Source organism: Athene noctua, chromosome Z, assembly GCF_965140245.1.
Source record: "Athene noctua chromosome Z, bAthNoc1.hap1.1, whole genome shotgun sequence".
Taxonomy (NCBI): Eukaryota; Metazoa; Chordata; class Aves; order Strigiformes; family Strigidae; genus Athene; species Athene noctua.
Genome location: NC_134077.1, coordinates 43,307,693 through 43,516,933, shown reverse-complemented (window position 1 = coordinate 43,516,933; position 209,241 = coordinate 43,307,693). Strand labels below are relative to the sequence as shown.

Here is a 209,241-nt window from a genome sequence, read left to right as displayed (position 1 = left end):
TTTTAGTTGAATCATGCCACCTACATGCCTATACTGTTAACCGGTTTGGAAGAAAAAGAGAGTATGGTGTTCTTGTGTATAGATGTTTATAGTAGCCCCAAAACAAGGACAGAAGGGATATGGTTTTGGTTTTCTTTCCTTTTTTTTTTTTTTTGTGGGTTTTTTGAATGTAAAGTTAGATTATAAAAACAAAAGTGCGCACAGCTTCTGACAAAAATTTAAACTAGGCTGATATCATAATGGTGTCTTTCCAGATCTTTCTCACCTCACCCCCTCTCTCTTTCTCTGTATCCTTCCATCTCTGCAGCATTGCTAGCACTATAGAGTAAATTTACAGACTTGAACACCAGATGGTGTTCTCAGCAGAACTGTGATGTGTATGCTAATCCAAAATAACAGCAGCAAAAGAAACAACCCTGTAGACTTTTTTTAATTCTCAAATCCTGATTGTTTCCACATAGAGCAGTATTAGCCTTGTTTTCTTTTAGTCTCTGCAACAAAAAACGTTTCAAGGGAAACTAAATGAGACCTCTGCTTATCCTGAGAGTTACCCCCAGTAGGGACTTTTTTTATTGATTGTTCAGGATTTTCAAAATTTTTTCAAGCTGTAGTCTTTCAAACACATCTTCTGCACATTACGATAAGACACACGGTTCAATAAAGCATTTTCAAGACTGTTGTTCAGTTGATTTTCTTTGGTTTTGTTGTATTACCCAGGCAGTTTTGTTCCTGAATTTTTTGCAGCTGTCTTTAATTCCAACTCTTTAGAAAATCAGTTCATGTAGAAATCCTGTGTGATTTACTCAAACATGTTTTAAAACCACATGCTTTGGCAGGCGATGAAGTATGTAATTCTGAACTCTTCACAGGTAGGTGAATTCAAGTTTCCATACAACAAGATGCATTTAAAATAGGTTCTTCTCAGTGTGTTATTACCTAGAATTGGTGTATGGCTGGTCTCCAGAGGACACTTGCATTGCATGGCTTCCAGACTACACTCCACTTGCTTTGAAGAGGTTTGCAGAACAGTATTACCCATGCTTATTTAGAGACTGAATATATGGTGACTTGGATTTAAATATATTCGTGGACATCACATTAACTTTTACAAATGTTCAATTGTTTGGTGTTTTTTAGGTTTAGAAATAATATGAAATGGCTACTAAGAAGCTGTTTGTTCTAGTAGTTTGCCAGTTCCTCTTTGCAGGGTAGTGTTTTTCCTTCACAGAGTAAGCTTTGTCAGAATAGTATTTTTGGGGGTATTTCCAAAGCATTTGTGTTTATTTTTAAGGTGCTCTGGCTACAATGAAAATAGACCTTGGGAGCTCTGCAGGAGAGTTACTGCCTTTTCCCTGTGAAGAGGACAAACCCAAACAAAAAAAACCAAACCAAACTCCCAAACCCAAAAGTACTGTAATCTCAGAAAAGGAAGCCTTAATACTTCGCACTCAAAATTAATGGAGTGCAGTGAAGCCTGTATCAGACACCAGTGTTCTTAAATTTCTGGTTCAGCTCGTGGGGACCCTCACAGAGGTTTTGATACTGAATATACATATTCATAGCTGAGCTGGGACAGGTCCCAGGCTGCCTGTGATATGTGCGTGATGGACTGGGCGTTGTGCCTGTGCACTGCTCAGGCACCCGGCATCCCCCAGATTGCTGATAGTGCATCGGGGGCTGCCTTGTCTTTTGCTGCGCTGTCAGTGGAGAGTGTGCCAGGTCTCATGCTGGTGTCTGTCTTCAGCTAGTAAGGAAGCCTTTATGGGGAAGGGGGCAGACAGCATGGTATGTATTCTTTGCCAATATTTTACAGCAGTTGAAAGGACGTGCAGACTTGTTTTAGGGTGCTGTGGAACAAGACTGTTCATGGAAAAGGTAGTGCAATTCCAGTTATGTTCTGTTAGTGGTCAGCTATCTAGGGTATGTTATTTTTTTTTCTGTTTGGCATTGACCTAAAGACAGACCTTTTATGATGTGATAAACATTGAAAATTCACTTGAACTTCTGTCCACCTTGAGTTGTACCTGTGGTGGTTATGACTGCCTTCAATTCCCTGCGATGTTCAGAGGGTGGGAGTTGATTGCATTTGTTTGTGGGTTTTTTTCCTTTCTCTACCCTTGTCTCTGGAAGGGTTTGTAAGACCTTCCTTCTTGGTGTGGAGTTGTGCTCCCAGGTAGCTTGTGGACATTGTGTCTTGGCCCAGAAACCAAATGTCTAGATGTGCGCACATTTTGCAGTTTTGAGATGCTTGCCTGTTGGGAAGGCATAAAGGCAGTCCTCTGTTACCAGCTGGAAGTCCTGGGAGGCAGAGATGCTCTGATGCCTTCTGGGGCTCTCAGAAGACCTGAAATGGAAGCAGTGGATATATTTGGTATGTAAAGGCTTTTTCAATTACATCACTTGAAGTTCCTCTTCCCTGCAATACCTAACACACTTCTGAATCCTCCTGATTTGTCAGAGAAATGGGACACCTTGCTGGTTTGAGACCATTTTATTCTTTCAGATGCTAAGGAAAAGGGACTAAGCACACAGGCCTAGCGCTGGTAGAATCTCCTCTGCTGTGCTGTGTCCTGTGGTGGAAGGGTGGAGTGGCACTCCCCTCTTTGGTGGTCCTGCAGTCCTTGCAGCTGGTCTTGTGCATCCTGCTGGCAACTGCACTGCTGACTCCTGCTTCCAGACCAGAGTGGATACAAATGTGCTGGGCTCTGCTGTGTTGCACAGGCCTGTGTGCACAAAGGGGAACTGTGCACCTTCTAGCTGGTGCTTCTGCAAGTCCTTTTAACACAGCTGTGGCTGTTGCCTCCAGCCAGAGTATCTAATGTAAGGATAAATGTACTTAGGATGCAGAGGTAAAAGCTCCAGCTGTGGTGGGGTTAGGGTGAGGGGCTGGGTGGGCCACAGTGCCCTGTCCCCCCACCCCAGGCCTAAGGAAGGTGACTTGCTTTGCAGGAGTTAATGTAGAGGAAGGAGGCTGGGGGACAGGAAAGGGAGAGGGGAGGCAAAACAAGGGATGCTGATGTGGGTCTCAGCGCACCAGGAGGGGGGTGGAAATGACAGGGTAGCTGAGAGGATGATGGTTGGAGGCAAGAGATGAAGTAATGACCAAGGTGAAGAGGAGTGACAGGTTGGGACTGAGGCAGGCAGAGGATTGGAGTGAATCACTATCCACTTTACACTACCTGTGGCTTAGGAGAGTTGGCCATCACTTCTGGTGTTCTCCTGCCCTCCCCAGCTAGCAAACACAGCTGCCCAGGGCTCTCCCATTGCTGCCACAGGGATGCTACAGCCCATGGTAGTGCCCAGATACAGCATGGAGGCAGGCAGGGGATCCTTCCATTTTTGCTTTCTTTGTACAGGGCAGCTCCTGAAAGGCTGTGACAGGGGTCTTCAGGCATCCCTCTCAGCACCAGCACCACAGATGACACTCCTGGGCTCAATATCTTGTGCTGGCTGTTGCCATCTCTTTCACAACCAATGTTTACAGTTATGTCTGACAGTGCCTCCCCCACCCACCCCAGGTGGAAAATCTGCTTACCAATGCAGAAAGGAAGGACAACTGTTTCCCTCTGTATTACCAGTAGGTTCCCCCCCCTTTAGCTCTGTAGCTAAACTTCCACCAGCAAGAGAAAATTGTTACTTCAGCTGTTTAGCCTTGGCCCTTTGAGAGGCAAACCATGTCTGGTAATTCTTGTAGTGATGAGGCAGCCAGATCGGATACTTTCCAGCAAAAGTCAAGAGGTCTGTGGTGTACTCCTGCTGCTGCCTACCTGCCATTCACTCTCCTTTGCACAGCCCCAAGAAAAGCATTTCCAAGATGCCCTTTGTATATCCAGTTAACACTAAAGCAGCCCAGGTGTAGCTTTGCTTTATAAAAAGTCCCATTTTTTTCCCTGGCTGTTCTGTAGTGACTGATTCTAAGTGCACTTAAAGGCAAGGTCCGTATTACCTGTGTTACTCCCACTCCACTGAGCTCCCTGTTGATCACCGGCTGGCTGCTACCCTCACCTCAGAGCAGAACAGCACTCCAGGCTCAAACAAGTAACTGTAACATGAACTGTGCACTGGCCTCACTTTATATCCCACTACCAAATAAAGGAAAAACAAGCATTTACATTTTATATAAGCATTTATTTACAATTTGTTTAACAACTGTACACTCTTCTGTCACCCTGGAAGCATTAGTGTATTTGACTGGGAAAAAATATTAAACCTTTTGATTCCAATAATCATTACTGAGTATGTTTTTTGTCTATATACAGATATGTATATTAATACTGCTACCATGACAATCTGGTAGTCACACAATTCATAGATGAACTGAAATGGGAAATTCATGTTTTGACACTCTAGGAATCCATTCTTTTATAGAAAATATATCACTGGCAACTTCACAAACAGTTACTTTCATACTGGTTAACACATAATTCAGGACAGTCAAACAAGCTGCTATTAAGAAAGTAAAAGTTTCCTATGCAGCACAAATGAAGTTAGTATATCAGACACATGCTGGAGATCACCAAGTTGTGAGCTCTCAATCACTTCATGACAGAGATGCTAGGCTAATCTAAGCAGCCAGCTCACTTGCTGAGTTACTGGCTCCACCTGACATCTCTCTGTTGCATTAGCGAATTCAAACTAAACACACTGACAACACAAATGTCTTCAGGCTCAAGAACAACTGATACTTAGGCTCTAGTCTGCACAGACCACTTGGAGAAATGAGGTACTGCTCAGCCTCACTTCGAGACACCTGTGCAGGCAGGTGCATGCAAACACAGCCATCCCTTCCTGCCCTGCACAGAGCCTGGCTTGGGGCAGGGTGTGGTCCCAGCCAGAGCAGCACTTGCAAATGAGAAACAAACCATGCCTTTAACACCCAACAAAAAGACGTTCTTCTAGTAATGCTTGCCCTGGCACATAACGAGGTATCAATGGCTAGGACCTGGAAAGACACAAATCATTTTAGTACTCTGGTGGACTCAGCCTGATGAAAGTGCTGCTGCCTCTGCTGCAGGGATACCTGACTTGTCACCACCAATCCCCAGATCCTGCCTGCAAGTCACATCAGACTTCACCACACCAGGTCCTGGTGGACCACTAAAGACATATTCCCCCCTCGGGGGTCTTTCCAGACTGCTGTCAGCTGGCACACCTGACAGCCACAGGCTCCCCTGTCTAGTACAGTATCCAGAAGGTAACATGCCACACACTCCTTACCAGGATCTTAATGCTTATCCTTTCCCCTCCTGCACTGCTTGGAGCCCATTCCTACCCACCCTTCCCTTTGTAGGGTGGCACACAGACCCCTCTGGAAAGAGAGGCACGGACGTGATCCATCTTTTCTCCAAGTCACTGCTGATGCACTGGGTATCCAGATCCCTGAAGACTGAACACACACAGGTGTCTCAGCACATGAGGTGCAGCTCTGCCCAGAGCCCCACTTGACCGGCCAGGGACAAAGCTCGTACTGTGTCTTGTGACCAGAAGTGACGGCAGAGGCTACTGGACACAGCATTTCTCCAGCATGGGGGTGCTCATATGGAAACCAGGGCTGATGGTCATGCTACTGCCTGAATAAGCAAAACCATTTTTGGAGTGAGCAGAGTACATATTTTTGCAGGATTAAGATCCAAGTGAGCAAGAATGGGGTTGCTCTAGAACTAGACTTAAACCAAACCACTTGCAGTACTCACCACTGAGACTCTTCAGGTTTTCCTGCAAATGCTATGGCTTAAAAGCGCCCTTCCCCATTTGTTACATACTAACTCCTATACAATAAACCTCTTAACTTACAACACTACAGCACTCCCACCTTCTTCTGAATCTTGCCAGTACTGGGTGCCCAATACAAAACAAAGATACAGTAGTACAAATGTGCAGATACTTGAGAATATTAAATAAGCAGCTTTTTAAATTAATATAGGCAGTACAAAGCATTTTGAGTTACACTGTCTACATATGGCAACTCTTATAGCTAAACTTTGTAATACAAAGAAACAGCCAAGCTAGTGCAATTGGAAATTAAAATAGCTAAGACTGCAATAAGGAGAGGGAAAAAAAATAGTACAGATAAAAGATAAACGACCCAAATTATAAACTGGCGAGGACAATCTGCATAATACTGAAAGTGTAGACAGCTTTCAAACTTATCTCCATTCATGTTATTTTCTGAGATTGTTTTAACAATTGCACACAGATTGAAAAAAAAGTTTCTGAAAGAAAATGACAACACAGCTAAAATGTAGAGAGAAAAATACAACAGCCACAAACTACAGTGTATATACATAGCAAGGAACCAGGCAGTGCCTGTGAACAAAATGCCACCTGGTAGTTTGCCTGGCTCGGAGATTATCAGATGAACCTTGACTGGTTTTCTAAGGAAGATGGAATGGCCAAGCAGCAATTCATTAGTCATTTCTCCTGGTAAAACACCTCCTTCTCTTTAATTTTAAAGATGCAAAGTGGATCCTTTAAGGGTACACATTCTTTGAAATTTTAGTCGTCAAAAGGCATTTTTAGGAACTCATTAGGACTAGATTTTTATAGTTCAGTATATGAAAATGTTGCAGAAAGTCTGTGTGTTAATACTGTTAATCAGAATTAAATTAAGTGGACAGGTGGAAGTAAAATGGAGAGCTGACAGTGCTCTGTCAGTTTGCAGAACGCCTCCTGTTGAGTTCTGAATACTGGTTTTTCTCTCTTCTAGCCTCATAGGAGACTTTTTGTGAAGAGAAAGAGTAAATGGAAGTGGGAAATGAGAAAGCCACTCCCCAAGATGGTAAGCTTCTCTGCAAGTAGATCTCCCTTTGAAATCAGATGGTCATGAGTCTTAAGTGTAGAACTGGTTAAGTTTTGGTTATGCAGTCTGGACAGAAAAGCAAGTCATGCACTGAACAGTCCCTGTTATAATAATGCTGCAGGTCATGCAACCACATCACTGCAAATAAAAGAATAAAGAAGAAAGTTAAAAAGCAGATAACATACTATTATTGAAAACCCCAGAGAACAGAACAGTTATTTTTCAGAGCAGTTTAGTAAGGCTGTCTCTACTTAGAGTTGTGCAAATTCACAGGGAAAGCATCTTTGCCAGAGCAGCTCTTCAAATTAACAAGCAGGTTACACACCAGTAATTGGGAAAAGCAATAAAACAGTCTTGAACATATCTAAATTTAGACATAATTAAGACAAATTTAAACACTTCGGAATAAAGTGCTTCAGGGCACTGTTCTCAAATAACACAGCTATGAAACAAAGTTTACACAGTGATGAAAAAGTCTCAGGCATTCCTGCTGTCTGTGAGTACAACAGTTAAAAAACTAAAGTGAAAGGTGCCTGTCCAATACTGCTGTGGTCATGTATTAAAGACAATCAGGGTCACAATGACTCTGTCTGAGTCTTCAAGCTCTGAGCACCACCGAAGACTTTAAATGTTCATGTTTCACCAAAGCTCATCCTGTACATGAGGCTACAACAGCATCACTGCCACACTATACTGGCAAATTCTATTAGTTGCTTGCAAATACAGGATTTAATTGCAAGAAAATGACATGTATTCTTGATAAAATAAGCAGAGTATGAGCCACTGAGCAGCCCAAAGTGCTCATCACAATGCTGTGGGAGTGAATCTAAGTTTGGAAGAGAACTGGAGAGCTTGCATATTTCTCCATCCTTGCTGATGCACCCTCTTTTTTGGCCAGTCTAACTGGACAGGTAGAATGCTTTACTAACACAGCTATGGTGCTTTCAGCATCCCCAAGTAGCACAAATATCCTTACATAGCATGGCACAGCACTAACTGCTCATTCTCATTTTCACATGGCACTCCCTGTGATGTTACAAAGAGCACAATAGCTTCACCAGAATGAAATCAAAGCATGCAAGCAGTTTCTCTCCCCACTTCCTTCTTCCTAGTATTTCACTGGTCAAAAATGATTCTAAGAACAGCTTTTGTGACAGGAAAATCCAGGTTAAATAGATAAGAATATTTATAAGTAAAATCAAGGATTTATTGCAAAAAATCTGCCTTTCTGATACAAGTCCTGCCGCTTGTGCACCCCCTTTTTCTTCTCATTCACCAACCCAGAATACTAACCATAGTCGAACAACAAATAGAAACATAAGTAAAATAAAATAAAAATAATTAAAATTAATATATTCAGCAAAGCAGACCTTGAGAGTGTATTTTGAGTACTTTGCTGTTAAGCTTGCTTGGCACTGCTTGGGTGCATAGTTACAGAGTTCAGGATTAATAATATGAAGATTGCTGTAGTTAGTCTATAAAAAAAAAATTAAAAGTTCAAGCTACATAAGCATGTATCTATTCTATTGTGCATAAATGAACAGTCTAGTCCTTTATTCTCATGGAGCTATTACTTAGTTCAGACTTAATATTTAGTAGCACTTCAAGTGTCCTGCTGCACATAAACAGAAATGACATTGCAGGTTTCTCTTTGAGTCAGTAGTACTTTTGAGAAGTCTTGTAAACTCCGGACAGCATATTCTTTTTCAACAAATTCATTTGACAGTGCCCTTTCTTGATTAGAAATTCTAATCTTGTTCTAAAAAAAAGTCTGTCAATTTCTTTCTCTTGGAGAACTCCTCAAAATTAATCAGTATATTTTAAAGCTACCTGTTGAGGTAGTAACTCTTCAGAAGACAACAGACATGAGATGTGAGGGTAAATTCACTCAGCATAACCTGACATTGCTTCTGCAGCATCTGCAGAAAGAGACAGTTTATGTAGCAGATGATGTGTCTACAGGGGAGTGACTTTCTCTTATTTCCTTCGTCAGTGCAAAATACTCCAGCTATAAGTGAATGCTTCTTGCCAGCCTGGAGGATTATTTCTTAGTAAGGCATTTCCCTTCAATATTCAGTGCCTAATCTCATTAGCTCTACTTCAGTACAAGTGGCTATCCATCCCTTAAAATCTTCCTTAACTTCTCATTGACCTCTTCTGTTTTTTCAACACACAGAATTGACTGAGACAACTCCAGCATATTGAAGACAGAGAAATGATGGCAGTCTTTTTCATTAACCTAGCCAGCTCTGGAGACACCTACCAACAAAAGAACTTTCATTTCAGAGCACTGCTCACACAAGTCAACCTGAAGCAAAAAAATCCCCCACCCAAACCCAGCCGTATGTCCTCTCTGAGAAACTACTTTTTTCCTGTCCGGTCTATGTTTGATCCTTTCTTTAGCCAACAAACCTGCTGCCTGTAAAGCAGGACTTCGTGACACAATCACCAAAGCTATCAGAGCAATGCAGTCTACTCACTTTCAAGTCTAACACTAGACACTCTATTCAAATATTTCTGCCAAGCTTCTGCTTTGAAGTAACTGCCTCTAGATTTCTCTTCCTGTAGATTTCATAACTTTATTACTCACTGGCTTCTACTGCCAAAGTTTGCTTTTCTTTCTCAATCTATTCTTTCTATGTCTTTCTCCATGGTACTAGATATTTTAAAGATAGCAATTTTCAATATAGCATCTTCCAGAGCTGTATTAACACCATCTTGCACTATTCTAACTCTTTACAACCAGAGAATACAAACAGGACAATAATTCTAAGAATTGTGGCCTTACAATGTCATGCCTCTAACTATTCCAAGATTTCACTGGCACTGCTAAATAAAAAGCTTTAAAATCTCTCTCAAAACCACTGATAACTTCGGAAATACGCTTACTCTCCTGCTTACTGATCTTTGGTAACTGAGAACTATAATCTCTGCTTTACAAAATTTTAAATTACATAATGAATTTTCAAACCCAAATCAAAAGCCTGGTGGTCTCACTAAAACTATTTTATAACTCCATAAATACTATACCATTTGGGATTTTCTCTTAAAATTCTGCTCATTTTCATGATCACGGTAACAATGGGAGCATACTAACAAGCTAACAATTGGCCTTTATGTTGATTTTATCTTCTCTTAAAGCTAAGGGTAACTATTAGGGGTTCAAGTTCCATTTGCAGAATTTCAAATCTGTACCATGCTTGTAGTTATCAGCTCTTCAACATGCTGACAAATAACTGCTTCTGTAGCAATAACTAATGCAAAAATCTACTTTAGGAGTTATGCATTACCTTGGCAAGGCCTAAAAGTGAAGGTTAGAACCTGGGCCACAGTAAAGTTAACAGCAAAACCATCCCCAAGCAACTAATGGATGAAGACTTCAATTACAGCCGTTATCGTGAGCTACTTCTGATCCACTGACTACAAATCTGACACCAGAACAATTTATCTGGAAAGCTGCCCTGCTTAAACTGCTAGGTGTGGCTCCAGTGCCTCATGGGACTGTATGATTTGTCAGGTTTCCTAGAGCTCCTCAACCGAAATTCATTCTTAAGTAACTCAATGAGTTGATAAATTTAAAAATGAACTTTTTGTCCCAATATTTCAATGAATCAACAAAAGTAAAACAGAAAACAAAGCTAGATAAGTCTGCAACATCTCCAAACAGTGCAGTGAACCTGGCAGTAGAGTCAAAATCTCTGGGGGTTCACTGTACATGATACAAGAAGTCTGAGGTTGTTGTGGCTGACGACAGCTTCTGCCTTATTCACATTAAGTAAAGTCTCTAATATTTAATCAACTGCCATTCAAAAATAATAATAATACATTTTAAAAAACAGCTCCAAAAGCTCAGGTTCTGTTTCACTGTTTTTAAATTAACACCAAAAAGCAAAAATGGTGAAAGACATATACTGCTCTTCAGATTTCTGTACATAATAGTTGCTTGCATCTGTTTCCTTCACACTAAAGAAATCGCTCCTTCTTTTTACTTACAGCCTTCAGAGTCACTGACAAGCTCCTTTTCTGGACTTCCAGGGGGAAGAAAGATCATAGGAACATGACAATGCAATCAGTCAGGCCAGGACATTTTTGTGATTCCTGAAAGGGACAAACTGGCAGCACAGCTAGGATCCTACCTGGAATCGGACATCTGCCACAAGCCAATAATATGATTTGGCTCATGGAGATGATGTGAGTGCAAGTGAGATTCATTACCTGCTTTTACATCAACCTATGATAAAACACAAGATTTCATTTTTTTCCAATGCAAGGCACAACGTCAAAATGCAGTACTGCTCAGATTTGGAAGGGGACATGTGTCTGGGCTGTGTACAGTTGGTAAGGCTCAAAACATCATTCACTGAATTGTTATAATGATTCATCTCTTCATTTTAACAGAATGCTACATGTATCATACTGCCAGCATTAGCTAGTACAGTTGTTCTATAGAAGGACTTCTGAAAAGGTTTCTTTGTAAGTGCTTGATTTCCTGAGATCACATTTTAGTCGTAACCCAGCTATCAAACGGTAGGTGACACCCCTGAAGAATGACTACTTGATTTAGAGAAAAAAACACCCCTTGAAAGTTATTTCCTGACAGATTACCTCTTTTAGCTATTTATTTGCATAATATTGGTGAATAAAATGCCTGAAAACTTTGCTAAACTTGGTTTGGCAATACTAGTTTACCAATACAATATTACTGCAAAACACAGAGTTCACATTCTACCTAAAATACACATGCAAAAACCCGTAAGACATCAGTATGGCACAGGTGACTGAATGCAAAAATACCTCCCTCATCAATCCTTGCAAAAAGTCAAAATGTCAGGCAAGAATAAAAATCACTATGAAATTAGTAGAATTCAGGTCCGATTTTGCTTTATAAGAAAAAGAAAAGTTATCCACATTCAGGGCAGTCTTCCTCCAAATCACTGACTAGAAGAAAATCAAGTGGTGAAACTAAATTTAACCCACTAAAAATCATCCAGGAAGTTGCTGAGTGGATAGTCTCATATACTAGAGAATGAAGGAACAGCAAAAGCTGCTCAGTCATCAGTCTGCAGATGGTGAGCGATTGCACTGTGCATCACTTTTCTTGAGTTTTATTTATTTTTAAAAATAATCATATTCATTGTCAATATAACTATTATTTTAAAAATTTTATTATTTTATTTTAGCTATTTAACTATTCTTATCTCAAACTACCATGAGTTTTAGGTTTTTGTTCCAATTCTCCTCCCCATCCCACTGGGATGAAGGAGTGAAAGAGTGGCTTGTGGTGCTTAGTGTCTGGTTAGGGTTAAATCACAACATTTGCACATGTCAAAATACCAAGGACTTTAGAACTGACAAATCATCTTACATTTTCTTGACAGCTGGCATATACTACTTACTATTTAAGATCATCATAAAACAGTAGTATTAATTCTTTCTAAACAATGAATATAAAACTACCAGTGTGCCTTACATGAACAGGTAATGTTCACTGGTAGCTCGTCTATACATGTGTTTATTCCCTACAGTTACACTCTGAGCCCCTTCTTGTTCTTAATACCATGCTACTTCTAAAGCTATGTAGCAAGAAAGGAAATAACAATGTGGAACCCTTTTCAATAAAGAAGCTGTTCTTGTGAGAAAGAAGGTTCACCACCTGCATTCATCCATACCCAAAGATTAGGAAATTAATGTATGCAGCAAGTAATAGAAGTAAAATGCTGAAGAACAAGGAATTCAATTCTTGATGATTACCATTAGAAGACAGAACAAATTGCTTACTGGAACTGGACAGCAACAGAGTATATAGATTGCAGTATATTTTTAGTTTTTTATATTCAACACAAATTCTGGGAGATAGCAGAAATTCTACAAGCTTGTGAATTCTCAAAAGACTAAATGCTCGTTCAGTCTTGCCTAACAATTACTATGAACAGTAAAACACAGATTCAATCTCTTGTTTTGCTCTTTGATGCTATATATTCTTGAAGGGAATTACAGAAAACCCTTCAGTGTCTTATCTTAAGGGAAAAAGAAAGACCAACCAGAACCACAAAGCAGAAGATAAAAGCCAACAACGACCAAGAAGCAAAAGAAGCCATAAGAGATATGAAAGTAAAAGCTAAAAATGAGGCTTCTGATCAGCATATGTTCCTCTCCTAACTATCAGGCTCATTTGCCTGTCTTCAAAACTTTGGAGACAAAATGGCAAAACGAATATTAAATCAGTAAAAGCAAGTAGTTTTATTCTAGTGTGCAGATTGTGTTCAAGTTATTTTAGACCTGCACCTAATTAATAACAACAGGAAATTATTAGACAAAATTAAGGGATAAAACTTCCAGTTAAGGTCCTGGTATTCCTTGTTTTCACAAATAGGCTTTAGCAGTCTGTTAACAGACAGCGCCAGTCAGATTAAAATAAAAATGGAGCTTTAGCCATTCTTAGTTTTTTTCCTCTGGGTGATCTAAAATGCTGTAATCTCAAACAAGAACATCAAATTCCCCCAGAGAAGTGATTTTATTTGCTTGTGCTCACAGATGACAGGAGGTAAAGAGTTCTTCAAATGACCAGAATAAGATCAGTATAAAACATCCCACATACACTGTGGTCATCTTACTAGATAACACATACTACTTCTTGTCCCTTTAGTATTCTGTACCTCAGTAAAACAGCAAAATGAGTATAACCTCACTGAGCTACAGAAATTGTCCTAAACTTCCTTTACGTTGTTACATTTCTGCATACAAGAAGATACTTTCACTGCTTTATCTAATCTTGCAAGCATAGCCTAGACACATCATATGTTGAATAAGTAAAGAGAATTTTTAGAAAATCAGTTTTTTCCAAATGTGAGGAATAAAAGACAAACATATATACAGCTAACAGACTTCAGCATCTGTTTGCAGGAGGTGGTGAGTTGGGGTGTGGGGGGGAAGAATCAGAATTGCTAATTTTTTTCAGACACATATTGAATGCATTTCTTAGTATAGATTAAAACCTGTAATTATCCTTTGCTTATTCCACCCAAGTTGTGAATTAACATAGACTTTCAGATGATTAATGAATGCTACTATGTCTTCTTTCTTAAGTGATTTATGAAAAAATATCTTCACTTGGGAAGGCACTAAAATAAGGTTAAAAAATAATGTTTTGTGTGCAGTTAGGGAAGGTCCAAACAGTCTCTAAATGAAAAATGTGTAAAACTTGATCATTGCAAGATGTATGTATATGAAACTTTCATCTAATACTCAGGTCTTCTGTATTCATCAATTCTTTTGACAAAAATGATAGGTATAATATAATTAGGCAGGGAAAAAGCAGAACTTTGTAGGAACAGAACCTAAATTAAAAAGTAGGGGCCACTATCCACCCCACTGATCAACATGAAGGTGATAGGATGACATGCAATTAACCAGCTACACACTAAAGATGCAGTACAACAAATCACAGCCAGTTTCCAACAGTCAGCAACAAACTCACCTGAAGGCACTGGTACCATTAGTAAGGCAACTAATACAATTATACCCTGAATCAATATATTAAAAGCAAGTCTTTTAGTAGGGGATGACATGGAATACATTAACATCAACAATACTAATCGGGCCTTGATCCATTATGTACTGTTCATCCATAATTATAAAATATTAAAACAAACGTCCATTTAAATGGATGATGCAGCAGCATATTAAAGCATTCTAAATATTTCTCAACCTTTTTCTAATATATATTAGAGCATATACTTGACCAAGAAGAGTGGAACAAACCATTTGAAAATATTCAGCTCTGCCAGCAAAAGAGGTAACACCAGTAGATAAAGAAAAACCTGAAAAATCCATCCTAATTCCCCAATAAATACCAAGAATAAAAGCAAACTTTGATGTAGGAGATTTTTAAAAAGTCATTCTTTCTGCCATTGGTAAGTAGCAAATATAGTTCACAACATTATAATATACTAATTTTGCATTTCTGTAATGAGTTTTCAGCATTTCTTTTAAGCAACAGGTTAGCACTTGAAACTAAATGCCTAATTCCCTTTGAACAAGACAGTCTTATAAAGTGTAACAACCCTTATAGACACAAAAGTATCAACTGTGACAAGAAATGTACATTGTTACACAGCCCGTATGAGGCTTTTAACAGACAAGGGTTCATACCACCAAGACTCTGTTATTATACAGCACTCCTCTAGATGTTTTCAAAACTTTGGCACATTCAAAAAAATGCAGAGAGAGGGAAAGGGGGAGAGAGAGAGATGGACTCCAAAAAATACAGGCAAAGGGCATTACAGAACAATGAGAAACCATAATAAACTCCTTTCTTGAACTGTAAAATAACAGCAGTAACAAGGGAGAAAGAGAAAGGATGCTGGTTGATTTTCCTTGAATGTTGTCATTTGCAAGAGAAGTGGCCTGGATCACAGGTTTTTTTTCTAAGGCCAAGGCTTCTCTACCTTGCTGTTGCTGGCTGGACATGACCAGGGTAAGATCTCCTTGTGCTCGTGGCTTGCCTTTGTCTAGCAAGGAAGGACTGTCCTGAGCCTGTACTAGCCAGTCTATCTTCTGCTGCTTTTTTATGCAGAGTCATTCCCTATGGACAAAGAGATACTTCTCAGTGAATACCAACACATAACATGAAACAATTTTACTCATTTACTTTTTTTTTTTTCTTATCTCCTTCTTCACCAACATTAAGCTATTTTCAATTTCAAACATGAAGCATTATATTTTCAAGGATAAAGCAAGATATTTTTCCTAATTCTCTGGTGTTCTTCATCCCCACTCCTACCATTGTCGGGTTTGGAGTCACTGTCAAGAAGAAGGTCCCCGTGTCCCATATTTGAGCATACACTTCTCCACATAAACACATGGTAACTGGACAAGTCTTTTTAAAAGTGCTTCCCCTACCCATCCCGGCCGCCCTTCAGCATGTTGACCTAGAAAAGTATTTATTCTGAAAATAAAGTGTTGTCATCCTCTGTGAAAATACCAGCTCATATGGCAGGAGCAGATCTTGAGAGAAAGTATGTTTTCAGAAGGAGTAAACGCAAGGAGGAAATGAGGGAAGCTGTGATGGACTGTAGTTGTGTATAAAAACAGAGGCAAATTAGAGAGACACAGACAAAGCTATCAGTGCTCATCTTGGCGTTCATGACAGGCTATTGAACCACAGCTCTTAGCTCAGGCTTGTCTCCTGCTTGTCAGTGGGACTTATACTACTAATGCTACACTAACTGCTTGAAAATACCTTCAATATTTAAAGGATTCAAGCACTCTGCTTAAGTACCATTTTTGGCTTACTATTCATGGACATATAAGAACATAGAACAGCAAGAAGGAAACTCTTCCAAGGGAAACCGAAAAAGATTAATTTTGAACTCTATGATGAAGCAGAATGAAACATGAATGTTACACAGGTCAGGGATTCTTTCTATTTGAAGAGCAGTTTCAATGCAGCCACCCTCTGCCAAACAGAAGTCTTGAACACATTTGACAAACATGAAAAATCTCCTGGCATATAGGCCCAACAAAAGCTGTAAGGCTGCACAGAGTATGTCCTTATGTTTTGAATCATTTATGTGACAGTCTTACCCCTGTGCTCACCCGTTGCATGGGGCTAAACTTGCACAAATGCTTTTCAAACAAACAAACAAAATGTACATGAATAAATACTGTTATAAACCACTGAAAACCAACTAACATTAATATCTTTTCTTAAAAAAAAATCAAAAGTTTGTGAGATTCTTACCATATTATACCAGGCACTAACAATAAATTTCTCCTCCATTTCTCTTTGACTTTTTGTTTTTTCATATTCTTTCTATAAAACAAACATCAAAAAAGCATACATTTAAAACCAAAGTACAATAGAAGTATTAGCCTATACTTAAAAAACAATGAGGAAATAAGCATCTACCAGCAAACATGATTACTACCTCCAATGAATGAAACATTCTATCCCGCTCCTGCAACTGATTTTTCAGAGCCTGAATCTCAGGAGCTGCACCCTGGTTCTGCTTAGGATCTAAGGTGCGGATGACCTGCAAGAGAAAACCAGTTTGTTTTTAATTAAATCATGCTAAAGCAATCTAACTGAAGGGAAAGATATCGAGGTATTAAAACCTTTTAAGTCAGGTTAAGAAATAAGTTAATTAAAACACCTCAGTGATAAGAAAGGACACTCCAAAATGTGAAACAGAGTGATATGCAGTTTTAAGAGGCTGATTCCTGTAAAACAATCTTGACAGCCAGCATAACAGAGGATCTGCCTCTGAACATCAGCCATGACACATTAGAACATCTGAAAGGAAAAAGTGATGCCTAAGACGTTCAGTAACCCAGACTCACATATGCAGTTCCTACCCCTAGCTGCACTACCCTGGGGCCACAGTGGTAAAAACATTTTCTCGAGGGTTTCTCTATAGCTAGGGTTTACATACCTGTCAATTCCTCATGCTTGAGGAAGGTCTGCTTTGGTCCTTATGGAAAGATGTCATGATTTTACCTTATCTAGGGTAATTATGAGGTGCTGTCATTTCTAGATAGCTCTGTTAAGCCAAGAAGCATTCTGTGGCACATGCATTATGTTACTAATAAGCCAAAGGGACACTTAGTTATGTTTGTGGCATCCACCACGGGTAGCATGACTGCTAGCAAACACAGAGCTAAACCAAGAACGCATACAGCAAAATGCCTAGATTCCTAAGCCTTCAGTAGAAAATACCTTAAAAACCCCTGGGTATATAGAAAGAGAATGGCACTAATGAAGGAGGATTCATAAAAGTGTACTATGTTTCTGAGAAAATACACATTAGACCTGGATATAGTTTCTATAGTGAATGGCTGTAATGATTGTACTTGAAAACCCAACCTGAAAATTGATTAAGAAGATCGGAAAAAGCTAATTAAACTAAGTAATTAATGCTACTGTTGCATAAAACACCCTAGAGTAACACACTACACACCGTACATACAAATAAATCTTACTGTGACTTTGTCATTTACTGGAATACTCTGAGACAAAGTCAGCAACACAAGATGTAAAAAAACCAAACCAAAACAACAACAAAACAAAACCAAAAGAAGAGATTTGTTTAGATTTCCTGAAGACTCTTGAAACATCTCACAAGAAGTGAAGAAGGAAGCATAAAGTTTTGTCAAATTAGAAACCTACTTGCACATTGCAATGTAATGATACATAGCAGTAGCAAAGATCTTGATACTAGCATGACCAGATGAACAAAACCACAGGTATGCTTTTAAGAAACCCAAATAAAATATCCATGTATAGTAAAAGAAGAAATGGGACAATGACTGAGATCACAGAATTGCCATTTCAAAGCTGGCAGTATATCCATATCCTCAATAGCATACTTAAATATTAGCCACCTTCTCAACAGAAGCATATATTAAACAGTAGAGGCAAAGAGAATCTGAACATCAGAGAAATGTAACAGCTCTCAAAGTTTGTTCAGTTAAAAAGAGCACTTTACTTGGAAAAAGTATCAACAGTTCACATAAAAACAGTTTCTAAACCAGTTAGCTAAACCAGAACATTAATAGAAATCAGGGGCAAAAGATGAACAAAGAAAGCAAAACCAAATTTAAATTGGTAAAGGTGGCTCTGGCACATTTGTAACTAATTACCTCTGCCTGTGAATTCTGAGTCCCTCAAAAAGAGTAAGCAATTTATGTGAGCAATTAGGACCTGATGAAATCTGAAAAAGCTGTATTTATAAAAAAGCATATCAAATAATCTGTTCCATGTAAGACAGGACATTACTGACTGAGTACCAGAAGAAGCCTATACCACTCAGAAACATACACAAACAGATCCAGCCGCCTGGGAAGGAAAGAACTCCAAACTTCCTTTTTCCTCTCTGGCAAAATGATAAAGGCAGAGTTTGTTGGTCCAACTGTGCCTGCACTTGGTGTTACTAAGCAATATTTGTGTGTTCAAAGAGGTAAAACTCTTCACGATAACTATGCCAGAAGTCCCCAAAAGTCCCAGCACAGATGTCAATTAAAGAGTACTTTTGCTTGCAGACCTTCCTTCCCTTGAGTTGATTTAGATGGGTGATACTCCAATTCTGAAATACACAGCTACTTCAATTTATTTCATACCACTGGTCCTAGAGCGGACACTGCTTCAGCTGATCTATACATTTGTCACCCAGAGACACAAGTCTGGAAGAACTTCTGTGAAGAAATAGGTTATCACAGCATTACAAAGGGTTTAACACCCTCTCCTTGTCATCAGCTGATGTGAAAGTGTGCTTAACTAAGTTTGTCTGGGTGACTCAAATATCTGTAGCAGTGAGTATAGGTTACAGAGGCATCAGAAGGGCTAATGGATAGGTAGCAAAAGGGGACAGCCATGGACACAAAACCAGGGCAAAATCTGCAGAATTAATTAGTTACCGTAATGCTACAAAGACAAAAAGATCTGGCTGGGCCTTCCTTCTCTTTTACTTGCTAGTATGTATAGCTACCTCCTTTATTCTTATCACTGCAGAGTGTGGTGCGGTGTGGTACATGTGGTGCTGTCTGTCATTCAAGTGGAACATACATACTTACACTTTTGGCCTTTTCCAAATACTTTTTGTATCGTTCTTCCATTTGCTTCATCTCCTCCTCCTTTTTCCGTAAAGCTTCTTGTAATTCTTCAATTTTGAGTGCTTTATGTCAGGAGACGCATGCATCGGAAAATAACATAATTATATTATGTTTATTTTCATGTTTTTCAACAGATATTTAAGGCACAGCTAGAATTTGTTTCGGTTAAGATAAGCTCACGTAAGGAACATGATGTAGCAGGTACCATAGCTTTAATTACTAAACATCTCAAAAACACAATAAAAATATGTACTCTTATACAGTCTCGTGACATGGTTGGTTGTACACAGATTTTGCCTTTTTTTAAATTAAGAAAAAATAAAGAGAAATGGAATCATAAATCAATGCCATTATTGAACACACATTTTGAGTTTAGTAATGAATTACAGATTCCATAATATCTTGCTATTGTAACTCAGATAAATATGAGTTTTCCTATTTTATGTAAGAGGAATAATTCTTCATAGGCACAACTCTTGCTTAAATCTCGTAAACTGCAACACTGAACACCATTTATTAGAGTCAAGGCATCAATATACTCAATTTTCCCCCACATTTTTTAAGCATCACCACAAACCAGTGGGACAATTTCATTACACAGCCTTTTCCTGTGTTGATACAAGAATATGTCAAGACACTACTGCTTGTACATCTTTGATACATCATCTCAGTTCTCAGAAAACAAAAAAACAAAAACAAAACCCCAAACAATTGCATCGTCCTGGATCAAACACCATATAACACAGCGTCTGGTTCTTGAGCAACATTAGATACTTGGCAACCCTCAGTCCATCTGTTTTGGGGCCTCATTTTGAAACCTTCTTTTGTATTTTTCCTACAGTTTCTCTCCCAGCACTCAGAAAATACTAAACTGGTAACAGGATCAACTAAGGTTTTCACTGATCAGTAACAGGACCAAGAGCAGATGGTTTCCAAGACTGCCATAATTCATTTTTCAAAATGTGCCACGATTCTTGTATAATGCCCAAGCATTTTGCTATATCCAGCATAGTTAAAAGAATCTGAAAAAATAATTTATGTACCTTTTCTGAGTGTGGAAAGAAAGAAGGTACAACTATTTTTATTTTACCAAGGCAAAAGATCAGACCTAGGTTTTTAAAACACAACTTGTAATTTTAGTAAACTACAGAAGCCTCAATATGCCCTAATGTTTAGAAGCTAGTGAGTTAGAAGACCACTATTACATTCTCACTGAAGCTTATCAAGTATGACAGAATTATGTGTTTATTAGCTACTCATTATGTCCATCAACCTCATTTTCAAGTGTTCTAGCATTTTCTAAGAAGTGGAATTTATAACATATTCTGCTAGCTCAACACAAATGAAAATTCTTTTTGGATACTGAATGTATGTAATGAATACTGAACTGATATTTTCATCTTCTCCATCTCTATGAATAAAATTGCTTTGGCACAAACCAGAAAAGCTACCATTGGTTGCAATCTATTGCCTTGTTCTCTAACAATAGGCTTGGGAAAAGACAATCTACCTCCTTCAATACTTTAATGTGCTAAAAAGCAGCTGGATGCTGGGTTCTGGATAACACCTGAGCAATATGACATATCCTATATTCTCTTTGACCAATGTCTGAAAATTTTCTCAAATTATAACACAGTTCTGAAAGCACAGTGAAGGAATACATATTGGGAGTTAAGACGGTGGATGGCAGCAAGGATCTCCTAAATTAGGGTTTTAGGAGACAGAACAGTTCTGAACAACTGAGGTTAAATGACAGGTACGACTTGGTATTTCTATGATCATTGTAAATTCTTACTATGGTGGTCTTTAAAATGTGATCCTCTGCATTTCAAGTGTTAAAAGATTTTTTCTTGGTCATCATAGCTTCCACAGAGATAAACAACTTACGTACCACTGCCACTTAAAATGTACATTTTGTTTGTCTTGCACCTGCTATAGATATTATAATTAAAGCCCTTGCACATGAAATACTTTACAAAAGAAATGGACTGCACAGGTAACTCACAACTGTTATTGCATCTTGGTTCCAAATCTTCAATAATAGCTCTTTTCTTCTGTAGCTCATTGTTAGCTTCATGGAGCTTCTCACTGTTACAAACCATAAAAGCATATAATGTTTTCCCAATATTTTTACTGTGCTTGAATGAACATAAAGTGATACAAAAAATCCTCAGACAGTGATATATCTCTAAAAGCATGAATGATTTTTGCTGTGGGGCACAAGCACAAATGACAGTGTCACTGTGGAAATATTTGTTAAATAAGCTGAAAAACATTACGGTGTATGGAGAACAGTCATCTTCATTTTCAGTAATTGTAAACTCAATTTAGAATTTACAGTTAATTGTATAATGCATGCTCAAAATGAATACTCATAATTGATATTACACTAAGAAAGAATGACTAAACCCACAGACAACAGAAACGACTTTGTTTTTGCAAGCCAGTCAAAAAAGCAAACAGCTCTTTGCATTTTAGGGAAATAAAAGAGGTGCAGAAATAGCAGAACAAAATGGTAACACTTCCTAAAACGTTACCTTTTTGCCACAATGTATACTAACAAGTAATCAAATTAATTTTGTTTACATTAATATGCTTTCCTCAGAACAAAGTTACCTACTCCTCTTGGGTAAAGATTTGCACAACCCTTAAGCCAAGTTTTGTAACAACCACAAAATGATGGTTCCTTCATTGCTCTTACTGCTTTCACAAAGGTTTTCTATGAGATGAAAAGAGTATCTGAACAGCAGATTCCCAAACATTCTGTATTATCCGATTTTTCTTAGTTGTGTATTTTCCAGATGCATGATTAATGACTGCCTTCCTTACCATATGGGAAACACATCATTTCAAATCACAAACAAAATAGGCAAGCAAAATACTTACAGGTGTTCTTCAAGTTTCTTTTTCAGAAGAATTGACTAAAATAGAAAGTTAAATGTTTTATTTTAATATATTGTGAAGCTTTAACATAATTTCAAAATTATTTAAACCATATAATTGTGACATTCTAACCAAAATCAAACTTTTTACTTCACTCAGTTTTAGATCACAACTTAAAAGCCATACTCTGTGGTATTAATCCTTCTCTCCATAGCTGTGTGTCACCTTCCTGAAATTAGAGCGCTTTATAATTTTATAAATATTTTCCCAGGAACTAGATCAATAAAACAAGATCTAGTTGTTTTATTTTCTTCAGTACTTTCATAATTAAGACTTAAGAGTAACCTGAAATTGGAAAGTGCAGCAAAATTTGCTAGAAGAACTGTCCTACCAATACTCCAATGTAATCTGCATGAAAACATGTAGCAAATCAGTTGAAGTAAATTCCTGTCCCCATAGAAACTAGAGGAAATAGACTGTTTCTGACTGAAGTATATCAGAAATGTTACGCTTTTTCTGTTTCTCATCTTTATTGATTACAGACACATAAAATTATCATACAACTTACAGTGTTCCACTTTCTGGTTAAATAACATTTAGATAGGCTCTCTGAATAAAATCTTCCAGGTAAATTTTATTTTAATTTTAAACTCACTTCATACACAGTGAGTATCTTCAAAAAAACCCAAAAAAAACACCCCAGAATCAAAAAAACCCAAAAAAACCCACCCCAGTAAATGTCTATAAACTGAAAGTAGTGTTAAGTAAATAGAAAGCCATACTCACAATAGCCTTGAGCAGAAGCCCATGCCAAGAAACAGAGATGACATTAGTATAAAGCAAAAACAGCAGCCAACAGAAGAAACTTTAGAAAGTCATGAACAGAAAAAGTTAAAGCTATGCACTTTTTCACGCATGTGCATTTTTCTCCTCTGTTCTCATCGGCAGTTTCATCCTGCAACATTTTCTAAAGCATATCACTAAAACCAAAAATATAAAAATAGTAAAGAAGCACATTTGTAAATCACTGTGTTTAAACCAGAATTTCAAAGGTGAGCAACTGCTATTTTGGAAAGTGACTTTAAAACAAAAATCATACAAGTAACAAAACAGGAGAAAATACACAGTCTACTGGAATAGAAGAAAAATCAAGAGATGCATGTGTTTTTGTGGAGTGATTCTGAATTGTGTTATTGCCACACTGATTAAATACAAGACCAATGCAGAATATATAAATCCAAAACTGCCTTTTTGATTTGTATTTATCCACTACCATTCACACTGGAGATCTAGTATGTGACTGGTGGTCCAGAACACCATCAAAATGTAAGATAAAATAATCAAGAAAGTTACTTCATTGCTTTTGCTCCAGTGGTCTTCCAACAAAGGTTTAAGACACCTGGCCAACAGAGCCAGTTACTGTGTGCACTCAAAAAAGCTTTTAGCTTTGTTGTAGTGTTAATACTTCAAAATGTTGTCTTTGATCACATTCCTGTGTCATGCTTTTTAGTTATTTCAAAGTTGGATTTCCTTATTGCACTGTAAGAAAGAGGAGGATGATGTAAAAACAAGCCAGCATGACTTTATTGACTTCAGTGTCAGAAATTACCAGGAGCTAAGGATCTGAAGATTTTGACCATCTGGCTTTTTACTCTTCCAGTCCTCTAAACAACTGCAGCAACACCATCTTTTCTTTAAGAATAAATGTTTATATGCATCTTTCCTGGTGACAAAGCATTTGAACTGGCACCATCACTTACGTCTGATCATTTAGGGGACTACTGCTTGGTTTGGACAAGAAAGGGAAAAGTTGGCAGCAATGTTCATTTGCCTAAGGTAAGAAAATAAAAACTGAACTCATCTTTTCTTTTGTAATCCTTGTATTGCACTTGGGCTTAGCTTGGAACAGACACAACTACTTGTCAGCACTGATTCCATGGGTCTATTTTCCTACGTATTATTTGCATAGTACCAGCACTGTTCTGGGAGTAACCTCTCTCCCATCTAGACAGATTGAATGTTCTCACAAGGAAGAAACTAACAATGATAAACAGCACACACAATTAATAGAAGCGGGACTGAGTTTATGCAGAGTAGTTTACCCAAGACACAAGAATAGGAAAAAGAATAAGAGGTAAAATATGTGATTTTAGCCACCCTAAGATCCTGTATATACTTGTAGCAAGGCAAATAAATTACTCTAAAAATGGGCAAACATTACTTTTATTTTGAAGGCTCAGTTAGTCTCAAAGCCACATATCCAAATCCCCTGCTCCTAATAAGTAATTATTGTAATTGTTGTTCTCTCATATATGAAGACCACTCTCTTAAAAGATCCCAATTTTTAAAAATCCACTTTATCTAATTTTGAGCCAGTTTTACATTTAACTTCATTTAAATGTTTTATCTGTTCATAATAGAAGAACATTTCTATAACAAAACTGTAAATATTAGCAAATGCACATTTGTTGTTTTAGTTTTTCCTCCCACTGCTAACAAGATTCACTTACAAAACACCAGAAAAAAACACTTACTCTGGTGCTGTTTTAGAAAATAGGTATCCTCCCCAATATTTAATTGCTCATTTCTTTTACATCAAAAAACCCTACAGAAATAAAGTCTTTTTGCTGGAAAATTCTTTAATGATTAAACAAACAAAAGGAACAGGTCTGTCCCCTTTGTGAGAACAAAGTTTGGATTTGTTCTGCATGTTAAGGCCACAGGCAGACGGCTAGGGTCTAGCTTGAGGTTAAGCTAACAACAGGATGAGGGAAACCGGCACATGACTTGAAGATTGCTTGATGAGACTGGTAATACTGTGAGATGATGACAAAAGTTATAAACAGCACCATGACGGATGGTCAGATTTCACAGACACTACAAGTAATCATAGAATAGTTTGGGTTGGAAGGAACCTTTAAAGGTCATCTAGTCCAATCCCCCTGCAATGAGCAGAAGCATCTTCAACTAGATCAGGTTGCTCAGAGGCCCCATCCAACCTGACCCTGAATGTTTCCAGTCACGGGGCACCTACTACCTCTCTGGACAACCTGTTCCAGTGTTTCAACAAATCAGCAAAGTGGCTGAACTTCACAGGTAACCCAACAGCTAACAGTTTCAGGGACCTTTTTGGGACGAATCAAGTCAGGAGGATTTAGTAACTGTATCAGTAACAGCATATATGGCCAAGATTGCATATATAACAGTAGGAGAAACGACTAGGTCCAGTGGCATAGAACTAACTAAGGGCAGGCTGTTGATATACAAAGGGATTAAGGCAGAGAAAGGGAGAACAACGATGACAAGAAAGAGTGATAAGGCGGCATGCAAATGATGTAGCCAAAGCTGTTACAGGTACCTACTGAGCAGCCCTACACATGACCACTCCATTCTGGAGGACAATAAATCATATCTGCTATTCTGACCACACCAGGCATGTCTGAGTTGAATCACTAGTCAGGAAGACTGTAATAAGGATGCCTTTCCCCAGCTAGCAAGGGGAACAGCCAGGATGGACTAATCATGCATCCCAACAGAATGTGTCAGTGCCCATTACAGGCCTAATGGCACCGATATCTTTCTAACATCTGCCTCCACTGCACTTCAATACAAAATCAAAACCGCTTCCCCATGTGGACCTCAGCAAGCAGCATGTATCAGTGCAATGATGCTTGCCTGGGTTAGGATAGTGCTTTTATTACTTTTTGGGCAAGCCTAAAAAATACTTCAGCTCTGAAAACAAACAAAACTGAAGAAAAAAACCCAATCTAGCCCTATCATATATTTCTGGACTGAATACCAACAGGAACTTCAGTTTTCTGGGTCAAGTGTATTTACAGTGTAAATATACAAAAATACACACTGTAGTGCACTGTTGCAGACAAGTAGTGAAAAACAGAAGAAACATGATGAAAAGGATGCATCAATGAACTGTATGCCATGTCTCTCCTTATCCTTTTTCTTATGCTTCTGAAGAATCACTCTTTCTTAAGGATATCTTAACCGAGGTGGGCCCAGCACAACTTCAATCTACTTTTGCAGCTTGGTTTAACTCTGAGGTTTGCTCTCTGTGTGCAAGATTGGATGAGGTGTACATACTTTCAGCGGTTATTGCAGTCTCAATACTTCTAAAAGTCTATATTCTCTCTTTTGCTTCTTGAAGAGTAAATTAAATCCTACACACTGAACTCAGCAAAACAGGCCATGGGATTAGTGCTTATAAATCACCACTGGCATGAGCAGACCTACACAGAAGGCAGGAATGCAGCAACTGCATCATGAATTTGTCAGGTCTAATTTGACAAGGGCTGCCTTGTACAGCTGTACCGTGGTGTTGTGCTGTTAGAAGAGACATCTCAGGTGATGCCTACATAGGCTGCCACCTGACCTGTAAGTGAGCTGCAGACACATCCTAAATTACTGTCCAAATCAGAACCTCAAAAACAGATACAATTAAAACGGCAGTAAATAAAGCTGAATTCAATTAGATGGGGATCATTTATGATACTTAATGTCCAAGAATAATTTTTTTCATATTCTTGTTCACCCTGAAAAATCTGATTTTGGCCAATAACCAAGACAACAAAGAATATCTCAGAATCACATAATGGTATAGACCTATTTTAAAATGTATTCAAAAATGCATTCTAAGTTGTTTAGGAAAATAATCTTATTTGAACTCGACTAGGTGTTTTACTTTCACACAGTTTATTCTGAAAATCAAAAGAATAAGATAAATTAAACACACTTGTAAGTGAAAATAAGCAGCTACTAAAAACTTCCACTGTTTTATATAAATCTGTTAAAATAAAACCACAAAAATAGAAAGCAACAGATTACAACTTGTTGCCAATTAGCAACACAATACACTGAGATTGGGAGTATACACTGTGCAGGTACAGTCCAGCAAATCATTGCTTTCAAGAAAGTTCTAGAGCTTCTTCTCTCGCAAACACAATTTTTGAGTGGAAGACTGAAAGTTGTTTTTCACACTAACTCTGCCACAATGTGTATTCTTACATTAAAAATAAAGTTAAGTCCATATACATAAACAGAAAATGCTGCATTATGTGGGAGGGCCTAATTATTTGATCCCCTCCCCCCCCCCGTTCTGGCCTGCATGGCTTCTTGCATTAAAAGATACATTTACATCCACAATTAGAGTTTCCACTGTAAGGAAAGGCCTTAACTTTCATTAAAGAAACTAAGCCAAAAATAACTTCAGATACTTTATTAAAACATGGAGAATTAACATTTACTTAATTCTCTGCAAAACTCTATTCTAATTAAATAATTTTAATGCTAAGTTTACTATTGGAACAGACACAATTAATGAAATAAAACATATTTAATACCTTCTCTACATAAGATGGTTTTCTTTCCTAGACAAATGTCTTACTGTATCTTACAACCTATTTAGAGAAGCACAACTGAGTGATAAGACAATACAAGTAAATGTGAAAACTACCAGAAATCTCCACTTGCATATTTTATTTTTTTGTCAAAAATGTGAAAGTTTCGAAAATGGTAACTACTTGAATGTAAGTTTGATGTACATTTCTACTTACATCTTCAGCTTTTGAACCTTGATCCTGCAAAGATTTTTGTAGTTCTTCAACCTGGGACTGCACTTCTAGAAGTCTCTGATTTACCAATCTAGGAAAGAGATAGTATTTTGTTTTTCATAAAAAACTAAACAAATTCAAGAGGAAGCCTGAGATTCTTAGTGTCCAATGTTTTCAGGTCATCTGCACAAGAGATGCAATACTGTAGTTAGAGCATACAGCCATTTCAGAGATTATAGCCTGTAGTCATCCAGAACGTTCGGATACTCTTCCAGGACAACATAAATGCGTGTAATAAGAAATCGTTTCTATATACATGAAACAAGAGTTTCTAACAGTCAGTTTTACTATGTGAGAGCTACTGCTTTTACATAGTCACAGAATCCTATAAATCTATAGGTTGGAAAGGATCTCCAGAGGTTATATAAATCCAACTTCTTCCTTAAAGCAGGTGCACTTACAGCAGATTACTGGGAACCACATCCAGTCCAGCTTTGAACACCTTTAAGGATGGAGGTCTGACAATCTCTTTGGGCCTCTCTTACAGAGCTCAGACTCATATTCCATACTGCATCTGTTGCCTCTTGTCCTTCTACTGTCAATCCCTGAGAAGAGTCCAGCTCTGCCTTCTTGACACCTTTCCATCAAGTAGATGCAGATAACAGTATTATCTCCTCTATGCCACCATATCTTTCGCCTGAACAAACTCAGTTCTCAGTCTTATCCCACATATCACATGATTCAGCATCCCTCACCTTATCAGTATTCTGCTGCTCTCCCATACAATCATGTCTTTTTGGTACTGGGGAATCCAAAAGTATATGCTATCCAGATGGGATAAGTACTGACGAGAGGTGAAGGATCATTTTCCACTCACTTCACTGTTCACTAATTCAGTCTAACCATTACACTCGTATTCAGTCCAGAATAAAGTCAGGCTGGCCTTTTCCAATTACTTTCTTGTCCCTCATGCGGCTGGAAACAGATTCCAGATGCACTTGCTTTGTGAAATTCCCAGAAAATGAGCTGTGGTTGACTAATCTCTGTAGTTCTCCAGAAAACGTCTAACTTTTCCCAGGCTTCAGGAACGTCCCCCAATCAAAGGGGAAGATTAGAGAGCAAATTCAAGGCTTAAATAAAGAGCAGCCTCACAACAATATCAGCCAGCTATCTTACCATGCTCATACGCACACTGTCTGGTCCCATGGATGCCTGTATGTTCATTGGCTTAATCAAGCAGGGTCAGCTAGAGCAGGTTGTCCACAAATATGTCCTGTTGGGTTTTAAATATCTCCAAGGTCGAAGACAACCTCTCTGGGTAACCTACTGCAGTGTTCAGCAACCCTCCCAGTAAAAGGAAGCATGTTCTTACATTTAGATGTAATTTAATGTGTTTTAATTTCTGCCCACTGCCTCTTGCTTTGTTAATAGGCTTCACTGAGAAAAATCTAGGTCCCTTTCCTTTAGACCCCCCAACAAATATTTATAAACATTGATAAGATCCACCCTAAGCCTTCTCTTTTCCAGTCTCTATCCCTCAGACTCTCCTTATATGAAAGATGCTGCAGTCCTGTAGTCACATCCTTGTGGCCTTTCACTGGACTGACTCCAGTAAGTCCATGCTGTTCTTGTACTGGGGAGGCCAGTATTGCACACAGTACAGTCAAAAGTATATGGCATTGTTAGAAAACCAATCGAAACAGAGAACAAAGCTTCTTACCTGTTTTCTGTCTCCAATTCATTCTTCCGTAAGTTTGCATCATCAAGAAGGCTCTGCAACAAGGCAATCTTTTCATTGTCAGAACCTTCTTGGTTCAGCTTTAACATCTTGTTCTCATGCTGAAGGCGAATGAGTTTCTCCCTAAACACATAGAAAACAATTTTGTAGAAAAACGTATGCCAATCTCTATAAACAGTTTACGACTGGAGGTGTAAATATAATGTAAATATCATCTTTACATATTTAAGGAAGACAGCTGAGACAATCATGTCTTCAAACTCCCAAATACAAACCTGATTAAAGGAGTTGTAATTGTAGAAAGCACAACACAAGGAAGTTGCCCAAACGCCTCTATTAGATCTCAGAGTACAGCTGGACAGATTTATAGGCAGAATGTAGAGAACGTACAGCTTGATGCCAAGTGTTAAGGGAGGCTGTAATCACTGAGCTACTGCATGAACCTGGGCTAGTCACTTCTACCCTCTTGGTCTGTTTTCATAGAATCATTTAGGTTGGAAAAAACCCTTAAGATCATAAAGTCCAACTGTAAACCTAACACTACCACATGTACCACTAAACCATGTCCCTACACACCACATCTACATGTCTTTTATATACCTCCAGGGATGGTGATTCAACCACTTTCCTGGGCAGCCTGCTCCAATGCTTGATAATCCTTTTTGTGAATAAACTTGTCTTAATTTCCAATCTAAACCTCCCCTGAGGCCATTTCCTCTCATCTTATCACTCATTACTTGGGAAAAGAGACCGACATCCTTTCAGGTAGTTATAGGGAGTGATACGGTCTTTCCTCATCCTCCTTTTCTCCAGACTGAATAACCCCAGTTCCATCAGATGTTCCTCACAGGACTTGTTCTCTAGACCAGGGATTCTCAACCTTTCCTTCATCACAGACTCCCTTGAAATACCTTTTGTGGCTGCAGACCAGCAAGACTTAATTCAAGATTTAAAGCACTAGACTGCATCAAATATTTATTTTCATTTGCTCATGAAGGGTCCTCAAATTTGGAGAGAAGAGGAAATCAGTTAATCTGTTAATGCACACACTCATAATATCTTCATTGCAATGATTCCGTATGAATTTAAAATAATAGGATAAATGCTCTTCTTGCTCAAATGGCCTGTTTTACGGTATTTTAATGTATTAATTCTGAATTTGAATGCAAATTTTTATGTTAAAATTAGATGAAAACTAACTGATCATCTATGCATACATTGTAAAGATTAGTAAAACAAAGAACACATTAGCTTACTTTATTTCAGGAGTAACGATTTCTGCTGCTAAACTGTCTGAAGGCTCTTGTCTTCCCAGAGGCATCAATCCTGGGTTTGGAAAAGTAAAAAAAAAAAAATAGCAATCAGACTAATAACTTTCTTTAAAAGACCAGAAGTAAACACAGTTCTGGAAGATTACAGTTTTAGAGTAGTGCTAGACAGTAGAAAATGACACAAATTCAGGCTACAGCATGACAGACAGACAAGCACAATTTCATCTGGAGAATAATTATCCATTCTGATGAAGTAATTTTGTCGTGTATTTTCTGTTCATTAGTTGTGCAACACTACACATAGGAATAAATTGCAACACATGAAACATCACACACGATAAAAACTAAACATCTCTAAAGAAAATTATGTAACTACACAAAAATCAGAAATACATTATAAAAATATCACACTGGGGAGGAGTCTAAAATTTCTGATTGACTGAAATAACGTTTGATGCTTACAAAGTTATGAATAGCTGAAGCGGCTTTTCTCTGTTGACCTTAGAGGATCTTAAATTTATTCTGTGCTAAACAAAAGCACATCCAATCATCTCCAGAGAACTCCTGTAAACTTCAGAAAAGATGCATTTAATCTCCTTATTTGTTCTTTACCTGTAGTGGTGAGTTGACCCTCCTGAGCTTGTACACATCTAAGCTCTTCAATAGTTTCTTTCAAAGAATCCCTTTCTGTTCTTAATCTCTGAAAAATCAGAAAGAGAATGAGTATCAGTCTTGGTACTACAAATCTATCTTTAACAGTACACAAGCTGGCAAAAGGCAGAGCCTTCAACACTTTAAAAAGAATTTAATGCAACTTTAGAGATTATTTTCACATTAAGGCATCTCAGACTATTTGATAATAGAATAAACATAAATACTACATATTCCACATGAACAGTGGGTTTTTTGAGAAGGGTTACTGCTCTGTATTACACTTGTGGGAATAAAAATATCAGGGTATAAGCTTACAAAATCAAGATATTAGTGACACAAAGTTCTAGTACCAGGCAAAGAGCATCCACTGGGGCCACTCAGCCAATGCTCCTTTCTCCCTCATCAGGGCTGATTCCAAGGGAAAGGGAAGTGAATTAAGAGACCATAGACTTTTCTCTCACCAAGAAACCAAGATTTAGCCAGGAGTGAAATAAAAAGCAGGTGAGTAGATAGTCAGCGTAACAAACAAACAGCATTAACTTAGGGTTTTTTTGTCTTTCAACAGTGAAAGTGTGTGCAGCATTTCCATATCCCCTTCCTCTCATTTATCAGCTGGCTTTGCCATTCACCAGTATCTTAGCTGTTGTAGAAAACTCGTTGCTTGAGGCTCAGTCCAAAGAGAACTGAAGAACAGAACTGAACCATGTTGGGATCTAGACAGATGGGCTCTTCAGCAGTATCAGGCAAATAATGTGCCAATTTGGCATAAGTCCCCTTTTGACAAAAAATGAGAATCTGCAGATGGCATCAAGCTTTTGTCCAGAAGGTTGCCAAGATTCAAAAACGAAAGGAGCAAATGGCAACTATGCAAAGATCCAAGTTGCAGTTTGCTCCAAAATCAAGTATGTCCAGTATTACTAAGACGCCTCAGTTCTGTGTAGGTATGGAGTTGTGACAGCTGACAGCTCCTTACATTTCATCCTGTTAACAGTCTGATTCAGATATATTTTACTTTCAGCCCAAATGGATCCAGAACTTTGAATCACTTTGGCAAAGAACATTTTAGTGAGGTGTGACAGGCTTCTGCTGCATTTCTGAATCCTGCAAGGCAGACTCTGGTGCAACTGTCAGAACAACCTGAATATGTCCATTCTGTTAGCGCTGGAAGTCATTTCACAAGCGCCACAGGTGAAAACACTGGTTTTATCATAAATACTACAGAAGAAGAGCCACACAGAGGACTACTCAAATTCAGCTGCTGAAAGCAAGGATTCTGCAGTCTGCTATCATCAGTCAGAAAACACCAAGCTGATTAATCAAATGCAAGAATATTTTAATGAATTGAAAGGGTTCACTCTAGGGCTTCATTTGTACACTGCAGACAAAGTAAACTCATCAAGGTACTTATCACACAACATACCACAGAGGTAATATTCCAAGCCACATAGCTGAATATATCAAACACACTACCACAATGTGCCAGAACATAGAGACAAAGTCAACTTCAGTAACCATTTCCAAAATATAACTGATCAGATACCACTACATAGCTTGTGACCTGTGGTGGGCAACCATACTGATACACATGTGACAACAAGGAACAGGAAGACTAACAGAGGTAGTGAATCACTAATTCAAATGTTAAGAGACTTCAGCTGTAACCTACTTCTCACAGGTGCATATTCATTCAAAAGAATTTGTTGAAAAACAACATCTGCCCCTAAAAATTATACTTGCCAGGGGACAAAACAGAAACTATATGACAATGGCCTGCAATTCAGATCCTTTGTGCAAGATGAAACGGTCCACCAAGCAATGAGTAAGCCACAGACACAACCTTATCATTGTCAAACATAACAAAACTGGAAAACCAAACTTTAAATAAAGAGCAGGAAAGAAAGCCAAAGCACTGTACAAACACAGGTACTATGAGCATTCCAATCTGAACTGAAGGGTACATGGAAGTGATATCAAGGACAAGTGTCCACAATAGTTTGAAAATTTAATAAAATACAAAAATCAAAGACCTATGAACTGAAAATAACTGAAAACTTTCAGTTCAATTGCTACTCAAGTTCAAGGGCTGGAAAGCTTAGAAGGAATTGGACAGGAAATATTGAGGGAAAAGCCTACAGAGATTCTGACTGATGGATAGATGGATTTAAAATAAGCCTAAGAAATTGCTAACTCAAAGTGCTGGTCTTAGTTTGAGGTAGATTGAGGCACCTGCTTAACTTCCTAAGAAACAAGCCAAAATAAGCTGGTGATAAACAAGAGTACACAAGAGAAGTCTGAAGGATCATACTTGGCAAGAGAGGGCAGAGCAATTAATCGCAGAATCACTTGCAGCAAATGACAGAGAGGAAGGGAAAAGACTGGTATCCATCCTGTATGTTCCGTGTTGGCAGTGCAAGACAGATCAACAAGGAGCTGTCATAAAAGGCAAGATCGCCACAAAGGACACATATCTCTACACGACTCCTAAGCCTCTAGCTGCAGCAGTCATGACTCCACAAAGAGAAGTGTGCTGATGGTACCTCAAAGAATACTTTAGAAAAAACACAACAGGAGTTTAGTTCTAGGATGATACTGCAGAAACTCTACTTTAAATAGTTTTTCAGAATACATTACAATTACTCTGAGTCTTTATCAGTCTTCTTATGGTAAAGTCAAGAAACAACTTCAGATCCCAAACATGAAGGCTTTTCCTCTTAAAAATGGGTTACATATTTTTTTTGTACAGTCACTTTATTCCATGCTGTACAGTTCTTAGGTTTAAAAAGGAACTTTTACACAAACATTAGAAAATTTTATGTGAAAAAAACCTTCCTAATTTTAAAAGTTTGCTATAAATGGCTAACTACAATTACCATATCTCTGTGTTATAAATGACACAAAGTTGCTATTGCTACTACCAAAATAATACCACCTTGGCACTTACATCTTTTTCTTTTTGGAGGCTGTCTACTTTTTCTTTCAGTCGTTTGCATTCATAATCTAATTTATCAGCTTTCTTGGATTCTTCAGATAACCTGTTTTGTAGTTCAACTGCCTGTGAGAACAAGAATCAATAATTTGTCTGCAAATATCAGTATTAAAACAAAATACAAAAGACAAAGTAGCCAATTACCATGCATCATGACTCATGTTGTAAACAAGTGAAATAGTTATCTATAGGACATACTACTTCAACCACCAGTTTATGCAGTCAAGTAATGTTTCTTAACCTGAGACTTTCCTAATAATTTTTATTAGATTAATAAGAAGATTCAGCCAAAGGGTCATAAACAGTTCTCTTTACTTCAGAAGGAAACACTGCTAACAAAGTCGCATGTATACTTTCAACTACAGATCCGTAAAGAGTTTTTTAAATTAAATGAACAGAAATCTGAAAGTTGAGCAGAAATGATCAGTGGACAGGCGGCAAATCAGTGAAATCTTGCCTTTTCAAAACTCTCGGGCTTTACTAGCAAAGGCTTATTCCCAGAACATCAATAAAGCTCATAATGCAGAGAGCATGGAAGCAAGTAAGCTGAATGGAGATTGACCTGCAAACACAAAACTTGAATGAAGACCCAGCTAAAGAAATACAGCTTCTTCTGAAACAATTAATAAGAAAGCTTTTTTATGGCTTTTAGATTACAGATAAAGTGATTAACGTAAATTGTGAAACAAAGCAGTAGCCATACCTACATTAACACTGCCTAGTGGTTCTAATTACCTTTTCTTTTCAATGTGTCTAGCTATAGCAAAATAACTAACAGGCCTAAAAATCTGCATGGTCTTAAGTCTTAGAGAAGGACTTTGCTGTTGTTCTTAAATGAAAAGCTGCAAAAAAAGCAGAAGCCTGCCATTTCTGAGATTATCAGATTTTTAAAAATGTTAGATATGAAAATATTTCATTTCTCAGATGTGACATCCGTCACAGACTATCAGAATAACTGCAGGTATAAAAAACACAAGCAAGCCTTATCCTGTGATTGTGTCCCCACTTGCAAAATAAGTGTACTTTCGCTTCAAATGGAAACAAAGGCATTAATGTTTGTAATCACTCATGCTATGGTAATGGTATGTAGAAAAACACAGCAGGAAATAAACTGTCTTGAATCAGGATTTGGGAGTGTATAGAAAGATATACAGCTACATGACAATGCAGAAGGATTAAAAAAATGAACTGCCATCACATTTACTGAGCATTATCTGACATGTGGAATGAGTAAAGAAGGAATCTTGCAGCAAAGAAAAGCAAGACATACTATTAAAAATATATCATAATGCACATGCACAAAGGGGCTGAATTAAAATTACAAAAACTAATCCTGGAATTTTCATGTTTTAATTCTTCATGCTGCAATAAAAAGTTTCTTAGGAAATGCTTGTGCTTGCTTTCAGAAAAGTGAACAAAAACTCTTAAATAAATAAATGCTACTACATCTCTCAGCACAAGACACCACCACTAACCTCATCTCACAGAAACTGGTGGGTGGGGTAAAGATGCGATTTCCTTACAAATCACTACAGGACTTTCAACCAAGGACTTTCATCTGCACAGCACATAGCTAAGCCAAAGAAATAATTCCTCTGATGGCATCATCATGAGGGGAGTTGAATTCTTCATACACCAGACAAGACACAACACACCAGTGCTCAGCAGTGACATAACATCAGAATCCTTGTACCTGGCTCAATTCTTACAGCAAAATTTAGGATTCCCAGAAACTAATTTTGTGACAGCTCATGATTCACAGGCAGGTCTCAAAAGAAGCTCAGCCTTACAGACACTGAAAGCAAACACACAGTGTTCATTTTGAGGTACTGTGGTTAGGTGAAGAAAACTCACATCTGTCACAAGATACCTAAGGTTTATTCCAGTCTCAGCCAGCAGAACTTTGTACTTTTGTACAAATCAATAGCTCCTCAAACATTAAATCCTACCCATAAAACACAGGGAATGATGAAGAAAAGGAGGAGTACTTTTGCAGCACACATGATGAGACTTCTTCCAAAATCCTTGTAGTTGGTGAAATAAGAACGATCAGATGCAGCCATCGAGGTTACACAACTACATCACATGCTCATCTGTTCAATGGACTGACATATTTGTTGTCAGTAAACATGATAGAACTCATTTGTGAAAGGCCATTTCTTTCCACGTTTACTTTTTGCTTTGATTGTCTGTTATTTCAGTATTTATCTTGTCCAAGGTTGTTTTTTTTTTCCTGGTGGCATCATTTGGACTGTATCTACAATTAGCCCACAGAGGCTGAAGCTAGTTGTTATAATAACTAAGATGGCCAGGTGCAGGGAAAAGCTCTCAAGTCTAAGGGACACACATTGCTCCTGGGCTTGCAATGTTAGTGGGTTTTTCTGTATTTTTATTCTGCTGTAAGCTGACATAAAGGGACTCTTGTGCATGACTACTCAAGCTTATGAGCAGACAGCACTACAGAGTAGGCACTACTACTTTAACTAACCATGCTCTGTCTAGCCCTGTAACAGGAATCCCAGAATAATGTCACGTCAATGTAGCATAGAAGCAGAGAGAAGACTAAACACATCTTCCATCTTTACAGAAACAGGATCACATGACACTTAGATAAGGAGGAGGACAAACAGATGTCTCTTGCTCCACAGAATGTACTGGTGACACATTTAGTACTCTGCTGGGTGCATATAAACAACAGAAATGATACGCATCCTTCTCTCTTCATAACTGGACAAATTCAGACATATCAGACAAACTAGAACCTTAAGAGAATGGGCTTTCTTAATCACAAGAAGACTTTACCACAGCTGTGGTGTGTTCCTCACTGCTGGAATTTTTTAAGTGAAAAGTGGATACTTTTTTTGAAAAAAAAAAAGGCTCTAATTCAGCCCCCACTACTGAAAATGAATTAGGCATACTTGGAGAAAAAAACATCTCTTGTTTTTTTAGAAGTAAAAAATACTGTTTACTGGCAAACTAACGTAAAATTGAAATAATGGCAAGAATTGCAGGAAAGGAGGACAAAGGTAGTACCTACAAAACATGGAAGTCTCCTAAACACAAGGAGCTGTTTGTTCATAATTTCTTTTTTACTTAGAGATATTAGTCATGTTACAAAGTGTTGAATAATACAGAGAACTGTTGAATTGATGATATCTGTTCTCACCTGTCTCTTATATGTCTCCAGCTGACTGCGTGCTGCGTTGGCCTTCCTCAGTTCTTCTTCCAGACTCACTGTATTTTGCATATACATTGTATTCTTTTCTTCTAAGAGTTTTACTTGTCGTCGCAAATCACCCAGGTCTTCCAGTTTCTTTTTGTATGACTCTACCTGGCTTTCTAACTTGGCTACTTTATCAGAAGAATGCCTGGAGGGACAGATTTGTATCAAATTTGTACTCTGAAAACTACAAAATGAAATGTCCTGAAGCTTCCTCAGTATTTTGCCTTAATGCAGAAGACATTCTGAGACAGCGTGGGGGGAACAAGAAAGCAATCATATCCTCCTATTACTAATGTTTTTATTTTTGTTTGCTTCCCTCCCATAACTATTTGTCAACACAAAGGGCTGCTGATGGAGGTACTTTTAGACACTATCACTCTTCCTAATACCGCCTTCTTATCTGCTTCCAGTCTTAAAATAATAGTTAAAGGACCTTCACTCCTACCCATTTCCTCTCAATTCTAAATTGATCCTCAGTCCTGCATTTTACAAGGATAAAGAATAAAATTTTCTGCCCTTCAATTTGTTTTAATGATAGCCAGGAATAAACCCACAAAGATCTCTCCTGAGCAGCATACACTTGATGACAGAGAAGTACCATAACAGCTTTGAGCCCGATCCCTTCTGAAAAAAACCAAAACACCAAGCTTCATTCATAACATTTCAAGAAGTTTTTCAATCCACCTGGTATACTGCCATGACAGCAATAGCCCTCACACCCACCTCCACCCCCTGCTATCATTACTATCCCCAGTTTCATTTTAGAACCAACAGACTTACAGACTCAATATCCTGTCAAATCTGGAGAATCCCCCATTGAATTGATGGTTAATTTATGGGACACTGGTCAAATGTCTTTAATCCCCAGTGAAATGCAGAGCATCTCTCTGGGGCACAGAATTGCTCTTTGAATCCATGCTGTCTACACACATAGTTTATGGAATTATGTAGCCTGATGGGCTCATTCCTTATATTAATGACAGTGGAGGTAAAGATAGATAGCTCTGGTAGAAAGCTGCTGGTGAACTGGAAAAGGCAGTATTAAAATAAGCCTTGCTAGACTTGCTGGAAGAGTGATATAGGTGGGTAGTGGATAACTGGTTCTGAATAACCCACAGCAGTAAGACACCACTACTAAACGATTATGTTCCATAGTAAGATGGGCTGCCCCACCCTGTAAATGCCTTGCACCATCAAATCACGACAACTTTGGGTGCTAAAATTCAGTGGCAAATATTAGCATTATATGATGAATCAAAAGTGCTGCCCAAAGTCCAAATAACACAAGCCCAGGGAAGAGTCTAGTTCCCGGATAAGAACAGATGCTCAAGTCATGATGAAGGTGAGTAGAGAATACTCAAGAGACCAGTGACTTGTTATGACCATAAGATGGTGTAGGGTTGCTGAGTTTATTAATAGTTATTGATTAGGTACATAATAAATAACTAATTTACTTAAGCAGAATTGTGTGGTGGTTTGTGTACTTAACTGGAGGATCCAAAAAAACCTTGGCATTGAGAAAGTGTTTGCATTTAATTAAAATTATTAAAACAAAAGCTATTGGAGACTAAGTACATGAATTATATGGATTAAAAGTTAATAGTTTAAAAGTTCTCTCCATTAGAACAGAGTTTACCTGAGTACATCTATCTCATCCTTCAAAGACTGAGCCTCCTCCGCCAATGTAGTAAGCTCCTCTGTTTGTTGTCTTAATTCAGCAATTTCCTTTTCTAGTTCTTCACAGCGTATTCGATAGTCATCTTTGGCAGCTTCTAATCTGTAGAAATGAAGTAAAACAGAAAATAATTTCTCAGCTTGAGCCACCTTTCCTCATCATCATCCTCTCTGAAAACATATGAAATGGCCTTCTGGTGCAGTGAAGGAAAACAGCAGCTCAATGTGCTTATTTAAAAAATGTAGAAGCAGACTTTTCTAATACTCCCAATCTGACATCAGTCTACCCATTTGGAAGATCACAAGGTAATGTATGTTCTCAGAAAGACAAATCCTGAGATTTTTCTGTCATATTAATTTTTCGCAGTGGAAACTCAAGCAGAAATTTCCACCTTCTTTCATCTTGGGGTGTATGGAGATTGCACATGACATCTTTATCCTAAGATTTTGTTCAGCTGTTCAACTCCTACACATCTTCAACAATATTGACCCGACTGTCAGATGTTCAATGTGCTGTAGAGCTCCTACCAAAGTGGCTTTATTTATTATTTATTTACTTACTTATAAAGAACCCGTGCCTGCCCAGTACCTCTGAAGAACCAAGTCAACCATTTAGTTATCCAGTTAGCATGTAAAAACTCAGACCAAAGCTTCTGGAGTGATCTACTTACATAAAACATACACAGACAAAGCTGTGTTAACCTGGCTGTGAAAAATGGGAATAACTAAGAGAAACTTTGCCAAAGCATTTTGAATGAATGAAAGAAGACACAACCTGGAACATGAGGTCCTATTGTGATTTTGATCTGAAACGAAAATAAAAACAATCCAGAAAAGGAGGTGTGGCCATCAAAAAAAACCCCAAAAAACCCAACTATTCCATTCATTAATTCAAGGAGTCCAGAAAGAATCTACAAGAATGGAGACAAGATACTCAGTAGGTAATCTAAAGCATATATAACAAAGATTTGGATCATGATAGACCAGAACTGTCAAAGGACATAAAGAGTCAAGACAGGGAGAAAAACTGTTGTACCACACTTGGCATCAGTTAAGCTATATATATGTGCTGGTTGGCCAGGTAGAGCTGAAGAAGGAACACACACAAATTGTCATTAGAAACCACATCCTAAGAAGGCAGGGGAAGGAGGTAAAGGAGGTTGAGTCTCATGAATCTCACATGTGAAAATGGTTTAGAAAGACCTTCAGAACCTAAAATCACAGTAACAGGCAGTGCAGATATTGCATATGGGGAGAAAACCTGTTCAAACTGCAGCTGATAACAGACTCAGATAGAAATTATTCCAGAGCACGGAGATGAATAAGAAGAGATAAAAGGGAACATTAGAGAGACATAACTATATTATTCCTTTACATGGTAGGTGTATAGAAAGAAGACAACCAGGCACTGGTTGCTGTGAAAGAGAAACTGAGTATTTTTCAAGAAACTGAAGGGAGAGGGTGCATCTGAACATGCCATAAAGAGGCTTAGAAAGAGGAAGTGTAAAACGCAGAGGAGGACATACTTTTGCTGTATGATACTACAGTCCATAGCAAACCTACAGCTAGGAATTTCTACACCTTAAAAAGACAATCTGAATAATTTACATAGAGGAAAGCATGCTACTTCTCATTCACACTGATTTTGAAAAATGTGGGTGCAATAACTGCATACAAACAAGTCAAAATAACTTCACAGAGCATTTCAGCATTAAGAAATTACCTACTGTAAAAACCTTCACTACTGTGGTTATACCATCCATTACACTAATTCATAATTGCCAGCAGAACCAGAAGTATGTAAGTCATGTCTGTTGCCAGCTACAAACAATCTAACGAAGCGCAGCCTTTCTACCTGAATGTTTCCTCTTGGAGTTGTTCTAGTTGTGTCTGCAGCTGCAAGTGCCTACGACCTGCAGGGCTGTTCGGATCTTCAATAGAATCAGATTGATTTAAACGTTCCATCAAAATCTGATTCTCTGCAAGCAAGCTGCTCTTCTCCTCCTGGAGAGCTGCAACCTGTTGTAATAAAAGCATAAACTAGAATAACTGAGCTATCCAGCTATTCACAGCAACATTGTTCTTGTGTATATAAAGTATCGGTACAACTTCATTATAAAAGAGTTTGCATACTTTCCTGTGTTGGTTTAAGCCCTGGCGGGACCGGAGACCACATTGCCGTTGTCCCTCCCCCACCCTCGGACACAAGTAGGGCACAAACCCCGGGTTGAGATAAGAAGAAATTTAATACAACAGTGTAACAAACAATCTGAACAACAACAGTAACAATAATAACAACAATAAACAGCAATAACAGTAAACAAGACAAAAGATATACAGAGAGATACCACAATGGACACAGCCAGCCCTGTGCTCCCTGCAACCAAAGCCACAAAGAAAGCAGTTCCCGCGCTCCTGTGTGCCCGGACCTGACATCAGCATGGCATGAATAACCCAGCTGGAGATCCCTTCCACCTCTCTGCTGGGGAAAATTAACCCTATCCTAGCTGAACCAGGGCATAATCCACCCCTTTATTCTATACCATCTGCGCCATGTCCAGCTGCCATTTAGCAGTTAACAATAACACAGCTGTACTTAACAAAGGCACAGCATAATTCACGGCATGTTCTCACCCAGAATCAAGTCCCCCTGTGGTACGCATCGGACCTCTCCATTGTCCTGCATCACCCACCAGGTACACCCAGGTCCCTGGGCAAAAGCAATCCCGTGGATGGGTTTGTCTTTACCTTTGCCTGGCGCAGGACTAAACCAGACCATTTTTCCCAATATATTCCTCATGCGCACCACAGGGACTTTATCCCCATCTACAGCACGTGGAGGTTTCGACTGAGCCGGGCCAGCTCGACTGGCAGACCCTCTTGTGTTGACTAGCCAGGTGGCCTTTGCTAGATGCCTGTCCCAGTCTTTGAAGGTCCCACCTCCCAGTGCTTTCAATGTGGTTTTTAACAGTCCCTTGTAGTGCTCGATCTTCCCAGAGGCTGGTGCGTGGTAGGGGATATGGTAGACCCACTCGATGCAGTGTTCTTCTGCCCAGGCATTTATGAGGTTGTTTCGGCAGTGGGTTCTGTTGTCTGACTCAATTCTCTCTGGGGTGCCGTGTCACCACAGGACTTGGGTTTCAAGGCCCAGGATGGTGTTCTGGGTGGTGGCGTGGGGCACTGGGTAAGTTTCCAGCCATCCAGTGGTTACTTCCACCATTGCGAGTACGTGGCGCTTCCTGTGGCGGGTCTGTGGCAGTGTGATGTAGTCGATCTGCCAGGCCTCTCCATATCTATATTTCAGCCATTGCTCTCCATTTCTCTGGGGCTTCACCCGCTTGGCATGTTTGATTGCAGAACACGTCTCCCATCCGTGGATGATCTCTGCAATGGTGTCAATGGTGAGGTCACTCCTCGATCTCGAGCCCACCTGTATGTTGCATCTCTACCTTGGTGGCCCAAGGTCTCATGGGCCCACCGGGCTATGAACAGTTCACCTTTGCGCTGCCAGTCCAAGTCCACCTGAGCCACTCTAATCTTAGCAGCTTGGTCTGCCTGCTGGTTGTGTCGATGCTCGTCAGTGGCCCGACTCTTGGGTACATGGGCATCCACATGGCGCACCTTCACAATGAGGTTTTCCACATGGGCTCCAATGTCCTGTCATACTTCAGCAGCCCAGACCGTTTTACCCTTATGTTGCCAGTTGCTCTGTTTCCACTGCTGCAGCCATTTCCACGGGGTATTTGCCATCTGCCCACGAGTCAAGTGTACAGATAGAGCCTCGGCCACTTTTCCTGCTCAGCAATATTCAAAGCAAGCTGGACGGCTTTCACCTCTGCCAACTGGCTCGATTGACCCTGTCCTTCAGCAGCTTCAGTGACCTGTCGTGTGGGAGTCCACACAGCAGCCTTCCATCCTCGATGTTTTCCCACAATGCAACAAGACCCATCAGTGAACAGGGCATATCACTTCTCCTTATCCGGCAGCTCGTTATATGGTGGGGCCTCCTTAGCACGTGTCACCTCCTGGTCTCCTCTAGTATCCCTGGGCAGCTGGGGTTCCCTATTCGAGCCCGTTGTGTTATCAATGCAAACCATTTACTCCACGTGGCATCTGTTGCACGATGTTGGAGGAGGCCTTTCCTCTGAACATCCACCCCAGCACCAGCAGTCAGGGTGCCAGGAGGAGCTGTGTTTCAGTGCCATCCACTTCTGAGGCAGCCCGAACTCCTTCATACACTGCCAGTATCTCCTTCTCAGTCGGTGTATAATTAGCTTCAGAGCCTTTGTATCCCCGGCTCCAAAAGCCTAGAGGTTGGCCTCGGGTCTCCCCAGGTGCTCTCTGCCAGAGGCTCCAGGTAGGGCCATTCTCCCCGGCTGTGGTGTAGAGCATGTTCTTAACCTCCTGCCCTTCCCGGACTGGCCCGAGGGCTACTGCTTGGGCAATCTCCGATTAATTTGTTCAAAGGATTGTTGTTGCTCAGGGCCCCATTCAAAATCGTTCTTCTTACGGGTTATGTGGTAGAGAAGGCTCACAATCAGGCTGTAGTTTGGGATGCGCATCCTCCAGAACCCCACAGCGCCCAGGAAAGACTGAGTCTCCTTTTTAGAGGTTGGTGGGGCCATGGCTGTTATCTTGTTTATCACCTCCATTGGGATGTGGCGGGGCCCATCTTGCCATTTTATTCCTAGGAATTGAATTTCCCTTGCAGGCCCCTTAACTTTCTTTTGCTTAATGGCAAAGCTGGCCTTCAGGAGGATTTCAATTATCTTCTTCCCTTTCTCAAAGACTTCCTCGGCTGTGTCCCCCCATATAATGATGTCACCAATGTACTGCAGGTGTTCTGGAGCCCCACCTTTCTCCAGTGCAGTATGGACCAGTCCATGGCAAATGGTGGAGCTGTGGTTCCACCCCTGGGGCAATCGATTCCAGGTGTACTGGATGCCTCTCCAAGTGAACGCAAACTGTGGCCTGCACTCTGGCGCTATCGGAATGGAGAAGAACGCGTTAGCAATGTCAATCGTGGCGTACCACTTGGCTGCCTTCGACTCCAGTACATACTGGAGCTCGAGCATGTCCGGCACTGCAGCCCTCATTGCTGGCGTAACTTCATTCAGGCCACGGTAGTCCAAAGTTAGCCTCCATTCTCCATTAGGCTTTCTCACTGGCCATATAGGGCTGTTGAAGGGTGAGTGAGTTTTGCTGATCACCTTCTGGCTTTCTAGTTGGCGGATCAGCTGATGGATGGGGACCAGAGAATCTCGGTTGGTGCGGTACTGCCGCCGGTGCACCGTCCTGGTAGCAATCGGCACTCGCTGCTCCTCAACCTTAAGCCGCCCCACCACTGAGGGATCCTCTGAGAGGCCGGGTAAGGTGGTCAACTGTTCAACCTCCTCCAGGGCAGCTACACCAAAAGCCCACCGGCACCCTTTTGGGTCTCTGAAGTACCCTCTCCTGAGACAGTCTATGCCCAGGATGCACGGGGCATCTGGGCCAGTCACAATGGGGTGCTTATGCCAGTCCTTCCCAGTCAGGCTCACTTCAGCTTCCAATAGGGTCAGCTGTTGGGATCCCCCTGTCACTCCGGAGATGCAGATGGATTCAACCCCACTGTAGCTCGATGTCATCAGGGTGCACTGAACGCCAGTGTCCACCAAAGCCTTATACTCTTGTGGGTCTGACGTGCCAGGCCATCGGATCCACACTGTCCAGTAAATCTGATTATCCCTTTCCTCCACCTGGCTGGAGGCAGGGCCCCTCTAATCCTGCTCATCATCACTCACTTCTTGCAAGAATGATTTACTGGTCCCCTCAAGAGGGTCAGACATAACGTTGGCCATTTTATTCTGTCTGGTGGATTTCCAACTGGACACGAGCTGCACTTTTCTTGGAGGACTCCCCTTTCATGATGGCCTTCCCTTTCAGCTGCTCTACTTGTGCAGCTAGGGCAGCAGTGGGCTGTCCATCCCACCTTCTCATGTTTTCTCCATGGTCGCAGAGGAAAAACCACAGGGTGCCTCGTGGTGTGTATCTTCTGCTGACTTTCTCTTGGGTGGGGAAACATTTACTTCTAATGGCTGAGACATCAGCCTGTGCAGGTGGAGTGTAGGACATGTCCTCTTCCACTTTCTGGACCCTCTGAGACAGTTCCTCCACAGCTGAGACCCCGGACTGTTGAGATGAAGGGAGATTTCCCTCATATTGCCGGAGCTTGCCAACCACTCCATCCACTGTTAGAGTGTGGGTGTCTGTCCACCAGGACACTATTGCCAATGCTTTTGAGTGTCCTTCTGGTGCTCTCTTCAGGAACTTTCACCACATCAGGTGTGTGCAAGGGGCCTGATCTGGGTCCATGGGTGACTGCTCATCATTCAGATCACCAGAGATCATATCAAACACAGCCAGTTCCCTGAGATTCTAAATTACCTTCTCAACTTTGGTCCGTTTGCCTAGCTGACATAGGATATCATCCTTGCAGGGATACCTCTCCCTTACACTGAGCAGGAGTAGCCTCCAAAGGCTGAGGGTTTGAGTCTGTTTCCCTATTTCCCTATCAGTGCCAGCATCCTTGGCCAAAGATCCCAGCTGCTTGGCCTCTCTCCCCTCCATCTCAAAAGCACTGGCTCCATTGTCCCAGCATCAGAGCAGCCAGGTGCAAATCTGCTCGCCTGCCAGGCGGCCGAAATTTCTCCGCATATCTCGCAGCTCAGTTGGGGATAGAGATCGGACGATCACCTCTGGCCCTTCCTCCTGTTCCCGTGCTGGGCCTGGCTCATCCCCATCCCCAACTTTGCGAACTGACTTTCTGGTATATTTTATTTTCTATATTGGGGTGACTGATACTGGCACTGGCTGGCTCTGGCTCAGCTGCTGTGCTGGTGGAGGTGACTGATACTGGCTCTGCCTGTCCCCCTGGCCCAGATACTGTACCAGTAAGTCCACTCTCTGGTTCTGTAGCCTTTTCTTCCCCTTAAGGGCAGTGGGTGGTATTAAAGAGGACACGGCAGGCATGGGCAAGTCCCCAACACATTGCAGCGATTTGTGTCTCCTTGGTTTTGGCAGTTTGGTAACACACCCTTTCTAGGCACTCCATCAGCTTCTCAGGGCTCTGCATTTGTTCGGGAGTGAAATTCCAAAGCATTGGAGGTGACCACTGACTCAGGCCTTTGCCCATCTTTTCCCACACCCCTTGCCACTCACTATTATCTGACCTCGGGGCAGGTTTCCGGGCACTGCTATTGTTAGAGAAATGCCGCATGGCCAAAACCAAAATCAGGCAGGCATTCAGAAAGCATTGTGCCGCAATCACACTGGCCTGCAGGCTCCAAGGATAACCGAAACTCTCCAAAACCGAGAGGATGTCTTCCCCTGGCTCGCCCATAGAGGGGGTGAGACCCCTAACAAAAGCCCAGGCAGCAAACAGGTACCGGCCCGCCCCCACAAACAGCGATACAAAGGCATTATAAGCAGTCAATAGCCAGTACAGCAAAAAGAGACCCTTTATACATTTTCCACTGATAACAAACACCACCACTGCGATCATACACTGGATGTAAGGATTAATCCAGCCCAAGACGCAAGCAAGTGGGCCAGCATTGCAAACATTTTCTTATCAAACAAATACAAACAGAAAAAATTACATCTAACAGATTGCTCTAACACACTCTGGTCAGGGTCTGTCCCTTTTTGATTCTTATTTCAGCCCTCTTGTGCCCCACATTGGTGCACCAAAAAGGCTGTGTTGGTTTAAGCCCTGCCGGGACCAGAGACCACGTTGCCGTCCCTCCCCCACCCTCAGCTGGTCAGGCTGGAAGTGAGGCATAAACCCCTGGTTAAAATAAGAAGAAATTTAATACAACAGTGTAATAAGCAATCTGAACAACAACAGTACCAATGATAACAACAATAAACAGTAATAACAGTAAACAAGACAAAAAATATACAGAGAAATACTGCAATGGTTACAGAGAGCCCCGTGCTCCCTGCAACCAAAGCCACAAAGGAAAAAGTTCCTACACTCCCGTGCCCGGACCTGACCTCAGCATGGTATGAACAACCCACTTGGAGATCTCTTCCCCCTCTCTGCTGGGGAAATGTAACCCTATCCTAGCTGAAACAGGGCATTTCCCAACAAACAAGTATAACTAGCCCTCCACAATAAAGCTTTTAAAATTGATTTCCAATAGAAATAATGCCTATCAATCATAGAGAATATCCAAGTCTGGGTATGCAAGGGACAACTGTGCCCTTCCTAGATTTGTTTTTTAATCCAGTGGCCAACTGCAAGAAGACCTGAAACAGGAACACAGTCCCAATGATTTCTGCCAATGCTGTGAAAACAGGCAGCAGCGCAAAGAACCCAAAGTGTTGCAACTCAAAAACAGCTGAAGCATTGCTTCATATATCATTAAATAGTATAGAATTAGCATGCAGGAGGAGGAGGGGAAGAGAGAGAATGTGAACATCTCAACAGAAGTGTTTCATTATGAGCTTGAATCATCAAATACAGCAAATCAACCATGACACACAAATCAGCTTCATTAATTCTAACAGTTACTGAACTGCTTGGCAAAAGCCTGAATTATACTCCAAAGCAGGACTGCAATGTCAATGCCTTTCAGGACTCCCACTTTACACTCCTCCTGTCTTCCAGATGAGTTATGCATGATTTACATTAAGACTTAGTCTAAATCCATACACAGCTGATAGACTACAGTAACTTCTAACTGCGATTTAACTCTTAACTGAAACTGTCAGAACAGCACAACCTCTATTAGTTTTCTAATGCAGGAGTTGAACCACACAGCTGAACCCTTTCCTGTCTGAATCAAAAAAAGTTATGAATCATCTTAATACTAGCAACATTGCATCAAGATAAGAAAACAATTACATTCTCTCTGTGAGCAGAAGTTATTACTGCGCAATTTTCATCTCCCTTCTAAAAATTTATGTTTCCACACTATACTTACTGTTTTCATCTGCCTAAAAATTAACATATCTCTTTCCCACTGCAAAGTTAATATGTACAATATAGCACACCTACCTGCATATCTAACTCGTGACATCTCTGGGCAATTTCTTCCTTTGTTGCTAGTGCTTCATTTAATTCTTCTGTAGTCTTCTTCAGCTACCATAAACAACAAACATTTATAGTTTCATCATTCTATGTAAAGTGTCTAAATATTCTGAACTACATGACTGCAAAATTATTTTTACACTTCGGTAATATATTAAATTTTTGGAAAACTGAGGCAATTCTGCTCTTACAAAGAAGGAGATATTATTACTGTTCAGTTTGTGCGACAGTAAAAAGTAAACATACCTTTATGTAATATTTGGTCTTACAAAAATTATCTGATTACATAGATAACTCTTACAGAATTATCACATCTATTCTATGAATTGAGTCAAAAACACCTGGAGAATTTGGGTCTCAAGAACTCATCAACTCTGTACACTAAAAAGTTGCGAATACCACTTTTCTTTACAGATCCAAGAGTGCATAATTTCAGTTTTCAACCTACTTTTAAAATACAGAAAGGACTGCAAGGTGGAATGCAGGGAATGGACAATTAGGGTAAAGTTTCTCTAGTCACTGGAAGCTACTCTTACTGCACAACAGAAATACAACATGGTGAGGGAGAAGTCTACCCCTCTGAAAATGGGCACTTAATCTTGTAAGCAGTGGGAAATATCCAGATACTTCCCTTCAAAGGCTTTATGTTCAAAGATATGTGTCTTGCAAGCTTGCATATGAATGCAGTTAAGATAACATAAATACACAGCTACAAGAAAACTGGTCCGTTAAAACTGGTGCATGCATATTATGTATATAGAGATTATTATATATGATTAATTTTATATAGACTTTCTCAAACAGCATCATCATATCTTTTTTTTCAAGCTTAATTCTCAAGGGCCCGCTGACATACAAAAATTAATTCTATCTGCCAGAATTTACATACTTCTGCAGAGAAAGAATGATGAACACAGGGAACGCCACTATACTACACATCTTCTCAATTAGAAAAAAAAATAGGAACTAGGACAGTGTTAGCATGAGGTTAAGCTAGTAAAAAACAAACTGGTTTTGCATATTCTTTAAATAGACAGGGAAGGATTAGTTTTGGAACATTCTCTTACATACTGTAACAGGTCTGCTTTAAGGATTTCTGAGCCACACCTACCTTTTTTTTTTAAGAAAACTGACTTTGGAAGTAGGAACTGGCAAAAAAGTTTTATTCAAATACTACACAGGTTTTTATCTTTCTTTCTCAATACCCAAAGATTTGCACCTGTCTGCAGTTTTGCTATACTATGTCATACAGCTAAACCTGTTTTCCAAACTGACTTTTTACTCTCCTTTAAATACACAAAATGGATAAAACCAATTTATAAAGCAAAAGGTCTTGAAATACTGAAATTTAGTTTTGCATTCATTATCTGATTATCCCATAAAATCCCTTTGTGACTGAAGAAAAAAAGACAGACTTAATAAAGCAAAATGATTGGCCACCCATGTGCTATGATTGACAGAAAAGAAACATCTAGGCTTAGGTACCTGACGATCAAGGTCAACGTAAGCATCATTTCCAACAGAGACCGGAGACTCTTTACTCATCAACTGCAATTAGATTACACTGGATTAGAAATAGCAAGGATTTACTTTCATATTAAAAAGTAAGCTTCAGTGAAATATCCAGCTGATTTTAACTTTTGGTAGCTTTAATCTGACTTCATTCAGAAATTTTAAACTTCATTTTTATATATGACATTCACAAACAATTACAGAAAGAAATCTTCAGAATGTATAGTATTTAAAGCACTATAAAAGAAACCTTACATCATGTTTTTTTCTTCTAAAAATGCACATTCTTTATCTATGATGAAACCTACAGTACACTCTGCTAAACATTTTACTGAAGTGACAGTGGATGGTAGCTATCAACACACCATGCAAGACCTGTCTTTAATTCTTCTCCACCAGTGGTTTTTATTTTTTGGTCACCTGGAATTTCATATCAATTTATTTATTTAACTAAAGTTGGGAACATCTCTATCGCAGCTAATTGTGCAAAAGAAAGATGACCAAAATTTCCACTCGAGTTGTCTGTAATTTACAAATTTAAAAAGCAAGTTTTTAGAGATATTCCTGCAATGAGTATTACAATTCCTTGTATACTAACCTATTTCATTGAAGGAATGGCTGGTAGTGGTTTAGTCATGGAAACATTACCTTTAGCCGTGATTTTTAAAAACAAACAAACAAACAACAAGCCCCTCAAATTGATTGATGTGCTTGCTAAAAGACAAAGTGTTAATGAGAAAGTAAGTTTTCTTTCAGTAACCCACTGATCAGCTATACAGGTAGTTAAAAGTTAAATCAAAGGTAACAGAAGTTGTAGCCCAAAGACCTCCTCCCAACTACCTCCAGCACCATACTAAGGTGTGTTTACTGAAGGCTGTCAGACACAAAAAGGAACAGTCTTCCAAATACAAAACATGCTGTAACTAATTCAAAAGGCAGCATTACAGAACCACACTGATGGTTTCTGTAAGTCTGTCCAACACAAAACGTTTTATAAGTTCTCCAATAACACGATTCATCGAAGTTACAATCAAAAAGGCCATATCCCAACCAAAATCAGGACAAGATTTCTTTCCTAAGGCATCCTGTCCAGCCTGGTTACTGTCTCCAGAAACAGGGCTTCCTTTATTTCTTCCAGAAATCAGGTCTTTTGCATTACTTTTCATTGGCAAAGGTCCTAAAAATACACAGCACAGAGCTTTCATTTCTTCTCCACTCTTTCTGTTTACACCACTGTTCACAAGACAAAAATCCGTTTGACGTTTACATCTTTCAAACATTTATACACTTATGTTTCTCTTCCTTTCCCCATCTCCTTAATTGTGATTTAGCTGCATACAATGCTTAAACTCATCTATCTGTCCTCAAAAGTCCTCCTCAGACCTTGATGGTGTTTGTTGCTAACTGCTGAATTCCTTCCATTTTGTCTACATCTTTAGTGACAAACTACTCTGAAATGAAGCATTCCACGAAGTCCAGGTTCTCTGTAACAGTAATTAGAAAGTCCATGGACTCAGAGCTGTCACCTGAAAAATGAAGCCATGTGTCATTTTTATTACCATATAGAGTAGCACTACAAACTGATATTTAATTTAGGGCCATGTTTTCTAATCTGATTATTGTTTTGTCATCCAAAACAATTTCTAATCCCTCTCTGCCCTGTGATGTTTATACAAGTTTCAATTACTCCATTTCCCTAGCTTCTGCATAAATACTTTTCCAGATGACTAACAGGAACATCCATATTAACCAAATACTGAAGTCTTCTCCCTATTCTGTATCACACAATACTGTTCAAACACACTTCAGACACTAAGTAAGTTCCATCCACTAAGCCAGTACTTTCCAACTGGCAGGTCCCAGCCTGCATGCAATCTACAAGGGTGTAAAACTGTATGTCCTTGGCAGCCACCACTCCTTTGTGGTCCTAGCACAACTTCCTCTTCAGAAACCCAGCTTAAGAGGCCTGCCCAAGACTTACCGTAGGAGGAATACAAGAGGCTGCACAGCTCACTAGAGGTCACTGTGGTGTTTCTGCTTTCTGGGGATTACCATAAAGGACACAGGACGAGGCCATTAACATAATACCTTTATTCTTCAAGGGGTTTTGCCATATCTCCCAAAAATTTCCTCACCTTGAGAACCCTTTGCAGAAATTTCCAGAAAAGAGGCCATTAACTGGAGAAGGATTAGGTGGTGGAGATACATGATGTGGGTGTTGCGTGAACACCACACAGAATTTGTGAATTTAACTCCACAGGACACATCAGGAATGTCATGGGAAATGTATATAAGGCACTACCAGCAAAAGCCACTGACATAAGAGCAGATGACTGACATAACACAACAAGAAGCGTCTTGCAATCTTAGGGCCTGTGGTATGGTAGGGATGCTAAAGAAGAAATCTAAGGGATTGTGCTGCATAGCACGGCCAGACAAGGAACAAGATAAGATTGTTGATTACTCACAAGTAATACAGGAATCTAACTTCTGATCATCAGTTACAAATAAACTGAAGTTAAGAAGTGGGGTTAAAAGGCAGAGCTATCAGGGTGAAGGAGTGCCTCCATCTTTACCTTACACACCTCCTCACATACTAGAGAGAAAAATGGTATACATCACTCTGCTTCTGGCTTGCCTCTACCCAGTTGCTCTGCGCTTAATAGCAAACACTTCACTATAAACAGCACAGCTAATAGGGTACAACTCCACCCATATATTCAAACTTCTCTCTCTTTAGTAAGACCTCCTGAAAAGTTCAAGAAATGGTTTAACAAATGATGTGTTTTAGGATTTCATACAGATATGTACGTCAACTTAAAACACACTACACCTTCCAACCACCTCAAAAATATAAGGTAACAGACTTGCCTAGTTTACCCTACTCTTCACTTTCTTGTCAACTGGCATTCTTTGATTCTACTGAAGTTTAGCGCTTCAAAATGCTCACTTCATCAGTTACCTGCACATTAAATACTAATCTGATGATACTAGTAGGTTATTATTAATTTTTAAGGCAAAGTGCCTTACTGTGTTCTGCTATATCTCCTTTACTTACAAGCTCACGTTCAGACAAATTCCTGAAATACTGGTGTAGTTTCAGTGCTTCACATGCAATCCAGACGTGTGATATTAGAAGACATGGTCTTGAGAGGTATGGGTCAATTACAATACTTTTGAGTTTAAAGTGCCAAATTATTTCATTTACATTTCAACTGGCTGACTCAAGACAACAAAAAGCAGAAGTGGCCCTCTCATTCTCCCTCCACAGCTGCTATCTTTCATTTCTTCAGAAGCAAACTGCAGGTGGATATAAAGGTCTGCCTTCACAATTTTGCATCACTGGAACTGTCTTTCAGCTCTAAGCTGACAATTTAGCTTAAGTATAGTATTATCATCTATTTTCACATGTAACTTTAATAGATTATGATGTGCGGAGATGTTACAAGTAAATTAATTATAAAAAGGAAAATTTAAAAAGCAGCCTGCAAGATCAAGCAATTGCATCAGGGCTGTACAGTAGACAGAAAAGTCTGCTTAAGAGCTTCCCACAGTGAAAAAGAAAGCAATTAGCATTTACTTCCTTGCTCTTTTTCTTGTTTATTTTGCACATTTAGAATGAAGACCTGAAGTAGCACAAGTATTTGTTCAAATAATCAAAATGCCATGCTTATTCTGTGGTGAAGAGGCTAGTCTGGATTTTAAATGGTACAATAACCTCAACAACATGACAATTTTTATAATTCTTTGTGTAGTTTTATTAGCAGCAGTTGTCAGTTCCTGTTAATCCTTTACATGTATATATTTGCATGCTCATAGCTGTGGTACAATGTCTTTAAAAAATACTTGTAGATCTGCTAATTTTATATTAGCAAAACATCACTTTTTAACCGCTTTGATTGTAAAATGTGAACAAGCTGTGTTGTCATGGATACATAAAGATTAGGTAAGGGGTAAAACTGTCATAATTCAGGTTATTCATGCATGCAGATTTTATGAATGTTTTTTTTTCCCTACACATGATTTGCATGATTTTGCAAATGCAGCTGCACCACTTAGTTGATGATGTTAAAAGTTCAAAGCATTTGCTTTATCTGAAATGCTGCTTCTAGAAGTTGCTAATGTTGTACAAGCTCATCTAAAATGCCCATGAATCAATGTCAAAATCCAGCTTCTGTATTCAAAAGGTTGTTTTCCTTTTTTAAAACATCTTTTTCTTTGTTTGCTTTTTAAGAGTCAAGGCTATGAATGACACTGTGTACCCTTTAATGGTGTGTACCCTTCTTCCTTCAGTACTGCTGACAGACCCAAAGAAGTATTTTTCTATCATTTCCTAGCTATTCAAAACCCACTTTTACTTCAGATAATATGAACCTTTAAACAGTCAGGACAAAGTACAGGGGAAAAAACAAACAAACAAACAAACAAACAAAATCAAACAGTTTCTACCTTGTGAAGGTAACACAGTTGGTATTAATACAGTTAGAAAGTACCTTTTGCTATGTTCCTCAAGCAAGTTTTGACATTACCTAAAGTATTTTGTGGTTAAGACTTTTCTGTGAGGCTCTCAACCTGATCTGAACAGACACTTGCTAATTGATCAAGTTTACAGATGTTCTAAAGAGCAAAGGCAAACAATTTCCCCAGCTACCACTTTCATCAATAATGAACTTGGCTGCTCAAAATAAAGACTTAGGAAAATGACAGCCAATTTTCCAAAGGATGTCAAGGAAAGGAAAGGAAAGAGAAATACGTAATGGCCAAAAATATTTCTGTAAGGAAAGATTTTGGCCTTTAAAAAAATCTGCAAATTATGAAATTAAAAACATGTTCCATTATACATAGCAATATATTAATTGCAAGTAACAACAAATTATAACCAGAATATAGGTGTATATATGACAGAATATATAATACAATACATAATTTATATGTAATATTTTTTGCAATATTTTTGATAACTATATCATTCTTGCTCTTCCTCTATCTTGTGCACAGCTTGCATTTAGAAATGCATATCTGCAGATTAGAATCTGAGAGTCTACATGGTGACAACACACCAGGTCAATTTGACTGCACTGAAAAAAAAATAACAGAAAAGCACTGCTCAATTTATAAAATCTTTATGGAGCATGAGGCATATCTTGTTATTAATATTTTATTTTAAACTAATAAATGAAGAAAGGAAATGCTGAAAATTCATAAGTGATCAAAAAATTTGAAATAACCAAATAAAATTTGACACATAAAATGTTCCTTCTTCCATTTAAAAATCAGCTTCTTCATGCAAAAAACAGAGCAGAAACTTGTTATACTGTGCCTCATGAAATATTTTCATGAGTAAGATGATTTATGAAAACAAAAGTATCACCAGAAAAGAGTTATATGTGCTTTGCTGAAACAAAGATGAATACATAATACATCAGTAAAGCTTAGAGATATCTTTTTACATACCTAATTTTGAAGAAAGAGCACGTGCATGTCAAATGCTTTGAAATGTTTGGATTAGGTGACATACCAACTTTTCAAATATGCATATATAGCTACTTTCCTAGGCACTTTATTTTGGTGTCTCCTACACATTGCTTAGTCCAAGTCACTTGGATTGTGAGAGCTAGTCCAAGCCCAAGAAATAGAAAAACCTCCTTAAACCAGTGAAGTTTCACCCCTCCAAAGACACAGAGTGCAAGTTCAACTCTGAAAAGGCTTTCTGGATCTAAACTTGTTAGAATCATAGAATATCTCAAGTTGGAAAGTGCCCATGAGGATCACCGAGTACAACTCCCTGCTCCTTAGAGGACTACCTAAAACTAAACCATATGACTAAAAGCATTGTCCAGACACAACTTTTAACTCTGACGAGCTTAGTGCCATGAAGCCTGTTCCAGTGACCAACCACCCCCACAGTAAAGAACCTTTTCCAATGTCCAATCTGAACTTCCCCTGATGCAGCTTCATTCCATTTCCCCGTGTACTGTCACGGATCATGAAAGAGAGGAGATCAGCACCTCTGCCTCCACTGCTCCCCCTTCAGGAAGTTGTAGACTTTCTCAAAGCTGAACAAACGAAGTGACCTCAGCCCCTCCACCTAAATCTTGCCCTCAAGGCCTTTCACCATCTTGGCCACTCTCCTCCAGACACCCTCTAATAGTTTAATGTCCTTATGTTGAAGTGGCCAACTGCACACAGTACTCGAGGTGGGATCTCATCAGTGCAGTGTAGAGTGGGACAATCACCTCCCTTAACCAGCTAGCTATGCTGTGTTAAATGCATCCCAGGACATGGTTGGCCTGTTTGGCTGCCAGGGCACAATGTTGACTCATACTGAATTTGCCATCAACCCAAACCCCCAAGATCTCTCCACAGGGCTGCTCTCCAGCCTCTTGTCCCCCAGGATTACCCCATTCCAGGTGGAGAATCCGACACTTGCTTTTGTTAGATTTCATGTGGTTGGTGATTGCCCAGGTCTTTAGTCTCTCCAGATCTCCCTGTAAGGCCACTCTACCCTTGAGAGAGTCCACAGCTCCTCCTAGTTTAGTATCATCAACAAACTTCCTTAATGTACATAATTCCTGTATCCAGATCATTTGTAAAAACATTAAATAGCACTAGTCCTAAAACTGACCTCTGAGGAATCCCACTGGTGACTGGCTGTCAGCCTGTTGTAAGTCCATTTACTGTGACTCTTTGAGCCCGACACGACAGTAAATTGCTCACCCAGTGTATTATGGACTTGTCTAAATGTATGCAGAACATATTGTCCAGAAGGATACTGACAGAGACGGTATCAAATGCTTTGCTAAAATCCAAAAAACACACATCTATGGCCTTCTCTTGGTCAAGTAGATGGGTGACCTTGTTATAAAGGGAAATTAAGTTGGTTAAGCAGGACTTTCCCCTCATGAACCTGTGATGACTATGACCAATGACTGCATTGTCTCCTAGGTGTTTTTCAATAACTCCCAGAATAATTTGCTCCATGATTTTGCCAGTGACTGAAGGGAGGCTATCAGGCCTGTAATTACCAGAGTCTTCCTTCTTTTCCTTCCTGAAAACTGGGAAATCTTTGCCAGCTTCTAGTTGACTGGGACCTCTCCAGACTCCTAAGAGCATTGAGAAATAATGGAGGGTGGTCCCCCTCTCAAACCTCTTCGCTAACCTCTTCAGTGACCTCTTCACTGAACACCTGACATCCTCTTCATTTGGTTCTGAATGCCTTGCATTTCTAAGTAGCCTGGAAGGTAGCACTAAAATCACTCAGAACTGCACCAGTACCTGAATAGTAAGCTTTTTGATTCACTGCATTTCAAAAATCTGTTCCAGAAGAACAGACCCTCATTCTGTGATTTCTCCCCATTTCTACTCCCCACCTCTGGAAAAGGACACAAACACTAAACAAGTGAAATGCCTACTCACTGAATGCTGAAAATTGTGGGATGCTTCAGATCTGGCTATTTTATCAAATGAAGAAGGAGATTTTTATGAAAATCAAACAGGATATTTTCAACAGAAGGGGAGAGGATAAGAGGTTTTCTATTTTAAGACAGTGCAGAATAAAGTGAAGCTGAAAGTTGGGTTTAGAAAAACAGAAAAATAATAGACATTAGAAAAATCCACCAAAACACTGGATTACAGTTAAAAAGAACGCAAAAGTAAAACTTCCCAAAACTCAGACAAACTGGTATTTGGTAGCACTGACTGGAAGATGATTTAGCATAAGGATTCTTTCAGTGCTAATTTCAGAAGTCCTCTCTGCAATGTTATAGATAGCTATCCACACACAGACAACAGGATGTACAACTGTGTGTATACAGCATTGGTCAAAGGGATAACAGGGGATGGGGTCCCTGTAGGCTCACTGACATCTCTTTATTCAGATGTTACAGAAAACTGATATTGCTCTACAGTGCAATGTGGAATTCAGTTCCACTTGTTCGGGTTCAGAAGAAATGGGATTACAAGCAATTTCCTGCTTTCCTTAGTGGCCTGTTCTGCAGTAAACCTCCATCTATGAAGACTGAAAGGCACTTCACTTAAAGGCACTTTGTGTTCCTAAGAAGTCACATAGGGGCTTTATGGTTATAGCAGTCACTAACACTGTAGTTTAATGTCCACTGTGGTTTTAATTTACTACTGAACAGCACTTCTACAAAATACACTGCAGTATACTTACTAACTTGTAAAAACATTATTAGCACAAATACCTTCATTAGCCTATTCATATATCTAAGGTTGCAAAAGAATACTCTGATATCTATTTCTTTCTTTTCATTTGTCAAGTAAAATAAATAATTTACAGTTCATGGAGTTTTGCAGTTTCAAGTTACAAATTCTGAAGACATTCTACAACATTTGGTTACTCATATAAAACCAGTCTTGTGCACTTCAAGAGCTAGAGGTGGGAAAGGTAGAAGAAAGGGAACCCAGTATCAAAAATATCCAGAAGTTTCAATCTTCTAGATTTAAAGAAAAGTGGGACATTCAACAAGAGTTCCTTGACATGAAGCAAACTGTAGTGGTTTGTTTTTCTAAGGAAATATAAGGTATTTTTCAATGTAAAATGGCAAAAATCCATGCCCTTCATTTTCTTTACTTCCAAATAAGTTTTTGCAAAGTGGGAAATAGCATACTTTTGTAAAATACTAAAAGGCTGAACTTTAACACAGTGTGGGCATCCCAGCATACCTCCTGAATGGCTGTCATGACAACATGTTGAACCGATTCTTCCATCATCATTATGGTCTGGATGTACTCTGAAAATAAGAGCATTCTGAAATGTTACTGTTGAAATTCAAGTCACAATGAACACGAAATCAGAAGCTGCATCCTTCCTACAAAATGACTAGAGGTGCCACAGATGACACTGAAGTGCATAATCACCAGTCAAGTCCCACCCCAACATACTCAACAAGACTTTATCAAAAGTCTGTTCAGATACAAATCCATTTTTTACCTTCTGGCATCTCACAATCCCTTCCTCACTTCGGTCCCAAACCGTTCAGGCTATACATGTACGTGATCCATGCATAGGTTGTCATTTTCCCTCAGTTTAACAATAATGTCCAGCCTTCCTAAAGCATCCTCATCTCAAGGCATTTTCACATCTGTTATTGGTTTCTGCCTCTTCTGTGATATATCACAAATATATGATATATCATAAATAAGTTCCCTCCTCTCCTTTATTCTTCACCAATGTGTTGATGTGAGCTACACAATAGGTACCTTGTAGGATGATACAGTGGTTAGGAGGACACAGTCTGGTATTTAGATCATGTCAAGGATTTTATGACTTGCCCAGTATCATATGGTTTCCCATCACATATGACCACCTTTACAGGCAACCTGTACTCTTTTAATGACTTGTCCAAGAGGAAGATGCTGGGAATCAGTCACCTTGAAGTACATAAAACTAGGCTGTTCACACATGCACATTTTTAATGTCCAGACTGAAAGGGTAAAGAGAAACATAGGAATAAGATATACTTCCCACTTGAGGATGCCAAATAGTAATGAAAAGGAAGGCAGATAATTTTACATAAAACAGAGGACAGGAAGCATAATAAAACAGAGTTATTTATGTACTCATGGAAGAAAATTACCTCTATTTTTATTAATAGAATAGCCAGACTGCCTCCTGATTAAGGAAAGAATAAAAATACTTTCAGAGGGAGAAATTAAAGTGGAAATTAAAGTGAGAAAACTGGAAAGGGGGAACTAGCTATAAAAGCTAAGATGCACTATGCAAAAGGAAGACAAGAGGTCTGAAACCCTGGCTGCCATTTTGTCAAAAAGGAAATCAAACTGAGTAAACCAGGAAAAGACAGATATTTGATGCGTTTAATGTAAATAAGTAAACATAGTTTTATTTACCCACACGTGTGTTTCATAAAACAGGAAGCATAGGGACATGTTTAAGTGTTAAGAATAAACGTTTGTAGTTGCTTTGTTACCTTAACCTGGCTTGAATTAAGTGTAATTTAAGGTAACTGGGTAACAATAAGACACACTTGGACCCAAAGCAAGTCTAGAGCATGAGATCTGGGACACTTCAACAAGCATCTACATTGTTCATCACACCCTCTGTGGCATCTGCAGGAAAAATGAATGGGTCCCTACTTGTTCAGGTCAGATAGACAGTTGGTACCAGGAGTCAAGAGAAGCAGAAGTCTCTTTCAGTGACTGCTGAAGTGGGATGCAATTGTCTAACAGATGTTTCAAGTGGTATTTTAGATACTGTTAAGGTATCATGCTTGGTCGTCAGCTGCTGATCAGAAGGACATGATTGCCAACATTACTTTTCCCTATTTGCCAACCTCAGGCAAAAGTCTCAGAAACTACAATATCCCAAATCACATCAGACTTATCTTCAGACCAGCCCCCAGTCATACTGATGGTTCTTGGCCATACCGTAGTAAGATGCTGACTGGAATGCATTCCTAAAACCAAGAGTCATACAGAATAGTTCAACAATCACAGGTTTTGATTCTTAACTATCCCGATCTACGTCATAAATCGTTAAAGGGTGGGCCCAAGGATTTTCCTTTGTAGACTGCCTTTTCATCTCAGCAAACAAAAATAGAAAAATATGTATGTTGGAAGCAAAACCAGTTCCACAGTTTGAAACTCCAAAACTAGAGAAGCTTATAACAAAACAACAGTTATTATCTGTAGGACAAAATAATGTTATCACTGAAAAAAAAAAAAAAACGTCTCTTGAAAGCAGCCTAAGAAATACAGTTCTTCCCCTAAGTAGTTTCACAGCTAGCCACATTTTCACTCACTGCCTGGGAGTAAACGCGCTTTCAAAATTTAATACCTTGTTTCTGTTCACAATTCACAGCACATCCCAAAATAAGCTGAAGCATTCTCCCAAGCTCCGCAGCATCAGCATGCTCTCCAATCAGGTTAACATCAGGAAGGGTGAAGTCATTAATCTGTTGCCCTAGAATCTGCATAAAGACCCAGTACATACATGTTTGTATCACTACATATATAAAAACACACATTTTAAAATACAAAGGTGATTCAGAATCAACAAGAGCAATTCACTAAGACTTTAACATAGTTTTCAATCCATCTTTAAAATAAAAACTAAACTGCCTAACACCTAACATCCAAGTATTAAATCATACTGCTTGACACAACTAATATTTTGGAGAAGACAAACCTGATTCTTTCAACTAATAATAAAGTATTAGCTTCAAACTTAGCAAGAATTTTTTTCTTCAAATAAGAAAGGTAACAAAGGCAGGCTTCCATGGTGATCAACAGCACAGTGGTAATTTTTTTTAAAAAAACATTCCATTAAACAAAATCTCATGCCTCAAAATATCTTATGTAGCATAAAATATTATACACAAATATCATATTTCTTAACACTAGAAAGCCAGAAACTGAAATATTCACTTATACAATAAATGTGTCTAGCACTGATGGATAACAAATATGACAGTAAAAAACTCAAATCACTTAGCCTCACACTTTTAGAAAATTTAGAGATATTTAGCAAGTCTCAGAGGTAAGAAAGCTGGTTCCACAGAAGAGAATTTGAGGCAGTAGTATATTACATAATTAAACACCCACATACAGAAAGAAAAAAAAATAACAACACAAAAAAACCCCCATGTGACTTACCATTACTGTAATCCGATTTATAATTAAGAAGGATTTACATTAATGATTGTCAGTAGAAGGAATTAAACAATTCTGCAAAATTGTTCATAAAGAGCTTTCATGTTGAAAACATGAATATGAAACATGGAATTAAACACCTCTCTGACATATTAATTGCAGATAAAAAGAAACTGTCACTTCTTAAGCAGGGTGCAATAAAGAAATAATGACTACAGAGGGAGTCAGCCACTTGTTTGCTGGATGTCTTTTTTGTGTTAATACTCAAGAAAAACAGAAAATCAGGTAAGGGTATTTGGAAAAAACTTTTAAGAGATGTGTATGAAGAATACACGGTAATTAAGCCATTCAAAAGTTTTCCAGGGTTAGGCTTTGTGGAAACATTGTGGTTGTGTTTGTTCTTGTTTTGCATGGTGGTTTTTGTATTGTGGCATTATTATTTTTTAAACAGTTTTCTCAAAGAATGAACACACTACTAAAATTCTCTGTATATATTAAAGGACCCAGCTTTATTCTTGTTGGAAAAGGCTTCCTTAAGTCATAGTAGTGAGAAAACTGTAATTCTATGAATACATTAAGCACAATGGAAAACATTAACACTGTATATAGACTGTGATAATACAGTAAAACACAATATTATTTGAATTATATAAATCTGATATGTGTTTATATATTGATTGGTAGTACCTGAATTTCTTTCAAATTCAAAGCTGGATTTAATACTACTACAAGAGCTTCATAGTTAACTGATAATATAATTGCTGTTGAAAAAAGCTGAAGGGAAAAGGCATATAAGCAGGCACTATGAAGTAGCCAAGGATGTGAAGGTGTAAAAAGAGGATTTTGAAATAAAATGAGATACAATTTTAATTAAAAAAAAAAAAAAAAAAGAAAGAAATATGGAAATGAAGTATAGACTCTAGAATAAATATCCTGAAATAAAAAAGAACATTTTCATGTTTTTTAAAAAAATATATACAAAATACTTTTACAAAAAATGAAGGTTTCAATTCCAGAGCAGCAGAGTTCAGCAGTAAGTTTACTGGGGCATAACAAAGCATACAAGCTATAAATAGGTAAACTTTGGCTTCTTGTTCTTCCATACTATAATTGACAGACAGCAGTGTAAAACAGCTATTGAAAGACTGTCCTCCTGAATGCAACACAAATTTTTGAATTTTTGGAGATCAACAAAACTAGCATATACACTTTTCAAAGGCTTTTATCTACATCAGGCAAAGTCCACATACATTCCTATCTATGTTTTTGTAGAATGTGACTGCTAGGAGAGGGAGGTTGAGGAAAACATAACCAGAACTCGTACCAGAATCAACATTATCAACACAAGCACTGCCTCAGCAGAAAAAAAAGAAACCAAACCAAAATCCAGCCAAACTTAAAAATGTGCATTACCTTTGCAGAACTTAATCAGATTGAAACAGCTCAAAACTTGCTTAGTAGTAAAGTTTTCACACCAGAAACTTAATCATCATATATACCAATGAACAAAAACGTTGACATTACTTTTCCATAGTAATATTAATGTAAAAAACTTATTTCTTTCTAGAATTGTCAGTTATGACCAGCTTGCTTAACCATCAATTTTCAAAATTTATTTCAACATGGATACCTGACCATTTATTGAAGTATGAGCTTATGAGTCTAACTTTTCCTTTCTGAAAATCTGATCATTTTTAAAGACTTAAGTATGACAGGCTAGTATTTTTAGACAAGCAATGTCCAGAACGTACATATTTTGGTACATATTATGGATTTTGTGCTGTAGCCTGTACAGATCAATTTACCTCAAAACATCACTGAGAGTAAAAGCATATTTCAGCTGAAGATTCACCACTGAAAAAAATACCGTATTATATCTCCTCTGGAGTTGTTTATTTCTGAGTTTGCTCAACAGTCTAAGAGAGTACACCAAGGGCGGACCCCAATATCCCAGGATTAAAGCATTTCCTTGAAAATTTTAATGTGGAGCGAGGCTGAAAATTATCTGTACTCTCTCTCCTCAAGAGGAAAATAAAGGAGAAAAGCAGTCTTTAGCTGGAGCAGAGGACAAAAGAAAAAAAAGAAAATCAAATGGGTACTGTTAAAGTCCATCAGCAGAACATACTCAGCAAAGACATCTACTGTTTGTATATGACAGATTTTGCATATCTGACCCCTCTGGAAGGTCTGAGTATTCAAGAAATCATGTGAGAAGTTTTAGAGAAGGCTAACACGTGAGAATAGACCATGAAACAGTCTGTATGCCAAATACTTTGCAGGAAAAATTCAGAACTTAATCAGTAGAATATAATTTACATTAAATAGGTTAACTAAAGTATGTAACAAAAAAGGAATGTAGATTACCTAAAATGGTTCTTACCTCATGGTTGTAATCCAATATTCCTTTCAAAATTTTCTTCAGGTTGCTTACCTATTTGACAAGAAGATGAAGGAAATACAACAAATGCAGGGAATAAATTACAGAGATATAATCGTGAAATAGGCAATCACAGAAGAATCACATAAAAGAATCATACAATTACATCTATTTGCACAGTAGGACTTTCTGTTTGAGCAGTTTAATTTAGAATCATGAGAGTTATGCAATAGTCCTTTATGATGAGACTCCCAGACCTGATCACAAATCCTTATTAATTGAGAGAACCTATTTAAATTTAGGAAAAACATCACATTGTCTTGGATAGCCTTAGATGAGATTCTAAAGGATGAATCTTTTTTGGAAACCTTGTTTGTAATGCATTTATATTATATATATATAATTATAATTATACATTTAATATTAAAATTATATATATAATTTTTAATATTAAATTTTATATCTACAAGTAAAAACGTTTTTTCTTCTCTTAAAGTATCCTAGTGATCTACTTTCTGCAGAGATAAACCTCTCCTTCCAAATGAAAACCAGCTCAATATCATCCTGTATTCCCATCCTGTGCAACCTTAATTTAACTTTCTCTTTAATTACTCCTCTTACTTCTTAAATTTTTGTTTGGCCCCCTACCCCAGTTCTTTACAACTGCATGTCAGTCTTATGACAGAAAGGCAGAATTCACATTTCTCAGTGATGTTTTCACTGCCATACAAAGATAGCTTCTGTTCACTTGCATAACCAATGGCATCAATAAAGTGTCTCCTGCTGTACAGAATCTATGCCACACTTCTCTAGCACTGAGTACTGCTCCCATTGCATCAAAAATCCATTTAAATCAAGTCTCCGAGATAAAGAGTGCATTTAAAAAAAAAAAAAAAAACAACAATGGATCTCATAGGTGATATTTAGAAAAAAAAAATCTTTGCTGAAAGTAACTGCTACAGATTGCCACAAATTACTGTCCAAGTAATTAAGCAAGGAATTTAGATAATAGTGCCCTGTCTTCTGTGACAGAAGAGCAGCTGAAGGAATTGAGGTTGTTTAGTCTGAAGAAAAGGAGAATAAGGGAAGACTTTATCACTCTCTACAACTACCTGAAAGGCAGTTGTAGCAAGGTGGGTGTCAGTCTGTTCTCCCAGGTAGCAAGTGATAGTGTAAGAGGAAACAGCCTCAAGTTGCACCAGGCGAGGTTTAGGTTGGATATTAGGAAAAATATTGTCACTGAAAGGGTTATCAAGCACTGGAACAGGCTGCCCAGGGATGTGGTTGAGTTGCCATCCCTGAAGGTATTTAAACAATGTGTAGATGTGGCGCTAAAAGTCATGGTTTAGTGGTGGACTTGGCAGTGTTCAGTTAATGGACTCAATGACCTTAAGGATCTTTTCCAACCTAAATGATTCTATGATGTCTACATACACGTTCTGCAAAGACTTAACCTGACTGCAGTAGGATTCACAAAGTGCTGACCTTGACAACAGTAGCCACCAGTGGCAAACTGTGGAACTATAATGGAGAGCAAAACCTCTCAAATCTGAACAGTCTTTAAAGCCCACAATAACTTCTATTGATTACATTCCAAAAATATCCAGCTAGGACACTATGTCCACTGACAGAAGTCATCTATCTTCCAAAAGATCTGAGGAAACACTACAGAAAACAGTTAGGAAACACGATACAGAAATCCAGGGACAAACTCAGCACTTAACATAGTCAACATCCGAAATGAGGTGATGAAAGAAAAATCCAGTCTCTTCTAAGAAAAACTCAAGAAAGGAAGAGGCTACACACACACAAAAAGATTGAGCCATGAAATCCAAAGTGATAATGATCTGATTATCTTATTCCTCTTAATCCACTCCCTATGGAAACAAATGGCAAAAGCTGACCACTTATTAGATATAAGAACATCCTCTTTGTCTTCATAATCACTGAACTTTTAAGTCACACAAACAAAAATTCACTTGGACTTGAAAAGTGATACACTGAATATTCTGACAACCTAGAATGAGAACTGGAGATGCTATGTGATAGCAAGTATATAACAATATTTACTGTCCCTCCTGTAACAGCATAAAAAATAGTTTACTTTCAGATTTACACCTTCTACTCCCAAACACTACTATTTCTGTAATATTACACATAACACATTATGTTTCTGTAAGAACTACAAATATTTTCTAGCTGTCTGCCCAAAAGCAATCACCACTACCTCTCAATGGCTTTGCAGAAGCATAACCAAAGTCTGCAGCAGATTTAAGGAGTTAAAGAAATGTAAATTTTATTTTGATGTCAGATCACCACAAAGAATACTGCAGTAATTGGAATATAATTTTCAAACTTGATTCATTAAATCTTCCAGTTTGCAATTTACCTGAGTCTGTTGTAGGAAGTGCCACAGAAATGCAAGGGCCATGTTGCAGAATTTAAGTCCAGTTTACCGATGAGAACATTGTGAGGAACGCTGAACTTGAATACAGTCCCAAAAAATAAGAAACAAAATGGAAAGTACCCATGTACAAAATACTTCTTTTCCCCTTTCTTTGTAAGCATTGTTTGAATTAAAATCCCTTAAACACAAAGAGTCATCCTCCTTCATATAACTTTCACAGAGCTTAGAGTTGAGATGCAGCAATAAAATCGATCAAAATTTGTGATCAAACTAACATATAGGGCAGCATCCTCAGAAAAAAGAAAAAAGCAAGCAAACTAAAAAAAAAGAGTCTTGTTTTGAGATCCTATTTTATTTCACTGTCAATCAGGAATACTAGGATAACTTGCTTTCAAGAGTTAACTGTACCATCTTTGTCTCTGGCACACAATCAGACAATTATAAGGCTGAAGCAGCTTCTTTATAGACTAGCTTAAATTTAACAATGATCTTCAGTACTACTCAGAGGGGTCTCGATTTTTTTTTTTTTAACTTGTCTGCAGTGAATACACTTAGATGGTTCTACTGCCACTGGCAGAGAATCACCATGGGGAAACTACTGCCATTGTTTTCTATTCTGAGATACAACTCAGTAGCTCCAGTAACATTTGTCAGCTCATAGCATAAGTTCTTAAAAGGAAGACTTCAGAGATGAATGAAAATGAACAACAGCACAAGAAAGTGCTAAAGACAACCAATTACATTAGAATTTAAATCACAGCAGATGGTGGTTGTTCAAAAATTTTTTTCTCTTTTTCTTAAGCACATGGGGAAAACCTAATTACAAATTAACAAAGACAATTAAATCATGCAATGATAGAACACAACAGCTAGAACTTCCAGTATCGAATTATATGAATATAAAGCGTTGCATCATCTTTTGGAGATCAGCCCATGGGACGCTTATTTGCTTTTACCAGCAATCTGACTTCCTCCTTTTCTATACAAAGCACATACAATACACTACCCTGACAACTCATTTCACATCCATTCCCTGCACCCATACCTCTTGTTGGGAAAGACATGAAGCTTACTGGGAAAAAAAATAAATAGTGACAATTATGCTTTAATTCCACTTCAAAAGTTGTTGCAGCTCACAACAGATGGATTATTAATTATTTCTAGATGAATCTCTATCCATTTCCAATCTCCCATCTGTCATTTCCTGTTTTGCTTCCCCTATCTCATATTACCAAGGACAGGACACCCGCTTTGAACTAATGCATCCACAAATGCAAAACCTGCATGTCATCATTCATTCTTTTAACACCTACATTTCACTAATATCCATAGCACAGTTGTGTGAATATTTCTTATGTTAAATGATCATTACCCTGCCAGTCTACTGCCATCTTGGCTGTAGTATAGTACTTCATAGTTAGCATACACTGCTCAGTATGAGACTGACCCTTATTACACAGCATTAACCTAATAAACTGTCTGGAATGAAAGCAGAGATGATGGGTCCTGAGTTACTGAAGACAACATATGACCTGGCAACACTGTACAACTTAATGTTTGTGGGTTTTTTCTCCTATTTCTTTTCTCACCTGTTACACGAAATCTCTGCTTTTATTTAATTACAGTTTACTTAATGCTTCCAAAGTAAGATCCAAAGTCTGTAAGTCTGTCTAGATTTCTCTCTTCACTAATACACTTGAGCAACAAAAGGAAAGCCTGATGAAGTGGACAGTAGAAATGCCCTTAAGCTTGTGATTACTGACAAAAAGGGAGCATGGTTTATCTAACCTCTTGCTTTCTCCCTAACATTATGACAGTGAGTCCCCAGTTTTGCATTTATCCATACATCCCACGTATGACTGAAATCCTGTTTGTGTGCTGAAGACTCTGTGCAAACTGACTTATCCTTGTACTCTTCAGGTCCTTAAGTGTCTGAACGGGAAACCCCATGTTCTGAAATGCTGTTCAAAAGCATCTTTCCTGGATCATTACTTGCAAGTGGTGAGAGAATTCTTAATCACCTTCATATCTCATTAAGGTACATATTCTTTCTGGCTGCATTTAAAAGGGGCAGGGGGAAGGGAAGGAGAGGAGAGAGAGTGTGCATACATCTTTCCCGCCACATACATTAGGTTTCTGCTCTAAAATGTATTCTGCAGGAGCCTGTCTCTTCACTGATTGTATAAATGAAGCCGGGAGAGAGACTATACCACTAGCTCTGGGGGTTATCTCTCTCCAATCTGTCTTCTGCAAAAAGAAAACCCCAAAAGAACAGATATAGATGCTTTCTTGAGTTAAATGACAAGGAAAAAAAAAAAAAATGTGGCTCTCGTCATAGAGAGCATTCCCACATTAAACTTATATTTGGAGAGACTGTTGATTTAGGAATTAAGGGTATCAAAACAGAATTAAATATATCAGTTACCAATTATCTTTTCAACAGAAAGGAATGCTTGCTTATAATACCCCTACAAAATCTGCTTTTTGCTTGCAGAAGAACATTCACATGACAGCTTCCACCTGTATCAGAAAAAAAAAAAACTCTAAAAGACTGCTTTTGAATAAGCAGTCCCTTCCGTCACAAAGGAAAAAGAAAGTAGCAGAAAAATGATACTGTACACTGAAAACTAGTTTCCATTAGTCCACCAGTCAACCCAGCTTGTTCTGAAGAAGAATTCAGAGCAAACATAACTGTACTACTGCAGGGAGTCAAAATTAATTCTCAAAAATCAGGTTTATTTACTTAGATAACAGCACTATGTAGTCTGTGATCTAACTTCATTGGTTATCCGTTTTGCAATATTGTATCAAACACAAGGCATTCAAACTAGTTGCAGAAGTTTAGTGGCTGCTATTGTTTGAATGTGCCATCCAGTAAAGGAACAAACACAGCTTGCTACTATAAACATCAGTAAAGTTGTACTTTAAACTGACCCTGTAGACTGAATGCCAAATAATCCAGAATATCCAGAAGAAGTAGTCAGAAATCAAGCTAGACAACGTATTACCTTCCTCTTCCAAGCTAGGTATGACCACACTGAATGGAAGGGGACAGCAAAGGGGGGTGCCAGTTTTAGTCTACGCCTCAAGGTCAACAACTTATTTTGTAATTATTGCTAAAATTAACATGTGTGCATCAAATCACCGACTGTTTACATTTCTGTTCTATCACTGGTATTCCTGTATGACTTGACATTAAACTATTCCTGTTTCTTGATTAAGGAACTTCACTCCCACAAAACTTTGGCAACAGGATTATTTTCTATGCCATTTTCTATTTTCAATAAAGGCCATTTTATCTTCAAGATGTCATCATCTTCAGTATGAAATACTAGTGTGTGCACAGTTAAACTCTGACCGTAAATTAAAGTGTTCAGTTGTTCATCAGGAAAGAGATATGTCTTTGCCTATTATTTTTTTTTACCATGACATAAAATTGCAGTTAAGACAGCAGTAAGAAGTAAGTTTTTTTGTTGCCCAAGGGAAAACAAACTGCTACGTACACTGATGTATGCTCTGCCCCAGAGATTCTGAGGCAGTGAAATAACCCAATTAACATTTCCCATGGTGCTTCTTAAAATATGGAAAGCTGTATCACCAAGTCATGCAGAAGTATGTTGCCTACATCGTAAGTCTAATGAAAGATTAAGAGAAGTGCACAGATTGGAAGTGTTCCTACAAACCAGACTATAAATGGCGGACTGACTGATGGACATTTGAACAACTAGTTTACTAATAGTATTTACTCACATATAAAGAAGAGTTGGCAAAGTGTAGGATTACCTTCCTGGTTACAAAATAAGAGTTAAAACATCACATTTGTGCTTTTTAGTGTTCTTCATGAAAAGGGAAATATTATATTAAAAGTTTATACAAAAAATGGAGTATATATCTCTTTAAAACAAAAAAAAAAAAATCAGCCTTTAGTTTTTATTTACATTAATATATTAAAAACAAGAAAGAATGACATCAACAAGAAACTGAAATTTGACCCGGTATTTTTCCAAGCTCAATCACATAAGGAAGTTACTAGATTGCCCAGCTCTTTTTTTTTTATTCACACCTACTAAGCCTTAGTATCTGCCAAATTTTGGGAGACATTAAAAAAATTTATTCCTCAAGCTCCATGAGTGCTACAGAAGCTGCTGCTCTGCTTTCAATCAGCTGAAATGATACTATAACAGTTCCCAATTTGTTGCTGTGCAAATTTAACAACCAAGACTTTAATATTCCTTAAGAAAAAGCCACAGAAATATTTCAGAGAAAAATAAAACCTTGTATCCAGCTGCTCACTTGCAATTCCATATGCTTCCTTGAAAAGTTCATTTAAATTAACTGCTTTACAAGCAGCAGAACTAACAAAGCTTTTTTAGAGATCACATCTTTTATTCACCAGCCAGTCAATATATCCTCATAAATGTACCTACATTTTTGCTGGCAGCCCTGGTCAACAAAACATTCTAAAGCAGTCCAGACTTGCACACAGCTGGCCAGGCAGCAGAGACCATGCTGACAGGTTTGCTGGCTAAACCAACAACACATACAGCAGCACTATGTTCCATCCTTGTCTCAGATGTGTGTCCCGTCTATTCAGCCAGTGATGTTGACAAGCCTGTTAAGTACTAGAGCATTTCAGTTGTACCCCTACCTCAGTTGCTCAGAAGGGTTTTTGGTGGCTGAAACAAAACCGTTTTATAGGAAACATGAACTAACGGAGAAACCATCACTACCTTGTTTCCCCAAGTAGTCAGCCTGAAAATGGCAATTTAGAAAGATATATGTATCATTCTCTGAACAAAATTGGTCAGAAACTACACTAACTTCTGCATGTGTTTTTCAGGTTTTATAAACCGAAATGCTTCTCAGCTGTAACACTGAATTCTATTGCCTTAAGGTTTACAGAGAAAGTACTAGAATACCAAGTGATACAGATGACCCAGCAAATAGACTGCAGTTAAAAAACATGCTGAGTACAAACAATACAGAAAAAACACGACTTCCTTTCCTAAAGTTCCTTTCCTAAAGTTGAGCAGACCTGACAAAGTGAAAGGAAAAAAAATCTTTGCCATTTTTATGTAAATAAATGGCTTACTACTCTGCTATTTTTATGCAGCTGCTTCTCAGAGCTTTTTTATTTAATGCTACTTGCGCACTTGCATTTAAAAAATCTTTCATTCATCATCTGAGAAACAAAAAGAGGTAATTGATACATAAAATTCATTTTATTATTTTCCTTTTAAATTATTGAAATCTATTTACAAACTCAGAATGTTTTTTCTTCACTAAATTGTACAGGACTATAACAACATAAAAAAACAAGTAAGTGTAATTAAAATTATCTAAAATTCAAAATGCTGTACTATAAAGCAAGGCCTTAATCTAGAAATGTTACTATTTAGATACAATGCTGTATTAAGAACTGAAATACAGATTCACAGACAAGCAAAGTAAGTCAAATACCTTTAGCCTCCAATTATCTCCTACTTCTGTTTTGATCCTGTTCAGCCAGTTTTCATCAAAGTAAGCTGGATCTCTGAAACACAAAAAATATATTGATTAAAAACACGTTACAATAACTGTGAGAATACCTTAGTGATTAAGCCCCTGTCTCAGACTGAGGTTATTTAAATGACTACCTCTGTATCTGACATAGCCTGTATACAGTAGTTCAGAATTCTGTTACTACTCTCTTCTAGGGCCTTGCACCCTGTTGACGGCACAGCCTCATTTGTGTGCCAAGAGTAGATCATACTTTTGAACAAGCTGCTTTACTTGGATTGCACTTTGCCAGTTTTTCTCCCTGTAAATTCTTCTTCCTCTAATTTATCAGCTGGTGCTGCAGCAATATTTGCTTGTATTACTTGCAAGTGTTACAAAACTACTTTTCCACATATTATGGATACCTACTGCTATACACCACTTACAACTATTCAACTTCTACATGAGAAGCTCAAGACTGAACTACACGTCATCCTTACACAGTGAGAAGACTTTAAAAGTATCACTGAAGTTAAGTATTTACTACTGAGTATACGCTTTACTATTATTTTATCTACCAAACACTATCAGTTTTTGCAAATTTTTTCACGATAACCCTAGACAAATCTTTTTATGAACACCTTTCCTTAAGTTTTTCTGTCTTCTGCACTTCTGATGAGGCAATGAAGATAAAGAACAGAACACCTATTGGTTGCAGAGTATACTTCTATTTCCAAAAAATTCTTCCCTCTCTTCCTTTTTCTCACAAGCACCTTCTGTAAGTCGCATCTTCAAGACAACTCCCAAGACTCTCTTGCCCCCAAGTTCCAAGGTCACCTAAAAGGCTAACACTTTCTACTGCTCACTTAAGACAAATTTTCCTTATATCAAAGAATTTTGAGAATGCTATGGTCAGAACTAAGGAGAGAGAACTACACTCCAAATAACTGGTTTTAAAGAGATGTAGGTCAACATTAATATAAGGAAAGGCTCATATTTCATTCAACATATAAAGTTAATATAATCGGGGGGAAAAAACCCCACAACTTCCTTTTTTTGTAAGCATAAAGCTCTTAAGGGTCAGTGTGGTAGACCAGGTTAGAGTTTCACATGAAGTATTCTAATATGGCTGCATCTGCAACCTAGTACTTATTAGATATACTGCTGTATCCTCTACGGATGAAACGGTTCTGGATTCTTTTTTTAAGGGCAAGATGCCTTGAGATCTTTCAACAAAAGCTCAAGAAAACTGTGAATGTGTCTGGAGATTCAAATGACAACTATATCATGTATTCTGTAAACCAGCAATTACATCAGTACTTGTATTATGGCACAGACATTGTAGTCACACGTTTTATCTGATGCACAGCAGCTCCTGTACTCCATCTTCCTCACAATGTCTTCTTCACAATGCATCAAGGTCTGCAAGAAGCCCATGATAGAATACACAGCAATGGAGTCACAAACAGAAATGTTTCTCTACTGGCACATTCCAATTGTTACTTTTATGCATTCTGTTACAGACTCTAGTGAAGATTATGGCCTAACTCCTTTCCTCTGACATGGCATCCGCAAACATACAGCTGGAAGAACATTACTAGTTAAATTGATTACTAGTTAAATTAATTACTCCAAATTACTCCCATTCAAAACCAGTGCAGTTCTAGCACAGATGACAGAATCTTAAACTACAAAACAGAAAAAAAACAGTATCTTACCCAGAGCTTCATCTGGTTTTGAAATAGATGTTTGCAAATAGCTTTCAAATGCCCTCTCTGACCTCAGAAGACATGTAAACCTAAGAATGAAATTGGTTCGAATACATACAAGATCTACTGGAGATGAAGGCAGCTCACATTCAGCTTTTACACAAAACAAATGGCTCTCCTTGCAAAAGTCTTAATTTGCCCGTTTTCCATTCAATCACTTCAATCACAACAAACTCAGATGGACAGTAGTAAAAAAAAAAAAAAAAAAAAAAAAAAAAAAGAAGAGAGTTCAAGCCACATGCAGCACCACTTGATTCAATTTGGAGTGTGGGGTACAAAAAAGCACCCTAGTACCTTTCAGATGGGTCTTCTGGGAATTGTGAAGAGCCAAGTGAACCTTGCTTACAACAGACTCACAACTACAAAGTGTATGTGCACCTGAGTGAGACAGTAGTTATGCCTAATTATCTGTGATTCACCAGCAAAAAAGACCATTAAAAAGACCATTGGGGCTTTCTTAAGGAGAGTATCCTATCACTGTAAGGCTTTCACTTGGTCACTAGCATCTTCAGCTCCTTCAGGGCTGCGGTGCCATGAATATACCAACTCCTGACTTACCATTCTAATTGTAAATTACTAAGAAGCAACATAGGTAAGCATAAATAACTGCCCACAAGCAGAATTATGTTTGGACTGACTGGATGGCTAATATTGCATACCTGATTTTCAACAATAAAGATGACAGATGAGAAAAAGTAACAAGATTTCAGGGTCAGCTCCAACTCATTTTACTCTGGAAGCCTGTACTTCAATAACATCTAAGCAGCTTGCTACTGCAAAGAAGTAACACATGGACCAGCAGCTGGCCTTTACTGTCTTGATGGAAGTCTTGGGGTACCTACACTTTTATATATGTCATCAGACATATATATGGAAGGTCCCTGAGAATTAAATCTAAACTCAGTGTGGTAGTCCTTTCCCACAGATCCCATTTGTTTTTTTCAAGTATATAAACCTCATGGAAGTATCCAAGCATACAGCAGCTGATAAGCAATCCACTCTAAATTATCAACACATAACAGTGGTCAGAATAGTACCAACAATTCAGTTTAAAGCACCTCCATGAGGATTACCCAATAATTAGTAGCATATCACAAAAACACTTTGCCAGGAATACAAGCAACAGGTTGGGTACCAACACCAAACAATTCTAGAATGATTATCCTTTCCTCATCCACAAATCACATCAGAATCATCCCTATTGTGCCAGTATAACTTAATTTCTGTCCTCAAAAGGCCAATTAAGGTTCAGAATTAATAAAAATGGCCACTTTCATCAAACTAATGACAATCAAATCTGAAAAAGAATTTTCTATCAGAATTTCTATGAATACTTTTTTAAAAGGGCTTCCAGACATTAGGTCATTCACAGCCATTGCTGCAAACAAGCCTCCTTCTGCTGAGTCTTTGGGAAATATGATTCAATCATATTCAGAGTTCTTGAACTCCCTTAGTCCATTTCATTAAGAAAGATGCTGTCATTTTTTTTATAGCCTTTGAATAAGTGTCACCTAGGCAAATATGAAAATGTGTGGTTGAGAACTGAGCAACTGATTACAAAACCTACCAGCTCATTTTGAAGAGATACTGCACTAAACAAGGGTAGCAGAAAACTGACTAGAGCATCATCATGATGTTGAGATGACTTGTTTGAACCAATTATTTTGAATTCAGTAAGTTCCTGAACCTAGATCCAAACTTGACAATCTCTTTCACTCAGTAACTTTCCAGGTTTATAACATCATTTGTATATCAATTTATTGCTGCTTAATATCTGAATAGTACTGCAGATAACCGGGACTTTTCTCCAGAGCACAAGATACTTATGCTGTTGTTAATGCTGTATCACTTCATGTCATGTTGTTTTCAGCAGTGCTCATTTATACTATCTCTATCTTATTTTGTATGCAAATTTTCCTTTATTTAAGCGATCATCTCTCCACATTATAGATGCCAAGAGACAGAATATTCTTCTGAAGAAAACCAACCCACAGAGCATGTAGTATAACTCATGATTATTACTCATTTTAACAGTGGTACAGTAAGACACCAAGAAATGTCTGTTTACAAAAATTTGCCTTCCCCAGAGATACACAAAAGCATGGCGTTTGCGTTCTGCATGTGTCAAAACATACACAACATGCTGCAATGTATAATATAACAAAGGAATAATTCATTAAGTGGGGCACAATACACAAATGACAAATGAAAATATATACCATCACTTACATTTACCAAAGCCAGTATAACAGATGAAGGAAGAATTAAGAGAGGGACACCTGCTACTAAACAGTCTCCAGAGTGGGATGAAAGGAAATTTAAAACTAGTATAAAACTGTTCTAGGGATATCAATGGATAGTGAAAACATGAGTACCATCAGTGAAAGCTACCAAAAAAAAAATCAAGAAAAGAGAGGATGTAATTCAGAAGCAAGCTATGGCAGCACTTCTATCTGCTCTAAACAGCATAAGCTACAAGATTTTAGGCAGACAGTCTACTCACAGACAGTTCAAACATTTTCTTCTGCTTCCAATCTTTTCTCCTGAAGTACAGCCCTCTAAAATAATAATCAATACTGATTGTGTACAGGCATTTCATCATACCATTCTAGTCAGAGGGACCAGTAATTTTCACATCTGAACGCAAAGGAACAGTGAATCTTACCGAATAACACAAAAAAGATAAACTAAAACATAGGCTAATTTCTTCTGCAAGATAATAGTCAGCACTGGAGAATTTCATTCAATGCTACTTTAACCCAAAAATCAAAGATAAAGGTTTTATGATAAAAGAAAGAAAGTGTCCTTCAGGGATTTACCAACATCTATTTATTAACAACTGCTATTTAATTTCCTCTGTATCCTTTTCATCTCACAGCCTCTTCCAGCAGTTTTATTATAGAAAATTCTGCTACATTAGTTGTTACGTCTGACGAATGGCCCTTACAAATGGGCTACTACTTTGACTACAAAAAATTATTGAGAACAATGTACAAAAATGAGAACAATGGAGGGAGCTGCTGGCCCCTTCTTAACACTTAAAACAAGGCACAGCTGGTTATTATCAGCAGATGAATAAGCAATATTCTTTTATTGACAACAAATCCTACAGTTCTGCAGTGTGCAAATTTTCTGTATATCTAAAGCACCTAATTCCCTGAATTAGGGATCTCTTTCAAACTGTTCCTCATCATAAACTACTGTCCTAATTTCATCTTGTTTCTCCTATCTTCTGCCCTCTTAAGTACCAAAGGGCTCCTTCTATGAAGGTGGAGTTTAAAAAATAGAAAGAATAGAGAGTTCACACATGTAAACTTTAAAGTTTCCAAGAAGAAATGCTATTCTTTCTCTCCTATGGAACTATATCCAGATCACTGGATCATTCCAACATCTTTCAATTTTCATCAATGCTTTACCTCACACTACTCAGAGTTCTTCACTGACTGAGTTTTCTTCATTCATAGCAAACTCTTTTTTTTCTTAAATTCTCACTGGATATATCAATCTGCTCTTTCAGCTATTTTTAAACATTAATTTACTAATACTAAAAGTCCTGATGCACACAAAAATTGACAGAATCCTCCCCTCCCACCTTTATATAATTAATCTATTAGTACTACTAGCCTCAAAGAACACACATGGATGAAGAACCCTAAGTGGGAGCAAGCTATACTGAAATATACCCAAATTTCAAGGAATATGCATTACAGAAATAGTAGTTCACTCAATGTAATAAGAGTAACAGCATTGAGGCTTTGTGTCTCCAGATGAGACAATAGATTTGTCCTTTGAATTTTAGCTTGTTGAACAATTTTCACGAAACCACAACTGTTCAAGTTTTCACTGCATAGGACATCTGTTTGCAGTGACCTGGTGCTTTCAGGCTGTGCTTACTCTTTACTATTTAACGTCGCTGCGTGACTTTTCCAAGTAATCTTGAGCACCCAGGTGTCTTGCTCTTACACATTTCTATACATGCAAAAATTTTCTTCCACATGGTGATCTTTCTCAGGATAGAGAGGAAGCTGAATTAGTGCTGCTAATACAAAAAGAAGGGTAGACTGGAAAAGCCTGCTCTAGACTTGCTTCATATCGGTGAACATTCCCTGATTCCTGACTAAGAACTCTTCCGGTGGTGTCTGTTTGAAAGAGAAGGAGGACTTCACTGCTAGTGTCAAATTTGCTTTTGTTTTCAAGAAAAGAATACTTAAAATGGCTTTGTCAGCATGCTCCTGACCAGTTTTCTAGTCAACTATCCAAATTCTGATCCCTGTATTAGGCCTATGTTCCCATCTCTCTCTCATGTTCAGGGAAACAGACAATGTTTGGCTATTCTGCAACCATTGGTATCTACTGCAAAAATCTGGAGTCATCTTCAGTTACTACAAAAAAAAGACAAAGACAAACCAAACAACCACAATAACATTTTCCTTCAAAAATTGTTCATATGTTAACATTCCTGTTTTACAATTCAAGATCAGCTTGTTGCTACTCTTCAAAAGTTTATCTCAACAGGAATGCAGTGAGAATCAAGGCATTCACAGCAATGCATGAGAATCAATGTATTCGTAGCGTAAGAATGCAAAATGTTAAATCTGGAGCACAATTATCAGAAAGTAAGACAGCCAAATACTGATTTTGTCAGGTTCAAATTATTACTGAGGACACAGAGAAAGAACTTTAAACTGCTTAGTTGGTATTTACATATAAACTGGGTAAACTAAACAATTCCTGCATTCAGTATCAGCACGGCAATTGCTAAAGGAAATACTTTTAAAACATGCTACAGAAATGCAGCATATCTATTGTATGTCTCTTTTTAAAGCTTCAGATCATCAACTGAAATCAGTATCTCAGCAGTATTCCTTTCTTAATACCGAGGCAGTATTTCAAGTCATGGTAGTACCAGGCTAAAACAGTAAGGTTATTGAGGAGCCTTTGACACTGAAGTTTCATTTTGGTTTGTATCAAGGTATATTATGTTTTAAATCCAAATTCTGTCTTTGAACTAGTCAGTCAAGAATAGATATAGTTATTAACTGTCGGCCCATCATTAAGTTAAGTGAAACCTGTACCCTATGAAAAACAACAAAAGTTCAAGACAGATGAATACTCATATTAAATATGTCACTACTATATTTTTTCTAAATGCTCTGAAAACAAATTTATAGATGATTATGCTGAAATCCTGACTTACTGTAAAGTTTACTGAACACACAATTTATATGGTCACCACGTTTTTATACTCCAGCAGGTAAAAAAAAATTATATCTTTCCAACCCTAAAAAAGAGGAACAGTATCAAATTTATGTTGTATTTACCTCCAGACTTGTAAACCTGATATTCAGACCAGAAAACTTACATATGAGCCAATTTAAATGCTGGGTTGGAATACCATTTCTGCTGGAGGGTGTGGTGTTGTGTCATCTTTTGTGTACCAGCAAAATAGATTAAAACAGTAGAAAGGCTGGTTCAATTACTCTGAAGCAAGAGAACTGATGACATTACTCAAAATTAGTTTTGACTAATGCAAAAATACATAAGGATTGGATAATTCTTGTAACTGACACCTCATCTTCCTCACAGAAAGAGAAATTAAGTGCATAAAGAAACTTTGCAGCATTTACTTCTTCTTCAAAGTTTCAGGTAGGAAATTAAGACTGTTCTCTAAGCTTCCAGGATTCTATGCTCCAGATCTTACCTTTCCACATGCTAAAAAGTGTTCCCTTGAGATATTTGACTACATAGGAATTCCTCTTTCCCTATTTCTTCCTATTGAACTGGCAGCTTTTTTCTTTCACTAGGAGGAAGGCTCCTGCTCCACTGGAGGATTTGCAACCTCAAAACCGCTTCAGTGCCCTCATAGCTGTTAAGGTGCTAGGAGCTCTGTCAAATGAATCATCTGTGTTCAGTAAACCTGAGCCATGCAGCAGCACAAGAGGGAAGTGGCAAGCGTTAACAAGTGATGGAGGACCCTCATCTTCTGACTGACTCATCATCTGAGAAAGGTTGCTGCTTGCAAGGGGTTTGAATTAATAGCACTGTTGAAAGACTGCCAAAGCTTGTCCAGCCCTCAGACTGTTATTCCTTCTGCTCTTCCACCTGGGCACCAGCTGTACAGCTAGGGAAAACCAGAAAGTACCAAGTGGGATTACATGGCTGTGGAAGCTGTGGGCAAGGCCCAAGTGGTATTCTCTGCAAACGGGCCCAGCCTTATATACCAGAGATCGACAAGCCAGAAGAGCTGGCACCTTTGTTTTGAGCAGAAAATTTTCAGTTTCATTCTCCTGTTGGATTCCACCCAAAGCCTGGCCAGGGCTCAGGAGGGGAAATCACAGGAGTTTCTAACAAGGCCAGATACTTGGGTTCTAAAACTAAACAAGGGAAGTTGGATACATTCTCTCCTTACTACTGATTATATTTTGTCTAAGCCGCATCTTTCACTAGCGAGTTTACATACTTTGTTAATGATTACAGACTAAGTTGGCAGCTTCAGCTTGGGGCCTGTTGTTCAGGCTTCAGTATTTCAATGCTTTAGCACTTTTTACATCAGCATAAGTGGTTTGTTATAACTTAGTACAATACCTACTAGCACAATGGTTTTCAGTTATAAAATATACAGAATTCATCTACAGGTCAGCTCTAGCTTGGGCTGGTTGTCCAAGCCTTAGCACTTCAAGCAGTTAGTGGGAAGGGATTGAGGAGCAGACCGATCCTGCAGGACAACAGCCAGCTGTGAACTGGTATTGGCAGCAGGGTTTTCGTTTCTATGACCATAGAACCCTCTTTTGAGAATCAAGGACAGCTTGGAAGAGATGGGATCCACCTGACTATGGTGGGCAGGAGCATCTTCGCCAACAGGCTGGCTGACCTGGTAAGAACAGTTTTAAACAAGAAACAACAGAGGAGGGAAAATACATTCAACCATCAAGTGACAAAGTCATGGACTCTGCTGGCAAGCAAAGGGTGTGGGACGACATGAACAAGAGGTACCTCGTGGTCGACAAAACAAGGCTGAAGTGGGGTCATCCCAAGCATATGCACATAAATAAGGAAACGCCTGAAGAAAAACACTACAGGGAAGGCTCTCATTCTTGGGAATCAGCAATACTAGATGTACATGTGAAGTGCCTGTGCACTAATGCATGCAGCACAGCAAACAAACAAAAAGAAAGAGCTCTGTGTGTGTAGTTACAAATTGAAAATGACTCAAGTGTCAGGCTTAAAGGGTTATATGAGCAGCAGCATGAAGTCTAGCTGGGAGGCCATTCCACTAGCAGCACAACCAAGGGGTCAGTATTATTAAATGTAGTGACCTAGATGATGGGACAGAGTGCAAGTTTTCAGATAATACAAAACTAGAAGGAGTGTGTGATACACCTGATAATTGTGCTGCCATTTGAAGGACCTTGACAGGCTTGAGCAACAGACTGACAGGAGCATTACACATTTCAGCAAAGGTATGTGCAAACCCCATACACCAGTATATGCTGGGGGCCGACCAGTTGGAAAGCGGTTTTGCAGAGAAGCTTGGTAGAAACCAAGCTGAACACATTCTAGCAATGTGTCCTTGTAGCAAAGGTAGACAACCACATCCTGGGCTGCACTGGGAAGAGCACTGCCAGCAAGCCAAGGGAGGTACTACTCAGCTTTGGTGAGACCACATCTGAAGTGCTATGTTCTGGGCTCCCCAGTATAAGACAGACGTAGATATACAAGGAAGCTCAGCAAAGGGCAATTAAGGTGATTAACGGATTGGAGCATCTGTCATACCAGGTGAGACTGAGTGAACTGTGTCTGTTGAGCCTTGAGAAGGGTCAAGTGGGCTCTTACCAGTCCTGTGTATAAACACCTGATGGCTCCTTCTTTATACCCTCACATAATATTCTCAGTGGTGTTCAGCAAACAGACAAGAAGCAGTGGGTACAGACTGAAAAACAAGTACTTTCATCTGAACATGAAGAAAATAATGCCATCAGATTTTTTTGTTTGGTTGGTTGGTTTTGATTTTTTTTTTTTTTAAACTGTAAGGGCAATTGAATTTTGGAATAAGTAGCCCCAAGGGGCTGTGGACTCTCCATCCTTCCATATACTCAAAATCTGACTGGACACAATCCTGGGGCAACTTGCTTTGAGCCGGTGAGTTGGATTAAAGAGTCCAAAGATGCCTTTCAAACTCCACTAGTCTATGATTCTTTGACGCAAACCAGAAGAACTCTAACAGAAAGCTGTTCATATCTATTGTGCACCTGTCCAGTCTTCATTTTCAACAAATTACATAGAAAACATTTTATTCTGCATTTAGACCCAGGACAGTATCCTCTTCACGTTAAAAGGAATCTTTGTTTAGAAAACCAGCTCTGTAGTAACTGGCATGCTCAGTTTCCTGACTTTGGTAAATGATCCTTAAGTTTCTAATGAACAATAAAAAATTGTTTCTGTGAAAACAGGTAAGTCTGCGTATAGCCACATTTCAGATGCAAATGTGTAGTCCCCAGAAACATCCTAGATTACACTGAGATGCTGAACTAATGTAATGCATTTTATCCTATTTGATCTTAAAGTTCAAACAAACAAAAACATTATCTAGTAACAGCTATTATTCTTTCACCTGCTTTCAAGAACATAGCATCTTTGTAAACAACTAAACTGACAGTTCCCTTTAGTGTATCACAGAAGTTTTATTGCATTAAACTAATTCTAACATTACTGATATACTGACTGTATTTTCAAGCAATGATCAAAGCCAATACCTTACCTTGCACCAGTTCCAACTTTTTTAAAGTTCGAATTTGTAAACTTGGTTTTAATCCAACTTACTTCCCAGTAAACTCAAACTTGAATAAATACATCCCTAAGACAAAACCTTTCTTTTTGCATTTAAGACAGTTATCTGAAAACTATAGAGAAAAAACTTACTGGTCATGTTGCAGGTTAAAGTACTATCTAAACACAGAAAAAGCCATGTCCTTATGCAATACCAGTGTAATTTGAACTAAATTACACTTAAATACAGAAAAATGCAGAGATAATAAAATTGTATTTCATTCATCAAATAAAAAATTTCTTACATTTTTTGAAGAACCTGGGCCATCACAACCCCATTCGTTAAATCTTCCACAGTCTGGCATGGTGCCTCAACATTAAACGTCTGGATCTGGGGGAAAAAAGAAAAGGTTATCTTCTTTCACTTCAATGTCAAGGGATTTTCGAAAGTTTAAAAAAAATATGCTAACAAAAAGCAGATAGACAGAATAAACCTCACATGTTTAGTGTACATGTTAGGAATTAAGAAGCTTTAGGTTAACTAGAAATCAAGGAAAATAACTGCTCTCAGGGCTTTGCATCTTTGTTTTCACAGACTTGTAAACTTCGCTACACATTAACATCAGTACATTCTCCAAAAGGGAAATTTTCCACAGCATCTTCTCATTTAGAAAGTCACTGGGCCTGCTGTTCTCCCACTCGAGTACTTCTAGAGCATATATTCAAGTATGGTCTCCACAAGCATGCTAAGAAACTCAGCTTTTAGAAATAACACTGATCACACAAAACTCTCGCAGGGTCGCGACAGCCAGAAGATCAAAAATAGAGGGACATACATACTCCAGACTTCACTACTTTGTACTATCAGATGAAAAAGGAGAGCACAATGCTATTAAACCAAGATGCACAGTCTTGGCTGTTTTGTAACTAATTTTGTCATCATATTTCCCCAATACTTTATGCACAAGAAAAGGTCAAAACTGTCATTAAGGCTCAGGTAATCAGTCTGAACTCTTTTCCCCACAGTCACCCATGCAAGATTGCCATTGAGGGCATAATGCTTTTCCTAGTAAAATGAAGATTTTTTCATACTAAAGAATGACTAATTATATGACTTGTTTCTTGACATACATTTAAATTTTATAATAAATGTCTTTGCATAGGAAAGGAATACATAGGATAATATTTCAAATTTATGCTACAAAACATTTATTCAGCTCTTAAAACAAAGGAACTATATCCTTTTCGTACCCTTCAGATATACAAGAGTTACGAATTTTCTTTAAAAAAAAAATCTTACATTAAACAACTTTACAAATTTATGTCACACTCCTATACCATTCTCATACTTCTACAAAATGCTAAACCACTCTAAGAAACAGCAGAGTTCATTTTTCAGAAGGGAGAAGAATGATAAGAATGTGGCAGTGTAGCAGCAGAGTCCAGCTGTGAAGACAAAGAACCAAGTATTTTTGTGTGTGTGCCTCTAAACAGCTATTCAATAGCAGCTGTTAAAACACTGCCCTTCCTGTGTACTGTGATGTGCTTCCTCCTGGAAGACTTCTCTCTCATATAGCTGCAAGTGCTCCTGCTTCTGGAGAGTCTGCAATACTGTCCCCAAACCCGTAAATTAATTCCCATTCCCTGTTATGATTTTTTTTTTCTCTATTTCTTGTACCACTACATGAAGCCTTGACATTAAGCCTGAGGGAACAGATGCCAATCAGAGGGACATGGACAAACTCGAGAAGTGGGTCCATATGAAACTCATGAGGTTCAACAAGGCCAAGTACAAGGTCCTGCACATGGATTAGGGCAATGCCTGGTATCAATATAGGCTGAAGAATGAAGAGATTGAGAGCAGCCATGTGGAGAAGAACTTCAAGGGTACTGGTGAGAAAAAAAATCGGATGTGAGTTGGCAATGTGGTCTTGCAGCCCAGCAACCCATCCTGGGCTGCATGAAAAGAAGGGTGGCAAACAGGTCATGGGAGGTGATTCTCCTCATCTACTCTGCTCTGGGGAGACCCCACATGGAGCACTGCATCCAGCTCTGAAGTCCTCAGCACAAGAAAAATGAACCTGCTGGATCAGGTTCAGAGGAGGCCCAACAAGAATGATCAGGGGAATGAAATACCTCTCCAGCAAGGACAAGCTAAAGGAACTGGGGTTGCTTAGCCTGGAGAAGAGAAGGCTCCAGGGAGACCTTATTGTGGTCTTTCAACACTTAAAAAGAGCTTACAAGACAGATGGTAACCAACTTTTTAACCAGGCCTGTAGCAATAAGACAAAGGGCAATAGTTTTGAATTAAAGGAGGATAGATTCAGACTGAATATAAGGAAGACATTTTTTATAAAGAAGGTGGTGAAACACTGGAACAGGTTGCCCAGAGAGGTGGTAGATGCCCCATACCTGGAAACATTCAAGTTCAGCTTGGATGGGGCTCAGAGCAACCTGATTTAGTTGAAGATCTCCCTGCTCATTGCAGGGATGACCATTAACAGTCCCTTCCAATCTAAACTATTCTGATTCTATCATACAAGAGTATGGGGAAAAAAAAACACCAACCACTTGGCTCTATCACTAGCCCTTGTAGGCCTTCACACCTTCCATCAACTATCATATAATGAGAAAAAAAAGGTTTTATTTCATCTTATTAAATATTAATCCAGACCTCTGATTCACATGGCCATGAATATGAGCTGTCCATTTTTATACAAACTTTAAAGTAAGGAGTAGCAGGTGACTGTTCCAATGCAAGGCTATCGCTGGCAACTAAATAATTGCTGCAGGAAGTCAGAACCTTAGAAAATCTGAGTCACAGTTCTGGATTATATATATAACTAGAGAAGATTTGTTAGCTACTAGGGGTAGGAGGCAGAAATGTACTTCATGAAAAGTACTCTTGGTATGAAGGTGTAGAAGAATTTTAAATATAACCTCTGATATATTTGAAATAGATTTTAAGACCAAGTAAAATGTGTTCAGGACTTAGCTATCTTGTAATATTATCAAAGCAACCAGACTGTTGCTCAACAGGCCTGACAAGTGTTCTTAGCCTGTTCCTTGCATAGTCCCAACACAAGGCTGGTTTAAAACCCAGTCAAGATAATCATATAAAGACAATTTTAACAAAGGATAATTAATTGACTAAGCACAGGTGTTTTGCTAGATTAAGAAAATTTAGTATATAGAAACTGCTTGCTCCACCTAAGCTTTTAATAGAACATCTGGAAGTCTTTCTCAGAATTGTGCAAGATGAAGATTGGTGGAAGGAAGATGAAGAAGATGATGACCCAAAAGATGACACTGAAACTGAAACAAGGATTGGAACCAGAAGAGAAGAATTCAGGGGACTGTAGCGAACTTTAATAAATTATGAGAATCAAGAACTAAAAGGTTGAGTGGAAACTTAGAGAGACTTTGGATTTAGGTAATAGATTTAAAAACAGTAAATAAACTGCACAAGTCCTTCAGACATTTGCCATTCACTGTGGTGTTGGCCCAACTCTGAGTTGTTAATAAAGCAAACCTAGAGATACCCACGTCTGGTCATTCTATTTCTTCCTTGAACAGAATGTCAAAGAACTGGACAAACAGTTCTCAAAGACAGTAGCTAAAGACCAGGATAAAAGTTATGACAGGGAATCTAGCATCCCATGAAGCTGGAGGAAAATAAAAAAAAGTAATCTAAAAACCAACAAAGCCTCAGCTCTTTTTCCACCAAAGATAAAAAAGCTCTCCAGCAGCTTTCCCTTCTCAACACTAAGAGTTAATGAAAGACCTATTCTTTGCACAGTGATTATATACACAGCTTGCTTTTGATTGTTGGTGCAGTTGCCTAACAGACCTTTTATGTATTCTCTCATAATAGGGTAGCAAATGTAACACCCATCTACAAGAGAGGCAGAAAGGAGGATCCAGGAAACCAGGGAAGGTCATGGAGCAGGTCACCTCGAGTGCCATTACAAGTCATATAATGGACAACCAGGGGATCAGGCCCAGTCAGCATGGGTTTATGAAAGGCAGGTCCTGCCTGACAAACCTGATCTCCTTATATGACAAGATAACCCAACTATTGGACGAGGGAAAAGCTGTGGATATTGTCTACCTGGATTTTCGAAAAGCATTTGACACAGTTCCCCGCAGAATTCTCATAGAAAAAATGGCTGCCCATGGCCTGGATGAGCGTACGGTCTGCTGGGTCAAGCACTGGCTGGATGGATGGTCCCAGAGAGTGGTGGTCAGTGGAGCTAAATCCAGCTGGTGGCCTGTCACAGGTGGTGTTCCTCAGGGCTCGGTGTTGGGACCATTTCTGTTCAACATCTTCATTGATGATCTTGGTAAGGACATAAGAGTGTATCATCAGTAAGTTCACAGATGACACCAAGTTAAGCGAGAGTGTCGCATGAGGACTGGGAGGCTCTGCAGAGAGACTTGGATACATTGGATCGGTGGCCAATGTCAACGGGATGACATTGCCTTCAACAAGGCCAAGTGCCAGGTCCTGCACTTGGGCCACAACAGCCCCCTGCACGGCTACAGGCTTGGGGAGGTGTGGCTGGAGCTGTCTGGGAGAGAAGGATCTGGGGGTTCTCATTGACAAGCAGCTGAACACAAGCCAGCAGTGTGCCCAGGTGGCCAAGAAAGCCAACGGCATCCTGGCTTGTGTCAGAAACAGTGTGACCAGCAGAAGTAGGGAGGTGACAGTCCCCCTGTGCTCTGCACTGGTGAGGCCACACCTGGAGTGTTGTGTCCAGTTTTGGACACCTCAATACGAGAGAGATATCGAGGTGCTGGAGCGAGTGCAGAGGAGGGCAATGAAGCTGGTGAAGGGCCTGGAGAACAAATCCTATGAGGAGCGATTGAAGGAGCTGGGACTGTTTAGTCTGAGGAAGAGAAGGCTGAGGGGAGACCTCATCACTCTCTACAGCTACCTGAAAGGACAGTGTAAAGAGGTTGGTGCTGGTCTCTTCTCACAGGTGATTAGCGATAGAACAGGAGGGAATGGCTTTAAACTGCAACAGGGGAGGTTCAGACTGGGCATTAGGAAAAAATGTTTCAGAGAAAGAGTGGTCAGACAGTGGAACAGGCTGCCCAGGGAGGGGGTGGAGTCACCATGTCTGGATGTGTTTAAGGGTGGTTTAGATGAGATGCTGGGGCATATGGTGTAGGGGAGAACTTTGTAGAGTAAGGCTGATGGCTGGACTCAATCTCAAGGGTCTTTTCCAACCTGAATGATTTTGTGATTCTGATTCTGTGATTCTGTAATCTTCATCAGAGGTTCTTAGCAGATAAAACAGTGTGACTAGTTACGTTATGCGCAAACACAACAAAAGTTAGCACCCAGTTTCCAGTTAGTTCTTTATCAGAGCAAAGTACTCCCCAATTTATAAATGATCCTTCAGAAGTATTTACCCACTGCTTCCCTACATTTTTGGAATTGACTATGCTACCTTACAACCAGCTGGCACGTAGAGCCTAGAACAATTCTGTAGCTCTGTGATCTGTTTCTTCTGTAGTGATAAGACAGGGAGAAGCAGCTAAAAGGACTAAGAACAAGAAGATAACCACCCTCACTGGGTTGGATGTGAATCACTACTCAAGCCATTAGCAAGAACACTTGAAAGAAGAAAGTGGCAGCAAAGATTAAGGAGTGTTAGATGTGGTAGATGGAGGAAGCAAGCAGTCGATTCAATGTGAATGATAGAGCAAGCTTCAACTTTACTGAAAGAAATCACACCTTATATAAGCACTAACTATAATTATGCACACTACTCACAAATCTATTAGATACATCTAAAAGGCTACATTATAATATCCCAGCCCCTTGTGGCATTTCAGGTATGTCACAACATCCTCCTTCCTCTGGCCTGCCTTTTTTCCCAAGGTTGTTTTTCATTATACTCAAGGCCGTTGTGTACCTCAGTTTCTCTCTTTGTTAACATAACAGTCCTTTGTTAGCATAACTGAGCCCTGAATCTCTTTCCTTGTTAGTATAACTGTACCCTGGTTTTTTTCCTTTGTTTACCTCAGATGGCTGTAATCAGCTCCTGCACAGACCCATGACCTTGTTCTGCAAGCCATTCTCCAACAGTTAGATAACTCTGTCCTCATACATTCATCCAATATTACCTATGAGATCTTCAAGAATATAAGTAAAACAAATTTCACTCAGCTTAAGTGTCAGCAGGAAACCAGACCATTACTTTTTTTTCAGGGTGGTGAGCTAATTATGTGATACAGAAAGCTGTTCTTCCTCAGATACCAAATTCCTCTGTTGAGCCACACCTGTCATAATGAGAATTGGATTCCTATCTTACAACCAGATCCTGTGCTTCCGGACAATTTTGAGGTTTCTTCACCCATTTTTCTACTCACAGTTGCAAGCACTGCTAACTTCTGCTTGGACAGTCATGCCATAAGCTATTTTTTCATGCCTTCCAAGACAGCAGCAGACTGCCTGAAACAAAGGGGATCCAGGCTCTCCAACAAGCAACAGTTTTATCCAGGATTTGAATTTCCAGAGTTTTTACTGATTTTTAGGTTGTCAGACTTTCCTTATTAAAATCTCAAGAGTTACTTTTCAATCCAGCCATAACATTAGGCACTCAATTAGCCAAACAATGAAATGGCAAGGTCTTTACATTACTGTCCAGGGTGGGGATTCTTTCAGGGATAAGGAGTTGAGTGTTACTTTCATTAATTTCCTTCTTGTTTTACACATACCATGTTTGACCCCAAATACCTGAACAGGTCATGAAAGATCTCAGTCAAAATATTTCATTCATAGTTTAAATTAAAGATTAAACATTTCCTTTGCAGAAACACAATGCAGAAAGTAGAGACATCTTGACTAAAGCTGACTTACTAAAGGACTTGTGAGATGAGAGAGTCATGACAGCATAAACCAGTTATTACTGCACTATTTTGGCATTGCCAGTAAATTGCTGCTAACTACAGTGTTCAAGTACGACACATTATTAAGATACAATGAACCAAGTCTCAAGTCTGAATGGTGTTTACTTTAACCATTTCAGAAACATCCATGGGAAGACAAACTAATCCACCAATGCCTAGGGAGAAAATGATTGTATTCCTGTTTTCAGCTGAAAGCCAGATAAGCCAGCTGATGAAAAAGAATACTACACAGCATTTGTGATTAAGATAAAATGAAAATATGATATGTAATAGGAAGGCCTAACACAGCACTGTAAACAACAGTTCTTTCCAAGCTTTCATCTAGTTAATCGTATTTTATATAAAAGTAATATTTACCATTGATACTTTCTCTTTTCTCAAAATACAAGCTATTAGGAAGTGCAAAACTGCCAAACATTACCTCAGTACACCCACATTTATAGGATACATAAATTCATACTCCACCAAGCACCAATGAATGTTAGAAACCACAAAGAGTGCCTTTTAAGACCAGAAACATTTTCTGATGGAAGAAAACAAATGGCAGGGTTTATAGGATGTGAGCCACCGGCTTCCTCTGCTGATCAGAGTGCAAAAATTTCCATCTCTACTATCCAGAGTTGGCAAAAGAACATAATTAAAGTGATGTCTGTAGGATATCTTCCGTTTTCAGCACTCTGGCTCACAGAAACCTAGCTGATAATGCAACCTGTAGAACTGGGATGGAACACATTAAGTTTCACCAAAGGTGTTCTCTAAAAGTAGATGTTAAATACAAACAGCAGAACAGTGCTCAATAAACCAAAAAGCAAAACTCTCCTTATCCTGAACGAAGACTGTTAGGCTACTAGAAAACTAAACAGGACCAGGCAAATGTGCCCAAATTTATCCATACTAAGGTACAGGACATGCAGCAAGGCAAGCTTCTATTTGCATAAGGCAAAGCAAAGTCCATTAACTTCTTGGCTAGTGGTTAGCTAGAAAAAATTTGCATACTAGTAGCCCAAATTTATACATATTTAGAATCATAGTATGGTTTGGGTTAGAAGGACCTTAAAGATCATCTAGGTAAAGACTATCTGCCATGGGCAGGGACACCTTCTACTACAGATTGTTCAAAGCCCCGTCCAACCTGGCCTTGAACGCTTCCAGAGAGGGGGCAGCCATGACTTCTCTGGGCAACATGTTCCAGTGTCTCACCACCCTCACAGTAGAGAATTTCTTCCTTACATCTAATCTAAATGCCACCCCTTTCAGTTTAAATCCATTATCCCTCATCCTATCACTACACTGCCTAATAAAGACCCCTCCCCATCTTTCCTTTAGGCCTCCTTTAAGTACTGGAAGGCCACTATAAGTTCTCCCCTGACCTTTCTCTTCTCTAAACTGAACAACTCTCCCAGCCTTTCCTCATAAGGGGGTGCTCCAGCCCCCCCAGTTCATTTTCATGGTCCCTTGCAAAACACAGAAAAAGAGTAACAACTATTTAAAGCCCAGAACTTCACTTCCCTGCATGTATACCTAGATGAAAAGTACCATCTCTATTGACAGGTGGATTAAAGAACTCCAAACCAAGTTCTTGTGAAGGTGAATCCAAGAGCACTAAATTCTACTGAAATATCATCTGCAAAAAATTCCACAGTGTGAAAATAATCTTTAACAGGATAACAAGAGTAAGAAAAACTTAGCAGCTAAAAGACAGTATTCAGAGAGAGTTGGCAGTAAGTTTTCATCAGGCTAAGAGATTTCAGAATTAACAGATTCTAGAACTGGTAACACAGATGTATAGCACACCACTAAATTTAGCATTATCTTGCAGTTCTCCATTTCTATGATTTATATTTCAGCAAACATTTTCCTGAACTTCGTGGAGACTGTGTAAGTATGCAGAACAAAATTTTTCAGAGGCTGACCAAAATGATTCCTTAAGAAAGACAGGAGCCACCATAGAGCAGGCTACCATCTTTTAGCATTGTCCATAAACCAAAATCAACTAAACCATGCCAGCGTGATCAAGTCCTGCTGGTCTTTCTTTTCCTAACCACCAAGGAGGCAGTAGAATTGATAACAACAGTATAATCCCTGTTGCAGTTAAACACAAGCTTACTTCTGTTTATCCCTATCCTGATGTAAAACTATGGATACCTTGCTGCCATGGCAAATTCACTTGAAGGTTTATCTTATGTAATCCAGAAATGTAGGAAAGGCTATAACCCATTTAATACTTTGCAACTCTGGAATGAATAAAATACGAATGCTCACTTCCCAGATATAATGCCCCCAAAACATACATCACATGGGGTACAAACACCCAACTGTTGTTTAGCTTACGTACCTAAACTTGGCTGCTGTGAGAGACTGATCTCTGAAGTCAAGGGGACTTCTGCAGGATACAAAGAACTACACTGACAGTGTAGGGTGCACTTGAAGAGAACCTAGCAGCTAAATGGCATGAAAGAGACAAATTCTGAAGCACATTGTCATCAGATTTACAATGCATCTTTTTATGCAATATTTGCTCCACTACGTGCACCACTCCAAAAACACCTCCTGTGTGTCCCCTCTGAAAAGATGCCATCCCTTTGTGGACCCAACCAGTCCATTCAAACACTTGCATTCATACGGAAGCTTTTGCCTGCCACATGCAGGAGTGGAGTGCTGGCTGGACTCCTCCTACCTTTAACATTAGAGAGCTCTTCCCTCCACCAAAACCTTCCTCCTCCATTCCACACTGCCTCTTGTTCATTGCCCTGAATGAGAAGTACCAAGTAACTCAAAAGAATAACTGAGTCATACATGGCAAAGTAAAGCAGCCAGGAAAACAGCACATGCATACTCTGCAGGGCAGGAAACCACTACCACTAGTTCAGGGACAGAGTTAATCCTTTCACCTTCCTGTGTGGCAGGAGCTGCCAGGCTGTTGGCAACAAATGCCACAAGAAGGTCACTACTACCTCCCTTCCCTTCAATTCTAGCCACACAGTCCTGCCTTAACCTTGTGGTAGTATTAGCTGCTGTGTGGCCAATAACTTGACTGGGGTTTTTTTAAATCAATGACTAGGACTTGCAAATTAAATTGATTAAGCAACCCTGGACTTAGGCTCTGAAGCTGGAGGCAAACTGAAGTTATTAAGTCTTTCTGATCTATCACAGTACTCAGCTCAGCCAAAAAAGCAGACAGCAGCAAGTGCAATTGAGTCTGGGGCCCCTCTTCTTCTCCCTCCTGTGCTCCACAACTTGGAAGTCTGCAATTGCTCTACCGAAGCCAAACAAATTGCAGCAAAGACTTTCAATGGTCCAGGAAAAGAATGTCAGAATATTATCTTCCAGCTCAAGGGCTCAAAATGGTCTCACAGTAAGACAAAGATAATTGTGCAAAATTCACAATTTGACTTCATCTCTTTGAAATAACTAAGTATTTCAAAAAGAAGACAGAAACAGGTTTCTCTCCTCACCTCCCACCTTGAGATTAACACAAAAGTTGTTTCCTTTATAGTGCTTAAGGTTCCCAGTTCTCAGCAGCAAAATCTGTTTCTTTTCCAAACATCTCACAATTCCCCCCAAAAAATGGAGGGGCAGAACTGGAAGCTGAAATTGAGCACAAACTGAATCACATGTAAGTGGTTTTCTTCTTCAGAGAACTAGCAATTGTTATAAATGTACCGCTCCTATAGAGCAGCTCTTCAGAAAGGAGTAAATTGAAAAAGGCAGGATTTGGGACGAGGTCCCAAAGAATACTGTGTCAAAACACACACATGAAGAATAATGCCTGCACCTCCAAATTCTGTGTTCAGCCTTCCTTCCGGTTATTGACTTAAAAGAAGGGTGGAGAGTGAATACATACAAACTGTATCTTATTATCTATATTTATCATATTCATATATTATCTACCTTACATTACTTGCTCTACAATCTTTAAGAGAAGCCTCTGCTTGACCTCTCAGCAATAGGTCAGAAAAATCCCTCTAACCTAATAGTGGTGCTAGACACCTCAGCTCCTTCATACATAGTGAATGATATGCTCAAAATATCACTCTTAGAAAACTATCCCTAAAAAGGTGAAGCAACAAATTCTTTACCATCTTGGTGAGAGGTCATAAAAAAATCAAAAAGGTTGCTCAACCTACTGGTCTGTCACAGCAGATACAGGGACTGTGATCTGCCAGATACCTTGATCCGTGCTTCACAACTGCCAGTAAGCGGTTTTTCTTCCCCTCTGTCTTAACAGCAACATATTCAAACAGAACTCTCTTCTTGACCTGCTGTCATCACCAGCACAATCAGCTACTGAAATCTGATGTTTACTTCAAGAGCTAAGAGATGCTGATGTGATGATATCATCAGAAGAAAATGAAACCCTGCAACTTTGTGGTCAATGACCAAGGATTGAAAGAAAAGTTTAAACAGGCTTAGCAAGTCTCCTACAATCTTGGCATCTACAAGAAAGCAGATTGCACAAGGATCAAGAACAACATAGTCTAAAAAGAAGGTAACTAGACAGTAGGTGAAAAAACAGTTTTCCTCATAAAGTCCAGCAGGTTTGATCCCCTCTGAAAAGGGTGCCTACAAAGCATTTATAAGCAGTCTTCTTGGGGAATCAAAATCTGTTTCAGCACTTGCTGACATGGTGTCTGTATTTCATACTGATACAGACAAATCCTTTCAGTTGAGGATAGGCCACCACACAGAAGACAGATATACACTCTACTGAGATTTTTCAGCCAAAAAGGAGAAATGTCAAAAGATTATACCACATAAATGGCCAGAGTGCTTATAAAATGGAGGGTGCTGAAACAGGAGCCTTGTACAGTGTTTACAAAATTCTCATTTATCATAAAAGTTTTAACATGTCTACCACAGAAACTATATTTGGCCTTGAGTGTTGGAAGAGAAAGAAGGCAAGATGCAGCTTGGTGGAGGCAGCACATGTCAAAATAAAGAGATATTTATCATAATGAAGGAAAGAAAGTTCATGACATCTCCACAGCAATCTGCAACTTACAACCAGACAGCTGTGACCTCTGAGGAATCCTGCTGTTTACATACCAATGCTAAGCAATCTTTTCAGTATCGCATCTTAGTCTATATTAAAAAATAAAATTTCTCAGATTACATAGCAAAAGCCTGTAGCCATCACACTGATTTCATCAATAGACATATTAAAGTGTAACTGCCACACGCATGTTTGACAGCTTTCTATGTTTTAAGAAATGACTCAGTGATATACCTAAGTTAAAAGCACTCCTGACACTACATACAAAGCAAAAGAAAATAAAAATCCATGTGTTCCTATGTGGACCACTCATAAGTTTTAAACAGAAAAGTGAATCTGTATTAGATATGGTGAAACAATTTCAGGATCACTGCAGGTTTACCTCACAGTCACATTCTTCCAAACTGCTTTGGCTGCAATGCAGCTTGGATAACCATACCACAATGTCTAGAATAGTCTCAGAAGAGGCTACTGGGAGATTTTTGGTAGAGTAATAGTTCTGCAATTACAGTAGGCTCCAAACACTGAACCAAAGTAGGTATAAATACCAACTTCGAGATGTCAGCAGCTGGGCTCCAGTTCAGTTTTGCTCAAGTTGCCACTACCCCGACTGCCTCAAAATACCATGATGGTCACCTGCTGAAGTGGTAGGAAGCAAGAGCTCTCTAAAATCTTGAACAAAAATGATTCAGGAACCCATTTGATGATGCTGTCGAAGAGGTAAAAAACCTGAAAATTACAACGCAGGCTAGAGTGTAACACCAAAAATGGGGTGTTAGTGAAGTATTAAAGAATAAACGAAAACACATTCACAGGTAAGCAGCCTAAAGATACCAGAACAGGAATCGCAGGCACGCAAGGTAAAAGGCTTGAGAGATTCATTAAAATCATGAGTTAGCAGAGGGAGGAGCAGTTTCATCTATCCTACAACCATCTGAGCAAACATTCAGTTTAGGCTGAACAGGTTCTCAGACTTGTGGAAGGCCTTTATCTACCCTACTTAAAACACAGACAAACCAGTTCAAGTACTTCTATATGAAGGTGAAAAAAGCAATCTGGGAGGTTAAACCAGTTCTTAAGAACAGGCAGCCTCTGTGTCATAATGGAGAAGATTGGCCATCCCAGGTATGCATAAATTACAATTGACAGCTCTGTTGTCCCATCTAAATGAACGGTTTCCCAAGAATCATTATGTGACTTGAGAGAAAGCCAGGCAAAATGTTCATACAGCTGGTTTCACTGAGGACTAAAAAACTTCACTGTCTCTTCTGCAAGTTTCATGTATCCTGGAATAAACTGAAACCACCTTTCTTCATTTTTTTTACTGAGTCTGTTTCAAAGTCACTTTCACACAAAAATACTGAAATGTAAAAATAATCTGTAACTCCACACATTCATCTAAGCAATGTGTTGACTAATTCTAATGCTATTTATGAAGGATTTACTAATATTTCTGCTAACCAAAAAAAGATGCAGTTAGTTCCTTGATTAGCTCTGATCTGATCTGAGGGGGTGAGAAGGTTAGAAATGTAAAGGGATTTGCATGGACAATTACTACAGACAGGACAAGACTCCACTGGATAGGTAAAACTTCAGGACCAAAGATTATAAATACTAAGTACTGTTCAAACATGACCATATGACTGAGTAATAATTCCTACAGGTGGTCAGGGCCATAGGACTTTTTCTGTTGCTGAGATTTCTCTCTCTAAGCTTTCCATTTTCTAGGACAGCTTTTTGGGCCAAGGTAATTTTTCTCAATGGTTTAGCTTATCTGAGAAAGCACAAATTATTTTCAAGGTTAACAGTAGTTTGGTGCTCAACAAATCAATTATCTCAACTGCCAACCTCATATGTGGCAAGGAAAAACTAACAAACAAATCACTTTTTTTTTTTTTATAATGCAAGAAAATCTGGGGAGATTTTCACTAACACTGAACAGACTTCATATAGATACACTTGTCCTCTTCAAGAGCTGGTGACTTATTTTCTATCAAGACTAAACCAACTTCCACCACATCTGAACATGTACAGAAGCTGATAAAACAATTATTTTTACCACATAAACCACTGGTTTGTACTATATTTAGCTGTACATAGAATTCTTTTGGGGAACAGGGAAGTAGCCACTGCCTTCTGACTCTGCATGTCATGATTTCCCTCACTAGCTAGCAAACACCTTAACCTTATGAAATTTTAATAACAACTTCATTGAAATATTAACACCTCAAAATCAAATGTGAACAGCATAGTTATGTAACAGAATACTGGAATATTTTTTGTTTTGAAATCTTTTCAGATTTGACCCAGACTTCTGCACAGATGCTATACTTCAACAAAATATTCTCAAGCCATCAACAATTTTGTTCAACTTTCCATTGGGTAATGGGTATGATCAACAGTTCAAATCACTCTCAACAGGCCAGTATCATACAAGAGAAAATGCAACCTCTTTCATGCTGTAGCAGCTTACACGTTTCAAGTACAGTAGTCTCACAGCCCTAAGAAAGAGGCAGTCTGTTGGCTACTTGGAAATCTGGGGGCTCAGGCACCTGCTGGGGCTGCAACCACTTGCTAGATAAGCTTTGAAGCTTATGCTTCTCCCATTGGCTCAACGGCTTTACTGCCAGAGAATACAAGAAAAGCGTATCTAAAGCAGCTAGAACAAAACTACATGGAAACTAGCAGCATATAGCAACAGATCTTCCTCCATCACTCCCCTGTAAACCTTCTTCTTTCTCCTACTTCTTCTTTTCTCCTCTCACAGCTTTAGCCAGCTCTGGCCTCGCAGACTAAATGTCTAGAAGCGGAAATCTGTTTCTCTTCAACAGTCAGTTGTACTCCAGAGTTTCATATAATGGGTATTTCCTTGGCAAATTTGCTTAAAGAGGGGGGAAAAACCCCCGAACCACCAGCCCCCGAACCAAATTCAGTGGTTCCAAACAGCTAACTAATAAATCAGCTGCTACAGAAATACAAGTTTCATGGCTATGTAACAGTCACTGCTCAGATTACGGAGTAGCTGCAAAGCCAGGTTCAATATCCACTACATTTTGGCTGTGCTGTGAATGACAGCACAATCTGAAGACGTCTATGGACGAAACTCCAAACATTAAAACGGCAAAACCCAATTCTTAGATTGATGCTGTATTATCTGCGACTTGACAAGTGAATTTTGTCTCCCAAGGCTCAAGCGCTAATTAAAAATACAGAGAGAAATACAGACAAAAAGTAAGTTTCTGAACGGAAAGCCTGCCGAGAGTAGCAGGCAGGTTAGAAAAACGCGGCACTGGCACAACGGAGCCAGGCCAGGAACGGCGCGGGTGGCGGAGGCAGGTTCAAAGCTACCAGCAGCACCTTGCCCACCGAGCCCGGGCGCACCGGCGGGGCACGGGGGCGCATCGGGGCGCGCTTCCTCCGGCCATGCCGGCGAAGGCCCCGGCCCCCACGCCGTGCAGGTCGCGGCGACGCAGGGCGCCGGTTCCTTTGTTCCCCCGACGCGGGGCAGAGCTAAGACGCGGAGGACACCCCCTCCCGCCCCGGGCAGCCACCAGACCGCCTGCCCCGCCGCGGCTGGAGGAGGCGGAGCAGGTTCTCCAGGGCTCCGGCGACGCGGGCCGGGCTGAAGCAGGCCCGAGCGCCAGGGCGCGGCCGGGCGGGGGCTGGGGAGGCAGAGCCAAGCCCCCATCTCCCGCCGGAGCAGGGCCGGCGGCGGGGGGGCGCGGGGCGGGGCGCGCACGAAGCCGCGTCCCTGCCGGGCGGCTCAGGTCCCGGTGAGGGCCTGGCGGCCGCGGCACTCACCCAGGTGAGGAGGCTCTCTCCGAGCTCGGCCCGCTCCAGGCTCTCTACGTTGAACATGGCGGGGCACGGCCGACGGGGCTAACGGCCACGGCCGGGTCGGTACGGCCGGCGCCCCGTCCCGTCCCGGGCCGGGCCGTGGCGTCGACACGTCAGAGCGACCTGGCAGGAACCGCCCGCCCGCGCGCGCCTGCGCTGTGCGGGTGCTGCGCGGGGGCGGAGGAGACGCGACGAGGCGCGGCGGCGCCGGCAGGGGGCGGGGCCGCGGCCGGGGCCGAGCGTCGCGCGCGCCGGGAGCTGAGGTACCGCCGCGTCGCGCCGGGCCGCGCCCCCCCCGCGGCGCTGAGGGGAAGGGGCGGGGGCTCCGCCCGGCCCGGCCCGGCCCGGCCCGGCAGGGCGGAGGGTGCGCTGGCCGCGGGGGGCGGGCGGTGCCCGCGTCTGTCGGTTGCTGTGGTCTCTTCCGGCCCGGCCTGCTCCGGCGCGGCGCGGCTGTGCTGAGCCCGCCACCGGAGCTGTCAGCCAGGGGGGGCCGGTGGCCAGGCGAACCGCTGTAGGCCGTGGGGAGACTTGCACGCCGCCGGGCCCCCGAGGCGTGCCAGCGGAGCCGCAGCCCTCCGCGCGGTCCGTCCCCTTTCCCTGGCTGTGTGTGCCCTCGGCGCTCGGGAGGGTCTCGGGCAGGGCCGGCAGGGACTTGCCGCCGCACCCTGAGCCCCTGGCCTAGGGAGAGGGGGCTTGTGAGGACGCTGCACCCACAGACATTCTCTTGCTAGTAAGTAATACGGCTTGGCTTGTGGAAGGAGCGGCCTCTACAAGGATTTCCTCCCCCTGGAGTAGAGCGTGACTAACTTCCTCTCAGCAAAACTCTGCTGTTGTAAAAATTAACATAAAATAAAAAATACTTATTTAGCGTTAGCCGCAGGTAATCAGATTAATTTTTGACCTCAAAGACCAGGAGTGTGTTTCATGGCCAAGAGTGGCTCTGCATCCTTACTGCCCCAGCCCTAGTATCTCTCCATCATGCTATGAAGGGATATGCTGAAGAAACTCCTTCTTGGTGGTCAGTTGAATTTTGGCCCATCTGAAGTTTGCAGTGAGAATGTCAGGTGTCATGATAAGCTGTGCAGTTCCCTGTTAGTTAGCAACTGGCCTGACACGCAACATGGAGCAGCGAGCATAGTGCACTGATAACAGCTGAACGTTGGGTAAACAACCAAGAAGGGAAGGATTGCAGACCTAGTAACCGTCACTTTTTTCCTGTTTTCTCGTAGTTCTTCCATTAAATAAATTAGTAGCATGAACAAAATCTGAGTGTAAAGTATATTGTAAAAGCTATGAAAACTCTGAAGTTTTCCCAGTAAAGTATCTTCTCACTGATCTCATTGTATAACTGCTGTTTTAATTTTTAAGTTATGAATTCCATCTCTCTTTGTTTAAAGGTAGCTTTTGCATTTGGGAATGAATTAAAAGGTCTTTGAAAGCTATGTAAGCTGTGCAACTGTAACTTTCCATTTCAAGTTTTAATATGTACTTTAAGCTGTATGCTTGGTACTTGTGACAAGCTGCTCCCACAGGTATATTTCAGTGTTTTAAGGTTTTCTGCCACAACTTCCTGTACCTATTTCCAGCTCTGCTCTGCCTGTTGTCATGATGTGTAGCTTACATTTGGTTGATGCTTTTTGTCTTGCTATCTAGGTTGTGTACAGAAGAGTTGCTCTCTACAATAAACAATTCTTGGGCACTTTTCTTAAAAGATATTTAAAGCCTTTTCTTTCTTACTTGAAGCATTACCATGTTTCAGTAAACATTATTATAATTAAGTGATATTATTTCCTTTCTCTTCCTGTCTGATCAGAAAAGTCAGATATCTAAACTGAAGGCATTGGCAGGCTCTTTCTCATGTTCCTATCTGCATATGAATTCAGTTCCACCCTCCTTTTTTTTAGAACTCTATACCTTTCAGTATGTTTAAACCTTTTAAAGCAGCAGAAGACTTTGGGGATTTTTTTTATACAGGTCATGTGTCACCCAGACAGATATTCCAAACAGTAATGTTATACAGACCACTGAATTTGTGTTTTTGTTTCAAGCCATCAACATAGTTTCAGACATGAGAAAAATCATTGGACATTTCTTGTTTTCACAGTAGAATGGTGTATTAACTCGGAATTATTTTTTATTACAGAGATACATCTGGATTTTGCATCTATAGTATTTTTAACTTTCAAAGCATGATTCCTCCAGCAAACACAGAATATCTACTTTCTTTTTTCTTTTCTTTTTTTCTCTTTAGGAAAAATGTGCCTCAGACACTGCTGACCTCAAACCTTGCAGAGACCTGCTTTACCAGGCAAGTCCCTCAGTTGGTCAGTTTTTAAGATATATTGAAAAAAATTCTTATTTGCTTCCTGAAAATGCCCTCTTCCCTGTTTTGACAACACTCTTTAAGCTTTTTCCTTTATTTTGCAAGAGCATGCATGCACATAAATGTAGTAAGCGGAGTACTGAAAGCAAAGGTGGTTTATGGTGAAGAGATAACTGAATATGATGCAGCTGAGTTTGGCTATAATTTTGCTGTACCAGCTGAATAGATTTGTGACTCGTAATAATGCTGTATTAACAGACTGCATGTAATCCTAGTAAAATATTCACAAGTCAGTTTTAACAACCTTCTCACAGAATATATCTTGTCAACTTGTATGTTGCTATATTTGATTTTTTTTTAACTTCCCTTAGTAAGTGCACCCTTTGGGTTGTCTCCTCCTGATTTTTAGAACGTACAGAGATACTTAATACTAGAGATTATTTGTCTATATTCAGATAAGACTATGCTCACAAAAATGAAAAGCTAATAAATCCTGTTTCCTCAAAACCCCTTTTTCTGAGTACAACATCCATCATTTTCCTTAGTTCTGTTTTGTAATGCTATATATGTCTACACTGCTATTTTAAAGTCCAATTTCAGTACACTAGAGCATCTGGATAAAATGTATCAACTCACAGTTTAGGTGATTTAGGCTAGTAAACTCATGCTAGTATTCAGTGTTTATACATTTACTGTTCCCCATGCAGGTTTAATGCCTGCTGTTGTTAACACTTTCTGAATGCGGTCTAGGCATGCCTTTTTGCTCTTCAAGAAGGAGAGTAAAAATGGCTGTACGATCCAGTTTGCTGGGTCAAATCCATTCACAGACTCCCATTCTCAACCACAGACAGTGGCCAGGACCTGGTCCTACCCTGAAGTAGGAAGCAATTAGATAAATTCTGATAAGAGAGGTCTCAATTATTGCCCCACATTTAAAAATTTGTCTTTATTTTGGGAATGTATGTCTATTTTTCTCTTAAATGAAAGAAGACCACTGAATTTATGCCTTTGATATTTCCATGTAAGCTAATATGCATGCAGAGGGTAGGCTATAGAATTCATATGCTCCATTTTAGTATGCTTAAATTCTTAGAAGTTGATTTCTGTTATCTAAAATGGGTCAATCTTACTAAAAACCTGTTGATACAAATGAAACCATTTTTTTGTTTGTTCGTTCCTTTTGCCATGGAAGCAAATTTTGAGGAATTAAAGCCTTTTTGGTCTTAAAAAAAAAGGTGACTCATAGTATTTTACTAGTTGGAAAGGAACTAGCTTATCCTGGAAAACACGTGATCTCTACAAATTAAGCAGCATTTTTTAAGGAGGGTGGTAATGCTTCTGCTAATAAAAGACAACAGGCAAAAGTTATTACAGGTTCTGACTTGTGCCTGGGTCCACCACCATCTTGATTTTATCATTTTTGTAGAAGCATTGAGTGTGGTTGCCAGTGCTGCATCAAGAAGAAAATACAAATTAAGTGAAAAAGAAACCACTTTCTGATCCAGTTCACTGGCAGGCCATCCCTGAAAGGACACATTGTTATCCATTGTATCTTTCAGATGTTGAACAAATTGTATGTGCTCTCACAGTTAATAAAATGTTGATTTTGCTTACTAATTTGTATCTCACAGCAGTACTGCTTGTGTGTTTGCTTCACACTGGTGAAGAGAGCCTCTTTCACTATGCTTGTGTATTCCTTTGGTAGTGGGTCCTAAAATCTCTGTGGTTGTAAGAGTATATTAGCATATGGTACTTTTCTGATAAACTTGAAAAAGTTCAAATCCTTAAAAAAACAATGCGGATATTCTGACTTTGGATAGCTGGCAACAAGTGTTTAATATATCATAGCAAACACCAGATTGTTTTTCATTTCATTACGAGTCATGGCATAGGGTATTGTTCTGTGTGTGCTATATGTTGAACATGGAGAGTCTTCATAATACTTTTCAAATCTGAAAAATCAAGAAATAATACATCCACATTAGTGTATGTCCTCATGCCCTCACATTTCAATGTGATCTGTATGAGTTTCCAAGAATAAAAGACATTGTAATTGCAGTATTGCTCATATGGTTCTCTTTTTTTAAGGCCTGCAGATTCTTATTTGCAATGTAACTAAATTATTGTTGCTTTCTGACAGTGATTACTCTCAGAAAAACTGATAATAAACAAGGTGATTTTAAAAGTATGTAATGTCTGAAAAGCCTGTGGTGTAGAACACTGATCTGAAAAGGATTATATAATGAAAAAGTTGATGAAATACTATTATTTTTTCATAAATGGACAAATGTGATGGATCAACGTAAAAAGGTTGAATTTAATACAAACCACATCAAGTTGCTATTAAATGACATCAAATTATTACCAGTTATTATTTTAGGAGAGATTAGATGTTTGTCATAAAGTCTGGTTCTTGAAGTATACCCTTAGTCCTTGTCAGTTCTGGTTGTCTCTGAAGTCTGAAGGGTCTTCCTTACATCATTTAAGAATTAAGTCTCCTATAGCCTGTTTATTAGTCATACCAGTTAAAAGAGCACCACTGTTAAAGACATGCACAGGGAGGCAAGATTCCTTAGCAGCTATTTTAGGACTGTTAGCTAGTCTATTACAGATTCAAACCACTGGAGATGTGTTCATTGGCTGTTGTGGTTGCACCTGATGAAACATGACCTGCAAGCTTGCAGTTCTAGATATTTTGTTTGAAAAATGTCCAAAACTTGAGAAACAAGGCTTGAGATCACATAATTCCTTCCTCCTTCAGACAGGCAGTTTTTCAAATAGTGTATTTTAGCAGTGTTCTCCTTGTAACCATTGCTTTTTTCACATCCTAACCCAGAGATAAGAGTAGAAGGAGATTGTTACTGTCCCTACTGAGGCTTGAATGACTATTCTAAAAATGTATGTATTGACCTTTTGAAGTGAAACCCTTCTGTTTGTAGTTCCTAGTCTACACAATTCATCTCAGCCCTCCTGTGCAATGGTCTGGTTCAGAAAAAGTGCTAGAGGTAGTGAGGAGAATATTCTCAGCATTTGTTGGCTGTCCAGAAGCCGCATATAAGTTAAAACATGAACAACATGAGCCTTAAGCATTGGCAGCCCATCTTCTCTAGAATTTAGTAATAGAAGCTGCTGGGAGAGACAGGCAGTGATTCCATTCCATGCTCTACATCTTGGCAGTATCGATACGTAAGTGAAGACAAAGTGTTTGAGAGAGTGGCATTTTATGTAACTAGAAAGACCGTGCAGGGATTTCTTCTGGACACTAAGTTTGTCTGAAAATGGTTATTTGGGAAGTCCTATGTGGTAAGTGAAGGGGTGAAGGAGATACAAGTAACTGGCATTATGTGCGGAAAGGAAGAGAACGTGGGGATCCATGTATTCATATATTGCTGCTAACTTTGGCACTATAGTTTGGTATTTCAAGAAGAGTGCATGAACAGAAATGAAGACAAGCAGATATAGTGAGTGCTATTAATTGTAGGCAGATAAGGATTAAGGCTGTTGTCGTAAGGAACATGCAGAGAAGGAGAGTGTGCTGTAGAGTGGATGTCTTGCAGGCTGTTCAGGGAAGCTGAGTTAACTTTGTGTGATACTGGCATTTCATATGTTGGTTTCACAGTGCACCAAGCAAGCAGTGACATAGAAAGCCTTCCAGATGTCAGTGTGAGAAACACTTGCTTTCCAAAGGTGTGGTTAAATCATCTGTACGTCATTGCCACGGTGTGTATTTCTGAAAAAAAAGTACATGATGGGATGTAGTTGTTATTAGCATGTTGGTCTATTCCAACAGAGCTAATGCAGGACAATGGAATAATCATCACATACCAGTTTCTTGCCATTTACTTCTGGTTTTGTACCAACTGGTCAACCCAGAAGTGATGGTGTGATACAGTGAAAATTAGTGGGCTGATGATGATACTTTAGGAGAGAAAACGTTGGAGTTGAAGATACAAGCACACTGCCTGAGACACAGCTGTGGAAAATGAGTGTCCGAGAATGATGTATTATTAGAAGAGAGAGAAGCTTCTTCAGGATTGGCTATGCAAAGAAATAAAGGTTGGTAATGTTGAGCTGGGGAGGCATCACAGCACACCTACCAGGTCAGATCCTCAGCACCAAGGAACTGCTGCTCAGAAAAGTTCCACAACACCTTATCCTCATGGCTTTAGCTATAGCAATATAATTGTGTAACTAGCTACACAAAAAAAATGCTGTAACTCTTTGTGTAGGCTCTTGATCCTATGTAAGACCTTTCCACAAATATCTGATCTTTTATTCATTAGTATATATGAAACCTGTGTCAATACTGACCTACTTTTAAAATGGCTCTTGATGAGTCACTGGTATTCTACCTTGGGGAAAAGTTGCTCTTTCAAATATGGATTGACACTTAAGTACTTAGGCTATGACACAGTTGCTATTGGAAAGCTGTAATTAGCAAAAATTATGACCATAATTGCAGAAATAATAGTTCACTTCAGGTTGGGACACTTAGGATAACTTAGTTTGTTATTTCATTTCATATACACTTCATTATTTCATTTTGTTTTTCACAATGGAAGCCCAAAACGCCACAAGAATTCAAGGAATCTACCCTTTGTTCTCCATGAGTTTTCTCTGCTCTTATGGTACTTAATTATACCACTGACCCTTTTCTGCAATAATGTTAGAATATACCAGCTTCTCTTGTATTGCTGCTACAGAAGGCAGCCTCCATGAATGTAAGAAAGCTTGGGAAAAGCTCCACAACTTGTACAAGAACAGATCTGGAGGGTGACAGTAGCTATCTTATTGAAAAGATGACACTCTTGTATTAGCAGTAGACTGGCATGTTGAAATCTTGTCAGGGTACTCATTACAGGTATCCACTAAAATCCCAATGACTTGTATTCCATTTCAGCTTTGCAATTACTTTAGGGCCAGACACTGTCTGGGGGTGTTTGCTAGACAGCAAAGTTCAAATTAAAAAATGACACATGAGCTGTAAAGTAGACAGAAACACTGATGAAAGCTTGCAAGCTTTAAGGCACACACTGGACTGACTGGCAAGTAAAATAAATTATACCAGTCTTACTTGACCTCATAAACTGATGCTGAGATTTTATGTCATCTCTGTATGAAGACTACTTTAATTGAGTATGGAGACATCTTCAATAGGACTTTCTTGGTCATTTGCTAGTCTTAGCTTCACTCTGCCGATTTCATAATATTCACAGCTGTAGTTCATTTCACTTTCCTGAATGCAACAGGAATGATTTAGCGGTGTGCTGGAAACTATTTTATTTTGCTTGTCTCTAGCTGTAGGTTAATCAATGTTAGTGTTGGCAAGTCATTCTGATCGTTGCATATGTGAAATTAATATAAAACAAGCAAGTCAAACTAGAGAAGCCTGATAATACTTTTGCCATCAAGTTTTTCCCATGTTTCCAGCTGAAGATGGTAGTGCTTAGAAAAGACAGATAAAATATAAAGTGCATCATGTGATTCCTGTGTGTCCAAATGGACATTTAACACTCTAAAAATACCTAAACCCCAAATATCCTTGTTTGTTTCTTCACATAAATGGTGAAAATTAAGTTTCTAAAAATTACATTTTCTCAGCCTAGCAGCAATGATGTGTTGTATAATAGCTAAAATTCTTGATAATGCAGAGTCATTATACTTCTTTGAAAATTATTGCTTGTTAAAATATGTCCAATTTAGCAATGACCTATTCCTAGGTAGTTTATATTCACAGGCAAAGTATCTGACTGCTGTTTAAAAAAAAAATCTTTAGATCACAGCACAGTCATTTAAGACTTTTTTGCTACCATGCAAGACAAAAGTTTTGCAGTCCTCTGCAGTAAGCACAGTGTTTGGTAAAAATGCATCTGTTCCCTTCTTCTTCCCATTTTTTCCCCCAGCAATGACTGATCTATTACTTCAGGAATTTATTGTGTGTATGAATAGATGTGTATCCATATTATTTGTAACAATTTTTAAAATTTATTTGTGCACGTGTATGTTTTAATATGTATATGTATGTATATGCATAAATTTCTTTTTACATTTTAGAGCTGTGATGGCCAGTCACCAAGCAGAAGTTCAGAGTCTGAAGCTAGATAATGATTCAGTTATAGAAGGAATAAGTGACCAGGTACTGGTGGCAGTTGTGCTCAGTTTCACTTTCATTGCTGCTCTGGTATACACACTTTTAAGGTGAGAATAAGTTGACAAGAATTAATCAACATACCTGCATTTGTAAAATTCTAACTTTCTCAACAAATTTTTGCATTGATATATAAATTAACTGTGATTTTGTGATGTTAAGGAAATGATTGATCTGTTTAGTTAATTGCTTTGCAGAGTTCCATAATTTAATTCACAGTTAGGATAAAATGATGCATTTCTCAAAAGTGAAGTTTAACTCTTCCTTATTTTCAGATGATCAAACTGAATGATGTTTATTATTCCTTAAGACTGAAAATAGTTGAATTTGCAGTCTATATGGCTGGTCAAAGTACAGATTTGTCAATAATGACTCCACAATAAATGCTGGATACAGTCCTCCAGTGTACATATACTGTTGCAGTCTCTGTCCGAAGAAAGAGCAAAAAACCACCCCAAACCTGAAAAGATTGACTATTTGTTAGTTAACAAATTTAAAGTTAGATTTGTTAATAAATTAATATGCTGGAAAACAGTGGACTTTAATATGCTTTCCATAAAGCAAAATGTTAAGTTCAGAATTTGATAACTTTGATTATCAGGTAATCAAAGCCTATTTTTAATTTCAGAGTTTTTCCTTGCAAACTAACAAGTATCTTGGCCTATGTGTTTTGGGAAGATAAGTCTGAGTGTCAGATTGGCTCTTTTCTTTTTATGGATGTCTGTAGACCTCTGAACACAGAAGAGTTTTAACAACTAAGAGAACTTAGGGATGCATTTGCCTTATGGAATTTATTGAGGAGGATCTGCCCATATGAGACATATAAGTGGGGTAGGAGGTATCTGAAGAGCAAGCTATGAAAGAAACCAGAAGTGAGAAAGGTTGGTTAGACTGCAAGGCAGTGCTGCTGTTGAGGACTGGGAGATAGCAAAGAAATATAAGAGAAACGTATGCACTTCGGCTTGCTTTTCTTTCCAAGGTTGTTCCAGTTATTCAGGTGGCTTCAAGAGTGCCTTTTTTCCTTCTGCTCTCTTATACTTTCTCTAACACTTATATTGACATGTTTAGCATTTGTGACTAGAATTTTGAGTGTCTGATATAAAAGTAAACTTTTTTTTTTTAATTTATAATGGAAAGTAAGTGAGGAACATGAAAAAAAAAGTGAGCGGAATGAGGATGATCAGTGGAGAAGAATAGCAGGAGTTCATTCAGGATTGGAATTCAGGGATATGACACATTAGTGATGAAGGGTTACTTGGGGAGGAAGAAAAGGACTAGTTAGTAACTACTTCTGCACTGTAATGAGCTAAGTAATAATTTTGTCTGTGGATTCTGTTACATTCCCTGATGATTTATTTTCTGGAGGGGCAAACAAACTTGGACACAAAGCTGCCATACTTTGGAAGTCTTGAAGTTTGATTACTTCTGCATTGTATGACATTGTATGACTGTAGGACTATTGAAAGTCCTATCAGCATCCTCCTAGCTCTCTGCTGTGCCTTCTGATACCTTCTGAAATTGTCTCTATTCAGCAGCGATTTTCCTCTAGCTCCTTTGTATTGTCTCCATCAAAATCAGCACAGTACGGCAGAAAATTCTGTACAGTAGGAAAATCTGTACAGTAGGAAAATCTGTACAGTACAAAAGGTATAGTAATTTTTATGTATTTAGCACTGAAGGAGGAATGCAGGAGAAAAGGAGTATTGGTTTTTTCTTCTCTAGTTATCTTAGGCAACACAGTGGTCTGTGTGTTCCTTATACTGTGTCCATAACCCCAGTCTCTTTACCACCCATACTTCTGTGTGCAACATCTGAAGTACTGAAGTTGGGTAGGAACAGGTCCTCATTAAGAATACTTGAAAGAAAGCTTAGGGTAATGGATAAGGTTGCAGAATAAAAAGGCAAAGTAGGCAGCAAGGAGTGTATGTTAACCTAGATTTTAGGGGACAGAAGTGGAATATGGAAACAACTGTTAAGGGATATGGTTTGCCGTACTTGTTTCCAGCAGGGAGAATTCAATGAAGTATCACATCAGAGCATGAGCTGAAGGTCTCTGTGCTACTGATGGAGAAACGTGTAAGCGGTAATTAACATATATACCAAGTTGCCGTCACTTCAGTCACTATAAGATACTTTTTCAAAGCCTGTATCTCTTGGAGTTATAAATTTTGCTAAAATACAGCCAGATTGTTTCCATTATCTTTTAAACTTGCAAGTAGGTTGTTACATTACAAATGAGACTGTGAAAATTTAGTTTATCCAAGAAATTAAAGGGAGCCTGGCCCTCCAGTGTTTTGTGTCAGAGATTTCCTACTTGTCCCAGGTGACTAACATAACCCATGTTTATGAATCTCCAGGTTTAGATCTTTTTCTCTCATTTTTCTATCCCAGTATATGATTTGATTATAAGATCAAGTCAGTATTTTCAGCAGAATTGAGATCTTAATCCTTGGAAATTAACAATGGCCATCACTGCCCAGTGATATACCAGTCCCTGTATATTTTCCCTCACTTGCCCTGTGTGAGACTGCACACCGAATGAGTAGGCAGCCTTTCTTCTGGTAATGATAGTTTTCTGGGGCCCTCTGTGTTGCATAGTACAATCTTTCCACATTATGAGACTTCTTTCCTCAAGTTATGGAGTCCTAACACTCAGAAATGGGGAAATTAAAAGACTTTGTGTCTAACTTTGTTTCTGGCTCGTGTTTGATAATGCCTTTAATTACATAGCACTATATTGGTTTTCATTAATTTAATTTATTTTCTCACACTATTTGCATGACAGAAGTTATGAATTGGATATGTCTTGAGCTCTGCCTGGCCCCTTCTGGACATTGCACAGTGTTCTGCTACCTCAGCATCTTAGGCATAAATGGCGAATGTTGTATATACAGCTCTACAAATACTCTCATGTGTTCAACGTGAATTGAATTTCAGAGTACATCAAAGTTCTGGCAAACTGAAGGCACAAGATATTCTCATTTGTAGCATCTGAACAGGAAAATACTTTTAGACATATAACATGTATGACAGACAACATCCACAAAATCTGTCTCATGGACACCCAGGGTGGGCAAGAAGTGTTTTAACGTGAGCTTCCCATATTTCATGTGTCATCCAAATTACTGTTAAATACATTTGCTTTTTACAGATAACCATGTAATTATTAGTGTGAAAAATATGGTGTTTGTCCATTCCTCTTTGAAGAAAGAATGAAGGAAACAAATTGTTAAAGATAGCAGTAATGCAGTATTATGATTGCCAACATCAAATGAAGGAAAATATTGCAGAAGCTCCTAGAGGCATTGAGGAAATGATGTAAACAGAACTGCAACAAGAAAATGTCCTAAAAATTCAGCCAGTCCAGCCCTCAGCTCTGGCTGAGGATCATCTTGCCTAGATCATCCCTGGAAGGAGTGCAACCTGTTTCTTGATCTAACTTTTAGTCAAAGATAGATCACAATACCCTGAGGTAACCTTTTCTGATTTTGTACACTTAGCAGTTAGAAATGTTTTTTCACCAGCCTTAGATAACTGTGAGAAATAATTGCTCATATTTATAGAATGAAAGCCTTATCCTGTCCCCTTTTCTCTCCATGAGTAGTCTTCTATATGAACTGACATTTCTTCACTCTTTCTCTAATGTTTAAAACATGTGGGAAGTAGTCTTATTCTCTTCTGAACTTCCTCCAACTTCTCTACGGGTTTTTATGCATTTAGCCCAAAATGGAAAACAGAATCCAGCTGAGACCTCAACAGTGCTGAGCAGAATGTACCACCAGTGAAATCCATATCAATAAATAAAGCATAAAAATTCAGAGTTTTTAATGTGATGCTGTTGACTCATATTTACTATAAATCAACACCTCTTAATGTTTTTGGCATCATTTTTACTTCCAGTTTAGTTCCCATTGTGCTTTTGAATTTCAAACTTGCAGTATATCCAGCTTCCTTTCTTCAGTGAGTCCCTTCCCTATGATTCCCCTTGGCATCTCTAACCTGTGGTTTTCTTGCCTGTAGAGTCTTTCCTTTTAAAGAGTGATTTAAAAAGAGTGATTTCTTTTTATATCTAGTCTGCTGATAGTTACATAAATTCAAAATTCTAAATCTAAGACTTTGCCTGCCCCTTCTTATGTAAATGTTATGTCTTAATCTCTTAGTCTTAAAATAAAATTGAAATAATTAGGATTTTTCAACTCTAACTTAACCAGTGAGTGGGAAAAAAAAAAAAATAAAATAAAATTTATGAGTAGACCAACAACACAAAAAACCAGCAGTGGAGACAAAAATTAAAAATATTTCTGCATGATGAATGGCTTAATTTTGTTTCAGATGAAAATCTAGTTTTAGCATGATTTAATGATCTGTCTCTCTGAAAAATCTTGCTGCTGTACAGCTTTAAATGTCCAGAGTAACTCTAGGATCTAGAATAAATGTCCTTTTTCCTTAATTGTTTATATACTTCCTTAAAATCCTTTATAGGAGGAAAGAATGACTTTTTTTGCCCTTTGTTCAGGTTTCTTTTTTTTTCAATCAGTTATTCTTCAGTGTAGTATCACAGTGTTCAGTTTTTCTTATTGCTTATATTTCCTTTCACAGGAATGAACACCAGAACATACACCCAGAAAATCAAGAGCTAGTGCGAGCTCTTCGTCAACAGCTTCAAACTGAGCAGGTGCTGTGATAAGTGTTAGCATCACTCAATTATTTTGTTTAGCTCACTGTAGACTTCTGAAGTTCTGGAATAAGCTGATCTTAAAAGTTATGGAAGCTATACAGAGGCATCCTTGAAATTTATCAAGTAATGAAATAATGTAGGCTTTTTTTTAATGGATAAGTAATTAAAATTAAATATTTGTCTGGTTCTTTTTTCAAAAAAGTTTTTGCCACAAGGTGGAGTATGTTAGATTACGTTGTGTGCTTCCTGCAACGTTCCAGGGAATTTAGTGCTAAGGGAAAGGAAATCTGGAGTACAGTTTGCTGCCACAGGACGTGGCTTAGATGTTTAGACGGATAAACTGCATAGCAGAACAATGGCACAGCAACAAGAGCCAGACAACAAAGACTGACAGAGAGAAAATTTTTACCAAAGCCTTTAGTAACAGGACAAGGGGCAGTGGCTTTAAACTGAAAGAGATTAGGTTGAGATGGAACATAAGGAAGAAATTTTTTACAATGAGGTTGGAGAAACACTGGAACAGGTTGTCCAAAGAGGTTGTGGGTGCCCCTTTCCTGGAAGTGTTCCAGGTCATGTTAGATGGGGCTTTGAACAACTTGATATAGTGACAAATGTCCCTGCCCATGGCAGGGGAGTTGGACCACATGATCTTTAAAGGTCCTTCCAACCCAAACCATTTTATGATTCTGTGATTGCATCCAGTTCTGACATGTAGAGGAGAGGATGGGAGAGTCTAGGCCGGGTTACTGGAAATTGCTGGGTCCCAGCCCTGAAGTGGAAAGTTGTACTTTTGGAGTGTATGGAGGAGAGTCTTTCATCAAAATACTTCTTGAAATAATGACAGGTTTTTAACTACAGTGCATATTTATGTGGACGACAAATATTGCAAAATGGGGAAAAACCCTTTTCTGACAGTGACTTACGTAAGCTGATGTCTATGCTTGGGCTTGGGCACACTAAATACTGCAACTGGTAAGCAATGCAGTTCAGTTACCTGGCTCTGGACAGAACTACTTGGGATAATGAAGTAACAGTTTCGATCTGAGTTGTTATCCATGCTTCAGCTTGTCAAACCTAACTTAATGTGAAGGACCAAGGAGGTTCTTCTTTGCAGTATTTAACTGGATTGAAGCACACACTTATATAACAAATGAAGAAAAAATAATGGAGTTGTCACAAGAACTTGCTTAGTGAATCAGTTTTTGCATTTAAGTGTGTTTGATTTTTGAATTTAAATACGTTTATCTTTCATTTCACATAGTTTTGCATTTGGCTGTTTGACTTCTAGTAAATGAACAGTGGATTTATTATTTTTCTTTTAAACTCAGTAGACATATAAAAATAGTACCTCTAATACTTTGCATTTCTCTCTGTTCCAGCAGGATGCTTCTACTGGTGATAGACACCACTTCTATACAGATATGTCCTGTCCAGTCTGTTTGCAACAGGCCACATTTCCTATAGAAACAAACTGTGGACATCTCTTCTGTGGTAAGCAAGACAAACCCCAAGCAGCAGAGAAAAAAATGGAATAGAAATACAAACTTTTGGCACTACTACAATCACCCTAATGCAAAGCTTTGTTTGATTTTAACTGCTTCTAGTCTGCATTAGAAATAATTTTTATATAAATTGTTGAGAAAGCACGTTTGTGAATAAACAGTCTCTTTGACAGTGTGCTGCATTTTTTTCTGTGCTATCAGAATTGAAACTGCAGTTAATTTAAAAGTGTAAGGGATGAGAGAATAGTTTATTTCCAGTTAGTAAAAAACTGAAGAGGCTGAAAAACACTTGGAAATGTACCATCTTAAAAAACTGGTTTAGAAAGAGTAAGAAATTCTGCTTGGTGTTATCTTTATCTCAGAGTGTTTGGGGTTTTTTCCTTGGAAGTCCTGAAGAATTAAGACTAAATTCACAGTGCATTAAGTTTTTGCATTTTTTTCTTGAGGCCCAGCTATTCAAATTTATATATAAATGCCATCTGTATCATTTTGCTCCTTCTCCTTCAGGTTCCCCATTGGATTCTTTCACTGCATTCGTCTAGTGTTATGGAGTACATAGTGCATACCATGCCTAGTTGTTTAAACAAAACGAATTACAAATTTGGAAAACAGTTACAGTACTCAGATTTTTATATATTCCTTATCTGTTGGAACTCTTATAATAAAGCCAGCTTTTTAGGATAAATTTCACTTCTCTTGACATTTTTGTGACTTCAGAACTTTAAACTGGTAAAATTTTTAATGATATGCTTCTTCAGTTAACGATTAAGACATTATGTATCTTTTCAGGAAGTAATGCCTTAAATTTATTGATGCAGTTGAACTTAATCAAGATTTTTCTCATTAATGGCATTGAATTTGAACACATTGGTTCTTGGTATCTTCAGTGAATGCTGTGTACAAAATTATACCAGAAAAGATAGATTTAACATAACTGTTTATACACTTCTGTTGTTTTCCTTGATGTGTAACATATTATTTCATACAATGGGTGTTCAGCTCAGAAGTTTAAGTGTCTGTAACTTACCTTCATCAGGTTCCTGCATTATTGCCTACTGGAGGTATGGCTCATGGCTTGGTGCCATCCGTTGTCCAATCTGCCGACAAACGGTAATATTTTAAGTAATCATGAACCTGATAGTTTGGCTCTATAGTATAGCTTGCAATAGTGAGATTGACAGAAGTCTGAGAATATGGATATGCAAGACATAGATGGTGGACATTAAGGTTTTTTGAACTTTTTGTTTTGCCAAGTGACTCAAAAAATACAGATTGTTTCTGCAACTGAGATTTAAGTGAACAGCACTGATAACTCAGCTGTTTTTTCTGTAAAGGAGTATATGAAAACAGAAAATCGTTAACATGTTAACTGAGATTCTTCCATGCTTTCTGTTTGGGATGTTATATAACTTATTTACCAGAACTTGCATCTGAAAGACCTGGTTGTTGTGGAAGACTGCCAGTAGGCAGTATACTGATGTTTTTGAGAAGCACTCTCTCCCTTCCTTCCCTCCCTGCCAAAAAAAATCTACCCATGTCAATTCCTTATATTGTCCCTATTTTTAGTTTGTATGTATTATTAATTTGAGCTTTGTAGAGCAAGCATTGACTTACTTCCTACGCAACTACATTGTCACTTTGAAACGTGTCCCTGCAACTCATTAACACTGAGGATCTCTGAGTCTTACAGTGTATGTTTTAACAAAAGTACATGTTTATTTTAACAGTGCACAAACTACAGAGCTAGTAACTTCTATAACATTCTTCACATCCTGCTTTGATTCTGTGTATCAGCAGGACAAATGACTGTAAGAACACAGAGAAAGGAAAGAAAAATAGGTATGACTAGAGGAATAATGAGTAGGTTATTGAGGATATGAGGTATATATGAGTAGCCATTGAGGACAGACAAAAAATCAAGGTGAAGAAGATTGAAAAGGTGAAAATAAGTTGTTTTTTGGGTTTTTTTTTGATGTCTCTCCTTATATGGATATTCTTTTACCTTCCTCTGAGTAACAGGTAAACCACGTGGTACTGCTTGCATGGTTATGCATTCATTCTCACCCTGTGAAGTAAGAAAAGTAAGGTCAATTTATAAATGGGGAATAGAAGTACATAAACATGAACAACATGTGTGAAACAGAAGGTTTGTGGCAAGGCTAGGAGTTGAATGTAGATCTGCTCGTGCTGTCATTTGCTTAAGGTGACTGCTGCACAGATACAAGGCATGTATTTAGTGGCCAGGTACAGAGGGAGCTTTTGAAGACTGTAATAAATTAAAGTGCTACGCATTCTCTGCTTCCTATGATAATCTGCATTTTGTATCTGAGTATCACTTCCAAATACAAGTCTTAAGTTTTCAGAAACTCCTGTACTGGAAGATAACATAAGATACATGTGAATATTACCTTACATATTTTCCTATGTTTGCATGAAAGTTAACCCAAGAATGTAGGAGAACTCTCTGTGCTTTCAAAAGAGCTGAGGTTAATATCTTTTTCTGTTAACTTACTAATCGCCTTGGTCTTGGTATGAATGTTCATATGGAAAAGTATCAGTTTTGCTGCTCATTTGCTGAAATGCCATTGTAAAGATGGAAGAAGAATGGCATCATTTCATTTATTTGATTTTCAGTTTAAGAAACAGAACTAGACTAATTTCGTAAATTAACTTTATTCTCTAAATCATCTCTCCCACTTGTGAAACATAAACCATTTAGGTGTTCAGAAAAATTTCCTGTAAGCCTCTCTTAGAAGGAGGGTTCTCACACTTGTTTTTAACAATCTTCTTAAAAATTAATATTCTGCAAAGCATTGTAAGCAAGGAATTTGTTAAAACTTAAAAGCAGTGTCCATGTTAGTGGTTTTCATTTTATTTTGTTGCTAAATATTCAACTGACACAAAGTTTGTTCTGTGTAGTTAACTGATGATTACTGTTTTCATTTATAGTTCACAATGCCTGCCTTTAAAAGACAGTTGCTCATGTAACAAAATCTCCTTGCTGTTCCTAGGTAACATTGTTTTTACCGCTCTTTGGTGAAGATCAGCAGGATGCAACCCAGGTATTTCAAGATGTTAATGATTACAATCGGAGATTCTCTGGACAGCCCAGATCTGTAAGTTTTGAGTAAATTTGTGTGGAAATCAGATATTTTAGGGGAGATTAGCAGCATTTTTTGTGATTTTTTTTTTTTCCCCCCTGGGATATGAATTTTCTCCTCGTGACAGTTAAGGATTATGCAAGTTTTCCTTAGGAAATTCATGTTTATATAGTTAGGGCAAACGCATGACCTTGAAAATATTTTTTTACAGTTTGTGGAAATGTATGGAAACCTGTATTTTTGTTGTGAGTGAGAACTGCTAATAAGCCTTGAGTTCCCTATTCTTGTGTTACTCTTTTTTAACTGTGACTCGTTCATTTGAAAGGATTAATAATTAGTCAGTAAAAATACTTAATAAAATACATGACCTGCAAGGAAGAATATTCACTCAATTGATCTATTTACATTGATTAAAAGAACCTGAAGTTCTATTTTGTGACTTTCTTACTCAAATTTCAAGCCATATACTGTTTTGATTTTTTTATATTCTTCCTAGATTATATTAGTCTTTATTCTGCTCTCTGAATGAAGAAGACAGGTGGTTTTTTTTATCTAAATAGCTAAGAGAGGTGGTTGAAGTTCTACGAACTTTAGAAATAGTCAGCCTCGTGAGCCTGTCTTCTATGTGCATGTTTTGATCTGCAAGGTGAAATGCAAGCACATGCATACTAGTAACTTTTTTGCTTGTCTTCATCCGTTCATTGCACTTTGATATAGTAACAAAACATTAGCAAGAAAAATTAATGGACAAAAGAGGTTTAAGATGGGAAATATTTTTTTTTGGTCATGTTCTAAACCACGAAACAGGTTTTTTTGATCCAGAGTAGATTAAAACTACCTTTCAGACTCTATTAGACCTCTCTGTGGCTCTGCGTCTAGTCCCAATAACCTGTCCGACGTCATGCCATAAGTCTGCATTAAAGCACTAGTTGGACTAGATAAACTATCTTTGATTTATACACAGTGCGTTTCCTTAACCACATACAAAATTCCTTTCTAGAGAACTTTCAGTCTTGGCAAGAACTCATTTTAATGTCATGACTCTGTAGAAACTATGTACAGTAGAAAAGGAACCAGCATCAAAAACATTTCAAAGTTCACCCTTCCCTGTGCCTCACAACAAAAACCTGAATATTTTCTCTTGAACAGTCCCTCACTAAGATGACAGAATCATAGTAGGAAAGTGGAAAGGAGCCAGAGATGGATTCATTTAAAGGTTCTCCAGTTTACTTTGAAGCTTGATCCATCTTTTGGAAACTTATGTGAATTACTGGTTATATGCCAGGGGAATGGGTGTTGTATTTCTGAAGAACTGCAACCTATTCTACTTTATCTATTGTTTTTTTCTCACAAACCCTAGATGTCCTCCATTCTGAGCAATATTTCACTCCAGTTAACCTGTTTGCTGTTTCTCACTTTCTCAGTCATTTGTTTTACCCTAGTAGTCACTGCTTTTCCTTCTTAATAGATGCCAATGTATTTTGTAGTGAGTTACATGTATGTTTTACGCTACAGAATAACACAGTTTGACTGTTTTTTGGAAACATATATATATTCTAAATCTGACTTTTTACCCAGCAAAGCTAAACCTGGGAAGTCTTATCTTACTGGTTTTTGGTTTAATTCTTATAAACTAATAGATTCCAAAGCTGTAACATAGTAGTAGAAATGTCAGACTATAAACCAAAATACTCATTTAGCAAAATATTAATTATTGGTTTCTTTCTTCATAGATTATGGAAAGAATTATGGATCTGCCCACTTTACTGCGACATGCGTTCAGGGAGATGTTTTCTGTTGGGGGCCTCTTCTGGATGTTTCGAATCAGAATATTCCTCTGCTTGCTCGGAGCCTTGCTCTACCTGGCTTCACCTCTGGATTTTCTTCCTGAAGCCCTCTTTGGAATTCTGGGGTTCTTGGATGATTTCTTTGTCATTTTTCTTCTGCTGATATATATCTCTATCATGTATCGAGAAGTGGTAACACAGCGACTGAATAGATGAAATGGATGAAAATGACCCAAATGCAGAGGTGTTTGTGGAATGTTTTAGAAAGAGAACTGTAACATCAGTATGATATAGCAAGGCTCCTGTGTGCAGTTTCAGTAGTTACAATGGCACAGCAGATCATCTTATACAAATATGAAGGGTCAGTATGTGGTGATGCTTAACTGGAATCTTTAATTTGTATATTACATATGCTTCATAAGGATGAGGTTAGTTTTATAATGTAATAAACTACCTTCATCTACTTCCACCTGATGAACAACTGTATGTAATCAAAGCAGAAAACACCTTTTTGCAGTGTGATTTATGAAGAAGGAGTTCTAGTAAAAGCCTTCTAACCAAAAGTCCCCTTGGGTAATCTAGACATATATTAGGAAATTCAGAAATTCTCCTCAGTACTGTTATCACAGCTAAATTATTTAAAATCTCTGTTGTGGGCTAGAGTTTTTAAAAATAAAAGTAGCTTTGTGTGTCTCTGTAGAAGAAACCCAAGGATCACATTACAATTATCACCCTGCAGTTCACTGTTGTGCACGTGTTTCACAAAACCAGGGAGAACACCTCGGTATTGCTTGAACTGCACTATGTACATTTGCATGCAATTCATACAATTTTATTTTTATACTTAGGAATAGACACACTGTATCTCATCTAGATAGAGAAATCAATATTATGCACATCAGACTGGTTAGTGGTCTATTTTTAAACAGGAGAATGGTTTTTCTTTTCAGGCTTGTTTATTTGGTATGTATGTTTGTTGGAAGTGGGGGTTTTATGCTGCTTTGGGTCAGCACAATGTAACTGAAGTGAGAGTCTGCATTCTTTTAGTTGCATTCAAGCTTTTAACCAATGGAGAGAATCCTTACAATTTTAGATAGTATTTGAAGAAAAGAAGTCAGAATTGGATGTTTACACTACAAAACTTTATCTGAATGTACATTCTGCAATACAAGTATTAAACAACTTAGATATCAGGGTGTTTGATCTTCAGCTGGGGTTTTCTTGTTTGGTTGGTTGATTTGGATGTGGGTAGTGTGAATTACTGGGAAAAAGGTCTGTAACAAGGGACCAATAAAAAATCCTGGAAATGTTTTCAAAAATACTAGGGTATTAATTATCCTTAAAGTTTTTTGAGATTTTTTCATGTTGAATTTGAATATAGGCTATCGTAGCTACATAAGTAATTTGAAAATATTTTCATTTTAAGAAATGAATGCCACTAGAAGGGTCAAGGATATGATAGATCTATGTACTTTTTGGCTGGAGGAATGATGTCATTTTATTTTAGCTTCCTGAGTACTTGAAAGATGGGGATAAGTCAGGTGATTCTCTGTGTGTTTACATATCATATAAGAGATGAGACTTACAATGAAAGGGACCTTTTCACATCTTCTGTTTTGCCCATGCAGGTGTCTTTCCACAGCTTCTAGCACCTAGGCATGTGCAGGAAGATGGTAAGAGCTGGCAGTTGACATGTCAGTGGATTGGAGATTGTCCTTCAGTGTCTGTTTTTTAAATTACATTCATTTAAAAGTAAATTCCCTGATTCTTCATTTGAAAATCCAAATGACAATGTCCAAAGACATTTTACAAATGAACTGGAAAGCTAAATTTTACCTTGTCACTCTGTTAGAGATAGGCAAGAGGAAAAACAGGAAGTGAAGCAAGGGTGGGAGGAGGAGAACAAGATAGAAAATGACATTTTTGGCAGCAAATTCTATTTGTTTTGGCCAATTAACTGTTCTTGATCATCTTAGTTGAGCTTTTCCCTTTGTGTTGGCATCACTAATATATGGTGATGGTTTAGTGGCTACCTCAGTTAAAAGTCATTAAGGTATTATTGAGTAAGCGTGGGATATTCATAAACTGTTAGGTACATTTACAAAGCAAGACAGTAGTTTAGGATGTTAGGTAAGACAGGATTTTGCAGTTTTGCTGTAAGCATTGTTTTTGTTTTGGTTTTTTTTTCCCCAAGAGATCCAGCAGAGAGCAAACTCCAAAAAGGTATTTGTAAATGAGTAAATTTAACACCCCCTTTTCTCCTGGAGTTTAACTTGTGGGTCTGTTTAGAGAACAGTGTGAACTGCTGTTGGTGAACAACTGGAGTCTGTGCATAGAATCTGTTGATCTAGTTGTTTCTCCATATGTTTATCCTATGATAATGTTTATACTTTTTCCCACGACTTTCTAAATCCAGTGTGGGTATAGATATATGTAAGGCTGTTTACTGGTTTGTTTTCATTGAGCTTCTCAATGCCACAAGCTACTGTGAAGTTCAGGCAGAAATACCCAAGGGGTCTGCTCCTCAAGAACAGACCTTCTTGTGTTTCTGAAATCGTATACAAGCACATCTGAGTAGCTATATAAAGTTTTCCTGTATTCTGTTTTTATCTTCACTACATTTCTGCTAGCCAGAAAGCTTTCACTCAGAGGCTTCTGATTACTTTTGAATATGGAGTAACATTGTAAGCTTAAATTCAACACATGAAATGCTTGATGGAAATAGGACCATCCTTCCATTTCACCAATATGTGTGCTTGCTTGTGGAGACTTTTTTTTGGACCTGCAAGCCACTGATGAACAGCATTATGACTTGCTCAGGTTCTTTCTTCAACAGCTGTAATGTGAAGATGCATCTGTCCACAGCATCTGGCTCCTGCTCCTTTACACAAATGTGAGCTAGCAGTAAATTGGATACTTGACTTGAGTTTAACTTAATCCCTGGAACTTCAAAGAAGCTGGAGATTAATACACGAGCATGTAGTATTCCTGAATGATGTGCTGCCAAGCTGTTCTGGCAGCAGTGTTAAAGGTTAAGTGCTATTGCTGAGTATTGACTTCAGAATGCAAAGGAAATATATGGTGCTGTGTGGAGAATGACTGCAAACTTCACTATGGTTTTGTATCCTGGAATGCGGCAGCCATGTCACTGAGGGGTGAAAAGAAACAGAGGAAAACTTTAGCATCTAAGAGGAGATACAGGGGAAAAATACAGTTCTTAAAAGATTCTTATGGCTTCGCCAAAAACTGTGAAATATCTAATTGTTCCAGCAATATTAACAAAGGGGAAAACTAAAGTTATACTTAACAGCTCTTACAGAATAACTTGTAGCATCTTGAGGCCTAATGATCATCCTTATGACAACTGCTGTGTCGACCAATCTGTTTCTGTGTTGTTTGTGTCCCACACCGTTGATGTCTGTGAGAATGAGGCAGAATAATGTGATTTGGGGATACAATTTTGCCACACGTTTAATAGAACAGTAGCGGTGACTTGTGTGTTACACTAGTTTTTTAAGACAAAAGGATTTAAACCCACTTGTTGTTACTTTTAATGATAATAAATTGCAATTAAAGTGAGAAATTATCTTGATTTCTTTTACTGACTTTATGAGTAGGAAATTGTTTTATTTCCCTTTTTTCTTTTTCCCTGGGCTAAATTTGGCAGTAACCCTTCTGCAGTCTTGATCAATTCTTATCTTAGTGTCTGTGGACGGGATGTTCAGAGATAACTCAGTGGTTTTAATCTTCATTATTGCCATTATAAGGATTGCAATATTTCTAAGATCTTCGTCCCAAAAGCATGTTGTATATTAGATGTCTTTTCTCTGAGTAGTCTAACCAGCACCTTCAGATCCATGGGCACTAAGCTTTCAGCATGGTAAACCAGTACAGATGATTAATCGGCACCTTCACATATCAGTCCTTCAAGCAAACAAAAGCATAAAGCAGGTTGTTGAGAATCCATTTCGTGAAGTAAATTGAAGGAAACAGCAAATAGTCTCTGTAGGTTTTCAGGAAGGATGAAGTTAGGGTAGGACAGAGAAGAACTGGATGTGATTGGTCTGTGCTGCAATCCTGTGCTTTTCCTGATTCATGCCATGAAAGGCTCCTGGGCATCAGGAGAACATTATCCATACTGCTAAGAAATGTCCAATAAGTCTTACCTGGGAAGTCCAGGGCCAAGGTGGGCCAAGTCTTCTGAACTCAGAGGTGAACTTTGTAGCCTGCTTTGGTACATGGTTCCAGTGTTTATGAAAAAAACCCATGTAATTATGTATTTGGTAAGAAGCTATTAAGTCGGGTTGAAAATTTGATGGGTACACATTTCTTCCATCTGATGCCTCTGTGCTTGCTGTGGGAATCACAGCTAAACACTTGGGAATGCTCAGCCAAAGCTGCCAGAGTAGATGGCTGTTTTAGAAGGTCTGTTGTACAGTTGCAGCTGTAGATAGGTTTTCTGCTTCCAAATCCCAGTCAAACAAGCAACTGCCCATTAGTCACCAATAGTGGAGGCCACGCAGGCATTTATTCCAGTGAAGACACAGCAGTAAGTCTCATTATCCCTGTTTCTTTCAGATGTAGTGTCCTAGTGGTTTGCCTTCTTCCCTGTTGGGGGCACTGGAGTTTTAACCTGGGTTCTGAATTTTAAACCTGTCTGCTAAATTTAATTCCATCTATGATTCCTTCAGCCCAGGGACCAGCAGATATTAGGGTAGAGGTAGGGTTGCACGTGTTGTTCCCATGTAGACAGCACATCATTAGACACTGTGGTAAGTAGAGGTGCTTTCTGTGAACTGTGGATTTTGTTCATTCAGGGAGTGAGAGGTCAACACAAGTAATTAAATAATTAATACTGCAAAATGAGGCAAGCAGGAAGTTAGAGTTCAATTTCCTATCTTGATTTCGATTCAGTCTCTTTGTATGACCTGCTCTGTATCACATTGCCTTATGCAAGATGTTTGTAATTTCAGTATCCTCACAAAGATCTATTATAGACACATTTAATTTGTGCCTAGGTAGTCTCAGATCTTGCCATGGGTACTTCTGTTGCAAATTTCATGGCAAGTGTTAGGGCTGCTCTGTTGAGTGGATTAAATCAAAGGACGGGGTGGGCAGGGGGAACAAAAAGGGTCCTTTTAAGATCCTTAATTGTGTTATCTACTCTTACTGGTACTGTATGGCTCCTTATAAGAACATCTAAATATCTTGTGTCTCTTTGTTCATACTAATGATAGGTAAAAGGTACAAGAATGATGAAAACTCTAGAAAATAAATCCAAGGGGAAACGTTGGAGAGACTGGTATTTTGCCTATAGAGTAGACTGAGAAAAACATGAGTCTTTAAATATGTTAGAAGGGATTGCTATTCTCTGCATTACCTGTGACTAGAGGAAGTAGCAGTGAGCCTGAATTGCAGCAAATGAGACTTAGATTAGAAGAAATTTGCTTGAATTGGGAGAGGGTATCAACTGGGGCATTGATGGAACTTCTGCTGTGAGGCTTCTGAAGGCAGGCTATCATCTGTGAGGACTGGTTTCTGCACACCTAGTCCTGCCTGGGGAAGGGGCAACTGAATGAAAAGGTGGTTGCTTTCAAGGCAGCTGGTCTGGGCCTTAATATACATGGGACCAGAGAAGTCTTGGATCTGACCAAATCTGTCTTGTTGCTGATGTTTCTGACACGTTACCTGTATGTGTCAGCCATCAGACCTGCCCAGCTTACCTTTCCCCAGGAGTTTTGCTAAATAGCAGTTGTGCTGGGTTTGTGTGGTGGGGTTTTTGGTATCAGGGGAGAGGACTACAGCAGTGGCCCCCTGTAAGAAGCTTCTTGAAAGCTCCCCTGGCTCCAGGTCAGACCCGCCTCTGGCCAAGGCCCAGCCAATTAGTGATGGTGGTGGCACCTCTGTGATAACATATTTAAGAAGGGCAACCTGAGAGGGGATTAGGACTTTGAGGTGTTATGAGAAGGAAACCTGTGTGAACACTGAGGGCAGTGGAAGAAAGTATCCCATGGTAAGATGGCAGGGCCTCCCTCCCTCCCACCCATGGAGGCCGCTGGAGGAGCAGACATTCACCTGTGGCCTGTGGAGGACCCCCAAGACTCTGTGGGAATAAGAAGCCCCCACTGTTGTAGTTCAGTGCTGGGAGGACTGCAACATGTGGAGGTGATGCACGCTGGAGCGTATTGAGAAGAATGCATGCCATGAGGAGGACTTGCAGTTGAGAGAGTTCATGGAGGACTGTCTCCTGTGAGAGGGGTGCCACATGGAGCAGGGGGGAGAATGCAGAAGAGTACTTCCCCCTCACCTTGGAAGAAGAAGCGTCGGACTGACTGCACCCCTTACCCCCTGTCCCCGTGCCACTGGTGGAGGAGGTAGAAATGTCAGGGAAAAAAAGTGAGCCAGGGAAGAAGGGAGGGGTGGGGAGAGGTGTTTTAAGATATGGCAATGCTTCTCACTACTCCATTCTGTCTAAGTGTTGGTTTTGTTTGAATTAAAGTGATGTTCTTGTTTTCTTCCTCTAATGAGCATGGATTTTGTCTGTGACCCTTAATGGGTGAGGGATCCGTCTCTGCCCTTATCTTGATTCCTGAGCCTTTTGATTCATTTTTCTCCTTCCCATTACTGGGAGGGAAGGAGTGACTTTAAAAAGTCACAGTGCTTACAATCCCTGGGGTAACAATATGGCTCCACCTTATTTCAGGACACCTTAATGATTATTTACAACAATATTTCATTTTATTACAAAGCTCATTATTTGTCCCATCTTTTCCAAGAGGAGTATTATTCCTCATGATTAACAGATGCTTAATTGGTGGGAGGGAAGGAGAGGGGAAAGGAACATAATTGGTAATACTGAGTCAATTGCTCATTGCTGGCAGGTAACGGATGGGGAACCATGGGTGTGTCAGGTGTTAGTAATAGCTTGGCTAGAATATGTTGCATGGAAAGCTGTTCAGCTTCATGCTAGCATATGTTGTGCTTCACGGTCAAGAATTATTTTCTCCCCTTTCCTGCTTTCTGCCTTCATTCTGGAAATTTATTTTTTCTTTTACCAAGATGGGGAGGCAACAGAACCTGAAAATGATTCATGCCACAATTTATACAGAGCAGTCCAAGCACTCCTAAGTAAATGACCTTTTTCAGGAAGAGGCCTCTCCTCATCCCATGGGATGCAGCCTTACTCTCCAAAGTGGAAGGTCATGCTTTTGTCTGTCTTCCTGCCTTCACCATCTGGGTGCTAGGGGTTGGTGTTGCCTGATGCTCAAAGGATGTGCCTGGGCTCTAAGAAGGATCACAATATTGTATTTAATAACTCATAATAACTGTTATCATATGCCTCATTGGTGAGTTGGTTCATGACAGTTTATGGTTTATGTTTTTATCCTATATAGGGTCTTCAGCCTTCAACCAACCAGCCTGAAGTTGCTTTAGTCTCATTTCTCTTTTCCTTGCTGGTTTTTGTAGTTTTGTTCATTCCCCTCCCATGCATAAAGACTACAGTAAAGATCACAAAGCAAATTTTGATTAATCACTTCTTCATATACCACAAGCTTACCCCTGAATATCTCTTTCAGCCAATCCCTTAACTCTCTTGCATCTCACAGGCCATGCATCAGGAAGGAAGGCAGAAATCTGTCTAATTAAATGGTTAAATTCCTCATGTAGCAATCTCAAGAAGACAGTTCAATACAGCTCTGTGGTTCTGCCTCCCCATCTGAGGAGTTGCCTTTCCTCAAGAAGGATGAAGGACTTGATGTACAGCAACTTCTTGGCTTAAGCCTGTAACTTCCCTCAGCAATGCCGCCTGGTTTAATAACTGCAAGTGAAGAACAAAGACTATAAGAAGCTCCAGTTAGGCAGGACTATATTTGTGCCTGGGAGGCTGGAGAAGAGCCCGTGTACTAAGGAGCTGTTCAATACAGTTTCAGTCATGTCCAGAGAGACTGGTTTTCTCTGTCACTGAGGTTGTCATGTGCAAGTCTTTTCTAGATGAAAACCAAGACATTGCTTTGAAAATAATCCCTGTGGTGTTACCATTTATTTACATACAGGTATTTCGAGCCCCTGGGGTTCTTGTTCTCACAGTTTTGTTCACAGCTCCAAAAAGCAAGGATTGTCTCAATATGAAAAGAAGAAGAGATAACTCAGTAATCATATTGCAACTGCAAGAGCCCCTAGTATAAAGACAAACAAACAAACAAACCCCAAAAAAACCCAACAACAAAAACACAAAAACCCCTCAGACACATTTAAAACCACAAGGACTGGCAACATTGTTCTGACAAAGCTGCTTCTCTGGAAATCCCATGAACTTCCCATTCTGGGCTGCTGGGCAGAACCTTTCTCGGATTCAGATCTTCACTGTTGATTCAGTTCACCTTGCTCAGAAGAAATGGGCAATTGATAGCAGTAATTTTAGATGTTAGATCATCAGCAGAAGGGGCCATGCTAGCCCAGCCCCAGCAGAACTTTTCCTGTCCTACCTCCTGTTCATCAGTGGGCTGCTGCCCCCACTGAGTGCCTCACTGACTTGCAGGGGCACTGCAGACACCACAGTAGATCTGGGGCAAAGGGGTGTAGGGAATAGTTGAAATAATCTTCTCATAAGCCAGGAGACAACTGGTATTTCATTGCCAGGAACAGAAGAAGGAAGTAGGCAGATCTTTACCCTCTGGAGAAAAGAGATGGACAGAGGGAGCCAGGGGACCACCCACCTGTCCGGAAATGCTTAAAAGAACAGCCCCCAGTAAGGCATGCTGCCTTGCAAGGGGCATTGAGATCAGATCCTAACACGGGCCCATTCTGATCCTGTGAGGAGTGTGAGACAGCCAAAAAGTAAGGCCATGGTGCAGCTGCAGCCTGGGCAATGCGTTCCCAGTGTCAGTGAGCTGATGAAGGGGAGCCACTGCAAGACCTGCCCTCACCACACACTGGAGAGGCAAGATGACGCCTGGGGCCAGGACTGAGCCGGAGATGGCTACTGGCCCAGGACCCTTGCAAGTTGGAGGGGTTGTTAGGAGGGTGGGTTTTCTCACAGTGTGCTGCTTGATGTGACTGATGGTCTCTCCAGCTTTTTTGAGGGTCACCTGGCTTCTGAGAGCATCTGTTGCTGTCTTTCTTTAAGCTGCTGCAGAGTGACCTGAGTCCAGTAGGAACAAATTAGTTGGACATCTCTTCACAAAGCAGTTTGCTTGTGTCCTCCTTGTTTCAGCCAAGGGGACTGATTCCTAGTTACTGTTTTACCTGGTAAAGATGATGGCAGGTTAAGCAGAGGCTGCATGGCCCAAGCTGTTCCTGCCATTATGGGAAGTTTCACAAATAGACCCAGCATGGGTGGGATCCTTGGAGTAGTGCAGCTAGTCTTGGTGTCTTGCCTGACTCCTTGTAGGCATTTGCCATAGTTTCTTTTGCAATCTGCTCTTTCTGTGCATTTTCCTGAAGTATTTATACTTTCTTGGAGGGGCTGAGTCCTATAAGCTCAATTGCCTTTGCTTTTACTATTAACTTGGGATTTGCTGCTACATATAAGCAGTATTGGGGTACTGCTAAAGAACTAGCCACTTGTACTTATAGCCTGTAAAAAATCACAACAGGGAGACCCTAAATGGTTAAACTTTATTAAGTACCAAAATCTAGTGAAAATAAAATAATCCGAATGGGAAAGGGGAATCAACTTGGGGATTAGTCATTACTGAGTAGGATTTACAGAGGAGTAAAACTAGTGTAAAAATGTAAACTAGCTTTGCATCCACCCACCATAACATGTTTGCTTGCTAAGAAACACCAAGCAAGAACCAGTAGGCACATCATCTGATTTACTGCAGCAAAGGTCCATGGGTCAAAATAATCTAACGAAAGAATGACTTCTCAAACAGCAGGTGTAAGCTGGGAAAGACCTACTTACAAGCACAGCACCTACTGGTCCATTGGCCACCAAGGGGTCCTGCAGCTTTTGCCCAGAGGTCTTTCTGCAGATCTTGGTATTGCCCATTCTCCAAGAGATTTTCCACAGGGACTGTTGCAATCAAAAGTATTTGCCACCCAAAGCTGTACTCTACTCCTTCCTGCTGGCACAAGGCAGATCAGATGCTTGCCTATGGACAGTACTATAGCTTTGATGAGGTGGTGGACATATGTACTACCCCATGGTGGGCTCCTTTCTCTGATATGGCCTTTTGCAGTAAGGATGCCGATTAAACCACTGGTGTCCCAACAGCCTTCTCATGTCCTCTGACAGCCCTCTCTCACCAAGCCCCAGCTACCTCCCAACAGATGGCTGCAGCGTAGCACATTGCCAGTGCACAAGGCTTGACACTACACAAGGATGATGGTTGTGTCTGACAATTTTGGGGATGTTTTCCATTTCTAGTCATTCAAAGACCTTCTGTTTTCCAGGCAAATGTGGTCTGATAAAAAGATTTCAGGACCTTGACTGCTCTTGGTCTATCATGTATCTCTTCCCATGGCCTTAATAAGTGTCTCCTCTTTTCTTCTGATGGCATCAGCACTGCTAAGTCAAATCAAGCTGACAGCCTGCTTACAGCCCCAGCTTTGGGAGTCACACGAGCATGGGAAAGTCTTGGTTTACATTAACCCTCCTCCCCACCAAGCCTCATATTCCCTGAGAAAAATTTGATAGCAGGGACCCAGAGCCTACATTCTTGTATGCCAAAAGAGGAACAAGAATGAACATGTTGAACTCGTGTTTTGCTAAGTTTTATATTTGTGAAGCATGCTTATGCTTTTGTAGGACTCAAGTCCACTCAGTTTTTGAAGGTAGGATTTGTCAGCACTAATGCTTCTCTTCTTTCTCTCCCCTCCTTCTACTGTCCCTAAGTCCATTTCTTCTCCCTTTTGTCTTTCTTGTTTCGTAGCTGCCTTTTGCTCTTTCCCTTGTGTGACTGGGAGAGTTTCTGCTTGCTTACTGCTATCCTCTCTACCTGCATCTTTAGTGTGACACCCCTTCACAGAAGGCAATGTAAGGCTGAGGGAGGTCCTTTCACTAAAGACCTCAGCATTGGTGCTGTAGAATTAAAAACCATAGGCTCCAGAAAATGTGTGAAGTTTTAGATATATTTTCCCCCAATTTAAAAAAAAAAAAAAAAAAATTATGCCAAGCCATCTGTTGCTAATGTAAAAAAAGATGTAAATAGATGATACATAGTGTACAGAGTGTCACATGAGTGCTCCATCTGCTGTGGGGAAAGTCACCATTCCCCAGCAACAGCACTTGGGTGATGAAGCACAATCCAGGGTTTGAAGCAGCCTTAGGCTTTCCAAAGGCATAACCAGCTCCAACGGCAGCCCCAAAAGTAAAGCAACTCAAACAAGAGTGGATGGGGTAGATCTCTGCATATTAATCATTCCTCTCTGTTTTCCCGACAAACAGCAACTGGGGACAGGGTAGGTTATACCTTTATGCTCTTGTATCAGACTCTGTGCAAACTCAGGGATCTTGCTCACTTACTTACATTTTCAAAGTTTACCTGGCAGTCAGGAATCTAGCAAGCTGTATGTCTTTACTTAATGACAGCCGAAGAGTCCCACAACGTCAAAGTAATTGGGTAATAAATTGGCAGATGAAACTTTGATGAACATGAAGCATTGTGCATGAGGCAACAGCAACCCTCACCATGACTGCAGACTGATGCACTCCTTGTCAGCTGTTACCACTCAGGAAGAGACCCAGGAGGTGCTGTGAATAGTTTGGTGTGCTCAGTAGTGGTCAGAAAAGGAAATAAAAGGTTGAAAATTATGAGGAAGGGAATAAATGTTATTAATGAATTCTCTGATGTGTCTGCATCATGAGCCCTCCACCTAGTTCTGGTCTCCACATCTTAAGGCAGGTGCAGTAACAGGACAGGACAGACTCTGAGGAGCTGAAAGCATTGGAATAGCTCTGTGCCAGGACACAGCAAAGATACTAGAACTCTTAACCTGCAAAACAAAGAAGGTACAGTAGAGGTCTAAGAAATCAGGACACGGGAAATGTGAACAGGAAAACCAGTATTCACTGCTTCTCATGTCACCAGGTCTGGGTGACACCCCACAGAGTTAGCAGAGAATAGGTCCTAAACTCAGACAAGCTGCTTCACAAGATGCACAGTTAACTTCTGCTGCTGGAGCTGGAGATGTCAGGAGTTTGTGTGGTTTCCAAAAGCTTCTAAAAAAATCTGTGGCACAATTTCCACAAGAACTGTTAAATGTGGAGGCTCCAGAGCAATCTCTCCCTCCAGAAGTTCCCTAATGCTCATTGGTAGTCGATGGAAGAAGATCTTTTATCCCACCTGACTCTTTCCTGAAGTGCCTGCTGCTATCAGCCAGGTTGCTGTCTCAGAAGGCCCCATGGTCTCACCAACTTTGGACCAGCAGTTTCACAGAACGTGTATCATGTTTTCAGCTTGCAAGATTTGGGACAAGGGAGTGCAAAGTAACACAAATTAAAATCCTTTGCATTACCCTGTAGGAAGCACTGCTTGGTTGAGAAAACAGTCTCCTTCCCCACAGTACTAATAGCTCTTCTTCCTCCAGGTACTCCCTGGGGGGTGTGGGGCAGACGGATGCAAAGGGCAGGCTTTTTCCCCAGGAGAAGAGCCAGTGCTGCCATGGCCTTCAGGCAGCCCAGAGGTGAGGAGAAAGGCAACAGCACAGGGAGCAGGGCAGATCATGGTGGCTGGGCCTCACATGAGGTTCCTTACCCTATGGTCTCCTCCTACCCCCAGCAGTTACTGAAGGGATGAAACATTATCCAGTCCAGGGCTGGAGCATGAACCATCCCTCAGGGACACAAGTGAGTGTTTATCTTTCTTTTCAGGTGTTGGAGTGTATCATGCAGCCCCTCTTCATTTCCAGAGGGACTAGAAGTCTTCCCTCCAGGGCTACAGCTGTACATTTTCACCCCTGAACATGAAGGTGGTGTCTAACTCGATGTGGATTTGCACAGTGAAAGGATGACTAGGAGAAAACTGAGGAGGAACCATTGAAATCTTTTGGGAGAGAAGTTTGAAACACAAATCTGTCCTTGTGTTCCTTGGGCTCGTCAGGTCAGGAGCTGGTGCCAGCTGTGTTCCCCCCACTCCCAGTCTCCCAGCCAGAGCTCGGCAATGGGCGGCTCCTGCTGCAGGTGTGGAGAAAGACATAGCACAGAAAGGTCTTTTCCCTCCCTCTCCCTGCCTGGAAAGCTGTTTCTCAGAAGTACAAGCCAGCAATCAGAGGCAGGTGAGCCATCTCTGAGATGATGTTAACACTTGTGCTTGGAGGGCATTTAGGCACGTGTAGACGGGCTGTGACTGGCCTACTCCTGGTTTTCACCTTTTACGGCTGCTTGAGAGACCTGAATGGTCCTGGCCATTTATGTCCTCTGCATGGCTGAGCAAACAAGCAGTGCCTTGTCTTCACTGGACTTCTCCACCCTGGCTGCCTTTCAGTTATTTGCCAAAGTGCATTGCAAGCAAATATTTGTTCTGTGGTCTGAGACACTACGTCACTCATGTTTGCCCAGGTTCTCACTTCAGTGCCTTGAACATCATGCTTACTCCACCCACACTCTGTGGTGTTCGAACAGATACCAAGTCACAAGGGCATGGTCTTTGTGGGCACTGCTCTCCTGCATGCCTTCCTTCCCTAGCACTGGCTAATGTGGAGGAAGAAGACACAACACAAGGACAGAGATATTTAGGCTGTCAAACCCACCTGGAGTCTTTGTAGCAAGCATGTCCTTGCTGGGGAGGATGCCAGCCATACCCAGCACAGCAGTAAGCACCTGGAGACAAAGAGAAAGGGCAGACACCAGGCCTGCTTGCTGTGGACCTTTGTGCCCCTGAGTCTCAGTTTGCTGGGACTCTGGTCTGCTGCATGCTCAGATAAGTGGAGGGTTGGGGTTACACCTTTTTCACTCACCTGTAGGTGCCTTGCATGCAGAGCTGTCACTTGGGATGACTGCATTTAATTATGTGTGTAGTTTTATTCTGTTGTCTGTACTCCCATGAGGAGATGTAAGCTGGATAAAACCATTAGTTGTGGACCATGAGGAGTGCTGTGCTTGAAATGGCCTGGAAGGCCGCCTGGGTCTCCTCGTCTCTGCAAAGTTGCCGGTTAAGGCAGCTGCAAGTCCATCCTTTCCAGGACTCTCTCAACGGGGTACTCAGTTTGGCTGAGTAGCCTGTAAGCCCCTTGGAAGAGTCCTGATGTAGCTCAAGGAACAAGAGGAAAACGAAGTTCCCTTTTCTTTTCTTTCTTGTCTTTTTTTTTAAAAAAACCCTCAACTTCCCTGAGCTCACATCCTCAAAAGCTCAGTAGTGCAGCCAGACCCCTTCTGTTAACATTGCAGTGGGGCAAAGACTTCTGAAGTGTTTCGTATGTGTCCTGATAGCAAAGGCGGCCTTGATGCATATGGGAAATTTTAGGCAGGACTAACACCAGTGCTAATGCAGACCTCGAGGACTGTCGGAATGGAGCAGCAGCTTTTCAGATGGCCCCACATGGTTTTAATTTGGCAAGTACTGGGGAAGAACGGCACACTGAAAGGTCAGGCTCCAGCTGTTGTAACAGTTCCCAGCCAAGCAGACACATTCTGCTGAAGGATGCCTGCTCTGGGGAGGCAGTGTAGCTGCTGCAGTGGCACAAAGCAGTAAGAAGCAGTACGAAGAGGTAAATATGATGCACCAGCCCAGCTGCCAGCACCATGGTGCCCCAGATGTAACAGCCCCAGATCTGTCTGAGAAGGAGGGGCTCACCTTCCTGCAGCTTCTTGCAAAGCTAGCATGTGTAGCAGGGAATCAAAGCATGTGGTTTTAATCAAGCAATGCCAACACACAGTTTGACATACAGCAAATTCTTCCCTTCAAGTAATTTCTCCTTCTAGCCCAGCATATTCATTTCACATAAAGGCAACATAGGACACTAGAAAGTCTCTCCTGGTTTTGGCTGTCAAAATGAAAGTAGTGATGCTAATTTTGAAAATAGAAGGGAAAGGGAGTGAGGACAAGAGGCGGCTGTGCATCAATCCCAGCTGCGGGCACAAGGCACACACTCCCCTGGGCCATGCTTTGCAAATCTGCCATTTCCCAAAAATGACAATGAGTCACATTTGCCCCATGTCTCATTTAAAGAAACTGAAAGGATTAATTGGTAAGGCACTGGAAAAGGCTGCCAGAGCCATAGCTATGCAGGCACTGGAAAGTCCATGTGGATGTTCTCAAACAGTTGCTCATGGGCAAGAGTGTCCCTTAAAATCTCCAGTGATCAGTGCGACCCCAGCATCTTCAGAAAGGCATGGGGTGATCCAAGGGAAATACTGAGGACTGAAGATGTTTGATGATCTAGTGAGATGGACAGTCATTTGCAGATCTGTTTTGGCTCAGGTCTGTCTTATCCACCACAGTACATGCCTTCAGACAGTCTAGAAGCAGACTTCAGAATAGTCAGTAAGAAAGCACTTTGTCCACCACCCACTAAAAATAGCCACACTGTGAGAGAAATTACGGGTGAGGAGGAAGAGTTATTAATCTCTTGAGATCAACCCAGTTGGGCTAGCACTTGGAGTTAAATCTCCATCTCTCCTCAAAGGACTACCTGAGGAGAGAAAGAGGTTGGAATACATTCTTCCCCAGTCAACTCTTACTTAATCTCCAGCTGCAAATGCAGAGAGCCGTGCCCTGTTGGCAGAAGAGCAGAAGTAATCTGGCACCTCTGTTGTGCTTTCTTAATTACCTTCAAATTGCCAATTTTCTAAAGTGTGTTTTGGGTAACAGTTACAAATCTCCTCACGCTGACATTTATCCCTAACGATTTACATCAGTCTCAATTTTGTGTAACTTTCTCTCTGAGATTTTCTTGAATTCTCTCCCCCATTTAAGCACGCTAAACACAAACCCCAGAGAGAAGTGAGATCCAAGAGCTCCTTGGAGCCAAGGGGCAAATCTGCAGAGCCCACCCGTTTTTTAGGGCCACGTTCTCGCTGTGGCTTTACACTGGTCCTGCTCAGCACAGCACAGCAAGGTCACACTGACCCTGTGGGCTCATGGCGCTCACACTTTAGTCTCCTCTACAGCTGCAGTGGTTGGTCAGTTTCCGAGTTCATTGAACTGAGATTTTCCTCTTTTGTACCTCAACAGATGAAACAGTGGAGGGGAACACTCCTGCCAGTATGCACTCTCTCTGTCCTTCTCTCCCCAGGAGGGTGTATTCAGTGAGCTGCAGAGCAGAGAAGTACCCACACACACCTGCATGAGAAAGGCAAGGAGATAGGGAGGGAAGCCTGGGTGCTGGGGAGACTGCCAGCTGCAGCCGAGGGAGCAGATGGAGACACAGCATTAGGGTTAGAGAAAAGCGGTGAGTGGGAGGTACCGAAGGAGAGCTCAGGCATAGAGAAAGGATGGGAATGGAGTGAAGAAGAAGGCAAAGAAGTTGTCTTTGCAACTGTGTATAAGCATCAGGACTTGCAGAGCATCAGGAGCTCCAGCTGTTTGTGGAGGAATGGGGTAATGCAGGGGCATGGCTATTCCACTATAGAGCACAGGTAGCCAGAGACCTCCTTCAGGGGTCAGATTTGTCAAAGGTTTGTCATTGAGGCTGCTAAGCAGGCTCAATGGCTGCAACTAACAACCCATTTCATATTCCTTTCAGTTGGGCCCACAGCTCAGGGCTATGGATCACTGAGTTGTTTGCTGTCCTGCATGCAAGTCACTAGGGGCAGCAAGCTCCCTATGGAAACTGCAGAGAGACTGCTCCACCAGGCCCAAAGGGAAAAACTTGCTCGATTAAAGAAAAAAAAAAAAAGGGCCAATAAACTGAGCAAAGGATGGACATTTAATCCAAGGCTTATTTAGCTTAGGTAGTGCAGTGTCCAGAGCTGCTGTGTTGTGGGTTGTGTGACTCTGTGGCTACAGGTACATAGGAGCTGTCAGGTCTGAGCAGAGCAGGAGTCCATTTAAACACAGCAGTATGGCTTGGAGAGTGGCTGAGTCCAGATGCATCCACAGATTAGTAAAAGCTGCAAGGAGATGGTCAGAAATTATGTGATCTGACTGCCTTACTTGTCTCCTCCTGCACCGGATTACTTTATTCCTGAAGAATGAGCTTTGAGATACCCTCCAAAACTCAATCATTAGAACGCATTTCCCATAGCACTCAAATCATGGGACATGACATGTATCCAGGGAGCTATCACTGTTCTTTGCAACTTGGACTCTCGGGAATCAGGCCTCCAGCTCTGCCCAACTTGCAGACCACAGGCTGATAGTAGGGAACAGCCTCCATCCATTCAACCACTCTCTGAACCAACGCACCCATCGGTTACAGTCATCGGCTCCCCACCTCCTCTGTGGCCAGGTCTCTCTGGGACTGACATTTGAGAGCTGCACCAAGAATGACGAAGGCATGAATTTTGGATTCAGCAGGACGGCTCAGATGATGAGACATCTGCCCAAATGTGCTGAAATCTTGTCATTTACACTTCCTGATCTCATTTACAGTTGGGAGGGGGGAAACCCAATGCAGTTTGTGTGTCATATCTAGCACACTGCTGCATCATACCAGAGAAAGGAAAAACTTTACTTTAATGCAGCCAGCTGCAGGTGAAACAGAAAGTAACCAGCCATATTAGGACAAGCGAGAGAGATTTGCAGCTTTTGTGTGTCACCTACTATTTGACTTCTGGCAACTGATGCAATTGCCGGATTGCCAGATCCACCTGAAGGGCATATGTCAGAACCTGAGTGACTCAGGCTGAAGAACTAGTAGGCTGCAAGAGCACCATTGGGCCTTTGCCTCACTTAGTCTAGAAGACAGGCAGTGCTCAGGAATAAGTGATGACCTGTTGAATTACCACCTTAGGACAATGTTTTCGAAAGCTGTGCAAGGGCCATGTCTGTTCCACTCTTGCAATGACCCTGGAGATAGAGGGGAAGGAGAAAGGGACGATCTTAGAAGAAAAAAAAAAAAATTAATACAGTCCTGCAGGTTATCAAACCAAAACAAAACAGCCAGCTTTTATTCCACACACTATGTATAACAGAGCACAGTCAGTCTAAACTATCTCCTCCCTGAGCACTCCTGAAGGGGCCACTCCGAGACACTCAAGGCCTTAAGAACTTAAAGCTTAAAGAGAACAAGTAGATTGGTTCCTATAACACATATTCAAAACACTTTTCTATGGAACTAGGCTCCTGAAGCTCAAACTGACATCCAAAATTAGCAACAATACCCTCAAACATCTATCAAAGTGTTAAAGGCTCTCACCATCTTGTTTTTCTGCCTCCCCTCTGTGATTGATTTGGAAAGCATCAAGATTATACCAAGAGTGCTACAGACTCTCCCAGGAAGAAACCTGCTACGAGTGGAGTAAAAATCTGCAAGGAGTGGTCTGGCTATCACGTGTGAAACACAGCCTGCAGCCATGCACAACGTGGAGACTAAAAAGCATTAAATAACTCCCAGAGCACTGAAGAAGGCATGGTTCACATTTAAACGTCACAGTAATCCCACACCAAACTGATTATGTGGTCATAAACCATAAGTGCCAACACACAACAGCTTGAACTACAGTGTGCTTGTAGCTTCATTTTTTATTCTCCCTCTAACTTTTGCTTGCTTCTGAAATCTTAGTATTCATATCTGAAATCAGAAGAAATCAGTCAGAAAGACTGATAAAAACTTCTTAAACCAGAAAAAATCGGTACCATTTCTTCAGTGTCAGACCTGGAACCCATCCACCTCTGGATAACAAGCCAGGGTCCAGCCATGTGCTGGGTGTGAGCTGACATAGCCAGCACCACTGGCACTGCCATGCTTCATGGATCTTGCTTGAACTTGGTGTCCTCAGAGCATTCTTGGTGTGGCTTGGCGCTCAGTCCTTCCCCTCATCACTCAGTTTGGAAGGATGTATCCATAAGGCAGGGCTGCCTTCCCAGAGCAGGGGAGCTTTCAATTGGTACCTCAGCAGTGTTTTTAGCATGTGGCGCTGTTTGCTGAGGGGTTCTCCTTTGGGAATACGTCAAGATGTAGTAACGGGCATAAAGAACAATCATGGGAAAGAAAAAGTCTCATTCAACTGATTTGTTCCAGATATGACTTCAGAACAGTTTAAATGGTGAAAAGTTTTTACCATCACTCATCTGCTGACACAGGAAAGTCAAGACATGGCAACTGGAGTCCCAAGCCACAGTGCTGACAACTCCAGTTAGCTTCTCTTAGTAATGGCCTAAAATCTGATGTTACTAGGGCTGGACTTTCTCTTCTTCTCTTTTGCTCTTTTTGGTTTAAAGTTTAGTTTTTGAGTTCCATCTGCTCTAGCATATAGGCAAGTTATCCTGAAGAGCACCATTTTTCTAAGAAGAAATTCTTCCTTCCTTGCACTACAAAATGTTGATACAATCAAAAGAAGCAGCATATTAAGTGTGATTAAAAAAATTTTTTTTTTAAAAGCCCAAATCAACAAATTCTTCTTGGATTTTCCAACAAAATTCCAACTATGCCGTAAGCTGACTTTTAAATTTGTTGCTGAAATAATGAAGAACACAGCCAAAAATATGAATATAAAGCAATTTTATTTTCCTCTAGATATTTATATCAAAGAAAGTATACTCATGTCCAAGTACTGTACATACAGTATATTCCCTATAAACTCTTTAATTTAAAACACATGTACAAAATTGCACATTGCAGTTTGCAAAAAATCATAAATACCTTTTTGCATGTAAACAATTCCAGCACAAGGATCAATGGTGTACATTCCGAAATGTCTAAGTGTCTGTTCAGAAACAAACAAAAACAAACAAAAACCCCACTGTGATCTCCATAAAGGTCCTAGTGTTACAAATCAATAATTAACAGATTTCTAACTGATGTACTACACACAAGGATACATAAATGAGCACAAGGCAAGCCGCCTTTTAGTCATAAGTACTTAAGACAGAGGCTTGGAATACAATTCTGCTGCCATTTAAACCCATGGTATCCATCCCACGGTATTTAGTGGTAGCAGCATTGAGCTAATTTTTCCAACACTGCCAATCACAGTATGCCTTATTTCTAATTCTTAAACAAGTTGGCTACCACTGAACAGTAGGAATCGGAAAATTATTGTAAACACAGTTATCACTGTTGTATATTCAGTAAGTTACAGTATTCTCCTAAACACACCACTAAATTAAGAAAATGTTTTACAATCAAGTGCAACTAGTATCATCCACTTTGCCTCAGAAATAAGTATTTTGAATATAGTACTACATAGTTTGTAAAAGCAATGTAAAAAAATAAAAATCACAATGGACATAATCCTCAGTTGTGTATTATTAAGCCCTGTAGCTTCTGTTTACATTAAAAAAATATCACGTCAGAAGAAAAGCTGTCAGAAGTGTCCTTGATAAACCTCTCCTGACCAAATCCAGCAAATGAGTAGCTACTGAATTTAGTTTCAATATTACCTCCATGTGTGCACTGTCCTTGCCAGCACACCTGTTTGAAGAGTTCCCAGAAATAATCAGGTTTTTAAAAAGGGGTATTTGTGTATCCACACAAAGTAATTTGTTTTGTTGTTTTTTGGTTGGTTGGTTGGTTTTTTTAAATCTATTTAAATACTGTAATTTTTTTTTTTTTTTAATTCTACCTAAGCAGAGATTTTGAAAGGGTTTCTCAGAGGCTTCCTCTGTGCCAGCTAATTTAATAAGGCAGAATAAGAAGGTACACATAAACCCAGCTTACAGGAACCCAGGAAACGATGTAGGCAGACAACCACCCACCGACTAATTGCATGTAAGCTGCTGAAAAAGCAAAGCCAAAACTGAACTACTTTGTCTCCACCTTTCGTTTTGAACAGCTATCCTGAACAAGAAGGTTTCAGCGCCATGCCTGAAGAACCAATTTGGATTCAAAAGCTGTAAGAATTGGCAGTTTGTTACACTTCTCCTTTTGGACAAAAAGAACTTGGGGATGCTGGTGGCTACACAGCAGGGAGGGGCTGCTTCTCCTTTTCAGGAGGTCCCTTTGGTCTGTCGATGAGCATGTGGCACAACTGTAATCCCAATGAGGACCACAGGACTTGCATGATGCAAGCCCACGATATTACAAGGCTTATGGTACTGCAAGGGCATTAAGTGTTTTCAGCCTTATGGAAGTTCACCAAGAACCAGGTACCAGAAAGCACCAAGCGCATCCAAGGTTGGGTCCTATTGCCTAAGAGGTCTTTCCTTTTTAGCTGATGGGAGTTGGTTGCTCTGTTCAACCGATGCAAAGACATAATACTCAAAGAATGACGGATTGAACCTTTTCCAGCCTGCACCTATCCAGAGCTGATCCTTTCTTAGGGGGTCTATTTTGAGTGGTACAACATAAGCCATGACAAACACCACACGGCAATGGCACATATGCGGTCCCCTGAACCTCAGGAAGACTTTCTGTCTAGGCAGAAACTGCAGAAAGAATAAACTAGCCTTAGATGAGCTACTCCAGGAAAAAGAAACTGTCCTGGAAGAATGTTCTCCAACTCCACAGACTGAAAAGGATGGAAAGCTGAGGAGCTACTTCACCAATGAGACTTATTCAGCAATACAGACCCAGCTGCCTTTCCTGGTAAGACCCTGTATTGGCAGCCTAAGGATTACTTTCAGACATTATAAACTAGAGCTAATGTAACAGATAAACTTGAGTTTTAAGGCCCAGGAGGCTCAGGGCCTTTCATGGCAGAATAGCCCTGATACCACAGTCTCTCAAGATTTTTACCCTTCTCTGCTTTTGACCTTAAGGAGTCAAAGTCAGTCGATCCATTCCTAATTAAGATGAATGGGAGTGGTAAGAATCAGTGGCCAAATTTTAGTGGGTGAGAGGCCCATAAAGGCTTGCTCATCATTTTCTACTTGAAAGTCAGGAATTGCACAATAATATATTGCAACACTTATTCCCTTCACTTTGCCCCCTACAAAGTAGCTAAGTGCAAAACCAAAGCCAAATCACTGCTAGAATAAGTGTTTACATTGATGGCTCACACTCACAACTGCACTAAGCGTTTCTGCAATTAACAAATAGTGCTTTGCAACAAAGGGAAACAATTCTCCAAGATTTTTGTTCCTGGTTTGGGGGTTTTTGGGGACAGGAGGGGAAGGGAGGAGGGAAAAACTAACAAAGCCTGAATATCTAATCTGTTACATATGGAGGAATGCTCAAGGGGCTCGCAAGAACTTGTTTTGCTACATGTTGAGCAACACCACATGGGAAAGCCTTGAAATTAGAGCAAATGCTTGAAGATAGGGCGTAGCTGCCTTTTGGAGCTCATCCTCCACAGGCTGCATTTTATTAGAGAGCAGTCCTTTGCATCATCAGTCGGACCTAGACTTTACTTGATGACATTTCAGTATGGTGGTTGCCATGGCTTTAAATAAATAAGGGTAAGTGTGAAATTGCCAGTCATTAGGTCGAACAGGGAGGGACTCAGTTTCCAAAGAAGAGAAATTCAGAAGATACTTAAGCAGAAATAACAAAACAAAAATAAGCTAAAAAGCATTCTGAAGAGCAATCTTAATTCTCTGCCACTTAAACATACAATAAATATTACCGTTAAGTGATAAATTTTATTTCTTCTGTGGATTCCTTGTTTATTCTTATGTTGCTGATTCCTCCAGCTATCCTATTAGCATGGGGAAAGCAACAGAAAAGTAGAAATTATTACACACTTTTGGCCTGCTGGGAAAGTGGTATCATACCACAAAGATTCCCTAGACGTAACCAAGTTGTGCTGTGATTTCGGCTACAGTTTGTCCAGAAAGCTTTTCAAACATCACAAGGATTTACAACACCATTTTAGTAACTGGCACAAAATGGTTTGGACTGGTAATGACACTTGGGCAGCATTTTAGGAATCCCTGTTCTGAAGGTGTCATGTTACAGACTGTAAATAGAATAGGTTTCCTAGCTACTTATGGCTATAGCTTATGTGACATATATATAACAAGACAATTTAAGTCTCCAGTAGTCAGTAATTTCCTACTATTTCTGTCACTCTTCCATGAAGCATATTAAAAGACAGAATGGTAAAAGATGGAAAAAACATGAGTTCAACCTCTGGCTCTATTCATCAAGAAGGGCAAGTTTTATACCAGTATCTTCTACTGCTATCTTTTCTTAGCAGTTACTAGGGGAAAAGAAGGAGGGTATCCTAAATACACTCTCTGGAACAGTCCATTAACTTTTGATTGTGTCCTGCATTACAAGAAAACCTGGAGATTTATTAAAGAGGGGTGTGGGAAAGGTTCTCCTCAACATGTTATCCTTCAAAAGGCTCAGCATGAACCCCAAGACTATCTTTATAAGCCTTTGTTTTTAACACTGTTCATTCTTAAAGGTCAATTTTCCATGTCAGGCAAGAGAGCCAGGCATCCCTCAGGACACTGGAAAGCCTTCTGGAGAGGACAAGAAAATGGCATCAAACAGTTCTGCAGAGTTCAAGCTACTGGTTATGTTTTTTCAGATGTTCAGTCTGCAGTCTAAGCACAGGGATGCAGTGAGAAGCCTGACTTTTAACAGCTTCAGCTTTCTCCATCTAGGACAGAAGTAATACCACAATCTCACTGACAGTAACTGAACAGTTGCAAGAGATACTTCGAGGTACTCAGAAGAAAGGTTTTCAAATTTATTTAAATAAATTTCAATAGAAGAGTAAAATAGGACTTAAATCTATAAAAGCGACCAAACTTGCAAAACCAAAACCAACAAAGACTGCAACCAAGTATTTTTTTTCCTGGGATGGGATTGTGGGTCTGTTACTGATCTCCAGTGACATATCTCTCTGGACTGTGTGGACCTTATTTAGGTAGCTTACAATTCCACCCTGAACTAGTTCTTCACCAGTAACAGTAGTAGTAAATCTTATCAACAGTGTAGTAAATATCAGAATCTAGCAGTGTATTAGGGCACAGTGAACTGGTCATAGCTATTATCTTCATGGGTTAGCAAGGCTTCACAGTCAACCATCACTCCAAAGCATTCCTACAGAAATCATAATTCCTCCAGAAAAACCATTTAGCCAGCACACATACTCCTTCAACTATTGCAAACCATGTTTGTCACTAGTACCAGAAATTCAGAGCAAAGCTCAATTTACAGCTAGCTATGCTATGGATTCAGATCTTTTGATAATAGATGAAAAAGCAAACAGCAGGTAGGTAATTATTTAGTGTGACTCCCTTGCAAATATTATTTATAATAACCTTCCCTTCCCTTTGCAGTAAATTACTACATATGAACTGCAGCATTTCAGGTTACATTAAGGCTAAATGTGACTTTAAAATAAATGATCTTTTTGTGTTAGTTTTGGAGGATTTGACAGTCTACCAATTTGACTGGAAATCTAAAAAATAACTTCGCAATCTCACACAGAACTGCAGCTTAGTTTTCTTCTCGAAGAATTCAACCACGACAAAGAATATGAAGATGCCCCATTGTGCACCACTGCAGTTAAGAAAATTACAGTCCCTCCATTTGGCCATGCCCTTCTCTATGCACGTTGTCTGTGCACAACACTTTGACATGTATTTGCAGGTATCTGTGTGCTTCAGAAGAATTTGTTCATAGAGGCTGGATTTGCTGGCTTGTCCCGCATAGTGGTTGGTACTGAGTTGAGAGGACACCACCCAGAGCAGAACTCCAGCACAAGAACTCATGTCCCCTGCAGGCACAAGACCAAGATTCAGGGCTTTTACATAGTGACACACTTTTGTCAAGATTACTCAACAGAAAGTTGTATTTCAAAACACAACATTGGTGTGAGGATACAGATCCTAGACTGGTTTCCTTCCTCTCCCTGCCACTGTTTCCTCAGCAAGACCCTGAGAAGACAGCTAAAGCATGGCATTCTGGTTGGCCTACATGCAGTGGACTGTTTCAACATCCAAGCAGAGATCTGGTTTGTGACTATGCTCTCACAGAAAGTAAACCTTCTGGTATGCAACAGTTTAGGAAAACTGCTTCCAGACTAAAGTGAGCAGCAAGGATCAATGCCTGTAGCAAGTCAACAGGACGGTGTCTCAGAAAGCCACCCTTGTTATGATTTAGGTGTACATGTTTCTATACTCTCTTAGCAACACACTAACAACAGCAGGTTCTCCTCTGTGCACTCACTGCTGTAGTGTTTTTCAGAAAACTACATTTAGTTTGTCACACATGACCACTTCATGCAGAAGTTGCTTCTGTCTTGCCTTTAAGTAACTACCAGCCATTATGAAGAGAGAAGTTTCACAGCACAAACAGCTGAAAGACACTTCATAGGCAGGATAAAAAGAGAAAGATCTTTAAAACACAGGACAGAAGTGACTTGAGAATTAGTAAGATCTCTCCCATAATGTACTCTAATGGCCTAAGTCTCCATAAACTAGTATTTAATTCATCAACACCTTTACAGTAAAGTTTCACCATGTACAGCAAGATTAACATGTTTATAAGAAACCTGAGATTCTGCAGTTTGTCACAGGACCATTTATCATACAATATCAGGTACAGTAAACCCTAATGCAGCCCCACAGCAAGTCACTGTAGCATTGGAAGGATCAGTCAACATTTGCAGAACTATTATGCACTGTGAAAGATTTCTATTTAAGGCTCTTTCTGCTGATACAGGTCTCACTAAATGTTAAAAAACGTGAATCCCTGACAGATTCTACTGTGTACCTCTGCTGGAAGATGCACAGTCACTGCTCAAATACCAATTAAATGAAGCAACCAGAGTATCAAAACAGCCTTGGAACTCTTCAACACCCATTCTTGGTTACAGCAAAACTGAAAACAAAATACTTGGAAAATGGAAATGGTTTTGTACAAATCAAATATGTACACAGATATGTCATAATTCCTCTACTTGCTAAACACAGAAACTTAGAGAATCAAGTAAGGAAAGAACAAAGTCATCCAGCAGCACTTACAGCTGCACATAACGAAAATGTAACTCATCACTTTTTCAATTTACGTTCCAGAATCAGGAGGACACACAAAATGCATTGAAGAATTACTTCTGTTACAAGCAGATAGGCTTTTTCTTTGCACATTAATTTCAGAAAAAGAGAAATTTTCCCTAAGAAGCTACTGGATTCAAATAGCCAAGACTCAGATTATAGCAGCCAAGTCACTATTTTCAGCACAACCAGTAATTCAGCCATAGCATATATCTATACCTCATATACCATATGGAAAACACTATACAATAATTTGGAAAGTATCATTGAGCGATGTAACTGATTAGAAATTGGTTTAACCCTTTAACAGCTGCAAACCGGAGAATGACTCAGGGCTTAACTTTGGGAGATCACTCCATCAAAGGTGAGACGGACACAGTCAATCAGACATTTAAATGAAAAAAAAAGGATGCCTCATGACTCTTCCTTCAGTAATGACATAAACATGGACCAAGGTAAACAGCAAACTGTGGTAGGGCCACCCTTTGATCTTGAACAGTGCACAATAGTCAATAGTGATTTATGACATGCAGTGAAGAGTCCAAATCCTTTGAGGTATTTACCTCTCGCAAGACCATCAGAGGCTCATGACAAAAACATCATCACCACCATCACCAGAATCACCCCTCTCAGTAATCAGGACTTACCATCCCCAAACACCTTCATTTCTCAAAGTATGTCCAGCACTCATGTTTTGGGAATTGCTCTCTAAGCATCCCAAATGAGCTTGACCTGGAGTCAGACTGAAAGTTGTAATAACCAACTGGGCCCATCTGGACACCTTGTGATACTGACACATTTCACTACCCATTCTACGCTGGGGAGAAAACCAATCAACTTTTCCAGTAATGGCATAATTTGAACCAGTCATAGCAGAGTACTTCCCCTGCACTCACCGCAAGCAGAGGCAGATCTGATGGGAGCTCCGCCCTCTGCCCAAGCAAGAAGTGAACAAGACTTCCCTCACTGAAAACACCCCTCCTCCGATCTAATAACAGCTCAAAGAAATTAAAGTAATTTATGAATCATATTATTTTGCTGTAGCACCTAAATAGGAAGGCACTTCACATCTAGATCAAGACACTGGTTCAAGCGCATTCAAAATCCGCTGATGAGTAGCAAGCGAGACGTGCACAGGGGCAAGCATCCACCAATCAAACAGACATGGAAGGGACTGCATAATTCCCAGAGCAGAGATTACACCTAGGGCAAAGAAACAGAGGGATGTTTATTTGTCATAGGTTCACACCTGGAATGCAAAACCAGATCAGAAGGGCATGAGGATAGCCCGCAAATCAAGTCACGCAGTGAGAATTGTAAGGACTAGCAAATAATGTGCACAGGTATAACAGAACATGGTACAGTTTTGAAGGGTGAAGAAAAATGCTAAGAAGCGCTGAGGTTCCACTGAACATAAACTCATTTCGGGGGGGGGGGGGGTGGGGGGTGTTTGTTGTTTTTATGGTGATGCTTATACAGCCAACTTGCCTGCAGTTACTGAAAAGGAGCGACACTAATGCAAATCATATTAACAGTCTGGAAAACTTTTACCCAGTATCTGTCTTTCAGCATGTCACAGTGACCAAAGCTTTAGGCAGAAAATCAAAACCTAAAAGAAACAGACATGAAAAATGCTGCAACAAACAGACTGAAAAAGGCAGGAGAAAATAAGCCATATTTAATGATTTAGGACCACTGCAGGGGTAAAAGTCAGAGTATTGATACATTTTAGAAGACAGTAACAATCCAGCCTGACTGCTGCAGCAGGCAAGAACTCCTGAGTCTTGTTATATTGGTTTAAACTGTAGGTGCTTAGGCTGTCCACGCACATCTCTGCTATAGGTGCAGCAACATCTAGCAGAATCAACAGCGTGGATAAAAGCAACCACCCCATAGTATTCTCAGATTTTGGTCACGCCAGAGTTAGATCCTGTGTCTTAGCCTAAATACTAGGTAAAAGAAGGCATTTATGAAGGTAACTTACCACTCTACAGAAAACACATTTCTTTCAAACAACTCTACTACCAGAATATAGCCTCTGGCAGACAGCTGAACCTGCCTGTGTCACTAGTAACCTCTCATCAGTCATCAGGGTAACAGGCTGGCCCGTCAGTGCTTCTACCACCTAACAGATGTCAGCTGGACATAAAGCAGGTTATCAGAGAAGTTACCACATGAGATCTCCGAGAGGCTTGGATGCAGGGTTGCTGTTGCAAATGGGAGAGGGGTAGCGTGTGGTGGTTTCCAGCTTTACTGTTACCATGGTGAAAAAGGTGAGCTCATTATAACCCTGACAGGTTATAGCCCATTATAGACCTGCTTGTGGCTGGGAAGGGGAATTGCAGTGATTTCCTGTGTCTTATGAATCCCCCACTTCTCACTGACATCACAATTTACACTGACCAGAAATGGTAAAATAAGAACAAGTACTGCACAGCTGCATTTATCACTGCCCTGTGTCCTACCACAAGATCTTTACCCAGCCCTACACTCATTTACAAATACAAGAACTGAAACAGCAGTGTACACCCATGTAATTTTTATGAATTTTTCCAGGATTCTTTACAAAAAGCCCACCTCACCACACATACAGTAAAGCTAAGCATCTCACATCAATGTATCTACCAAGCAGCATTAGTTCTCTCACTAGGGCAAGTGTGTTAAGTGTGTGTGTGTGGGAAAAAGTATTTATCAGTTTCTCCAGTCTTGCAGCATTTTTGCAGATAGGTGATGCCTGCCCTACAGTTAAAACCAGTTATTTTTCACCCAGTTATTACATAACAGGCATTGCTACAGATTGTATGCCGTAGGGTTCACAATGCCTTTAAGAAGTCTTTAAAATGGTGTTAAGATCAAAATAATTTTTTATCTGTTCATTAGTATTTCTAACAGCAGAAGGTAATCATTTCAACCACTGAAAACGGCTCTAGTGACATGATTAAACAGTTATACAATGATTAATATGGCTTCTACCTAATTTGCATATGCAAGAAGAAAAGAAATATCCTCAGAACATCTCAGCTACAATAACAGAATTACTACACATTGTCATATCATTTCACGTGTGCCAGGAATGACTATGCACTAAAAGAAAAAGCTCACACACTTGACTGCCGCAGTGCAAGTTTCTGAACAGATAGCACTCACGTATCCCCAATAAAAGCAAGAAAAACTGTGAGTCTATCCCATTCTTCTTGAATTTCAAAGCATCAAGTGTAGCCTTCAGAAGAAAGAAGAGATGTTTAACAGCTCCTGAGTGGGTTTAACAGATCTAAGCAATGGCTTGTACACATAAAGATGTCTATGCCCCCTCGGCTCCTCATATAATCCCCCATTGTCACCAGCTGGCACAGACACATATCCCCATGTAAGTTTTGCCTCTGAGTTCAAGCAGAGTTTTTAGCACAGTTTCAAAGAGGGGAGCGGCCCTGCTCCACCGCTGGATCTGCTCAGGAGAAGCCCTGCCCTCTCCCAGCAGCAGGCCCGGCCTAGAGCCCCCGCAACGAGGGGCGCCCGGAGGGGTGACAGTCACACTCCGACAGACCCTTCCCACTGCACCAGCCACAGGGCTCGACAGTGCTGCGCTAGCGGTTATGCTCAAAATACACAGGTGCAGCAGAAGCAAGGCAGGCAGTAGTACCGAGCGAGGGATCTAAAGCTTTCAAAAAGTTATTGAGGATTATGTCTGATCAGAGGGAAACAGTTCCTTTGCTCTTCTCTTCTGCTCATAAAATCTTGACAAAGAAATAAATCACACCAATTCTTCCCAACCAGAAAACCATTCCACGTTCTAGTGCTGTCTTTTTCTCTCTAGAGTATTGCAGAAAGCTTCCTTAGAACAAAGTAGGCCAAGAAGCAAGATACACATATTTCTACTGAAAAAGAAATCTACTTCTCCATAATATTTCTGCAATTTATTCGAACAGAATACAATGGAATTACCACCTTTATAGCTAACCCACCCCATATCTGAGCCCTTTTCTGTATAGCACTGAATTGTTACTATACTATGTAAAGAGCAAGCACTACTGGAATATACACAGTGAAGGAAAAAAAAGTAAAGCTCTTCTTGCCAAAGTAACCATTTTCTCTACTAATGTGTCATCTAGAAAAATAAGGTCTAGGCAACGTCCAAAAGTGTTCAAGTTTCAATAAATAACTATCAATGCCCCAAGTTTGCACTGGCACAAGAAATATGGAGCGTACAGTTTAGAAAAGTATTTTCACATGACTTAGTCAGCAATGCATTTCATCCTGCTTAAGATTCACAACAAAAATAATTTCCCTCCAGGGTTCAATTTTAAAATCAAAGCCGTCTAAGTGCAAGAGCACCCACATAGCTGTCTTAACTCTCAATGGCAAATTAAAGCTCTAGAGAAAGACGGTATTTTAAAAAAAGTTCTTTATCAATACCAAGAAAATATACATAGCCATGTGTATGTTTTAAATATATACACGCACATCTTTTCAAAAGGGTATGATTCTGGCTTTTTTTTTTTTTTAAGTTTGAAAAGCTTATCCATTGCTATACAGTTCAGTAAGGTGTATTAGGAAACACACTTTTTATATCCCCCATGAAAATAAAGTTGAATCTTTCTGTAAACAGGACTTCCCTTAATTTCCAAAATCTCTACAGACCTCAAGTATTTCACTGAATAAAAAACAATCACCTGCCCCAAAACCACCCACGGAGACCCTTGCTGCCGAGAACACGGAAACGCCTAGCGACACCCGGCTCCTGCAGCCGCCTTCTCCGGGCGCAAATAAATAATAATAATTAATAATAACAACAGAAGATCGGCGGCGGGCAGCACCTCGGCCCCGCGGCGGCGGCGACGGGCGGGCACGGGGCCGGCTGGCGGCGGGGCGTCGCTCCTCAGCAGGCGCTGGTCTCCGGCGCGGCGGCCGCCTCGGGGGGTGCCTCCCGGGGCTGGACGGCGGCGGCGGACGGCGGATGCCCGGTGGTGTTGATGTGGCAGCCGGAGGACAGGTGGCTGCGGACGCGGCCCTGCAGCTGGGTGACCTGGGCGCGGAGGAGGTTGGCGGTGGCGGCCAGCTCTGCGTTCTGCCCCTTGAGCGCCTTCACCTTCTCCTCCAGCCGAGCGATGCGCTCCAGCTTCCGCCGGCGGCACTTGGAGGCGGCGATGCGGTTCCGCAGCCGCTTGCGCTCCGCCTTCAGCCGCTCCTGGCTCTCCGCGTCCAGCGGCGACAGCGACGGCGGCGTCGGCGCGCTGCTGCCGCCCTCCCCGCCCGCCGACGGCGGCACCTCGGGCACCGTCTGCGGTTCCTCCAGGGGCCGCGCCGGCGGCAGCCGACCGCCCCCCAGGCCCGCCGCCCCGAAGGCCAGGCCCGGCGGCGGGGGGGCGGAGGCGGCAGGGTAGGCGCTGCCTGAAGGGCTCAGCGGCCCCGCGGGGTTGAAGCCGCTCAAGTTGGTGTAGACGGCCGGCGGGTCGGCGGCGGCGGGGGCTCCCGGCGGCCCCGCGCGAGCGGTGCAGCAAGGTCCCGGCGTGGAGAGCGGCGGCGGCGGCGCCGCCAGGAGCTGGTTTTGCTTGTGCAGGTCGGCCAGGGCCTTAACGAAACCGTCGGCGAAACCCTCCTGCTCCTGCGTCACCGGCTGCCGGTAGAGAAACGGCCCCGCCGCCGCTGCCCCGCCATTCCCCGCCCCGGGTGCCGCCGGCCCCGGGCTGCCGGACCCCAGCCCCGCGCCCCCCTGGATCAGCAACTGCTCCAGGTCGGCGGCTGGCGGCAGTTTCAGCAGCGGCAGCTCCGCGGCCGAGCCCAGCGCGGCCTCCGGGCCGCCGCGGGCCGCCACCGCCGCCCCGCTGCCGCCGCCCGCCGGCTCCACGGAGCCGGGCGGCGGCGGCGGGGCGGCGGCGGCGGCCGGCGGCGGCGGCAGCAAGCGCAGAGCCGCCGCGCTGCCGCGGGCGCCGGCGGGCGGGCGAAGGGCGAAGGGCCCCGGCAGCGGCGCGGGGGCGGCGGCCGCCTGGTCCCGCTTCTTCCCGGCGGCCAGCAGCAGCTTCTGCCCCGTCGCTGCTGCCGCCGCATCGGCTGCGGGTCCGCCTGCGGTACCGAAACCCGGCAGCGGCACGAAGTCGGGCAGCAGCTCCAGTCCTTCCTCGGGGTAAAACGGCGCCTCCATCTTCACGGCGGATCGCCCGCTACGCCCGCCGCTCATGCTGCCGCCCTCGCCGGCCGGCGGCAGAGGCTCCGGTGCCGCGCGGAGCGGGCCGGGCCAGGCGCCTGCTCCGCGGGGCCGGCCGCCCTCAGCTGGCAGCGGGGACTGAGCCGCTTCCTGGCGCCGCCGGCCCCACGCCACGCCCCAGGCCCGCCGACTGCCCGCCCCATCGCCGCCACCTCCCCCCCCCGCCGCCACCGGTCCCGCCGCTGCTTTCCCCCGCCCGCAGGGCTTGCGCGAAAGGGCTTCCCGTCGCAGCCACGGCGTTGCCCCCGTGGGGCGTCCGTGGGCAACTCGCCCTGCTTGCCCCCGAAAACTCGCCCCGGGGCTGCAGAGAGGGAGAGGAGGCGCTGCCGGGGGTTCGCCGGGGACGAGGGGCTTCCCGCGGGCATCACCCGGGGGTGCTCCAGCCGCGACACGCGTCCTGCAGGAGGAAAGAGAGCAAAGCCCACGCGCGGCGGCTGCTGTGGGGTCTGTGATGGACGGGCACGGGATAGTGCAGGTGTCGAGACGCGTCGCGACACAGGCGGGCTGGGAAGCCTGCCGCGGAAACGCTCGGCGGTTCGGAAGCATGCCGACTTGTCAAAGCCAAAGCCGCTAGCAGGAAGGAGATGGATTTGACGAAGCTTTTCTTCTGAAAAATTATGGAAAGGGTTCGAAACAACTTAAGACGTCTTTTCAATGTTACTGAAACGTGAAGTATGTTTTTTTCAGTTCAGGGGTGGCATTTACTTGTTATCTTCACTTGAGACAATCCCCCCTTCCAAGTCCCTGAAATTCTTTACAGGATGAGAAAAATCGCTTTCCACCCAGTCTTTTAAAAATCCACTCTGCTGGGGATAATAAAGAGATCCCGACAGAGCTTCTGAAAGCTCTCTTTTAAGTCAGCTTGCTGACTAAGGGCCTCAGTGGCTCATCTACACATTCACCAGTTCTCCCCATCCATGGTAGGATCCACCAGCATCCTCTCAGCTGTCGCCCTTCTTCAATCCACTCATACTTTCTCCCCAAACACTTCCTCCCTGCACATCAAAACCAAGTGACTCTTCTCCTAGGGTCTAGTGATGCTGCTGAGCTCTGCTGTAGCTCCACAGTCTGCATGGCCACACTGTTCCCTCCACTGTGCCTCAGTTTGCTGCAAAACTGGGAGGTGGTGGGGGGGAGACAGGGACACTGGTGTCAAGTTAGGAAGGACTTCACCCCACACTTTAGATCCATAGGAGAACCAGACTCTAAGCACACTAACCGAGGCCTTGATGTTCTTGACTCACCTACCTCGAGACCCCCAACTACACACACTGCTCATGGGGCAGGAGCTCCATTTCAACTCGGGGCCTTAATCCCTGTCCAGCTGTCGCAAAGTGTTTCTCTCTCCAGCTCCAGCGTGGACCTTGGACTTGTGTTTTCAATTCTGTTCCTGGCATCACCTCCTGTTGCTCCTGCCTGGACTCCCTGAGTGGACCTTGCACGTGGTTCATCACCTCGCCACATCTGGGTGTGTCAGTGGGTCCAGCCACAAGTGCCTGCTCTGCCTGCCCTGCTCAGGTGATACAGGACTCTGCGTGGGCTAGTGAGGGCCACTGCATTGGTTCCAGTCACCTCATCTTCCCGTGAGGCAGCCCCACTCACTCTGCCACTCCCCGAGACTGTGGCAGAATTGCTGCCCAGAGAACTGACGGCAGCAGGACTCCAGCGAGAAGAAAGCCAGAAACAGAGGCATTTGCGGGGATAGGGGAGGAGCAAGAATGTCTGTTGATATGGAAGGTGGTGCTGGAAAGAGCTTGTTTCCTTATTTCTTGGCTAACCTAGCAGCAGAGGGGCAGAGCTAGCAGTGTTCAGGCAACACAAGTAGTGAAATCAGCAAATGCAAGCGGCTTTGGAAGTATTCCTGTGGCTGCTTGCTGTACAAGATTTTCCTGTCGTATTCTTGAGTGAGCAAGTGGCAGTGAGTAGTACCTTCTCTGTAGCTGGGCAAAGAGGGTTGTCTAGGCAGAGAAGCTGCAGTCTCCAAGCCAAAGTCAGTACAGCTTCTCTACTTTCCCTTACGAAGCAAGCGCAGAGAGGGAAAGCAGACTGAAAATAAAACGTGGTCCTGGGTGGGGCAGAGAAAAAGCTGGGGAGGTTGACTTGGCTCTGGAGTCATTGACAAGAAATTCTGAGTATGATGTGATACACAGCAGAGATGTCAGTCCTCTGACAAGACCTGTTGGTCAGCTATACAGGATGGTTTTACTTGCTGATCTAATGCAGAGTTGAAGGTGAGCCCACAGGATGGAAAAACGCGGAAGTTGCTTGAAATAAACTTATTTGTAACAACAGATCAATTTATTTCAATATACCTGCAAGCCAGGTTTTGGTGAGAGTAAGGTAGTTGTTTTACATATCCTTATGCAGCTGTGTTATCGCGATGTGCTCTTTCTGTTGCTTTCTTTTCCTTCTCCCCGACCCGTCCCCCTCTTACTGCTGAGGAGATCCTGGCAAGCCTCCGGCTCCCACGGGGCCAACTTCCTGAGCCTGTGGCAACCGCGCCGCGCACGCCAGCCCTCCCGAAGCCCTGCCCGCCGGGTGGGGCGAGCATCCCCGGCCAGGGGCGCGGACGTCGCCCGGAAGGGAAGCGCACCCTGGCGGCTCTCGCTGCCCGCAGGCACGGCCGCAGCGCGAGCACCGCTTCCGCCGGCTTCTGCAGGCCCGGGCGCGGGGTGGGCGCCGGCCGTCGCGGCCCTCGGGGGCACGGGCCCCGGCAAACCAGGCCGGCCGCCCCTCGCCTCAGCCCCGCAGCGGCCCTGCGCGGAAGCGGGCGGCCGGGCGGGAGCCGCAGCCGCCGCGGGCCAGATGTGCAGGCGCGGGCGGGCGGGGCGCGGCCGCAGGGAAGGGGGCGGAGCGCGGAGAACTTCGGCTCGCGCTCGCAGGCTGCGGCCCGATTGGAGGGACAGCCGCGCAGGCCCCGCCCCCGCGCGCAGGCCCGCCAATGGGCCAGCGTGGCGCGCGCTATCACCGCGAGAGTTGCGCTGAAGCTGGTGCCGCCATCTTGGAGTTGGGAGACGCCGCGTCCCGCTCCTGTCCCTCTCGGAGGGTGGCGGGCGGGGGGCGGAAGGGGCAGTATGGGTGCCCGGCCGTGATTTAAGGGCGCCCGCGAGGCGGTGTCCCCGCCGCGGGGCCGCGGCAGGATGGTGCAGTCCTGCTCTGCCTACCGCTGCCGGAACCGATACGACAAAGAGAAGCCCATCTCCTTCCACAAGTGAGCGCGGGCGGCGCGGCGGGGCGGGGCCGCCGCGGGGCGGGGCCGCGGCTGCGGCGGGCGCGCGCGGACGCCGGCCCGGAGGGGAGGGGCCGGGCCGCGGCGCGCGCGCGGGTCCTGCGGGCAGGGGGCGCGCGGCCTGCCGGTGGGGGCGGGGCGCGGCGGGCGGCGGCGCGGGGGGGACCCGCCGGGCCCGAGCCGCCCCCGGCTCCGCGCGGCCCTGCGGAGAGCCGGGGGGCAGCGCGCTCTTCGCTGCCTTTCTCCGGGCCAGGGGCACCCCCACACACCTCGGGGCCGTCGGAGGGCCGAGACCCTCGGCCCGGCCCGCGCGCGGGGTCTGGATGGCCAGGAGGGGTTTGGCTCCGAAGATGAGCCCGACGGAGGAAAACCCGAGCGATCGTGCAGTCCGTCGGTCACAGCAGCACTTAGTTGTAACCCGATCCCGTGTTGCAAAGCTTTCCAAAAAAGCTGAAAGTGCTTCTTATTTACAGGTTTCCTCTTACACGACCCGATCTTTGCAAGAAATGGGAAGCTGCTGTTAAAAGGAAAAACTTCAAGCCGACCAAGTATAGCAGCATTTGCTCAGAACACTTTACTCCCGATTGCTTTAAAAGGGAATGCAACAACAAGCTTTTGAAAGAAAATGCCGTGCCCACAATATTTTGTTATACTGAACCCAGTGAAAAGGTAAATCCAGAGCTCTTGTAGCCTGAGATACTGGAATGCGTGTGTGTTGCTCGTGTTAGCCCAGCAGGGCTTGATGTAGCAGAGCGGTGGCGAGAAGATGCAGATTGCGAAGGGTACTGGCTGAGCACGTGTACCTGCAGGCACCTGATACACATCCAACATCTGTTCTCATTTGCTTTGACCAGAGCAGAGGCATTCCGAGGCCCTGGAGCATGTAGTATATATAGCAGTATCTCAGATCAGCTCTAGAGTGCATATGCAGAAGCCTGAGCAGTGTAACTTCAAAAACCTTGTGCTGAGTTAAATGGAATGGCAGCAAAGTAGAAGAGTATTCCCTGTAGTTAAGTTGTTCAACTGTATTTGTGGCATATATTGGGAGTTTTAGAGAGCCTTCAATAATTCTTGCAAATTGCACTGTACTCTCCTGTGCTGAGTGATGGCTACTGCTAGCACTGTAAAGATGACGGACCTTGATTCTGAAACTTAACTGTCCTCTTTAAAGGGCTCTGTCCTGGCTTCACAGAGTTAAAGTGAGTTGCAAACGAAGGGGCAGAACAGTAGCTGTATCTGCTATCTGTCTGTGTTAAGACCATCTCTGTATTGCCTTAACAGTTATCTTGTACTGTAAGCCAGACTGGTGCCTAACTTCTGTACCTGAACTTCTGATGGTAGTCTCTTGTGAGATGTATTGTTCCCTTAACTGTGCTGCTAAAGCAGATTACCAGGAGATGCAAGTCATTTATGAGTTCTTCCTTCTTCATGTAATAACTAAAGGATAACAGTGGAAGAGTTTGATTCTTAACTCCTGTATTGGCTATGAAATACTAGATAGATTACCACTCTGCTGTAGAGAAAGTGGCAAAGGAGAGGATGAATATGATAGGTCTAGGGGGTGAAATACCCTAATGGGATGAAGTGCACAGAGGAAGACTTGGACTTTTGCTTGCTTGATTTTTCTCTTTCTATATAATATTGGATTTGATGCAGGAGTAAAAATGGAATGTATTTGAAAAATGAAAAGTGGTTAATAACAGAGAATATAAGCAGAAGGTATATAAGGACAGTCAGACAATTTCTAGGTAAATACAGTTGTGTCAAGTTTTTTTGTTTCCTTGCTATCTGCACAACACACATTTTCTTAGTCATGTGTAAAATAGTTACAAAGTTTTTTACAGTTGAAAAGTTGAATGCATGTATAGGGGAATCTGCAAAAGTGCAGTTGGTGCAGCAGAGTTAGTGATGAGCCACATTCCCCATTTCATTATCATGCCTGGATCTAAAACACACAAAAGAGTGCCGTTTAATTGTGGAGAAGGATTTAGTGCTATTCCTATTTGTCTCACGGCACTTTTAAGTGAACTGCCACATATCTAAAAGAAATAACAAAGAATAGTGGTGGTTGTTTCGGAATTGAATCCACACAGATTTTGAAATACAGCTTTTTATCTTTTGCATTATGTATTTGAAACTCTTTTTCTTATGTCTTAGGAGAACCATTTATTGGCCGTAAGAAGTAATTAGAAGTCACTTATGATGTGTCAGTGATAGCAATGATCAGTTCTCTGTGGTACATTGTGACAATAGTAATGTATTTTTAGAGGTAGCATGTGCTGGATAAGCTGCATGTAGAAGTCTCTGTGTGAATTCAGCTGTCCAGCAATGATCTGATCTTTGCTTGTATTTCCAACAGGGGTGAATTTCTCTTTGCCAATTGCATCTTTACCTTGAAGGGTTTTTTAGTTGAAAAGTTTGAAAGCGATAGCTGATTAGAATATTTATGTGTGGATTTAGCTGATTAGAATATTCAAGTGTGAATTAAACTGACTGATTAGAATATTCAAGTGTGAATTAAACTGACTGATTAGAATATTCATGTGTGAATTAGATAGACCCACTGTTAGCAGCACTTTCTTATGATTGAGAAATAAGAGTGCTGATTGGCTGGTCTTGTACTTTAAAGCTATCAGTCATATTTGAGTGCATGTGAAACTTCCCTTCAACACCGATCACCAAACTGCCTTCTCAGTGACTGTCTGCCAAGTGTTGTACTTTGTTCAAGAGGGATATCTAGACCTCCCCAAGATCAAGTATTAGCTTGTTTGGATGTCAACTCAAGGAAGTTAATGGCTGACCTTCAGATCTGATGAGCTTGATATTTAGATGTTGAGGATTGTCAGCTGTTCTGATAAATATTTTCCCTGTCTTCATGCTTTTGTGTCTGGTAAGAATGCTGGCAACAGGTGGGTAGTTAGAAAATTGGTCCAGTGCCTCTTTCACTGATAATATCTTAGGCTTTCTTTTTGACAGGCACTATGCAAGCTCTTCTGTTTAAAAGTGCTTTTTTGTAAATCATTGTGTGCACGGAAGCATTTCTGAATTCCTTTGGGGCAGAAGGAGTCTGATTCTCTGCTCTGGTCTGTACTCAGGTGATGAGGGATCCGTGCTGTCCTGAACTGTGCAAGTGAATCTGTTGAGAGCAGTTTGATAAAGACTGCACTTTCATGTGGAGTTGAGCCAGATGATATTCTGCTGCTGCCAAAAGGGAGAATCGTGCTTCTCCCTTCTCCATCCCGTCTGCCAGCCGTGCAGTCCTGTTTCTCACTCCTTCCACATGCCAATTCAGGTGTAGGTCATACCCTGTGTTGCATTGCTTTGACTTTTAGTGAAGGACAGAATTCTGCAGTGGTGATGGGAGAGCCAACAGCTTTCTGTCATCTTAGCAACTTACTATATTAGAGCAAAGAGTAAATACCAGGGCTGGGAGGGTTGCTTTGCCTTTGAAGAGCTGTTTATTTTGGTTCATCATGTCTCTTGAAACTAAGCCCTTATGCTGCAGCCCCAAACCAGTGACACAGACCCTTCCAGTTGTTGAGAGGCAGACCTTGCTGTGCCTATGTCTCTGCTTTGCCACTTTGTCAGCCCCCTCAGTAGGTGACCCTTATTCTGCCTCAGCAGAAGACTGTCCACTTCTGCTGTGTTTTTGATTAAGTGAGCTGATAGGTTCAAAGTATATAATGGTAAGATACAGTAGAAAGGAGGAGGAACAAAGGAGAATGGGATGGCAGTGATGAGTTACTAGGTCAGCTGAACTCTGTTTTATGGAACGGCAGCCAGTATTCTTGCTTCTTAGGTAATCATGGATGTTTTTGACCTAAGTCTTCAAGTGAGAGTGATTGCTACATTCTTCAGTTTTTGATTTATTTGAGACATCAAGGACTTGAGTTTCAAAGAGACGTGAAAATGGAGCTGCTTAAAACTATTTCCTGTTGAGAAGCCAAACAAAACAGGCTCAGAACTCTTTGTCAATTTTAAAAATGTAGGCTTTGAAATTTTTTTTATTAATTTCAGTCCTGGTTGTTATTCTGGGGATGTGGAAAGGGAGTTGCATTGTAAACAATGTCAAGAATGAAAATTTACTTTTTTTCTTGTTTCTAGCCTGAAGAATTTGCAGAACAGCCAGAAGATCCACTACCACCTCCTCCATTGCCACCACCACCACCACCACCACCACCAGCTCCAGTACTACCACCATCTCCATCAACTCCTTCTTTTCATTTGTCTCAAATAGATGCCAGATTTGTAGATCCAAGTATTGGATTATTGATGCCTCCTCTCCAGACCCCTAGCAATCTTGCTGTTTTTTGTGATCACAACTATACCGTAGAGGATACAGTTCATCAGCGAAAAAGAATTCAGCAGCTGGAGGAACAAGTTGAAAAACTACGGAAGAAGCTCAAGACAGCGCAACAGCGATGTCGGCGTCAGGAAAGACAAATTGAAAAACTGAGAGAGATTGTTCAGTTTCAGAAAGAAAAAGACATATTGGCAGGAAAAGGCTATGTAATTCTGCCCAATGACTATATTGAAGTTGTAGAAGTACCTGCCTAGAAGTCATGAACATCAGTTTTCACTTTGCTAGGCCAAGAAATTTAGTTTAAAAACTAAATGCTCTCTAATTCTGTGTGTAAGACTTTCCAGAATTCTAAACCAGTAGATAACCAGTCATGCAAATGAGATCACATTTTTCTTTGTTGTCATTTTGGTTTGATACACTTTTAATATATTGAAAATGCAAGCATCTCAGAATTAGAAGATGCATTTAGTTTACAAAATCTGAATTGCTTTACAGAAGGAAAGGATGCAAGGTTGAATACATTTAAAATCTGTTAGGGTTTTTTTGTTTTGTTTTGTTTTTTACAATGGCTGTCTTATGCTTACAGGGTATGGGGAGCTGAATCTGGCTGAGAGTGAAATTGAGGTTGTTTTACACTTAGTGCAAAGCTTTGTCAAGGCATTTAATGTTGGCTTTGGTGATCCCTAGGAAGTAGTTTTCATTGATTTCAGAAGGAGCAGAATTAGGCCAGCTAAGAACACCTGCAAGTGCTGCAGAAACATAGAGAAATATAACATACACATTTCAGCACAACAAAACTTCCAACCTGTTTGCTCTGCCTTCAAAGCACTGCAAAAAGTCTAATTCCTTTGGTAAAGTATGTAAATTAACCTGTTCTTTTGGAGTAACCTTTCACCACATTTGTGTTGTGAGGGAGATGGGGAGAATTATTCAGCATAGCTGGCAAGAGCTGTAGAAGAGGCTTTTGGTTTGAGGGCACTTAGAAATACTCCTGAAGTGCAGTGCTGCAGTGAACATACATATTATTGGACTGTTGGCAGTATCAAGAAGGCACTATACTGTTCAGGGTACTGCTTCTCACAAGTACTCTGATAATATACAGTCCATAGCATGTTGGAGTGCAGCGTTCTCATAAACACTGTAATGGGTAGAATGTTGTCCTCATCTTAGAAACTCTTGGTCTTAACTCACATCTCAACTGTGTAGTTTTTTACTTATCCAGGGTGTCAGGCGTTTGTGACTTTCATTGCAGTATGCTGTGATTTTCTTTCTTTTTTTTTTTTTTTTTATCTGCTCCTTAAGAGACATCTGCCAAAGGGCAATTGCAGAATTAGACTTTGGGAGCTGCTTGGTGCTAGACTGGTTTTTAATATCTCAAATGCTGCTGCCTCTATTTCAGCCTTATTAAGACTCTTTCTAAAAATAATTTAGCATGACAAAGTAGTGCAGCAGTTTGCACTTACAGTCTAATAATTTGCTCAATCAATGAACTCATTCAAAATGAGAGAAAATGGCATCATGCTAACTAACCCTATTGTAGCCTTCACAGCTGAAATTTCTGAATATATTAGACATGAGGAAAATTACTTTTCTCAGTCCATGGCAAACTTGTTTGTAGTGTGGATTCTAGCTCTTGATATTAATCAAGCCCTGTTCATGATGTCTTTAAAAGCTTCCCTTTAGCATGACATTCTGAAATGTTTTGGACCAGTCTTGATACTTCTGACCTCACTCATGCCATGTATCGACTTTCCCTACCGTTTCATATACTTAAGATGAACAAAAATGCTGATGCATCCTTTTGTGTACATTTATTATACCTGATTAAAAATGAAAAGCAGACGGTGTGTTAAATTTTTAACTGTTCTGTCTCTCAGAATTCTTCCCAGGACTTTGGCAAGACTAGCTTGACATTTTTTATCTTTTTTTCTGAAGTAGTTTTCTGGTTTAGATGCTGGGTTTTTCCCACAGTGTTCTCAAGTCTTGTTGCTGTTATGCTTTATAATTAAACTTGAAAATGCTCTAATTCAAAAAGTGACAAGGAAAAGATGTATAAACAACTGTTGCTATGCTGTTGGCATGTGTGGCTAGATAGCAGATTGTTTGTTTTCTTTGCAGAATACCTTCTTTTCTTGCTCTCTGGGAATTTAAAGTGTTATTTCCTGAGGCATGGTGAGTTGCTGCAATACCACACCCCTGTGGTTGGAGTGCTTCTGCCATCCCTTCCCCCTGCCTGTGTACTCTCATTATCACCCTTCTTATTTGCACCAGTTCTGGTGCTGGTTGTGCCTTTCTGTGGGACAGTTCAGCTTGCTAAAGCAGCAGCTTTGTTTCATAGTGGAGAGTCAGAGGCAGATCAACACTATCAGATCTGATACAAAGAAAAAGGCAGGGCCGGGAGCTGGGGAGAAACATGTCCTCTTCTCTGACTGCAATGAGCTTGTTCATTATGTCAGCTGCTTCTGAAAATATAAGGGTAACTTCATACTCTTGACGTTCAGCACTGTTTCCTTCCACCCCGATCAAAGATCCCCGTCTCCCCTCATCTTACGCTCTGGCTGTTGTGCTTGTTGGCCCTGCCCTTCAGTTATATTTTAGCTTCATAACCCTCCAGAAAAGCAGCCCATCGAAAGTAAGTCAGCAAGGTAAATTTAAGGCACACTGATGGATGGGTGGTGTGTAGAGGTCTTGTGTGTTTAACCTTTTTATGGTGAAGTCGGTTTAATGGCTGACTCAAGTAAATGTTCCTTCCATTGCGTTGAGAGGGGTGATTATTGCTTATCTTGCAGGTTTCAGTAGCACCAGGTTGAGGGGACTGCTGCCCAATTGCTGACATTTCCTTTTCTGTTATAAAAAAATTTTTCTAAGAAGAGATGTAGTCTAACCTGACAATGGGCTTGAATTTCTCCTGCAGCAAATTTTTTCTTTTTTTTTTTTTTTTTTCCTTTAAAAAAACACCTCACTAACTCCTGGTGCAGTGATGTTAGGGCTAGATGTGGACTCTTGCTAGGCACATGAGAGCTGTCAGGATCACAGATCTCTGAGGTGGGGAAAAAATCCTGACACGGAAGCAACCAATTGTCTTTCAGCAGTTGATTACTGCATTGTGACCCACCCCAGCACTATACTGCAATCTTTCTGGTTGACAGCCTTCATCTTCTCTTTCTGTATTGCTATCTGCTTACTGGCCAGGCTAGGAAAGGAATTCTAACTCTTCATGGAAAATAAGCACAGTATGTTTCCCAAGCCTTTACTAAAATTTCCTTTTTTTTGAAAGCAGGATGTGTTACATACACACAATCAACCGTAAAAAAGGGCTGCATCACTTCCTGTTTGTATTGGTAACAACTGGTACCTGCACATAGCAGTGATTTCATAAACATCTCTAAAAAATGATTGGGAGTTAAAAAGCAGAGATAGGAATGTAGAATGGTGTGTGGTTGTCCAATTGCACACGAAGTAGGTGACATTTGTTTAAATGCATGTAACTGACTTCACTGAAGCCTATTTATAAAGCAAACAATTCAAGGAAGTTAGAAAGTAGGAAAATTGACAAAAATGCTCAATCCTTACAGTCTGGACAGTGAGATTTGTTTTGAAATGGACTGATGTTTCAACAGGCAGAAATTAGAGCCACTTCTCAATAGAGAATTTTTGGCTTACTTCCCCTTATTGCCCCAATTTCCCTTTTGCTGTGGTAGTGTATCTGACCTATGTGTAGTGTTTACTTTTTTCCTCTTTACACCTCTACAAAGCATTAGAGTTCACTAATTGGGATGTTTCAAACCCAGAGATATGTTTTGTGGGAAAAATATGAATAGTTAAGTACTTGCATTACTGCTTGTCATGCTGAGGGAGTCCTTCGTCACTGACCTTTTTTCTTCTCTGCTTCTAGTTGCTATCTTGTCTATGTTGTTACAAGCGTGGTCTTAACAACTGTTGACAACAAGTTAATGAAACTGAGATTTCCAAGAAATCTTGTCTTGCTGAGATTTTTATATTCCTTCAGCTCTACATAGGGTTTAGGGTACAGGTGTCCTCTGTGAGTTTTGAAGGAGTTCACTTGCAGCTGAAGAAAGTGCAAAGCAAATCCCAGTTTGAATGTAGGAAGAAGGAAAGCAAAGTAGCTGCTTGGGTAAAACTAAAGCCAAAACAGTTTCTATGTCCATTTCAGAAGATGTCTCCTATTACATGCTTCTCTGGAATCAGGCAGTTATTCCTACTTGCTCTTTTGCTTTGTTTCTTTCCTGAGATCTGTTTTAGGTTTTAGCCTATAGGCTTATCTGTTTCCTGTCAATTTACACCTTCATCAGGTGGTTTTGGCAGGGTAGAAAGGGGTGTTTTGAGCTGTTGTCTAATTTAATAACCAAAACACAATCTGCCAAAGCATGGTGATGCTTACAGTCTGTGATGACTGCAAATTCAGGTCTGTAACTTCTGCTGTTTCAAGCACAGCAGGTTATTTGCCATATTTTAGCCATGATAATGATTTATTAATAAATGAGAAAGAGCAAAACAGGATACATGATTCAAAAATAAGATGATGACAGTAATTGCTGTTACAGATTTCTCTCTGTGCCTGTTAATGATTTCAATGGAAATTTTACCTTTTTATAGAGATCCTTTGATGGAACTGCAGCATTTTATTGTACAAACTGGGTAGAAGGTCTTACAGTGACATACAGACTGAAGTAGTTTAACAGTGTGCTGAAAAAATGTATTGCAGAGTTTAATCCACTATGTATACCAGAAACAGTTCCCAAAGGAAAATCTTCTTAAATATTAAGTCAAACATTTAAATCAGTTACTCAGAAGGACATTTTCAAGAAATTGTCTTAGAATAGATACATTAAATTGTCATAATTAAATTATTGCAGTAATTAAATGTCTCCAACAGTCCTGCCACTATTAGTTCATTTAGCATTGAATATCAAGCCTTTTATTGCCTGTCAAGCAAAATGATCTAGTGTTCCTCCTGTAGCTGCCTCCTCCCATTGTACAGGAAAATTAGATTGTAAGGTCCGGGCTCATGCATTCCTGGAACCTCTGAAAAAGTGATTGTCTTCTGCATTTTAATTGATTCTAGTGGTCTATTAAAAGGTCTTTTAGTTCGGAGAGAATATTATGCGACCAGTCATTTGGGGTTTTGTGGCTTTTTTCTAAACTCAGGAAGAACTTGAGCAAATTAGGCAGGTTTCTCATTTCCTTTCGGGTTTATTTGGATGTGACTATTAAAGATTTAGCGTCTGTGGCTATACTAGTCAACTTTAAATGCACCAACTCTTCAGTATTTGCATCTGTGAAAGATGTGTGTTCCTACTGGAAGATCTTAAATTCAGTGACCTGGGACAGGTAATCCAAAAAAAGGAAGAGGTCTTGCCTTCTGGAATGGTTTCTTCTTTTGTCTTGGGCTCATTTAGCAGCTCCCAGCCAGAGTCCAATACTAGCTAACCAGGTTCTTACAGATGTACCCAGGACTTCGATTTATCAGAATGATACAGCACTATACTGAAATTGCAGCACACACAGAGTACAGCAATTACAATATACAGCAGACTCACAATACAAACGTACTGTACAAATTCCCATTACTAGTCTCTAAATGCTTGCCACCATGACACTGTGTGTTCCCATTTGCTGGGAAGGAATATGTGGGTTAAACCCAGCTCAAGCCAGTCATTCCCTTCCAAGCTGATTTTGTGAGTTGTTCAGTTTTTATACTTTATATTGGGCTGAGTGGCATAGAGACTTCCCTCCCACACTGATCTGGCTAGCTCAGGAAAACATTACTCTCAACTAATTATCTCAGGGAAGACTGTTTATGTAGTCTGATGACTGATACAGCTGTATACCTAAAACAAAAGTTACCATCCAGTCCCCCCTGTTTTGAGGTATCTTCAGCTTTCATGATGAAAATTCATCATTATTCCTTACACTCTTCCCTGAGCTCATCATTCTTGCTCACCTCCTCTGGGCCCTCTTACATTGCAGGGATCAGTCACACATACTCACATAGTCTCTTTTCAGGAGTGTCCTCACATCTTTTGCAGGACGAAAGTGAACTTTTTTTGGCTTCAGGTGCTTTATATTCTGGGCCTGTGGCTCAGAAAAGAAGGGCTTTTCAAGGATGGTACTTTTTTAATGTTAAGAGCAAAGGATCTTGCTCTGGTTTTAAGGAATTCTGAGACTTCCAGCTGCACTTTCAGTTTTAGAGTAATAACAACAGCAGCTGGATCTACAGAGAAGGGAGATTCAGGATACCCACTTCCACTGCTCAGTCCAGAGTTCTCACTCTTTTTTTTTGCTTTGTTTGTTTTTGGTTGGTTGGTTGGGGTTTTTTTCTTTTCTTCTTCTTTTCTTGTATGGATAAGATCAGACTCTTCATTCATCAGTTCACTGGTGTTGATGCTATTGGGTCCAGAGGAATGGCACCTGCATGCAAAGAAAATCTAACTGGAGAGAGAACTGTTCCAAAGCTGACTGTGAGACACCAAAGTCTTCTCACTAGAGCACATGCCACGTGAGCTCAGGCCACAGAGCCTCCCCTTACTGATAAATGTTTCCATTTCAAATATTTTAAGCTTGATCCACATTTGCAGGCTTGTCTCATAGGTTTCCTGAGCTGATACGATGTTTTATCAAGTGATTTTGTGTGACAGTTTATCTGAGGGACTCCAGGAGTCACTACCAGATGAATGGTCTCTTCTCACAGGTGATTAGCAATAGAACAGGAGGGAATGGCTTTAAACTGCAACAGGGGAGGTTCAGACTGGGCATTAGGAAAAAAAAATTCAAAGAAAGAGTGGTCAGACAGTGGAACAGGCTGCCCAGGGAGGGGGTGGAGTCACCATGTCTGGATGTGTTTAAGGGTGGTTTAGATGAGATGCTGGGGGATATAGTGTAGGGGAGAACTTGTCGAGTAGGACTGGTGGTTGGACTCCATGATCCCAAGGGTCTTTTCCAGCCTGAATGATTCTGTGATTCTGTGAATGAATATTCGTGGTGTAATGTCCAAGAACTGTGAAAGAATTTATTTATCAGTATCCTCAAATTCTGTAGTCTGTATGCACATGCACTTATCTTAATTTTGCTCTTTCTGAGTTTGAACAAGAAAAAATTTTTGTTAGCTTGCTTTTCTTTGACTGACAAGAGACTGAAATTGCTCAGAGTTTACATGGTGACAAACTGGGCAGGTTCTGCACTACAGGTACTACTAAAGCATGGAAATCTCTTGGCCAGGGATAATAGAAAACATGTTTATCCTCCCCAAGTGAATGTGCGTGTGGCTATTTCAGCCTGAGGAACAGTAGTTATTTGAAAGTAATTACTTAAAATATAGTCACACACAAACCACAGTTACAGTATGTGTGGAATTATCTTTCTTTGATACTACCGTCAGCTGACAAAATCAGTCTTCCTGGTGGTAATTTTTCATCTTGTTAAAAATCCATCTATATATAAAAATATCTTTTACAGTCTAACATTCAAGCAGGCTTATGATGACATTATAATTAATCTAACAGTATCACTCTGTTGATCACTACTCTTTCATCAGTATTGACATTTACCTCTTGGTCTGTCTACTAAGGTTGTTATGATTTATGTTTTATGCTTCATGATATACCAGCTTAATAGCTGTCAGGTAATTGACATGTAAATAGCTTCAGTGATAAGATGTAACTAAATTAAACTAATACCTGCAAAGGGTGCTTTCTTGTGTTGTTCTCAGTCTTGCTTGACAGACTGGATTTCTGCATTTGTCCTGGTTTTGGATGGGATAGAGCTAATTGTGGTTGATTTTTTTTTTCCCCCCTTTGTTCTTAGTAGCTAGAATAGTGCTGTGTTTTGGATTCAGTATGGTTTTAGCTGTTGCTAAGAAATCAAGGACTTTTCAACTTCTCGCATCCTGCTAGTGTGCAGGTACACAGGAAGCTGAGGGGGGGAGCATAGCCAAAACAACAGACCCGAATTGACCAATGGAATATTCCATATCATCTAATGTCATGCTCAGTATATAGATAGGAGATGATTGGGAAGGTCCATTTTTAGGAGCACACAAAGCATCCTCCCTCAACACCTTTTACTCCTCCAGTTACAGAAGAAATCATAAGCTTACACATGTAGTAGATGACGTTGGCCTTGCTTATTCACACAAAGTCTTGTGAGCATGCTGCCTACTGAAAACATCCCCTCTTTGATAAAATACAACTGTAGAAGTAAGACTTTTCTCCCCACTTGAAATCATTCCTAATCTTGAATGCTATGTTATGTTCTCTGTCATTTTCTTGTGTGCCTTGCCTTGCTCCTCCACAGCATTGCTCTTCTCTCTCACAGAAGATTCATTTGATCTATTCTGTTATTACTTTCAGAATTTAAACACCTGTGTTTCTAATTCATTTGCCTTTTCTGATCTTTTATACATGGTAATGAGACACTGACCTGCTCAGTTACAGAGGCTGTCAACAATTGAGCATTGGAGTATTTGGAAGGTGGGCCAGTAACCTTTATTATGGACTGGTAACTTTTTAACTGTTTCATACCATAAAATGTTCCACGGAGATGAAAATGCAAAACACTGTTGGAAACAGCATTGGAATGAAAAGCATTTCTCAGCTGAAGACTGCTTCAGGTTAATGGATGAGTTTGGTCTGAAGAAAAAGGAGGCTTTTTTCGATGGGTTTTACTCTATGCCTTAAGCTGAGTTTCTACTTTTATTCTATTTGTCTCTTGATTCCTATATATAAGACAATGTATGGAGAGGTATAAAAGTGAGCTCAGTGATTCTTAGGGGAGCTGAGAGCCTTCTGAGTAATGTCTTCACCACCAGCATAACTCTCCTCCCACAGAAATCAAGACAGTAGAAGTCCTGCCTGTGCTGAAATGCTGAATGTTTAACTGAACATTTTGGGCAAGGCCTTGCTGAGGTCTATGAGGCTGGGATTTCTTCTTTATATTGCTGAAAATGGTATCATTTTATCCTTGGAAAATCCACCATGGGTTTTTATCATCAGCCTTGTGCAGAAGAGGGGGCACTGGGGCAGCGTTTTTGTCTCAGACAAGATTAAGCATCATTGCTTTTTTGCAACAAGGTCATGAAGCCATGCATGGCTTCAGCTGCTATGTGTTTACTCATGACGTTACAATGGGAGATGGGCTCCACAGAAGTGTGACAGTCTACTGTGCTTCTGTGAGATCACAGTAAGGTAAAATATAGCTGCAATGATAAACAGTTATTTACCTGAGTGAATAAGATGTGTGATAGCATTCCTAGCCAAGCGGTCATCTTCATTACCTGTAGAGGAATTAAAGTCTGAAGCATTCCTTCAGTCTTTGTTTTTGCTCCTTTTGATTTTGCTGATGATCTGATGCATCTGGAGTTAATGCATCATGCTCTCTGGGACTGCTCAGAGCCTCAGAACATTGCAAACCTTATAGTCTGTTGGCTGACTGAAATGCTGTTTGAGGCAGGCATTGCTTTGCAAGTGAATGTGAGGAGCTGCCTGAGTAAGGACACATAAGGGTGATAACATGGAGAAGGGCCACAGCAGCCCATTTTGTTTCATTAGGGTCTGAGACAGTTAAAAGGCCTTTTTGGGCCTTTGTGGCTTTGTTGGGAGTGACATTTGTTCTGCAAGCCCTACAAGAGCCATGGCAATTGGTCTCCTGGCAGCCTTTCCCATCATCCACTGACATGCCAGGCTCTGGCCCTGTGCTTATCAGCCTTCCTTCAGAGAGCTGGACCTCTTCCCAGCCCCAGTGCCCCTGAGCCATGGGAGTAGTATACAGAGCATTTTGGCTGTGGTCCCATATGTACGTCCTCCTCCTAATACACAAAAACTCTTGGACTGTGCTCTCAGTTCGGGGAGTCATTCCAGCCCAGCCTTTGCTTGCTATGAGATGAAGTTACCTGAATACCGTTAATTAGGTTAATTTTTCAGGCTAGGCACAGACACACCATTGAAACAGTTACAGGAAATAGGATATTCTGGCATGGTACAAAAGACAAATGTAGTTTTTACATATTTTTATAAGTAATATCAATTGCCCTTTCTAGTGAGGTGAAGCCATAAACATTTGGGGATTGTATTTAGTTTCTCTGGCTTGTCAAAAGCAAGATAAATGACAGATATCGAAGACGTCATACGGTAGAGATAGCTTTTTGAGTCTTAAAACCTCTCAGTTTGCTGTGTTAAAACTTTAAACTATTTGATGAACTTAGGCAGTTTTAAGATATATTAATTGGTTACATATGCTATCAAATAATTACAGGACATTCAAGTAGCTAATATTACCTTCACATCCCTTCTGTTATGATTATATGTGTGAAATCTAAAATTATATTGTGTAAAAGTTAATTTTTGCAAATAACATAAAAACATATTCCAACTTACTTGGAAACTGTGAAGGTGTCTGATACACTGTGCTTTCTTTACACTCGTGTTTAACATCAAGTGTTTCCATAGTCACATGCTAACTGGTTACTCAGAACTCTTCTGTTGTACGTATAGGCTGTTATGTATGCACGTCCAAGACCTTTATGTCTGCTATAGTCAATACTCAGACATGTGGTATGAAAACTGAAAAAACACATAACCATTGTTTTGTTTGTGCCACTCAAAAATCAAACTGGGTTTTGTTTGTATGTATTCATGAGCACAACTGTGAAAAATTTTAATGTAACAAGCAAATACTTGGAGTTAGACAGCATTGAATTTTAAGCACATAGATGGACATTCCAGGGATCTATATCTCCTTTTGAACCGGAAATATTAACCATATAATGTTATTATATATAGGAAACTCCAGAAGTTGTACATCAAAGCTGATTTCTGGGTCTACATTTAAGAGTACTATTTGTTTATAAGCCAGTGAAAATGGAAGCCCAAGATATGCCACAGATGTTCAAAGTGATGATTCTACATATTCTATCTCTTTGGTTCCTACCTCTGAACATTATACCTGATCTTAAGAAACATCCAGAAGGAATAAATATTATTCTTTACAAATCATTTGACATTAATCGAAAAAAATACAGACTCAGCAAGGCACACAGGCATCTCTGGCTAGAAGGCTTACATCCCAGCTAAAACCATCAGAAGGTAGTCTTCAGAACAGCAATGGGCTGATTTGAGCCCTTCTGCGACACGACTAGAGAAGGACAGAAGCAAGATAGCAAGAGGTATTAAATGAAGAACCTTTTGCAACTCCCACCCCCCACCTTGTTTTCCCACAAAGAAGTTGGTCTTACGCTGCTGGTTAGGGTGGTCACTGTGACAGAGGTGAGGTCTGGTCTGCTGACTGGCTGCTGCCAGAGCAGTTTCTGGTTTTTAACCAGGGATGATCTGAAGTAAAATGCATGCACTTCATAGCAGCTACCCTATTCAACTGAGTATCCTGAACACTATGTTAAAATTCCCATTTTGTAAAATTCTTGGCTATAATGAAGGTGAGGGGGGGACTTTTTCTCTCAGCCTCACAGCCTCCAAAATATGACTTCAGGCTGAGTCCACCCCAGGGTTCAGACCTCCTTCCTGAGCAAGTGTTGTAACCATTCGATATCATGCAAAAGATGGCTGCATCTCAAACACCAGGGATCTTGCTCACAGGAGGACTAAACAGCTTGGATCCTGGGTGGCTGAAGATGCTTAGGATTGCCAGTAGTTACTAACTTAAGCAAACCCAGCCACCATTTGGACATGGAGCATTTCTAAGCAGAGGAGGCTCTGTTTTCCCTTGCGTCTTCTCATTTGGTGGGCACCTAGAAAGTCAGGCATGTAAACTCTCAGCAAAGCAGTGCCTGAATGAGATGGCCACACTGCACTCGCACCATCTGTCAGGGAGCCTTTTAATATTTCTGGCTCCAGTTTTGAGACAGAAGGCATGTAAGAGGTGATGAGACATGCTGCTGAATGGTTGGCAGGGGAAAGTTTCTGAAGAGCCCTCAAAGTGAAGAGAAATGGTCAGAACAAAGTCTGAATCAACCAGTACCCAAACAAGGATTTAACACTTGTTTGGGCTTGGTTTGGTCGTTATTGTTTGGGTCGTGTTCCCCCCCCCCCCCAATCCTTTTCCAATTTATCTCGAAAACTAAATATGAAGACACAGGCATCTGTGCTGTAGCTCAGCAGCTCACACTGAGGAGCTATGTTTCTCAGGCCCTGAGTTTTGTGAGGCTGAATGTGGCTGAGACAATTGGTGCTGCTTCTGTAAAAAGAATAGTTTTCCAGAAAAATAAATGGTGGAACACTCACAATGTACAAAAAATTGAGTATGAGTGTTGTGTTCATGAAACACAATCTGATAATGCTGTTGTGTACTTGCAGATTGAAGTATACAATATATAACATTTTCCCACAGAAATGCAACTCCTAATAGACATACTGAAAATGCACATGATGGACAACTGGTTAACTGCAGAAATAACTGTTCTTCTGTAATCCAAGCAGGTAACAAAAGGCATTGGACAGCAGAGGAAAATGCACAACAACTGCTTTTCTTTTTATTAATGAAAAAAGCCTCAGCACCAGAACATTAGCCAATAATGTAATGAAAGAGACAAAGATTATGGACCTCCAAGCATTCCTAGAAAATATGTTATGTTTTCACCTTTTGGATAATAGAGAATTATTATCTGTGTCAGGATATATTTCTAAAAGAGAAGAGAAACCTCCTTGTGAATTGTGCGTGGACAATGTGGACCCACAAAGCAACCATCTCTGCTAACTCAGGAAGAGTTTATAAATAACAAATGTCCTCAAATACAGGCAGGAACAGGGCTTGTAGACCTCATCCAATTTCTGAGAAAGCATTTAATCTTGCTATGGTATCTCCAAGGGATTCCCCCACCCACCCATGTCGGATACAGTGGCTCCAAAAAGAAAGTCTGTCAGCTGCCATCATTAAGGCTGGGTGGTTGGGCTATGGTGTCTGAAGAGAAGTGAATGAAAGGAACAAAGTTACTGCCAGGATTCAGGCAGCTTACTGAGATCATAGGATGTAGCAGGAATTGCCCTTTGGGTTTTATGGTTGCCCTGGGGGCAAAAGGCCTATATTAATTTGGAAGGAGAAAGCAGAAGAGAGGACAATGGCTCTCCCTCTTGTCATGGGACACTGTGTGTGTTGGGATAAGGGCTCCCAGGCACCAGGTGTTACCACTGAAAATGAGAGGCTGAGAGGTCAATGAAGAGAAAGACAGACCAGGCACTTCTGTAATTCCTGGAGCAGCTGTCTTCAAAACAGAGTTTTCTCTCACAGCCTGCCAAGTTTTGACCCTTTCTAATAGTTTGCTTACCCCTGAAGCCTTGACATCTGAACAGCAAGTCCATGGTGATCCAGATAAAATTTTGTTCTTGATGATGATGAGCTTGATAAAAATGGAAGGACAAACTGAGAAAATAGCAGAGCTGAGCCAGATCTTTGCTTACAGTTATCAACTCAGACTAAACATTTGTGAAAATTACCATATTTCAGAGCTAGCTAGTGTCACCAAAATGCAGGAAGTGACCACAGAGCCCCAAGACACGGTGCCACATCCTGACAAGACCTCACTATGAAGTTAGAACTGAAAAAGGAAAAAAAAGAGTCTAATGCAGTGGGCAATGCACCATCTGTTAGAAATACTAATGTGCACACAGTGGTGAAAAACGACACCTCCTGAAGGTCCATCTCCCTCTGTGTCTCCAGTTCCAGTGGAGCAGTGGAAGGTTTTTACAGAGAAATGGGCAACAGAACGTTGCATGGACTGCATGCTGTCAGAAGGCACAGGGACTCAAAGCTGCCCAAAGTCTGCATTTTACGTAAATGTGATGGAAATGGAAGGAGGGCAGGCAGGAGTTCATCATGATAGGAAGGTGCTAAGGAAACCCAGGACTGGAACAGCTCTTTTTCTGAAAAACCTTGACCCTGTACTTGCAGAGCCTGGTCACCACTGAAACAACTGTCTGAGAGTAGCCTGAAAGTGAGTTCAGTTCTGGCAGCCTCTGTCAAGGGTTCCGGTCAGCCCTTTCCAGGCTTGCTGTGCCAAGTGGCTGCTTGTTCCCTAGGTGACACAAAGACCTTTTTTTCCCGTTGCCCACTATGTGAAAGAAGTTAAATCTCTTGAGGCAAGCTGTAATTGCTGCCACAAACAGGTCGGTGAGTAAGTACAGAGCTGTTACACATTTTTAGAACTCATTATCTAGTCCCAATTACCATTATGCAGAGTTCAAGCTACAAATGTATCATTCAAAGCGTGAGTTTTCAAAACTACACACGTTACACTGGAATCCCAAATAAAGCTCACACAGCATGTGATCTGCATTGTAGCCCAAACAAGTCCTACGGGCCAATTATTGCCACAGACCGTAACACAGTACGGCCCTGGGCACCAGCGAAAGCCCCGCCTGCACCTCGACGCGGCGCTGCCTGCACTGCCCGGGTTGTACCAGGGAGGGGTGCTGAAACAGCACGGGAGAGCAGGGAGGGGAACGTCGGCAAAGGAGACTGGAAAAGAAAAAGGTAAGGAGGAGGAGGTGAAAGGACCTTCCCTCGGCGTGAGAGAAGGAATAAAAGAGGAGGAAAGTGGCGGCTGTGCTAGAGCACCATGAGAGAGGTGGGTTGCGGTGCAGCAACCCGTGGGAAAAGGGTGCGTGGAGCAGGAGGAAGGGATGGAGAGCAAACAGCAGGGAGGAAGAGACTGAATGGGTTGTGCTTGATGGGGCCTTAAGCAAGCCAGGAGGAGTGACAGCAGGACGGTGCCTGGGAGGGACGGGGAGCTGGAGGAGAACGGAGAGGTTTCAGGGTGTATGGGCAGGTGGAGGGCTGCCTTCAAGCTCTGTGCCCTCTGGAATGTGGAAGGGCCTGGTGCTGTGCAAGTTGCTTGCAATCTGGGTTAAAAATGTCCTTTGCCCAGAGAAGATACATGTTTTAGGAAGCTGCTGATGGAGAGATGTGTCTTGTGATGGAGAGAACCAAGAGCAGAGAGGACTGGAGAGGAAGCACCAGGGCAAAGATGAAGCTCCAGAAGTGCTGCTGTTTGCCACCCTCTTTGGCTCTAGAAACTGTCCCTCACCCCATGGGGGTCTGGTGTTTGCCTGCTGGCTCCCTATGTGGTGCATGATGGCACAAAGGCAACTCAGTCCCCCCTTGGGAGCTCTGGGAAGCCTGGCTCCGTTCCAAATACTGGCACCCCAGGTGAGCCTCCCTGGCTCCTGGCATACCAGCCTGAGGGACCAGGGAGGCCGAGGCAGGTTGGGGAGGAAGAAGGCACATCCACCTGGAAGGGGCCTCTGCTGTAACAGCCTTGCCTCTGCAGCTTCTCTTTCCTTCTCCTTGCAGCTAACAATGCTGGTGGTGCTGCAAACCCCTCTCCAGCTCATGGTCCTGGAAATAGGGCCCCTCAGTTCTGGTTCACAGCATCTCCCATCCATGTCTTTCCTCCCCACCATCCTTCTCCCCTTAGTTCAGGTTCCTTACTCTCTGGTAGCCAGCCAGCACTGCCACCTCTCCCTGGGAAATGCATTTTGCACACTCAGCTGTGTGACAGCTTCGGATAACATGTCTTGGCACTCTCCTTCATAACCTCAAGTTCTCAGTTGCTCCTAATATTAACCATGTGGGCTCAGATTGACAGATTTATGACTCTAGGTGGATTTTTTTTTTTTTTCCTCAGGAGTTTGAGCTGCCCAGAGCATGAGGCCCTGTTCCAGTGTTGCTTGTGCTCAGGCAGCTCTTGGTAATTTGCAGCCTGGTATTGCAGTCTCATGTCTCATGTCAGTTACAAATTCCATGAAACCTGTGGAAAAGCAAAGGCAGGTTCTCAACAAAGAAGATTCCAGTTTTACCATTTGCTATGTCAGGGTGGTTGCTTCCCATGCTTCATGGCCCAGCTGCTAAAATGGAACATTCATGCCTACCTCCCTTCCCAAAATGTTGGAGAGCATGGCTGAATAAAGACTTGTAAACAGAAAGCATAAGCAGCAGTCAAACAGAATTTATTTATCCAGTACCTGTCTCTGGTTGCCAGATAATCTGGAAGCCAAAGACCAGACAAGCTAGGTCCTTACGTCTTGTCACAATGTAGGCAGTTGGTGGAAGCAATGGTAAAGCAAGCATACATCACATTTCCCTCCAAGCAACTACCATGTAGTAACAGAAAACCTACTCCTGTAGCCAGCTAACAGATTAACTTTATTATCTGAAGGCAGCAGGCTAAAGCCTTATGAAAACAAGTTTCTCTTCAGTCTGTGATACAGCACTTTCTATCAGAGCAGTGCTTGGACGTGATCTCAGGCAGTAATTACCATCAGAGGTGTCAGTGGGAAAAGGCTGGGGCTTGCAGTCATGAGGCTGTGGTTCAGCAAAGATGATAGATGCTGCCTGTGGGTGCTGAGCCCTGTACAGGATCAGAAACATGCTGGAAAGATGGGTTAGTCTGCACAGAAATTTTCAAGGGGTAGCTTTGTTGTAGAAAACTTTGCATCAGGCAGGATAATTGTGTCAAGTCCACGTTCAACTTTACGGCAGGTTGTGGTGCTGTCTGACCGCACCACGGTGGCCAAACATACACTGTTCTCTCAATGCCAGCATGAAAAAAGGACCTTCACTGCGCACCTTGCTGAGCTGTCTGCTTATGCCTGGTCTGGATCTAATGGATGCTCTGAGCAGTCTGGTAGTGACAGCAGCTCGTGATAACAAGACACTTTATTCAAGTCAGTCTCTTGATAGCATTGTTGGGTTTGAGTTGCTTTCTGCAGCTAGGATGAGGAAAGGTGCAGAGAAAACCAGCAGCTCCTCCAGCCCTGCCAGATGAACACTGGCAGACACAAGGAGCTAATGAGGACCCTTGCAGATTTCCCCTGTATAGCATGGTAGTGGAAAAGGCAGATCCTGCTGCAAGCTGCCTGCACAAGAGCTATGGATAAGGCAGGCTGAAAGTCCACAGCAGCATGAATAAGGTGGTAGGACACTACAAGGTTACTTGTAGCAGCAACATGACATGGAACCACACTGAAATGCCATCTTTTTCATTACAGAAAGATGAATAATCTGATAAGGTTACATCTGCCAGTTATCTATCCTCTGTGAGAACCTTAGATAAGGCAAATCTGAATCACATAGCTTATGACTGTACCAAAATATGGGCCACTGCAAGAAATGGGCCCAGCTGTTTCTGAAAAAAACAGGCTTCCTGTATAAAAGTCAGCAAGCAACTGAATTCCTCTAGGTTGTGTATCAGTGGATGAAGACAAACTCTGAAGATGTGTGAGTAGCCACGAATTGTGTTGTTTGCAACACATGTGTGGGATTACTGCAATAGCACAAAGACAGGAAGAATATCCAGAAAGAATAAATCAAAGCAGGAAGGGTTTCACATCTGGGTGCAAACTAAAAGAATTTTGCATCACTCTTCCTTGTACTTGAAAAGTTCAGGGAAAGGGCTCCTCTGTGAAGAGAGATGTCAAAGTGACTTTCATTTGGGAAGAAACCCAAGAAGATCTTGAGATTCCTTGATAAAGGAGTGGCAGGAGAACAGGAAAAGAGGAACCCACGTCCCTTTTGATATCAGCAATTTCTGGCGGCTTCTGAAAGTAGCCCTATCCAAGGTGTTGGGGAGGAGTGACACCTACAGAGGAAATGGCTAAATAATCAAAAGCCCCATGACTCTCATTGCTAAAGATAAGGCCCTGGGGCAACATACTCTGTTAGGCTGTGCCAATAGATAGTGCTGTGCAGGCATTTCCATGCTGTTGTCTGTGATGTTTCATGTATGAGTGATGAGATATAAATTTAGAAATCAGCCCTGTTTTCCCACCTATATCTTAATGGCTTTTTTCCTCCCAAAATCCATTTTATAGCTGTAAAACAGCAAGTGTAGTATGAAAAATAAATGTTAAGCCTCTAGGGAGGCTGCTTCTTTTATTAGACCAACTGATACAGCTGAAGCAAACAGACAACCTTTCAGGCATGTGATTTGTCTTCATGTCTGATCTGCAGCCTGTTTTTTTCCCCAGCTGTAACTGGCAGCATATTACAAGACATTTCCCCTCCTTAAAAACCTTGCCTCACTTCAAATCCTAGACGGAAGCAGCTATAGCAACCCAAATACCACCACAAACCAATCAGTCAGAGTTTAGGACCCGGAGCTCTGTTTCAGGCTTGCGGGGATGTGACAGCTGACTGAAAATCAATGAAGTGTGATTTACAGAGCATCATGATGAGGCAAGATAAGGCTCAGAAGGTGCCGTCTTGCCTTGCAGACTCAATTGTCTGCCTTGATTTTTTAGCGAGACTGTTTTAGTCCCCTGCTAGGATGAGACCAATTTGCTTATGAAAACAAAAGATCATACTTAAAGGAAAAGCCACGGTGGTGCCCATGCTTTGCCTAGTGCTCTTTGTGCTGTGTTTGAGCCGCTCAGGTAAGTGCTATTTCTTCTTCTTCCAAGCCAAGCTTCAGATGTTCAAGATTTTTTTTTTTTTTTTTTTTTTTTTTCTACTGACCAGTTAGCTGCTGCTTGATGAGATAAGATAGATGCTGGCTTCCCTTGATTCTCAACATCGTCTGACTAGCAAAAGAGGGTTGTGTGAACTGCTGCCTTTGTATTGCAACCACAGATAGTTTGGTGACAAAGGTTTTAATAGCTGGGTTGGTGGGGTGGGGGGTGGTCAGTGGGTAGAAGTTAACAAAAAAATCCTAAACCCGACTCGTTCTGCTAAACGGAATTACGGGAGAATCTCCATCACCAGGAGGAATATTGAAATGCCTCAAGCAAGGTGATGAAAGGCTAAGTGTCCCTGTATTTCTCAGGGTGTTTTGCACATTTGTTTATCAGACTTCCTGTCCCACCTCTCTTGCTCCTGTGCCTGTGAGGAGCTGCTCCTGGCATGGACCGCAGAGAGAAACAGGAACCTGGAGAAGAGGAAAGATGGTAAACAGTGCTTGGTTACTTGTACTTGTGGTAACCTGACAGGAAGATACCCAACTTTTGCCTTCTCTGTGCACCATACGGTAAATTCAGGGATGCATCTGTTCTATGGCTACTTCTCTGTTTTTTCAAAGGCAGTGCTAATTTGTTCCATGTTTTCTCCATGCCTTTATCTAATTTAATCATCATATGGGGCTTGATCAAAGGAGCTGTTAGGCTATTTTTTCTGCTTTATATGTCTTCCTCCTCATTAAAAGCTTATGCTTTTAAACTGCCCTTCTGCAAGTACTGAGGCTGTCTTATAAGGGAACCAACCTTGTTCCTTCTGACTTCTTTGTGAGACTTCTCAAGTCTTTTTCATTCTTTTCTGTGGCTTCCCCAGCAGCTGAGTATCAACACATCCAGCTCCAAAACCAGCTTTACCACCTCTGTGCTATACTCCCTTGGCACATCAGAGCCCTTGGACTTCATGTGAGGTGCAGGCTGTGAAACAGCACCATTTTCCTATGAGGGAGTTCATACACAGCCGTGCCATGGGATGTGTGGTTGTGTATGTGTATGCAGAGAGTTAAATAAACGCAGAGCAATGTATTCCAGCACTAAGACAATTCTGGTTTTGATCCTGCATGTTTTGGGGTTGTGGATTTTTTTCTAGTCAATGGCTTTCCCATTAATTTTCCTGTGTTTAACAACCATGCACCCCTGTAAGCTTCCTAAATGGAAAGCAGAAGGGCTGGGAACTAGAGTCTCTGCAGTGACTCTTATGTGTCAGGGGATTGGACCACTGAGGTTGTGGGTAGTGAGGGAGGAGAAATACATTCTTTCTCTTCTTTTGGTTGAAGATGCAATGCCTGTCTGGCATATTTGTCTAGGTAACCCAGTTTCTTAAGACAGACCTCAGGCTCTGCCCCCAATTTGCTGCGGTGGAGCTAGGGTTAGCCCTGGAATGAGAATAAACCCTGGAGCAGGGAGAAGGCATTTGTGGTTTACCAGCTGGTAATAGAAGACCTTGAAGGCTTGTGACAAAGCAGCAAGACACAGGGTGGCCGCAGAGGCTGCTATAAAATGTGCTGACAACTGCATAACCCTATCCCTGGCTGAGGTGCAGAGCAGGTGGAAAGGAGTGTGAAAACTCCCTCTGACCAGCTGGCCTCCACCTCTCCAAGGTTTGGTAACCCCACCACAACTGCACGTCCAACAAGAGAAGACAAGCATGGCATGTGCTAGAACATCCAACAGTAAAGTAATTGTTACCCTGCAAGCAGCAATCACTAGGCTTCAGAGTTCACAGCTTCTCAAAGAGATATGGGCATTTGCTGTGGCTGGAAGTGGGGGATGACAATGCTGCTTGGACCTTGTACTACCTTGAGAGAATCCAGACTGCATTAGGAAATTATTTTGTCCAATGGGAAGCTCTGTCATGGGAGCAGGTTTTTTCCTTAGGCAGCAGTGCCACTTTCTGCCAGGCTGACAGGTCTCCCCCTGCCCACGGCCTCACAGAGACCCCACTGAGAGAGAAGAGGCTGCACGGCCTGTCTCACCCAGAATGTGGGTAGCAGCTGCTGGGGGAAGAGAACACAGACAGGGATAGTGGTCTGTGATCACACTGTTTCCTCCGTGCACGTGGCAGAACATTACCCGCTGCCTCCAGTTTTCTCTCTGGAGGGGCTGCTGGGCTCAGATGCCCTTTCCTCTTTTCCCATGGCACAGGGACACTGCTGAGGGCTGCCTTACCTCTGATGTTTGCTGCACAGCATGTGTGAGCCCCTCAGCTGTGCCCCCCTGCCAGGGCTCTTCCATTGCCCAGTCCTCACACTGTCCCTCAGCTGCAGCCCTCTGCCTGCAGACCCCTTCTGCACCTACTGGTGGCAATCTAGGCATGGGTGTCCCGTTCACATTGGAGCTGGCAGGGAATGGGTGGTGAGGGGACAAGGTGGGCCCAGGGCAGTGCCCTGTGGAGTCCCATTTGTACAGCAATATTGGCTGTGACCCCTGTGGAACAGGGCCGGTCAGCGTGAGCTCCTTTTTCCTCCATGGTGCCTTTCAGGTGAAATCCTTTTCATCCTTGGGTGCTGTGTGTGCACAAGAGAAGCGGTGGAGGTCATGTCAGGACCTCAGCATCACAGAGAGTGGGACTGGCGTTGGGGAAAGGATTGAGGGTCTGATCTGCCCTTCCCCTTTGGTGAGCAAAGAAGTAACATGGTGGCAGGGACCAGGGGAATCCCAAGTCTTGGAGGTACAGACCATGATGGCTCCATGCTTGTCTGCGGGCAGACCCTAGCTACATCATCCAGCAACTCCTGCTGCCAGATGAGTCCTTTTGCTTTTTGCTCCACTGATGCTGTTGTTCACCCAATCCACTCCCCCAGCCGGGAGAATTCAACTGTCTCAACTATTTGCTGCTGTCCCCTGTTAACCCCAGAAGGACGATTCATTTCTGAGTGCTGCATGAGGCTCCCTCAGATCTAGCTTACAGGTCAGAAAGACAGAAAGGAAATCCCACCAGCCCAATCCTTGCAGAGAGCAGCCTATCTCTCAGATAGGTCATAGAAATACGCAAGTGCAAATGAAATTCCTGGACCCTAGATTGTTCACGGTGTATTGCTGCTGTTTCTAGCTGCAAACCAGCCAGCCAGGGATTGCCCCACAGTGACCAAATTTCCCCTGTGGCCCCAGTTTTCTGTGGCACACCACAGGTATCTGAAAAAACAGAACTCTTTCTCAGGGTTGCATTTATCAGGCTGGATCTTTACTACTCAAGAGTGAAAGAGAGTACCTGATGCTCTGAGCCTGCGGATTTTCTAATGAGAAATAAACAAGAAAGACTGGGCAAGTACGTTGACTCAAGAAAAAAGAACACAGAAAACAGAAACCCAGTACAAAGTCATCACTGCTCTTGTGTGATGATTTTTCTGTGTGAGTTGGGCTTGGACTGTGTTGCCTTCCCCTCGCCTCCCCCTGGGCAACATGAAAGTCTGTGCATCTGAATTCCTACAGATTCTACTGACAAGAGCTGCCTAGAGGCAAATTTGTCTCACATCATCACTCTGCCTCACTTCTTCAGGTCATACCATTCTTCACATCTGCTTTCTGGCATGGCCCCCCTCTCTGTTGCTCTCTTCCAGATGTGGCTGCCTTCAGTTCAGTTGCTGAAAATGAGGACGCGCTCCTCAAGCACTTATTTCAAGGCTATCAGAAATGGGTCCGCCCCGTGGAAAACTCCAGTGACACCATCAAAGTTCTTTTTGGATTAAAGATATCACAGCTTGTGGATGTGGTAAGTTTTGTTTTGGGCTTGGTAAAACATTCTTTCTTTTATAGACAGTCATGCATCCACCTGGGAGGGCTGGTGATGCTGTCGGCTTTTGACTTCTGACACACAAAATGCAAAGTGATGGTCAGGCAACAAAACACTGAGTGTGGTGTGGTGCTTCTGCCACCCATACAGCATGGGCCATAAGACTCGTTTGTTTTGCAGCAAACCTGAAGGTCCCTGCTGTTCTCAGGGAATAAGGCCTCATTGCATCAGGTGTTAATCACACAGTCCATGCCAGTCAGTTCCTGACATCTACATTTGTAATTTAATGAAAAGGCAGCTACAAGACAGAGGTGAGGAAGGGTAGAGCTGGTTGGATTTAGCTTACTACAATTAAACATATATTCAGGCCAAAGGCAGCTTGTATCTTGACCCTGCTGGCCGCTAGAGGCAAAATATTCAACCCTATATTTTTGCCCATAGGGAAAATCTCCCTTCCCCTTCCCCTCCATCACTGCAATGCACAGTGCAATTTGCACAGGACTCAAGGGTACTCACACAACAGCATGCTCCTTGCATCTCCTGGCTCTTGGCAGGATCCCCTTTTGCTGTGGAAGGCAGACTCTGATATTGTGCTCTGTTCACATGTTCAGGACAATGTTTCAGCTTGTATCTTCCCAAACTCACTCCAGGCTGAGCACTGTGGGGAGATGAGCTATCTGTGAGCCCACAACCATGGACTGACCTGACCCCACTTGCTGGCTGAACCCTGCTGCCTCCCTGCTGTTTGGCATCTGATTCTTTTGGACTGCTGTGAAATGCCACATCTTCATTTTTCAGCCTCAGGAACTCCCAGCAAGAGCAGTGGCAGCACCTAGAAAGTCAGTTCTCTTCCCCCAACAGTGACTTAAAAGCCCTGGCCCATGGGGAAACAGGACCATAGGGGTCTCCTCTGCTCATCACAGGGTGGACTCAGCAGGCATAGGGTCTGTTTCTTCTGGCTGTTTTGGTACTGCAATGCTTTCTACCTTGTGTCACCCTAGGATGAGAAGAATCAGCTGATGACAACCAACGTGTGGCTGAAGCAGGTAAATTAGACCAAATCGGACCTCCCCTTTCAGTGTGGGGCTGCTGAGCTAAGCGGCTATCACAGCCTGCTGCACTATCCGTCCCCTCTCATGACACTGAGTGATCAGACAAAAGCAGCACCATGTTACCTTGCCTGAAGTTTTCACATAAAGGGGCAGAAAGGCAGGCAGGTGGACCTTTAGGAAATAGGGTACCCTCTTCTCCTGGCCTGCACCCCAGCTGTGCACTCAAGTCAGCTGTATTTCGGGGAAGCAACATCTCTTTGATACTGCAGTAGCTGTTCCTGGGATGCTGTGTGTGCCCTGAGGAACCATCCTGTCTCAGACTTAGAGGTCACACAAGTACTGTCTATCTCACCCGAGCTAAGACTGGTGCCTCAGATTTCTTCTTCAGCTTAAGTAAAGAGAAAGAAAATGCCAGCATGTTATCCCCCCTTGCCCCTTCCCCCTCCACCCCCAATTAAACTCTGTGGCAAATTAATCAGATCTCTCTAACATAATTACTTCTGGAAGTGATAATAAATTATACAAATGGGGGAAAGGTGCAAGTTGAACTGTTAGGTCTCCTTTCTTTTTCATTCCTGAAGAATGCTGCATTTGGTTTAGATTACATTGCACCAGTTTATTGACCTTGTGACAATTATTTTAAGTCTCTCAGTCATATGAGCATCTATAAACATGTCAGCTGATCCTAGGCAGAGGACGTAAACCCCAAGCCCTACTTGAGATAGTGCCATGGGAAGTGGCTCCCAGGGGTCGCCGGGCTGGTGAAGGAGAAATGTGGCTCAGTTTTTGTTCTCAGTCTGATAGGCATAGTGCTGCAGGGAGTGTGAGCTTCTGGATGGAGCAGGACTCCTAAAGGCTGTATGGACATTATATGCAAAGATGGTCTCTCCTTGAAGGAGATCAGACTTCCCCTTACTGCAGGGAGTACAGGAATTTCACATTTTTCTGGGCAAATTTGCCACGGATCTGAATCCAACTCTAAGAGCTTGCCTGAAAAGAGCTCACGTGTTACATTTTCCCCACCTTCAGCTGCAATTGCAGAGCCCCCCACGTTCACAGGGCCAGATCTTGACTTCCTTACTCTGTTTGAGTAGCCACTTGGGGGGAGAGCGGAGCCCTTCTACAAAAGTAACTCCCCTGTCTGTCCTCTCCCTATCCCCACCAGCACCCAGCTCCACCTGCAGGTCCAAGCCCTGCAGTCTTCAGGTGGAATCAACCCACTCCACCCTACTCATTCTCTCTATTCCTGAAAGTGTCCCCAGAAAGATTTTACAGCCTTTTGCAGCCTTTGACAGAATATTCCTTCTTTTTAGGCAAGACTTGGCTGCTTGCTCCACCCAGGACAGCAAAGTCTCCTAAGCCCTGGGGCAGACTTCATCCCTCTGGCTGGGTGACATCTTGCCAAATGCAAGGTTACAGTGACTGCAGAAGAGAGGGACCTGAAGTACTGAATGACATTATCAGGCCAAATACAAAGCCAGGCTGCCCTAGGGCATTAGGCCTGAGATGTTAAGGCAGACAGACACCTAACGGTTTTCTCCATGGCTGCATGAACCTGTGTGGGGACATTTCAGGTCATCCATGCTGAACACCCTGTTTGTACTGCAGCATTGACCTCCCCAGAGTCATAGCCTGAAGTCTGTGTCACCATTCTTGCTGTGGGAAATCAGGTTCTGCTGCAGGTTACTCCATGCCACCATCCACTCATTGCCTCTTGGGTATTGGGGAGGATGAGAATGAAGGGGAAGTCACTTTATCTGATCCTTCTGCCTCATGCTGTAGCTTAAAGAAGGGTGTACCCAGGAGTCTGCACTGTAGGCATGCTGATTTCTCTGGAGACCTTTAGAGACTGCTCAGATTTTAACCAGGGCAGCTCCCTAGGGTAATTCAGCACTGTGATTTTCAGAATCATTGAGCTGGGCTCTCACTAGTTGTTACTGTTTTGAATATTCTTCCTCCATCTGAGTGGCTGAGAACATCAAGGCCCAAATGAAATGCAATGGGAGCCAAAAATAAGTGAGACACACGTTTTGATTTTCACACATGCAGATACCCCTACGAGGTCAGGAGGAGCTCTAAATACCTGTAGCCTAAGCCAGGTGTCCTGCTTTGGGAGTGATGTATTCCTGTAGGAACTGGTCCCAAGACCAATCCAGTGCTTGGGGGATTATTAGAGTGCATAAGAACAACAGCTATGAAAAGATCCATAAAACTAAGCAGAATAAAAACATATTTTTCTTTTGGGTAGGGAAAAGTGAAAAACACTAAACCAGATCAGAACTCCTTGATGACACAGAACCTGTCCTTCTGCAGGAAGTCAGGGAAGTCTGGCCCTCCCCCTAGTTTGTGAGGTTTAGGAGGAATCACAATTTTTCTTCAAGAGTCTGGCTTTTCTCAGGTGAGCAAAGCATAAACCCAAGGGCTTGCTTTTTTTTTTTTTTTAACCTCAAATGTCCAGGTGCTCAAGATGGTGGGACTTGATGATGTATATGCAGGCAAGCACACAAGGGGCTTTTAGTGGTTGCTGAGAAAGTATGCAGGTTCAGGCAAGCTCAAGAATCTGTATCCAGCATGTCTTAGTCCACTTGCTGTGGACTGAGCACTTAAGTGACAGCTCAGAGACAGGAATTTGGCAGAACTGGAGGGAGAGCAGCTTGGAAGAAAGGGAGAAGAGAGGAAAGGGTCCTGCACATCTGCTGCTACAGTTTGTGTGAGTATAGCCCGTAGTGAGATTCCCATTTTAAACTGCTCATCTTCAAAGTCTGCACAGTCTGTTTTCTGCTCTAAAAAGAAGACATGCAACCATTTGCTTTGCAGATACAGAAGAGCACTTTAACTGGGAGATAAATCAATGCAGGGCAGAGGGGAGGGAGGAATATTGCAGATGTAGCAAATAACTCAGGTCAAGGCGCTGTTCCAGTTCTACTGCAGAGGGATGATTATATCTCCAGGTGGTTCACAGGGTATTTGCTTCTGTTGTGTTAGTGCAGGCTATGAGCTGACTGTGTTGGCTGCTGCGTCAGCCCTGACTATCCCCTTGCATAATAGGTATGTTTCCAGTCTAAGGCCCCTGGCACTAATTACAGGGCATGTCCAGGACATGTGTGAGTCTGTGCCCACCTAGCAACTCAGGCTGCTGGAAGCATCTGGTACATACCCATCCACAGAACAAGTGGCGTGCTGTGTCCCTTCTGCTGAGGCTAAGAGCATCGATGACCGCTCTTCTCTTTCTACATCTGAACAGCTCCCATCCCTCTTGCAGGGAGGAGAAAGAGCAGCAGGAGGAGCCAGGGATAGAGGGCTGTGCCTGATAGCTGATGACAGTCATTTGTGCAGTTCAGAGAGTGGGTCCGTATGTCTGCTGGTGCAGGTAGTGGGGCATTAATCCTGCTATGATAACATCCTGGGCAACTGCCTCCTTTGCTTGTGCCTTGGTCTAGATTTTAGGAGGGGTCTATCAGTCACCTGCCCATGACCTAGGGCTCCATCCCATCCCTGCACCGAGAGGAGGAAGATGCTTGTTCTTACTGTCTCTAATGAGGCCCAGTGTTGCTGTCACACTGTAAAGGACTGCAATAACAAGTGTCTGTCGGTATAGCTGTGAAAAGCATGTGGAATTGAAGAAGTAAGAGAGGAACAACATGGTGGGAGAAGAAGCAGAGAGTATCACATTTTGGCTTGTCCTTAAGTCATAGAGGAAATTACTCACAGAAGGATGAGCCCTCCCCGTCCTTGGGGAGCTCTTAGTGCTGGAGCTTAATGGAAAGTGGTTCATCTTTCCGCTTCTTGGTACTGACCACAGTCTACAGTTCTATCTTCCTCTTGCTGCTATTCCCATGGGTAAGTGAAAACCCCCATCATTAGTGAATGGGGATAGAGAGTTGTTTTTCCACTGCATCTCTGTGGAAATCTCCAGGTTGCTAGAGCCACTTTGCTAGGATGTCGCCATCTGGAAAACAAAAAGAGGAGAGAAAAATTTTTCTGGAGTTCAGCATGATGAAAATGGACAGGACTCCCCTTGCTTTTGCTTTTTTAGTGTTATCTCTTCAGGACTGTAACCAAATGCTTTCCAATAGTGTTGTATTATTTTTCCTACAATAGTGTGCAGGTCTTTCTGATGAAAAAATGATGATTTGGTTTGCAAGGACAGTGTACAGATATTGGATGTTGTATTCTGTTCACTGAAAAAAGACAGGTCTCCACTGAAAAGTAATTAAAGGCCACCTATCTGTCACTAGGGCAGTACTAGCCATGCCAGCTGGTTTTCTACAGGTTCAGTGCCAGCCAAAAACATCGCAGGTTGGTTCTCAGAGGGACAAAGTGCCGTACCCAAGAGGAGTGGCTCCTTCATTCCGGACTACCACTCAGGTGGGCTGGGCAGATGGATGAATGAAGTGAGGGTCAAGTGCTCTCCGGGAGTGCCTGCTTCGGGGTTGCCTGCAAAGGGATGGGTTGTTAGGGCCCACCTGTGGCTGGAGGGGTAGTGCTTGTGGGGACTGACATCTCTCAGCCATGCCTGCCTGGCATCCTCTCTGCAACTGTGCAGTCTTACATTAAGCTCTGCCCATTGTGCTGTGCAATACAGTCCCTCTGAGGCAGGTGGTGGGAGGAGGAATTAAGCTGTTGTGTATGAGTGTGCAGAGGACTCTGCTGGCTTGTTACAGGAATGGATTGACTACAAGCTCTCCTGGAATCCAGAGGAATATGGTGGGATCACTGCCATCCGTGTCCCCTCTGAGTCCCTGTGGCTTCCTGACATTGTTTTGTTTGAAAAGTGAGTAGCACGGCTCCTTGCTCCAGGCTTAGTCCTAAGCTTGGGCAAGGCATGCCAGCCGCCATTATCTTGCATGTGCTTTCACACAGTGTGAACGTTGGCTTCCCTTGTGCTCCAGGTGATAGGCAGAAGGCAGAGCTTTGGGGGGGTAGGACCCGGGCGAACATAGTACTGAACTTGTTACTGTTTCTTCCTGTTCAACTTGCAGTGCTGATGGACGTTTTGAAGGATCCCTGATGACCAAAGTCATAGTTAAGTACAATGGAGTGGTGACCTGGATGCCACCAGCCAGTTATAAGAGCTCTTGCATGATGGACGTGACCTTCTTCCCCTTCGACAGACAAAACTGCTCCATGAAGTTTGGGTCATGGACATATGATGGCAGTATGGTGGACTTGATTTTAGTGGATGAAAATGTAGACAGGAAAGACTTCTTTGATAATGGGGAGTGGGAGATCTTAAATGCCAAAGGTATGAAAGGCAACAGGAAGGATGGGTTGTACTCTTACCCATTTGTTACTTACTCCTTTGTGCTGAGACGACTTCCGCTGTTTTATACTCTTTTCTTAATAATCCCTTGCCTGGGATTGTCTTTTCTAACTGTCCTGGTGTTTTACCTGCCTTCAGATGAAGGAGAAAAGCTTTCATTGTCTACATCAGTTTTAGTCTCCCTCACTGTTTTCCTTTTAGTCATTGAGGAAATAATCCCTTCTTCTTCCAAAGTCATCCCTCTGATCGGTGAGTACCTGCTGTTCATCATGATTTTTGTGACCCTCTCTATTGTCGTGACTGTGTTTGTTATCAACGTCCACCACCGCTCCTCAGCAACTTATCATCCCATGGCTCCCTGGGTTAAAAGACTCTTCCTCCAGAAGTTGCCTCAGCTGCTCTGCATGAAGGGCCATGTAGATCGTTACTCCTTCTCAGAGACTGAAGAAAGGGAAACCACTTTCAAATCAAAGCTCCTGGGGAGACAGAAACACAAGCAAGGAAAAGACGGAGAGAAAATTGTTACTGCCTTTCTGGAAAAGGCAGCTGACTCCATTCGATACATTTCCAAGCATGTTAAAAAGGAGCATTTCATCAGACAGGTAGGTGAAGAGAGGGCAAGGAGGGATCACAGTTTTTTTGAGAGCAGTGGCTTCCAAGCTCTTATCTTTTCTGCATGCTGTTCTCTTTGCCTCTTTCTCCTGCTCTCATCTGAGACATGGCCCAAGCTTCCCTTGCTTGATCAATAATACAGGTTTTGGGAAAATGCACTGCTTCAGGAAGTGTATTGTGCTGTGAGTCCCTGCTCTTCACAGAAGCAAGAAGCCACAGCAGCCTCCCCTGAAGGAATTCCTGTTTGGGGATTATTTGAATAAACTTGTCCTGCTTAAATTTGGGATAGACGTGAATCTGGAAAACCTCTGAGCTATCACATGCTCTGAAAGTGTATCTTTCACAACTCTAACAGGCAGGCTCTAGGACAGTTGCTAGGTCTCAGTCCTGGCCTCTCAATGACTATAGACAGTGCAGCTGCCCTGCTTTGAGACTTCTCAAAAGGTCTTCTAGATTTTCGCTAACATCAGTTCAGATCAATCCCCAACTACCATGTTTTTCCTCCTCGCAACAATCCACGTGACTATCAAAATGGCAAATTTGTGTGTGCATAAACAATGCATCTCACGCAAGGGTAAGAGAGCACAGCAATGTATCTAGCAGCATATGGGAAGAGAAAAACTTCTGTTAGCACTCTTTTAGCAGAAGACAAGGGCTTTGTTCAAACTGTGCTGAGATGACTTCAGCAGAAAGATGAACAGTAAATCAGACATGCAGTTTGTGAGCATGTGAGCACAGTGTCCATGAGTGAAGCCTTCTGTTTGAAGCTGAAATAAGTTTTAATAAAAAAAAGTCACTTGAATTGCTTTTCTAAATAGCCCTTTTGTGTACACAGGGTTGTGCCAGTACTCACAATGCAAAATCTGCCTCCTCAATGCACAAACAGAGCACTTAGGCAAACACAAACCAAAGGGACCACTTGAACTAGAAGCAATGTCTGTGTCAAAGTGCTGTGCTAGAGCCACATCCTGGCACTTCAGGGGAGATGCAGTTCTATGGAAAGAAACACAGTTCATTATAAAGTCATCTTAAGCTTGAATCAGTAAACTTTCACATATGCACTTAACTGAAAGCTTTTGCACAGTCTAAAATGAGCCTTATTACCATGTGTGTAAAACTATGGATTTGTTTTGGGGTTTTGAGTGACTCACAGCTATGGATGTTGAAAAGGTCATTTATGTCAGTTTTAGGATACAGCACACTACAAATTTATAATTTTAAAAACAGATTTTTTGGGGCTAAAATAAATGTGGAGCATCAACAAAGTGCTGGACTCACTACTGTTTCTGTCTGTTCTCCCTCTCTCCTTCCCAGGTTGTCCAAGACTGGAAATTTGTAGCTCAAGTCCTGGATCGGATCTTCCTGTGGCTATTTCTGGTAGTGTCAGTGACGGGTTCAGTTCTCATCTTTACCCCTGCATTACAGATGTGGCTGAACAGCACTTTGTAGAAAATGCTCTCACAGTAGTATACAACAGGTACAATGCCTAGGGATGGTGCTGCCTTTGACTTTGGTCTGTATTGTACAAGATGGGAAGCAACAGCAAGACTGAGGAGAGGTGATGGTGACAGCGGGCACTGACTAGTGCTTTCTATCTGCATACAACTCTACCAGTTACAGATTTGACAGATCAGAGAAGGGCTTGGTGCACAGCTGAGTCCTAAAGTGGGGTTGCACAATCGAGTTATAAGTATTTTACTAGTAGCTTGATTATATTACAATAAAAGCCAAGATTATTAAAATTGAGAACAGTATATCTGGCACAATGATTATACTTAAAAGGCAGATCTGTCAGTTAAAATGCTACTTTATAAAAGAAGTTATAGTAGGCACACAAATTGGTACTCAGTTTATCTACATTTCCAAGTAAACCCCACGACGTCTCTACAGATTGTTCTTTGCATGTGTCAGAACAGGCAAGTGCACAGCATGTGCATCAGAAAAAGTACAAATACCTTTTAGGTGGGCTGTTTGAAACCTTGACTCTGTGGTTTCACCTTGTGGCAGGATCAGCTCAACAGTGACAGAATTTATCACTCTGCCCACCTGCTACCAGCCTTTATGGCATGCATGCTTCGTCTCTCCTCTTGGACATCAGGAAGCTACAAGGTGTTACCCACTTTTCCGTATTATTTGCAGTTTTGCCTCTGCTCTGTAATATACCAAAAGGCTGAACAAGTAAGGATTTTCCCCATGGTCCCCATTTAGAAACAATGATTCCTGCACCTGTACCTGCTTTTTCACAAGACGAGTGGAAATGGAAGATCAACCAAAGAATACTGCATGGAGAAATGTGGCTATGTTACTCGATAAGGCAACAGTGATCTTCCTAAACAGCCCAGCTGGAGGGAAGCTGCAGACATTGTTTTTGGCAAATGAAACCTGTGGTTGGTGCAGAAGTGGAGTTTCTCCTGAGAGCTGTGGGATGACCTGCCTGCTGGGAAGACACATCTTTGGGTGTTGGTTTGTTCATGTCACCCAGGCAATTCATAATTTCATTTCTTTGATTCATTCAAATGGGATTCTCCTGCATGATTAACAACAGCTCTTACAAGTGTAAATGAAACCTGACAGAAAATGCACAAGTGAAGCTCTCACCGCTTTTGCTGGGGCAGTGTTTTGCTGACATGGAGTGCTTTAGAAAATCCCATTCAGAACTTGCAGATGTTTTCAAGGCTAGCAAGGGATTTGGAGATCCAGTTTTTGACAGTCTAAACGTGCACCTAGTGTTAAAGCTTTAGCTAGCCTTGAAAATTTCTTCAGATGGATGGAGGTTAGAATGTGTTAAAAATCCACAGAGGTATTCTTGTGCTTGAATTATGTATACACACCAGATATCTGTGAATTAGTTTCATCCCCTCTTGTTGGGTCAGTTCTGTTCAATTGTGCAATCATTATTAATAAAGATGTATTTAGTAAATGATTCCTTGGATGAGAGTGCTTATATGCTCAGCTTTCTGTTGTTTTGTTATCAGAAAAGTCTAGATTGTAGGCCATTTTAAAAGCCTTCTCTCAAATCTATTTAAACAGGGGAGATACCACTTTCTTGGAAAGTCCTCATAACTTTTTAATTCTCTGTGTGATTTTGAGGATGGAGCATTCAGATCTGGTTATTATATTGCAAGAATGTAGAACAGAGCCATTTCGTTTAGCATATACAGATAGATGTCTTAACATAAGATACTAGTATAAAACTTTTAGACATTGACTTTACTACTAGCTGCTCCTCTCTTTTTCAATTGTTTAAGTCTATTTCCCTAGGCAGTATTGTGAAAAATCCACAGCAAAACTGCCAGGAAGCCCTTCTTTCCAGCATTTAGACTCCTGAAATCAATTAGCAATAGGTTTTCCTCTGAGCACTGCTGCCAGGGGGCTGCCTCTTAGCCATGACAGATGACAAAATCCTCTCCTGAGCAAGTGCTTCAGCTGTTTAGCTGGCAGATAGTCCTGTCCTCACCTTGAGACATGACATTTCAGTTCCCTGCCTGCAGGCAACACATGGCTGAGTCTCACGCCAAGCTGTTTCTTCTGGCTTATGCTGCAGAGGTCAGCAGGGCTCAGATCTTTGGAGTGGGAGATGTATGAACACCGCACAGGTATGGCTTTTGGCCTCTCATCTTCCTAGCATGGCAACTAGAACTGCTACATCTGTAGTCTCATTACTTATTATTTACTTGCACTGCTTCTGAGCTTCCCTGAATCTCTTTGCCACTTATCTGAAAATGCATTCAGCATGTCCCACATGTCCCACCTGCCACTAAAAAACAACTAGGAAGGACATCTGGGCAGACAGTCCTCCAGTGGGCCCCTTCCCTCTGCTCCATGTGCTCTGTCTATGAATCTGTAAATTGCAAATCTTAAAAAAAACCCAGCAATCCTCTACCTTACTACTGCCTCAACATATGCTATATTGACTCTGGGCACTGGTTTGCCAGGGCCTTGGTGCTGCTTGGCAGGACCATGTATTTGTATCATTCACAGAATCACAGAATTGTCTAGGTTGGAAAAGACCTTGAAGATCATCCAGTACAACGATTTACCTAACATTGACAGTTCCTAAATACACCATATCCCCCAGCACTATGTCAATCCGACTCTTAAACACCTCCAGGGATGGGGACTCCACCACCTCCCTGGGCAGCCCATTCCAACGCCTAATAACCCCGTCTGGAAAAAAATGCTTCCTGATATCCAGTCTAAACCTTCCCTGGCACAACTTGAGGCCATTCCCTCTTGTCCTATTGGTTGTTACTTGGGTAAAGAGGCTCATCCCCAGCTCTCTACAAACTCCTTTCAGGTAGCTGTAGAGGGCGATGAGGTCTCCCCTCAGCCTCCTCTTCTCCAGACTAAACACCCCCAGTTCCCTCAGCCGCTCCCCGTACGACCTGTGCTCTAGACCCTGCACCAGCTCCGTTGCCCTTCTCTGGACACGCTCGAGTCATTCAATGTCCTTTTTGTAGTGAGGGGCCCAAAACTGAACACAGGAATCGAGGGGCGGCCTCACCAGTGCCGAGTACAGGGGTAAGATCCCTTCCCTGTCCCTGCTGGCCACACTATTGCTGACACAAGCCAGGATGCCATTGGCCTTCTTGGCCACCTGGGCACACTGCTGGCTCCTGTTCAGCCAGCTGTCAATCAACACCCCCAGGTCCCTCTCTGACTGGCAGCTCTCCAGCCACTCCTCCCCAAGCCTGTAGCGCTGCTGGGGGTTGTTGTGGCCCAAGGGCAGCCCCCGGCATTTGGCCTTATTGAAACTCCTCCAGTTGGCCTCAGCCCATGGCTCCAGCCTGTCCAGGTCTCTCTGCAGAGCCTCCCTACCCTCGAGCACATCAACACTCCCACCCAACTGGGTGTCATCTGCAAACTGACTGAGGGTGCACTCGATCCCCTCGTCTAGATCATCAATAAAGATGTTAAACAGGAGTGGCCCCAAAACCGAGCCCTGGGGGACACCACTCATGACCGGCTGCCAACTGGATTTAACTCCGTTCACCACAATTCTCTGGGCCCGGTCATCCAGACAGTTTTTTACCCAGTGAAGTGTGCGATTGTCCAAACCTCGAGCAGTCATTTTTGCCAGGAGAATGCTGTGGGAAACGGTGTCAAAAGCCTTGCTAAAGTCAAGGTAGACAACATCCACAGCCTTTCCCTCATCCAATAAGCAGGTCGCTCTGTCACAGAAGGAGATCATGTTTGTCAAGCAGGACCTGCCTTTCATAAACCCATGCTGACTGGGCCTGATCCCCTGGTTGTCCACTACATGACTTGTAATGGCACTCTAGATGACCTGCTCCATGACCTTCCCTGGCACCGAGGTCAGACTGACAGGTCTATAGTTTCCTGGATCCTCCTTTCTGCCTCTCTTGTAGATGGGTGTCACATTTGCCACCCTCCAGTCCAATGGGACCTCCCCAGTTAGCCATGACTTCAGGTAAATCATGGACAGCAGCTTGGCAAGCACATCTGCCAACTCTTTCAGCACCCTCGGGTGTAACCCATCTGGTCCCACAGACCTGTGTGCATCCAGGTGGTGTAGCAGGTCTCTGACCAACTCCTCTTCAACTGTGCTGACCTCAGTCTGCTTCCCCTCCCCATCTCCCAGCTCATGAGGCTGGGTGTCCAGGGAACAGCCAGTTCCACTGCTAAAGACTGAGGCAATGTAGGCGTTGAGCACCTCAGCCTTTTCCTCATCCTTAGTTACCATGTTTCCCTCTGCATCCAGTAAAGGAGGGAGATTTTCACTAATACTCCTTTTGCCGTTGATGAATTTATAGAAACACTTTTTGTTGTCTGTAACAGCTGTAGCCAGGTTGAGCTCTAGCTGTGCTTTGGTCTCCTAAAGTTCTCCCTGCATAGCTTCACTACATCTTTATAGTCTTCATGAGAGACCTGCCCCCTCTTCCAAAGGCAATAGATTCTCCTTTTGTTCTTGAGATCCAGCCAAAGGTCCCTGTTTAGCCAGGCCGGTCTCCTTCCCCGCCTGCTTGTTTCCCCGCACACGGGAACAGCCTGCTCCAGTGCCTGTAAACTTCTCTCCTGAAGTATGTCCAGCCTTCCTGGACTCCCATATCCTTCAGGGCAGCCTCCCAAGGGATTTTGTCAATCAGTCTTTTGAACAGGTTAAAGTTTGTCCTCCAGAAGTCTAAGTGGCAGTTGGCATTCACCAACAGATGAATGTGACAAACTCCTCTGGGCCTTTTAGTAGTGGGGAAAGTGGAAAAATGGTCTCCCTTGGGAAAAGAATGTAATGAGCTGGTTGAGCTGTCAAATTGCTTCTGTACTTATAAAATTAATTCAGCAATGTCATCATTCTCAAGGAGAGGAGATTTCTTGCTGCCAGTGCTACACTTATCACTAGAACATACAATAGGGATGTTGCTGATGTGGCTTTGGAGCTGATGAGGCAAGAACAGACACACCACTTTGTGTGCCTTGCGATGAACATGAGTACTTTTTCCATGGCTGTGCATGGTGTGCAACCCAACCCAGCGTCTGGGATGGCACCAGCTCCGGTTGAAACTTTTCTTGGTATTTCAGTTAGAAGGTTCCACAGCAAGACTTGGGGCAAGTAAAAAATGTCACTTTTGTGTGCGTTCTTCTATGTCAGCTCAGAGGTGAGCCCCTACTGCAGCTTTCTCCAAGGTGAGATGCTTATCACGTGTCTCCCCTCCTCTCTTTAATCAGCCAGCTACTTTCACAAAGCTGACAGGAGTATGCAGGGCTCCTGTCTTGAATGTGCCAAGCACAGCTGAAAATGGCAAAAGAAGGATCCAAAAGTTACTGGGTGGGGGGGAAGGAAGGGGAAATGGTACACTCAGAAAGAGACAGAACATTACTTTGTAAATCTTATTCTTAGGATACCAGGCTGATGAGTTAAACAGACCAAACCCAGTGTTTGAGGTCCAGGTGCAAGAGAGAGAGATGTGCAGTGTAAATGGCAAAGACAGGGAGCTGGTGCTGGGGCACTGAGCTCTCATAACTGGAGATGAAGAGTTGTAAAATTGTGAATGCTTTGACAAAAAGTCAGGGATTTTGCTAAAATCAGCTTACGGGCTGTGAGGTAGCAGCTGTCATGCCTAAGACTCCAATGCAGTACACTTCAGCCACAGTATTTTCATTGTTTGTATGGTAATAGACTACAACAGTGAATGCTGGCAGTCAGATGTCTTTCCTACAGAAATGAAGCTTTCGGGCTCAGAATGCAGCTCTCCTCTTACAAACTCCCTTCCTTTCCCCTCCTCTCCTTTCTAATTAAAGAACCAGCATAGCAAATGTCATTTAGTAGCATCTCTAAACACACTGTCATCAAGGAGTTTTCAAAAAAATACAAATTCTTCCAGAAAGTATATTCCAGGAGTGATATTTAATTGTCAGGCTGACAAAACAACCCATGCTTGTTCATACACTTGTCTGTCAGTTGGTACATAATTATGCAACACTCAGGAGGATTTTAGAAAACACGGTTTTATGACTTTATGTATTTCAACTACTGGATTAAGACAGTTATATTCTTGTCATTCCACCTTTATCTCTGACATAAACATTTATTCAGTCCTATTATCTTTATTATGGAGCATCAAAAAGTAGTAAAAGGCCAGACAGTGACCTCTGAAACTGGGAGTCATATTTTCCAAGGACTGGCGATGTCCAAAGTAGAGTTGGAAAACACTGCACTGACACTGTACAGTTAAATTTAGAGCCTCCTACAAGAGAGTACAGCTTTTTACTCTTGAAGCCATTGGCTTTAAATGGAATGGTGCCTTTTAGAGAAGAATCCTTCAGCACAAAACCAACAGGAATCTAAACAGACAAGAGACCTGAGGGTCAATTGTCCACATAGTATAGAAACCACATCAGGTGCATATCTACAAAGTGTTTAAGGATTAAGTGCACTAGGATTGGGAACTTGGTTACATAGCAGCAACTTCAGCTCCAAAGGAAGTGTCCTTTAGACAGTTACAGGTTTGCACACACAGCACTGACTCATGAGGAGCCAGCAAACAGAAAACTGTCACAGAGCTGTTTGGACCAAGATGCCCAGCTTTGCACAGGATTCATGATAGCCAGTCTTCTCCTGATGGAATGTGTGTAAACCAAGTTGGTCTTGGGTTTTAAAAAAACGGGAGAACTCAGATCAACCCAACGCTGTCAACTCAATTCTGTCTGTGATGAGTAGCTGTTCAGGGACAAACTGTTCCCTGTTGGGCTTATTTCTGAGCCTGAGAAAGCATGAGGTTTCAAAGCAGAAACTGTGGGCTGGGACCACTGTTAACCTGACAAGATAAACATGTCTTGGAAATCCTACCGGAGTTCATCAAGGTCTTGGTATTCAGTATTAGGAAGTAGAGGGAACTTTGGTCACATGCAAAGTCAAGTGGCAAACGAACTAGTTTTTAAACGTCAGAAGCATGTAGATTTCAAATGTGGATGTCTTACATGGTAACCACAGACAGTTCAGGTCTTCTCTGGTTTTCCATAGTGCATCTAGGTTATTCCTCTTTGGTGACTTCAAATGATGCTTCAAATTATGTCAGCAAGGCTGCATGCAGTGCAAAATACTAAGTTGGTTTGTCTTCAGCTATGATTAAGTATTTAAGACCTCTCTGACTTCAAACATAAATGTGAACATATGCTTTGCTAATCTGAGACCCTCATTTGTGCACCTGTATTGCAGAAGACAGGGACCCCTTATTTTAGATTGTATTGAAAATGTTACAGGGTCAAGAGATTGTTTTGATTGTACTTTTATTTTGATTGTTGGCTGCCCTGACACAAAAACACAATAAGGAGTATTGGTACAGTCAGTAGGACTGTGGTACCTCATCTAAGTGCCATATCAAAAGACCAGCTGTTGTACAAGGAGAGAAATAGAGAGGAAGTGTAAATTAACCCAAAGCTGAAGAAGAATTATGATCAGGAGAGAAAAATGAAGCGAGGTAGAGTCCTCTTTGTACAATGCACTCAGAAGTGCCTGAACTGTCCCTAATAGCCCCCTGTACTGAAATCAGTAACTTTAATCTGCTCCTGTGATCCTCAGAGTGATTATTACTGCTGATTCACTGAGGGAGAGACAGGTAGGCACTCTAAAAATCCCAGGCATTCCACCATAGAAAGACCACGTGCTCATCTCCCATTTTCAGTCCTTTTCTCATTCTGTTTTGGGTTTTTTGCTTTCCCAGAGGAATCTTCTCTCTCTTTCTCCTTTCCTCTTTGGCTGAGTGCTGAGGAGATGTGAGCAGAGGGGTTATATAATAGAAGAGAAATACAGGGGACAGTTCAAAAATGAAACAAGAATAAAAGTGAATAAAAAGGAGTGGATCAAGTTATGTATCTGCTATTAGAGGCTGGATAAAGAGCCCTGCAGTCCCAAACACACAAAGGATTATAAATACCCAGAGAAATACTCTGTCTATCACCATAGCTACGTATTTCCAATCATCTTCCACCTGCAAGAGAAAAAAAGTGAAAAGGATAAACTACATGTAATGTAACATGCAATTATGAGTAGACATTATGCTTGTGCTTTTTAACGTGAGGAAGAACTTACATGCACTCAAGGACGTTGCTTGTCATGCTTACAGTTGCTGCAGTTTTCAAGTGTCTTTAGAGGGGGCTGAATTTCTAACAGTATTTACCTCTTTTGTCTGAGAACATTCCTAGTATGCTGAATTTTTCTAAATATTCAAGTCTGTTGGCAAGCTATGGCTGTGACACTGACAAATAGGACTTGATCATGTGATGGGTGCAGAGTGGGGTGGTTTTACATCAGGCAGAACCACCACAGCTGCACATCACTAGACCCTGTCAGAGGATTTATCCTGACAGCCCACATAAGAGACAGTTTGCTATCCTGGCCTGCCTTGCCACACTACCAGTCAAGCCCCGCTGATTTCAGCAAACTGGACAGCTGGACACAGGGACCTGACTGAGGAAACCACAGTGTCATGTGCTAAGCAGGCCAGAGTGGATTCCATGTGTCTGAGACATGCCTTAGATCCACATTCAGTGAAGTTCAAGTGTCCTTCAAACTGTACCTATATACAAGGACCACTGCATCAGAAGAACATTCACTCATATAAACTAGTGACTCCTTAAAAGCTCTCTGCTGAGGGATGTTCCACTTGTTTTCCCAATTTCTTTATGCTTTTCTCCAAAAGGCTGCTGTTGTACTTCTTGTGAAAGAAAATGCAGCAAGAACTCCAGCTGCCATAGATGTTGACACAGTTTTTAAACCCTTTTATTTATGCAGGACATGATATCACCCATATGACTTTGCATGTCTGGCTGAACCAGAAGCAGCCTGCAGAACCATTGCCTTAGTGCTTGCCCGAGTAGAACCCCGATTTTTTTTCAAAAGAGGGTTTTTTCTCAAATGAAAACTCCTGTTTCCCATCCCTAGTATCTTTTGAAAGGTAAGATACAGAGCTGCTGATGCACACACCAGACTAAGAATACAATTTCATGTGGCAGGAGAGATTTGCAAAATGCACATCAGCAGAACTGGCAATGGAAGACTTATGAGCTGTATAATCAAGGCAGAATGGTATTTGGACTGCTTCATGTCAAGCCTCTTCTTTTTTGGAGTGCATGGAGAAATCAGCTGACTATGCTAGCTGAATATGGTACATAGGTAAGTTTCATGCAGCTGGTGTGGCAGTGAAAGCACGGCTAAAATGTTGGGTCCATGTAAAACATTAAGGGCATAGGTACTAAGCAAGGCTCAGATCAATCTCCATCCTCCTCTGTGCTGACAGATTCCTGTCTTTTGCTTTGGGATGGCACATATTACCCACTCATCCTACAAATTCAGTCACCAGGCCTTAACTGCAGCCCTTTAATTAAAAAGTGATGGACTTTGTTATCAGATAAACTACTGCAGGGAAGAAACAGGAAAAAAAGGTATTTTTGGGGCTGCACAGAAGTTGAATGAATTTGTGCTGATTTCAACAAAATATTCTCACAGAAAGAATACCTCTCCATATTTCCCTCACAAAGTATTTATGTTTTTCAATACAAATACAGCAGCATTTAACTTTGAAATGGATTTTTCCATCATAGAGCATCTAAAAAAATTCAAACGCAAAAGCAAACACTTCATGACAGATGAAAGATAAATGTTTAATTAGGTTTTAAATATGTTTTAAAACACAGTGTCATAGAATTCCTATTCCTTGTGAGGCCTGGGTGTGGGGAGATGTCAGATAATCTTTCTTGGAGCTGCTTTTAGTTGCTTGTGTTTACACCTGAGGACATGGCCCTGTTATTCTCTAAATTCCAACATGCATCATTTTCAATGACAGTAATCCCAGCTAGGATTAAAGATTTATAACCTCACACAACCAAATCCATTAGTTCAGGTGCCAAGTGTCACTTTTAAACCCCTCTCTCTTCTTTTTTTACTCCGTCTTTATTCATCTGTTGTCTGTTTTTATTCAGTTGTCTTCCCCCAAAACTCTTTTTTCAATGTATGTTTGTCATGGCTGAAAATAATGTATTGCTGAAGCCACAATTAGTCAAATCACAGTAAAAAAAGCAGAACACACCAGACTGAAACAAAGTACAGACAAAAGCATTCTGAAAGGAGTATCTTTACCAGATTTATCACTGGCTGAAGATAGTTCTCCAGATTAACTAGTGCACTGCTAGACAAGCCCTGTTTCTTAAAGAGCTGTTCCCAGATTTGCTTGTTCCATTACTAACACAGGAAAGAACTCTGCTTGACAAACAGCACACAATATTAAGGTATCACTGCTCACCAGGGCTAAGCAGTGGGTGAGCAGTGGAAGAGGGTTGCGTCTGAGGAACTGAAGAAGGTTGGAACACACCTTCAAAGGTCCTGTTTAGTCTAGCCCTTGGCCTATGGCAGGACCAACTCTGCCTGAACCATTGCTGGTCAAAGTTCACACCTCACAGCTCTAACAGGCTGATGTTTCCCTTAACTTCCTTTGAAGGGTGAGCCTCATGTCTAGTCTAAAACTGTCCTGCTGCTGAAATTATCCAGTGGGGATAACAGAAGAACAGATGAGATTGCTTTTCTTGTTCCATCCCCAATGAATGATTGATTTATCTTTCCCCTTTCTGTAGGAAAATTTGACCCATTCACAGCTCTCAAAATTTTCTTCTCTAAACCCAACAACTCCAGTTCCTCCAGGCTGCCCTCCTAGATTATGCTGGAAGTGTGGCCCCATGCCCAGCTGGGTGGTTGTTTCCCTTACCTCTTTGGTTTCATTTTGAGACATCATATTCTCTGCGATGAACTGAACACTGCTAATGACATCATTCACTTCTTGAGAGTATTCCATGGGCTCTGCCATCCATTTCAGTGACTGACAGCTCAGATGTCTTCTTTTGGTGGTATTGAGTTCAGTCGCCCTATCACAGCAACTGCATCGCTGCTCCCTGTGTAATTTGCTATCTTTGTGTTTGCTGTGCTTTAACTTGCCTGACATATTGGCTGGTCCTTTCTTGTTTTTTCTGGAGATGTTTTTTGTCTGCTGTTCTACTGGCCTCTGCATCAACAGGACTTTGGGGAGCAGGCTAAGAAAGACAGTTTTTACCCATTTAGGCATTGTGTGTGTGGTTGGAGTTCTGTAATGTATATTCAGAACAAACACCGTGATTACAATTGACAGAGTCACAAATATCATAGTAAAGAGTAAGTATTCACCTACAAGGGGAATTACTAAAGAGGTGGATGGGATTGTTTCTGTGATAACGAGTAAAAATACAGTCAAAGAAAGGAGCACAGAGATGCAAAGAGTCACTTTCTCACCACAGTCAGATGGCAGGTAAAAAACTAACACAGTCAGGAATGAGATGAAGAGACAGGGAATGATCAGATTTATGGTGTAAAACATTGGCAGCCTTCGAATATAAAAGGAATATGTTATGTCTGTGTAGATTTCTTCACAGCAGTTATATTTGATGTCATGTTTGTAGCCAGAAGCATCAACTATTTCCCATTCACTATTTTCCCAAAAGTCATTCATATCTACTTTGGATCCAATGATCAGAAGATCAATTTTGGCTTTGTCATAGGTCCATGAGCCAAACTTCAGTGAGCAGTTCTGATGATCAAAGGGGAAGAAGGTAATATCCATAGGACAGGAGCTTTTAAAAATAGCTGGTGGGGTCCAGGTGATCATTCCATCATAGCGAAGCAGGGCTTTGGTCTTGCCTTCAACTTGAAAATCTCCCACAGCACTAGAAAGACAAATGAGGCAAATAAAATAAAATTTAAATTAAATTATTTAAATTAAAATATCGTTCATGGGCACTGCAAGAGGATACTTTTGTGAGAAAGGGTAAAATAGAAAAGTGTTCATCATACTTATTATACAAGACAATATCTGGTTTCCAAATTTTATCTGCCGGTACCCGAACAAATTCAATGCCATCATATTCTCTGGGATCCCATTGCAATTTGTAGTCATTCCAAATCTGAAAGAAGACGGGACAAATATTTTAAAACCTTGTATTATCAGCAAATATCTGCTTTTCAGATATTTTTGTAAAATGACAGGCTATGACAAAGACTGAAAGTGCAGCATGTGTAGAAGGGGACAATAGTCCAAAAGACAACAAGGCCATGACCTGGAGAATCACTGGACATATATGAATACTGCTCACATTGATCTGCTACCCCCTCCTCTGTGAGGGGATGGGATGACAATTGTTAGCCATTGCTGATATGCTGAGATCTCTCCTCCGTCTTGCTACATCAATACAGACCCCTACCTGTGCAAGGTTACCTCCCCAGTGCAGAGAGGGAATACAGGCCTTGCTGCTGCTGTCATGAGAGTGCACACTGCAGGTTAAAGGAGGCCAGCATCAAAGGCAACCAGCATCCTAATGAGAAAGGAGGTACACTAACAGGCAGTTGCTGCCAGGGGACGTTATTGGTTCCACAGTGGTAGTGAATTACCAAGTTAGGGTCAGACAGCTCTTGCATTGCTGTCTAATGCCCTATCATGGGGCCATGCTCCATGCTCTGAGAGCCTGCCCTGAACATCCTGATCGTAAGTATGGTATATTTTACAGAAAGCTTTGTGTGGAGCACACTCAGTGCCTGAAGGAAGCTGGTTTTGATGGAAGTTGGCTTGTTTTTCTCAGCAGTTTAGGTCCTTTAAGGATCTTTGTCTATGCACAAACACTAAAATCATCAGGAAAAATGGAGGCATGTTCCTTTTGCTAATAAATGTTTTGGTTGGAATCTTCAATATGGAGATGACCTAGGACTGCAGAGTTGAATACTTGATCACTCTTTAATGGGTACATCCAGCTACATTTACCAGATAAACCAATGATCATGAAGTTGGAGGAGAATATACCACACAGGAAAGATGGGAGATTAACTTCTTGGAAATAAGAATAAAGAAATTACGTTTCCAAATGTGGCTTTGGTTAATGGAGCTTTTCTTTATTCATACCTTTAAAATCCTTGTGGTGAGCCAAGCACTTATTCTATAGATGGAGCTCACAAGGTAACACACATTTCATCATATCAACACAAAATGCATGAGAAATGCAATGCAGTCACTTACATGTCTTAGCCACAAATTTGTTTCCATAATCTGATTGACTTCATCCTAGAAAGAAAAACAGGCATGCACATCTTCAAAAATCAGTTACAGTATCCTGAAATGGCCACAAACTTATTCTGATAGAAATGGAAACTAGAATACCACATTAAGAGACACCAGAATTTTTTTCTGGCTCTTTTCAGGGGACTTAACACACTGTGCACAATCATGTGTAAGTCTACTGAAAACATTTTAAAGCTCTACTGAAAAATTATCCCCCCAAAATATCAGACATACAAAGCACTGCACTGTTTTGCCAGGGGCCTGTGTACCTGCAGACCTCAAAACTTACAATTGCTCTGACCAGTACCAGAGGAATAAGGTTCTGCTGGTGGCTATGTATTTTGTTGGATTCAGTGTTTAAAACCTCTGTTTACATAGTACAGTACTGCTCAAGATTCAAGGAAAATCGCATCTGTACCATAATGTTCTTGCATTTCTATGCAAATTAAGTTGCTGTTGTACTGAGACCTTCCTTTTACAGACAAGTATTGCTATTGCCAATCAGCAATGAATCAGGAAGGGGCTGCAAGAGACACCAGAAAAAAATATTGGATCCTGTTCTAATGAGCCTTCAGTCTAAAAGTATTCAAAACGATTCAGATTACATATATTTATGAATGCAGGCTGACATTCACAATGAAAATATCTGCAAGAATATTGCTTTGGGTAGTTCTTAGTTTTTAAGAATGTGGACTCAAAAAAAAAAAAAAGTGATATTTACAAACCAAAGGTAAACAATGTTGGAGATGTATTTTCAGCATTGCATATTGAAGGTTAAACACAAAGACCATTTTGAAAGGCCTGTAGGGTACCTATCTATCGGTTAAACTATTTAAGTTCTTGTAAAAATAATTACTTTTTCTTGAGAAAATTCAACTGATTTACTTATGATGTTCCTTTTTTCTCCAAAGACAGCACTGGGAGTCAGGGACTGCATTGTGAGACAGAACTGCTGAAACCTGCCAAGCTATCTGTAACATAGAAACAAATAATTTGACAAAGGAACTCCCAAAAGTGACAACTGCCATCACCATGAGGATTTAAAATGCTTTTATTTATAATCTCAGATAATTTAGCTCCCCAGCTGTTGTTGAATGTTCATCCTCACTGTTTGCTTGTCACTTCATTATGGATTCAACTAGGTACCTCAGAACCAAAACTCAGTCTCTGTTCTGTGGATATTGTTTCACTGATCAGGCTTCAGCAAGGGGTTTAGATCAGGTCTTGCTTCTTCCACAGTCCCTCTGCCCTGCCCAGCAGGTCTGCCACCTCAGACACACTCACCCTTATATACAGTACCCCCCAGAACACACAACATTCATCCCCAGCTCCATGCTTTAAAACACCACCCTGCAAGTTTCACATCTCTTACATTATTCTGAAACAGACTGAAAAAGCATGCAAACCCCCAAGATTTTTATCTCTCAAGACCACTGGGAAATGACACTAGCCCCAGAACTAGAACTAGACTGCATGTTTGTTCTGCTGCTTAAGGATACCAATTAAACTCAGACACCAGAGTGAAAACAGCAGGTGTATTTTACTAGTGATAACAGTGTAATACAGAAAACATGCAGTAAGAAAAAGCAGAATAGTGCACTTAAAGCAGCAAACAGGAAAAAAACAGGGTAATGCATTAAATCATTACTACACGAGGGAGAGAATGGAGATTAATATATCACCACTTGCACACGTTACCATCACCCAGACCCGCAGTGGCTGGGCAGCCCCGGTTACAGCGAGGGTTTGGAGAGCCTGTCCCGGCAAGGGGGAAAACCTATCGGTGTGTCCACCCATGGGTGAGGCTTCCAAAGTCGCTGCAAACAGGCCCATCCTTATATACCAGAGATTGACAGGCCAGAATAGCTGGCACCGTTGTTTTGAGCGGAAAATTTCTGGTTTCATCCTCCTGTTGGATTCCACCCACAGCCTGGCCAGGGCTTGGGGGGGAAAACAAGGGAGTTTCTAACAAGGCCAGATGCTTGGGTTCTCAGCCTTGAACAAGGCTGAACAAGGGAAGTTGGGTACATTCTCTCCTCACTACTGATTCTATTTTGTCTAAGCTGCATCTTTCACTAGTGAGTTTACATACTTTGTTAATGATTACACACTAAACAGCTTCGGCTTGGGGCCTGTTGTTCAGGCTTCAGTATTTCAATGCTTTAGCACTTTTTACATCAGCATAAGTGGTTTGTTATAACTTAGTACAATACCTACTAGCACAATGGTTTTCAGTTATAAAATATACAGAATTCATCTATAGGTCACCTCTGGCTTGGGCCAGTTGTCCAAGCCTTAGCACTTCAATGTTACACAATGTAGACACAACCAGGTATCTCTGGAGTGGGCTTAGCACTGTGGAGAGTGGGCTTGAACATTTGGTACTGCTGCTATGGGTGCCAGAGTGCAGAGTAAGCAAACAAATCTGTGTACTTTGACAGCTCATTTGAGCAACTGGAGTGACTTGGCTGACAGGAAGAACAGCAAAGGTTTCGGCATGTACACATATGCACACATGACAACATCAGCTATGAGAGCTGTAGGTGCAACCATGATAATTATGTCTACTTCTTTAGCAATTTGTGTGTGTTTCCAACCATTCCCAAACCTCAGCAGTATTCTGTAATGAGTCTTACCACATTAGTTAGCTGGGTAATGGCCACTTCAAAATACACTGTGACAGGATCAGACACATTTTCCACTGGCCTGATGAACTGGTTGTACTGGGAGAAGAGCCTGTGAAATAACCGTTCCTCTGATTCACAGGCTGTGGTATCTGTGTTGGTAAAGATAAAGAACAGCTACATCAGAGGTAGGGAAGAGGGAAAGAAGGTGATGGACAACATACTAGTTCATGCTGTATTTCTGGATCCCATGCTTGTCACCATGTATCAAGGCACAGGAGCACAGAAAGGAGAGGGCTGCCAGTATGCTGTCAGTTGAAAGTCTTCTCCTCCAGGATGTTGCCCACTGCTCCTTGTCTTCTCAAGGTGTATGGCAATAGCCTGAATGGAAATGTCTCCTAAACTGGATCCCGCCTACGGGACTCCATTTGGGCCACCCTGATGATGAGGGGAAAAAGTTAGTAACTAATCTGTACCTTTAAGACTCTGATGCCCTTTCGCCCACCTAGCTGCAGAGAACCGATAAAAACAGCAGGTCCTTGAAGATAAACCTGCCTAGAAGAAGCACACAGCTCAGCAGAGACGAGGTCAGAGGTTTACCAGTGAGGAAGACTTTGAGTCTTGATCAAACGATCATCAGAGAACACCCAAGGACCACCACCACATTTTACAGAGCATACACGGTTGTGTGTGTGGGAAACTATGTAAATGATTTCTGGGAAACTACTTGAATACTCTCAGAAAACTCATGCATATGTATGTATACTATCTATATAGCCTGAGGTTTTTTTAACTCTTTTCTCTGTGTGTGTGTGTGTATGTGCGCCTTAGGAGGAGAGATCCCACACACACTCAGTGCCGTAATAAAGGAATACCTGCTTAATAATTCCGGTTATTGAGTATTCACTACATCAGTGAGATTAGACTGAAGTAGAATAAGGTGGTGTGAAGTAGAAAAAGAAATACAGTTGATTTCATCGCTGAGATTTTTATGGTAAAACTGAGAGTTTATGAAAAGCATAGATATTTACTCGGAAATTAAAAGCTTGAGGCAGCAACTACGGGATCAAAATCTATGTCACAGAATCACAGATTCATCAAGGTTGGAAAAGACCTTGACGATCATCTAGTCCAACCATTAACCTGACAGTTCCCAACTACACCAGATCCCTCAGCGCTATGTCAATCCGACTCTTGAACACCTCCAGGGATGGGGACTCCACCACCTCCCTGGGCAGCCCATTCCAACGCCCAACAACCCCGTCTGGAAAAAAACGCTTCCTGATATCCAGTCTAAACCTTCCCTGGTGCAACTTGAGGCCATTCCCTCTTGTCCTATTGATTGTTACTTGGGTAAAGAGGCTCATTCCCAGCTCTCTGCAACCTCCTTTCAGGTAGCTGTAGAGGGTGATGAGGTCTCCCCTCAGCCTCCTCTTCTCCAGACTGAACAACCCCAGTTCCCTCAGCCGCTCCCCGTACGACCTGTGCTCCAGACCCTGCACCAGCTCCGTTGCCCTTCTCTGGACACGCTCGAGTCATTCAATGTCCTTTTTGTAGTGAGGGGCCCAACACTGAACACAGGAATCGAGGGGCGGCCTCACCAGTGCCGAGTACAGGGGTAAGATCCCTTCCCTGTCCCTGCTGGCCACGCTATTGCTGACACAAGCCAGGATGCCATTGGCCTTCTTGGCCACCTGGGCACACTGCTGGCTCCTGTTCAGCCGGCTGTCAATCAGCACCCCCAGGTCCCTCTCTGACTGGCAGCTCTCCAGCCACTCCTCCCCAAGCCTGTAGCGCTGCTGGGGGTTGCTGTGGCCCAAGGGCAGCCCCCGGCATTTGGCCTTATGGAAACTCCTCCAGCTGGCCTCAGCCCATGGCTCCAGCCTGTCCAGGTCTCTCTGCAGAGCCTCCCTACCCTCGAGCAGATCAACACTCCCACCCAACTGGGTGTCATCTGCAAACTCACTGAGGGTGCACTCGATCCCCTTGTCTAGATCATCAATAAAGATGTTAAACAGGAGTGGCCCCAAAACCGAGCCCTGGGGACACCACTCGTGACCGGCCGCCAACTGGATTTAACTCCGTTCACCACCACTCTCTGGGCCCGACCATCCAGACAGTTTTTTATCCAGCGAAGCTTGTGCCCATGCAAGCCACGAGCAGCCAGTTTTGCCAGGAGAATGCTGTGGGAAACGGTGTCAAAGGCCTCACTAAAGTCAAGGTAAACAATATCCATAGCCTTTCCCTCATCCAATAAGCAGGTCACTCTGTCGTAGAAGGAGATCAGGTTTGTCAGGCAGGACCTGCCTTTCATAAACCCATGCTGACTGGGCCTGAGCATCTGGTTGTCACACATGTGTTGTGTGATGGTACTCAGGATGAGCTGCTCCATCAGCTTCCCGGGTACTGAAGTCAAGCTGACAGACCTGTAATTTCCCAGATCATCCTTCTGACCCTTCTTATATCTGGGTGTCACACTGGCCAATTTCCAATCTGTTGGGACCTCCCCGGTCAGCCAGGACTGCAGGTAAATGATGGAAAGTGGCTTGGCGAGCACCCCAGCCAGCTCCTTCAGCACCCTCGGGTGTATCCCATCTGGTTCCATAGACTTGTGTGTGTCTGTGTGATGCAGCAGGTCACTGACTGTCTCCTCCTGGACTGCAGGGGGGTCGTTCTCCCAGTCTCTGTCTTCTGGCTGTGGAGGCTGGATTCCCTCAGTACAACCAGTCTTGTTATTAAAGACTGAGGCAAAGAAGGCATTAAGCACCTCAGCCTTCTCCTCATCACTTGTTACCATATTTCTTCCTGCACCTAGCAGGGGATGGAGGCTCTCCCTGGACTTTCTTTTGCTACTGACATACTTCTGGAAACATTTCTTGTTGTCCTTGATTGCTGAAGCCACATTAATTTCTAGCTGGTCTTTAGTCCTCCTGATGTCAAGGACTCTACGTGACTATAATAATACCTCATAGTCTTAAAAACTGTGACTACATTTTATCCTCATATTTGTTATTCCAGGTCTTTAGATAACACAGTTGTGCTCTTAAGGGAGTTAATTAACTTCAATGAGAAAAAAATGTTTAAATATTAGAATTTCTTCTAGAATAGCATGCATCTTTGTAATACAGAGCACTTCTTTGGGAATAGTAGATCATTGATATAAACTCCAGACTGAATAGCTTAGTGAGAGTAAGGTATATGACAGACACTGAGCTGTCCCACTGCAGTCAAGAAGAATGCTCTTTATCTGTTACATACAGCCCAAACCTGAAATAGTTACTTCCACAGTGCTAAAGGCTACAGACTTTGATTTCAAATGGAGCTATTAAATCATGTGGACTGTGGCAACATCAGCTCAGAATAATATTTTTCTTGAATAACTTTGTTATTTCAATGCATTACTATAATTCAGCACTTAAATTCAAAATACTTTATAAGGCAGAGATTTAGAACTTTCTCCTCATATTGAGCACAGCCATGTTACCAAAGCTATATGATGATGCCAAAGATACTACTGATACAACTGAGGAAAAACTAGTTTTTCAGACACATGGTTATAAATTTTTGTGTTAGTCCCAGCCTGCACTAGGACATGTCAGGAAAGCAATCATGGTAAGACTTTATGACTCAATTATTAAACACAGAAGGGGTATGTGTCAGGCAGCGTGGTCTCTGGCACAGCATAAGACATGAATTTGAAATTTACATTTCCTTCAGTGAACACAAGGGCCTGTGCTGGCACAGCTGTCCTACAAGAAGATGTTTAGTCTCAGCATACTGCACTTCTTTCATGCTCAGGCCATCTTTACCCTGTTTGAAAAGAAATATTACATTTCTATTTCTAAGGTGAGACAAAGCATACTCAGATTCGGGGGAGTATCACAATTAAATGCTAAAATGTTGGTTACCAGTGACTTACATGTATGAAAGAAAATTCTAGTAAAACTTCCATGACTACATGTTTTGTTTCATCCTTTTAGCATCACGAGAGCAGACATATGAAAGTCTGTAAAGTCTGGATGTTTGTATACCATGTATTGTGCCATTCAAAAATACTTTTCAGATTTCATCGTCATCATCATCCATCACACTGTGACTAGAAGTACCCTACTTTGGGAACATGAATTTCTTACCAAAGTCTCATGAATAAAGCCGGTGAGTCTAAAATCATGTTTATTTGAAAATTTCCTACTGGCTTCTTAACAGACACACGGTTTAAAATAAAATAACAGAAACAGACACGTATTTAGGCCTTTCATCTTTATACATCAGTTACAGATTCTCATCTTAATGGTGCTGCTTTAAGACAATGCTTTATGGACTGCTGATACAAGCACTGTACTTCACACATGTCTTGGTCATCAAGCAGAAGTGAGACTTTCAAAAAAGATGTAGTGTCTTAAGCGCAAAAATCCTGCTGAACCTCAGTGAGACATGAATGGAAATCACACCAGCATATTTAAGCATAGATCACAAACAACAGTGAACAAAAACACGGCAAGTTCTCACTTTTGAAGTGTATTGAACAAGCACATCTTTAGCCTGCATTATTTAAACAATTGCAAAATTCAAGCACCAAATTAAATTACTAGAGCTCCTATTTAATTTTCATTCTTTGCTAGACACAGTTCCTCAGTTATCAAACCAAAACTAAAGGTTTTATGTAAGAAAAATAGCATTGCTTTAGCTCTCTTAATATACTGTTGAAACATTACAGATTTCTGCCTAGAAATTGCTCGTAGAAGCTTTAAACTGAATTCATTCCAGGAAAAGGGAAGCAGAGACAGTGACCAGAAAATATTTTAGAGACTAGTATCAAAGACAGCCTACCTTTAATGAAGGATGTGAACACGAATGCCCACACACAGAAAGCAGGGTAACACCAACATAGCCACCTCTCAGGATGCATTGCTAGCAGCAGAATAGAGCTTCCTTTTGAGGTTTGGGGAAAGAAACATAAGGCAAGAATTCATACAACCCCCCTGGACGGCAAGTAGGTGGCACAAAGATGGATTTCAGTTTTGCATCTGCGGCAAACTCTGCAGTCTGCTGAGCTGAGCAAACGCTTGCAGAGTTGCTTCCACGATCACCAGGTGAGCAGAGTTTATGCTGTGCAGAGTCGGCCAGCATTTTATCAGGTGACTGTACATTTCCAGTCACATGCACCGTTGCCTCTAGGGAAATGTTTACGAGTGCAGGAGAGAGTGGGAAGGCAAGACACGGGGTAGCCAGAGGGAGCTTGCTGGGAGGAACTCAGTCCTCCACCCACTGGTTAAGGAGCACATCCAAAAGCCCCTGCTTTAGCTGTTGCCTAGTGGTCCCCTGAGTGAGTCCAGCTGAATGTGCAGAAAGGAAACAACTTCAGTTTATTGGCTGAGGACTAATTCTGCAGCAGGAGAAAGGGATGCTATATGGTTTTAACACCTCTACCAGAAACCACCTGAACTTTGAAATAAGCATAGCATCATGATACTATTCTTGACAGTATTCTGAGTGAATAAATCTAAGGAAAGTAGATTTATTA

General features: G+C 41.3%; 6 protein-coding genes across 18 annotated transcripts; 3 read left to right on the top strand and 3 right to left on the bottom strand.

The window, feature by feature from the left end:
• Positions 1 to 4,107: 4,107 nt before the first annotated feature.
• On the bottom strand, positions 4,108 to 98,316 carry HOOK3 (hook microtubule tethering protein 3). 2 transcript variants are annotated; one of them, XM_074931840.1, is made up of 23 exons: positions 98,133 to 98,316; positions 82,723 to 82,808; positions 71,865 to 71,937; positions 64,001 to 64,051; positions 60,806 to 60,938; positions 58,675 to 58,742; positions 49,963 to 50,025; positions 48,445 to 48,528; positions 41,257 to 41,420; positions 39,364 to 39,504; positions 37,671 to 37,872; positions 34,460 to 34,570; positions 31,477 to 31,564; positions 30,850 to 30,919; positions 29,576 to 29,716; positions 27,859 to 27,946; positions 22,295 to 22,329; positions 21,414 to 21,496; positions 19,370 to 19,470; positions 16,729 to 16,833; positions 16,542 to 16,613; positions 15,247 to 15,383; positions 4,108 to 6,937 (listed from the first exon to the last, which is right to left on the bottom strand). In XM_074931840.1, exons 1-23 carry the CDS (start codon positions 98,187 to 98,189, stop codon positions 6,922 to 6,924), a joined length of 2,169 nt encoding a protein of 722 aa, XP_074787941.1. In that variant the 5' UTR covers positions 98,190 to 98,316; the 3' UTR covers positions 4,108 to 6,921. The 2 variants fall into 2 exon arrangements, with proteins under 2 accessions (XP_074787941.1, XP_074787942.1); XM_074931841.1 differs by lacking the exon at positions 4,108 to 6,937 and having other exon boundaries at positions 15,243 to 15,383.
• Positions 98,086 to 121,283, top strand: RNF170 (ring finger protein 170). Of its 6 annotated transcripts, none has more exons than XM_074931845.1 (8): positions 98,086 to 98,136; positions 100,420 to 100,476; positions 106,546 to 106,689; positions 111,239 to 111,314; positions 112,697 to 112,808; positions 113,856 to 113,929; positions 115,831 to 115,935; positions 117,654 to 121,283. In XM_074931845.1, exons 3-8 carry the CDS (start codon positions 106,553 to 106,555, stop codon positions 117,921 to 117,923), a joined length of 774 nt encoding a protein of 257 aa, XP_074787946.1. In that variant the 5' UTR covers positions 98,086 to 98,136; positions 100,420 to 100,476; positions 106,546 to 106,552; the 3' UTR covers positions 117,924 to 121,283. The 6 variants fall into 6 exon arrangements, with proteins under 6 accessions (XP_074787946.1, XP_074787947.1, XP_074787943.1 ...); XM_074931846.1 differs by lacking the exon at positions 98,086 to 98,136 and adding an exon at positions 98,391 to 98,431 and having other exon boundaries at positions 112,700 to 112,808; XM_074931842.1 differs by lacking the exon at positions 98,086 to 98,136 and adding an exon at positions 98,391 to 98,431.
• A 15,989-nt stretch (positions 121,284 to 137,272) lies between these two features.
• On the bottom strand, positions 137,273 to 149,915 carry LOC141973352 (transcription factor Jun-like). The gene has a single exon (XM_074931835.1). The coding sequence runs from the start codon at positions 149,820 to 149,822 to the stop codon at positions 148,524 to 148,526; it is 1,299 nt and encodes a 432-aa protein (XP_074787936.1). The 5' UTR covers positions 149,823 to 149,915; the 3' UTR covers positions 137,273 to 148,523.
• Positions 149,916 to 152,184: 2,269 nt separating this feature from the next.
• Positions 152,185 to 159,242, top strand: THAP1 (THAP domain containing 1). The gene is made up of 3 exons (XM_074931773.1): positions 152,185 to 153,060; positions 153,552 to 153,747; positions 157,183 to 159,242. Exons 1-3 carry the CDS (start codon positions 152,990 to 152,992, stop codon positions 157,633 to 157,635), a joined length of 720 nt encoding a protein of 239 aa, XP_074787874.1. The 5' UTR covers positions 152,185 to 152,989; the 3' UTR covers positions 157,636 to 159,242.
• A 12,591-nt stretch (positions 159,243 to 171,833) lies between these two features.
• On the top strand, positions 171,834 to 189,425 carry CHRNB3 (cholinergic receptor nicotinic beta 3 subunit). 6 transcript variants are annotated; one of them, XM_074931618.1, is made up of 7 exons: positions 175,406 to 175,776; positions 179,409 to 179,560; positions 180,583 to 180,627; positions 185,298 to 185,407; positions 185,616 to 186,145; positions 186,233 to 186,498; positions 187,823 to 189,425. In XM_074931618.1, the coding sequence occupies exons 1-7, from the start codon at positions 175,734 to 175,736 to the stop codon at positions 187,955 to 187,957; spliced, it is 1,281 nt and encodes a 426-aa protein (XP_074787719.1). In that variant the 5' UTR covers positions 175,406 to 175,733; the 3' UTR covers positions 187,958 to 189,425. The 6 variants fall into 6 exon arrangements, with proteins under 6 accessions (XP_074787721.1, XP_074787717.1, XP_074787718.1 ...); XM_074931620.1 differs by lacking the exon at positions 175,406 to 175,776 and adding an exon at positions 171,834 to 171,877 and having other exon boundaries at positions 185,616 to 186,498; XM_074931616.1 differs by having other exon boundaries at positions 175,405 to 175,776; positions 179,409 to 179,557; positions 185,616 to 186,498.
• Positions 189,426 to 193,863: 4,438 nt separating this feature from the next.
• Positions 193,864 to 208,814, bottom strand: CHRNA6 (cholinergic receptor nicotinic alpha 6 subunit). 2 transcript variants are annotated; one of them, XM_074932428.1, is made up of 6 exons: positions 208,548 to 208,814; positions 203,730 to 203,869; positions 201,052 to 201,096; positions 199,839 to 199,948; positions 198,724 to 199,711; positions 193,864 to 195,954 (listed from the first exon to the last, which is right to left on the bottom strand). In XM_074932428.1, the coding sequence occupies exons 1-6, from the start codon at positions 208,624 to 208,626 to the stop codon at positions 195,832 to 195,834; spliced, it is 1,485 nt and encodes a 494-aa protein (XP_074788529.1). In that variant the 5' UTR covers positions 208,627 to 208,814; the 3' UTR covers positions 193,864 to 195,831. The 2 variants fall into 2 exon arrangements, with proteins under 2 accessions (XP_074788529.1, XP_074788528.1); XM_074932427.1 differs by lacking the exon at positions 193,864 to 195,954 and having other exon boundaries at positions 197,671 to 199,711.
• Between the last annotated feature and the right edge of the window lie 427 nt (positions 208,815 to 209,241).

Bases quoted from the DNA above. Each gene is read 5' to 3' on its own strand.
- LOC141973352 (XM_074931835.1), bottom strand. From the start codon at position 149,822: ATGAGCGGCGGGCGTAGCGGGCGATCCGCCGTGAAGATGGAGGCGCCG.
- THAP1 (XM_074931773.1), top strand. From the start codon at position 152,990: ATGGTGCAGTCCTGCTCTGCCTACCGCTGCCGGAACCGATACGACAAA. The intron at 153,061-153,551 runs GTGAGCGCGGGC...TCTTATTTACAG, and splicing joins AAGCCCATCTCCTTCCACAA to GTTTCCTCTTACACGACCCG. The intron at 153,748-157,182 runs GTAAATCCAGAG...TCTTGTTTCTAG, and splicing joins ATACTGAACCCAGTGAAAAG to CCTGAAGAATTTGCAGAACA.
- HOOK3 (XM_074931840.1), bottom strand. From the start codon at position 98,189: ATGTTCAACGTAGAGAGCCTGGAGCGGGCCGAGCTCGGAGAGAGCCTC. The intron at 71,938-82,722 runs GTAAGAAATTTT...TTTGTGTTTCAG, and splicing joins GCCCAGGTTCTTCAAAAAAT to AGATCCAGCTTACTTTGATG. The intron at 30,920-31,476 runs GTAAAGAACAAA...TTCCAAACCCAG, and splicing joins GGGTCAACTCACCACTACAG to GATTGATGCCTCTGGGAAGA.
- CHRNB3 (XM_074931614.1), top strand. From the start codon at position 175,734: ATGCTTTGCCTAGTGCTCTTTGTGCTGTGTTTGAGCCGCTCAG. The intron at 179,561-180,582 runs GTAAGTTTTGTT...GTGTCACCCTAG, and splicing joins TATCACAGCTTGTGGATGTG to GATGAGAAGAATCAGCTGAT. The intron at 180,628-185,297 runs GTAAATTAGACC...GGCTTGTTACAG, and splicing joins CCAACGTGTGGCTGAAGCAG to GAATGGATTGACTACAAGCT.
- RNF170 (XM_074931845.1), top strand. From the start codon at position 106,553: ATGGCCAGTCACCAAGCAGAAGTTCAGAGTCTGAAGCTAGATAATGAT. The intron at 112,809-113,855 runs GTAAGCAAGACA...TACCTTCATCAG, and splicing joins CTGTGGACATCTCTTCTGTG to GTTCCTGCATTATTGCCTAC. The intron at 113,930-115,830 runs GTAATATTTTAA...TGCTGTTCCTAG, and splicing joins GTCCAATCTGCCGACAAACG to GTAACATTGTTTTTACCGCT.
- CHRNA6 (XM_074932427.1), bottom strand. From the start codon at position 208,626: ATGCATCCTGAGAGGTGGCTATGTTGGTGTTACCCTGCTTTCTGTGTG. The intron at 199,949-201,051 runs GTAAGTGACTGC...GTCTTCTTTCAG, and splicing joins CAAATTTGTGGCTAAGACAT to ATTTGGAATGACTACAAATT. The intron at 199,712-199,838 runs GTATGATGAACA...TTGTCTTTCTAG, and splicing joins GATATTGTCTTGTATAATAA to TGCTGTGGGAGATTTTCAAG.